At 44.8% G+C, this 288,358-nt stretch overlaps 1 protein-coding gene across 4 annotated transcripts; it reads left to right on the top strand.

The window, feature by feature from the left end:
• Positions 1–112,810: 112,810 nt before the first annotated feature.
• On the top strand, positions 112,811–272,306 carry HIF3A (hypoxia inducible factor 3 subunit alpha). Of its 4 annotated transcripts, none has more exons than XM_069207681.1 (15): positions 112,811–112,951; positions 245,662–245,852; positions 247,947–248,092; positions 248,327–248,408; positions 250,129–250,238; positions 251,002–251,213; positions 252,746–252,852; positions 252,991–253,138; positions 254,468–254,655; positions 255,603–255,841; positions 260,684–260,776; positions 261,004–261,395; positions 261,912–262,014; positions 262,140–262,236; positions 269,898–272,306. In XM_069207681.1, exons 1-15 carry the CDS (start codon positions 112,920–112,922, stop codon positions 270,047–270,049), a joined length of 2,292 nt encoding a protein of 763 aa, XP_069063782.1. In that variant the 5' UTR covers positions 112,811–112,919; the 3' UTR covers positions 270,050–272,306. The 4 variants fall into 4 exon arrangements, with proteins under 4 accessions (XP_069063782.1, XP_069063783.1, XP_069063781.1 ...); XM_069207682.1 differs by lacking the exon at positions 112,811–112,951 and adding an exon at positions 227,706–227,838; XM_069207680.1 differs by lacking the exon at positions 112,811–112,951 and adding an exon at positions 236,914–237,042.
• The last annotated feature ends 16,052 nt before the right edge of the window (positions 272,307–288,358 follow it).

Here is a 288,358-nt window from a genome sequence, read left to right as displayed (position 1 = left end):
CGCTTCTTTTTTTTCTAAAGCTTTAATGATGATGTATAAGATGTTTTAATTGTTTAGTATGGTTTTAATTAACCACACAAATAAATGTTACTTACTTACTGTGCCCAGCGAAAGATTTTGACTCTGCCATTTTGAATTGATCACTGCTTGTTAATTTTAAGCAACACGTTTTATCAGTGTCACAGATATTCTTATTTATGTTATGTCTTATTCCTCTTGAATGCTTAGTTTTCTTAATGTTAGTTCGCATTAATCTATTGTGATGCCTTGAGAAACCCTTGGTGAATATGTAGCTCTATAACTCCTTTTTGCACACCATGGCTTTGAGCTTGTGTTTGTAATAAATCTTGTAACTTTATTCCTGATTGGAGTTTTCCTTCCATGGCCACTGCCGGTCATGGTGTCTATATTGTTTGGACGTTGTTGAAATCTTGTTGATGGTTCTAATACACTACTTATTGGGTCCAAAGGTCCGCCGACCTTGGTGAGCATTTGATTCCTTTGAAGGATTTAAAATGCTCCAGCACGTGAATGGTAGTTTGATGGTTCGGGCTGACTGTAGAGCTCCCAGTGCTGGTGTAACCTGACAATGTCACCCTTGAAAATTAGCTTATCATGCTGGGTTGGAGCAAACCTCAAGCATTAGAAGCACTTTGCAGAAATAACTAAAGGCAAGTTAACAGAAGTAACAAAAAATATGTTTTGTTGCTTCTTGCCATTCAAACCCAGCAAATACAAACATAATTTCACACATGCAAGTGTCTGAAAAAGTGCATTAAATCAGTACTGACAATGAGCCATTGGCAAAAATAAAGCTGTCGAATGGAGTTGTTATTGAAAGGTTCTTTACAGGTGCTGCAGCCCTCTCATGCACCTGCTCAACTACTTATTTGCTTTGAGTTTAGTAACACATTCTATTTGGGAGGCTGGGATAAGCATGATATGCTTCAAGTGAGTTCTGAAATTTTAGGCAACAGGGCATATAAAAATAGTAAAACAAGATGTTCCAGAATGCAATATGCTTGTGGCTACATAAGCCACTAATGACTGAAGATTTCACACAATATTATGAGGAAATGGTTACTTGTGGCAGCTAGACATGACAGCAGCTTATCAGCGTCCTGACTTGCAACAACTTGATGCTGTTACAAAGGATATATTATTTCACAAAACAAGTAAAACCCTAAGTGTCCAAGGGACATGTGATAATATTATGAAACAACAGTGATCCCTAGTTCAAGAAGGATAACACTAAGGGCCTGATTTAGAGTTTGACAGAGGGGGTTACTCTGTCACAAAGTGCCTTACATCCTGACTGACGTATTACAAGTTCCATAGGCTACAATGGAATTGTAATAGGGCGGACGGGATATAGTAACCCTCTCAGCCAAACTCTAAATCAGGACCTAAATACCAAAATATATATGTAAATCAAACAATATTTTTAATATATAAGAACAAATAATCTACAATAATCCACCAATATATGCAGTTTCAAAACCAAGTACAGGTACTGTAATATACCATGTTACAAAATCAAGAGTTTCATCTCCTTTACAGTGAAATGAATGTCTCCTGACTGATGCTACATTCTGAATGTAAAAATAACTTCACAGCAGCAATACCTTGATGTCGGCAGGTCCGAATGTTTTTAAAGACAACTTAAGTAAATTGAGAAGCAGGCATACTCAATAGTAAATTATTTGAGAATGGAGAATGTCATTCATTGAAAATCCCTATTTATATTGCAGTGTGTGTATGTTCATCAGACAACCTTCTGGACACCCCGCCATGTGCAACAAACACCTTCTAGTAGTACTAGCTTTATCCATATAGTATCACTTTGCATTCTGGGAGTTATGTTCTCACTTTTTGTCTGTTAACCATAACATGGTTATGTTGGTTTGCCCATCTGCAGTAAATGCTTTAGGTCTGTTGCAGCACTTTGAACCGTGCAAATCTTGGTGCACCCTGAAGTTCAGTCTGCACTCACTTAGATGGACCTTTAAATCTCGCTAAGGCTGGCACAAAGATGACAGAGAGCATTAGATTTGCAAATCATGATGCTTTCATAAAAGATTAGCAAGGTTACAAATTCAAATAATCAAATTAGTTGAATTTCAATAGTCAATACATGAATGCATTAGTCAATCTACTTCAAAGCAACTCGAACTCTTAAATGCAAAGACAGACTGTTATACAGTCGTCTCAACCCTACACAGCAAAGCTAGGCGAAGTCTGGGGAAATTGTGGCAAAGTCAGGATGAAGGTGTCCGCATGGAAAGCCTTTGAAAGGCAGAAATTATGAATCAAATAAAGCTTCTTCTAGCAAGTGGTAAACGCTTTTCTGCACTAACAAATGATACATCGTTTGAATTTGCTTGTACAGTTTTCTCCTGAAATTAATATATGGCAATCTAACAGTGCCCATTTTAATATGTGGCCTTTGTTAACTACAGTCAGTTAAAACATGAAAAATACCGACTAATTACTCTTGTACGTTGCGTGTTAATATCGCTGTGTGCAAAGACATTTAATTATGAAGAATTTCTCTCAAGTCCTGTCACCTGGTGTTTAGAACTATCGCATGAGCATGCGCTCACATCTATTGTTAGCATCAACAAACATACACATGTTTATAAAGCAGTGTTATATCATCGGACCTGCCACTCTTTCCTCGCAAGTCGACAAATAGTACACATGCCAATAAACCGGATTGAGGCAGGAGACTCCCGATTTTGGAAGTCAAAAGTGGCTTTATTTTTGCTGTCTCCCGCCTGGAATTGCATCTCTTTCAATAGAAGTCAATTGGAGGAATACACTCTCCCGATCATTTTTTAAAATCTCCCACTTTTCCATTCTAAAATGTCGGATTGTATGTGCTAGCTCTCATACCCACTTAATGCATGGCTCATGCTTGAGGTATTTGCCTGACGGGCAAAGAATACATTATCAGTGTTACTCGCTATAGTGTCATTTAAAGTGTAGGGTGAACAGATTTCCAGAATGAAAAACCAGGACGGGCATAGACATAGAAATACGACTCAAGGGGTCATTCCAACCTTGGCGTTAAAAGGCGTATACCGCTGTCAGACGACCGCCAACATACCGCCGCGGCAAACCGCCACGGTCATTCTGACCCACAACACGCAAACCGTCAAAATACAGACATCCACAAAAGTCCGCCACACCAAAGGTCAGCGAGAAACTGGTGATAACCAAACCAACACCGTCACGCCAACAGAAATACACCCACACTATCACGACACACGAATCCACGCGGCGGTCTTACAACCACGGTATTCTGTTGGCGGTACACACCGCTGTGCTCAAAATACACACACACTTACAAAACACAGCCACATTGGACAATTCAAAATACACACACCTGATACACATACAAACACCACTCCCACACACACAATTAAATATAAAACACACACCCACATCACCCACAAACCTCCACTCCTAGAGAATCGGGACCACGAACAGAGAAATAGAGATCCGAGCACCCAGACGCGCATCATACCATCACCCAGCAATATTACCACGCACTTCACACAACACACCAATACACATCACCACACTTAGCACCACACAATCCACCCCACACATCACCCACACAACCCCATGGCACCGCAAAGACACCCCAGGTTTTCTGAGGATGAACTCAGGGTCATGGTGGAGGAAATCGTACGGGTAGAGCCACAGCTCTTCGGAACACAGGTGCAGCACACCTCCATTGCCAGGAAGATGGAGCTATAGAGCAGAATAGTCGACAGGGTCAACGCTGTGGGACAGCACCCAAGAAATAGGGAGGACATCAGGAAGCGGTGGAACGACCTACGGGGGAAGGTGCGTTCAACGGTATCCAGGTACAACATCGAGGTTCAGCGGACTGGCGGCGGACCACAACCACCTCCCCCAGAATTTACAACATGGGAGGAGCAGGTCTTGGCGATCCTGCATCCTGAGGGCCTCGCAGGAGTATCTGGAGGAATGGACTCTGGTAAGTCTCATCTTCACTACTTCATCCCCCCCACCCCACCAGCATGCCAACTCATACCCCCACCCTCACCCTCACCCCCATCACACCTACTCCTTGCAAATGTCTCACCATCACAACCCACCCATCCCAACCCAAAGCCCTGCATGCGACCACAAAGCATGGACACCCATCGCCAAAGCATGCCCACTGCACATACCCATCCCCCCCCCAAACCACCGTCACAAAAGCCCCCACACAGGAATGCAAGCACTGGGGTACACAGGCACCCACCCATAGCACACAATGGCACACACAGATGCAATAATCATGGTTTAATACCCTTGCAGGACCCGAATGCCACGTCACCGCGCAGGATGGTCCACAAATTTCCACTCCACCCCCAGAAGAGGCCCACAGTGATGACAGCACCTCTGTCAACCTGGATCTAGATGACCAGCCCGGCCCATCGGGGACCTGGGGACAGTCGGTTCCCCTCAGACAGCCACAGGCCACAGCAGACCTTCCCCCCTCTGGGAACACCAGCACAGCACCCACCCAGCGGGCTCTTCCCTCGGTCCCCAGGACACGTCAATCAGCGGTGTGTCCACCACTACAGGGCACCCAGGTTAACCCACCACCCCAACAACAACAGGGACCTGGGGGCAGTGGTAGTGGGCTCATGGTCCAGGGGACAGAGGCCCAGGGAAACAGGGGAACTGGGAGGGCTGCTGTGCGACAGGGGGGGGACAGGCCCAGGGAACCCACTCTCCACGAGGCCCTCTCCTCCATCATGGGAGCCTACCATCATTCCCAGGAGACAATGGCGACGGTACTGGCCAGGTTTCAGGAGATCCAGCTCCTGCAGGAGGAACAGTATTTGGGCTTCAGGGAGGAACTAAGAACCATCAGTTCCGCCTTGGGCACCATTGTAGGGGCTCTGAATCTGGTAGTCACCACATTGCGGGACACTGTGGCACCACAAAGGGCCCCTGACACTAGCATGGACCAAGAACTGCCTACCACCTCTGCCGGCGCTAGTGGACAGGAGGCCCTGCCACAGGACCAACAGGCCACCAGCACCCCACCCCCTGCAGAAGGAGAACCACCCCGCAAGCAGTCCCTGAGATCCAGGAAGAAGACAGAGTAAGATGCCAAGACCCCCGCCAGGAAAGGATACCTCCCTGATTGTCATCCCACTGTCCCACATTGTCACCCTGTCCATCCTTAAACTGCCCCAGTCCACTTTCCTCAGGCATTTGGACAATGCACCTGTGATACAAATAGTCTGGACTCTGCCATGGACATTCCTCCACCATCACCCCTCACCGATTTGCAACCACCCACCAATATAGAGCACTGTAATAAACACAGTTATTGCACAAAACAATCAGGAGTCTGGCTGTGATTTTGAACAAATGTATTAGACATTATCGTGCCAAAATGCTTATTTACATTGTGATGCCAACATACCAATGTCACACAGCTGTAGTCCATGGGGAAACAAAGCAGATGTCACGCAGTGGGGCCCACATCTCTGAAATCGGAAGGGAAAGTCACAACTCAGTTACCATACACTGGGTGAAAAGGACAGACAGTAGAGAGGTAGTAGTGTTTAAGTATATGTAATATGCCGGTGTGTATTCTTACCTGTGTGTCATTGGAAATACTGCTGTATTACTGTGTTCCTGTTGTCTATGTCGTCTTCTTCGGCTTCCTTGTCTTCACTCTCCACAGGCTCCACAGCTGCTACAACACCACCATCTTGACCATCCTCCTGCAGAAAAGGTACCTGTCGTCGCAAAGCCAGGTTGTGAAGCATACAGCAGGCCATGATGATCTGGCACCCCTTCTTTGGTGAGTAGAATAGGGATCCACCTGTCATATGGAGGCAGCGGAACCTGGCCTTCAGGAGGCCGAAGGTCCGCTCGATCACCCTCCGAGTTCACCCATGGGCCTCATTGTACCGTTCCTCTGCCCTTGTCCTGGGATTCCTCACTGGGGTCAGTAGCCATGACAGGTTGGGGTAACCAGAGTCACCAATTAGCCACACACGGTGCCTCTGGAGTTGACCCATCACGTAAGGGATGCTGCTATTCCGCATGATGTACGCGTCATGCACTGAGCCAGGGAACTTGGCATTAACATGGGAGATGTACTGGTCTGCCAAACACACCATCTGCACATTCATCGAATGATAACTCTTCCTGTTTCTGTACACCTGTTCACTCCTGTGGGGGGGTACCAAAGCCACATGGGTCCCATCAATGGCACCTATGATGTTGGAGATATGTCCAAGGGCATAGAAATCACTCTTCACTGTAGGCAAATCCCCCACCTCAGGGAAAACGATGTAGCTGCTGCACATGTGTTTCAGCAGGGCAGACAACACTCTGGACAACACCTTGGAAAACATAGGCTGGGACATCCCTGCAGATATGGCCACTGTTGTTTGAAATTACCCACTTGCTAGGAAATGGAGCATGACAGCCCCTGCACTGTGGGTTGGCGGATTGGTGACATCAGGTCTGGCTCCAGCTGGGCACACAGTTCATGAATAGTGGCTCATTCAAGCCTGTATGTCAGTATGACATGTCTTTCCTCCATTGTCGACAGATCCACCAGCGGTCAGGACACCGGAGGATTCCTCCATCTCCTTGCATGTCCCACCGGACGGTGCCTATGAAGGACAACAGCGAGCACAGAGTCAAACAACCCACAGGTACATAACCACAGCTTGCACATAACACTCTCAATCCATTGAATGGTTTGTATGAGTGTTGATGCAAGGCCTAGGTATGTGTGACGCAGTAAAAAGTAAGCCATGGGGCCCCTGAAATGGCGGCTGCCTGACCTGTAAAGTGCGACTATGGGATGTGAGGTAAATGCGCTGGCGTGGCACACCGTGGCGCAAAGCAGCATTGGTTAACATTGAACCCTATGGGTCTCAGGAGCCAATGACGATGTGCGCCGTCGGTCGCGGTACGCACCGCCGCGGTACGCACCGCCGCGGGCGTGACCGCCATTTTCTATCTGCTTAATCACTCGATACCTGATCTTCGACAGGAGAGGACCTACACTGCAAGTGCTGCTGTGACCTCGGTCTGGAAGAGACAATGGCTCATGCGACTGGGGAAAGGGCCCCTGCCTTCACTGCTCAGGAGTTGGATAAACTTGTGGATGGGGTCCTCCCCCAGTACGAGCTACTCTACGGTCCTCCAGACAAACGGGTAAATACACTGGGAGCATGCTTTATGGGCTATGCCTGTGTTGAGTGGGGTGGATGAAAGATGGTGGGGAGGGGAGCGATTGAGGCATGCATAAAACGACGGTGAGAGCATGTGCCACATGGCAAGGGTAGGGATGGGGGGCCACTCACATTGAGGGTGCAGAAGGTGATGACTATTCTTCTCCCCCTGTACATTTCATATAGGTCAGCGCCCACCAGAAGATCGATATTTGGCGTGCCATGCCAAGGACGTCCGGACCCTGGGGGTCCACCACAGACGGGGCACCCACTGCCGGAAGAGATGGGAGGACATCCGCCGCTGGAGCAAGAAGACGGCGGAGGCTCAGCTGGGGATAGCCTCCCAACGTGGGAGGGGTGCCAGTCGGACTTTGACCCCCCTGATGTCCCGGATCCTGGCGGTGGCCTACCCCGATTTGGATGGGCGCGTGAGGACATCACAGCAGACACAAGGGGGTGAGTACACTCTCATTCTGCTGACTTTGCGCGCAGTGGAGGTGTCTGGGTGGGGGAGGAGGGCTGTGGGTATCCCTAGGCCAGGGCGATTTCTGTAGGCTAGGCCCCTCCGTAAGGCATGGCCCTGTGCCCCCGCCCCTCACCTCTGTAGGGTGCCAAGTACAGCTATTCATGGCCCTGTGTCATCTATGTGTGCAGATGTCGTCCATTGGCTTGTAGGCCATGTCCCAAGGATTGAGTAGTCGACCCCAAGTGCGCGACGTAGTGCAGGGGGCTTCTGTGTCTGTCCTGTCCGCCAACGGCATGCACTTAACATGTCTTTATTCTCCCCCCCCACCTTTTTTGTGGTCTTCCTGTTCATGTGTGCATTAGCATCATCAGGCGGAGGAGAAGTGGCATCGGAGCTGCATCCCACATGGCCATGGAGGGCCACGCAACGGACTCCGAATTCACTAGTGGGACGGAGGGCGAGGTGAGCTCCACAGCGGGGACTCGGGCAGACATCAGTGACACCGACTCGTCCTCTGAAGGGAGCTCCCTTGTGGTGGCGGCAACATCTGTGCCCCCCGCAACAACAGGTACAGCCGCCACCACCACACCAGCACCACCCTCCCAGCAGCCCCTCAGCGTTTGGCCCATGCCCGCTCACCCAGGAAGGTGGGCATCTCCTTCGCCCCAGGCACCTCAGGCCCTGCCCCAGTCACCCCTGCTGCCCTCAGTGAGGAGGTCATTGACCTCCTGAAGACGCTCATTGTTGGGCAGTCTACCATTTTGAATGCCAACCAGGGTGTAGAAAGGGAGGTGCACCAGAGTAATGCATACCTGGAGGGCATTCATTCTGGTCAGGCTGCCCTTCAGCGATCGTTCCAGACTCTGGCCTCAGCACTGATGGCAGCCATTGTCCCTGTCTCGAGCCTTCGCCCTCCAACTTCATCCACCCATACCCTATCACCTGTACCTCTGCCTATCCCAGACACACCATCAGACCAGCCTGCACACACCTCAACACCCCAGGGAAGCTCAGCCAGACATAAGCACCACACATCACACAGGCATTCACACAAGCAACATCCACATACAGACATACCAACACCCACTGCCTCCACTGTGTACCCCTCTTCCTCGTCTCCCTCCTCCCTCCCTGTCACGTCTCCACTCACACCTGCATGCACAACATCTTTAGCCACTACGTCCCTCAGCAGCACACACACCAGAACCCTCCGCACACGTGCAGTCACCACCCCCAATGCCATTTACACGTCCCCTGTGTCCTCTCCCAGTGTGTCTGTGACCCCCTCTTCCAAGATACACAAACGCAGGCAGCCACCCACCCAACAGCCATCCACCTCACGACAGCCTCCAGCCCAAGCACCTGCACCCAAAGACACCAGACTTACAACTCCTACAACCACAACCTCTTCCTCCACTCCCATACCCACTACACCTACCCGTCCCACTGCTCCTAAAAAGCTTTTCCTCTCTAAACTCAACCTCTTTCCACCAACTCCCCCACCCCGTCCATGTCATAGGACTACAGTCAGCACCTCAGCCACGACAAAACCGGCCCCTGTCATCACAGTCTGCCATGGACTGTGGAGTGCCCCACCCTCCAGGGCAGCCAGTTTGGTGCGAAGCCAAGGCACGGGCAGCCCACCCCCGGAGAAACATCCCAAGATAGGCAGTGGCCGGCGCGAGAGGGTGAAAACACCAGGGACTAAAACCCCTACCATGGCTCCGGCAGGAAGTGTAGAGACAGCTGGCACACCGCCCAAGGTGGGGAAGGGCCACAGGCGATCAGGGAAGGCTGGGAAGGGCAGCACGCCCGACAGCACCGCCATCAGCCCAGCTGGCCAGGAGGGCCCCGCCAGCCCCATCCCGGATGGGCAGGAGGCCACCAACAGCCCCGGCACAGCTGCCCAGGAGGGCCCCACCAGCCACAGGACAGATGGGCAGGAGGGCCCCGCCAGCCACAGGACAGGTGGCAAATGACCTCCCCGCCATGGCCGGAACCGCTGAACTGGGCCCTTTATCTCAAGCACCGCTGCACTGGGCTCTTCATCTCAAGTACCGCTGCACTGGGCACCGCCGTCTCAAGCACCGCTGAACAGGGCCCTTCATCTCAAGTACCGCTGCACTGGGCACTGCTGTCTCAAGCACCGCTGCACTGGGCACTGCCGTCTCAAGTACCGCTGCACTGGGCCCTTCATCTCAAGCACCGCTGCACTGTGCACCGTCGTCTCAAGCACCGCTGAACAGGGCCCTTCATCTCAAGTACCGCTGCACTGGGCCCTTCATCTCAAGTACCGCTGCACTGGGCACCGCCGTCTCAAGCACCGCTGAACAGGGCCCTTCATCTCAAGCACCGCTGCACTGGGCACCCCCGTCTCAAGCACCGCTGCACTGGGCACCGCCGTCTCAAGCATCGCTGAACAGGGCCCTTCATCTCAAGTACCGCTGCACTGGGCACCGCCGTCTCAAGCACCGCTGCACTGTGCACCGCCGTCTCAAGTACCGCTGCACTGGGCCCTTCATCTCAAGTACCGCTGCACTGGGCACCGCCGTCTCAAGCACCGCTGAACAGGGCCCTTCATCTCAAGTACCGCTGCACTGGGCCCTTCATCTCAAGTACCGCTGCACTGGGCACCGCCGTCTCAAGCACCGCTGAACAGGGCCCTTCATCTCAAGTACCGCTGCACTGGGCACCGCCATCTCAAGCAGCGCTGAACAGGGCCCTTCATCTCAAGTACCGCTGCACTGGGCACCCCCGTCTCAAGCACCGCTGCACTGGGCACCGCCGTCTCAAGCACCGCTGAACAGGGCCCTTCATCTCAAGCACCGCTGCACTGGGCCCTTCATCTCAAGCACCGCTGCACTGGGCACCGCCGTCTCAAGCACCGCTGAACAGGGCCCTTCATCTCAAGCACCGCTGCACTGGGCCCTTCATCTCATGCACCGCTGGCCCATGAGCGGCAGGGGCTGGCCCGCATCTGTGTCGGGCAGGGCTGCACGAGGCACTCTGGGCACCAGGCCCCCTCCAGAACCAGTGGAGACTGTTATCCACTTGTGAGACTGTGGCTTTGCACTCCCCAGGATGTAACAGTGGGCAGCCCACCCACTGTCTGGACTTGTGAGACTGTGGCTTTGCACTCCCCAGGATGTAACAGTGGGCAGCCCACCCACTGTCTGGGCTTGAGAGACTGTGGCTTTGCACTCCCCAGGATGTAACAGTGGGCAGCCCACCCACTGTCTGGACTTGTGAGACTGTGGCTTTGCACTCCCCAGGATGTAACAGTGGGTAGCCCACCCACTGTCTGGACTTGAGAGACTGTGGCTTTAAACTCCCCAGGATTGAACAGTGGGCAGCCCACTCACTGTCTGGACTTGTGAGACTGTGGCTTTGCACTCCCCAGGATTGAACAGTGGCTATGGAGGCCCCTCGTGGATCTGGCGTTGTGCACTCATCTGGCTGAGGTGCCCCCCCTTCCCTTCCCCCTGAGGTGCCTGTAGTTTTGCTATCTAATGCCCCTGCAGTGTTCTCTCCGTTGGAGTCAGGTATCCTGTGTGGGCTTTACCCATGTGATTTGGGCCCAGTGGTCCACGAACAATGCCTGCTATAATGCTCGAACTTGTACATTTATGTATATAAGAGTTTTTGATGTGTGTACATATTTTTTGGCAGTAATACAATATATTCCAATGTTTAGAATCATTTCCTTTTGTATTTGCATTCTTCCGGGGGGTTTGGAGGGTGTAACTCTGATGTGTTGCTATGCATTGATGTGTGTGTTGTAGTGGGTGAGGGTGAGGGTGGGTGTGTCGCGTATGTGTGTACCTGTAATATTTTCCCCTCCCCTGTGTCGTAGGTGCAGTACTCACCGTTGTCTCCTGCGCAGGCGTTCGTGCTCCTGGTAGAGGAGCAGGAAGACTATCGCAGGGAGTATGTGGAGTTCGGGTTCCATGCTGTCTTGATTCCTCGTGGGGTGTATGGAGGTGAGCGTTTTCCCTTCGAAATGGCTGTTTCCGCCGTGTTTTTATCGGCGGGGCTACCGCCCCGGAAAAGGTGGCGGATTGGTAGGTTGTGATACAGTGGGCGGTACATTGTCTCCCGCCTGTCTGTTGGCGGTGACCGCCGCGCTGTTTGTTTGTACCGCCGTGGCGGGTGGTGTGTTAATGTGGCGATCTCTGTTGGCGGTTTCCGCCAGGGTCGGAATTCAATTTTTTTCCCACCAGACTGTTGGCGGTTTTGCCGCCGCTTTAGGTGTTAAACCGCCAGGGTTGGAATGACCACCTAAATGTCTTATTAAGACCTATGAAGTCTCAGGACGTCATATATACATACATACATACATAAATATATATATAAATATATATATATATAGATGGGCACAGACATTGAAATAGGGAAAAAATGTCTTATTAGGACCTATGAAGTTTCAGGGCTTCCTGTAATCGTAAATATATACATATATTCAGTGAAAAAACACAAAGGGTACAGGGATGTTATTGTTAGGTTCTGAATTTACTTCCACAAAACCACAGAAATTCAGCAGTTATAGTTGGAGTTATTTCAAGTGACTATATCTCGCCCCCAATAATTTGACTTCTAATGTTTCATTGATGTTTTTATTGATGTTATAAAAGTTGTCATGAGTGCTGCAATATGTGGGGTAATTAGCAGTGCATGAGGAGGGAACAAGTTATAGTTACCTTAAGGTGCAAGTTATAGTTACTTGAAATAACTCTAGCTATAACTGCTGAATTCCTATGGTTTTGTGCGAGTAAATTCAAAACCTAACTAAAGCTACCCTGTAATCTTTGTTTTTTCAGTGAATTTCTCTGTTTTTTAATGTAAAGTAATTTTAATAACTATACATTAATCCAACCACAGCCGTGCACGACTGCAGCCAACCCCATACAAACACCCAGCCCCAAGCTGCGCGCTGCGAGGATGGCCACTAGGCCTGTCTGTCTGGTTGTGAGAATAGGTGAGAGAAGGTGTCTCTCTATGTGAGAGTGGGTTTTACACTGTCTGGGTGTGAGAGTGGGTTTGAGAGTGTCTGGGTGTGAGAGGGAGTCTCTGGGTGTAAGAGTGTGTATGAGAGTGTCTCTGTGAGTGTGTTTTTGAGTATCTGTGTTGGTCTGTGAATGGGTAAGTAAGAGACTGAGTGGGTGCATGAGTGTCTAAATGGGTCTGTTAGTGAGCGCATGAGTCACTAAGTAGCTGTGTGTCTCAGTAGGTCTATGAGTGAGTGTGTGAGTCTCTGAGTGGGTCTGTGAGTGGGTGCATGAGTCTCTGAGTGGGTCTGTGAGTGGGCGTGTGAGTCTCTGAGTGGGTCTGTGAGAGGGTGCATGAGTGTATAAGTGGGTCTGTGAGTGGATGCATGAGTTTCTGAGTGGGTCTGTGAGTGGGTACATGAGTCTCTAAGTGGGTTTGTGAGTGGGTGCATGAATGTCTGAGAGGGTCTGTGAGTAGGTACGTGAATGTCTGAGAGGCTCTGTGAGTAGGTATGTGAATGTCTGAGTGGATCTGTAAGTGGGTACATAAGTATCTGAGTGGGTCCGTGAGTGAGTACATGAGTCTCTGAGAGGGTCTGTGAGCAGGTGTGTGAGTCTCTGAGTGGGTCTGTGAGAGGGCGCATGAGTGTTTAAGTGGGTCTGTGAGTGGATGCATGAATGTCTGAGCAGGCCTGTGAGTGGGGTCATGAGTTTCTGTGGTCATCTCTGAGTGAGTGCATGAGTTTCTGAGTTGGTCTGTGAGTGGGTACATGAGTCTCTAAGTGGGTTTGTGAGTGGGTGAATGAATGTCTGAGAGGGTCTGTGAGTAGGTACGTGAATGTCTGAGAGGGTCTGTGAGTAGGTAAATGAATGTCTGAGTGGATCTGTAAATGGGTGCATAAGTATCTGAGTGGGTCCGTGAGTGAGTACATGAGTCTCTGAGTGGGTCTGTGAGCAGGTGCATGAGTGTCTGAGTGCCTCTGTGAGTGGGTGTGCAAGTTTCTTTGTGGGTGTGTAAGTAGCTGTGCAAGTGACTCTGCCACAAAGGAACCTCACCAGCTCTTTTATCAAACAAGAGTCCACAGCTTTGCACAAAATATCTTCCCAAGTGGAGTTCTTTCTGACTCATTGGGTAAATGTCCAGTATGTATTCTACACAACAGCTGTGTACTGGAGCACAAAGAAATGTCACCCAGTCAGCAAGTTGGGGTTCGTGGGGGGGACCTAAATGCCTGCTTGGTCCCAGCCGTCTCCCCGTCCCCTGTGGGAGCCAGCATTTGTCTCACACACAGGGAGCTGCTAAACATGCAGCTCCCTGTGTGTGAGAGCAATCCTTTCATCTGTTTCCTTGGCTGCATCTCTGGGGGCACAGCCCCACTCCCTGATTTGAAACAAAGCCCCAGGGAAATGAGGGTCCCTGGGGCTTCTTAGAAGCCCAGGACGGGGGCCTGTGCCGCCCCCCTCCATTTTTAAAAACAAAGCCCGTGGAGGTGGCAGTCCCAGGGGCTCAATGAGCCTTGAGAAAGGAAATCCTGTTCGCTCACTCCTTTTTAAAAAATGCCCCTGTTCAAAACAAGCACGGGAGCCCACGCGTGCTTTTAAAAAAAAAATATATCTCTGGATCGAATGCGATTTTCAGCAAATTTTTTTAAAAAATGCTTTTTTGCCCTGGTGGGTGTGGACCCCAACCCCAGAGCTAAGGGGTCAGGGTGTCCCAACCCTGCCCTCTTTTCTTCTTCTTTTCAATTTTTTTTGGGACTCCGCTGAAGACGCGTCCCAAGGTGGCTGCCAACACTTCCTGGTTGAAGTGTTGGCAGTCAATCAGATCTCAGCATGGGATGGGGAGGGTTCACGGTGGCCTTCAAGTCCATGTATATACAAATTTGTTTTTTCTTTAATATCTCCCAAACTACCGAATGGAATTACACCAAATAACATAAAAAGTTCTTTCTGGACGAAAAGCTACCTTTCTGCCAAATTTGGTGTAATTCCATCCAGCGGTTCGGGCTGTAGTCGTGTTCAAATCCCTATGGAAAAAATGCATGGGGAAAATACATTTTGAAACCCCCCTTTTACTCCGCCCCTACTTGATGGATCACCCCGAAACTTTCAAGACAGCAGCTGAAGTGAGCATCAAATTTAGTGAAGATTCATTGACCGGCACCAAAGATATAGGTAAATCAAAAAACACTTTTTTTCTATAGAAACTAGGTCCTAAATATAACTACCTAGTGGCGACCGCCACTAGATAATATATATATGTATTATATAAAACCATAGAAATTCACTGAAAAAAACAAAAGGAAGTTATAGTTAGGTTCAGATTTGACACACACAAAACCCAAAAATACAGAAATTCACCAGATATAGTTATTATCTCAGATAACTATGACTTGCACCCCCATGCCCAGTTTTCTCACAATAATTTCATTGCAAATGTTGCAGTGATATTGTCAATGATGTGATAGAAGATGTCACTAGCGATGTCATATGTGAGGTATTTAGCAGTGCATGTTGAGGGTGCGAGTTATAGTTACCATATGAAATAAGTTATAATTACTTGAGCTAACTATAACTGGTGAATTTCTGTGGTTTTATGAGTGTAAAATCTGAAACTGAATATAACGTCTCTGTAACCTTTGTTTTTTCAGTTAATTTATATGGTTTTTAATTCTATTTCCTAACTAGAATGTCCCTGTAATCTTGTTTTTTTAGCGAGCTTCACTGTTTTTTTATATAAATTGTTCTTCAAGGTGTAAGCGATGTCTGAGTGGCTGTATGGGTGTATTACTGGGTGGGTAAATGGTTGTGTGGGTGTGTAGGTGGGTGTGTGAGTGGTTTTGTGGGGCTGAGTGGGTGTGTGAGTAGGTGTGTGAGTGGCTGTGTGGGTCTGAGTATCTGTGATAGTGGTCTTCTGAATTTGTGTGTGAATGTATGACTGTGTAAATGGGTGTGTGTGAGAGTGTCTGTTTGGCTTTATGAGTAGGTGTGATAGTGGTTTGGTGGGACTGTGAGAGTGTGTGAGTGTGTGAATGAGTGAGGGAGTGGGTATGTGACTGAGTGTGGTAGTGATTTTGTGGGTCTGTGAGTGGGTGTGTGAGTGTGTGAATGGGTGTGTGAGTGGGTGTGTGAGTGTCTGTGTGGGTCTCTGAGTAGATGTGGCAGAGGTTTTGTAGGTCTCAGTGGGTGTGTGAGTGGCTGTGTGGGGGTGTAGTAGTGGTTTTGTGGGTTTGTGTGTGAGTGTGTGAATGTATGTGTGAGGGGCCATGAGTGGTTTTGTGGGTCTGGGAGTGGGTGTGTATGTGAGTAGGTGTGTGGGTCTTTAAGGGGATTCCATACTGGTTTTCTGGGTGTGTGAATGAGTGTGTGAGTGGGTTTGTGAATAGGTGGGTGAGTGGATATGTCAGTGACTTTGTGGGTCTGTTAGTGGGTGTGGTGGTGGTTTTGTGGGTCTGTGAGTGGGTGTGTGAGTGGCTGTATGTGTGTGTCTGTGGTTGTGTGGGTATGTAAGTGGGTGTGTGAGTGGCTTTTTTGGCTCTGTGAGTGGGTGTGTGAGTGACTGTATGGGTGTGGAGTGGGTGTTTGAGTGGTTGTGTGGGTAAGTGGTTGTGTGAGTGCATGTGTGCATCCTGTGTGGGTGGGTGTGTGAGGGTTTTTGTGGGTCTATGAGTAGGGGTATGAGTGGCTGTATGAGTGTGTTAGTGGTGTGTGAGTGGCTGTGTTGGCATGTAGGTGGGTGTGTCAGTAAATGTGTCAATAGGTATGTTGGTCTCTTAGAAGGTATGTATTTTTTTAATTGGTGTCTGGATCGGAGGATCCAGCCAAATCCGTGAGGATCAGTAAAGATTTGGGTGAATCTGCAGATCCTCACGCACTAATAAAATGCTTTTGGACAGTTTTTGCCCATGACGGCTCCCTAACAGACTCCTCCATCAGTCTCATGGGGTCAGGGTACCTCTACCTGAACCCCTTCTATCACTTCTACATTTTATTTTCCCCGTTGGGAACCAAATCCCAGTGAACAAAATGGCAGCTGCAACTTTCCTGTCAGGTTACAACTAGCCAATCATGGCATTGCTGCAGGAGCGTGAATCTGCATATCCAACCAGATCTGCAGAGGATGTGCTGTGGATCTGCATCTCTACTTATACATAATCTTTTTACTTTAATAACTCCAAAACTACTGCAAAGATTTACATCAAATTACAAACTTGTGCCCTAAGGTAACTATAACTCATGCCCCGCTATGCACTTTTTTCTCATTAATAATTTTATTGCAAATGTTGCAGTGATAATATCAACAATGCCATAGAAGATGTCATCAATGATGTAATAGGTGGGGAAATTAGCTGTGCATGGCGAGGGCACAAGATATAGTTACCTTAAGATACAAGTTATAGTTACTTGAAATAACTATGGTTTTGTACGTGTAAATTCAGAACCTAACTATAACGTCCATGTAATCTTTGTTTTTTTCAGTGAATTTCTAAGGTTTTTTTTAACATTAAATAATATTATTACCTTACATTGATCCAACTCTGGCTGTGCTCGGCTTTCGGCCATGTGCGTCAGGGGTTGGCCGCAGGGCCTGGCAGAAGGTCCAGAGTTTTGTGGAGAATGTCTCTCCAACTGGAGTACTTTCTACTGGCTAATTAATAAGTGCTACCTTATTGAATAAATGTATAGTGCACATTCTACTACACCAGTAAGTAAAGGACCACAAGTTAATGTCTCCAATGACCATGAAGTAAGTGTTTCTTGTTTGGTGGCGATGTGCTCATATTCACATGCATCAGTAATGCTTGGGGGTCTTTTTGGTAAGCTGTCCATCAAGCTGGAAAGAAATGGGAAGACTGATCCATACCACTAAAGTATAGGGGCTCGGCCCAACTGACGGAGCTTTGAAGTCATTTTGCAAATTTGCATACTGGTAGTAAAAAAAACGGACAGAAGGATGTACTCTGCTCTCCCCAGTAGAGGACACAACAGATTTCAGAAGACCACGGGGGAAGCCTCAATTCCTACACGGTCTCCTCGCTCCCACACGCACAGAGCAGCATAAAATGATGCTCCCTGCATGCGGGAGCAATTATTTCATCTGTTTTCCTGCCCAGCTGAAACGTCTGCTCCTGCCTGCTGAGAGTGGACATACAGTTTGCTCTCACTTGGTGGGAGTTCTGATATCTCCCACCAAGCGACAGCAAACTACTATGTCCCGTGGGTGGGCACCTCTGGACATAGGGAGCCAGCCCTAGTGGGTGGCGGTCCCCAGGGCCATAATGGCCTCAAGAGAGGGCCTCCTCCTTTCTTTAGCGTATGGCCAACCCTGGGGAGGTGGTGGTCCCCAGGGCTGAAAATGCAGTCCCCTCCTCCTTTATTTGGTATTTGTGGCCCAGGGAAGGTGGTGGTCCCTGGGTCCCCACAGGGCCAATGAGGGGGGGGGTCCAAGAGAATCCCCTCCACTTCACTTATAAAGCCCTGGGGAGGTGGTGGTCCCCGTGGCTCTTAAGAGCCTCAGGATTGGGTCCATGCGGCCCTTCTCCAATTTAATAATCAAGCTCTAGGGAGGTGGTGGTCCCCCAGGCTCTTAAGAGCCTCAGGTGGGGAGCTGAGTGTGTTTCCCTCCATTCAAGTTGTACAGTGGCATGACCCCGGGGCCTGACCCACCCGAGGGCTAAACTTTAAACAAGTGTGGGAGACGGTGCTTTTAAAAAAAAAAATCCCAGGATACACAGATCCTCACAGGAAAAATGTAAAAAAAAATGCTTTATGGCCCTGGCGGGGTCCCTGGGGGACTTCAGCACCAGAACTAGGGAGTTCTTACCCTGCCCCCATTTCTTTATTTTCAACTTTATTTTTGGGACTTGGCTGAGTCTGAGTCCGAGTCCTAAAACAGCTGCCAACACTTCCTAGTGGCAGCTAATCAGATATCATCACGAGGACTGTCAGATCTGCGAAGGATCTGCATCCCTAGATATCTATATTTTTTTAACTTTAGGTATCTCCAAAACCATTGAACAGATTTACACCTCTGGAACAAAAGCTAGCTTTCTGCCAAATTTGGTGTAATTCCATCTAGTGGTTTGGCTGTAGCAGTGTTTAAAAATCCCTATGGAAATTGCATGGAGAAAAAGTGCTTTGGGACCCTCTCCTTTTCTCAGCCCCCCTTGATAAATCACCCCAAAACTTTCTAGACAGCAGCTAATGTGAGTGGCATACTAGTTTTGAAAATATCGTGAAGATTCGTCAAACTTTGGCAAAACAAAAACTGCTTTTCCTATGGAAACTAGGTACTAACTATAAATACCTACTGGTGACATCCAGTAGGTAATATATATTACTACCAAACACTTCCTTAAATCCCCTAATTTCGTGTGGCAACCACCTCCATTGTAAATTCGGGTTGAAGAATCAGGCGGCACAGTATTCAGATCTCAGGGAGTCCTTTATTAATCTTTTTGCACAAAAGCGCAATAGTTCAGTCATGGCTAACCTGTTTTGGCCAAAGCCTTCCACTGGCCATAGAGTTTACAAAGTGGCAATATAAAAGGAACAAAGCCCATTTAACACCATCAAAAAACTAGACTGCTCAGTGTATTGAGTCTCTCACTGCGTCCATCATTTTGGTATTTCCTCTTCACTTTTCTTATATTTGTACATGTGTTCGGCGGAAAAAGAAAGACTACAGGATGGACAGCATTTTCGCAATATCCACATAGTGTCAAAATTTATCAAAGAAACAAAGCATAACACAGATTTCTGGGTGAAGGACCAGAACCTCAGCTTCTATCATATCAATCTACACCATGTTAATTTTTCATACCTAATGTGAGTATTTTAGAAATCTTTTTATTTTTGTGGCAACATTCAAACAGCTCTTAAGTCACATATTATCACAAGCTGTTAAACGGACAATGTAATTGTTACAAAGTTATACTCACATACAGTAACATACCTTCATCCCAAACTCAATACTAAACCCTAGCTTTCTACTGATGTTTATCTTTTCTGTTCTAAGTATGTTATGGCAAATTTAGTTCCGAGGGTCAGTTTGATTTGACTGTTAATCATTTATAAGGTGCAAATGCTTTATTTCAGTCAGTGCCTGTAAAGTACATGGAATTCACAGTAAAGTGCATATTTCATAAAGTGTATTGAGTTCTAAATTACCTGTATCACATTTGCATTCATTATAAAGTACTTTGTGCTCACAGTCTTATATCAAATGTCCCTACCTAATAGAGGTCCTTTGTCATTTCGTGACTCTCCTCTTCTATACAGTGTTAAAAGTGCATATGCTTTATTACTGTCCCATCATTGGTTAGTAACCTATGTTCTTAGGATTCCCCCTAGTCATAATAAAGTGCATTGTGCATGACTGTATACCAGTTCTTCTTCAAGCCCTATTTCATATAATATATTCAAGTACAGTACTCACAAGCAATATTATCTTGACGACCTTCACCAAATACAGTGCATTCTGATAAAGTGCAAAATTCAGAATTTTAAAGTGCAACCATGATTTCAAGAGGTATTCCTAAATAATTTCACATATCATAATACAATAGTACTACATGACGCTGGTACATGGCCAGAAAGCATTGGTAGTAAATAGATACGTTCTAGAATGACCACTATAAGGACATTCTAACTATAGCTGCCAGATGTATTATTAAATACCATAGCGATAAAAAAGTCTTCTTATTTCCTAAAATGTGTAAGGGAGAGGCATGTAAACTTTCATCTATTTGTTTATATCTTTACTGAGATGGGAATGATCTATACATTTCGGCATCTGCTTTCAATCCCCTGGGGCTTTCTGTACCCATTAAAATGATCCACTTTGACTCAGATCTTCTTAAATGTAGTTCCATATCACCTCCTCTGGGATTTTTTCAACACATGTTATATCCCATAGAATTTTAAATCCATTTTATTTCCATTGTGTATTTCCCATATGTGCTTGGCCATTGCATATGTGAAATCTTTGTTAGTAATGGCTCGTAGATGTATAAGCTGGCTCTGTAATGGCGTAGATGGCTGTGGCTCGCAGGATGTGTAGGTTTAGCTTGTTAATAGCACTACCCACACATTTTTTTCCACATCCATATCCAAGCACATAAACAACATGTTTGGTCTCACAGATGATCCATTCCCTGATCTCTTTTATTTGTCTATGTTGAAGCTCAAATGTAGTTTTATTTAAACCATACAACCATGGTTTACATTTTGAGCATATCCGGAAGCCTTTCCTTTTCACTGTTCACCAATTAGATGTTTCCGGTTTGTAATTCTTCATTAAGCTTCCCATTAGGCGTTCTCCCAATGATGCAGTTTTTTATATGTGATATTTGGGTGACCTGGTAGAATCTCATTTAGGGTATCATCCATCATTAAAATTTTCCGGTTGTTTTTGAGAATTTCCTTCATATCATAACTAGACATGTTAAAGTCCATAATGTATCTCATTTCCTTCAAAGTATTTGTATTCCTTGAGATTGACTTTTTTGCTACCATAGGATCCTGTCTCTTTATATCTTTAGACCTTTTTTAAGCAGCATCCAGCACTCCTATTGGGTAGCCTGTGTCCCTGAATCTTATATACATTTCATTGGTCTGCTATTCAAATTCATCATCTTCAGTGCAATTTCTTCCTGCCCTGAGGAACTCATCAGATGGCATGCTCCACTTTAATGCACAGGAATTCCCACTGATAGCGTGTGATGTGCTGTTGCAGCTTGTAGGTTTTCTGTGGATCTTGGTACAGATTTTCGCATTGGCAATATATATTTCTATGTCCAAATAGTTTATTTTCATTCCACTAATTTCATAATTGAACCTCAATTTGTGTGGATTCCTCTCCTATGATTTATTAAAATCCTCAAGATCTTCCCTGTTACCATCCCATATTTAAAACAAGTTGCCTATATGACAAATCCACAATATCACTTTCTCCATTATTTCAGAATTGGGTTAATTCCACACAGTCTCCACCTCCCACCACCCCATCATCAAGTTTGCATATGTTGGGGCGAAGGATGTACCCATTGTGGTTCCCTACTTTTGTAAGTAGTAGTCATCATCAAATAAAAGGACATTATGCCTGAGATAAAAATTCATCATTTCCATCAGCATTTCAGAGTGTTCTATGAGACTAACTGATCTTGATCTGAGGAAATACCTGCATGGACTTAGACTATCTGAATTTTGTATTGACAGGTATAAAGACACTACATCTATTGCAGCCATAAATTAATTGGACTTCCAAGAAATTCCACTGATTCTGTTTAAGACATCCATTGAGTCTCTCAAGTAAGATGAAACATTTGGTACCTAGGGAAATAGGAAAATATCAACAAACCTAGAGGTATTTTCTAAAAGTGAGCCTACGGAGCTTACAATAGGCCGACCTGAAAGGGTTATCAATATCCTTAGCCCCTTTGGTAAAAAGAATATTGTTAGTCTTATTGGATGATCCTTCTTAAGATAGCGATATTCATCATCATCTAAAAGGCCTTTGTCATGCCAATGTTTTCCTTTTTGATGGTAGATGATGTTGAATTCATCAGTTGGATCTTTGGACAGTTTTTCATAATGTTCTCTTTCATTAAGCTGTCTTTTGGCTTCCTTAATATATTTCTCACAATCCATTATAAAAATAATCCCTCCTTTATTAGAAGCCTTAATTATTATGTTCTGATCTTGCTGAAGGTCATTTAACGCTATCCAATCATCCTTTGACATATTATTTGTGGTTAGTTTTTTTTACCTTTCTTCTGTTGCTTTTGATTTATTCTATTCAAATCCACAATCATGATTTCCTGGAACAGATCTATTTTGTTACCTCCTGGCAATTGTGGACAAAATTTTGATTTGAGTCTGCATTTACTGTATGTTTTATCTGTAGAAATTCTCATCAATTCACAGCATTCCAGATCATAAAAACCCTCCATGCTTGCTGAAACACTCGTACAATCTGATTCATTTACTAGAGCTGATAAAGACTTAAGGTGGGCGTTATTTTCAGTGGTGATAATTAAAATACTCTAATATTCCCCAATTTGTTATTTATACTTTTTGTGCAAAATATTTCTTGAGTTGAAGCTTCCTGGAGAATTCCTACAGGTCAATTCTGGCAGTTGCAAGATCCATCCATGTATCCAGGCAGAATGTTACGCCCCTTTTTAATAACTTCATATGTTTATATGCCAATTTTTCCGAGAACAGATTGATTTAGATGTAGATCTTTATCAGTTGTTGATGTCTTCCTTTTATTTTTTCCTTTTCCTCGTATTCCTCTCTCTGTCTTTCCTGGATCTCCTTGACCTTTTGAATTTGAACTTGTTCTATCTATGCCCATCTTCTCATGTTCGTCTGATATAACCTCATTTTATCTGAGAAATACAGTCTGGGCATTGATACAGAGGGACTCTCGTCCCCCGAACTGACCATAGAAATCTCTAAGATGGAGGAAGTTATTCCCTTTTCCAATCTCTTATCCATTCTCTGTTGTAGAGAGAATCATAACTCCTTGCAAAGGTGCATACCCTCCAGTGGTATAGTCCACCTTGTCTCTATTAACTTTCTTGATTTTTTTAGCTTGAACTTCCTTTTCATGCTTTTTCAATTTTATTTCTGTTTTTCTCAATGCAGTTACCACTATGTATTTTACATCTTCCAAAGCCTGTTCAATTTCTTTAATTTTCTCTGATGGCACTGCTAGTTTGCATTCCATATGTGTGACTAATATGCTCATATGTTTCATAGAGCATTCTACTGTATCGGTTGCCATTGTTTTAATAGATCTTGATCCACATAATTCGTTGTAGGAAGTTTGAGGATCCGGATGCCTCTTGGGAGCCTTTCACAGTCTATATATTTATTTAAAGGGGTCATCTCCCACCACTTATTTATCTCCATGGTGCGACCTTGCTCCAGTTCTTGTATCAATTTACTTGATGTTGAATCCTCCCCTCTCCGTGTGCCAGAGAGTAGTGTCATGTTGCCAACATTATTACCAAACAATTCCTTTGCTACTTCCTCTCGTTTCATGCAGCTGTCCGCCAGTTTGTTCAAGTCTACTCCAAGATCACTCTAATTATACTTTACATATTATACCCAGATTGCTGAAATTCAAAAATGCCTGGGTCACTAGATTTCAATTAAATATACTGAATAATGTCATGTTGAAGTTCCTGTATTGGAACTAGTTCAGTCTTGCCGGAGAGATGTCTCAATGCTGAATGTACTTCTTGATACCGAGTAGGTTTATAAGCAACACAGGGACTGGGGTCAGAGCGGGAGATCACTCCCCCACGGTGTCTTCTCGAAATGTCTCAAGTAGACCACAGTGAATCCTCAATCATCCTCATTTACTCGGTCTGGGCAGCGGCGTAGTCCTTGAACTAGAAACTTGTTTCACATGTTCATGTGCCTCTAATAAATCCCTTTCAGTAGCTAGCTCTCCAAGCAATTTCAGGAGTCGCCTAGAAGTTCTCACTCCCTAGCTCCGAAAAGCGAGATTTGATGTACCTAAACCATGGAATTTTAATAATCCCAGGAAGCTTCAGAATCTCCTGAAGCCCCATCCTATCAGGTGCTAAATCTACAGAAGCACATATACCCCTCCAATATAACAGGGGTCTAAGTCGTATCCTGTGGTTAAGTGGTCTTTGTTCAAGTTCCAACCAGAGGGGGATCAGTGGGGTACTAGCAGTTGATGGGGAGTTGTAAAGACAAATTCTCCACTAGCTTTATATTGCTGGTATTCTCATGCCCCCAGGGTCCCCCACTATATAGAGCTCCAGAAAGTGCTTCTAAGTTGCGAACTTTGAGGCCCGGAAGTAGCGTGCGAAAGCTAGAGCCCCTCCAGGCCATAAGGATGCCTCCTGTGTTGTGCTCTAGCTTGAGTTTGCACTCCTGAATCTGGGCCATCCAGCCAAAATGCTCTGTGAGAGTGTACCCTAAATATTCAAATGTTCAAACTCTCTCCAGAAGTACACCATTAAGAGCCAGGTGTGGGCGGGGCGGGTGGCAGGGATTCAAGACCATGTACTTTGTTTTATTGCGATTGAGCTCAGGCCCTCTAAGCCTGCAGAAGTCACCAAACTGATCTAACAGATTCTGAATTCCCATAGGGAATTTGGAGATCAATAAGGTGTCATCCCCAAACACGAGTGCCAGAACCTTCCTGCTGGCCAAATACAGAGCATCATGCTTATACAGCTCAGGACGGGCCAGTAACTCATTGATATAGAGTAGGAATAGGGTCGGGCTAATACACACACTTGTCTCACACCCCAAATGACAGTGATGGACCCAAGGGAGCCACATCTGACCTGGGCGTAGTTGTTCAGATGAAGCCTAAAAATGGTGACTACAAGATATTTGGGGGCTCCTAGGTCACTCAAGACCTTCCACAGGGCCTCCCTATGGACAAGGTAAAAGCTGACCGAAGGTTAACAAAAACTACGTGAAGACGACCCCCCCTAAGACAGGCCTCTTCAAACTGGTGGTGAGCCCCCCTAGGTGGGCCTCAAATGATACAGGGTTCAGGCTCTGGCCTGGAGAAACCTAATGCTGATAACAGGGTTTTTTAAGCTGAAAACAATAATCAACACCAAACCACTCTGGAATGTGCCATTATTTTCATGCTTTGTCATTTAAATCCAAGCTGGGAGCATGTGTCGAAAGGGAAGGGACTCCAAATGCTCTACAAACCCCCCCACACCCACCTCTAATAATCACACTGTGCATAAGTGTACACATTAGTAAGGCCTTCCTGACCAGAATAGTATGTTTGGCATCATGTATTTGACTGCAGTTTTAAAACCGTAACAGAAGTTAACTGCAGTGCTTAAATACATCCAGAGACATTTAAACACTGCCAATTTAGTAGAATTATTGTGATCAATTCAAAGGGGGCCCTGATGATTTGTTTCTACTGGGGGTGTGGCATTAAAAGGTTTGAAGACCACTGCTCTAAAGTAGCATCTTTCCAACAGATTCGTTTTATTTGAAAAACTTGATCATTTGTACTAATCCCTAAAGCCAGCCTGTAGAGGAGTCAGCAGATCTGCATCCTCAACCCAGCCATACAGTCTGCTCAACAGAATCCAGCTAAAAGGTTTCTGTGAGCTATCAATAAGGCTGAATGGCTGATAATTGGATGGAAGCAACCTTGAAACCTTCTTAAAGATCAGAATAATCTCTGCCCCAGCCCATGTAGGGGGCATTGGTAGCCCAACCATAATACTACTGAAATACAGTGCAAAATAGGGGTTCCAAATATAGTTGTTGGCTTAAAACAGGTCACCGGTACATTATCCAGCCCTGGCACCTTCCCCGGGGTAATCCAATCCATTGCGTCATCACCTTCACTAACAGTAATGAGCATGACGAAATTGATCGCGACACCCTGCTTAAAGAAATTGAGTAAGTGAAAGAAATAATTTCAAAAGCAGAGAATGCTGGGTCAGGGGAGAAATTCAGAAAGGAGATGCAAGAGAGATTATCCAAACAGGAGGGAGAAGTTAAATTGAAAAAAGAAAAAAAGTTTGAAAGAGACCAGCTGGATTAAGGAGATTTGAAAATCTAAGGAAACAAAGACTGAATGAGAGGAACTGGGCAAGGCAAGAAGTATCGGCAAGTGACTTTAGCTCTGACGTGAGCTCAGAGATAAAGGGAAGTAGAAAGGATAATATGAAAGGAATTCAACAACCGCCAATATCCAACGAATTCTGTTTTTAACCCTTGTCAGGAGGAACACTCAACAGCCAGGAAAAGGCAGAGGCAGAGAAAGTAGAAAAAGGAGAGGTGGGCAAGGGAAACGCCAGTATCGAGGAATCAAGGGCCAGATGTAGCAAGCAGTTTTGCCCGTTCTGTGACTATGGGAATATGTGTCTGTACATATGGCCCCAAGTGTGAGGAAGAGAAGGAGCCACAGGAAGTAGATATAGACTTAAACATGGTAATTAATCTAACTGATAGAACGCTCTCCAGCGCAGAGACACAATTATTTACTCTTGAGTTATCTTTCTGTCAAGACTCTATTTTTGATGAAGTTTGATCAAGAGTGGGTTAATATTTGTTTATCGGGAAATGAAGGTTGATAAGATTGTTTGAGGAGAGAAAGAGGAAGGTTGGCTAACAGCCACACCTCAGAAGGTAGAAGTTAAAAAGACCAATTTATTGGCCAAGGATGTTGATTTGTTTATTCAGCATTCAGAATTACAGAATGAGTGTGCAGAGATAGAGGAAACCAAAATGGGGCCTTTAGAAGAGGTAAAGGGAGTACATTTATCTGCAGGAGGTGGTTCCCATCTTAGACCTAAATCATTAACCACCCCTACAGGTATTCATGTTAATATAACTCTGTTCTCTGAGGCTGTGGAACGGGATCTTAGAAATTTCAATTCAAGAAGAAGATTTGAGAAAGGGAATGTGCAGAGACAGAGGGAGATCAATGCACTGATAACAAAATTGAGTAGAAGTTGTAGGAAAGTACCATCTTGCCTGGCATGTCACCCCCATATTTCACTGTATATATGTTGTTTTAGTCTAGGTGTCACTGGGACCCTGCCAGGCAGGGCCCCAGTGCTCATAAGCATGTGCCCTGTATGTGTTCCCTGTGTGATGCCCAACTGTCTCACTGAGGCTCTGCTAACCAGAACCTCAGTGGGTATGCTCTCTCTGCTTTCCAAATTTGTCTCTAACAGGCTAGTGATTACATTTACCAATTCACATTGGCATACTGGTACACCCACATAATTCCCTAGTATATGGTACTGAGGTACCCAGGGTATTGGGGTTCCAGGAGATTCCTATGGGCTGCAGCATTTCTTTTGCCACCCATAGGGAGCTCTGACAATTCTTACACAGGCCTGCCAGTGCAGCTTGAGTGAAATAACGTCCACGTTATTTCACAGCCATTTACCACTGCACTTAAGTAACTTATAAGTCACCTATATGTCTAACCTTCACCTGGTGAAGATTGGGTGCAAAGGTACTTAGTGTGTTGGCACCCTGGCACTAGCCAAGGTGCCCCCACATCGTTCAGGGCAAATTCCCCGGACTCGGTGAGTGCGGGGACACCATTACACGCGTGCACTGTATATAGGTCACTACCTATGTACAGCGTCACAATGGTAACTCCGAACATGGCCATGTAACATGTCTAAGATCATGGAATTGTCCCCCCAATGCCATTATGGCATTGGGGGACAATTCCATGATCCCCAGGGACTCTAGCACAGAACCCGGGTACTGCCAAACTGCCTTTCCGGGGTCTCCACTGCAGCTGCTGCTGCTTCCAACCCCTCAGACAGGTTTCTGCCCTCCTGGGGTCCAGGCAGCCCTGGCCCAGGAAGGCAGAACAAAGGATTTCCTCTGAGAGAGGGTGTAACACCCTCTCCCTTTGGAAATAGGTGTGAAGGCTGGGGAGGAGTATCCTCCCCCAGCCTCTGGAAATGCTTTGATGGGCACAGATGATGCCCATCTCTGCATAAGCCAGTCTACACTGGTTTAGGGATTCCCCCAGCCATGCTCTGGTGCGAAACTGGACAAAGGAAAGGGGAGGGACCACTCCCCTGACCTCCACCTCCCAGGGGAGGTGCCCAGAGCTCCTCCAGTGTGTCCCAGACCTCTGCCATCTTGGAAACAGAGGTGTCTGTGGCACACTGGACTGCTCTGACTGGCCAGTGCCAGCAGGTGACATCAGAGGCTCCTTCTGATAGGCTCTTACCTCTCTTGGCAGCCAATCCTCCTTCCTTGGTATCCAAACCTCCTTTTCTGGCTATTTAGGGTCTCTGCTTTGGGGAATTCTTCCGATAACGAATGCAAGAGCTCATCAGAGTTCCTCTGCATCTCCTTCTTCACCTTCTACCAAAGGATCGACCGCTGACTGCTCAGGACGCCTGCAAAACCGCAACAAAGTAGCAAGACGACTACTAGCAACCTTGTATCCCTCCACCTTGACGGCTTTCTCAACTGTTTCCAGGTGGTGCATGCACTGGGGGTAGCCTGCCTCCTCTCTGCACCAGGAGCTCTGAAGAAATCTCCTGTGGGTCAACGGAGTCTTCCCCCTGCAACAGCAGGCACCAAAAGACTGCATCACCGGTCCTCTGGGTCCCCTCTCAGCATGACGAGCGTGGTCCCTGGATCTCAGCAACTCTGTCCAAGTGACTCCCACAGTCCAGTGACTCTTCAGTCCAAGTTTGGTGGAGGTAAGTCCTTGCCTCCCCACGCTAGACTGCATTGCTGGGTACAGCGTGATTTGCAGCTGTTCCGGCTCCTGTGCACTCTTCCCGGATTTCCTTTTGCACATCCAAGCCTGGGTACCCGACACTCCTTCCTGCAGTGCAGAACCTTCTGAGTTGTCCTCTGGCATCGTGGGACTCCCTTTTGTGACTTCGCGTGGACTCCGGTTTACTCTTCTTCCAAGTGCCTGTTCAGGTACTTCTGCGGGTGCTGCCTGCTTCTGTGAGGGCTCCCTGAGTTGCTGGGTGCCCCATCTGTCTCCTCCTCCAAGTGGCGACATCCTGGTCCCTCCTGGGCCACAGCAGCACCCAAAAACCTCTACCGTGACCCTTGAAGCTAGCAAGGCTTGTTTGCAGTCTTCTGCAAGCTTCATCGCGACGTGGGACATCCATCCTCCAAAGGGGAAGTTCCTAGTCCTCTTCTTTCTTGCAGAACTCCAAGCTTCTTCCATCCGGTGGCAGCTTCCTTGCACCCTCAGCTGACATTTCCTGGGCTCCTGCCCACTCTCGACACTGTCGCGACTATTGGGCTTGGTCCCCTTGTCTTACAGGTACTCAGGTCTGGAAATCCAATGTTGTTGCATTGCTAGTGTTTGTTCTTCCTGCAGAATCCCCCTATCACGACTTCTGTGCTCTCTGGGGGTAGTAGGTGCACTTTACACCTACCTTTCAGGGTCTTGGGGTGGGCTATTTTTCTAACCCTCACTGTTTTCTTACAGTCCCAGCGAACCTCTACAAGCTCACATAGGTTTGGGGTCCATTCGTGGTTCACATTCCACTTTTGGAGGATATGGTTTGTGTTGCCCCTATACCTATGTGCTCCTATTGCAATCTACTGTAATTCTACACTGGTTTCATTACTTTTCTTGCTAGTACTTACCTAATTTTGGTTTGTGTACATATATCTTGTGTATATAACTTATCCTCATACTGAAAATACTCATTGATATACTTTTGGCATATTGTCATAAAAATAAAGTACCTTTATTTTTAGTACTTCTGTGTATTGTGTTTTCTTATGATATTGTGCATATGACACCAGTGGTATAGTAGGAGCTTTACATGTCTCCTAGTTCAGCCTTAGCTGCTTTGCCATAGCTACCTTCTATCAGCCTAAGCTGCTAGAAACACCTCTTCTACACTAATAAGGGATGACTGGACCTGGCACATGGTGTAAGTACCTCTGGTACCCACTACAAGCCAGGCCAGCCTCCTACAGAGGTGTATGTGGATACGATCAGAGAGTAGCAAGAGAAATTGAAAGTATCTATAGAGGATGGGAGATGGTGACCAATATTTATAGGAAAACCAAGGTTGGGAAAAGCACATTACATGCTGCAATCTGTCATCCAGAGTGTTTGAAAAAAAAAAGTAGCCCTTATGGGGCATTACTGAGAGCCAGAAGAGTGTGTACATGGAGGTTAATTTTAAGACTATGTGATGAGATGATGGAAAGTTTCAGATGTAGGGGATACAGTGAGAATATTTTAAGAACGGCATCCCAGAGGGTGGAAAGGTTGAAGGACAAGGAGGTGTTATTCAAAGATAAACCGGCAAGCACAGTAAAGAGGGACCCAGAGGTGATTTTTCTCACAACGTACAATAGGGATCATTTGTCAGTGAGGAAGATGCCTCAGAAACATTGGCATCCATTGAGAAGCAATGTGACAATTTCAGAGAAGATCCCACACAACCCCCTTATTTCATACAAGATAGAGAGAGATCTTTGAGAGACAGGCTGGTGTACAATAATATAAGAAGTAAGGAAGGTGGGTGGCTAAATCCAAAAAAAGGTTTTTAGAAGTGCAATAAATAAAAAGCTTGTAAACATGGTATGAACACTACCACAGTGCAAACACCTTTTGGACAAGAATTGAGAATCTCAAAACACCTTACCTGCAGGACAGACTTTGCAGTGTATGCGTTAAAATGTAGCTACAATTTGATTTACATAAGAAGTACTATCTTATAGGCCCACTAACAAATTTTGCAACACTTGAGAGCGATCAAGAACAAGAACCACAGGGGGCATGGCCAAGATGGCGGCGAAACCGGATGCTCTGTAAAGAGCTTTGCGATGTCCCCAGACTACTCCTGTGTAACCCTGACCAATTAACAGCGATCACAAGTGGGTAAGGTGGAGAAAATGAACCAAACACAGATCGCCGGGGGCCAATGATCCTGCCCCCGGGAGAAAATAAATTTGAGGAGAGACAGCCGATGATGCTCAGAGCTACCTCGAGGTGAAGGAGGCCGAACCGGGGAGCATCCCATATACCTATGCTCTTCAACAAGATATCAGTGCCAGAAGAATAGGGAGTGCCAGACTGTGGCAGGAGAGAACCTCAAGAAAGCCACCCAAACGTGAGGCAGGAGCACCAGTGGCTGGCCCCAGGATGGGGCTGCTGGGGACCGCGCTGGAGAGTGGAAGAGACCGGGCCCTGCCTTCCAGGTGGTGGCTGACGGTTGTCAGCAGGGTCTGCTGTCGAGTGGAGTAGTTCTGCCCTGTATCACCTCCAGGAGGACAGAACGACTGGAGAGGGATGGACAAAAATTGTCAAGACAAGAGAGGCCGGTGGCCCACATGACCTCCCTCCCCTCCGCATTCTTGCGAGCATGGACACAGCGACAATGGAGGCCGGGAGGAGGTAAGCAGGGTCCGCATCAAGCTGGCAAGAGCTGATTGAGGCACAGGAGAGTTTGGGAGCCCCAAAGGACCCACAAGAAGGGAAGTAGGAGCCTGAAGGGGCCTGTGACCTTGGGTAGGGAGCAAGGCCGCCTAGCAGGAAGACCCAAGCGGAACTGAGGCCTGGGCCTAGGAGTGAGGGAGAAGGACCAGCATGAGAGGCTGGTGATCGCTGGTGAGGCTGCACCAGACAAACAGGCAGAGCACATCTTATCTGCATCCCACCACTAAAGCCCTTACAGCAGGAAAGGCCTCATACCAGAGGCATAATGGTGAGAGATGACATGATCCCTCCCTCCCCCTGAAACCCCGAAGTAGCGACATGGGAGTAGAACACAGCCAAGAGGGGGTGGGCCTAAGACCTGCCCCAGGAAAACTGATGTGGATGCGGGACCAAGCAAGCTGGCAATAACACCCAAGGTGTGCACAGACACCAAGTGCAGAGGGAGGAAAGGCCGCGGGTGTTGGGGTAATCCAGAGCAGGGGGGAAGATAGCAGCCTGGGAGTGAAATGAAATGAGGGGTGGGAACCAGAGGTCTTGGGAAGGCATCAGAAAGTCCCACATCAGAGGACTCATACCTACCTCTGGTAGAACGGCAGGCTGTCCCAACACCCTCACTTGTATGCATTGAGACAAGTTACACAAGCAGCATCCAAGTCAGTGTTCTGACTGGAGATCTCTCGCCAGGGCACGGATAGTGAGGGCAGATAACCCACGCTGAGCCGTTTGGTGGTCTCCTCCGTCTACAACGGGCTGATTAGAATATGAAATGGAAGCAGAGGCCTAGGATGTGCTGCCCCACCATCGACTACCTTCTTGACATTGCCCACTTTTAATTAACCTGCATAGCCACAGACCCTTCTGAGCTTGAAGCCCGAGGCCAAGAGGCGCAGTAAACAGTGAGCACCAATAAGGCAACCGCATCAAAAGACAACCAGGAGAACAGAAGACAACCCTGGCAATCCAGGAGAAGCGTACTTGGGTGTTCCCTGTGACATAGTGAGCAGAATCTTGGAGGCTCAGACATCTAGGGTCTAATAACCTACCACGAGATCCCAAGGCACGAACAAGAGAGGGGAGGGAGATGCAACCCGGCCACAAAGAGCCAGCAACTGCCACTGTAGTCATTGGACCCCATCCCTGGAAAGCCACTGGTCACAAGGACGCCATGACACATGAGAAGTATCAGCGCCCCCACCGCCAGGGAAAGCTGGATAAATACACCAGAGTGGTCTCCCCGCCCATGATTAATGGCAGGTCCCCACCCACACAGGCAGGACCGGACAATGCCGCATTGCTGAAAGCCATACAGTCCTCCCGAGCGGCACTAGAGGGAGGAATTGGCGAGGTTAGGTCTGAAGTCTCCCTTCTCCAACAAGACTTGAGAAATGTAGGGGAGAGGGTCACATCAGCTGAAACAAGAATATCTGACCTGGAAGATGCAGTCCGGACCCTCAGAAAGGAATTATCTGAAGTCTGTACCATCAACAAAGATTTGATGTGGCAACTGGAAGATGGGGAAAATAGGGCCAGAAGAAACAACCTGCAATTCGAGGGCTTCCCAGAAGGAGTAGCAGGCCCACATAGGCTGCATTTCATGGAGAGGAGGCTCAGACAAACATTCGCCCCAGAGAGAATCTCACCCTGTTTTGTGATCGAACGTGCACACTGAGCACTGAGTAATAAACTCCCTCCCGGAGCTCTATCGAGGCCAGTAATTGCTTGATTTCGCAACTACCAAGATAGAGACTTGATCCTCTCAGAAGCCAGGAAAATGAAGGAGGTACGGCATGGTAATTCACAGATTCAAATATTGCCAGACTACACACGAGGTTCAACATCAACATATGCTCCTCTTCGCAGCCAAGCTGAAAGTCCTCTACCAAGGCAAGGCACATTTCTTTCATACCCCTGAGGAGGCCTGGGAATGGCTGGAGGAGTGTCCACAACTGAGTAACACTGAGGAGAAGAAAGTCAAAACAATGCGGTCAAACTGGAAGAGGGCCAGACCCAGCGAGAAGCAGAAGTCTATAAGGAAGGGATAGACCTCCTCTAGACAACAGGGTGCTTCAAGACAGCAGATGTCACGACTGAAGCCTCAATCTATCGCACAATCCTCAGACTCAGAGGATGGTCCATGGTCATCAAAAAGAAAGGTAAGGTGGCCAACATGTCGACGACACTGTTGAGCAATACAGACATTGCAGAGTGGAACATGGCGAGGTGCATGACTCTCTGCACAAATTGGCAACAGCCATAGCTAATCTAGAGGTGGAATCTGCAGATTCTGAGGCTCCACCACTGAAGGAAATAAACCGGACTGACCAGAGATACTACAGATCACCGAATTCCAGACAATACTGAGGCACCTAGAAATGGTAATGCCCCTCCCAGCGGTACTAGTTCTACATGCAAGAACTGACTTAACGCCACAACGTCACAACAAATGCTCCGCTGCTATCTTTCAAAAGAGTTTGACTCCAAATAAGTTGAACTAAGTTTCAAGTTGAGTTAATTTTGAGCGGGTGTGGGAAGACAGACCACTCTGATCTCTCTATTGAGTAGTTGCAATGTTGGGGGATTATGATGCTCGCACAGGAATGTGGGTTTGGGTTGGGGGAGTTGAGTGGGTCGAGTTTTTAGTACATGTAGGGAGAAGCGGAGAATTGCAATGCAGAGTTAATCATGACACATAGGCACATCGAAGAGGGCCCAGCAAGTCATAGAAGAACACACATCGAGACCTACAGACTTGCTGTCCAAGCAGAAAATGGGTGATAACCACAGATAAACAGTGTTGTCCAGGAACGTGAACGGCTCAGGTAACAAAACTGAACGGATACTGGTAGCAACAGACATAAAGAGACTCAAGCCAGATGTAGTCCTGCTTCAGGAAACCCACCTTAGGAGCTCTCATTGTAACTGTTTAGGCAGGGATGCTTATACCCTGCTAGCACATACAGGCTTAACCGCTGGATCCTGTGGGGTGGCCATATTAACTAGATCACCCCCATTTACCAAAGACAAGATATAGAGAGACCCTAATGGTACATAGTTGGCTGTCAAAGTAAGATGGGGCAGAAAAGAGGCAACACTGGCAAGTGCTTACGCCCTGCCCCACCCCTAAAAACAGACATACAACAAGCTGGAGGAGATTATACTAGAATTGAGTTTGTCCCTCCATCAAGCAGGGGGAGATTTCAATGATGTGATAATCCCAGAAAAAGACTGCTCAGAACATACACCATCATCTACAGGGGAAACTTCCTTGGCCAGCTTTGTGGGATCACTGGGGTCTCTGGCACCTCTGGCACCACCGCCACCCAGAGATTAGGCAATACTTTTAACTTTTCTGGTGCCCACAAGGTCTTTTCCCGATTAGATTATACCCTGGCTCTAGCCAGGGAAGCAGAGGTGATAGAAGAGGCAGATTATCTAGCGAGAGGGCTGTCAGATCACTCACCCCTATCGCTAGAGATTGGGGCCACGCCATGGGAGGGATTGCTGGAAACTAAATTCCTGTGAACTGAAAGATGAGAGAATAGTGCGAAGTGGAGACCAAACTATGCTTTAGTGCTTTAGTGAAAATAAAGACTCAATCATGTCCGCAATAACGATCTGGGATGTGAGGGTACCAGACAAAATCTTCAATTAAATAGAGAGGGACGTCCGCAAGTTACTATGGAATGGGAAGCATCCCAGGGTATCCCAACAGATGCTTCAACATAACCCCTACAATGGGGGATAGCATTCCCAGACATACAATTACTGGGCTGCAATTAATTATTGCAATTAATGAATGGGAACATGCACCTGGAAACCATCCCATATACATGCTGAAGAGAAGCCAATTTATCAGTAAATCCCATATACCTTTAGAGAGGTAAAAGGATGCAGAGATTACTGATGCCTACACAGTTTACCATAGAGGCCTGGAGGAAAGCAGAGAAAAAGATGGGCTAATATGCTAAATTCACACGAGAAACACTGCTATGGGAAGGAACCCGACTGAGAGAGATTGTGAAACTCCAGGGGATTTGGACCATGTGACGTGTTAGGAATCTCCAGATTGGGTGGCCTGATAGATGAAAGGGACATTTGCTGCACTACAGAGGGAATATCACCTCAACTCCACACAACACTACAAATATACACAACTTGCACATGCTTGGCAGGCAGAGAGACTAGACTTAACAGACCTCTGTGAATACTCCCCTCTGGAAGGGACATTACTACTAGGACAAATAGAGGGAAAAGCAATTTCATGGGCATACAAAACACTGAACAACAATATGCCTGATACACTAAGGAAATTGAGAGAAAAATGGGAAGGGGATCTGGGACTCATGGTCCACACGGATTGGGAGCTGCCTTAAAATCTGACTACGGTTAATACAATTCAAAATCCTTCATTAGATTTATTACGACAGGACATGACTCAGCAGAACTGGGAGGGCCTCGTCACCAAACTGTGTAAGTTGTGATACAGACAGGTGGACTAACACACCCTTTGGGCCAGTCCCCACATTCAAACCTACTGGTCCACTGTCCTGTGAGAACACGGGGAGATACTAGAAGTAGAGATTCCAGAAAACCTCAAATGTGTGTTACCGGTGGTAACGCGTCCCTTTATGATTAATTTACTCACTCTGGGACTCGTTTTAGGCCAATTAATCTTTTGACCTTGATTGAAGACACCTTAGGACGAGATAACTAATCAGCATGTCAATCAATATGTCAATAACGTCATCAATATTTACCATAATAAGACAATTCAAATTAGTCAAAGACATTAATAAAACTCTGAAACCACCATGACCTTGCAGTCATGAATAACCACACCAGTTTAATACTATTATATGAAGTTTATTCCCTATTGATTACAATTCTACTAGTAAGTTTATTTGTCTCAAAACCAAGAAACACATTAGCATAGTCACAATATGGCAACTCTGATAAGATTTCATCAAGGCAAGAATCACGAATATTAGAATATAGCACAACGTCAACATAGGTTATCCTTGGCAGAGAATCATTATCACATTATTCAACAAAGCATAGATTCAGTCATTTGTCTATTTGCGTTGGTTTAGTGCACCCCTCATCTATCCTCGAATTAGCATTGGCATGTTGGGCTTCATGCAAAACAATTTAGCAAAACCAATTTAGAAAACATCTAACTAGGGTCTCTGTCAAAAGAAGCAGTTGGTACCTAGAAAGGAAAAGCAAACAGATAATTACAATTTCATTGTCATATAGTTACCCTCAGTACTAGGTCAGCATACAGGTTCGTCTTCATCCTGAGGACATCAGTTAATTCGCCACCAGCCAGGAATTCAGCAGTCAGGTAACGGGCACTTCCCTCATAAGGAGGTAAAGTGTAAATGGGCAATATAAGGGCAAGGATTGTTTGAAGAACCAAACAACAAAGTCTCCATGCAGAGTAACAAAGTGTCTGGGTCATAGCAAATCGCTATAGCATCTCCCTAACTAACTCATTTCCTTGTGTCAAGGGTTTTTATCCCTTTTCTGTTGTATAGGCCCCTAAACTTTAATTGGTTGGTGTTGGCACCCCACTATCACCCTCAAATAGGGTTTCAATGACTTCATTAAAATTGTCACCCCATAACAGTTCTAACGTAGTTTATTGGTCCTCATAATTGACGTCTTCAACGGGCAGAATGTCCGGTATGATTTTATACTCTCATGGTCCTCTTTGCATCTTCAGTCAGTGGTTCCATTGTCTGTACCGGTTCAGGCGACCTTGTACGTGCGAGTAGTCTACACTGTTGCATTCAGCAAGAATGTTTCACTAAGCAAGTCGAATTTCATGAGAACGGATCTACTACAATTACATTCATCTTCTAGCTTTGAAAAAATACGAGTTCATGTCCTTCAGCAAGTCAGCACACTGCACGTTAGAAAAACACATTTAATATGAAACCAGGCAGCTAGGCCTCGACTCATGCTAACTAAGGCCTAATGATTTATTAGCAGAACTTTAACATATAACCTTTTATTATTAGTGCAAAATCATACTCTAACATAACATTTCATCATTATTAATCAGTTTCATTAGCCATTGTATATATTGGCAGCCACTCCCCGTGGGCACATTTCAAGCGTACGTTTAGCAAAAATATATTAATACATTTTCTATGCGGCATTATTATACATTAGATCATAAACATTACATGTTAATTTCTAAGTGGATAAGCTGCACTCTCTCACCGGGTATATCCACAGTCATACCGCATTCTAAGCTTCTCTTTTGCAACTTAGCTCTGGCTGTAGCCAAGAGAGTTGTGGCAATACATTGAGGAGCCCCTGAGACACCCACACTGACCGAATGGAGGACAAGGATGGACCACTATATGATGGCAGGAGAAGTAACATATAAAACCAGTGGCTGCCCGAAGAAATTCTTAAGGATTTGGGGACCATGGAGGGCATACTACGGTACACAAAAGGTAGAGGAAAGGAACAGTGGGCATGCTCCCTAACGTTTACGTTACTGCCAAGGAAGCGGAATAGGTAGTACAACCACCTTAGCGACAAGAGAATCCAGTTAATCTGTCATAATAAGGTGTTGTATACTTATGAGCAAAATATGTAATGATACTTACCTCTGTTGTAATTAGTACCTCCCTGTCCATTCGGGCATGTTGTTGTGTTTGGCTAAAAAAGCGAATATAAATATTTATTTTAAAAAAAGAATAGGGACAACACTTACTATGCGGCAATACATTTTTGGAAATAACATCAGGGAGATACTTAGCACCTACAGTACTTTGTGATAGATACTATATTGAAGAACCTGAGGGGAGGGAGAAAAAGCACTGCACAGGTTGGAAGCATGCTATATTTGTGAATGTAGATCCAGAATTGCATGAGTTTGAATGTAGATACAGAATCGCATGAGTTTATATGAAAACTCTTACTTTTCTCAGTTTTAACCATTTTAATGTGTTTTCTTTTTTTAACTTTAGTCTCAATACAGCAGGACCAGAGCAGAATAATGTGGAAATTTATGAAGAATAGAACAGCACAGATAGATCTTATGACACTGACATTGAAGTGCAAGTATACAAAAAGAAAACATTGTTGTTCATAATATGTTTTTCTTCTTATTGTTAAATTATTTTTTGCCTATGCTAGAAATTTATTTTTCTGTAATAAGTAGAAATAACAGCCTGAAGATGAGTTAAACAGCACGTTTATGTAAAGCCCACTGGGGCAAAATTGGAAAATTGACAACTGGCATGTCGTCTTTGTTATAAGGAGTCCCCTTGAATGTGACAATGGGTTAACTGGAGGCAGGTAATAGTGACCTGCCTGTTTAATTTTTTGTGTGATTTTCATTTATGTTAACATATGAGTTGAATTAATATTTTTTTTTGTTTCATGGTTTAGGAATGTATATCCAGGATTGACTCAGACATTGAAAGATGGCTGCCATATAACGAAGAGTACTGAGACAAATTCTGTAAAGGTCCATCTTTTGTGTTTATTTTGAAAGTGTTTAAAAAAGGAAAAGAAAAATGGTGTTCATCAATTGTGACAGAGGTTCAGAGAGGACCGAAACGCGTTGGTTGCATTCGGCTGAATTAAATTCCACGTCTGCACACATGCTGGGAGTGCCTTTGTGCTGTTTACAGAGAGGCACGTTATTTGGATGTTAGACATGTGGCCCGTCACGCCCTAATGAGCACCAGCAGCGGTTTAAATATATATATATATATATATATATATATATATTCACTGAAAAAAAACAAAGGTTACAGGAACATTACAGTCAGGCTCACACTATAACGCGCGCCCCCGCCATGCACAGTTTTTTCATAAACAATTTTACCGCAACTATAATATAGATATTATCAGTGATGTTATCAAAGATGTCATGAGTGCTGTAATTTGTGGGGTAATTAGCAGTGCATGGCGAGGGTGTGGGTTATAGTTATCGTAGGGCACTTGAGATAACTATAAAAGGTGAATTTCTATGGTTTTGTACATTTAAAATGTGAGCCTAACTATAACGTCTCTGCAACCTTTGTTTTTTTTCAGTGAATTTCAGTTTTTTAAATCTATTTCCTAACTATAATGTCCCTGTAACCTTTGTTTTTTTCAGTGAATTCCTATTTTTTTTAACGTATATTAATTTTCATTACTATACCTTTATTCAACCACCAACGCACAATGCCTTCGGCCGTGCGCAACAGCAGTTGTGCACCAGAGCTAAGGGGTCAGGGTGACTCTACCCTGGCCGCTTGTCTTTTTTAAAAACTTTTTTTGCAGGACTTAGCTGAAGCCGAGTCCCAAGATGGCTGTCAACACCTACTGGTTTGAAGTGTTGGCAGCCAATCAAAACTGTGCATTTCTCTGCACGAGCTTGTCATTATTCGCAAAGTCGTCGTGCCCACAGATATACAAATGTATTTTCCCTTTAATATCTCCAAAACTACTCGGCGGATTTACACCAAATAAGCAAAATCACAATCTGCATATTGAAAGCTAGCTTTCTGACAAATTTGGTGCAATTCCGTCCAACGGTTCGGACTGTAGTCTTGTCTAACGTCCTACGGGAATTAACATGGGAAATGCAACTTTTTTTACTCCCTCTCTGCCCTTTTTCTGGGCCCCCACTTGACGGATCACCATGAAACTTTCTGTGCACAGCACGAATCTCCGGCAAACTTTTTTTGGGAAAATTTTGTGAAGATTTACCAAATGATGCCAAAGATATAGTCAAGTCAAAAACACGCTTTTTCTGTGGAAACATGGTCCAACTATAACTACCTAGTTGCAACAGCCACTATATACATATATATTGGTGTATATCTATATCTATATCTATATCTATATATATATAGATATACATATCTATATATATAGATATATATATGTATACAGGGAGTGCAGAATTATTAGGCAAGTTGTATTTTTGAGGATTAATTTTATTATTGAACAACAACCATGTTCTCAATGAACCCAAAAAACTCATTAATATCAAAGCTGAATATTTTTGGAAGTAGTTTTTAGTTTGAGCTATGTTAGGGGGATATCTGTGTGTGCAGGTGACTATTACTGTGCATAATTATTAGGCAACTTAACAAAAAAAAATATATACCCATTTCAATTATTTATTATTACCAGTGAAACCAATATAACATCTCAACATTCACAAATATACATTTCTGACATTCAAAAACAAAACAAAAACAAATCAGTGACCAATATAGCCACCTTTCTTTGCAAGGACACTCAAAAGCCTGCCATCCATGGATTCTGTCAGTGTTTTGATCTGTTCACCATCAACATTGCGTGCAGCAGCAACCACAGCCTCCCAGACACTGTTCAGAGAGGTGTACTGTTTTCCCTCCTTGTAAATCTCACATTTGATGATGGACCACAGGTTCTCAATGGGGTTCAGATCAGGTGAACAAGGAGGCCATGTCATTAGATTTCCTTCTTTTATACCCTTTCTTGCCAGCCACGCTGTGGAGTACTTGGACGCGTGTGATGGAGCATTGTCCTGCATGAAAACCATGTTTTTCTTGAAGGATGCAGACTTCTTCCTGTACCACTGCTTGAAGAAGGTGTCTTCCAGGAACTGGCAGTAGGACTGGGAGTTGAGCTTGACTCCATCCTCAACCCGAAAAGGCCCCACAAGCTCATCTTTGATGATACCAGCCCAAACCAGTACTCCACCTCCACCTTGCTGGTGTCTGAGTCGGACTGGAGCTCTCTGCCCTTTACCAATCCAGCCACGGGCCCATCCATCTGGCCCATCAAGACTCACTCTCATTTCATCAGTCCATAAAACCTTAGAAAAATCAGTCTTGAGATATTTCTTGGCCCAGTCTTGACGTTTCAGCTTGTGTGTCTTGTTCAGTGGTGGTCGTCTTTCAGCCTTTCTTACCTTGGCCATGTCTCTGAGTATTGCACACCTTGTGCTTTTGGGCACTCCAGTGATGTTGCAGCTCTGAAATATGGCCAAACTGGTGGCAAGTGGCATCGTGGCAGCTGCACGCTTGACTTTTCTCAGTTCATGGGCAGTTATTTTGCGCCTTGGTTTTTCCACACGCTTCTTGCGACCCTGTTGACTATTTTGAATGAAACGCTTGATTGTTCGATGATCACGCTTCAGAAGCTTTGCAATTTTAAGAGTGCTGCATCCCTCTGCAAGATATCTCACTATTTTTGACTTTTCTGAGCCTGTCAAGTCCTTCTTTTGACCCATTTTGCCAAAGGAAAGGAAGTTGCCTAATAATTATGCACACCTGATATAGGGTGTTGATGTCATTAGACCACACCCCTTCTCATTACAGAGATGCACATCACCTAATATGCTTAATTGGTAGTAGGCTTTCGAGCCTATACAGCTTGGAGTAAGACAACATGCATAAAGAGGATGATGTGGTCAAAATACTCATTTGCCTAATAATTCTGCACTCCCTGTATATATATATTCCTTCCCATTTCTGAGAAGAGCTCCTGGGGCAGGCTGCTGCTCCTTGAATTAGGCGAGAGGCAGCACAGCAGGCATCTCTAAACAAGTGAACTTCTGTCCCCAGTTTTTGAGAGAGGACCACTTGAAATGTGAGCCTGCACAACATTGTGATTAATGTGCAGGTTCGCCCCTACCTCTCTTAATATCGTGATATGTTTTTGTTTTAGAAGAAAGTGTCAGGGCAATGGGACAGTCCTTGAAATCCGAGATATCTGGTCACCCTAGCGAAAGTGTCATACATTAGACAATGAAATATCACACACAAGACAGAATTGTCACACATAAGCAGCCTGAAAACCTGGCAGCTAATAAGTGGAAGTGAGCTTAAAATGCAATGTACAAGCAGAAGGGGCAGTATTTGTGCAAATAGGGCAAGAGCAGATGTTTGGCAATATAAATTTAGATTCAAAATTGTGCCATGTGACCCAGATCACAACGCATAATTTTGTGTACCTGACTCCCATGAGTGGAAGCTGTGTTATGTAAAACCTCCAAACGTCCATTTCTGCTCTAGATAATACTCTTCCCACCATCTCAACTTGCCCTGCAGCGCCCCCAGGTGTTTCAGCACTTTAGGTCATCCAAGAGTAACATGTTGCTTAAAAAGTGTGCCTTATTCACATGTCACTGGTACATGGAGTTGACTAGGACATGCTATGGAGACACAAGACACCACAACGATGTGCATGCAAGGGTATTGCGTTTAAATGATGCTCATTAGCAGAGTTCACCAAAGGTATGCATTTCACTGTTCTGTCCCTATCAACCCAATGCATTTTATTGGAAAATTTGCATAGGACCAGACTGGGCAACATTTCAAAGTCAGAGGACTTGCAGCAGAGCTGTGTGTTTTTTAGGTAAAGCATGTAAGACCTCTTGTATATACTTTAGTATATACTTCTTTGTGGGCTCTCTGTTTTTTCCTTGGTTTGTTTCAGTGTCCTTAAAAATCCTTGCTTGCTAGTGGTCAATCCTTCCTCTTTGTCCCACCTTTTCCTCAGTTGTACACTCCCCTAGGACATGGCCTCAGTACTTGTACCCTTCAACTTGTACCACTGTAACATCTGCTTAGGGACTACTTTTTTCCTAGGCTAAGACCATTTGACCAGAGCGCTAGATGTTTTCAGTGGCTCCAGTCCGTTTCCGTTAACATGGCTGTATATCATGTTCTTCTCTGGTTACATGTGCTGTGCATTCCAAGACCTAGGTCAAATGTTAGAGGCTGTTTTATGAGGGTGCCTGTTTCCGCCCCCTGCCGCCGTTGTGCAAAGACAATCTTGACCACAATTATGTTTACACTGATTTCCTTACATGCTGCCGACGCGTACAGAAAATCACTACCGTTACAATATTTATTGTATTTAAGATGGCCCCAATTTAAGATGGCGGCCGAACATCATGCGCAATGACATCATTAACGTCATGATGAGGCCGTCTCTTTTCCTTGGCCGTTGCTTGTTCCTTACAGCTGGCAAGCTTTGTCATATAAAACATTAACAAACATGTATCTATCTGCCTTAACCGGTGTTGATCTGTAAATGGTGTGCTTGTACAGTGCAAATGTGCCTCTTCCCTCTACAGAAACATTCCCCTGTACAAATCTTTCTAAATGGTAATTTCTATCACTCGCAGGGCTCTACTGCTACCCTTCCCCCAGAGCACAGAATGCCCCCACTTGTCCCCCTGGTATCTCTGCCCAGGCAGCAGGGCCAGCTCTCCCCAAGGCCCTATTGAAAATGGTGGGTCAGCGAAAAACCTTCATTTCAATCCAGCAGGCGTGGGGAAACATCATGCTGAATAGCTTCTAACGAACACGGTTTCACCCCATTTTCCGCATTTATGCGCTCTGCATAGGCTTAGCAAGGGTCCCATGGATCCTGATGGCAGCAAATCAAGTCCATCCCCTCCCCTTGCACAGCCCCATCTCATATCTCACATCTTTTGTTATTTCCTCTGAGGAAGCTTTCGCTGGAATGTGCACCACACCAGGCAGTGGAGGAAATAACATAATCAGCAGCATGTCCTGCTCTCCTGGACCAGAGGGTGTAAGCACTTGCAGTGTAGTGCACTACACAGATGGCAGGCCATGCCCAAATATAGCATGGGAACACAGCACTTTTCCTTTTCTCTCTCCCCTCACTTCTTTTCCCGTCCTCCCTCACTACCACATTTCCTACAAATCTTCACTCACGTGCTCTTTCAGTCACCTTCTCTCCTTTCCTTCTTACCATCATGTCCTCACCTCTGCTGTATCCCTGTTTATCCTTTTGCTTTCTTTCCCTCTCTGCACCTACCCTCGCCTCCTCCCCCTTCCCTTTCACGCTCTGCATCATCGCCCCTCAAACAGTACCAATCTCGTCATCTCCTCTCCGTTCCTTTCTACCCCCTCTCTTCCCTGAACACTTCATCACCATTCTCCCACCTACAGATTTCCTTTCTTCTCGCTCAATTCACATCATATGCTACTTTGCTTTTTATTATTTCTTCTTACTGTTTTCATTATCTCATGTTCTTTAGAGTTTCTCTTGCTTCCCGCTTCTGCTTACACCTCCTGCTCAACCTCCTCTCAATGCCCTTCTCTCCTCTCTTTTTCCTCACCTTATTTCTTCGAAATTCTCTGTTCTAGCCCATATGCTGTGAGGCCCATTTCAGATAGGAGTGAGTCTGATGTACCATGGAAGGAAAGGGAGAACAGACTCCTCCCTTTTAGACTAGGTTCTGAATCTGTTTGGGAGAGGCCTGGTGGTCAATGGGTGACCTGGGAACATTTTCACCAGCCCTTAGTGTCCGGTATCCAAGCAGTTTTCATGTTGACTACAAAAATGCACAGGTTTCAGCATACTTAAGTCTGTTTATTCTGTTTGCCCCAGTGTCTTCGCACGACATAGTTCCGAAGACAAGCTTGATCTCACCCTGACACTATCACAGACAATGAAGACACTATAACTAGTGACTCTCTCATAACCTATAAATACTGTTTCTTATTCTTGAGGCAACATCCGCATAGACTAGACTCACAGGACATTTACACTTGTGTGTTGATGTCAAATCACTTGCATGTCTATGTAGCCAAGAACTGTACGGGCTGTTTTGAGTATTACAGTCTAATGCCAAAAGTTTATTTCCAATAAAGGTTTTTATTGGGTTTACATAATGATTGATATGTTTTATTAATCGCTCCTTATTGCAGGTATGACCATGATTCAGGCCAATGTAACATCCTTATTACACTATGACTGTTTGAACACTCTTTATATGTTCGGGTGACTCTATTAATTTATTTCTCTCATTCCTCCTCCATGACTGCTTGTGTCTTTTTTGGGATTTTTTTTTACTGTTGGAAATAGCCCTTTTTGCTGGGTCATCCCCAGTCTTTTTGCCTACTTCCTCCTATTTTCTCTGACCTGTTTTTGTTGGCTTTAGGACTCTGGACACTTTACCACTGCTAAACAGTGCTAAAGTGCACAAGCTCTCTGTTTAAAGTGTACTGTTGATTGGTTTATCCATGATTGGCATATTTGATTTACTGGTAAGTCCCTAGTAAAGTGAACTAGAAGTGCCCAGGGCCTGTAAATCAAATGCTACTAGTGGGTGTAGGAAAGTACCATCTTGCCTGGCATGTTACCCCCATTTTCACTATATGTATGTATGTTTTAGCCCCTGTGTCACTGGGATCCTGCTATGCACGACCCCAGTGCTCATAGTAAGTGCCCTGTATGTGTTCCCTGTGTGGTGCCTAATTGTATCACTGAGGCTCTGCTAACCAGAACCTCAGTGTTTATGCTCTCTGCTTTCTAAATATGTCAATGCAGGCTAGTGACTAAATTTAAAAATTCTCATTGGCACACTGGAACACCCATATAATTCCCTTGTATATGGTACTTAGGTACCCAGGGTATTGGGGTTCCAGGAGATCCCTATGGGCTGCAGCATTTCTTTTGCCACCCATAGGGAGCTAAGACAATTCTTACACAGGCCTGCCACTGCAGCCTGAGTGAAATAACGTCCAAGTTATTTCACAGCCATTTTTCACTGCACATAAGTAACTTATAACTCACCTATATGTCTAACCTTCACCTGGTGAAGGTTGGGAGCCAAGTTACTTAGTGTGTGGGCACCCTGGCACTAGCCAAGGTGCCCCCACATCGTTCAGGGCAAATTCCCTGAACTTTGTGAGTGTGGGGACACCATTACACGCATGCACTATACATAGGTCACTACCTATGTATAGCGTCACAATGGTAACTCCGAACATGGCCATGTAACATGTCTAAGATCATGGAATTGTCACCCCAATACCACTATGGTATTGGGGGGACAATTCCATGATCCCCTGGGTCTCTAGCACAGAACCCGGGTACTGCCAAACTGCCTTTCCGGGGTTTCCACTGCAGCTGCTGCCAACCCCTCAGACAGGATTCTACCTTCCTGGGGTCCAGGCAGCCCTGGCCCAGGAAGGCAGAACAAAGGATTTCCTCTGAGAGAGGGTGTTACACCCTCTCCCTTTGGAAATCGGTGTGAAGGGCTGGGAAGGAGTAGCCTCCCCCAGCCTCTGGAAATGCCTTGATGGGCACAGATGGTGCCCATCTCTGCATAAGCCAGTCTACACCGGTTCAGGGATCCCCCAGCCCTCCTCTGGTGCGAAACTGGACAAAGGAAAGGAGAGTGACCACTCCCCTGAACATTACCTCCCAGGGGAGGTGCCCAGAGCTCCTCCAGTGTGTCCTAGACCTCTGCTATCTTGGATTGAGAGGTGTTGGGAGCATACTGGACTGCTCTGAGTGGCCAGTGCCAGCAGGTGACGTCAGAGACCCCCTCTGATAGGCTCTTACCTTTCTTGGTAGCCAATCTTCCTTTCTTGGTAGCCAAACCTCCTTTTTCTGGCTATTTAGGGTCTCTTCTCTGGGGAATTCTTCAGATAACGAATGCAAGAGCTCACCAGAGTTCCTATGCACTTCCCTCTTCGACTTCTGCCAAGGATCGACCGCTGACTGCTCCATGACACCTGCAAACCCGCAACAAAGTAGCAAGACGACTACCAGCAACATTGTAGCGCCTCATCCTGCCAGCTTTCTCGACGGTTTCTTGGTGGTGCATGCTCTGGGGGTCACCTGCCTTCACCCTGCACTGGAAGCCAAGAAGAAATCTCCAGTGGGTCGACGGAATCTTCTCCCCTGCTATCACAGGCACCAAAAGACTGCATCACTGGTCCTCTGGGTCCCCTCTCATCCTGACGAGCGTGGTCCCTGGAACACAGGAACTCTATCCAAGTGACTCCCACCGTCCAGTGAGCCTTCAGTCCAAGTTTGGTGGAGGTAAGTCCTTGCCTCCCCAAGCTATACTGCAAACCTGTGTACTGCGTGATTTGCAGATGCACCGGCTCCTGTGCACTCTTCCAGGATTTCCTTCATGCACAGCCTAGCCTGGGTCCCCAGCACTCCGTCCAGCAGTGCTCAACCCTCTGAGTTGGCCTCAGGCGTCGTGGGACCCTCCTCTGTGACTCTGAGCCAGCTCCGGTTCACAAATCTTCTAAGTGCCTGTTCGGGTACTTCTGCGGGTGCTGCCTGCTTCTGTGGGGGCTCTCTGAGTTGCTGAGCGCCCCCTCTGTCTCCGCCTCCAAGGGGTGACATCCTGGTCCTTCCTGGTCCCCAGCAGCACCCAAAAACTTCTACTGCGACCTTTGCAGCTAGCAAGGCTTGTTTGCAGTATTTCTGCATGGGAACACTTCTGCAACCGCGACATGGGAAATCTTCCATCCAAAGGAGAAGTTCCTAGTCCTCTTAGTTGTTGCAGAACTCCAAGCTTCTTCCATCCGGAGGCAGCTTCCTTGCACCTTCATCTGGGGTTTTCTGGGCTCCTGCCCCCCCGGACACTATCGCGACTCTTGGACTTGGTCCCCTTGCCTTGCAGGTCCTCAGGTCCAGGAATCCATCTTCAGTGCTTTGCTGGTGTTTGTGGTTCTTGCAGAATCCCCCTATCACGGCTATTGTGTTCTTTTGGGGTAGTAGGTGTACTTTACTCCTACTGTTCAGGGTCTTGGGGTGGGGTATCTTGGACACCCTGACTGTTTTCTAACAGTCCCAGCGACCCTCTACAAGCTCCCATAGGTCTGGGGTCCGTTCGTGATTCGCATTCCAATTTTGGAGTACATGGTTTGTGTTGCCCCTAGACCTATGTTCACCTATTGCAACCTGTTGTAATTCTACACTGTTTGCATTACTTTTCTGACTTACTTGCCTGTTTTGGGTTTGCGTACATATAACTTGTGTATATTACTTACCTTCTTACTGAGGGTACTCACTGAGATACTTGTGGCATATTGTCATAAAAATAAAGTACCTTTATTTTTAGTAACTCTGTGTATTGTGTTTTCCTATGATATTGTGCATATGATATAAGTGGTATAGTAGGAGCTTTGCATGTCTCCTAGTTCAGCCTAAGCTGCTTTGCCATAGCTACCTTCTATCAGCCTAAGCTGCTAGAAACACCTCTATTCTACTAATAAGGTATAACTGGACCTGGCACAGGGTGTAAGTACCACAGGGTACCCACTATAAGCCAGGCCAGCCTCCTACAGTGGGCCTGCAGCACTGGTTGAGCCACCCACATTAGTAGCTCCGTAAACATGGCTCAGACCTGCCACTGCAGTGTCTGTGTGTGCAGTTTTAAACTGCCAATTCGACTTGGCAAGTGTACCCACTTGCCAGGCCTACACCTTCCCTTTCACTACATGTAAGGCACCCCTAAGGTAGGCCCTAGGTAGCCCCATGGGAAGGGTGCAGTGTATGTTTAAGGTAGGACATATACTAGTGTGTTTTATATGTCCTAACAGTGAAATACTGCCAAATTCGTTTTTCACTGTGTAAGGCCTATCTCTCTCATAGGTTAACATGGGGGCTGCTTTTAAATATCCTTGAAGTGCAAATTCCATTTGAGAGCAGATAAAAAGGTGGAGTTTAGGGTTTCGAAACTCACAATTTAAAAATACATCTTTTAGTGAAGTTGTTTTTTAAATTGTCTGTTTGAAAATGCCACTTTTAGAAAGTAGGCATTTTCTTGCTTATACCATTCTGTGACTCTGCCTGTTTGTGGATTGTCTGACCGGGTCAGTTTGACGGTTGGGCTGTTTTGCACCTCTCTGGACAGTGACACAAAAGGGGGCAGTGTGTAGCCTGCATATCCTGATGAGCCATCTGAGCTAGAGAGGAGGGAGGAGTGGTCGTTCACACCTGAAAGGACTGTGCCTGCCCTCACACAATGCACTCTCCGACCCCCTGGTGTGCGTCTGGGGCCTGGCCTGGACAAGGAAGGATCTTGCAAACACTTGAGACTTTGCTTTGAAGTTTGCCAACTTCAAAGGCAGGACTGGGTATAAGAAGAAGCCCCAAAACCCCAGACTTTTAGAATCTTTCTGGAATCAAGAGGAACCTCTGCCCAGGAGAAGAGCTGAAGAGATGAAGAGCTGAAGGAGGAGTACTGTCCCTTTGCTGTGTTGCTTTGCTGGACCGGCTTGCAGTTGCTGCTACTGCCTGAAAAGAGTGCAAAGGGGGAACTTTGCTGTGTGTCCTTCTTGAGAAAGTTCCCCAAGGGCTTGGAGTAGAGCTTGCCTCCAGTTGGAAGTCTCAGGGACACCAAAGACTTCGTTTTCCTCGACCTGCAGCACTGGGAACTGTGTGTTTTGTGCTGTTCAAGAGGAGAAACCACTGCGCCACCGCCAACAATGCCGCTGGCCTGCACCGTGACCTGCCGAAGCCACACGGAGTCACATTGCCTGCTTCACACCGCAACCCTAGTCTCCCCGACACCGTCATCGGACGACTTCACCAAGCCCCTGCTTGCACCGCAACCTGTGGCCGCACTCAGGCATTGCCTGCTCATACCACAGCCTGGGCATCCCCGACGCTGCCGCTCCTGCTGACACCAGCACCATCGACTCCTGTGTCGTCACCAGGCATCCTGCCTGCACCATGGCCTGAGGACCCCGCTCATGAGGGTCACGAAGCACTGTCCCGTCCTGCACCGCTGGCCTGGGCCTACCAACGACAGTGCTTCAGCAACAAAGACGCTGCTGCCTGCACCATGACCTGTGGATACCGCACGTCGCACTGCCCCACTTCACACTGCAGCCCTGGTCTCACCGACGCCGCTGGATGCTGTCACTGAGCCGCTGCCTGCACTGTGACCAGTGGGCACTGCATGTTGCATCGTCCCGCTTCGCACCGCAACCCCAACATCATCTATGCCCGCGCACCTAACTCCATCAGTTCGATCCGCAACGCATGTGACCTCAGGGGCCCGACGACTCCTGCACCGACTGCAGAACTGACACCGCGACGTCAGCGACACCGCTCTCCGGAGCGCACCACAAGGAGCACAACACCCTGTAAATCTGAAATACTGTTTGCGGGTCTTCCCCACACAGTAACTGGCCGGCAACGCCGCGGACGGCCTGAACTGATAGTAGGGTGTGAAAGTGGTATTCTATTGGAACTAGCATGGCAGATTTAAATTAGGATGCTAAATGGCAACATTTTCTTTTTTTCGCTGCAGATAGAGAAAGAAGGTAAATGAAGTGCTTTAGTTATATGCAGGGCCACTGGAATTATATGACAGGAAAAGACTAAATTATGAGGCAGGATTGACCAATTTATGTGGCACGAAAAGTCCAATTATGCATTTACAACGCTAATAGCTCTAACCCTCCCAAAGGCGAGACCTATTGCAGTGCAAATGTGTGTTTGCTTTACATAGTTAGCTGATGGCCACATGTTATGAATAAGGCATTTCTGTGCAGGAAGACAAAAAAAAATTAATAGGACTAATGCCTGCTCTTATAGAGGTCATCCGCTGGTGTAAACCACAAATAAGCAGTGTTTTAAAACAAGTCTTTAAATAATAATTTGTTACTGTTTATGCACAATTCCATTCCCAAAGTCATTGCTCTCAATCCTATTGCTCATTATACAACAAAACGCCACACCTTGTCGTGTTTAAGCCCATTGTCCTATTGGAAAAGTAAAACTACAAATCCCAGAATTCACAGTATAACTGGCTACATTGGACTGACCTTAGGCATCAAACACGACAAGGGCTACTTGACTAGGACTGGGCTGGAACCCAAAACCATCCCTGACAAAACATCTTCAAAACAGCCTCAAACTCCTGGGGCTGTATCTGGAAGGAGGCCTTTGGGGCATTGTTAGATCATGGCAGCCCATCCAGCTCAAGAAAAGAGTTCAAGGGCCTGAAGCTCACAGAGGAAATGACCGAGTGGCACATTGGTCAGTACTGCCCAGGGAGAGGCCCACATTAAGAGCTCATGGGAGGAGCAAAAATCCCAGCCCTTGGAACATGAACGGACCACTTGCGGCCCTAGGGAACCACATTCACCACTCAAGGAATGGGTGGAAGTCACAGATCCTGAAGGTCTGCATTGGCAGCAATTGCATAGCAGCCAAGGTGTACTATTTTATGTGCAATACCTTTAGCCAGTCCTCTATTTGAAGCAAATAGCACTTAAAATGATGGGTGTTGGGAGTTCCATATTTTCAAGGAGAAAAACAAATCAGTTCCATCGTGCAAAGTGCGGCTGTGCAAATTTCCTTATCTTGGTCTACCGAATTCCTCTCAAATGACTATTTAGTTAGAGGGGAGTGGAAACTTGGGTGGATTACGGCCCTACATTCAACTCACCAGTCAGGTCAAACAGCATTAGTACGTTTGAAAACATGTAATGTGAAGTCTGATTGTGTTTATTTACTGAAAGGATTTGGAGTGAATTTCCAAAATTGCGGTTTGGGCAGGTGATAAAAGAATAAACATATCTGGCTTGGTGCTTGGTGCGGGATGGGAGGTCACAGGACACCAGGAGCTATAGAAGTGTTTATGAAATCGAGGGTATAAAGCAGGACACTCTAGAAAGGGCGCTGGAAGGGCCAGAGACAAAGGAGTGTCTAGAACCCCTAAGCTCCTAGTGGATGCATGTGTGAATGAAGGAGGGACACTGATCTAGCCTCACTGGAACCTCTGTGAGCTTTCACAGGCTGTAAATGGGGGAGTTCAAGAGGGTCAGCAGACAAATACAAAAGGACTCTCCTACCTCCCTCCAGAAGACATTATGGAACAATTCTGTTTGGGCATATTTTTTTAATAGACCTTGAGAAAAGCATTGAATTAGAAAGGAAAGATTAAGGACCTGATTACAACCTTGGCGTATGGGATACTCTGTCACAAACATGGCGGCTATCCCATCCGCTGAATTACAAGTTCCATTATGTCCTATGGAACTTGTAAAACAGCGGCTGGAAATCCATCATGTTTGTGGCGGACTATCCTATCCGCAAAGTTCGCAATCAGGCCCTAAGACTGATTAGTTCCATCGAAAAGAGATACTTCAGCTATAGACTGTATGAAATCCAAGATTGTTGGTTTAACGAAAAATATGATGCTGGTAAGAGAAAAGCACCCTTCATTGCTCTGGAAAGCATCAAACTAATGCTTTGATTTCCTCATAGCAAGTTTCTATTGATTTTTTATTTTTCCCTCAGCACAAATGGCAATCATGAGTGAGTTCTTAGGGCCCACTGTTATGCAGAATGAGAATATGAGATCCATAGCTGGGAGCTGTGGCCTCTGCCTAGTCTGAGGTCCGTGTGCATTCTCTTTTACCAAGCGTGACTACAGCCAACATACTGGATTACAGAGGAATTACAGTGGAGGCTACAGCAAATTATAGTGGTAAATCAACCTTTTTTCTGTTACATTCCGGGAACACCTATTGGTCTCAAGTTGTTTTTTTAATTGGTCTACCCTACAACCAGGTTCTTCCTTCCATCCATGCTGAAAACAAAAGTTTGTATGAGTAACTTATTTGTGTGTGGTAAGAAGTACATAGTGTGTGTTTGTGCTATATGTTACTGTGGGAAGCCAAAAAATCCATGTTTGTATCCCGCACTGGAGTGGTGCATAAGATGGAGGTTGGAGCGTGCACAGACAGTAATGTGATTTGAGGGGCTTCTCTGGAGTATTCCTGAGGTCCTTTTTAGAGTGCACAGGGTAGGAAACAGAGAGTCCCTTTAAAGTGTAGGAAAATCCTTGCCTCAGTGTTAGCAGTGTGATACAAAATGACCACAAGCGTGACCTTCACATTGCTCAAAGGGTTAGGACTTTCCAAGGCATCAACAGAAATGATTTTTATAATCCCTGCCCAATCGAATGCAGCCTCTCGATCTCAGATGTATGTGGACATGAAGGTATCTGGTTGTTGATGGGTGAATGAAACAATGCATGTCACATGAGGTGTCTCTTTTGAGTAAGCCTTGCGTTACAAGCTATTCAGCCAGGTACCTTGGTTTATCTGCGGCCATCCCAATTCTGCAGACACTTTGCAGGACTTTGTCATCATTAAATATCCCAAATTGGAACTAAACAAGATGGATTCCACATTAAATAAAACGTGCTTCCACACTTTTTTGCATCCATGTGGGACACAAATGATTGTGTGTGTAACTTGTGAATGTGTGGTAGGGTGTGCTTCGAGTGTGTGTGCTACATTTTACTGTGGGAATCCAGTAACCCATGTTGATATCCTGCACTGACGTGGTGCGTAAGATGGAGTTTGGAACAATTACAGACAGCAATGTGATTTGTGGGGCTTCTCTGCAGTATTCCTAAGGTCCTTTCTAGAGTGTACAGGGTAGGAGACAGAGGATCCCTTTGAGGTGTAGCAAAATCCCCTGCCCCTCTCCTGCTCAAATGTTCTCTTGAAGTATTACCTCAAAAGGCTGAGTGGAGATAAGTGGGATAGCCCCTCTCTCTCTCTCTTGTGTATTCTTGCTTTTGCTATACCCTTGGAAGGAGGCTCACAACTCCAACGTCCTGATGACACTGTGAGACAAAGAGCATGGTAGAATCAGTGTGTAACACTCAGAAATTGCTCCCACAGCTGGATCTGAGAAAACACAAACTGTCTGTCAACCTGGTATAAGTGTAAGGCAGGAATTGCCAGACAACGTGATAAGATTTTCCATGGTGCCACGCCATTGGAATCCAAGAAGTACTTTGGTTAGAGGTGCTGACTGCAAATCCCCCTTCATCAGGAACAGGAACATGCAAGTTCTGAAGCCTGACAAGAAGAGCGGCCCTGGGCCTGCATTCAAGGAAGGAGCTAACTGACTGATGAGGAGAGGCACAGGAGGTACCATTGCATGAAGAATATGCTGTGTAGAAAAGGAGCCGAGACTGGAGGAGCAGAGCCCAGACGCAGCAATCCAGGGAAGGATCTGCATTGCCTGGTTGTGTGGTGAGGCCTTGAGACTCCCAGGTCCCTGTGGCATTCCCAAATGTTTGAGCACCTGTAGTCACTTGTAGCACATAGAAATAACCATGCTTCCTGTGAGTTCTGTGAAAAGAGTTAAAGCACATCTGACTGATTAAAGGGTTGGGAACACAATTTGGCAGTCGTACAAGAAGAAGTCAAAGTGGCGAGAGAATGCTCGTGCTTCATCAAGATTGCAAACCCCAGCCAGCATTCACATATACCTCATTTGGGTGACATTTGTGATGTTTGGTGACCTCTTAATTTTGTTTGGGTGCTGGGCTTGTGTTTGAACATGAGGAGCAACAAAAGCAAATATCTGCTTGACTGTAAGCAGCTCTGGCAGAGTGCAACCTCCTCTTCACCTGGACGTGTGCCTCTCCAATTGCTTAGTCAGAGTGTGCATCTGCCCTGAAAGTTGTGAGGCTAACAAGTCAGCCAGGCAGGAACTTAGCCAGGCCGGCCACACTTGATGGGGCATGCACGACTGCAAGCCAAGAGGTGCTGTTCAGCCTCTGTCACTACTAGATGAAACAGAATGAACCACTACAGAACACGAAAAGTAGGTACAGTGCAAGATTGTGACATTACAAGGGGAACTGTGAGCTTTGAAACCATGTTATAAGAACCCATCTGCAAATTAACTTTGTGTGAGGCAGGTGGAAGCCCAGAGGAGCATCAAGCCAGCCATACTTACCAAAACACCCCCCAAGAGGCAACATCTAGCTTGTGATGACTGTATTTGTGACACAATGTCTTGCAAGTACTTCTGTTGCAGCCAAAGGTAATACAGGCTGACTTTCTAACACAGTGATTTATACTCTAACAACTGTGTAGTATATGTTTGCCCTCTAATCTGTTTGAGCAGTGTTGTGTTGCGTGTTGAAAGTAAAGTACTTTTTTTTCTCTAATGCAGTGGTCCTTAACATTTTGACTTCTGTGGACCCCCACTTAATCATTACTCGAATATGGGGACCCCAAATGATTCACTATTAGGCTCCAGGGACCCCCAGTGAGCCATTACTGGAAGCCAGGGACCACGGCTAAAGCAATTTCAGAAATAAGCCTTCCTCAAATAAATCCTCAAATGAGTAATTTATTTAATTTAATTCACAAACAAATGTAAAAAAATCTAAATTTTAATTTGAATGGGAAGGTTGAGGCTTTTCTAAATCCAACTGTGGCCGCCCATCATCCATACTAAATACTACTTGATGCATTTGTACTGCTCCCACAGATCAACCTGAGGACACCAGCTTAATTTTTAGCCTCTATATTCAAATCCCTTCACATTTACAAAACGTTTTCAAATTTTCAATTTTACTTTTTGCTTCTTTATTTTTATACACTTTATTAATTTCTTAATATGAGTTAATTTTCTAAGTAGTCGCGGACCCCTGAATAGGTGTTGTAGACCCCAAATAGTCCCCAGACCACAGCATAAGAGCCACTATACTTTTTTATAGACTATGAATTTCTACCTCATTCCACCTCCTTGAGAAAGCCTTGGACCTCTTCATTTCACTACCCTTATGGACAAGTGTTAAGTGGGTGTACTTGGTGCTCAGTAGTTGCTCCAAAACTGTAGTAAAGCCGCAGGGCAATAGTGAAAACAGGGAAACTACGTGAAGCCTATAGCTGGAACAGCTCTGTGGCTGTTTTCTACAAATTAATGGAAGGTGCTGCCCTTGAATCCAGGCCACTAGTATGAATGGGCAGGTAGCAAGAAAGGTATAGGAGCGAAATGGGAAAGCAAGTGAGGATGGGGACAGTAGGTGGGGAGTGAGAGAGGTAGGAGCATGTGGTGCATCGGGAAGTGAGGGAGAAGAAAGCAAATTAGGGGCCAGATTTACAAGGTTCTTTATGCCCCTTAGCGCCATATTTACAATGTGGCACAAACTAGGTTTGCACTACCTTATAAACCCTTTGTGCAACATCATGCATAATATATGCATGATGTATGCAAAGGGGGTATTCCCTCGTTAGAGGGTCACTAAAAATGGCCCAATGGAATCTACAAGATTTCATTGCACCATTTCTAGTGTCATTTTTAACGCCTGTTTGAAGCAGGCGTCAAAATGAGGCTCCCATTGATTTCAAAGGTCCTCTTAACGCTATACTGGATTAGCGTAATTTGTTTATGCTAATCCAGTATAGCGTTACAATAGCGTCAAAAAAATTATGCTATTGCCCCTAACATGCGCCATAGTGCACGGTATTGTAAATATGGCACTTCCATGGTGGCGTTAGAGGACGCAAGGGGGGCCGCAAGAAAAGAGACGCATAACTAGTGATGCGCCACTTTCTTGTAAATATGTCCCTAGGTTGGAAAGTGGAGGGAATCAATAATGAGAGATACGGGAGAGCAAGTCAAGAGGGGAACAAGGCACGTTATGGGACAGCAAAGTAAGAGAGCAGGAAAGCAAATATGAGAATCTCTTTTAAGAAGTACAATAACCCCCATTCATTGCAGGGTACACATTGCATCAGATGTAAAAGTATATATGAAGCAGCCAGCAGCATGATGTGAGAGAAATACTTCTCTGGGAAAGACCCAAAGCCCACCCTATGTATATGTTTAAGTACGGCTAACAACAGGTTATATTGACTGCTGAGCTGTCAAGCCGGCCCTAAAAATATTATTCTGTGTCAGGTGCTTAAATGAGCATGGAGCACCTGAAAGTTCTGCCACAAAGACAAGATCTGCTGTATCACACCGGACATGAGACCAATCTGAAATTATGCTTATAGCCATGGAGGTAGTGCAGTACTCTAGCTCTCCAAGAGAGGCCTTGCTGAGAGATCAGCACTCACAAACCTGGTAGAGAAACTAACTTAATTGTAAGTAAGGTGATGAAGGCAGCGCTCTTCATTGGTTTTACTGATATGACCTGAGTGTGGTCATCTTGCTACTGGAAGCATCTTACCTATACTCCATTACTATAAGTTGCAAAGATTTTCTTTCGCAAACTGCACTTAATTTTAGTTTTCTGCATGTGGGTTCCCAAGTCAACCTTAAGACCTTTGCATCTGTTTTAAGTTGTGAGGAAAGAGATCCCAACTTTCAAAGGGTTTCAAAGCCATGAGGAAAATCATACTAAATGTTACTCGCACTCAAACGAACATCAATTTTCAGGGTAAACTGTCACTCACAAGGAAATACTGGCAACAACAAGGAACAACTATGTAAGCTCATATCCATAAGAAAAGCTGAAACTAGCCACAGGCCAATAACTTAGAACTACACAAGACGACACTTGTGTAATGAAAAGTTTGCACACCTGTAATAGTTGCAGCCAGAAATATTTTACTACAGGAGCACAATGGGCTCTGGCCCAAGGCCCCAGCTTCACAGGGTTTTTAGTACAGTCGTGAGGACCTTAAATTATTGTTAAACCTAGAGGTCCCCATTATAACATTGGCGTTATATACCGCCTACTGCTGCGGCGACGGCTGCCAAAAGACCATTGCCGTGCTACCAGCCGTCAGCCATATTATGACCACAGCTGGATTTCCGCCAGAAGGATGGTGGAAATTCTTCTGTGGCCATGCCTGCGGATGAAGGTAAAGTGGTGCTGCTGCCAGCAGCAGCGCCACACCAGTAGACCTCAGCAGACCTGGTGGTGTTCTGCTGGCAGACGCTGCTGCTGGCAACAGCGCCCAGTTCCATCTCCTTCCGGAGGACCCCCTCCCAAAAGGTAAGGCGGTGCTCCGACAGGGAAGGGGGGTGGGGGGTGTTGTGTGTGTGCGTGTTGGGGGTGTGTGTATGTCTGTACGTGCGTGAATGCGGGGGGGTGTTGCGTGCTGTGTGTGCATGCATGGATGTGTGAGTGCGTGTATGTTGTGTTTTGTGAATGTGTGTGCTTGTATGTTTGTAAGTGTGTGTGGCTGTGTGTGTGAATGGATGCCTGCAAGCGTGGATGAATGTGGGTATGAGTGTGTGAATGCGTGTGTGCATGAAGGGGGGGTCTGGAGAGGGAGGGGAGTAGTGGGGAAACCTGTGGAGGGAGAAGGCGGCAGGGAAAACCCCTATCAGTGACAGGAAAGGGATTCCCTGTCACTAATAGTGCCTACCGCCATGGTTTTCGTGGCAGTAAGGAAGCCAGGAAAAACCATGGCGGTAGGCGGGGTCATAATCCCGCAGGCAGGCTAGTGACGGCCGCCGGGCAGGAGGCTGAAGTATCCAGCCCGGCTGTCATTACCGCCGTGGCCGACAGTGTGGTACATTGGCGGTTTGGCTTAAGCCAAACCGCCAATGTCTTAATACGGAGAAAAGTACCGCCAGCCTGTTGGCAGTACTTTCCTCCATATTAACGCCGTCCGCCGGGGTCATAATGACCCCCAGAGTGTTTTTATTTCCGCCTTCCTTTAATTTTAATGTAGGTGGTGTGTGGGAGTATATTACAGAAATTTTCCAGAGAAATGCTGTATTTATGTATCTCAACACCATGCAACATTCATGTAAAAAGTCTATTTTAGATAGAAGAAGGACTTTGTATATGAGAAATGGGAGGATTCACAAGATGATTTGCGATACCAATAGCGACCTAATGCTCTATTACAATATTGAAAAAACAAGTCACTATCCCTGAATATTAGATGCAAACACATTTAGAATTTAAACCAGCATGCCTGTGCACTGTCAGTGACCTGGTCAAAGAGGGCATTAAAAAGCTGAAATTTGATCATAAATTTAAAGTTGTTACGACTATGAGCCCTCAAAACAAGTTTGTCCCAGGGTCCCAAAAATAGATGACTGTGGTTGGAGCTGTGACAACTCTTTCTCATGTTGACAATTAGCAATGTGTTGGCAGTGTGGAGCAACAGCACAGTATAATTCTGTACCGTAAAGTAGTCTTCTGATTCACATTCACTTGAATGTAAATCTGTCTCTTCACTGATTGTCATGTGAAGATCTAGTAAGGTCTAATCTTTCTAACCTCCTTTCTCTGATCTTCAGTAATTATAGAATAATCTAAAAGGCCACCTATGAGAGGTGGCTCAAGAGTCTACATCTTTAGATATACATCTATTAAAGCTTTCTTCTTCCCATTCTACTGAAACACTCCCCTACGCAAAAGCTAAATATATTATTTATCTGATGTGTCTCAGATTGTTTAAATACTGTTTGTTTTCAGTTGTAGTAATATCGACACTGGTAACTATTGCAACTCCCCGATAAGACCCCTAGCAGGAACTTCTCTTGGGGTTAGTACCAACTGCCCCTCCAAGGAGAGAATCTCTCACAGCACCTGGAGGATCTCAGGGATCACTCACTGTCGCTGTTTGGGGAACAGTATTCACAGACCTTCAGCTGGAGGTGGTATCATGAAATGTCTTACACATGAGGGTGCTCCTGGATGGTGCAGCACTCACAGCCCTTACAAGGAGGAACTATTCACAACCGCCTAGGACAAAATGGTCAGACCCTGGAAGGAGAGACAGCACTTACAGTCTTACTGAGGGAAGCGGTGTGTAGCAGTGATGCTATCAGGAGGGAGCTGTTCTCACTATTCTCCGGGGTATCACTCACACGTTCTAAGAGGAGGGACTATTCACATCCTTGGGGTCATGTTTGTCATAGATCAGACAGAGAAAAGTGATGATTTATAGGTACTGCTAAGGCCTATAGCCAGATGCAGTTTGTTCACAGGCTGTTTGTTGTTTGGCTAAGCCAATATACAGTGAGCATTAGGAGATACTCTGGCTTGCCTAGAGTATATGCAAAGAATTGAAACATGCAACACATTTGTCGCTAGGAAAAGTGAACTCCTTAATGGAAAGGTTATGGTGGAGTGAATGATATATTGGGGTTCACAAAGAAGACTCTTCTTCTGCTGCGTTCTTTCAAAAATAAGTAAGTTTATTAACTAGATATTATAACACAATTAAAGGATCCCATCAACAGGGTCGGATTTGACCAGCATTCATATGCCTGCCTGCTTGTGTCCTGCTGATTGTTTCACTGAAGTGTGCAGCCCATTTGGTACTTGCCATGGGCGCCCACTCACCAAGCCTGGGACACATGTTTTTCCTCCTCCCTCACGTTGGCCTACATAACACTGCGGGCCGATTGCCTGCTCTGCAGGCCTCTAGGGGACGCAGACCCAGCCGGCACAACTGACCTAACAGATACTGAGCTACCCCTGCTGCGCCAAACTACATCTACACTGCCCCTCGCCCACCAAAACCTCATTCCCAGACCTTCCTAAACCTCCCACCTCCCCTCCTTCCTCGACCTCCTATTGGTGGTGGTGAACATGCAATCTCTCTTCTGTCAACTCCCTGTGCTAATTCCTTCATGAATCCTCTAAGGCCCACCTAAAGTGTTCCAGAGCCCCACAACCCTAGAAACTATTAAGTAATCTCTCTACTCTGCTACAAACTACTCAATGCCTCAGCTACCTTAGTAGACATTTCAGCCCACCCTTATCCTTTCGCTACTGCAAAACCTTAAACTGCATCATAATATCCCTATGATAAACAAAAAACATCCTGCCCAACTAAACTATGATTTCATGAAAAATATCTTAACCTGTCTCCAAGTGCTGTGAAAACCAAATAGTCTAACCCACTCCCTTACCCTCAAGGCCAACATAAGCTAGCCCTGTCCCAACACCCTCGAACTCCTGACTCCGTAGAGTGGCTTGCACCCCTTATCTGAAAGTCAGGGGGATCTCAAATCCACTTTGGCTCCCCTGGGAATGTACTGGCAAGAGCATATTACGGGTATAGTCAACCCTACTGTGATTCTATGGCAGGAGTCACTGGTCAGATTAGGCTACTCTTTCTTTTACCTCAAAATCACAGCGCCAATCACAACAGTGATAACTGTGTGGAGTGGGAGTTGAGGAGCAGACTGCGCTCACAGGATTTGTAGTTGGTGATAGTTCATAGCTCATAGTTCAGCTCTATTTCTATGTCCCTATTCAAAATCACACATGCACAGCCAGCGTACTCACTGTAGTCAAAAGCAAGCAAAAAAGGCCACTTCTAAAGCAGTTGAAACAATATGGGTGGTTTCAGCTCCGGTATCTGCAGACATTTTCTGCATATGGAATACTATTCTCCCCATTAAACCGTACGGAGAAGAATGTGCAGAGTTGCAACAATAAAGTCACACGGTTTTCCTGAGAAGCGAAGACGGACTCCCGTCACCTGATAAATATCTCATTACTAGTCATACAGCCTTCAATGACATTTTAGTGGGTAGTTCCCCCCCACCTACTCCTACCTAGTGTAAGACTGTCTTGCTGATCACCAATATAGTGCAAGTGCACCTCTACCAGGAGCACCTGTTTCAGAGTCACATGTGAGAGTGAATGATTCTGATCTTGATTCAGACCATTCCAACAAGTTGGACCGCTTTCAAGGACAGCTCATTTCCAGCTAGGGGAATCACAAAAGAAAAGTAGAAATTGATTATTCTTCCTTTGCCTCTAAGGAACATTCAGTTTTACTTTCATTCAACCCAGATTACATTATTCATCTGACGCCTTCGGATTGGGTTCCTGCGCCAGCTGATGTGGAGTACATGCAAGCCTGAATCATAAAAAGCTTGGAGAAAGAGGTTAACAATTGCCTTTGGATAGACTGTCCTAGACTGGCCCTGCTAGGAAAGGTGGGTGAATCTCTGTATATAGATCCAAAAATGATTATGTCTATGAATACGTGTTCCTGTGATCCAAAAGTAGGGCTTGGAAAATCTTGCTGAACATACCAGGATAATTATTTTGATTTATCTGTCCCTCTCATGAAAATTTGGGAGTTAGCTTATCAAGCTTATTAGCTGGCCACATGCCATTTGGGGAATGAAAAATGCACAATTTCAAGGCAACCATCCATCCATCTTAATGCACATTGATCCAAAGCTGAGCTGGGTTCAAAGGCAGATGGTCTGCTTTTTGGCAATCCGTGTGTCAAGGGTCTAGGAAGATTTGTCACAACACTTATGGCACTTGACAAAGCAAGGTTGTCCTTGAAAAAGGTGTTTCAGCTTGGCGTTTTTTTTTAAGGGGCGGACAAAGCCAGGAAATTCATTAGGCCATCTGTTTTTTCAGAGTCCTATTTGGGGCTCTGTACTACACAGATGTGGAGGCTGGTAAAACAGTTCCAGAGGAGGAACCTTCTTCCCTTCTAGGGCCAGAAGTGGTTGTGGCATGTTTGGCCCAGGTTGTTAGGAAGCAGACCTCTCAAGCAGCTTAGGGACTGTTTTTTTTCTGGTAAACAGTATTCCTGTTTCTCAAGTATTTCTGTGAAGTTCTTACTGAGCAACTGGCAAGTGATCACACAGGATTATTGAACTCTAGAGACAATTCAGGGTTTCAAACTCAAATTTTATGGTACAAAATTTTTACAATTTTTTCCTAGGCTACTGAGTTTTTCCCTTCAAGAACAAACTTTTATTGATTCCGAAATTCAGTAATTGTTGGTCAAAGAGGCAATATGTTTGTTTAAACCACATCCCAGAGAGTACTGCAGTAGCATATTCCTGGTAAAGAAGAAACACCTAAGTTACAGGTTGACATAAAACCTTTGAGATTTCAATGGTTGGATTTTGTAGAGCCATTTCAAGATAGAGAGTATCCATCTGCTAAGAGATTTACTCTAAGAGCGAGGCTGGATGGTCAAGTTGGATCTCAAGGATGCTTTTTTAACCATTCCGACCTTTGCATCACACAGATTTCTTCAATTCCAATGAAAAGATCAGTGGTATGAATTATCTGTTCTCACGTCTGGTCTCTCATCAGCTCCTTAATGCTTTGACAATGTGATGAAGCCTGTGATCGAAACGCTAAGGGACAAGGAGGATTGCTCAATAGTGTACCTGAATGATCTGCTTATCAAGCGGTAAGAGCCATCTTATGCAACTCTTCACCTGTCGTGGATGATCCATCTTTTGCAAGAACTGGGCTTTGTAAACAACGTAATGAAACCAGTAATTAACTCAAAACATTGAATAGACTTTCTAAGTTTTCAGGCGTTATGTTAATTTGTATAGCGAACTAATCACCAGAGAGGGTATCCAGGCTTTTGGGCAGATGTGTGGTCCTCAAGGTGCTTATATAAACAGCCAGGACTTCAGCTTCTTGCAGAATTAAAGAAGTGAGGAGGAGACTCTGATTTGTTGAGGGAAGTTGTTCTATGTCTTGGGTGCAATGCATTAGAATGGGTAATCTCCAGTTTTTCTTTTGCAAATGTGGGGAGTATGTGAGAGTGAGGCAGAGCGTAGGTGTCTGCTAGGTTGGCGAAAGTGTATGCAGCTGTTCAGGTGTTATGGTCTTGCATTGTGTAGTGTGCATGAGAAGTTTGAATTGGCTGCACTTGTGGATAGGGAGCCAGTGAAGCTTCCTAGGTGCAGTGTGATGTGAATGCAGCATGTGAGGTCGAGTAGGAGTCTCATGGCGGTATTCTGCATAGTCTAAAGTCTGTGTAGGAGTTGTTTGGAGATTCCAGTGTAGAAAGTGTTGCAGTAGTCCAGCCTGCTGGTGATGAGTGCTTGCATGATGGTCTGTCTGGTGTTCTGAGGCAACCATTTGAAGATCTTTCACAGTATGTGTAAGATGTGAAAGCAGGAGGTGCACACAGCATTAACGTGAGCTGTCATATTGGACTTGTCATCTAAGATGGTCCCTAGCTTTTTACTTGGCCTGTGAATGTTGGTCCTAGCTCTGACAGCCACCAGGTGGAGTCCCGAGGGGAGGTCTTGTTGCCAAAGATCAGTACTTCCGTTTTGTTGGAGTTGAGCTTCAGGCAGTTGGTTTGAATCCAGTCTGCTACCATGGTGATACAGTTGTTGAAGTTGGTTCTGGTGGTGGTTGTCTTGTCTGTCAGTGAGAGGATAAGTTGGGTATCATCAGCCTAGGAGATGACGGCGCTGTCTTGTGAGTGGATGATATTGGCGAGCGGTGTCATCTATATGCTGAAAAGGGTGGGGCTGAAGGATGAGCCCTGAGGGACGTTGTAGGAAGCTGGCCTGGTGTGTTGTGGGTACCTAAGGTACTTACCCCTTATACCAGGTCCAGGTATCCCCTATTAGTGTATTGCAGGCAGTGTCTAGAAGCCAGGGTCTCTAGAGGTAGCTGTGGATGAGCAGCCAAGGGTTATCTCGGAGACATGCAAAGCTCATGCAATACCACTGTAGTCACACAGCACTTACACACATGAAAGAATACACTCAGCGATACAAAAATAAAGGTACTTTATCATGGTAACACATCACCAGAATTACTATAGAGGCAGTACTCCCTTAGGAATTAAGTAATACACAAGATTATATACACTAGTTGTCAGAAATATGCATAAAAATAGTTAGCAAACAGTACAAGCAGTGTAAAACACAATAGAGAATAGTCGCCCTAGGGGAAGCACAAACCATGCACTAAAAAAAAATGGAATGCAAGAGTGTCACCCCCCCCCTCAGGTAAGTGGAGTGTGTAGAGTCGATGGGGGTATGAGGAAAGCACAAAGGTAAGTACAACACCCCCCAAAAACCAGGAAAGCAGAAATAAATTACTAGAATTACCCCAAAACACCCACTTAGAAGAAAAGAAGAGGATTGCAAAACCCAGAGGCAACTGCAAGAAACCAAACGGTGGATTCCTGAAGAGGAAGACCTGTGGAAAGAGGGGACCAAGTCCAGAAGACACAGCACAGTCCAGTGGAGGCAGGAGCCCCTACCCACCAAGCTGAGGATGCAGGAGTCGGTCGACGGTGAGGAAGAAAAGTCAGCACTGCAGCCCTGGAATCGGGCGAGTTCCTGGAGGATGCAGGTGATATCCCACATCAGAAGGAAGATTGCAGCCAGGTTAGTGTTTTTGGATTCCACCAACAAGCCTTGGCATAGGCAAAACTTGCAGTTGCCGGAAAGTGGTGCTGCCAGGGACCAGCAAGGCCCAGGTGGACTCAACCCAGGAGGGGGAGTAAGAGGGAGCCCTCAGCGTCACAGAGAGACCACAGAAGCACAGGCAGCGCTCACAGGAGTCCCACAGGACGGGGACACAGAAATTGCAAATGGAGCCCATGCAGCACTATGAAAAGGAGTTCCACGCCACAGGAGAACCACTCATGCATCTGTGCGTCGCAGGAAGGAGTGCTGGGGGATGGAGCTACACGAAGCCTGAAGACCCGTTGGAAGAAGTGCCAACAAGCCTTGGCAGCTGAAAAGATGCGGTGCCTGGGGGTACTGTCCTGCGTGGAAAGGCAAGTGCTTACCTCCACTCAAGCTGGACAGCTGGTAGAGAGGACCGACTGGACCACTTCCGACCACCACCGGCGATGCAGGATCCACGCAGCTTAGCAGGAGAGGGGGTCCACGCAGCCGGTCGTCGTTGCTGTTGGTGCCTGCAGATACAGGGGAGTGACTCCTTCACTCCAAGGGAGATTTCTTCTTCTTTGCTGTGCAGACTGAAGACCGGCTGTCCTCAGGGGATGCACGACCGGGGAAATGTTGCAGAAGCTGGAAGCAGTTGTAGAAACAATTTAGGAGATGAAGTCTTCATTTTTGTTGCAGATTGTCAGGTCCTGGAGAGTCCAGATGCAGAGTCTTTGGTCAGAAGTCGAAGTAAGGGATGCAGAGGAATCCTGCTGAAATATTGCAAGCCGAATCCGAGGAAACACCAAAAGGAGAGACCCTAAATAGCCCTGAAAGGGGGATTGGTCACCAAGCTGGGTGACCACCTATCAGGAGGGGGCTCTGACGTCACCTGCCTGACAACTCAGATGCTCCCAGAGTTTCCTGCCAACCTTGGATTCAAGATGGCAAAACGCAGGGACCCTTTGGAGGAGCTCTGGGCACCACCCCTGGGGTGGTGATGGACAGGGGAGTGGTCACTCCCCTTTCCATTGTCCAGTTTCGTGCCAGAGCGGGGACTAGAGGTCCCTGAAACGGTGTAGACTGATTTATGCATGGAGGGCACCAAATGTGCCCTTCAAAGCATACCAGTGGCTTTGAGAGGCTACCCCTTCCAAGTCCAGTAGCACCTATTTCCAAAGGGAAAGGGTGTAACACCCCTCTCCTAAAGGAAATTCTCTGTTCTGCCTTACTGAGCTTGAGCTGCTCAAGCAACAGGAGTGCAGAAACCTGTCTGTGAGGTGTCAGCAGCTAGGGCTGCCTGAAAAACCTCACTGTAGGAGCAATGCTGGGGGTCCTCTAAGGAGCCCTCAGAGTGCATGGAATCATACAACCAATACTTCGAAAAGTATTGGGGTATGATTCCAATATGTTGATACCAAACATGCTTAAGTCTGGAGTTACCATTATGTAGCTGGACACAGGTAGTGACCTATGTCTAGTACACGCGGAAAATGGCGTCCCGCACTCACAAAGTCCAGGAAAATGAGTCTGGAGTTTGTGGGGGTACCTCTGCTAGTGCAGGGGTGCCCTGACACACTGGTACGTGCACCCTGGCCTCTGGGCTGCTAGGGCCTACCATAGGGGTGCCTTATAGTGACCTGGTGCAGTGACCTATAGTGAAAACAGGTGCATGCATCCCCTGGGACCCCAATGACCTGAGTACCTGGGTACCTTATACTAGAGGCTTACATGGTGGCACCAGTATGCCATTGCGAGTAGAAAAAGGTTCCAGCAACCAATTTTAAAGGAGAGAGCATAATCAATGGGGTTCTGGGTAGCAGGATCATAGTGAACACAGTCAAACACACTGACTAACTGACAAAAGTGGGGGTAATCAAGCTAAAAAGAGGCTATTTTCCTACAGACTCATATCAGTTTCTTGGTCTCTGATGTGAAGGGTTTGAGCCTGACACTTTGTGTTTTTTCCCATGACAAAGGAACACATGCATTTGAGAGTGGATTCTTGTAAGCCAATCTTGTGGAGTCTTCTGATGAGGGTGTTACGGGAGACAGTGTTGAAAGCCACACTTTCAACACTGGTCGGGGAAGACGAGGGCCGCTGTTTCTCCTCGGCCGCGATGAGTGCCGTTTTGGTGCTGTGATTCTTTAGGAATATTGATCCCGGTTGTTTAAAAGATGGTGAAGTTTGAGGTAGGTTGTGAGTTGCTTGCTGATGGCCTTCTCAGTCACTTTGGCTGGATAGGGAAACAAGGGGATGGGTTGGAAGTTGAGTTGATTCGGGTCGACTGTGGGCTTCTTGAGGAGGGTGTTGATTTCTGCAAGTTTCCATTCATCTGGGAAGTGGGGGATGTGATGAAGGTGTTGATGATGCGGGTCAGGGTGGTGATGATTGATGATGTTCCCAGACTGTAGATGATGGTGGGGGCATGGGTCCGCATGTGGGTTGCAGTGAAGGCCCAACTGCTATTGCCAATGCAGAAGATGAAAGATTTTACAAAAGAGTCGAGGTCAGCCTTAACCAACCATACCTTGTCATTGAGACTAATTGTTTGAATTGTAGTTCTTTTGGTATCATCAGTGCAAATTATTTTTGCAGAAGAGATACATTACAGAGCCCTCCAGAGGTTGAAAATACAATATTTTCACAAGGGTCTGTCTTATGCCAGTCAGGTCTCACTAAAACAGAACTGTCATGGTGGCTTGAAATATGGAAGCCTAGAACAGCAGACCCATATTCGGATAAAAACCAGAAGTCATTATCAAAACAGACACCAGCAGTTGGTGCTGAGAAGCAAGATGTGGCTCGGTCTTCACAGGTGAACGTTGATCAGAGGCAGAGTTAATACTCCATTTCAATTGCTTGGAGCTTCGAGCAGGCTTGTTTGCCATCAAGACTCTTTCCCCACAGAAGGCAAACTCTTGCAAATTGTTGCGGATGGACAAAGTATCTGCAATTCAATATATCACCAAGTTAGGGGGGATAAAGTAAAAAATTATAGCAGAAATAGCCAACGACTTTTGACATTCCTGTCTCTAGCATTAGATCTCTGTGATGGCAGAGTTCAGGGCAATGGAATGTGGTAGCGGACTGGAATTCCAGACATCTGAAGGAAGCCAGCAATTGGATGTTGCATTCTCAGATGTTTCAATATCTGAATTGATAGTGAGGTCCATGCGCTGTAGATCTTTTTACATCATGCTTGAGAATAGAGCTGAAGGATTTCTCCAGTTGGAGGCCGGATCCAGCAGCAGAAGTGAAAGATGCGTACCTTCAGAATTGGAACTGGTGTAGTCAATATGACTTTCCTCCCTTCACTATGATCCTGAGAAAGGCAGCTCAGGCGAGGAGGCAGAAGGCAGATTTTATTTTGGTGACTTTAATTTAGAGACCACAACCCTGGTTCGCCTGGAAATGTTCGGGGAGCTTTTAATTAAGCTTTGTGTTTTCCAAAAGCTTATGAGACACCCAGTGAGCCAAGCATACCCATTGAATCTGACAGGTAAGCTGAGGCTTATGACTTGAAAAGTTTTGGGAGTTGTTGGCAAGTGCCTCAATTTAGCAACATGCTGTGTTCTACATTAAACAGGCATGGTGCACGAGAATCCATCAGCCTGGAAGAGATGGGTGTGTTGGTGAAACTAACAAAGTGTGGATACCTTGGGAAAGACTTATACTTCATATTAAATGTTTTGTTTCAGTTAGTTCAGTTGGCCCCTAATGGCTTGGAGTGGAGGTCTGTGAAAAATGTCAGATCAGCTGTCTTGATAGGCCAAATTCTAGTGGAATGTTAACCCATTGGTGAACACCCTTTTATGTGTAAGTTGATGAGAGGAACTAGAATCTCTAATCCTCCAAAACCTATATATTTTACAGTATGGGATGTTAATGTAGTGTTAAAGTTCCTGTTTGTTGTGTTGTGTGTGTTTATAAAGCACACTGTCTCCCTCAACAATATTCTGGCACTGAGCAGGTGTCTGTCTCTAGCCCTGCCTGGTGTACGTTGGTTAATTGAAAAGGCAGGACTTCAGCTTCTTGTGTAATTAAAGCAGAGAGAAGAAGGGTCTGATTTGGAGTGGGAGGTCATTTCACGCTTTACGAATGGTGAACAAGAATGCCTATCCTCCTGATTTGGTTGACTGGATGCGTGGGATGTGTGCGCGTAGGAGACCTGCAGAGCAGAGGTATCTGGAAGTTTAGTAAAAGAGGATGTGACTGTTTAGGTACGTGGATACTAAGTTGTGTAGTGCCTCTAATATGTGTGTGGGGAGGTTGAAATTAGTGCGTTTCTGTACCAGGAGCCAGTGGGTCTCCCTGAGGAATGGTGTGATTTAAGTTTCACGTGGGAGGTTGAATCTGGCTACTGAGTTCTGGATGGATGGGAGTCTTCTGGTGAGTTATTTAGTGATCCTTTCATAGAGTATGTTCTTATAGTCTAACTTACTGGTGACTAGGGCCACTGGTTTTCTGGTGGCTTGGGAGCCATTTGAAGATCTTCCTCAGTGTCTTCAGGTTGTAGAAGCGGGATGCAATGATGAAGTTGACTTGTGCTGTGATGTCTAGTTTGCTGTTGATGATAATTCTAAGGATCCTAGTATGGGTGCTGGGTGTGGCTGTAGGTCTGAGTTCAGCTGCTCAGCTGGAGTCTCATGGTGGGGTGTTCTTGGCGAAGGTCACTACTTCTGTCTTGTCTGTGTTGAACTTGAGACACTTGTCTTTCATCCAGTTAGTAACTTTGGCCATGCTGGCGGTCACCTTGTGTCTGAGTGGGAGAGTATGAGTTACCTATCATTGGTGTAGGGGAGGTTGTTGATCTCGTCTGTGCAGATGACACTGGCCAGAGGGATCATGGAGGTGCTCAAGAGTGCGGGGCTGAGTGATGAACCTTGAGGCACTCTGCAGATGAGTTTGTGGGTTTCCAAGAAGTAAGGGGCCAGGCTAAATGTATGTGTTCTATCCTCTAAGAAGGAGAAGATGTAGCGAAGAGCAGGTCCATGGATGCCTGTCTCATAGAGGCACCTGATGAAGTTGGGGTGTGAGACCATGTCAAATGCTACAGAGAGATCCAGGAGAATGAGGGATGCAGTGTCTCCCTTCTTCTTAGAGAGATGGCCAGACAATTTTGATTTGTCTACAAAGCAACTATCAGCTAAACTGCTGATCTTTTTTTGCCTCATTTCATGCACATGAGTGTTGGATGTGTGAGTATTAGATTTAACAGGTAGAGTATTTTCTCCATATGATGTTTCATTTTAGATATTGCAGCACAAAAAGACACATTCTAGATGTATTTCATATCTTGGATTTCCAGACAGTCCTACGTTGTGTGTGGTTCAATGTTTAAAAGCGTATTTGTGCAACATAATTTAGACAAAAACTCTACTGGGTACTTACATATTGCCCTTCAAAAGCCTTACAGACTGTTGATATCAGCAACTTTGGCTAAATGGATAACGTGGCTTACGTCTGAAGCTGGTATTGATGTCACCAAATTTGAGGTGGAGTCAGCAAGAGAAGTTACAACCTCAAAGCCCTATTTGTTAGCTAGAAGGACACTGTGGAAATGTCTCATGGGTCTTCTGACTCAACTTTTAAAACATTTGATTATAAACCTATGATAGATATTGCGTCTGTTTTTGTGGGTAAGCTGTTAACAAGGATAATCTGAGCCTCCAGTCCAAGCATAGAATAAAATGTTTTCTAGGTATTGTGTCAAGAATTTTCAATTCTATTAAGAACATAGAAACAAGGATTATTCTAACCATTGCTTATGGTGAATGTTTGTGCATGACATATTTATATTTGTATTTTCAATTGAATTGTCTATTGCCTGCTCTTACTGGAGTTTATGGATGAGACAGGGCAGAAGTTACTTCTGATGTTTCTATTTCAGAGAAGAAGTTAGTGGAAATATTTGATTATGAAACGTGCCCTGAATCTCTCTGGGTCCAAGAAGAATTAGCACTGTGTATGGAATTGCCACTGTTTTATGACTGAAAGGTGGTTGATGCAATAGGAAATGCGCAAAGGCAAGATTGATGCCTGAGACATGAAGTGTGCGTAGACATGGTTGATGCTTACTTCAAGTTAACTGATTGAACGATTCACAAAAACAGAGGCAACAAGATTGTGTCTGTCCCATGTAGTGGATCAGGCCCATGGTAATTGGTGGACTGGACAAGTGACATATCTAATTAATAGAACCACAGCACTCAAACTGAGTCCAAAATAATAGTTGAAGATCAAATGAGAGTTCGTAGAGCTTCAAGTCAGGTTCAAATCCTTTATTATCATGTGAGAGTATCCATTCTTTCAAAATTCATAAATATAATCAGCCAACACGTGTTTCATCACACCTCATGACTCTTTCAAGGCTGTTAAATACATAATAACAAAATGGTAAAAAATAAAGGACATTGACAGGGAAACCACAATAAGTGTAAAAACTCAAAAAACTGGACAATCAGTCACATATTCTAGAAAGTCCCAGTAGGAACATAGTTCCAAAAATAGAGGCTATTCCATGCATGTGACAATCTACACCAAATAAAAGAATTGAAGACAATTGAACAAAACACCTCCAACTGTGCCTGAGATAGAGAAACCGCATACAAATTCACACTATAACCAAGAAAAGAGGGTATGAATATGTGCCACAGTGAAACAAAGCTGGATGCAAAGCCAGAAAAATGTAAGATACTACCTGAAACTACAAAGAAAATTCTGTCGGAAGCAAACAAACACGGTAGAACATGGTCCAGTAAAGTCACAATTGGGGTAAAAGTCTAAGGATCCTACACAAAAAAACCATCTAAAGTAAAAAAAATAAAAAAAAAGGAAACCTGGCTGCAGTCCTAGAGGAATGGTGAAAGCCCAGAATGTGAAAGTACATTGGAATGTTATTAAAAAGAACCAACTCACTATATTGGTCAAAGAAAGTAGTTAATATCAATAATCCAATCAAAGTAAAAACAGATAAACATACACAGTGAGGTCATAACGTATCAGTATCGATCAGGTTGAAGAAAAGCATTGTAACTAAAAAATAGAAAAAAAACACAAGAAAAGGATAATGAGCATATGATGAACGCTCCCACTGAGTAGAGAAAACATAAATGATAATTACATTACAAAAACAAATACATACCAAAAAACATTGGTTTAAGCCAACATACAATGATGGGAACGTGTAGAGGTAAACACAAGTTCCCATAAAGTGCAATCAGACAAAGTACAGTACCAGAAGGAACGTAATCCCCTGGTAAAAAGACCTTGATAAGTCCTTCACCTGTAAGAAGCAGACGACAGGATGCCATAAACAAACACACAGAAAAATTACACCTAATAATATGCCCTAGAACCAAGCAAAAAGGCAAAAGGTGAGGTCCCTCAACTAAGTACAGTAACCCATTACAGACTCTGTATAAATTAACCCCCTACACATTAAGCTTTTAGATTTAAACATCAAATAAGCTAATGAGTTAGGTAGAGCAAATGACTACCCAGGTTACGTGGAGTCTCACTTGAAATAACAATGAAATAACCATAAACCCTGGATAAGGGGCAATAGCTGTTGACAAAGTGAATGATTTGAGGTTAAGAAGAGAGAAAACAAAATACATAGAGTAATGTAAAAAGTGGAGCGAGGCTCAAAAAATGTGACATTGAAAGAGCAAAAAAATCACGCCAGAGGGCAACATGAGATAGCGAGGACATGATAAAACGAACTGAAACGGCTGGTTCGAGCAAGTGAGAGAAGTAGCCAATGCCAATAAGAGTGAAGGCGACACATAGGGGCTCATTCTTACTTTGGCGGGCGGCAGAGGCCGCCCGCCAAAGTAACCCCGTCAGACCACCGCACCGCGGTCGAAAGACCGCTGCGGTGATTCTGAGATTTGCCCTGGGCTGGCGGGCGGCCGCCAAAAGGCCGCCCGCCAGCCCAGGGCAAATCAACCTTCCCACGAGGACGCCGGCTCAGAATTGAGCCGGCGTAGTGGGAAGGTGCGACGGGTGCAGTGGCACCCGTCGCGTATTTCAGTGTCTGCATAGCAGACACTGAAATACTTTGCGGGGCCCTCTTACGGGGGCCCCTGCAGTGCCCATGCCATTGGCATGGGCACTGCAGGGGCCCCCAGGGGCCCCGCGGCACCCCCTACCGCCATCCTGTTCATGGCGGGTTTCCCGCCATGAACAGGATGGCGGTAGGGGGTGTCTGAATCCCCATGGCGGCGGAGCGTGCTCCGCCGCCATGGAGGATTCCCCCGAGCTGCGGAAAGTCGGCGGGAGACCGCCGACTTTCCGCTTCTGACCGCGGCTGAACCGCCGCGGTCAGAATGCTCGAGGGAGCACCGCCAGCCTGTTGGCGGTGCTCCCGTGGTCGGTGACCCTGGCGGTCACCGGCCGCCAGGGTCAGAATGACCCCCATAGTCTTGAAACCATGAATACTCATACAAAATAAATAATGCAGAAAAAAACAACTGCTTACCTCCGTAAACAGCAGAAGAGTCCTTTAGTGTCCCATCGTCTAGACGCTACTGCAGTCTACTTCATGATATTAGTAGGCTGTGAAAGTCGACAAAAGACTACCAGAACAGGAAAACCAACAAAACGGTGCAGCCATACTGGACCCCCAAACACATAAGTGAATATACCTAAGTCGCCAATGCCAATAAGCGTAAATGCAACACACAATCTCGAAACCATGGATACTCAAAGAAAATAATTAATGCAGAAAAACACTGTTTACCTTACGAAAAACTTTGAGGTCAAACCTGTCTATGTTGCCCCCCCCCTACATTTTCTCTGGCAGAATGCAACAGAACAAATATGGACACACAGGGCATTCAACGTCTTTGTCTTTGGAACAGGCCATCACCATCTATGAAGGACTTACTGACAAACTTAGACATTAGATCTAATCTGTGCCTTGATAGTGGACTCAAACTGAAGTCCACGTTCACTCCCACTCTTACTACTGTTACCACATTGATGTCTTCTACAAGGCGGTCACTCTAGACTTGTAAAGATCGGAAGTCAAAAATATTAACAGTTGTAAGTGCTCTGGTGCTAATCTTAACATTAAAGAATAGCTAGCATTAGAGGAACTTGCTAACAATACTGACATTGTCATTAGGGAGGCGGACAAGGGGGGGTAATGTGGTTATAATGAATAAGTCTGACTACATAGATAAAATCGATAGACAACTTTCGGCCATACAGGTATATGGTCTGCTCCTTGGCAATCTTCTGACAGAGATCACTCGCACTATTGAAAAAAAGACTTTCCCATTGGAGGGATCTCTTACTCATTACTGAATATGAATACAGATATGTGCTTAATACTACACCACGAGCACCCAGCTTATATATACTTCTCGAAGTACACAATCCAGACCCTTTCCCACCAGGCAGGCCTATCATCTCGGGTACTGGCTCCCCAACTGAACATACTTCAGAGTACATTGACACTTCCCTACAGCCCCTGGTCCAGAATTTACCCTCTCACATATGGGACACTAAAGACTTATTATGCCGATTGGAGGGCACTGAATGGACAGAGGACTTCACCTTTGTAACCCTGGATGTAAACTCATGGTACACGTGCATCCCACTTAATTTCTAGCTAAATTGGTGCTGGACAGTATTGTCTTTTTACAAAATGGCAACTGGTTTAAACATGCTCAGGGAGTTGTCATGGGGGCCACATTTTCTCCATCTTATGCAAACCTGTATATGGGACATTTTGAGAAGCATCATCTATGGTCTGGCTGTCCAACAGTGATTTTGGGACACATTCTCTACTGGTGAGGATACATAGATGACATCTTTGCAATATGGACCGGTTCTCGGTCTGACTTGGACATTTTATTCCAACATCTCGCTGACAATAGCTTCAATCTTAGCTTCACACATCACGTTAGTTCCAAACAGATTGAGTTTTTTTATGTCATTTGTACACTGAAGGTTCAAGAATTATGTCTAGACTGTACAGGAAACCTACAGCCTGCAATTCCAGCTTACATGCCCTTATTGCGCATCACAGTACTCAGATCAATGCAATTCCCTTAGGTGAAATGACCAGAACACAGCGTAACTGCAGTGATGACCAGATATTTTCAAAAGAACTTAATTTACTGGATCAATCCTTTCGACAGAGGGAGTATTTTGAGAAAACACTCTCTAAAGCTAGAAACGAAATCAACCATACTTCACATCATACCCTTTTTACACATAGGACCCACAAAAAGGACAATACAGACGCCTTTCTCTGACTACTAGATATAGTGCACCAAATGCTGATTTGTACTGCATTCTAAAATGACACTGGCATCTTCTCTTACTTGACACTACTCTTTGTAGGATGTGGAGCAAGAGGCCCCAAATCACTTACAGCAGGGTGGTCACTCTGAAGAACAAACTCTGCCCTAGTTTTATTAAGCCAACTACTCAAAGGAATACTAATGTCTGACTGGCTAACAAACCACAGGGCTTCTACAAATGCATGTGTTGTACCATTAGTCAATTTGCTTTGGATAAAAAGACAAGCTTTTCTTAAAATTCGAACAAAACTTTCCCTATACCACATTTAATCAGTTCTAACACCAAGTTTACGGTATATTGCATCATATGTAAATGTGGCAAGATTTATGTTGGTAGCACCATTTGACCTTTAAGGAAACGTATTAAGGAACATATTTGGGTTGTAAAAAAACAACAAGACCAGATACCCACTTGAGGTACATTACAACTCTGGGACAAGATGGCCACAGCACGCAGAATGTAATGTCCAACAGTATAGCAAGAATAGATATTCCTGGTCTCGTATTGCAGGTTGGAGGAAGTATGAAATCGAAGAGAGTCTTGAGTCTTTTTTGCCGATGGTATCTTTATTTGTAGGTGTTAAAGATCACAGAGTCATCATGAAGATACAGCCAACACGTGTTTCGTCACACAGGTGACTTCATCAAGGCTGCAAACGGTAATGTGAACAAAAATTGGGCATATATGTGTGTATGGAATCTAGTGTGTGCTAGTTAGGTGATCAAGTGGGGAAGATTCCAAATCCAAAAACCAGACTCCAGTGGTGAGAACGTGTGTAAGTAAGTATAGAGTGAACATGGCAAAATGAGTGTATAGTGATTGGGACCCAAACTGTAAATCATGAAAATACCAAGTAAATCACCGTGGTCATGCGGATTATATTTAGAAAAAAAATGTCGGAAAGCTTATAACCAAAGTACTATGTAGATAGAAACCACGTTGTCTAGCAATTGGTATACAAAGATAATAAAGTAAATGGGATAGGTGGGTGAGTAGTGCAGTTTAGGACTGAGAGAGGCCAGGAAGAGAAGTTGAGTAGAGAAACATAGGAACATAAAAGAGAGAGTAGTCTAGAGGAGAAGTAATAAGACTCAGTAGACTGGAGAGAGAGAAGTGGGTCAGTAAGTACATACCTTAAAATAGTAGTAAACCTGCCAGTAGTATGGCTGCCCAAGCAGCTGCAGGTGCGTATGGTAAGGAGCACGTGTAGTAAAACAGGTATACAAGGCCCTGGTAAGCTTGTAATCATGACCTAAGAAGGTATTGGAAAAAATTGGGGTAAGAGAAATGGGTATGGACTGGATAAAGGGAACGAAAAGCAATGAAAATGTAATGGGGCAGGACCCAAGTCACGGGTGGAGTGGTTAAATTCAAGTGATTGGACGCCAGTGATGAGTAATACCCTAAAACGGCGGTGTGGTGATCCTGGCAAAGTGAGAGGATGGCCAATGAGTGTGAGGACAGGGAGCAAGGCAAGTGCGGGAAGGCGAAAAAAGGTGATTGGAGTGGTAAAGATGGTAGAATTAAACACCACGTTACCCTAAATGAAGTCCCTAAGGAAATAATATGGACAGTCAGAAACTAGCGCGGTTGGAGTAAAGGTGTAACAAGCCCACGCGGGTCGGGTAATAATAACTAGTTATGCAGTGATGTACCGGCAGTTAAACCGAAGCATGTTTGAGGAGAGAAAGAGTCGAAGTGCCTAGCCGATACATAATAAGTATCTGGCTTCTAAGCGTAGCGTGAAACGTGGCAGTAAATCCGAAGCGTGTCTAAAAGAGAAAGAGTAAAAGTGCCTGGTAAAATAAAAGATAAGTGTGTGGCTTCTAAGCGTAACGTGGATCGCGTTTAAACCCAAACAAACCGGCACGAGCGTAGGGCAGTGATAAGAACGTGGTACTAGCTGCATTAACGAGGTGGCATGGAAGGCACAGTGAATGCTAAGAAGTCAATAATAAGGGAGAGTCGGTGACATACCTGTAAGTAAAAGTTGCAGCGACCTTCCCGTAGTCTCGAGAGCGAGTAATGGTCTCCGAGGACCTGCGCACCTCTGCAGAAATAGAGGGTGGGAGTGTGGCCGAAAAAGAAGAGGGACTTAGATAGGTGGTGCAGTGGCAAGGACACCGGCCATCTTGGGTGTACAAAAGAGACGGCGGTATAGCAAATCAATGATAGATACGGGCAAAGGCTAACAGAATGCTGGTCAGGGAGCGGCTAATTTCGTTATGATGCTAGGCACAAGGTGAATGCCTAGAGCAAAGGTAAAGAAGATAAAGGTGAAAGAGAGACGTAAGAAGGAAGGAGAAAAAAGGAGGGAAAGAGGAGGAAAGGTAACAGAACATACACAAAGAGACCAATACCAGTTAATGAGCAGTGGAAAGTGTGAAATGAAACCGTGGATGAGTATGAAGTGCGGTAAGCGTTAGGTGCCGTGAATACATTAGCTAAAAGGCAGCAAATGTATAAGTAATTCAGAGAATGTAATGATACACCGCTGGGCATGGACATCAGTAGACAATAGCTGAAACATGTAAAAGCCAAGGCCACTAAGTACAGTAATTAGGTGCAACAGTCAGATCGCTATATAAATGTAAAGGTACATCAGTGGGATACACAGTAAACCACAACATTGTGAGAATCAGAAAATAATGTTGTATCCATTGTTGCGCTCGGGCATACTTATGTACATGAATATTCAACAAAAGAAGGATGTAACATGAGAATTACAGCCATAAGACAGAGGAATAAAACAATCAGGTAAGAAAGAAGAGTAGTTCACGATCCGTGTTCAGGCCTAGTTCAACTGCGCGGAGTTTTATAATCCATTTGGACTCACATCTAACTAGCACACACTAGATTCCATACACACATATATGCCCAATTTTTGTTCACATTACTGTTTTGCAGCCTTGATGAAGTCACCTGTGTGACGAAACACGTGTTGACTGTATCTTCATGATGACACAGTGATCTTTAACACCTACAAATAAAGATACCATCGGCAAAAAAGACTCAAGACTCTCTTCGATTTCATACTTCCTCCAACCTGCAATACGAGACCAGGAATATCTATTCTTGCTATACTGTTGGACATTACATTCTGTGTGCTGTGGCCATCTTGTCCCATTTTTGTCGTAGGGTACTCCTAGTACCCGTTTTGGTGCCTACTGGGTAGTAAGGCACTGGGCCAGTTTGCACCAGACTTTTCATTGTACCTCTCTACTAGGTAAAAATTATTTGTTTACTGCCTAGAGGTGCGGCGCCTTTCACCCTTACTACCCTTATGTCTACATTACAACTCTATGCATGTGGGATCAGGGGTAATTGACATCAGGTTTCACGGTATAGCGCAAGCAATCAGTTACGCTAGGGGTAGAGACAGAACTACAGCCCTTAGAAAAAGTGAGGCCAAATGGATTATCAAATTACGGGCATTAGACATGGGGTTAAACATTGATAAAGAATTGCATGTGTTTTTATACATTTTTGCAGTTTTCCTGTGCCTTTACTTTTTGCTGCACTTGCCTCCATTTGAGCAATATGTGCGTTTCTGTGCCAGTATGGATTTAATTTCACTATTTGCTCAACATATGTCCATCTTGTCACTTTGTTCTCAAATCTAGTTTTAGTTCTAAAAATGTGGGTTTGATGGACTTGCCATCTTCATTCTACTATTTGTTTTTATTGTTTTTGCAGTACTTTGTGCACATGATTACGCTATGTAACTTTATTTCTGGTGGGACATACTACACTGTCCAATTGACACTTCCTATCGTTGTTCCAATTCTGCATAGGTATTTTGATGAACAATATTGTTCTAAGAGATTTCCATGTCACAATTGCTTTGATTTCTCTATTTATCAATACTTGCTCATTTTTCTGTTGTGCTCTTTATTCTAGTTTTTGCAGTTGGAGACATCTGGGCTTGGTCACCTTTCTACTTTCATTGCACTGAGCACACAATATCACATTCTATTGATTTGCTTTTTGTAGTACGTATTGCACTGTCTTATTGTTTTACTCATACCTTTTTTGACCCCCTTTATTATCCTAGGGAACTTTTTGGGAGACTTTTCACCATGCTTACTTTTCTGTCCTTCTTACTTTCTTGAATCTGTTCTACACATGGGACTGCCTCTGTATTTTTCAAGTTTTAGCATCATAATTACTGTCAACTTACCATGTTTTGAGACAGGCTAGTGTCAAATTCTACAATTCGAGTCTCATCCATACGTGTTTGGGTTATCATATGCCCTACTTAATTTTGTGGTGTGGGAGTTATTATGACCCCACTTTTTCAGTGGTTCCTTCATTATCCATTAGTCCTTTGCTGGTTTTCTTAGTCTACTAATACCAGGAAGTTGAATACAGTAGCATCCAGAGGGCGGGACGCTACAGAACGCTTTAGCTGCTCACACAGAAAAGCGACTGTATTTCTTCATTTCTAGTTAATCTAAAGTAACACGACCTATGAGCTTGCAGTGGTTTATTGTAATCATTATCCCTTTAGCCATATTCACTTTTGTGTTTGGAGGTCCAATATTGCCACATTGTTTCATTGGTTTCACCTGTTCTGGTAGTCCTTTGTTGACTTCCATAGCCTGCTAATATCAGGAAGTAGACTGCAATGGCGTCTAGATGACGGGACGCTAAAGGACTCTTGAGCTGTTTACAGAGGTAAAAAGAGTTTTTTCCGCATTACTTTTTTCTATGGGTATTCATAGTTTCAAGATGATGTGTTGCATTCATGCTTGTTGGCATTGGCTACTTCTCTTACTTGCTCAAACCAGCAGTTTCATTTAGTTATATTGGGTCCTTGCTGGCTCACATTGCTCTCTGGCATGATTTTTTGCCCTTTCAATGTCTCTGGACGTTTTTTTTTGGGCTTCGTTCCACTTTTTACATTACTCTATGTATTTTGTTTTCTCCTTTCTAATCCAAAAAAATATTCACTTTGTTGACAGTTATTGCCACTTATCCTGGGTTTATGGTTATTTTAAGCGAGACTCCATGTAACCTGGGTAGTTAATTTGTTCTACGCAACTCATGGAGCTTGTTTGATGTTTACATCTAAATGCTTAATGTGTAGAGGGTTAATATATACGGAGTCCATGATGGGTTACTATACCCAGTTGAGGGACCTCACCATTTGCCTTTTTGCTTGGTTCTAGGGCATTTTATTAGGCGTCTGTTTTCTGTGTGTTTGTTTATGGCATCCTATTGTCTTGCTTCTTACAGGTATAGGACTCATCCCTGTCTTTTTGCCAGGGTATCACGTTCCTTCTGGTACTGTACTTTGTCTGGTTGAACTTTATTGGAACTTGTATTTACCTCTACATGTTCCTAGTCTTATATTTTGGCTTAAACTGATGTTTTTGGTATGTATTTGTTTTTTTATATAACGATCATTGATGGTTTCATCATATGTTCATTATCCTCTTCATGTGTTTTTTGTATTTTTTAGTTACAGTACTTTTTTTTACATGATCGATACGGGCGTGTTTTGACCTCACTGGCTTTAATTTGGAAAGAAATGAGAGAGCATAACCACTGAGGTTCTGGATCGCAGAGCCTCAGTGAGACAGTTAGTCATAACACAGGTAACACATACAGGGCACACTTATGAGCACTGGGGCCCTGGCTGGCAGGGTCCCAGTGACACATACAACTAAAACAACATATATACAGTGAAATATGGGGGTAACATGCGTGTTTTGACCTCACTGGCTTTGATTGTCTGTTTTTTCTTTGATTTGATTATCGCCATTAACTACTTTCATTGACCAGTATAGTGAGTTGGTTCTTTTTAATAAGATTCTAATTTACTTGTACATTCTGGGCTCTCCCCATTCCTCTAGGACTGCACCCAGGTTTGAGTTTCTTGTTTTTTTGTACTTTAGATTTTTTTTGGTGTAGGATCCTTAGACTTTTACCCCAATGGTGACTTTACTGGACCACGTTGTAGGAGGCTGGACTGGCTTGTAGTTAGTACCAAGGGGTACTTACACCTTGCACCAGGCCCAGGTATCCCTTATTAGTGTAGAGGGGTGTCTAGCAGCTTAGGCTGATAGAAAAGGTAGCTTAGCAGAACAGCTTAGGCTGAACTAGGAGACGAGTGAAGCTCCTACAGTACCACTAGTGTCATATGCACAATATCATAAGAAAACACAATACACAGATATACTAAAAATAAAGGTACTTTATTTTTATGACAATATGCCAAAGTATCTCAGTGAGTACCCTCAGTATGAGGATAGCAAATATACACAAGATATATGTACACAATACCAAAATATGCAGTAATAGCAATAGAAAACAGTGCAAACAATGTATAGTCACAATAGAATGCAATGGGGGCACATAGGGATAGGGGCAAAACAAACCATATACTCTAGAAGTGGAATGCGAACCACGAATGGACCTCAAACCTATGTGACCTTGTAGAGGGTCGCTGGGACTGTAAGAAAACAGTGAGGGTTAGAAAAATAGCCCATCCCAAGACCCTGAAAAGTGGGTGCAAAGTGCACCTATGTTCCCCAAAGAGCACAGAAGTCGTGATAGGGGAATTCTGCAGGAAAGACCAACACCAGCAATGCAACAACGATGGATTTCCAGACAAGAGTACCTGTGGAACAAGGGGACCAAGTCCAAAAGTCACGATCAAGTCGGGAGTGGGCAGTGCCCAGGAAATGCCAGCTGTGGGTGCAAAGAAGCTGCCACCGGATGGTAGAAGCTGTGGATTCTGCAAGAATGACAAGGGCTAGAAACTTCTCCTGTGGAGGATGGATGTCCCACGTCATGAAGAGTCGTGCAGAGGTGTTTTCGTGCAGAAAGACCGTCAACAAGCCTTGCTAGCTGCAAAGGTCGCGGTTAGGGTTTTTGGATGCTGCTGTGGCCCAGGAGGGACCAGGATGTTGCCAATTGCGTGAGGAGACAGAGGGGGCGTCCAGCAAGACAAAGAGCCCACTCAGAAGCAAGCAGCACTCGCAGAAGTGCCGGAACAGGCACTACGAAGTGGAGTGAACCGGAGTTCACCCGAAGTTGCACAAGAGAGTCCCACGAAGCCGGATGACAACTCAGGAGGTCGTGCAATGCAGGTTAGAGTGCCGGGGACCCAGGCTTGGCTGTGCACAAAGGAAATCATGGAAGAGTGCACAGGAGCCGGAGTAGCTACAAAACACGCGGTTCCCAGCAATGCAGTCTAGCGGGGGGAGGCAAGGACTTACCTCCACCAAACTTGGACTGAAGAGTCACTGGACTGTGTGAGTCACTTGGACAGAGTTGCTGAGTTCAAGGGACCTCGCTCGTCGTGCTGAGAGGAGACCCAGAGGACCGGTGATGCAGTTCTTTGGTGCCTGCGGTTGCAGGGGGAAGATTCCGTCGACCCAAGGGAGATTTCTTCGGAGCTTCTAGTGCAGAGAGGAGGCAGACTACCCCCACAGCATGCACCACCAGGAAAAACAGTTGAGAAGGCGGCAGGATCAGCGTTACAAGGTCGCATTAGTCGTCTTTGCTACTTTGTTGCAGTTTAGCAGGCTTCCAGCGCAGTCAGCAGTCGATTCCTTGGCAGAAGGTGAAGAGAGAGATGCAGAGGAACTCTGATGAGCTCTTGCATTCGTTATCTAAGGAATTACCCAAAGCAGAGTCCCTAAATAGCCAGAAAAGGAGGTTTGGCTACCTAGGGGAGAGGATAGGCTAGCAACACCTGAAGGAGCCTATCAGAAAGAGTCTCTGACGTCACCTGCTGGCACTGGCCACTCAGAGCAGTCCAGTGTGTGCCAGCAGCACCTCTGTTTCCAAGATGGCAGAGGTCGGAGCACACTGGAGGAGCTCTGGGCACCTCCCAGGGGAGGTGCAGGTCAGGGGAGTGGTCACTCCCCTTTCCTTTGTCCAGTTTCGCGCCAGAGTAGGGCTGAGGGATCCCTGAACCGGTGCAGACTGGCTTATGCAGAGATGGGCACCATCTGTGCCCATTAAAGCATTTCCAGAGGCTGGGGAGGCTACTCCTCCCCAGCCCTGACACCTTTTTCCAAAGGGAGAGGGTGTAACACCCTCTCTCTGAGGAAGTCCTTTGTTCTGCCTTCCTGGGCCAAGCCTGGCTGGACCCCAGGAGGGCAGAAACCTGTCTGAGGGGTTCGCAGCAGCAGCAACTGCAGTGAAACCCCGGGAAAGGTAGTTTGGCAGTACCCGGGTCTGAGCTAGAGACTCGGGGGATCATGGAATTGTCTCCCCAATGCTAGAATAGCATTGGGGTGACAATTCCATGATCCTAGACATGTTACATGGCCATGTTCGGAGTTACCATTGTGACACTGTACATAGGTAGTGACCTATGTACAGTGCACGCGTGTAATGGTGTCCCCGCACTCACAAAGTCTGGGAAATTTGCCCTGAACGATGTGGGGGCACCTTGGCTAGTGCCAGGGTGCCCACACACAAAGTAAAGGGCCAAGCCTGGCTGGACCCCAGGAGGGCAGAAACCTGTCTGAGGGGTTCGCAGCAGCAGCAACTGCAGTGAAACCCCGGGAAAGGTAGTTTGGCAGTACCCGGGTCTCAGCTAGAGACTCGGGGGATCATGGAATTGTCTCCCCAATGCTAGAATGGCATTGGGGTGACAATTCCATGATCCTAGACATGTTACATGGCCATGTTCGGAGTTACCATTGTGACACTGTACATATGAAGTGACCTATGTACAGTGCACGCGTGTAATGGTGTCCCCGCACTCACAAAGTCTGGGAAATTTGCCCTGAACGATGTGGGGGCACCTTGGCTAGTGCCAGGGTGCCCACACACAAAGTAACTTTGCACCCAACCTTCACCAGGTGAAGGTTAGACATATAGGTGACTCATAAGTTACTTAAGTGCAGTGGTAAATGGCTGTGAAATAACGTGAACGTTATTTCACTCAGGCTGCACTGGCAGGTCTGTGTAAGCCTTGTCAGAGCTCCCTGTGGGTGGCAAAAGAAATGCTGCAGCCCATAGGGATCTCCTGGAACCCCAATACCCTGGGTACCTCAGTACCATATACTAGGGAATTATAAGGGTGTTCCAGTATGCCAATGTAAATTGGTGAAATTGGTCACTAGCCTGTTAGTGACAATTTGGAAAGAAATGAGAGAGCATAACCACTGAGGTTCTGGATAGCAGAGCCTCAGTGAGACAGTTAGTCATAACACAGGTAACACATACAGGGCACACTTATGAGCACTGGGGCCCTGGCTGGCAGGGTCCCAGTGACACATACAACTAAAACAACATATATACAGTGAAATATGGGGGTAACATGCGTGTTTTGACCTCACTGGCTTTGATTGTCTGTTTTTTCTTTGATTTGATTATCGCCATTAACTACTTTCATTGACCAGTATAGTGAGTTGGTTCTTTTTAATAAGATTCTAATTTACTTATACATTCTGGGCTCTCACCATTCCTCTAGGACTGCAGCCGGGTTTACGTTTCTTGTTTTTTTGTACTTTAGATTTTTTTTGGTGTAGGATCCTTAGACTTTTACCCCAATGGTGACTTTACTGGACCACGTTCTACCACGTCTGGTTGCAACGCATTGAACTTCTTCGCGAAAGATGCTTCCAACTGAGTTTTTGTTCTTAATTTTGGTTAGTATGTTACATTGTTCTGTCTTTGAATCCAGCTTTTTCTCACTGGGGCATATACTCATAACCTTTTTACTTGGTAGTGGTGTGATTTTTATTTTTATTTTGCAGTTGCTCTATTTCGGGCACAATTGGAGGTGTTTTATTCAATTTTCTCTGAATTTGTCTGTATATTAACTCGTTGCCTTTGCCTACTCTCTTATACTTTCCAGGAGGTGCAAACAGAAGTACCTCTACTACCCCTTGTTGCTTTATTACTATGACCAAGTGACGTATTGGTTTTATCATGAGCGATGTAGTTTTTTGCTGTTAACTGTTTTGAATGGCTGCTGTGATGTTGCATTAGAAGAAAGAGAAGCATAATGCTGTCCTTAACAGATTTGAAAATGCTAGGCGCAATAGCTAGAAAAATGTAATTGAAGCAAGTGACCTGCAAGTTATACACAGATCATTGCAGCATGTGCATTAACCTACTGGCATTGCTCAGAGGGATTTAAACCCGTTTTTGGCAGGGTAGACACAGATCAGTGGCACAGATGCTTCCCCACTGGGAAATCTTACCTGTCACCTAGAGGTTAGACATGTCAGGGTTCTGTTATGTGTATTTCAAGAGAGACCTATCACCTGGGATGGCATCCTGGCGCTGAGCAGGTGAGAGTGTAGAAACGTTTCCCTACTCAAAGAACCAGATCTTCAGCTTCTTACAGCACCTAAGAAGTAAGGAGAAGTCTCTGATGTGTAAAGGCAGGTCATTCAATGCTTTGGGAGCAATGTAGAAACAGAGCCGACCTCAAGATTTGGCACTGCATGGAATGTGAACAAGTAGGAGTTCGGCCGAGTGGAGATGTCTGGATGGTTTATGAACAGAAATGCAACTACTGAAGTAGGTCGGGTGAGTACTGTGTATTGCTTTGAAGGTGTGACTGAGGGGTTTCAACTGGGCACACTTGTGTATTGGGAGCCATTGGAGCTCTTTGAGGTGTGGCATGATGTGTATGCTGCATGGGAGGTTGAGGAGGACTCTAGCTGTCGAGTTCTGAATGTTTTGCAGTCAACAGGGGAGTTGATTGCTGATGCCGGCCATGCAGGGAGATCCCGTAGTCCAGCTTGCTAGTGACAAGAGTGTGGGTGACGGTTTTGCCCGTGCTGCTCAGGAGCAATTTGAAGGTTTCCCTCAGCATCTTTAGGGAAGAAGGAGGCTCTGACGGTGTTGACTTGGGCGGTCAAGTCAAGTTTGCAGAAGACGACTATCCTGAGGTTCTTGACGTAGGTGCTGGGCATGGTGTGGGTCCAGGTTTGTCTGGCCACCAGGCAGAGTCCCTCTGTGAAGCATCCTTCCTGAAGGTCACAACTTCTGTTTTGTCAGTGTTGAGTTTGAGACAGTTGTTCTTTATCCAGTTGGCGACTTCGGTCATGCAGGTAGTGGACCTGTCCTGGGTGTTCTTGTCCAAGAGGGAGTATAAGTTGAGTGTTGTCGGCATAATGGAGGATTTCTATGTTGTAGGGGCGGAAAACATTGGCCAGAAAGTTTATGTATGTGTTGAAGAGGGTCAGGCTCAGTGAAGATCCTTGTGGTACTCCGCAGATGAGGTTGCCAGCATCTGAGGATTAGGGGACCAGACTGACTGCTCATGCTTTGTCAGTCAGGAAGGAGCAAATTGATTGGAGAACGGGTCACTGGATTTCCAACTTGTGTAAGTGTCGGATGAGGATTGGGCGGGAAACCACATTGACTGCCGTTAAGAGGTCCAGGAGGCTAAAGACCACTGTGTTTTCTCTGTCCACAAATTAAGCAGATGTTGGCTTTGGCAGTGATGAGGGTTATTTTTGTGCTGTGGTTGGATCTGAGGCTGGACTGTGTGTGTGTGTGATGTTGGGGAATTGGTAGTCTCAGTTAGGGAGGCATCTGTTAATGAGTTTCTCTAAGACATTGCCTCGGTGTGGAAGCAGGGAGCTTGGCCTGTAGTTGGTGAGTGTTGATGGGTCTGCAGAGGATTTCTTGAGCAGTGGGAGGACTGTGGCATGTTGCTGAGATTCTGAGACAATAGCAGATGAGATGGAGCCGCTCAGGATAGGTGTGACTGCTTTGCTGATGGGTTGTTTTCCTTAGTCTGGATAGGGAGTCATGTTGTGAGGTCTGCAGGGTCCAGTTGAGGGGGGAAGTTGAAGTATATGGAGGTCATCTTGCTGCAGAAAAATTCAGAGAGTCTGTTGTAAAAGTCCGGAGAGGGGCTGATGCTGATGGAGGTGGTCACTAATGAGGTGAAATCTTTAACGGTGGCAAATAACTCTTTACTCCTGCTGGCATTGATGTGGTCTACAGTTGTGGTGCGCTTGGTGTTCTGGATCTGTTAGTGGTAGTGTCTCCGGGTTAATTTGAAGGAGTTCTTGTCTGCGACGTCCTGCTCAATCGCCATTTGTTCTCCAGATGTCTGCTACGGTGCTTTGTCATTCTAAGTTTCTCTGTATGTCAGTTGATTTGAGGTCTAGATCTTGTGGCTTTGCTGTGGGTGTCGGCTCAGGCAGTGATCCAGTTGTTGAAGTAGTTAATGGATTCAGTATCCCTCTGTTCTGGTGTCTTTGGGTTGGTGTGCAGAGAGAGTAGTAGTCCAGTCCTCCTCTGGGATGTTTTAGCAGTTTTGGTAGGCAGGAATGGCAGTGGTTGGTCTGTGATGGTGCGGGACAGAAATGCAGAATTTGAAGAGGATGTGGACTGTCCAGGTCAGGGGTCCTCAAACTACGGCCCGCGGGCCCCTTAAAAAAATTGCAGCCGCAAGGTAATGCTGGGAGGAAGTGACGGCCGGTCACTTCCTCCCAGCTCCCTCCGTGCGGGAGGAAAGAGAGACAGCCGCGAGGACAGGAGAGACACGCCGACTTCCATCAGCCACAGCCACCCTCCTGCAAAAAAAAAAAGGGTAAGAAAAATTAGCTGTGTGTATGTCAGTATGTATGCATATGTATGTATGTATGTCAGTATGTGTCTGTGTGTGTATGTATCTGTATGTATGTCTGTATGTATGTATCTGTGTGCATGTATTTCAGTATGTATGTGTATGTATTTCAGTTTGTATGTATCTGTACAGCGAGTGCAGAATTATTAGGCAAATGAGTATTTTGACCACATCATCCTCTTTATGCATGTTGTCTTACTCCAAGCTGTATAGGCTCGAAAGCCTACTACCAATTAAGCATATTAGGTGATGTGCATCTCTGTAATGAGAAGGGGTGTGGTCTAATGACATCAACACCCTATATCAGGTGTGCATAATTATTAGGCAACTTCCTTTCCTTTGGCAAAATGGGTCAAAAGAAGGACTTGACAGGCTCAGAAAAGTCAAAAATAGTGAGATATCTTGCAGAGGGATGCAGCACTCTTAAAATTGCAAAGCTTCTGAAGCGTGATCATCGAACAATCAAGCGTTTCATTCAAAATAGTCAACAGGGTCGCAAGAAGCGTGTGGAAAAACCAAGGCGCAAAATAACTGCCCATGAACTGAGAAAAGTCAAGCGTGCAGCTGCCACGATGCCACTTGCCACCAGTTTGGCCATATTTCAGAGCTGCAACATCACTGGAGTGCCCAAAACCACAAGGTGTGCAATACTCAGAGACATGGCCAAGGTAAGAAAGGCTGAAAGACGACCACCACTGAACAAGACACACAAGCTGAAACGTCAAGACTGGGCCAAGAAATATCTCAAGACTGATTTTTCTAAGGTTTTATGGACTGATGAAATGAGAGTGAGTCTTGATGGGCCAGATGGATGGGCCCGTGGCTGGATTGGTAAAGGGCAGAGAGCTCCAGTCCGACTCAGACGTCAGCAAGGTGGAGGTGGAGTACTGGTTTGGGCTGGTATCATCAAAGATGAGCTTGTGGGGCCTTTTCAGGTTGAGGATGGAGTCAAGCTCAACTCCCAGTCCTACTGCCAGTTCCTGGAAGACACCTTCTTCAAGCAGTGGTACAGGAAGAAGTCTGCATCCTTCAAGAAAAACATGATTTTCATGCAGGACAATGCTCCATCACACGCGTCCAAGTACTCCACAGCGTGGCTGGCAAGAAAGGGTATAAAAGAAGGAAATCTAATGACATGGCCTCCTTGTTCACCTGATCTGAACCCCATTGAGAACCTGTGGTCCATCATCAAATGTGAGATTTACAAGGAGGGAAAACAGTACACCTCTCTGAACAGTGTCTGGGAGGCTGTGGTTGCTGCTGCACGCAATGTTGATGGTGAACAGATCAAAACACTGACAGAATCCATGGATGGCAGGCTTTTGAGTGTCCTTGCAAAGAAAGGTGGCTATATTGGTCACTGATTTGTTTTTGTTTTGTTTTTGAATGTCAGAAATGTATATTTGTGAATGTTGAGATGTTATATTGGTTTCACTGGTAATAATTAATAATTGAAATGGGTATATATATTTTTTTGTTAAGTTGCCTAATAATTATGCACAGTAATAGTCACCTGCACACACAGATATCCCCCTAACATAGCTAAAACTAAAAACAAACTAAAAACTACTTCCAAAAATATTCAGCTTTGATATTAATGAGTTTTTTGGGTTCATTGAGAACATGGTTGTTGTTCAATAATAAAATTAATCCTCAAAAATACAACTTGCCTAATAATTCTGCACTCCCTGTATGTCAGTATGTGTATGCCTGCCTGTGTGTATGTATGTGTATGTATGTCTGTGTGTATGAACGTCAGTATGTATGGGCATGTATGTATGTCAGTATGTGTATGTATATGCCTGTTTCTCTATGTCAGTATGTGTGTCAGAATGTATGTGTGTGTGTATGTATGTCCTTATGTGTGTATGTGTGTCTGTATGTATGTTAGTATGTAACTGTATATGTCTATGTGTGTGTTTCAGTATGTGTGTCTGTTAGTATGTGTGTGTGTCAGTATGTGTGTATCTTTGTGTGTGTGTCTCTGTGTCCTTTTTGTATCAGTGTGTGTGTCTGTGTTTGTGTATTCCTGTGGGTGGAGTATGGGGGCAGACTTGGAGATGGACCCAGACCTTGAGCAGTGTTAGGGGCCCCAAGTTCTGAATGTGGCCCTGGGGCCACTATGAGATATGGCTGCACTCAGCCACAAGATAGTAACGTAGTTTGTTTTTGCTGTTAGTCTTTCTGCGGCTGATGGTCAGAAGAGTGCAAAGATTTGTCCTATGCCAGCCGCTGGATGTGAGAGCCATATGACGACATGATGTCATATCCGGCAGCTGCGTGGCGGTGACATGTCTTTTCCTCCAACTGAGCTGAGCTGCCCTGTATGCATCTTGAAGTACAGGTAGGAGTAAAGGGGCATGGAGGACCTATTGTGCATTACATTTGGGGGGGTGCATTAGGGGGAGGGGGATCCGCAGTGTATTAGATAGGGCTCTGCAAAGTGGAAGGTTTTCCAGAAGCGACAACAAGCCATAAGAATGATTGGCCCTTTCCCTGCACAGCACATACTTAGTACCCAGCCCTCACTATTAGATTCAAGGCTTCTCCAGATGTGACAAAATCTGTGCGGTTCGTCCTTCCAGTTCCCAGGGGGATGATTATAAGCTTAGTCTTCTCTGCTCTAAACTGAAATTGCAATGATCAATTTAATACTATTAGCATACTTGGGCCACCTTTTACCTACACCTGTGATAAGTGCCTGCTAGTGAGAGAGCTTGTGTGCTGTGTGCGCCTGCTAGTGAGTGAGCGTGTGTGTGTGTGTATGTCTGCTAGTGAATGAGCTTGTGTGTGCGTGTATCTGCTAGTGAGTGAGCTTGTGTGTGTGTGCTGCTGGTGTGGTGAGTGAGTTGTGTGTGTGTCTGCTAGTGAATGAGCTTGTGTGTGCCTGCTATTGAGTGAGCTTGTGCGTTACTGCTGAGCACTGACCATTTGCGTTACTACTGGATGCTGACCATTTGTGTTACTGCTGAGCACTGACCATTTGCGTTACTGCTGAGCACTGACATTTTTTATTTTAGTTTAGTCATTATTGCTGGTATATTGTTGCTTTAGCTGTGTATTTATTGGTATTTTACTAATAGCAATTTTCAATCTCTAGGAAATCATTATGTCAACAAAAAGAAAAATTGACTCTGAGTGCAGGGTATTCAAAGAACAGTGGACTTATGATTTATTTTTCACGCAGTACAAAGAAAGAGCTGTTTGTCTAATATGCCAGAATTTAGTGTCTGTGTTCAAGGAATACAATTTGTGTTGACACTATGAAACTCAACATAAAGATAAATATGATTTTTTTGGTCGGACAAATGAGAAAAGATAAAATATTAAAACTGAAAAATGGATTGACAACTCAGCAAAATACTTTTGTGAAGCAAAAGCAGCTAAATATATCATCATTGCGAGCAAGTTTTCAAGTTGCCAAGCTCATAGCGCACACTGGCAGACCATTTGCAGAGGGAGAATTTGTTAAAGAATGCCTTCTTTCTGTTGCCAAATAGATGTGTCCAGAGAAGGTTGATTTATTTAGTACAGTGTGTTTTTCAGGACCTACAATTACTTGAAGGATTGAAGAAATGGGGGAAACTTTGCATCTCCATTTGCAAAACTCCTCAAAAAAACTTTGCTATTTTTCACTGGCACTCGACGAAAGCAATGATATTCGTGATTCTGCACAACTTCTAATTTTCATTTGTGGGACAAATGATTATTTCAAAGTCACAGAGGAGCTTGCTGCACTGAAAAGCATCAAAGGAACAACAACAGGAGAGGATATCTGTGAAAACGTTTGCCAAACTATGAATGATTTGGAGCTGGACTGGTCTAAACTAGCCAGTGTGACAACTGATGGTGCTCGTAGCATGGTGGGGTGTATGAAAGGAGTGGTTGGACGCATTAACAAAGAGATGGACAAACACAACCATTCACATCCAATAGCCATACACTGCCTCATCCACCAACAAGCACTGTGTTGTAAATCACTGAAGCTGGACTCTGTCATGAAAATTGTGGTATCATGTGTCATTAGAGGTCCTGCACTAAACCACAGATAGTTTCAGGAATTTCTGTCTGAGCTAAATGTTGCCTTTGAAGATATTCTCTACCACACAGAAGTCCATTGGCTGAGTCGAGGGAGAGTTTTGAAACGTTTTTATGACTTACTTCCACAGGTTTCTGATTTTATGCTTTCAAAAAACAAAGAAGTACCAGAGTTCAAAGATGCAGAATGGAAATGACACCTTGCCTTTCTGACAGATATAACAGAGCTACTCAACAGTTTCAATATTCAACTTTGAGGAAAGGGGAAGCTTATCTGTGATATGCATTCACATGTGAATGCATTTCAAGTAAAATTAGACCTCCTCATTAAACAAGTGAAGGAGGAAAACCAGTTGCATTCCTAAACAAAGCATGCGTGGATTTACTAGAAACGTTGCAAAAGGAGTTTCAAATTAGATTTAAAGAGCTTCATCTCCATGAACAGGACATACAGCTTTTCCAGGACCCATTTTCTGTTGACATTGAAATTGTTGATCCGATTTACCAAATGGAATTGGCCGAACTACAGAATTGTGACTCTCTGAAAGAAGCATTCAAATCAAGCATCCTTACTAATTTCTATGCATTTCCCCCCTCTGAGACATATCTTAATCTCAGGAAGAATGCACTCAAAATTGCAACCATCTTTGGCAGCACCTTTATCTGTGAACAGACTTTTTCCCGAATGAAACATCTGAAATCTCCAACCAGATCCAGACTAACTGATGGACACTTGCATCACTTGCTATGACTAGCAGTGACAAATATGGAACCGGATAGTGACCATCTCATTAGCCAAACGCAGGCCCATACTTCCCACTGAAATATTATAAGTTTATGTTGATTAAAATCGATCTTCATTTTAAATATTGCATTGTGTCTCCTGTTTTTTGTGCACTACAAATAAAATATGTGCAGTGTGCATAGGAATTTGTTCTTTTTTTTTCAAACTATAGTCCGGCCCCCAAAAGTGTCTGAGGGACAGTGAACTGGCCTCCTGTTTAAATGTTTGAGGACCGCTGGTCCAGGTGATCGGTGTGGCCTTTGCGACTGAGAATCTGTCGAAGGAGGTGAAAATTGCAAGGTAGTGGTGTTTGGCACAGTGTGTTGGTATATGGGGTGGCATGGTTTTCAAGGTGGAAGTTTATTTCTCTGAAGAGGATGAAGCACTGGAGTCGAGAATGAATGGAGCAACGAAGTCTGGGATGGTGTCTGCGAAATGGGAGTCAGGTCTTGGACGTCTGTTAACAAAGGTTTCTCTGAAGGCGAAATTTGCTGGGATGCGAAGTTTGAACATTAAGGGCCGTATTACAGAATATGGCGCACTCTCCTTGTTTGCACCGGGCACACCTTTTAAAAGGTGCGCCCTGCCCAAACTAGGAGAATGCCCCATATCAGTCTGACTGCCCTGCCCCCAGGGCAGCTGTGAACTCGCACTGCACTGGGGGCAGCCCATTCAAGTGAAAAAAAGGAAGCTACTTTGAAGCCGCTCCGTGTTTCACTGTGCAGTCAGCAACCCGCCTGCAGTTTTAAGGGAGATTAGAGATCCCCTTGCAGGTGGGTGCCATGAATGACTTTTTAGGTGGTGCACTGTCAGTGCATCTCCTGGCAGCTTTTTTGCCTCTGTCCCCGCATAGCAAGGCAAGTAGGTTCCCCTCAATTGCATGGGGCCGTACTCCCATGCAAATGAGGGAACAACCTCTGGTGATAGTGCTGGCACTATATGTGCGCCACCTCTATCGGTATTTCAGAAGGTGCCGCACAAGCATCTGCAGCCCCTTCTGTAATACCAAGTTGCCCCGGGGCACACAAAGTGGGTGAAAACGCCCACTGCTTCCCGAGGCACTTTATGTAATACGGCCCCAGGTGTTCTATCCTGCTCGTGGATGTTTCCTTTGATGTGGAGCAGCTGATGGTGTCCTTGATGATGGCAACTCCGCCTCCTGGCTTGTGCTGACTGTCAATCTTGTAGCCGGGAGGGATGGCTGTGGAGATGTCAAGTGCAGAGGCAGTGTTCAGCTAGGTTTCTGTGAGGAACATCATGTTCTGGTTGTGGGGGAGCAGCAGGTCCTAGATCTCCATAGTGAGTTTGGTGAGAAAGAGGGTGCTGAGGAGAAAGCATGAGAGTGTGGCGTGCTGTGTGGAGTGTTGTGTGGATGGTGACTGGTCCGTGTGAGTGTGAGGGAGAAGTGTGGGGTGCTGTTGGCACAGAAGTGGTGAGCAGCGGGAATGAGAGAATGTGTGTGTGACAGTATAAGAGAACTTGCAAGAAGTAAAGGAGAACACTCTGTCAGCGTTGTGTGGTGCAGTGGTGCAACAGCCCTTCTATATGCACTTAGTCTAGAGTCTGTTACATTATAATCTCAGTTTTATCACTCTAACGTGTAATTTAATTCAAATACCACCAAAGTCAAACTCTGAAATGCAACCAAAGTCACATTTAAATTGTGTCAGTGCAGCTTCTATGATTAACTATTAATATTTTGATCGGCATAAAACATAGATTAACACATTCTAATGACCTTTGTGACATGGGGCTCTACTAAAATGTAGACTACATCAGCACTATCTAAAACTACAAAAATAAATAAACAACTGTCAGTTAGCCCCATAAGTGCGGGCCTGGTGCGGGTCACGACCAGTGGCCGACACCAGGGTGGGGGTTAAAAATCCTCAGGTGCAATGCACAGGAGGATTGATTATTTTTTTTTTTCCCCGTAGGAGACGTGGAACAACTTCCGCGTCTTCATCCCACCCCCCTCCCGCCCCGCTGATGTCACATTTTTTCCCCACCGGAGCAGAAGCGGATCAGGTAAGAGTCCTTTCTACTCCGGTGGGAAAAAAAAGGCCAAAACGGCCTCCCCAGATGCCAGGGAAGCATCGATGGAAAGGGGAGACTCTCCCCTTTCCATTGATGCCTCCCTGGCACCGTTTCCTGGCCTTGGATCGCAGCGCGGCTGCGATCTATGGCCAGGAAATGCCCCTAGACACCAGGGATCTTCTTTGGGGGGGTCGGCCCCCGTGTAAAAGGGCCACCCCCCCGGGGCATTATTTTTTAAAGGTTACTGTTTTGGGGGGCGATCGCGCCCCCCAGATTTAAAAATAAAAATAAAAAATGGCGGAGTCGGCCCTCCGAAAACAGGCCGACCCCTGGGGGTCAAACAAAAAAATCGAGTTTTCCCTGGGGGAAGGGGGCCCGGTCGCCCCCCCCAGGGAAAAGTAGATTCTATTAAAAAATAAAAAATTGAAATTGTTGGTGGTCAGCCCTTAGGGTGACCATCTATGGGGCCATTTTTTTTTATACATGAGTGCTTTGCCAAGGGAAATCACACATGTATGAAAAAAAAAGTTATGTAGAATTACTGTCTTGCTTTCTCTCTCTCACTATATATATATATATATATATATATACACATATGTATATATATATATATATATATATATATATATATATATATATATATATACATACATATTTTTTTTTTCTTTTTTTCTTTTGTGTGTTGTTTTCTGGGAGCCACAATTGGCCCTCCAGGGAAACCACACATATACATAAAAGATATATATATATATATATATATATATATATATATATATATATATATATATATAATGCCGAACAATTTCACCGCACTCCACGAGGAACGTGATCAAGACTCTTTGGTGAGTCGAAACGTGTTGGTGGTTGTTGACTGCAATAAAATACACGTTTATTTGTACCTCGTGGAGTGCGGTGAAATTTTTCGGCATTACATAATTTCGAGATTGGTCTTCTCTGTCACTGGGTACCAGCAGTGGAGTGTGCCGCCCAGCAACCCTTCGACCACTTTGTTTCTAAACATATATATATATATATATATATATATATGCAACACAAATTGGTTAAGATTGTTGCACAGCGCACTTCACTGCCGGTGATGGAGGAGAGCAACCTCGAAAATATTTTGTGAACAAGAATCTCACCGCACTCCACGAGGTTCAAATTGACATGTTTTATTGCAAGTATAAAAAATGAAAGAAAAGAGGGACTCATTTACCGTGATCAAGACTCCTTGAGAGTCGAAACGCGTAGGTGGATGTTGCTTGCAATAAAACATGCCAATTTGAACCTTGTGGAGTGCGGTGAGATTCTTGTTCACAAAATATATATATATATATATATATATATATATATATGCATGCATGTATGTCTTTTTTGTAGTGGCAGTTGCCATAAAGTAGCGCAGATGGTTTATTGTCCTGCTGCAAAGGATATACATTTATATGTATTTAGCTGAGTGGATTAGTAAAGGCAAACGTTACCTGCGCTTTAAAACAAATGTTATGCCAGGGGGACTATGGAGATATGAGTGGCACTTTTGCTGGGTGGTACTGAGGGAATCAGAAGAGGAGGTAATGGGAGGCAGAGCACCACAAATGACTGTCGCACTGGGTGCCACCAGCCCTGAAGGCTGTGACGATGGGTATGTGGTAAAGTGATGTAATACATTCTTTTTTGTTTTTTTCAGTGTTTTCAGAGAATCTGCAGAATTGGAAAAAAGCGAAGGTAAGGTGATGACATTTCCTATTGTACACAACAAACATACCCACGAGCAATTTTGTGACTATCTGCCTTCTACGTAGGCTAGTAATTTAGAGGGACAGTTTAGCCAGTAGCAGAGATGGCGTCTCGTTGGATGACTGCTGATCAAGCCCTAACTCAGGTTATGGAGGAAAGTTCTGATGTAGGCTCAGAGACTGAGACAGCAGATACTGAGACAGCATCTGAGGGAGAGGACAATGGGGCAGAATCTGGGAGTGATTTTTTTCAGTCGGCGGAGTCCCATCCGACGACACCTCTTCCAGTGAGTCTGAAGGAGACAATGACGACAGCCATGCTGTCCCTTCGCAAGCACATTCTGTGCAGCGGGACCACATTGGGTTAGCCGAACTCAGAGAGCACGTGCTTGCGGCCTCAAGCACAGAGAGAGTGCTCTCTTGGCAGCCCCCCTGTTTAGTTCAGCCCCAAATTCCACCTTTTACTGGTGACGCTGGATGTAAAGTCGATACAGCTAACTTTTTGCCAGTCGACTACATCCATCTATTTTTCGATGTTGACTTCCTTCAGAAAATTGTGCAGCAAACAAATTTGCGTGCAGACCAATTTCTGAGGGAGCGTGGAGGCACTCTAGGGCCCCGTTCTTGGGCACGCCAGTGGACTCCCACTTTGTTGGCGGAGTTGAAAATATTTTTGGGCCTTACGCTCAAAATGAAGTTAGTGCAGAAACCCACCTTGCAGTCCTATTGGACGACTCGCACTGTTTGGGTAACTCCCATCTTCGCACCATACATGAGCAGAGATTGTTTTTTGCTACTGCAGCTCATGCTGTATTTCAATGACAAATCTGCTGCATTGCCCCAGGACCATCCAGACCATGACAGGTTGTTCAAAATTCAGCCTGTCGTGGAAAATTTGTCTGCCAGGTTTCCAGAGAGCTATACTCCTGGAAAGAATATAGCAGTCGATGAGTCCTTGATCCTGTACAAAGGACGGCTGCCTTTCAGACAGTACATTGCGAGCAAAAGAGCTAGCTATGGCATAAAGCTATACAGGCTGTGTGAGAGCTCTTCTGGCTATGTGTACAGCTTGAGAGTGTATACAGGGCAGGATTCTACCCTAAACCCTGTAGGTTGCCCTCCCACGTTAGGGGTCACATGTAAGATTGTATGGGAACTTGTCCAGCCACTTCTTTACAAAGGTTATAACCTTTATGTGGACAATTTCTATACAGGAGTAGAGCTGTTCAGTGAGCTCTACAAAGCTGGCACTGTGGCCTGCGGTACAGTTTGTTGTAACCGCAAAGGATTCCCGCAGAAGCTTGTTTGCAAGAAGCTCCAGAAATCAGAGAGCACTGCATTGCTTTCTAACGAACTGCTCGCAGTCAAGTTCTTAGATAGGCGTTGTGAGAAAGTAGCCTCTTTCTAGCCTTGTTACCCCCACTTTTGGCCTGTTTGTGAGTGTATGTCAGGGTGTTTTCACTGTCTCACTGGGATCCTGCTAGCCAGGGCCCAGTGCTCATAGTGAAAACCCTATGTTTTCAGTATGTTTGTTATGTGTCACTGGGACCCTGCTAGTCAGGACCCCAGTGCTCATAAGTTTGTGGCCTATATGTATGTGTTCCCTGTGTGGTGCCTAACTGTCTCACTGAGGCTCTGCTAATCAGAACCTCAGTGGTTATGCTCTCTCATTTCTTTCAAATTGTCACTAACAGGCTAGTGACCAATTTTACCAATTTACATTGGCTTACTGGAACACCCTTATAATTCCCTAGTATATGGTACTGAGGTACCCAGGGTATTGGGGTTCCAGGAGATCCCTATGGGCTGCAGCATTTCTTTTGCCACCCATAGGGAGCTCTAACAATTCTTACACAGGCCTGCCACTGCAGCCTGAGTGAAATAACGTCCACGTTATTTCACAGCCATTTTACACTGCACTTAAGTAACTTATAAGTCACCTATATGTCTAACCTTTACCTGGTAAAGGTTAGGTGCAAAGTTACTTAGTGTGAGGGCACCCTGGCACTAGCCAAGGTGCCCCCACATTGTTCAGAGCCAATTCCCTGAACTTTGTGAGTGCGGGGACACCATTACACGCGTGCACTACATATAGGTCACTACCTATATGTAGCTTCACAATGGTAACTCCGAATATGGCCATGTAACATGTCTATGATCATGGAATTGCCCCCTCTATGTCATCCTGGCATAGTTGGCACAATCCCATGATCCCAGTGGTCTGTAGCACAGACCCTGGTACTGCCAAACTGCCCTTCCTGGGGTTTCACTGCAGCTGCTGCTGCTAACCCCTCAGACAGGCATCTGCCCTCCTGGGGTCCAGCCAGGCCTGGCCCAGGATGGCAGAACAAAGGACTTCCTCTGAGAGAGGGTGTTACACCCTCTCCCTTTGGAAAATGGTGTGAAGGCAGGGGAGGAGTAGCCTCCCCCAGCCTCTGAAAATGCTTTGTTGGGCACAGATGTGCCCAATTCTGCATAAGCCAGTCTACACCGGTTCAGGGGACCCCTTAGCCCTGCTCTGGCGCGAAACTGGACAAAGGAAAGGGGAGTGACCACTCCCCTGACCTGCACCTCCCCTGGGAGGTGTCCAGAGCTCCTCCAGTGTGCTCCAGACCTCTGCCATCTTGGAAACAGAGGTGCTGCTGGCACACTGGACTGCTCTGAGTGGCCAGTGCCACAGGTGACGTCAGAGATTCCTTCTGATAGGCTCCTTCAGGTGTTAGTAGCCTATCCTCTCTCCTAGGTAGCCAAACCCTCTTTTCTGGCTATTTAGGGTCTCTGTCTCTGGGGAAACTTTAGATAACGAATGCAAGAGCTCATCCGAGTTCCTCTGCATCTCTCTCTTCACCTTCTGCCAAGGAATCGACTGCTGACCGCGCTGGAAGCCTGCAAACCTGCAACATAGTAGCAAAGATGACTACTGCAACTCTGTAACGCTGATCCTGCCGCCTTCTCGACTGTTTTCCTGCTTGTGCATGCTGTGGGGGTAGTCTGCCTCCTCTCTGCACCAGAAGCTCCGAAGAAATCTCCCGTGGGTCGATGGAATCTTCCCCCTGCAACCACAGGCACCAAAAAGCTGCATTACCGGTCCCTTGGGTCTCCTCTCAGCACGACGAGCGAGGTCCCTCGAATCCAGCGACGCTGTCCAAGTGACCCCCACAGTCCAGTGACTCTTCAGTCCAAGTTTGGTGGAGGTAAGTCCTTGCCTCACCTCGCTGGGCTGCATTGCTGGGAACCGCGACTTTTGCAGCTACTCCGGCCCCTGTGCACTTCTGGCGGAAATCCTTCGTGCACAGCCAAGCCTGGGTCCACTGCACTCTAACCTGCATTGCACGACTTTCTAAGTTGGTCTCCGGCGACGTGGGACTCCTTTGTGCGACTTCGGGTGAGCACAGTTTCACGCATCCTCGTAGTGCCTGTTTCTGGCACTTCTCCGGGTGCTACCTGCTGCTGAGAGGGCTCCTTGTCTTGCTCGACGTCCCCTCTCTCTCCTGGTCCAATTTGCGACCTCCTGGTCCCTCCAGGGCCACAGCAGCGTCCAAAAACGCTAACCGCACGATTTGCAGCTAGCAAGGCTTGTTGGCGTTCTTTCGGCGGGAAGACACTTCTGCACGACTCTCCACGGCGAGAGGGATCCGTCCACCAAAGGGGAAGTCTCTAGCCCTTTTCGTTCCTGCAGAAACCTCAGCTTCTTCTGTCCAGTAGAAGCTTCTTTGCACCCGCAGCTGGCATTTCCTGGGCATTTGCCCATCTCCGACTTGCTTGTGACTTTTGGACTTGGTCCCCTTGTTCCACAGGTACCCTAGATTGGAAATCCACAGTTGTTGCATTGTTGGTTTGTGTCTTTCCTGCATTATTCCTCTAACACGACTTCTTTGTCCTTAGGGGAACTTTAGTGCACTTTGCACTCACTTTTCAGGGTCTTGGGGAGGGTTATTTTTCTAACTCTCACTATTTTCTAATAGTCCCAGCGACCCTCTACAAGGTCACATAGGTTTGGGGTCCATTCGTGGTTTGCATTCCACTTTTGGAGTATATGGTTTGTGTTGCCCCTATCCCTATGTTTCCCCATTGCATCCTATTGTAACTATACATTGTTTGCACTGTTTTCTAAGACTATACTGCATATTTTTGCTATAGTGTATATATATCTTGTGTATATTTCCTATCCTCTCACTGAGGGTACACTCTAAGATACTTTGGCATATTGTCATAAAAATAAAGTACCTTTATTTTTAGTATAACTGTGTATTGTGTTTTCTTATGATATTGTGCATATGACACTAAGTGGTACTGTAGTAGCTTCACACGTCTCCTAGTTCAGCCTAAGCTGCTCTGCTAAGCTAAAATTATCTATCAGCCTAAGCTGCTAGACACCCTATACACTAATAAGGGATAACTGGGCCTGGTGCAAGGTGCAAGTACCCCTTGGTACTCACTACAAGCCAGTCCAGCCTCCTACAGGCGTGATGTATAGTTGCTCACTACATTTTATGATGAGAGCACTTCTCCCATCACGGTTTGGGGTCAGATGGCCGAAGTCCACAAGCCCATCTGTATACTTGATTACAATAAGTACATGGGCGGAGTGGACAAGAACGACCACATTCTTCAACCATACAATGCGTGTCGTAAAACTTGCACTTGGTACAAGAAACTGTTTACCCACCTAATTCAGATGGCAGCATATAATGCGTATGTTGTTTACCGTCAGACAACCACAGGAAGACTCATGACTTTCCTGGACTTCTTCCAGTTGTCTGTAATTGAAAGCCTCACTGCTGTTACAGAAGTAGCAGCAGCCTTCACCTCATATGTTCTGGAGGATGTGACAAGGCGGCAGGAGTGACACTTTGCTGATCGCATTCCTAAAACACCCAAAAAGGATCGTCCATGTCATCGCTGTAAAGTGTGCTCGAAGCATGGAAAGCGGCAGGAGAGTCGGTATTACTGTCCCCAGTGTTCATCACAACCAGGACTCTGTATCCCTACTTGCTTTACGTTGTATCATACTAAAGCAAAGTTCTGGGAAATTGACTGAGGTTGAGCTACTGTTGGGTAATCCTTTCAGTGGCAGTGCATGGATACCGAACGTCCATGGGCCACTGCTTCGTTAGGCAAGGAGCCACAGAATTTTACTTCATCTACTTCATCATGGACTTCCTTTTGGACTGCTTGAGAGCTAAATCCACCGTCAGAACGTGGTCGGTGTCCTGTTCAATTAACATGCATTATATTCCCCCTACTGCATATACTAGTGGACAGAACATATGTCACATTGTCACGGAGTACCCTTTCTTCACCAGCATGTCTACCTTACTTTCAACTGTAGATATGCTCTCTCAGTTTGAGGAATCACTTTGTACGGCATACTTGGAAACCCCCCAACTTGCATCCACAAACTAGTATAGGTTCACTTGGCAATTATACAGGATTAGCCTGGACTCTGATGAGAACAGAGACATGAATGGGTAAGGAAAGCTTATGGTAGGTGTGCCTTCACAGGGTTATTGCACAGGTAGAAGGCAGATAGTAAAGGTAGTACAGATATACATCATCTACACCTATGGATTCAAACCCATTGGTACCATCCCAGCACTGAAGGAGAATGACTTGTATAGGTCAGTGTTTGACCTGCTTTTCATGTTCATACTCCATCAGAACTTAGTAGATGTTCAGTTTGCTATATAAGTGCATTACAGTCACATCACTGCACATAATGTTGGCTGGGACATATGCTACGTTCTCATAGACTCCCCTGTGTACCAAACACTACCCTTTTTCATAGCCTATGACCTTCTCTTTAGGGAACATCATGAGAAATCCCCAGCATGTCTCCCTTAGTTCCAAAGGTAGATATGCTCACTCAGTTTGAGGAATCGCTTTGTGCGACATATTCGGACACCCCCAACTTGCATCCACAAACTGGAAGGAGTTGGATTTAGCACAGAGAGTGCGTTAAAGGCGCATGAAAAACATGTCTTCCTGAGCCTCAGGTGGCTGTCGCAGGTGTCATTAGTAAAGGTTTGTTACTCATGCATTTGGTAATGTTAAGGAAGAAGGAGGCAGTTACTTGACTGGTGGTAAAATGTAGTCAAACTTATTCCGTTTTGTGGCATGTGAATGTGATGGGCCCTTTTCTGGCAGCTGTAAGTTAATGTGAGTGCGGTGATTGGTTGGATTGGGCCCGTGGCCGGCGATATGAATGGACCATAAAGAGGTTGGTGCCTGGACGCGGCTTTATGGCCCACCTTCAGAAGGCTTGGTTTCAATATTCAGATACTTTGAAAGTATTCATGCTTTGAAACCATAATTTCTGGATGTGCTAAAACCAACCAGTGTGAGTGGTGGGTTAACTTTAACAAACTAGTACCAGGGGACTCCAAGGGTTCAGGACTTGCGTGGCTCTCACCAGTTTTCCTTCACCCAGAATCCCCTTGAAATCACAAAATGTGCTTAAAAAACACATTTGCCTTACATTCCAATGAGAAGAAGTCCAGGGATCTGCAGGGAGCCACAAGTTCCACTAAGTCTCCAGCGAAAAACTGCCTCACTTTAGTGAGTGGGCAAGTGACCACAACAGGGAAGTACCCAAAATGGATTGTGGAGACATTAAAATTACCTACCACAAAACAGCCTCATTTTTTAAGACAGTAACCTAAGTATTTGGTCCTGGGCTCGGCAGACATATAGGGAAACCTACCAAACGCAGACATTTCTGAAAACTAGACACCCAAGGCAGCCCACGTAAATGTGGCGTGTTTGGATTTAACAATGTTTTCTAACCCAGAATACCCTACAAAAGTGAAATGTTGATTAAAACCACTATTTTTCCTTTCTTTTTTATCACAGAAACTACAGGAATGTGCAGGGATCCTCAAAGTTCTTACCACCCAGTGTTTCCCCACTTGTCCTGATAAAAACATAACCCTGCTTGTGTGCCTGCGCCTAGTGCCTGCTTCAGGAATGGATCACTCCAGGGTTGACAGTAGCCCTCATGCAAGGACTACCATTGACCCATGTGTGATCCATTCCTGTTGCGGGCACTAGGCCTACCCACACAAGTGAGGTACCATTTTTATCGGGACACTTGGGGGAATGCTTGCTGGAAGGAAATTTGTGGCTCCTCTCAGATTCCAGAACTTTCTGTCACCGAAATGTGAGGAAAACGTGTTTTTATTTAGCCAAATTTTGAGGTTTGCAAAGGATTCTGGGTAACGGAACCTGGTCAGAGCCCCACAAGTCACCCCATCTTAGATTCCCCTAGGTCTCTAGTTTTCAAAAATGCACAGGTTTGGTAGGTTTCCCTACGTGCCGGCTGAGCTAGTGGCCAAGACCTACAGATAGGCACTTTGCAAAAAACACCTCTGTTTTCTGTCAAAAAATGGGATGTGTCCACGTTGTGTTTTGGGGCATTTCCTGTCGCGGGCGCTAGGCCTACCCACACGACTGAGGTATCATTTATATTGGGAGACTTGGGGGAATGCTGGGTGGAAGGACATTTGTGGCTCTTCTCAGATTCCAGAACTTTCTGTCACCGAAATGTGAGGAAAACTTGTTTTTTTAGCCAAATTTTGAGGTTAGCAAAGGATTCTGGGTAACAGAACCTGGTGAGAGCGCCGCAAGTCACCCCATCCTGTATTCCCCTAAGTCTCTAGTTTTCAAAAATGCACAGGTTTGGTAGGTTTCCCTAGGTGCCGGCTGAGCTAGAGGCCAAAATCCACAGGTAGGCATTTTGCAAAAAACACCTCTGTTTTCTTTGAGAAAATGTGATATGTCCACTTTGTGTTTTGGGGCATTTCCTGTCGCGGGCACTAAGCCTACCCACACAAGTGAGGTACCATTTTTATCAGGACACTTGGGGAAATGCTTGCTGGAAGGAAATGTGTGGCTCCTCTCAGATTTCAGAACTTTCTGTCACCAAAATGTGAGGAAAATGTGTTTTTTTAGCCAAAGTTTGAGATTTGCAAAGGATTCTGGGTAACAGAACCTGGTCAGAGCCCCACAAGTCACCCCTTCTTGGATTCCCCTAGGTCTCTTCAAAAATGCACAGATCTGGTAGGTTTCCCTAGGTGCCGGATGAGCTAGAGACCAAAATCTACAGGTAGGCACTTTGCAAAAAACACCTCTATTTTCTTTGAGAAAATGTGAGATGTCCACTTTGTGTTTTGGGACATTTCTTGTCGCGGGCACTAGGCCTACCCACACAAGTGAGGTACCATTTTTATCGGGACACTTGGGGAAATGCTTGCTGGAAGGAAATTTGTGGCTCCTCTCAGATTCCAGAACTTTCTGTCACCGAAATGTGAGGAAAATGTGTTTTTTTAGCCAAATTTTGAGGTTTGTAAAGGATTCTGGGTAACGGAACCTGGTCAGAGCCCCACAAGTCACCCCATCTTGGATTCCCCTAGGTCTCTAGTTTTCAAAAATGCACAGGTTTGGTAGGTTTCCCTAGGTGCCGGCTGAGCTAGTGGCCAAGACCTACAGGTAGGCACTTCGCAAAAAACACCTCTGTTTTCTGTCAAAAAATGGGATGTGTCCACGTTGTGTTTTGGGGCATTTCCTGTCGCGGGCGCTAGGCCTACCCACACAACTGAGGTATCATTTATATCGGGAGACTTGGGGGAATGCTGGGTGGAAGGAAATTTGTGGCTCTTCTCAGATTCCAGAACTTTCTGTCACCGAAATGTGAGGAAAACGTGTTTTTTTAGCCAAATTTTGAGGTTTGCAAAGGATTCTGGGTAACAGAACCTCGTGAGAGCGCCACAAGTCACCCCATCCTGGATTCCCCTATGTCTCTAGTTTTCACAAATGCACAGGTTTGGTAGGTTTCCCTAGGTGACAGCTGAGCTAGAGGCCAAAATCCACAGGTAGGCATTTTGCAAAAAACACCTCTGTTTTCTTTGAGAAAATGTGATATGTCCACTTTGTGTTTTGGGGCATTTCCTGTCGCGGGCACTAAGCCTACCCACACAAGTGAGGTACCATTTTTATCAGGACACTTGGGGGAATGCTTGCTGGAAGGAAATGTGTGGCTCCTCTCAGATTCCAGAACTTTCTGTCACCGAAATGTGAGGAATAAGTGTTTTTTTAGCCAAATTTTGAGGTTTGCAAAGGATTCTGGGTTTCAGAACCTGGTCAGAGCCCCACAAGTCACCCCATCTTGGATTCCCCTAGGTCTCTTAAAAAGTGCACAGATCTGGTAGGTTTCCCTAGGTGCCGGATGAGCTAGAGGCCAAAATCTACAGGTAGGCACTTTGTAAAAAACACCTCTATTTTCTTTGAGAAAATGTGAGATGTCCACTTTGTGTTTTGGGACATTTCTTGTCGCAGGCACTAGGCCTACCCACACAAGTGAGGTACCATTTTTATCGGGACACTTGGGGGAATGCTTGCTGGAAGGAAATTTGTGGCTCCTCTCAGATTCCAGAACTTTCTGTCACCGAAATGTGAGGAAAATGTGTTTTTTTAGCCAAATTTTGAGGTTTGCAAAGGATTCTGGGTAACGAAACCTGGTCAGAGCCCCACAAGTCACCCCATCTTGGATTCCCCTAGGTCTCTAGTTTTCAAAAATACACAGGTTTGGCAGGTTTCCCTAGGTGCCGGCTGAGCTAGAGGCCAAAATCTACAGGTAGGCACTTTGCAAAAAACGCCTCTGTTTTCTGTCAAAAAATGGGATGTGTCCACGTTGTGTTTTGGGGCATTTCCTGTCGCGGGCGCTAGGCCTACCCACACAAGTGAGGTATCATTTTTAATTGGGAGACGGGGGAACGCTGGGTGGAAGGAAATGTGTGGCTCCTCTCAGATTCCAGAACTTTCTGTTACCAAAATGTGAGGAAAACGTGTTTTTTTAGCCAAATTTTGAGGTTTGCAAAGGATTCTGGGTAACAGAACCTGGTCAGAGCCCCACAAGTCACCCCATCTTGAATTCCCCTAGGTCTCTAGTTTTCAAAAATGCAAAGGTTTGGTAGGTTTCCCTAGGTGCTGGCTGAGCTAGTGGCCAAGACCTACAGGTAGGCACTTTGCAAAAAACACCTCTGTTTTCTGTCAAAAAATGGGATGTGTCCACGATGTGTTTTGGGGCATTTCCTGTTGCGGGCGCTAGGCCTACCCACACAACTGAGGTTTCATTTATATAGGGAGACTTGGGGGAATGCTGGGTGGAAGGAAATTTGTGGCTCTTCTCAGATTCCAGAACTTTCTGTCACCGAAATGTGAGGAAAACGTGTTTTTTTTAGCCAAATTTTGAGGTTTGCAAAGGATTCTGGGTAACAGAACCTGGTGAGAGCGCCACAAGTCACCCCATCTTGAATTCCCCTAGGTCTCTAGTTTTCAAAAATGCACAGGTTTGGTAGGTTTCCCTAGGTGCCGGCTGAGCTAGAGGCCAAAATCCACAGGTAGGCATTTTGCAAAAAACACCTCTGTTTTCTTTGAAAAAATGTGGTATGTCCACTTTGTGTTTTGGGGCATTTCCTGTCGCGGGCACTAAGCCTACCCACACAAGTGAGGTACCATTTTTATAGGGACACTTGGGGGAATGCTCGCTGGAAGGAAATGTGTGGCTCCTCTCAGATTCCAGAACTTTCTGTCACCGAAATGTGAGGAATACGTGTTTTTTTAGCCAAATTTTGAGGTTTGCAAAGGATTCTGGGTATCAGAACCTGGTCAGAGCCCCACAAGTCACCCCATCTTGGATTCCCCTAGGTCTCTTAAAAAGTGCACAGATCTGGTAGGTTTCCCTAGGTGCCAGATGAGCTAGAGGCCAAAATCTACAGGTAGGCACTTTGCAAAAAACAGCTCTATTTTCTTTGAGAAAATGTGATATGTCCACTTTGTGTTTTGGGACATTTATTGTCGCGGGCACTAGGCCTACCCACACAAGTGAGGTACCATTTTTATTGGGACACTTGGGGGAATGCTCGGTGGAAGGAATGTTGTGGCTCCTCTCAGATTCCAGAACTCTCAGTCACCAAAATGTGATGAAAAAGTTTTTTTTTAGTCAAATGTTGAAGTTTGCAAAGGATTCTGGGTAACAGAACCTGGTGAGAGCGCCGCAAGTCACCCCATCCTGGATTCCCCTAAGTCTCTAGTTTTCAAAAATGCACAGGTTTGGTAGGTTTCCCTAGGTGCCGGCTGAGCTAGAGGCCAAAATCCACAGGTAGGCATTTTGCAAAAAACACCTCTGTTTTCTTTGAGAAAATGTGATATGTCCACTTTGTGTTTTGGGGCATTTCCTGTCGCGGGCACTAAGCCTACCCACACAAGTGAGGTACCATTTTTATCAGGACACTTGGGGAAATGCTTGCTGGAAGGAAATGTGTGGCTCCTCTCAGATTTCAGAACTTTCTGTCACCAAAATGTGAGGAAAATGTGTTTTTTTAGCCAAAGTTTGAGATTTGCAAAGGATTCTGGGTAACAGAACCTGGTCAGAGCCCCACAAGTCACCCCTTCTTGGATTCCCCTAGGTCTCTTCAAAAATGCACAGATCTGGTAGGTTTCCCTAGGTGCCGGATGAGCTAGAGACCAAAATCTACAGGTAGGCACTTTGCAAAAAACACCTCTATTTTCTTTGAGAAAATGTGAGATGTCCACTTTGTGTTTTGGGACATTTCTTGTCGCGGGCACTAGGCCTACCCACACAAGTGAGGTACCATTTTTATCGGGACACTTGGGGAAATGCTTGCTGGAAGGAAATTTGTGGCTCCTCTCAGATTCCAGAACTTTCTGTCACCGAAATGTGAGGAAAATGTGTTTTTTTAGCCAAATTTTGAGGTTTGTAAAGGATTCTGGGTAACGGAACCTGGTCAGAGCCCCACAAGTCACCCCATCTTGGATTCCCCTAGGTCTCTAGTTTTCAAAAATGCACAGGTTTGGTAGGTTTCCCTAGGTGCCGGCTGAGCTAGTGGCCAAGACCTACAGGTAGGCACTTCGCAAAAAACACCTCTGTTTTCTGTCAAAAAATGGGATGTGTCCACGTTGTGTTTTGGGGCATTTCCTGTCGCGGGCGCTAGGCCTACCCACACAACTGAGGTATCATTTATATCGGGAGACTTGGGGGAATGCTGGGTGGAAGGAAATTTGTGGCTCTTCTCAGATTCCAGAACTTTCTGTCACCGAAATGTGAGGAAAACGTGTTTTTTTAGCCAAATTTTGAGGTTTGCAAAGGATTCTGGGTAACAGAACCTCGTGAGAGCGCCACAAGTCACCCCATCCTGGATTCCCCTATGTCTCTAGTTTTCACAAATGCACAGGTTTGGTAGGTTTCCCTAGGTGACAGCTGAGCTAGAGGCCAAAATCCACAGGTAGGCATTTTGCAAAAAACACCTCTGTTTTCTTTGAGAAAATGTGATATGTCCACTTTGTGTTTTGGGGCATTTCCTGTCGCGGGCACTAAGCCTACCCACACAAGTGAGGTACCATTTTTATCAGGACACTTGGGGGAATGCTTGCTGGAAGGAAATGTGTGGCTCCTCTCAGATTCCAGAACTTTCTGTCACCGAAATGTGAGGAATAAGTGTTTTTTTAGCCAAATTTTGAGGTTTGCAAAGGATTCTGGGTTTCAGAACCTGGTCAGAGCCCCACAAGTCACCCCATCTTGGATTCCCCTAGGTCTCTTAAAAAGTGCACAGATCTGGTAGGTTTCCCTAGGTGCCGGATGAGCTAGAGGCCAAAATCTACAGGTAGGCACTTTGTAAAAAACACCTCTATTTTCTTTGAGAAAATGTGAGATGTCCACTTTGTGTTTTGGGACATTTCTTGTCGCAGGCACTAGGCCTACCCACACAAGTGAGGTACCATTTTTATCGGGACACTTGGGGGAATGCTTGCTGGAAGGAAATTTGTGGCTCCTCTCAGATTCCAGAACTTTCTGTCACCGAAATGTGAGGAAAATGTGTTTTTTTAGCCAAATTTTGAGGTTTGCAAAGGATTCTGGGTAACGAAACCTGGTCAGAGCCCCACAAGTCACCCCATCTTGGATTCCCCTAGGTCTCTAGTTTTCAAAAATACACAGGTTTGGCAGGTTTCCCTAGGTGCCGGCTGAGCTAGAGGCCAAAATCTACAGGTAGGCACTTTGCAAAAAACGCCTCTGTTTTCTGTCAAAAAATGGGATGTGTCCACGTTGTGTTTTGGGGCATTTCCTGTCGCGGGCGCTAGGCCTACCCACACAAGTGAGGTATCATTTTTATTGGGAGACGGGGGAACGCTGGGTGGAAGGAAATGTGTGGCTCCTCTCAGATTCCAGAACTTTCTGTTACCAAAATGTGAGGAAAACGTGTTTTTTTAGCCAAATTTTGAGGTTTGCAAAGGATTCTGGGTAACAGAACCTGGTCAGAGCCCCACAAGTCACCCCATCTTGAATTCCCCTAGGTCTCTAGTTTTCAAAAATGCAAAGGTTTGGTAGGTTTCCCTAGGTGCTGGCTGAGCTAGTGGCCAAGACCTACAGGTAGGCACTTTGCAAAAAACACCTCTGTTTTCTGTCAAAAAATGGGATGTGTCCACGATGTGTTTTGGGGCATTTCCTGTTGCGGGCGCTAGGCCTACCCACACAACTGAGGTTTCATTTATATAGGGAGACTTGGGGGAATGCTGGGTGGAAGGAAATTTGTGGCTCTTCTCAGATTCCAGAACTTTCTGTCACCGAAATGTGAGGAAAACGTGTTTTTTTTAGCCAAATTTTGAGGTTTGCAAAGGATTCTGGGTAACAGAACCTGGTGAGAGCGCCACAAGTCACCCCATCTTGAATTCCCCTAGGTCTCTAGTTTTCAAAAATGCACAGGTTTGGTAGGTTTCCCTAGGTGCCGGCTGAGCTAGAGGCCAAAATCCACAGGTAGGCATTTTGCAAAAAACACCTCTGTTTTCTTTGAAAAAATGTGGTATGTCCACTTTGTGTTTTGGGGCATTTCCTGTCGCGGGCACTAAGCCTACCCACACAAGTGAGGTACCATTTTTATAGGGACACTTGGGGGAATGCTCGCTGGAAGGAAATGTGTGGCTCCTCTCAGATTCCAGAACTTTCTGTCACCGAAATGTGAGGAATACGTGTTTTTTTAGCCAAATTTTGAGGTTTGCAAAGGATTCTGGGTATCAGAACCTGGTCAGAGCCCCACAAGTCACCCCATCTTGGATTCCCCTAGGTCTCTTAAAAAGTGCACAGATCTGGTAGGTTTCCCTAGGTGCCAGATGAGCTAGAGGCCAAAATCTACAGGTAGGCACTTTGCAAAAAACAGCTCTATTTTCTTTGAGAAAATGTGATATGTCCACTTTGTGTTTTGGGACATTTATTGTCGCGGGCACTAGGCCTACCCACACAAGTGAGGTACCATTTTTATTGGGACACTTGGGGGAATGCTCGGTGGAAGGAATGTTGTGGCTCCTCTCAGATTCCAGAACTCTCAGTCACCAAAATGTGATGAAAAAGTTTTTTTTTAGTCAAATGTTGAAGTTTGCAAAGGATTCTGGGTAACAGAACCTGGTGAGAGCCCCACAAGGCACCCCATCTTGGATTCCCCTAGGTCTCCAGTTTTCAAAAATGCACAGGTTTGGTAGGTTTCCCTATGTGCCGGCTGAGCTAGAGGCCAAAATCCACAGGTAGGCACTTTGCAAAAAACACCTCTGTTTTCTTTGGGAAAATGTGATGTGTCCACGTTGTATTTTGGGGCATTTCCTGTCGCAGGTGCTAGGCCTTACCACACAAGTGAGGTACCATTTTTATCGGGAGACTTGGGGGCACATAGAATATCAAAACAAGTGTTATTGCCCCTTGTCTTTCTCTACATTTTTTCCTTCCAAATATAAGAGAGTGTAAAAAAAGACATCTATTTGAGAAATGCCCTGTAATTCACATGCTAGTATGGGCACCCCGGAATTCAGAGATGTGCAAATAACCACTGCTCCTCAACACCTTATCTTGAGCCCATTTTGAAAATACAAAGGTTTTCTTGATACCTATTTTTCACTCTTTATATTTCAGCAAATGAATTGCTGTATACCCAGTATAGGATGAAAACCCACTGCAGGGTGCAGCTCATTTATTGGCTCTCGGTACCTTGGGTTCTTGATTGACCTACAAGCCCTATATATCCCCGCAACCAGAAGAGTGGTATATTGCTTTAAAAAATCTGACATCGCAGGAAAAAGTTACAGAGTAAAACATAAAGAAAAATGGCTGTTGTTTTCAGCTCAATTTCAATATTTTTTATTTCAGCTGTTATTTCCTGTAGGAAAACCTTGTAGGATCTACACAAATGAATCTTTGCTGAATTCAGAATTTTGTTTATTTTTCAAAAATAGTTAGCTTTCTGGGATCCAGCATTGGTTTCAGACCCATTTTTGTCACTAACTGGAAGGAGGCTGAAAGCACAAAAAATAGTAAAAATGGGGTATGTCTCAGAAAAATGCCAAAATTGTGTTGAAAAATGTGGTTTTCTGATTCAAGTCTGCATTTTCCTGAAAGCTGGAAAGTTGGTGATTTTAGCTCAGCAAACCCTTTGTCGATGCCATTTTCAGGGGAAAAACCACAAGCATTCTTCGGCAACCCTTTATTCCAATTTCTTTTTTTTTTAAACAGAAATGTTGCTCTATTTTGGCTAATTTCTTGTTCTCCTCCAGGGGAAACCACAAACTCTGGGTACCTTTAGAATCCCTAGGATGTTAGAAAAAAAGGACGCAAATTTGGCATGGATAGCTTATGTGGACAAAAAGTTATGAAGGCCTAAGCGCGAACTACCCCAAATAGCCCAAAAAAGGGCCCAGCAGCCAAGAGGTTAGCCATAGCAACCTACATCGTTCATGCGAAATCCAGTGTTTGATTGAAGTCGCTTGCATTAATGGATTAAAACAAGCAACTACACGTCCAGCAGTGCAGGTCAAATAAAATAATTGCGGCCACTAACCCTCCACAGCCATTATACGGAACAGAAGAATAACACCCTTAACTGTAAAATGCCCCGTGATAACCAATAAAACGCACGATAAAAGCATGCTCTACCTCCCTATCGAATCAATCAGTCACAGCTTGGCTTTGGCTGGTGGTTCGCCGGATGGGCGTGGCGAAATCCCTCTGAGTTCGACTTGCTGACAGCAGGGTGTGCGTGGGTTGGGGAGGAGGCGGGATTGGTGACGAGGGTAGCGTAGGTGGGGACAGCGCTGCTGGACTCCAGAACAGGAGGAAAGATGGAGGAGGAAGTCGGGGAGTCCGGGTCAAGGTGAGCGGCAGGGCGAACAGTGGACTAAAGCAGGGGCGGGTCTCTGTGCGCCATGGGAGAGAAGAGAGTGGATAGAAATGTAATGTTTTTGTGGGAGGCGGTACAGTCAAAGGGCACATGTTTGGAGTTCGGAATAGTATAACAAAGTGGGCGAGTGCTGCCCCCGAAGAAGTGGGTATTTACGGTGAAGGTTGTGAAGGAACTAGTTGCACTCGGAGAGTGGGAGTTGAATGGATTTCCAGAAAACGCAGCAAATACAAGTGGGAAGGGGTCACCTCTTTCTGGGAGAGGTGATGCATAAAGGTTAGGGGCAGGGTTGTTACGTAGGTGCACCTTCTGAGAGAGAGGGCAAATGTACACCCAGGGAGGCGGGGACCAGCTGAGTAAGGGAGCGGAGAACAAGCCTACTTATGGTGTAAAAGAACGGTAAACAGGCCTATGGAAGGGTAGATAAGTGACAACCCGTGAGGAAAATGTGGATATCTTCCTTCACCCAGGAAGAAGAGGTGAGTTGATACACCTGGAGTGTGGAGTGGAGTTGTCAGATATCGTACTTCGCAACTATAGAGAGCCATACCTCAGAAATGAGGGAGGAAGCAAGCTGCATCCCAGGATACAGGTAGAATGGTCGCCAAGGGATGGCTAGAGCTGTCCCTAGAATCGTAGAAAATTGCTACCCGTCGGGATAAAAAAGGATGGTATGATAGGAGTAGAAAGTAGGTTCTTGCTAATTTCTTTTTTGTTCAGATAGTGGTCCGAAAGTTTAATATAAGAGATAGTCTCATATTTTTAATTCATATGTTGAAAAGATACCGGTTGTGTGTGTATTTAAGAAGTCCTGCGTTCTTTTAAAAAGGTATCTGATTGTTTATGTACACGGACCCTATCTAGGTATGCTTTATTAAGAATATGTTTATATTCTTCCTCTTCTTGTGAAGCTCTCGGTCGTTATGGATGTAGTCTGCCCTATGTAAAACTTATACGATAAAATATTACCGGACTTATGTTTTGATCTGTGCCATTTTTGGACGTCTTAGTTGAACGTGGGTGTGCAAAAAAATGTAAAGTGTAGGAAAACATTATGATTTCAGATTCAATTGCAGAAATTTAGGCATGCAGATGGAACAGAGTACTAATGGTCCATGGCAATCGGTTAACAAGTAGCAAGCAGGGAAGGGGCGGTATAGGAGTGTTAATATCAAACCTATTTGGTTTGCATGTGTTTACCAACTAATTGTTGGCTGACTTTGCTCAGATACTTGGTTTTATTAGGTGTCCAGGCCATTATGGCATTTTCTGTGTACGGTGCTTTGCATTAGCACTAACTGCAGTTCTTGAATAGAGCACACTTATGTGTAATTTAACGTTGTTTACATTGCAGGATTGGCACAGACTTGACGGCACAAACGTGTAATAGCACTACATTTAAGTTTGTCGAATGGAGCACACTTATTTTTGTACCTTATCTTTGTGTAAAACATATTTATGAATAAATGTAGCCAAGACAGTTTCCTTGTTTGTTTTTTTTTTTTAAAAAAAATCTTCAGTTTTGAAATGTATTTTTATGTATATTTTTATGAAGTCAAAACAGAATAACAATCTGACTATTTTTGTTAGCAGATGAATGAGTGTTTTTTGGGTGATGCATGGTATTCACATGAACGAGTTCTTCCTCTTGCGTTTTTCCTTTCTTTCACGTGACTGACCAATAGTTGCTGGCTAGAGTATAAGGGGGGGGCGGGGAGTTTATGCATGTGACCTAGGCACTTAATCAGGTGGAATTTGTGGGCAATCCAAATAAAGAGTTTAGAATGTGATTATCAATTCCACTTGAAGCCAACAGAATTCTTAGTTTTAGTATTTGCGTTTATAGAGATTAGCCATAGCTTGCCTAAGTGATTTTGATGTTTTTACAGCTCGTTTCTGAATTGTGTAGTGAACTGATATCGAGCACTTTACAGCAGCTCAGACGTAGCATCATGGGGGCGCTTAATATCTGTACCTTAAGATGAGCATGGAGCAATGGGAGGACACAGCAGAACATTGACAGTTGTATGTTGGCGCGCTTCAACACGATTTCATCTGGGCTATGAAAGACATGGTGACTTAAATCCATTTTTTTACCCTAGTTGCTGTGGTCAGGGTATGCCTGCTTGTGTTGGTGAGGGTAGGTCACAGGGCTGACGCTCCACCTAGCACAAGGGTCTGTATTGACTCGGAGAAGGCAAAGGATGGTCAATGGATTCGAAAAACTTCCTTTCTCTGCTCCAATCAAGATTGCAATATTTAAAATGTTGCTTTAAATATCCAGGGCATACGTTTTGAAGTGTTCCCCCACAGGCGTTCTATGGTCAAACAGTTAGTTACCTGTTCTCTCAAATTATGGCTTGTTGTTGTAGTACACGCTGTATGTCGACAGTGCACGAGACATCGCCCTGGTTGGCGAGACCGGTATATGTTTACATCGCTCCTTACTGTTGCAGTACATCATCCAATACCTCACCCAGTCCTCACAATCACTACCTTCTCTCTGCCCTTCAGTATCCCCGCCCCATTCACCCTTTCAGTAGTACCCCTCTTCAACCCCACAAGCGCCACTGTCCCCCCCCCCCCCCCCCCCATTCTGCTCTGATTTTAAACATCCCTCTCTTATTCTGCATTCCGTACTCCGTATTTTCTTCCCGATTCTGTCCCCGAAAGCATCTCCTAAACCTACGCTCTCCCCAGTCAGGAGATCTCCACCCACTCGGGACATTCCTTTTGCTTCTCAGAACACACAAAGCTCGGCTCTGACCTCAGCAGCGCTTCCTCCAATAGCACGCACATTATTATCCAATCATCAGCCCGTGTTCTCTTCTCAAAATAGCTACCATGAGAGAGAGAGAGCTGAGCACAGGCCTCCACCCCCACCCTGTTCTACTTACCCGCCTCCCAGTTCTACAGCTGCTTTCTATGAACATTCTGTGTGCCTTGCGCAGTGAAAAAGTCAGGCATGGAACAAACAACACTGGGCCCAGGCTTTTTTTCCCCCATTTATAGACGAATGTACGATCTGTATAAGTGTTTCCCAAACTGTGGGTCTCAACCCCCTACCGGGCCACGAGCTGATTTTCAGGGAGTTGCGAAAGTTAGAGCAATGAAGAAAGCTGCCTTTTGTGTTTAATTCTTACCGTTTGCCAGTGTTTCAAACACAGATGTCCAGTGTCGGCTCCTCTATTCTTTTAACAGGGGATTGGTGTTTACTTTTCTTTGACTGCAACGTGAGAGCAGGTATTAATTCATGTGAGAATGTAGGATGTTTTTTTTTAATACACAACATGTAAATGAACTGTTTGCATCCAGCAGTTTGAAAAGCAATAATTAAGCATTTTTTTGTAATTTTGAAGTGTGCCCGAAACAGATTTTATTGGGATCAAGACTCTTACTTGGTGGGTGATGCACAAACAACTAACATTCACAGAAATCCGATGTCCACATATTATCATTTGAGTGCTATATAATGTTATCAATGATACTGCATGTCTGTGCCAATGGAGTGGCCATTGCACTGGAACGTGTGCTGTAAGTGACCGTGTGGTACTGGTACCACTTGATGCTTAAGCTACAATCAAAAAATCCCCTGCCTCATGCCCATTAACAGCAGATGGGTCGCGAACGTTTGTTTTTCTAAAAAGTGGGTCGTGGTTCTCAAAAGATTGGGAACCACTGAATTCTGTGTAGGAGTTTGCTTCGTGCCCCTCCCACCCAGAAAGAAAAGGTTGTTCTAAGTGTGAGTGTCTCAGCGTGAAAGTACTGTAATTGGGGCACATCACCTCTAATGAGTACACAGGATAACCCTGGGACTTGCGGAGTACCGAATAGCGGCCTTAACTTCTGATGGGGAATTGTGTAGCCTAAGTAGTGGGGCACTCAAAACCTGTATGGGAATATAGGCGCTTTGGCTGCATGGATTTTGGGAGTTAATAGTGCAGACTTTGTGACAGTATTCCTGCGTCAGAATAGGCCAACACAGGAATTAATCCACTTTGAGAGCACTGATAAGGCCAGCTGCTAGGGCCACTTTGGTAGATTATTTCAGACTTGTGTCCTGGGCATTTAGTGGATGAGTATCGCTCCTTCTTCCTGGAGCCCAGTTTAGCCCATAGTGTCCCTCCTACTGCAGTGGCTTAGCTGTGGAAATTCATTCTCCAAGGTTTTATTGGAAGAACAGTCCTAAATAAGACATCTGTGGTCTCTTGTTAACAACCTCTGTGTTAAGAATATCTAGCCTCGTGCCCAGATCGTCTGAGGCACTGGAGTACTTTTGGGGCCATGGCTGCCACGAGAACAGCGGAGGTTGGCCTTGCTTCAATTTTTTTTTCTTCTTTTGTGGTTACTTAATCAGCTAAATTAACACATTTGGCAGAATATAGAATTATCCACCAATCTAGCTGATAACCATATCTCCACTGGACAGTACCATATGGAAAGAATGCAAGTTACTCACAAAACTTCCTCAAAATAACTCAAGCCCCAACTAACCGGGGTGATCCCCCCCACCCCCACTTACCTTCCATCATTTAGTCTATGCTCTTCACTCCCCACCCCCAAACACCCCTTATATGTTTGACATACTTGGTTCCAATCATGCCTCTGCATCCATCCCAACAACGATGGTATAAATTGTGCCTCCTGTGGATTGGCAGTGCTCCTCTTCCCCTCACTTCACACACTGTTCAGAATTTAAATTTAAACTCTTTTGTAGTTATTCTGAGTTGATGTCATGAAAATTAAGTACAACTGGTGGCAAACTCTTTGTAGTGTAACTTGGTAGATTCCCTCTACAGTCCGCTGCCAGTCACGCTGTCCAGTACACATTTGCAACTGAGTGCTCCAGCACTGGTGGTAGCTTGGTCAAGATAAGAAAGCAATACTGTTGTTTAGTGTTCTGGAACAGCTCACCAGTTCTCTGGTTGAAAGGTATTATACATTATTCTTTAGGTAAGAACGACACGCCTGCACACAAGACCAAAGACATGCATGCCATCCAAGAGCAGTTACTTTTTTTTATAACTTCAAGTAGAAGAGCTGGTTAGAAGTATTCTTAGAATTAATGTCTGTTAGAGTGATTTGCCTTCCTTATCCCCTCTCCCCTAAGAGTATTAATTTCAAGGACCATGATACATTAAAGGCTGAATTTTGCCATCTCATGGTACTTTGGAGCCTCCAACAACCTGGTTAGGAATTGTAAGCAAATGAAAATCTTTGGGTTCCCGGCTCATAGCTGGCCTTTTAAAGATGGGGCCAACTCTCCAATGATGGAGGACATCAGTTGCCAGTGAAAAGATGTTTGATTCAAATGTCACTGTGTCACATGTAGGTGTGCCTTTGGCCCTACTTTGGAGAGGAAATGAATTTGCCACAAGGCACTTTTACTCAAAGGTTTACCAAAATGACAGTCTTAACACTTTCTCTTTCTCAGCAGTGGGTGGCAAGAGTTATGTTTACTTGACATTAATGGAACGCTATATTCACATTGGGGAGCTCTCTAGAAAAATGTAAAAGCAACCTTATGACCTTTCAGACAATTAGTACTTTAGGTGTGCCACAGGTAATGGGATTGGCAGCATCTCAGTATATGTTGGTTATTTGTCATGTGCTTAATACAGCCCTGAGGCTGCCTCAAAAAGCTGAGGCAAAACATATACAGCAGCTCACATGGACCTCTTTCTCAGAAGTTACCAAAAGTATTGTATATTCCAGATACAACAAAACGTAGACCTGCAGAGTTTGTCATGTAATTAATTTATTTCACCTAGTAAGTCTCAATGAAAAGAATAATCAGTCATTGAAAGTGCGTAGTGACTTCTCAAGTGAGTGAAAACCATACCCAAACAGGAAAAAAAGGTGAAGCAGCGCATGAACATTATGCATTATATTGGTAATGCAAACAACCATATCATAGTATTTTTTTATTTTTTTATTTTTATCTATCACAGTTACTACTGTTATCAAGATACAGTGCTGTGAATGAACAACAGTTTGTAATTGTTGTTGATGGTGCTTCAACTCTGTAGAAGATAGTGGGTCTCATCAGCACTAAGGTTAGTCTAGGGAAACCTACGAGAAAGAGGAGCAATTAGGACTGAAGAAATAAACAGGATATCTAAATTAGTGCGGGGAAGAGGTATGACCTACTTGAGCCAAGAATTGAATTCAAGGAGAAGCGAAGGAGAATCCTTATTAAGTGAAGTAATAGTGCAACCAATTCGTGCACCAAACCAATTTGAACCGCTGGCAACAACAATCGCAAAAAAACGTTGTTCATTCACAGCACTGTGTGATTTGATAACAGTGGTTACAGTAGTTAATATAAAAAAGATATCAGGGGCGTAGGAGCGTCAACCCCCACCAGCAGCAGCTGCCAAACTTCTGCAATAAAACAATAATAAAGTACGTTTATTATTGTTGCATTGTAGAAGGGGTGGGGCAACGGGGCTGACGAGCACAGAGGGGGAGTGCTCAGCACAGCCCCTCAGTGCACATGTGTGTTTTGCTGGCCATCTCAGGCCAGCCAAACATACATGCGCACTAAGCTCTGTCCAACCCCGCACTGCAGTGCCGGGTTGAAGAGCACGGGCAGACTATCCCAGGCTGCCTTAGAGTGCTCTGGCTGGGCGCTCCGACCAATTAGAATACTGCTGTCATGCTGCCAGCAGCATGACAGCAGCATTCAGATTGGCTGCAGTGCAGGCTGGGAGCCTGCAGCACTGTTTGTGCCACCCACATAAGTAGCACCTTAACCATGTCTCAGGCTGCCATTGCACGGCCTGTGTGTGCAGTTTCACTGCCAGTTCGACTTGGCATTTTAAAGTATTTGCCAAGGTTTAAACTCCCCTTTTTCTACATATGTCACCCCTAAGGTAGGCCCTAGGTAACCCATAGGGCAGGGTGCTATATAGGTAAAAGGCAGGACACATACATGTGTGTTCTATATGTCCTGGTAGTGGAAAACTCATACATTTGTTTCCCACTACTGTGAGGCCTGCTCCTTTCATAGGCTAGTATTAGGGCTACCCTCATTTACTGTTTACGTGGTAGATTCTGATCAGGAAAGGGTAAGCAGGCCATATTTAGTACGGCCAGAATGGTAATAGAAAATCCTGCTTATTGGTGAGGTTGGGTAGTGGAAAACTCCTACATTTGTTTCCCACTACTGTGAGGCCTGCTCCTTTCATAGGCTAGTATTAGGGCTACCCTCATTTACTGTTTACGTGGTAGATTCTGATCAGGAAAGGGTAAGCAGGCCATATTTAGTACGGCCAGAATGGTAATAGAAAATCCTGCTTATTGGTGAGGTTGGATTTTCTATTACTATTTTAGTAATGTCACTTCTAGAAAGTGAGCATTTCTCTGCACTTAAAATCCACCTGTGCCTTGCAGCCTTTCTCCAATCAACGTCTAGGCTGGGCCGGTTGACAGCTCCTTTGTGCATTCCACCCAGACAACCACAAACACAGGCCACTCAGTCACACCTGCACTCATCTGCATACTGAATGGGTCTTTCTTGGCTGGAAGGGTGGAGGGGCCGGACACTAACATTTGATAGGACAGTGGCCTGCCCTCACACAATGGACTTCCAACCCTCCTACTGGGACCCTGGCAGACAGACTGGTGCTGAAAGGGGAACTTGTGCACTTCAAAACCATTCTTTGACGTCGCCACACTTCAGTTTTGGGATTATAAACTGGGTCCCTGACCCCACCAAATCAGACACTTCTGGACCTGAACCTGCAACCTGTCAACAGGAACTGCCTGGCTGCCCAAAGGACTCACCTGGACTGCTGTTGCCTAGCTGGCCTCTGACTTTGCTGAGAAGTGCTCTCCAAGGGCTTGGATTGAACTTGCCTCCTGTCTTCTGAAGTCTCAGGGCCAAAAAGACTTCATCTCTTCAAAGTTATTTCTTGTGCAGTGAAAATCAACGCACAGCCTGCGTTGCGATGAGAAAATTGGCGCACAGCTGAACCGGAACAATGCAGCCCGACTTCCCGAGTGAAGATCGACGCAGTGCCTGCGTTGCGACTGGAAAGTTGATGCACAGCCCTACCAGATCGTTGCACAGCCGAACTGGAACAACGCAACCTGACTTCTGAGTGACTCAGCTCCTGCTGTGTGACAGAAAATTCAATGCATCGCCTACCGGATTGACGCAGCGCCTGTGACTTCGTCCTGCATGCTCATGATTTCCATGCATCGTCCCTGAGCGTCAAAAAATAACCCCCCACCCCCCCACACATCGCAGTATGGAACCAGCACTGCCCCCCCCCCCCCCCGGAAATCAACGCAAAGCGCCTTGCAGCTTGGAAAGAAACAACACATTGTCTGTGCCATGTCGGAAAATCTGACGCACACCCTATTTTTCCACGCATCTCCTCCTCTGCGGTCTTCGTGCGTGATCATTTTGATGCAAACCAGGTTCTTTATGCACACAAAACAACAGTTGATTTTTAAGATTTAAGACTCTTTTTCAGCATTGCAGAAGTGATATTTCAACTTGTGCTTATTGAATCTTTATTATTTTGACCTTATTTTAACTAGATAAATATATTTTTCTAAACCTGTGAGGTGTATTTTTGTAGTGTTATTGTATGATTTATTGAACAAATACTTTACACATTGTCTTCTAAGTTAAGCCCGACTGCTCAGTGCCAAGCTATCAGAGGGTGGGCTTAGGATAATTTGGAATGTATGTGACTTATCCTGACTAGGATTATGGTCCCTATTTGGACAAGGGGGTATGCCTCTGCCAACTAGAGACCCCATTTCCAACAACTATTGATAACAATAGTGAATGAGTGCCATGTTCTCTACTGTGTATGTTTTTTTCTAAGTAACCAAGTTCGCCTGGACACTTGGGTTGTGTAAGTAAATGCCTCCTTGGCATGGTTACCCCATGACTTTTTGCCTTTGCTGATGCCAAGTTATGATTTAAAAGTGTGCTGAGGCCTGCTAACCAGGTCCCAGCACCAGTGTTCTTTCCCTAACCTGTACTTTTGTTTCCACAATTGGTACACCCTGGCATCCAGGTAAGTCCCTTGATGCCAGGGAAGGTCTCTAAGGGCTGCAGCATGTCTTATGCCACCCTGGGCACCCCTCACTCAACACAGACACACTGCTTGCCAGCTTGTCTGTGCAGGTGGGGAGAAAATGACTAAGTCAACATGGCAGTCCCCTCAGGGTGCCATGCCAACCTCACACTGCCTATGGCATAGATAAGTCAACCCTCTAGCAGGCCTTACAGCCCTAAGGCAGGGTGCACTATACCATAGGTGAGGGCATAGGTGCATGAACACTATGCCCCTACAGTGTCTAAGCAAAACCATAGACATTGTAAGTGCAGGGTAGCCATAAGAGTATATGGTCTGGGAGTCTGTAAAACACGAACTCCCCAGCACCATAATGGCTACACTGAAAACTGGATAGTTTGGTATCAAACTTCTCAGCACAACAAATGCACACTGATGCCAGTGTACAATTTATTGTGAAATACACCCCAGAGGGCATCTTAGAGATGCCCCCTGAAAACATACCCGACTTCCAGTGTGGGCTGACTAGTTTTTGCCAGCCTGCCACACACAAGACATGTTGCTGGCCACATGGGGAGAGTGCCTTTGTCACTCTGTGGCTAGTAACAAAGCCTGTACTGGGTGGAGGTGCTTCTCACCGCCCCCTGCAGGAACTGTAACACGTGGCGGTGAGCCTCAAAGGCTCACCCCCTTTGTTACAGCACCCCAGGGCAATCCAGCTAGTGGAGATGCCGCCCCCTCCGGCCACGGCCCCACTTTTGGCAGCAAGGCTGGAGGAGATAATAAGAAAAACAAGGAGTCGTCACTGGCCAGTCAGGACAGCCCCTAAGATGTCCTGAGCTGAGGTGACTCTGACTTTTTTTTTAGCAATCTTCCATCTTGCAGATGGAGGATTCCCCCAATAGGATTAGGGATGTGCCCACCCCTACCCTCAGCCATTGGCTACTAACCCCTCTGACCTAAACACACCCCTAAATTGAGTATTTAGGGGCTCCCAGAACCTAGGAAACTAGATTCCTGCAACCTGAAGACGAGGAAGACTGCTGACCTGAAAGCCCTGCAGAGAAGGAGACACCAACTGCTTTTTCCCCAGCCCTACCGGCCTGTCTCCCTACTTTAAGAAAAACTGCAACATCGACGCGTTCCCCAGGGTCCAGCGACCTCTGAAGTCTCAGAGGACTACCCTGCATCTTAAAGGACCAAGATCTCCAGAGGACAGCGGCTCTGCTCCAAAGAAGAAACATCTTTGCAACTTTTAAAGAAAACCGGTTTTCTGCCGGAAGCGTGAGATTTTGCACTCTGCACCCGACGCCCCCGGCTGGACCTGCGGAGAAACAACTCTACAGGGAGGACTCCCCGGCGACTGCGACCCTGTGAGTAGCCGGAGTTGACCCCCCTGAGCCCCCCCAGCGACGCCTGCAGAGGGAAACCAGACGCTCCCCCTGACCGCGACTGCCTGCTTCTAAGAACCCGACGCCTTGTAAAGACACTGCACCCGCAGCCCCCAGGACCTGAAGGATCCGACCTCCAGTGCAGAAGCGACCCCCAGGTGGCCCTCTCCCTAGCCCAGGTGGTGGCTACCCTGAGGAGCCCCCCCCCTTGCCTGCCTGCTTCGCTGAAGAGACCCCTGGGTCTTCCTTTGAACTCCATTGCAAACCCGACGCCTGTTTGCACTCTGCCCCCACCCGCCCCCGTGCCGCTGAGGGTGTACTTTTTGTGCTGACTTGTGTCCCCCCCCCCCCGGTGCCCTACAAACCCCCCCTGGTCTGCCCGCTGAAGTCGCGGGTACCTACCTGCTGGCAGACTGAAACCGGGGCACCCCCTTCTCCATTGAAGCTTATGCATTTTGGGCACCACTTTGACCTCTGCACCTGACCGGCCATGAGCTGCTTGTGTGGTAACTTTGGGATTGCCCTGAACCCCCCAACGGTGGGCTACCTTGGACCCAACTTTGAACCCTGTAGATGGTTTACTTACCTCCAAAACTAACAAATACTTACCTCCCCCAGGAACTGTTGAAAATTGCACTGTCTAGTTTTAAAGTAGCTATATGTCATTTGTGTGAAAACTGTATATGCTATTTTGCTGATTCAAAGTTCCTATGATACCTAAGTGGATTACCTTTCATTTAAAGTATTGATTGTAAATCTTGAACCTGTGGTTCTTAAAATAAACTAAGAAAATATATTTTTCTATACAAAAACCTATTGGCCTGGAATTGTCTTTGTGTGTGTTCCTCATTTATTGCCTATGTGTGTACAACAAATGCTTAACACTACCCTCTGATAAGCCTACTGCTCGACCACACTACCACAAATAAGAGCATTAGAATGATCTCTTTTTGCCACTATCTTACCTCTAAGGGGAACCCTTGGACTCTGTGCATGCTATTTCTTACTTTGAAATAGCACATACAGAGCCAACTTCCTACAGGTTGCTCTTGTTTTATAGAGATATCAAAGAGCTGAGGGGCAGGAGTGATAGAACACGAAGACCAGTAAAGGAAAACTCAGAGTAAAGTTAGATAAAACCTTTGAGAATAGAACAATTCTCTTCTAAACACTCTTGCCATATGGACAGCAAAGGTGGGTTCTGGTTGACCAACTTTGTGTGCCTGGTTAGAGCAGAGGAGGTAAGGTTAATTGTGAAAGCCAAGATGGGGCAAGACTGCAAATAAGTAGAGAGTGGGAGACACTAAGAAATATTTTTACTAGGTAATGTTTGAGAAAGATCACTGACATTAAAATTATGAGAACCATCAGCTCCGAGCCTGTTAGTCGGGATTCCACCCAAGCTGAAGCCCTGAGATTGCAACAGTTCAGCACAGAACACTTCCCTCAAGTTGCAGGCAGAAGAACTCCTCCTGCCCCCACCTGATGGTTCTCCAGGCGTGTCCTTCAGTATTCAGTGCTGTTCATCACTAGGTGTACTTCACCAGAATAGCTAAAACACATCAAAAAGGTGCTAGTTGTGCTCCATGGCTGTGCTTCAGAAGTCCAAGTTACCTTATGGATAGAGACAAGGTTTCTTTGATGACATGGTCTTGAGAGTTTTGCACACTTCTTAACAATTATGCTTAGTGACTAGGCTTCTTCATTCAATTCTACACTTTTTTCAAAAGCCACCTGAGCAAGAAGTTACAAACAGCTTGGTAGCAGCTTAGAGATTTTTGCACAAGTAAGCCATAACACCCAATACTGATCATCCAGGCATGGTACACACCACCGTTCAATGTTGATCTCACAATACTTGCTGGCCTACATGATGCCATTCTGGCACCTTCAAAGGCCATTCTACATGGAATCTGACTATATTTTGCCTAGCCTCAGTGAATTACACTCACTCTTGGTGTAATTTGCTCAATATTATTTATAAGGTAATAAACTGAAACCGAACTACGTTGCCAACGAACATTTCATCTCTGGTCATCGCCAGAAACACATGGGCCTAGCCTTTAGCTAGACTAGAAGTCAATAAATTCTTTGTTTAAACAAGCACTGACAGACAATAGGTCTCACTCTCGTTGCCAGTGTCTTTAAGCCATGTTTTACAGCAGCACAGCTGTTGTGCAGCATTGTTGAAAGTTGGGGGGAAAAAAGTTTTAAAAAAACAAACAAAATAAAAAACAAAACGCTTTGACATGACCAGCGCTGGCTGCATCATAGCACTTTTTTCCCTATGGCAGTTGAGGGTAGGGGAGAAGGTGTAAAGAGAACAACAGGAGGATGAGTAGGAGGGAAGAGGACCATTTAAAATAAATAAAAGTGATATGACACTGCTAGCGCTGATCGAATCATCACGCTTTTTAGGTCTCCCTTTGGAAAGATGTGAGGAGGAAGACACAACATAGAGTAAATAAGAATAGTACCTCCATCAGTGGAAGGAAAGCAATTAAGCTGAAGCGATTTGACTTGGTCCATGCTCCAGCTGGAGAAGATGATGCCAGTACATGCTGCCCAATTACAAGGTAGCAAATAAGAGTGCCAACAAATCAGTGCACGGTAAGCAATAGTTGGGGCTGCAAAACCCTCGTTGAACACAATATGCCTTGCAAACGAGAGTGCATGCGCTGTCATAGGTGAGACCTAAAAAATGCTCAATTTATTCATCTTAGACCTTCCCTCCAACATTTCAAAAAGAAACTTAAAGCTTGGCTTCCTACAACATTTGCCCCGATTAAGCTAATTATCCCGTACTTCATAGCAACATTAGTATTGTGATATTACTCTTGTCATCTATGTATCTCCCAGTACTATGTGTATGTTTCCCTTGAGTTATTTAGCACCCAGTGTTGATACCATGCACTCTGCTTCATAGACTATGTTCCATTCCAAATGCCTTCTCTTATCTTGAGGTACTGTTCTCTATTCTGGTATTCTCCTAAATTGTCATAACAAGTTAATTGAAATAAAATGAGCTGTAGTGTGTTTGTGAGAGGAATGTGCTGCTCATAGTTCCTGAGTCGATCTGTGTGTTTAACAGCAGCCTAAATAAAGTGAACAGTACTAAAAACGGAAGGGGGTAGAGCAGGACGTGCCATATAGGGGGATCCAACCAGCACACCACCATCCTGCTTAATCCTTGCTGACTCAGCGCAGCTTCATCCAGCAGGAGTGAGTAGAGATCTCCCGACACAGCCCAGCTCTCTCCTGGGAATGGAACCATGGGAATAACACAGGAAGCCTCAGTGCCCCAAAGGACAAACCAAATAGATAAATACGTAAATGTATCATGTCGATCATTGACCTGCAGTGCCCAGAGAGTCTTAGAGCAACCTTGGGGAAGTCATCCCCAAGAACATCCACCAGGCTATCGGTGACACCTGGTCCACCCTTTGAGGTACAGGTAGGGGGTGTTTGGGTCTAGGTGGGGACTACTGCGTCAGCACTTAAGGAAGGTGGCAGACAGGGCTAGGAGGGCACAAGATAGCTTATCCGTGGCTTAAGATGATCTTCATATGATTCGAGCTGAGCTGACTCACCTAAAGGAGGTGTCCATGTGCCTGGAATGTAGGACAGATGACGCAGAGGGCTGATTGTGAGGAAATGGCCTCTAATTCATGGGGATACCAGAGGGAGTGGAGGGCGCACACCTGAGAGCTTCGTGGGGACTAGTTGAGGGCCTGGACGTTTGCAGGGCCTTTTCCCTATGTTTTGTGATTGAGAGAGCACATCATGCTCCTGCAGCTAAATCCCTGCCCACCAGGAAGCCCCCCCCCCTACAGTTCATGATAGCATGATTCCTTAAATATGCCAACCGAGATGCCATACTCTGCCAGTCCCGTCTCTTGTCGAACTTATCCCTCACGGTGGCGAAGGTTCACATATACTCGACTATGTGACCCAAGTCCATCAGCAGCAAGGATCCTTCCTCTCAAACGGATATTGAAAACTATGCAATTGATATACATGCTCCTGCTTCCCACAAAGCTGGAAATAATTCACGAGGACAAAATGCATTGCTTTGAACACCCGCAGGATGTGTAGGATGCCAGGTGTGCAGGAATTCTGGATGCCAGGGGTGCAGAAATTGGGGGTGTTGGAATAGAGATGTTGGTGGGCTGCAGATGCGCTGGAACTTGCAGGGGGGTACCCTCAAACCACCCAGAGGCAGGACATGTCGAGACCTACGGTCTGGCACCAGGAACATGTAACCTTCCAGAGACACTTTGATGAAAGATGTCAGAGGGGACAACAGTGCCAGGGATTCCATGACTGATTGTCTGCGCCCCTGAACCCCCTCCCCCACCCTTCTACTTGCAGTTCTCATTTTGGACGACGTGGATATCCTTTGCAGCATGTAGGGGTGTGGAATTAAATGAAATATCTATTTGTCCATGGGACAGGTTGCTTCATAAATCTGCTTGTCCTGTAAATGAAAATCTACTTGTCCCTTTGTTGCTATGTAGTTCAGTGACAAATTATGGAAGCAATCTCATTATGTAGGGGCACTGATAATAGCCTCTCTGATTTAGCCAGGGCTAATAATAAAGGGAGTGCAGAATTATTAGGCAAATGAGTATTTTGACCACATCATCCTCTTTATGCATGTTGTCTTACTCCAAGCTGTATAGGCTCGAAAGCCTACTACCAATTAAGCATATTAGGTGATGTGCATCTCTGTAATGAGAAGGGGTGTGGTCTAATGACATCAACACCCTATATCAGGTGTGCATAATTATTAGGCAGCTTCCTTTCCTTTGGCAAAATGGGTCAAAAGAAGGACTTGACAGGCTCAGAAAAGTCAAAAATAGTGAGATATCTTGCAGAGGGATGCAGCACTCTTAAAATTGCAAAGCTTCTGAAGCGTGATCATCAAACAATCAAGCGTTTCATTCAAAATAGTCAACAGGGTCGCAAGAAGCGTGTGGAAAAACCAAGGCGCAAAATAACTGCCCATGAACTGAGAAAAGTCAAGCGTGCAGCTGCCACGATGCCACTTGCCACCAGTTTGGCCATATTTCATAGCTGCAACATCACTGGAGTGCCCAAAAGCACAAGGTGTGCAATACTCAGAGACATGGCCAAGGTAAGAAAGGCTGAAAGACGACCACCACTGAACAAGACACACAAGCTGAAACGTCAAGACTGGGCCAAGAAATATCTCAAGACTGATTTTTCTAAGGTTTTATGGACTGATGAAATGAGAGTGAGTCTTGATGGGCCAGATGGATGGGCCCGTGGCTGGATTGGTAAAGGGCAGAGAGCTCCAGTCCGACTCAGACGCCAGCAAGGTGGAGGTGGAGTACTGGTTTGGGCTGGTATCATCAAAGATGAGCTTGTGGGGCCTTTTCGGGTTGAGGATGGAGTCAAGCTCAACTCCCAGTCCTACTGCCAGTTCCTGGAAGACACCTTCTTCAAGCAGTGGTACAGGAAGAAGTCTGCATCCTTCAAGAAAAACATGATTTTCATGAAGGACAATGCTCCATCACACGCGTCCAAGTACTCCACAGCGTGGCTGGCAAGAAAGGGTATAAAAGAAGGAAATCTAATGACATGGCCTCCTTGTTCACCTGATCTGAACCCCATTGAGAACCTGTGGTCCATCATCAAATGTGAGATTTACAAGGAGGGAAAACAGTACACCTCTCTGAACAGTGTCTGGGAGGCTGTGGTTGCTGCTGAACGCAATGTTGATGGTGAACAGATCAAAACACTGACAGAATCCATGGATGGCAGGCTTTTGAGTGTCCTTGCAAAGAAAGGTGGCTATATTGGTCACTGATTTGTTTTTGTTTTGTTTTTGAATGTCAGAAATGTATATTTGTGAATGTTGAGATGTTATATTGGTTTCACTGGTAATAATTAATAATTGAAATGGGTATATATATTTTTTTGTTAAGTTGCCTAATAATTATGCACAGTAATAGTCACCTGCACACACAGATAGCCCCCTAACATAGCTAAAACTAAAAACAAACTAAAAACTACTTCCAAAAATATTCAGCTTTGATATTAATGAGTTTTTTGGGTTCATTGAGAACATGGTTGTTGTTCAATAATAAAATTAATCCTCAAAAATACAACTTGCCTAATAATTCTGCACTCACTGTATAGTAGGGCTTGAATACTAGCAATTTCATGCCCTACTACAGCAATTACCGTTTTTTTGCCACTTTTTTGCAGATCTACTTACTGGGACTGGAGGAAGGAGAAAGCAGTAAGGAGTAGTTGCAGGGCTGGAATATCTTTGAGTCTGTGCAAACCTACCTAAAAGCATGTTTTAAGAATTTTCACCAGCACCTCTCTAATCTTTTCCCATGCTGAGAAAGGTTGGAAATGTTCTCCTCACAAGGGAAGATGTTATTCCAGGATTGGGAGATAAATAGACAGGAGGAAAGTGAACTTTTAAATGCTCAATAGAGTTCCCATCAGTAAACCTACACATTCATATTTGCTCACAAATATATTCTAGGAATAGGATTTCCTGGTCTATGTTTGTAAATCCTTGAGAATTCACAAAGACCACTAATGTAAAGACATATATCATGGGTGCACTTTTGTGACTTTCTTTAAGAATTGGGCCCCCAATTAGGTCTAACGTAACCAAGACATTTTGTTTTTATTAAAATTAAATTTCTCTCTATATCCATCTATCTGCTGGCTTAACTGTGAATGATAGCATTCTGCTGTTCACGAGGAGCGTATTGGCACACAAAGTAGTTTTGTTCAGTGCCAGGAACTACTGTGGCAATGTGTACTTTTGGGACCAAATTTATTTTTGCATTTTGTCAATGTTTGTTACAATGGTGAGGGACTGGCAGCTCCCACAACAATAAAGTGATACGCCATATCAAAACAAGACATGCATTGACAAAACCAAAAGACTGTGACCACCAGTGTTGCGTTGTTTGGCTTTGCCAGTGCTTGTTTATTTTCGTATTTCATATAATCTTGTTGAAAATGGTTACACTGATTTTTCCATTATGAATATGTTTTGGAAATGCTAGCATGCATAAAAACAGTTTCCGAAATGATACCTCAAAGAAATAGTACCTAAAATTTCACAGTAATTTAGCAAAACCTTTTTATTTCCTACTTGCTTTTTTTTTTCTGAACATTTTATTTTGAAAGCAAATAATCGTCAATCTTGCTTACAAGCATCTTCATCTAATCGGTGAGCATTCTGGGAGCATTATACGGGACCTCATTGTTAAACTTGTGTGCCCCTTTTTTTTTTTTTTTTTTTTTTTTTTTTTTTTACTGTAACCACTGTCAGTATTGCAGTGTGACCTTCCTTACAACATTTATTTAGATTGCTCTTCCTAATAGTAAAGGATTTGCATGAGTGAACCATAAATACAAGTTTGAACAGCATTAACATATAGACAAAAATACTACCTCCACTGCAGACAGTTCCTTTCCCTGTAAACTGGCAGCCAAAGGGTTTGTGCTACAGGGGGTTGGGCCTTCCTGTCCCAAGGACAAAATAAACACGAAAACTTGTTGTCCTTGACTCCAAACAATATGTCCTGGGTGATGGGCTATAGGAATTCCACCCCCCTGAGGTGGTTCTTTTTGCGCCTTTCTTGGCCCATTAATAACCTTAATGATAAACTGCTCCCCTATTAATTTTATCAACATTTCAAGCCATGTGCCCCGCAGGTAGTCCTCTTACAGGAAATTGACTTACTAGGCACCTAGTGCAACTTCTTGGTGCGTAGTGACTACACATGGGTCTCCCACTCAGGCTCCTGGGATATGGCGATCCTCATACACAAACACCTTCCACTGCAGATCACACGAGTACACGGACAACAAGGGAAGAAATGTAGTTGTGGAATGCACAATGGGAGAGACCCACTGGGTGTTTCCAAGTGTCTGCGACCCACCGAAACCTGTGGGCCCCACTTTTACAGCACTTTCTGAGGTACTGTTTCAGACCCCTGTAAGGAGGACTATAGGGGGAGGGGGTGACTTTAACTCTGTCATGCACCCTGGTAGTGACACCAGAAACCCAGTGACTCCATGCAGACCATACCCTAAGCACACTTGGTTGCATTTGCTAGGCTTAAACTATGTCTGGCAGACACTGAACCGTACCAAGGGGGAATTTATTTATTACTCCATCCACACACTACTCCTTGTCTAGAATTGATTATGTATTCATTCCTGCAGCCAATGTCGGCACAGTGGCAGGTGCACATATTTTACCTTGTGCTGTCACAGAGCAAGCACCAGTACAGGTGACAGTCTGCTGACTGGAGCGATCACAGGGTGGATCATGGGGATTGAGCGCATGGCACCTCTGGGACAATCAGTCCTCTGAGCTTCTGCTGTATCATATTGCAGACTACTTTAAGCTCAACATGGGATATGTTGAATCTAGGGTCACGCTTTAGGCGGCCCTCAAGATTGTTATCCGGGGTCGAGCTGTATCTTATCAGTCAGAGGCTCAGAAAAAGCAATCTAGACTACAGTGCAGTACAGGCATGTGCTGCGACTCAAGATATAATATACAAGTTAGGTGATAGTCTGGAAGTTCTTATACTAGCTGGCAAACAGAGACCTAGAACTACGAATAGTGCCCTCAATACGGGTCTAGGGCGTACAGACACTTACAGAACCTCTCCTGATGTCCAGGTCTTTTGATGACTATAAGCATTCACTGTATGGGCCAGACCCGACACCCCAACTGGCGGAAGCCCAGAAACCTATCATTAAGGATTTATTGAACTTGTGTGTCTTCGGTTCGGATAGTCTGCAACTGAAAGAGCCCTTCCTAAGGGAGGAAATCCTTTAAGCAATCACTGGTCTTATATAAGAAAGCATGGGCGGTGGTCTGGGTTACCTTCACTCAATGACTTCACCTTCCCTATCCAAGGAGGCACAAGACATGGGTGCCCCACCCCCTGTTCGCATGGACTACTGAACCTCTAGCCAGATGGATTCAGCACGATGTGCCGATCAGTTGCTTTTCTGAAGGGTCAGCTAGGGAAGACAGAATCTCACTAAGGTGGACAACATTTTAGTATTCATTCAAAACCTCGAACATTCTTTGCCCAAACTGATGTGTATCTTGAATATATATGGAGACACCTCCAGACTCTCAGTTTACTGGGAGAAAACGGCTTACGTGCTGTTAACAGGAGACTGTTTTGATATAGTGGAAGTGGCCATTCTGTGGTAGGCAAATGGTTACTTTAAATATTTGGTCATGCATTTGGTTACACCCTTCCCCACCAACGGGGCTGGGAATTAAACATGGAACCTCTGACTTGTATTACAGACATGGCTGAGTGGAGGCACCTACCTCTCACTGTGGCCAGTAGCGGCGCAATTTTCAAAATTATTTCACTTCCTTGACTACCTTTATGTGCTACTGAACTACCTATAGGTTATACATACTAAATACTGTGCTTAAGTCCCTACAGTCCCCCATTACCGCCTCTCTATGGGGGGTGGTGGTCGTGCCCCTTTCGCAAATGTGTCCTGTTGCCTTGCAGCATGCTGGGCATGTTGAATGTCCGACTGTGCTATCTGGCCAGCTGAATTATACTTATAAATGATTGGCTATTCGCTGACCAGGACAATCTGTTGGTAGCACCGGAGCTGGAATGTATTTGACGTTTGGGGTCCTTGCTCTACCTTATAGCACAAACACAATTACAGTGATGGCTATGTCTTATTTTCGCACATCTATACATGAACCAAAGTAGAGGGGGTGTGGTATTATGCAGCTGTTATGACTGTCCATAAGCTGATGCTCGTAAGGGTGAGAAGCCAGGTCTGGACCAAAAGTCCCAGAGAAAATACTTGTGAAAAAAGGGTACCAAAGCGCACACAAAAGTCTAATATAAATAATCTGTGGGCCCAATGACATGTAGAGCTGGTCAAGAGTTGTCTTTATTTTCTAAACTACTTCATAATCTTCATTTTATGATACACATCAAAGGAAAAGGGAGCCAGCACATGTTTCGTCCCTTAGACTTTTTCAATTGATATATACGAAGCACTTACAATGTAGTCAATTTTGATAGCAACAAAGCAATAAGAATAACTCCCAAAAGAAAGTGGTGAATTAGAATAAACCAAGGAGATGGGAATCACCTGTGAATCATTTGTAAAAATTGAAGACCGTGTAGAGAGCTTCAAGCAAGTGATAAGCCCAAAAAATGTTTTCTTTTTTTTTTAGATGGTACCCAAAATGATTCTCTAAAGCGTGAGCATGCTTTAGCCAGGAATGTCCTCTTGTGTTTTAGGAAAACAAAGAACCCAAGTAACAGGTAATACACTCCTAATGCAAAATGTTCAGGAAGAGTCAATGCCAAGATCTAACAAAAAGTACAACCGAAGTTCTAAAAGGAGGGAAAAATACTTGCGCTATATATAATTAGTAGCTATCCTGCTTCTATGCAGAATCAAAAACTGGTATCTGTTTTCCGGGTAACGTCTCCTGGATATGAGAAGAAGCAAGAGATAATATCTAAAGTGCCTTCATCTGTGCAAGGCATTCAAAGATATTGGATGCACTGATGAATAGTTATGTCATGATCATCTGTGTACAGAACCGTAGTCATTGGTCTTAACTAGACAGGGGTATGTGTGCTGTGTCTTCAATAGACCCTCACTGTAGGTCAACCTGTACTTCTTATATGCAGAGATAATTGAGAATTAAGATAAGTTTAAAAAAAAAAAAAAAATCCTTATCACTAGATATGTAGATTTCCCCCAGTGTGGCACCCAAATACGATCTATATCCAAGCAAATAATAAGTGAAGAAAGGAGAGGGCAGCTCTCACAGCAGTAGCTGGCACATGTGTGGTGGGCGGCCTCACTTCTAAAAGTTTAAACTGTCTTTGTATGAGTAGCCTGTGAGTGTTTTATCCAAACACTCTAAGTAAAAAGGCAGCCGCCATATTAAAATGGCTGTGATACGCCTGGAACCAAACTAATGAGAAGCCCAATGAAGAAATGTCCACAAAGTAAATCTTGTAATAATATCCAAAAACCGTCTAAAAATTATTTGTGACTGCACTTTTCTTCTGACAAGTAGTATCCCTCTCCGTACGAAGTGTAGAGTGTTTGTGTAATGAGGCACGTGAATGTGTAGTTGCCGATGTGTACATGAATGTCACAATCGAAAGAGGGCTATCATGTTGCCGGAGCTTGTAATGGCACACCCATGTTTGTAAAGAAAATCAATTTAGAAGCTGTATTAAAAAGGAGTGGCACTAGAAATTCCAACTGATAAGAGGAGCAAGCAACCCACAGAAGTAAAGCTAAAGTGGATTAGTCAAAAGGACAAAAGTAATGGCCACATGAGTATTATCCCAAATGAGAACAAGTTAAAAAGAATCCCCTGAAGTAAAAACAAATTTAAAAAAAAAGCTGTCCCAGGAAATAAAAATTGTATAGAATGGGATCCAGAAACCATCACCAAAGTAATACATGAAGGAGGTCCAATTCCATTATCCATATGTATCCATTTCTACAGTAAATACAGCAGGGGTGTGGTATTCCTATAGCCTGATGTTTGTGGTCAAGGACCACACCTTTTCATGTTCATTTTGTCCTTGAGACAAGTAGGCCCAACCCCGTGCAGCACAAACCCTTTGGCTGCTAGTTTACAGTACCACAATATGGATCAGGGAAGGGCACTGTCTCCAGTTTAGGTAATATTTGTGTCCATATGATAATGCTGTTAAAACTTGTTTTAATGGCTCATTAACACAAAGCCTTTGTTATTAGGATGAGCGCTCCAAGGAAATTTAAACTCTGACTGTACTACCCACGAAGCCTCCAGCATAAAAATGTGTTTACACTTTTGCAAAGTTTACCACTTTGGGACTATGTATAATGCTCCCAGACTGCTCGTTGATAAGATGCAAATATTTGCAGCTGTTTGAAAGCAAGATTGATGATTCTGTTTTCAAAATGAAAATGTCACAATAAATACAACTAGGAAAAAACATTTTCCTAAACAAACTCCTGTTAAATTTTAGATACCATTTCCAGTAAAGTGTGCTGATGCATGCTAGTATTTCCTAAAAATATTCATAATAGAATATCAGTGTAAGGTGGTTGAACAAATTAAACAAGCATTGGCAGCGCCAATAGGTCTGATATTGGTTGTCAACCTTTTGGTTTTGTCAATGCGTGTCTTGTTTTGACCTGGTTTTTGTAAAAGTTTATTGCTGCATTGTATTACTCTGCCCCTGGAAGGCATTTCATGGGTTGAGGGTGAGCGTTCCATGCATCCACCCATGGATTTTTGGCACATTCCCAGATTTATCATTACTGGTGGACCTGGGAATGCGTCAAAATCCTGTGCCTCCCCGGGTGAGGCGTAACTTTCCCCTTGTTACTTACTCTTTCTATGTGTACTACATTCTGCAGAAAACAGAAAGAGAAAAATGCCTCTCAAAAATGTTTTTTTTTTTTTTTTTTGCAGAAAGGTACCCCTTTCTGCACAAAAACAATCCTGCTTACAATGCAGGCACCCTTGCACCATGGTGAGTGGTGACTGCGTTGGTGCTAGGCAGCACATTGTGCACCAGATCAGGAAAAAGACAGGAATGAGCCATACAGTTTCAGATATGGCGTACTTCTGTCTTTCCCTATTATACAGCCCAGCAGAATGACTTGCTGTGCTGTGTGATTTCTTAATAAATATGCCCCTAAGAGAATTGCTAATACTCAAACCCTACTATATTATGAGCGCCCTCACAATCGGAGAGGCTATTATCAGAACTTTTACATAATGAGATTGCTGTCATAATCTGTCGCTGCACTACATGGCACCTAAGGAACAAGTGGATTTTATTTTATTTTTTTTACAGGACAACCAGGTTTGTAAAGCAACCTGTCCCACGGATAAGTAGGTATTTTACTACATTCCACACCCCTGAAACAGGATGAATGAAATATCTCAAAAGGCCATACTGTGACTAAAAAGGATAACAAATGACAGATGTATACCACCAATATAAGAGGAGTTTTAAATTAAACATCATCACAAGAAGGACACGCGCTATGACTTAATGGAAAAGTAATAACTTCTCTGTGCTAATACATTGCAATTTTTTTTTTTTTTACCAAAACTACAGTGTGTATAATATTGTGTTACTTGAGTTATTGCATATAATCTAGGTGGAAACCATTTCGAACATGTTCCAAATTGAAATGCAGAATAGCATCTGTTGCAAGCCCAATACAAAGAACGTCTTAAAGCAATTGATAGGACCTCCGAGCATTAGTACAATTTCTATAGGCTGTATCAGATTGTATCTCAGCCCTTTACCAGTAATATAGTGAGAACATAAACCTCCATTAATCAGCCCACTAAATGAGGACCTGCATAGATGAATTGCATATTTTACATTATTGTTTAGTCCATTGGAAATGCATGCAGTTCCCTGTCGGTGTTTGAACCCATATCCACTGGTCTTAGCTAAATATCCCTCTACTCTCTAGTCTTCTGAGTGCCAGCATCTTGTTGCCTCCCCAGGGCATGAGTCCTAATGTGTCAATGCCGTGGAACCTAATATGGATCATATCACTTTAACTATGGTGTGTGTTGTAATGCACTGCAAGGGGATAATTGGCATTGTTATTCCCGATTCCCCTGAGATGTCCCTGGATCCTTGAGGGGTCTAATGGTGCTCCCAATATAAATGTGCCACACATGATACAATACACAAAATGTTTGATGTTGCAGTTCATAAATTTTGTGAACTCGCATGGTGTCTACTCGTTTTGTTTTGGAATTATGTTGTCTTATCCTTTTGAAAAAAAAAAAAACATTACGTAAACCAAATTTGTGGAATCCTTAGGCTGTGTGGGCAACCATGTACATTGTGTCATTGTTACCTGAAACCAATAACGCAGGGAATCTCTTAATGTTCCCCCTTTATCATGTTTAAGGCTTGGCTTGGTTCAAATTGCATCCCTAAGTGAGTGTCCAGTCGAAGGAGGTGCCAGTGTTTGTATGGAATTTTATACACTTTAGAGTTTAGGATGCTTTATGGTGTGATGGATGGAAATGTTGTTTCTTTTTTCGTAGGCTTGCTGTTAGCTAATAGATCACTCTGTTTGATCTTCATGATCTTGCTGTTAGCTTCACTCAAAGTCCCTTTGGGGTAACGCCTCGTCCTGAACCTTGTCATTACTGCAATTGCATCTTATTCTAATCCTCCTGCCATAGGATAGTGCTTTAATCTCTGATGGTGGATGTAAATTAGCTGCATGTAGAATGGCATTACAGGCAATAGGTGTTCTGTTTAACCTGGAGAATATGTTTTGACCCTCCATGTGAAGTGTAACATTTTCCTGCACACTGTAGTGATGGATGAAAGTAATGTTGTAAGTGTTGGTATTTATGTTATTTAGATATTGTATGAATTTGTGGAGTGTTTGTTACCTGCCTACTACTGAAATATCTCTTGAAACGTTTGCACACACATTTAAATAATTCTTTGTACAGCAGGTCAGAGAGTTCACCTTACACAATCCTGGAACTCTGCAGTGGGGAGAAAAAATAATTGTAAGACAAACTGACTTGTGACCTCTGTTTCTGAACACCAAGCAAATGTAACAAGATAACAATATTTAAACACATCTTTATTGCTCCTTTACTTTCTGACTGAACGGAACACCTGTCCTTTGTCCATAGCAATTGGGCAAGTAGATTTTTCGAGGCCTCCTCAATCTTTGCTCAGTAATCGCATTGGTGTCCTTAAGTGGGCTATAAGTAAGTCTCCTATATGGAGCACTGTCCGACAGTTGTCAGTTTCTTTATTGTAATCACCCTATTCATGACTACAACATTGACACCATTATCAGCTTCTTCAATGACAATGTTGGAATCTTATAAGGGAGTATAACGCCTGTCGTTCTTCTTTATAGATGATGTGTTCTATGTGTTTGTGTAAATATCTTCCAACTTGTACAATTCCTGTGCAACTTCCATATTTAAAAGAAATATCAATGACCTCTGGTGGAAGACAAGATGTAAAGTTAGATCTAGTTTTGAGACCACTGTCCAAGTCCAAATTTGGGATAATACTTAAGTCAATCATAATCTGTGCAAGGGGGAGGGTGTCCTGTGTGTTTTACAAAAATAACACCAGTATGTCACACATGTCTTTAATTGACATGTTACCCTCCATAGTTGCTGGAAGTGGATGTACCCGATGTGTGTCCTTACCATGAATTTGTTTCTGGAGTTCATTTATGAATTACCTTAAAGAGATCAATATGTGTGTCCTGTTGCATTGCTATGGCGGACTGGGCCTGCTCAATGTCCATCTGTACTGACTAAATTATACCCATAAATGACTGGCTATTCGCAGACCGGGTCAATCTGTCAGTAGCACTGGTGTTGGAATGCATTCAACGTTTGCGGGCCCTTGATTTACTTTATAGCACATATAGACACATACGACAAACAAGTCCCTGGCTTGTTGGCATCAAGCACTTGGGTGGATGTGGTTGGAGGGGGTCCTAACAGGGAAGACCCCGCTTTGCCAAGGAATGTGTCTGTGCCAGGCAGCAGCCCTGGGTGGCTTTCATTGCTGTGATAATACAAGAATACCCAAATTAGGGGACATATGGGAAGGTAGTCACATGTAATCATGTGTGCAACTGGTGGACAGTATGCATCAGACGCAATTTTGCAGCATGCATCAGACACAGTTTTGCAGATACCTCCAACTGCCTCACACCTTGGTTGCCCATACACGAGGAAGAGAAGCAATCCTAGAATATAACCCATTGGAGGCCCACTTGAGATAAGTGGACTCAGGACATGTGATGACTGGGCTGAGAGAAAGAGAGGCCTATGCAGGCTCTGACCCTCTGACTGAACCATCTGCAATATTTCCATCGGGTGTACTACCACCCTACTAAATTGCACAAGATGTACTCAGGGGTGTGTCATGTTGTTTGCACTGTGGGGATACCGGGGTACCTTTTTTCACACCCTTTGGTCCTGGTTAGTGATGCGCTCTTATTGGCAAGAAGCCCACACTGTAATATCGTATATAACTAGCAGGCATTAAACTCATGACCAAAAAATAACCTCGCTGAGTCTGATGGATGTGTAGGGTGACCAAAATGCACAGGGCTTTCCTTTGCTGTGGATTTCAGATATGTTTTGCCTGCCACTGACAATCAGAAGATGGACTCGCCATAGAAGAATGGACGTGTGGCATGGACTAAAGTAGTGGAATGTGTATTCATCAAAGGGGTCTCCATACAAGTATCCCAAGATATGGGACCAGTGGTGGACATATCAATTTCTTAATCTGCTGTAGGGGGACATTGTGATGTTGTAAGGTTTTTTTGTTTTTTGTTTCCCCACTTATATTGTTATTGTATGGGAAAAAAATGAAAGCCATTCTGTGCTACTGCTGTGTGTTTAATAAAATAAAAAAAATTGTGCAGTGGTTAAACTAATACTGAGTGGGATAATCGCTTGTGTCCTTACTATAAGTGAAAATTCTTAAGAGATACAGCTAGAAAATATTCTATTCCATGTCATGGCTCGAGGCATGGCTAATGCAGGTTTAAAGCTTTTCCACAACAGTTGAAAAATGGTTATTAACTGGCTTGCATAGAGCATTTTGAACATTATGTCGTAAAGACTAGTGAGCAGCTCGGAATATGTCCTAAAATCTAGTTCTCAATTTAATAGACTTAGAATCTATGACGGAATGACTTCGAAAATATGAGACATAATTTCCTGCTTCTGACGTGATCCATTTCACATGCTGAGTTTAAGGAACTTAAAAGCTGAGTATAGGCAGAAGATCTCAGATGCTTCATAACTGCTACATAGGTATGAAAACAGTTGACCATGCAAAGTTTCACATTTCCTAGGATACTGGAATACAAAATATGCTTAGAGACGGGTTTAGTTCTGGATGCACCAAGGATATACCTTCTGGTTTAAAATACCGATCTGCTTTGTATAATACCATAACATCTCACAAGTCAGCTCCAGAACTTGGAACCATACTCGAGTTCTCCAGAGGCTCCGCTGACTGCTTTCTGACTGGACAAGTGCCCCATAGTATCATGGAGAAGGGAGGAAAGGCATAATTCAATCCTATCAATTACACAAAAAGTGATGATAGGATTGATTGCAAATAGTCTGACCACTGGCAACCCATTGCTTGTCTGAAAAGAGGTAGCATAGCGGACAAAAAAAGAAACCAGTGGGTTGGATTGCTACCGTGAACAATATCCAGAGGTTACACTATTTGGAAGTATCCATCCTATCACTTTTTGTGAGATCCCATCCATTACGGTAAAGATGCATCTGTTGCTAATGCTGAACAATCTAGTCTCCAGCTAAATTTAATGAGAGCTAAAATGTATGGTGAGCCACAAATAAGTCCATCCTCCTTTGGAGGGCTTGAAGTGGAGTGAGTTCTAATCCGCCATCTTGTTGTCCTTTCTCGGTTGATTAGCCACCGTCCACGCAATGTTACGCTCAGCTAACATTTGTGAATTTTGTACCTCCTAAACAATTTATGTATTAAACCACAGGACATTGGCCATCCTCTATATAATGCAATAACTGGAGGCTTGAGAAACCAGAGACTGGATCGCAAATGTTCCAGCCAGGAGCTTCAGTCAATTTATATGAAAATGAAACACTTCCCCAGACCGCCTGCCCCCTATGCTCCCACCATGGTGACTGACAACCAACTTGATCACTGTGTGCGGAACAAATTTTCTTGGACTGTGAGAAGCAGGTAGTTTAAGTAAATACATAGGGTCCCCCTTGCTCTCAAGAATTCTGTGATTGGTTTTATCAGTCCTTCTGGTAGTGAACACGTAAAGTAAAGAATTAGTAAGTGATAGACCACAGTTGGAACTAGAGACATTGGCAAAGAGGAGGTAATATGGGGATCAAGAAGCATCCTTCAGGTCTAGATGTACCTTGAAGTCTCCATTTCCTAACAAGTCCACAAGGAGGTGGATACACTCGACCTTGAGGTGCCTGTATAAAATCCAGGCATTCAAGTTCTCTAGATTGATGACCTGCTGGAAATCTTGATCTATTTTGTCATTCAGGAACATATTGCTCTGGAAGTTCCTTGAATGAGTGGAACCTGTCTGGATTAAGCACTTTTGTGGAGAAGACTTGATCTATAAATGTCATCATGTCTGGATTGTCCACTACCTGCTGGCCCTCAAGAGTTGGCTCTGAGAATTATTCCTTCAGTGGATTTGTTGCCTCTTTAAGGAAAGCCTTGCACAGACTTTATTGCACATAGACTTGAATCTTAACTGACTGATCTAGTCATGAGAACAGGTATGATCATCTCCTCCAGGTTAAACTTGTTTCTCAAAAGGGTACAAGGGGAGCACTATCTAGATGATGAGCCCTATTCTATTACATCCTCATCCCTTTGTGTTTTAGATTCGAGGTGCCAAGATCTAGCTCGATTCTCATCTGAGATGGCCGAATCCATGCCCGCTTCAAAGTCTATCCAAGGGCATAACATAAGATCAATTGACAGGTCTTCTTCACAGCCACTGTTGGTGTCCGACTTTCCAGATAACCATTCTGTAATCTATTCAAGTCATTCACCTTAGGGAAGAGGGCGAGAAGGGGAGTGAGGGGAAGGAATTAAGAAACAAAAGAAGTATTCATTTTGGCTGAAGGCGTGTAGTGAAGGCAAGTGTTTTTAATTTTTATTTATATACATATTTGTGAATTGCTTGGTCCAAAAGTACCTTATTGTGGTCAGAAAAGCAGTTCATGTCCTCCTCCTCAATGAGGTCCTGTGGAGCCATCATAGAGGAACAATGCGTGTGACATGTTCAAACGGGTGAATATCTCAGTTAACAGCAATATCAACTTAATTCCCCAAAGTAACACTGGGCAAATTTTCTAGGATACTTGCTAACTGCCATCAGCACCAAGAATTAAATTCCCTCAATAGCGCTGAAAGGAAAGCAGGCAGTGGCAAGACGGGAGAGACAGCCACAGGAGGAATGCTCTGCATCCCAGAGCTGAAACAAAGTGTGCCTTTGGATGTAGATGGGACCTGAGAGCGCATGAACATGCTAAAACTCATAATGAGGGGCAAGGTAAAGTAATGGTAATTTTATGAAGTGAAATTATTTAAGCAACCAACATGAATAACAATATTGAATGAAGCTTGGCTATAGGTTTTGAGCAGCAATAAAGAGGAAGTCTTGAAAAGATCATGAACAAATATTGGAAACAATGCAGTGTTATTGGTTATTATCTGAAGTCACCCTTGTGATATGTTGTCCTTCACACCAAGCTCTTGTTAGTATTGCCGTGTTTTTGTTTAAGTTCTCATTTGGTTCTTTTAACTTACTTATGACTGCTGTCCATTAAAATAAAAAGGAATGTGCATAAGTGTTGTTATAACTGGGGTCTCTAGTTGGCAGAGGTATACACCCTTGTCCAAGTAGGGACCACAATCCTAGTCAGGGTAAGTCACACACAGTCCAAATTATCCTGTGCCTACCCTCTGGTAGCTTGGCACTGAGCAGTCTTGCTTAACTTGCAATGTGTAAGGTATTTCTGCAATAAATCATACAGTAACAGTTAAAACACCACAAAAACACACCACACAGGTATAGAAAAATAGATAATATTTATCTGAATAACATAAGGTCAAAACGACAAAGCTCCAATAAGCAGAAGTTGAAAAATATCACGGTTTAAAAGAGTCTTAATCCTTGAAAATCAACAGTAGTTTCTTTGTAACACACAGTAACTGGGATGCGTCAAACAAAAGGATTCACCGGGACCGCAGAGGAGGAGATGTAGAAAAATAAGGTGTTGCGTTGAATTTTCCAGACCAGCACAGACGATGCGTCATTCCTTTCCACTCTGCAAGGGGTGGCGTTTTTCAGGTGCACAGTCTTGGTTCTTCACTGCAGTGCAGGGATATTGTGGCACCCAGGGATGAGTTGAAAATTCTTCCTACGCTGGTAGAAGGAGCAGGCGCTGAGTTGATCCGGTAGGCGATGCACCAACTTTTCTGTCGTAAGGCAGGTGCTGCTTTTTATTTCCAGTAGGGAAGTCGGTACTGTGTTGTTCTGGACATGATGCAGGCTTTGTGGCAATTTCTGCAAGTGTTACATCTAATTATTATTATTTTTTTTTGAAGCACAAGGACTTTCTTGAAGAGATTAAGTCTTTGTTGGCCCCGAGACTTGAGAAGCGGGAGGCAAGTTCAATCCAAGCCCTTGGAGAGCACTTCAGGGGGAAGGCATAGTCCTTCCAGCAGTCAGAGGTCAGCAGTTCAACAAGCAGGGCAGCACTCCTTCTCAGCAAAGCATTCCAGATGAGTCCTTTGGGTAGTCAGGCAGTTCCTCTGACAGAGTGCAGGTGTAGGTCCAGAAGTGTCTCTTTTGGTGAAGTAGGAGACACGGTTGTAGGGTGGCAGGAAAGGTAAAGATGAGTTGCTCATACATGAAGAGAAGATTTTCCAAGTTAGATGTTTATTGAGGGTCCACGGCAGGCATACACATGACTGATCAGCCTGAAGGTCAGCCTTGCAATCCCGCCCCAAGAATCCAGAACCCAGAGATAGATTCCGTTTGCCCAACGGTATAGAACTCACAACTTAAAGATCAACAATAAGTATGCATAGATAGAAACAATCAAGCACGGGTAAATACAAATATAAAAAGAAACATGACATATGCTACATCAGTTTATATACCCAATAATGCCTTTGAAGTTGGGGAAGCTTTCAAAGAGTGGTTTTGAAGTGCACAAGTTCCCCTTTCAGCCCAGTCCTGTCTGCCAGGATCCCTCTGCAGGGTTATCAGTCCTTTGTGTGAGGGCAGGCCACTAACCTTTGAAGTGTGAGAGTGAGCCGCCTCCACCCTTCCTGCCCAGGGGGGCCCATTCAGTATGGAGATGAATGCAGGTGTGACTGAGTGTTCTGTTTTTGTGGTGGTTTGGGTGGAATGCACAAGGGGAGCCGTCAACCAGCACAGACCAGATGTGGATTGGAGACAGGTTATAAGGCACAGATGTCAGTAAGTGCAGAGAAATGCCTACTTTCTAAAAGTGGCATTTCTAAAATAGCAATATGAAATCCAACTTTATCAGTAAGCAGGATTTTCTATTGCCATTCTGGCAATACCAAACATGACATGGCCACTCCTCCCAGATTAGAATCTACTACTCAAAGGTATATGATGGCAGTTCAGATCAGAATCTACTACTCAAAGGTATATGATGGCAGTTCTAATGCTAGTCTATGAGAGCAGCAGGCCTCACACTAGTGGAAAATACATTTCTGAGTTTTTCACTACCAGGACATGTAAAACACAGAAGTACATGTCCTGCCTTTTTACCTACATAGCACCCTGTCCAATGGGTTACCTAGGGCCTACCACCTTAGGGGTGATTTATATGTAGAAAAATTGGAGTTTAAGGCTTGGCAAGTACTTTTAAATGCAACGTCGACGTGGCAGTGAAACTGCACACACAGGATTTGCAGTGGCAGGCCTGTGACATGGTTAAGGGGCTACTTATGTGGGTGGCACAATCAGTGCTGCAGGCTCACTAGTAGCACTAAATTTACAAGCCCCGGGCACATGTAGTGTACTTTACTAGGGACTTACAGGTAAATCAGATATGCAATTTGGGGATGAACCAATGTTACCGTGTTTAGGGGAGATAGCAAATGCACTTTAGCACTGGACAGCAGTGGTAAAGTGCATAGAGTCCTAAAACCAGCAAAAACAGTGTCAGAAAATTGGAGGGAGGTAGGCAAAATGTTGGGGTATGACCACCCTAAGGCTGTCAGGTCTAACAATAAGTATTGCTTCCTGTCCTTACATAGGAAAGCAATCCCTAGCTGAGTGGACCTCTGGAAAGAAAGTTGCAGTCTGGTTCCAATATTCATAGTTCTATGTGTTGGGGGGCGGGGGGCTTGGTGGTGTCTTGGTCTGATAAAATCACGTAATTGGTATTTCATTGAGTTTGTTTGCATCTATAAATAGTTAAGTCTTTGTTCCTGGGCTACTGAAGGATAGCAGTACCTCAGGGAAATGACATACATTTAATTTTTCATACACTGCATCTTGGCCACATAAGCAAATTGATATTACAGACCACTATCTACTATACTTTTTTATTGCAAGTTTTAAGACATTCACAGTGATAGGTTTAAAGAAAACTCTTGAGTGCCTTTAACTAGGAATAAACAGTTTCCAGGAACTATAGAAATCGACTAACACAAAGGGCTGACCGAGGGCAGTCTAGCTATACTGCTAAGTTGTTCCTGGATCATTGAGTACTGTCTAATGGGCCATCAGTTATGTCATTTTAGGTCTCACCCGAGACAGCGCACATTCGCACTTGCTACTTAAGATGTTTTGTGTCATTAAAAAAAAACTCTAAAAGAGGCTTTTAGACTATCCATTACTTACATTTGGCTGACTTCATTGTACCTCCTATTCTTCCTTTTCATTAGTGAGCTGATATCTGTGCCTATCAGCTTCACTTTGTCTTCCTGTTTGTTTTCTTCCCTGAAGCATGAACCAAGTACTGATTGATTTCTTGATTGGTGTTCATCCATGCTGCTTGCGCTCAGATTGTGTTATTTTTTTTTTATTGTGTGTATTGTTTCTATGTTCTTCAGCACGGACCGACTTTACTTCTTTGTAGTATTTGTCCCTACTCTGGAGCATTGCCCAATTACTGCTTCTCTTGCCCAGTGTCCTTACACTGCTAGCTGCTTTGAAGTACTTTTTTTTTTCCCTTTAAACTTGCACTCCCTTCATCCCTCCCATGTTGTTGCTTGCCCTGTCCCACGCCCTCCTTCTGCATTATTGGTTGTCCGGTCTGCACCTCTCTCTTTGTTGCTTGCCCCTTCCTTTTTTTTTTTTTTTTCTAACTTTCAGTCCTGCTACGCAGAAACAATACTGCTGTACAGCATTACTAAAAGAAACTGTCAAAGCCGATAGCTCTCCAAAACAGTACTGTAATGCAAAATGATGTAGTCCCCTGCAGAACAGGATGAAAGGTCCCAGAGTCTCGCATATCTCACAGATACCCATTGGTCTTGGCTGATTGGGAGGGGCCCTGAAGGGTTGAGGGCCCACCTGCTCGCCAGGGGCCTGTGTCATGCCGCTGCTCCCACAGGTAAGATCCATTGTCTTTGGCCTGGCTGGGTATAGGTGGCAAGGTGGAAGATCGAAATAACTCTGTTTCCTCTTCAACCCCTTCCCCCCCTTACAAAAGGTAGCCTCCCGTTTTCCTACACTGGCCTATTTGCAAACTTCTCCACAGAAATGGAAATAAATCTAAACCAAGCAGTTATCGATTAATTTCACCACTGGAGGAAAAAGCTTTGCTAGACAACTCCTACCCAAATTAGACACTTGGGCCAAAATAAGCAACCTAGACTACATGAAGTTAGGGTTTCAAACAGGCTATTAAACACTGAATGATACCTATATTTTGACTTGATTAGCCAGTAAAGCAACCTCTAGCTCCAGTGATAATCTTTGTATTTTTTATGGATTATAGCTCCACATTTGATCATGTTGACCATGGCAGACTCTGAATTAGATTTCAAGCCTGGATGATTAAGAGCTCATTACTAAATGTAATAACTAAACTGCACACAGACATCTGCGTCCAGGTGAAGCTAACTTGGCTAGTTGACCTAGGCATACGTGGTGATTTCAATGGGTTTTTTGTGTTTTTTTTGTTTGTTTTTATTACTGGAACTGCTTTTTAACTGTGGTATTTTGCACTGAATTTCAGATGTTTTTTTTTTTTTTAGCAAAATTGACATTGTAATGTTTGAAGCCATGGGTACTCTGACATTTTCCTAGGGGCAGCAAAGTGTGGTCTGTGGTGTGCCGAGGGACACATTGATGCTAGCAGTGTGGGAGTAGGGCTTTGCAGCAGTAGTAGTAGTAGTAGTAGTAGTAGTAGTAGTGGTGGTGGTTGGGGGGTAGGTGGCTGGTTAAGAGGTGGAGGTAAAGTGAGCATAGGGAAAGCGAAGCATGTACACAGTATGGTCAATGAGTCATGGAGTTATTTTGAGGATTTCATTCCGTACTGCCCTCCAAATTAATCAACAAGAAGCTGCTGATTAGTCTCCCTGAGCGTGGGTGGTAGGTAAGGCTGAAGACTGTGTTGTGTAAGATGAGGAAGTCTGCAAGTGAGGCCTTCCCTTTTGTTGTTCCCTGATTACTCCTTAAGTCTTGCTGATGCCAGACAGATGCAGAAAACTCTTTTCTTTGTGACTCTGTTGTGGTTTCTCTATGATGGAGACAACCTCAGTACCTGCTGTGAGAAGCAGATCTCTAATCAAATGTAGTATCAGGGAAAACAACCTAGAGAGGACAATTGAAAAGAGAACCACCACCAACTAGTTCTACATTTTGATACAGTATCCATATCCCCTGCCTAGAGGTTGAGTTTAAAATGTTGACTCAAACCACCCTTTTTTGTTCCAGTTACAAGTGCTTTTGTGACCAAGAAAGGAAGTGCTCTGAAGCATATTCGGGGAACTGCTATGTAACCAGGACCAGTATCTGTCTGACAACCAGTCTCCTAAAGGTAAGGGGGACCTGAAGTTTAGACTTTGTGCTGGAGAAACTCTGGACCTGCTCAAAGCACCTAGGAGTCTGCATGCCAGCTGAGGATGCCTTGTCTGCAGGAGAATAGCTGTACAGGGGGACTGAAGCCCAGTGCTTCCCTGGTGGCTGCAGGGCATCCAGGAAGAAGTGTTGTGCTTAAGAATGATCTAAGGAGGCTGGTAATCCAGGGTCCTCCTAATCTTCTGCCCAATATTTGTTAAAACTGTGGCACTGTGCTTCATGCCGACCCTATCAAGGCTGCATCTGCCAGAATACCAAAGGCTTGAATGAGGACTGCAGCTACCAGATTCCCATTAGCCCGGTAGGGTGCCTGGCCCGGCCTCTCATTGACCTACGCACAGGCTGCATCTGCCTGGCTGCCACATTCCCACCCATGGCTACACCTACTGTTGGTCTGCCCAGGACGGTAAGCATCTTAGACTTCCGGCATTACTTGTTTAAAAAAAAAGCAGCTTTGCAGATGAGCTGCTGCAACTGGACCCTGGCTGACCTGATGATGGCCCGGTGCTGCAAATTCTGCTTGAAGTGCTAGGTGGACACTTTGCTAGATGTGACCAGTGCATGGCCTACATATACACGAAAAGACTTGCCTACTGGCTATTGAACCCTGCCAGCCCCAAGGAGGGATTGGAGATTGAAAAGAAAACTGAGCACAGTTGAACTGTGGTTATTTACTAACTGCACTGAGTAACTCTCACCACTCTGCTTTCCAGTGAGATGCTGAAAACCATACCCAGGTGGGAGCTGAATGGGATTTGAGATGGGTGTTTTGCTTACAAGGGAGTGCATTTGGAAACATGGACCTGTCTAGTTGAGTTGGTGTGTAGTATTTGGCACTATTAAGATTAAAGGACTTTCTTGTTCAGACAAGCACTGGGCTGAAGATTATTATTATAGTGACTGGTGGGTGACAGTGCTGAGATTAAGCACCCTCACTCTATCGCCCTGTAAAGCCTTGACTGCTCGTCCTTGCTACCTTGAGAGTCCATTGTGAAAGGGTTGTAGTTGGCCCAGTTTGCAGATCTTTAGTAGGACAGGTACAGGACATCAGTGGCAAATGTCCTCAACCCCTATAGTTTACAGCTAAATGGAACTTGAGGCCTAGTACACTGCATCTTTGTAGCCGAGGCCAGGTCGAATAGCTTTGGTGGGCGAAGAGACCCTGAGGGCCCAGGACACTGTTCTTTTGCAGCACAGTTGTATTATGGTGCCACCGTTAGACGGGAGCCCATGCCGAGATCTTGGACCTTTGTGGAAATATGTGCCCACTGGGCTACATACCTGCTGTTGTAAAATATTACAGGCCAGTACTTTGTATTGAAATGGCACTGGTTTGGGCTCACCACTTCTGAGGGAATGGGGCTATCTGGCATATGCCCCGCTTGGTGTCCGGGTTGTTATTGTAGATAGAACGCCCTGGGCCTCCGTGGCATGGAAGTCCAGCTGGCATTCAGCAGACTGGGACCTCTAACCTCATTATTATATGCAGACAATATTATCCTATTGAATCTCAAGCACAGGACTTCAAAAAGTGCTAAACACCTTCGATCAATATTGTAAGACAAATGAGCTGTTGGTAAACCTGGAAAAAAACAAGGTAGTCATTTTTTGGCAAGCATGGAACCAAGAAAAAGCAATAGCTCTGTGGGGATCAGCCAGTGGGCAGAAGTAGTAGCTATAAATATCTTGCTATCGGGCTGCAGGAGCGCTGGTCACACCGCCTACACCTGAACACCCTGAAAGTAAGAATGGCGTCCCAACTTGCATCAGCACAGGCCCTGTCTACGAAACTGCAAAGTCCAATCTGGTGTTGGGTCCTCATGGTGATCAAGGTAAAGCTTTTGCCTTCCCTGGCATATGGGCTGTAAATATTTCCCGGTAAGTTTAACAACTTCATGAACATCGCCCAGAGCAAGGTTTTTCACATTCTCTTCCGCCTTCCACACAGCTCCTCACCAGTGCAAATCTGGTTGGAAGTCGGGTTACAAGACCAAGCATTGTTACAAGATGGGGCTCTCCCCCAAAATACGCCTCTATGCTAAGACAGGTGCAACCAAACACTAAAGGCGCTAATTTGGGAAGTAATAGGGACATACTTTGTGGAAGTCTGAAATTCATGGTCCGAGAGAATTGCTTTGGCAGTAAAGCATTTGCAGACAGAAGATCTATGACCAGTCTTTACCACACAAACTCCTCAAGCAATTCTTAAACAAATCAAGCTGCTCTCGTTGAGCAAGGACAAGACCAGTTCAGAATGTGATTGCATTCATGGATGACAATTAACACTTATAAAGGGTCCAATAGCATAGCCATATATGGCAGAAATATTTTTTTTTAAACACTAAAAATAAAAGTGCTCCACATCAGACTCTGACAACTACCTTCATTGGATGCAGTTCCAAAATGGCTCACACCCTCAAACAGCGGGAGATACAGGCTTTGCCCATATCACCAGGAGGATTTCCTCCCTATTCTTTGTATATGCCCCATGCTGCTGCCTTGGCTGAAGTTGTATCTCAAAAATATCTTCAACTCCAATTATATTTGATTGTGCTTGCAGGCAATTTTGTTTTGTCTTAAAGGGTTGACACCGAAATACATGGCTTGTTTGGCTAAATTTTATTTTAAAAGCTGAACACCTCTTAAAGCGAGCAAGAAACAACCAAGATGGTTGACCAAGCCATCAGTTCGTGGCCGAATTAAACACCGTCAGCTCCTGTTACACGAGTAATGGACACAGCCCTTCTTTCAACTGATATTCTCTCACCAGTCTCCTGACTGGACAAACTATATTTTATCAGCCCTTTTTATAATGGGTAATCAACTGAGCACCTTTGTAGTTGTTTATCACCTAGTTCCCTCCTCAGTTGGTATAACACACTTGCAAGTGCCTCCGTGTTGATCTTGTATGTATTACATTATTTCCTTTTGGTTGTTCAATACGTCATTTTTGAACAATTAGTGAGAAATATGGCTTCTATTTAGATGTTGTATGGCATTTCTAATGCTTTTTTTATGTGCCTAGACATCTTCTGGGAACATCGAATCCCGGTACTCGGGTACTCCACGCAACAAACGTATACCATTAATGACTAAAGCCTCTGTCGAACAATTGTGTGACCTAGGCGGGGAGAATGATGCAGATAGGGTGGCACCATGGGCATGCTGAATTGTCCAAGGCTCCTGTGTGAGGCCAGCTCTGCAGTGAAATATTAGTGTACTCCCAACATTTCTCCCGTTCGCAGTTTGTCACTACCATTTTAAAACTTGTATACTTTTCATAACATTCCCTTTGCAACTATTTTTTAGAGTGCTTGTTTCTAACGTTTGCTTTGAGTACTCGGCGAAAAAAAAAAAAGTGAAGAAACACTCCGTGACACCAAAATAGCGCACATCGTTGTGTCCGAGAACATTTCGTCCCCTGAGTCACAGAGGAGGCCTGTTTGATGTTGTTGAGACTTGTTTGTACAAAACCAGCGCGGTTAGGAATAGGTCTGATGCCGAAGGCCTTTGTGTTGGTGGAAATGGGGCAAACTGGTGCTCGAACCGTTGTGGGAAAGAGTGCGCCGTGGCTTGCGGGGGTTATGCTTTCTCTTCAGGATCACCCGCTTACTGTTTCACAGGCGTTACTCAAAGGTAGCCCCTGCCTGCGACGACTGAGGCGGAGAGCAGTGCACTGTCTGCATTCGCTGCAGGGTGACGGCGGGAGGACGGGTCTAGCCGTGGTGCCGCCCAAGACCCGAGTCCCCCATAATCCGCCCATCTCTTTTGTCATTCGGAATTAATTAGCCCACTGGAACGAGTAGGACAGGCTTCACTTAACAAACAGCCTTCAACACCTTTCATCACACACAGAAGCCAAGCAGTGACGCACACGGCCTCTGTACACGGCGTCTCTTATTGCATCTCACCGTATGTGGTGTGTGTTCTAATCACGCTCAGAAAACAATATTTATAATCATTAAACATACAGAGTGCACTTAACAAACTAAATTTTCTTTCACGTTTGGCATTACCCGACGTCCTGCTGCTCCTCTCAAGGAGTTCAGCAGGAATGCTGCTAAGAGGATTCGCTTGGTTGTAACTCGTGACCACCAGAGAGCGCGCAGATTTCTGACGTCGGTGCATTAACATGCTGGGCTTTCCCTGTTAGTTTAGAACACTGAAGGGGACAATGCCAGTGAGAGTACATACGACTGGGCATGTTTGTTCCGTTTTTTTTTTTTAATATAAACTGCAGCCTTGTACTTTTTACAAGGGTCACCTAGTGATCAGAGTACGATTTTGAAATGGTCTTTTTATAACACTCGTTTAATTCTGCAGTTACTTGAATGATTGTTAAAATTCGGCGTTTTGTTTACATTTTCACGAAGATGAAAATATGTTTCCCCGACGAGGCACCCTCCTTCTAGCGATGGTGCAGTGGCTCCCTGATAGGCACATGGACCCTTGATTAAGTTGAAGGGCGTTATCACTGCTCGCGCTGTGGCACAAGGCACCCTTGATATACCTCTGCCGCTGGTGCTGCAAAGCAGCACGTGGGACTTGGAGCTGCAAACGTTTCACAACACAACACAACAGATTTACAAGAAAATGTAGGGCCGGTAGCCACCCTTACTTTTAGGCCTGTCCAGCAGCGCTGCCGTCTTTACCGTATTGTTATCAGCTTTGAAGGACATACAAAAGGCTTTGGCTGCACACTGTGGACTAAAATTATGTCACCTAATGCCTTCTAGGCAGAGCTTCCATTGAAACGCACAAGTGACTATATTGGACGATAAAGTACACCTTTATGCAATGTTTACTTACTAAAAAGCACTGGAAAAGGGAAGGCTTCTTTTTAGCGGTTTTATATAGCGCGAAGTTGACCTGAAAGTATTGGAGCTTCACATTAGCACCAGTTGCGTCCTCTTCTTTTGTTTGTTCCTCCACCTGAACATAGCTTCTTTTGATAGGATAACTTGTATCCCTCCACTGCTCACATACAGAGAACTACTACTTTGAAAGGGAGTACATGCATTTCCTTGCTTTCCCCCTTGTGTGCTGCTTCCCACCTCAAACAGCCACCTTCTTCTTTGTGCTCTGTTGCTCCCCAGCTCATCCATCCTTCCCCCACCTCTCCCTGCCAGACTTTTTAAATGCTTTTTGTATTTACCCCCTCTCCCTCCCCTGACACGCCTCAAGTTCCTCCGGTGATCCCTAGGTCCCCCACTCCCCTCATGCTCCTCCATTGGTCACCTGTTCTTCTCAACACATTTAGTTTTTTTAAAAACATGTTGCTTCCCCAATGCTCCCCCTACCCCACATTGATTGATTGAAGAGCAGGTAATGAAGAAATCAATCCGGCATTGCTTATATTGCGCAGCTACTCACCCGTGAGGGTCTCAAGGCGCTGGTGGTGGTGGTGGGGGGGGGGTTTGCTTAGCTATCAGTGATGTTGTTCGCTAAAAAGCCATGTCTTCAGCTCCTTCGTGAAGTTGAGGTGGGAGGTAGTTTGTCTGAGGTGAAGCGGGAGGGTGTTCCAGGCCTTGGCTGCGATGTGGGGGAAAAAGCATTCCCCTGTTCTTGATTTTCAGATGCAGGGTACTTCGGGGAGGGAGAGCTGAGCTGATCGGAGGGTTCTGTGGGGTACATGGAAGTTTTTAGTCGGCTGATTAGGTAGGCTGGTCTGGTGTCATGGAGGGCTTTGTGGGCGTGGATGAGGCTCTTGAAGGTGATTCTTTTTTTTTCTATTGGAAGCCATAAAAGTGTTAGCAGGTGCTGAGAGATTTGGCAGTGTCTGGGCAGGCCGAGGACCAGTATGGTGGCGGCATGCTGGATGTTCTGTAGTCTGCAGGTGGTCTTCTTGTTGATCCCGGCATAGAGCGCGTTGCCGTAGTCCAGTCTGCTGGTGATAATGACGTATGTGACGGTCTTTCTGTGTTCCAGGGGGATCCATTTGAAGGTCTTGCGGAGGTTGTGGAAGCAGGTGGATGTGACTGAGCTGATTTGGTGGTCCATGTTGAGTTTGGAGTCCAGGATGATCCCGAGGTTTCACGCTTGGTTTGTGGGGGTGGGCTGGTTTCCAAGGGTGGGTGGCCACCATGAGTTGTTACATGCGTTGGGTTGTGGGCCCGTGATGGGAACTTCTGTCTTGTTTGCGTTGAGTTGAGGCAGCTGTTTTTCATCCAGTTGGCTACTGCTCCCATGCCTTCACGGAACTTGTGTCCTGCTATGTTGGGTTTGTTGGCTATGGAGAGGATGAGTTGGGTGTCGTCCGCGTAGGAGACGATATTGATTCCGTAGCTCCTTTTGATGGCGGCCAGTGGGGTCATGTAGATGTTGAACAGAGTAGGGCTGAGGGAGGATCCCTGGGGGACTTCACAGGTGGTGGGTGTGGGGTCCGAGAGGAAGGGGACGAGTCTCACTCATTGGGTTCTTCCGGAGAGGAAAGAGTGAATCCAGTTCTCTGATGCCGGCTTCATGAAGTCTGTGCAGCAGGGTGTGGTGGGGGACTGTGTGGAAGGCCGCTGATATGTCTAGCAGGATGAGTGCCGCCGTCTCTCCCTTGTCCAGCAGGAAGCGGATGTCGTTGCTTGCGGCAAGGAGGGCTGTTTCGGTGCTGTGGTTTTTTCTGAAACCGGATTGGGAGGCCTCGAGGATGTTGTGGACTTCGATGAAAGTGGCAAGTTGGCTGTTGATGGCTTTCTCAATGCTCTTTTATTGTCCCTTCAATCAGCAATTGATTTTTTTGTTTTTGGTAGGTCCCACAGCTGCACCTTGCTGCCGGACTGGTTTTTTTCCAAACCATGCTTTCTTGCAAGTGTTTATTTATTTTTTGTTTATTTTTTTTAATTTAGTACCTCAATTAACGCCCATCTTAGAACCATGAATAAAGTTGTGAATGTGCATATGGATAATGATTATGCATGTGCACATACATGTCACACTTTTTAAAGTGTTTTTTTTTTTCTGCTGACACTGCAAAACTTTGCAAAGACTACAGATCTGCATTGGCAGGCCTAACGCTAGACCTATTGAATTTGTCAATGCTTGTTTGGATTACTGTTCTACTGTCTCCGAACTTGAACCAATGGTATGAGGGAGTTAAAGTCCTGTTATAAAGCGTTTATTACATTTTCAACTTAGTCCCATGGAATATAAATGAGCACACTTCCTCAAATATGCACCTGAGTAACAGATGTCTAGTTGGAAACATTTTGACCTCTCAGACAGGGACTGGATTTTTCTGAGGTCTTCCTCAGGACTGGCATCTTGAGGTAATCGGCCGATTTTGCCAGTTTTGTTTGGAGAATTAAACACCGTTTTGTTAGGAACAATTCTTCCTCATTTCTTTGTTTTGAAGAGGCCAGGGTACTTTTCTCCTCAGAAAGAAGTTATTTTTCTTCTTCTTCCTTTTGGCTGCTCACAGACGCATAATGGAGCTGGGCCATGTGGTGGGCTTTATTTGTCAACTATTCATGCCAAATTGTGTAACTTCCTTCTTTGTGGGCTCCTTCAGCAATCGTCGTTTTCAGTATTGATTCAGCTTCAGGTCCCAGACGCATTACAGCTATTGCTTTCTGCCGACCATGAGGACACTTAATGTGACAAACTGCATTTGTGCCTGCAGTGCATGTAAACTGCAGTTGTGAATGCCTTTGTTTGTGTGTGTGTTGGTACATTAAAGCCAGACTTGTCGGCTTTCCCAATTCTCATTGTATTCAAGGTGTGAAGGAGTTCGCCACTGATTTTTAGGGATGTGCCTAAAGCTTTTAACCATTATCTGTGCCTTCACTAGGTTTACATATCTGGCCAAACGTGGATTTGTTCATGGACAGGGGCATGTTGGGATTTCCTCATTGAGTGGCCTAGGCCCAAATCTTATTGATTTATAACTTGGGTCTTGACATTGTATTGTAAATCATTTGTGTTCACCACACCTATCGCCACACACATCTACTCTCCCCACACCTCTGCTCTAGCCACAACCTAAACAAGAGCTAAACAAAAGGAAATTTGTTTTTGATTATTCCAAGATGGAACTGTAACAAAAGAACTGATTAATATTTGCCGTTGGCTGCAGGTGGTACGCACCACCATCGAATTTCAGACACTGGACATATTTTTAATCAGTAGAGGTTGAGAGAGCGGGGTGTAGAAAGATGGATGATGGGAAACCAGCAAAACGGTGGCAACTGGAAAAATTAAGGTTCTAAAAGAACCCACAAGAGTGAGATAATGAGACTGGAAGTGGTAGGTGATGAAAAATAGATTCTAGACTTCTAATAAAGACCAGGCAATGCAGGTAGTTGGCAGCCTGGCATTCCGCAGTGCTGGCAGCGGGCTCCTTTTAAAAAAAAAAAAAAAAAAAAAAACTTAAGGCCTCCAAAGTTTTTTTTTTTTTCTTTTTTTTCTTCCTTTACACATTTTACATAGGAGAAGGGGGATTTGGGTAGGACCAATTGCCGTTTAGATATCTCTCTTCTCATCCCAAATCGCAGTGGAGTGATTAGCTTTCAAATAGTATCAAGTGAAATTATAAAACTTAAATAGGTGTATGCTTCAATTCCAAAGTGAAAAGTACAAAAACTATTAAAATATTTAGAAATAGTAGTGTAACTATATAGTAGCAAGAGAGACTAGAATTAGATCACCATTCTGTTAGTTCACGATCATTTCCACCCTCCAGTTAGGGATAGGCAGGGCATCCACCTTCCACTGCACACCACGTGACGGTAGTAAGCTGAAAATTATGTTGGGGGACAAACTGTTTTACCACATGCAGAGTTTAAAAAAAATGTTTGAGGGCAATCAGGAACCCTAAGAAGAGGTTATGATGCTCCTGAGGAATTCTGTGAGAGAATTATCCACACTATGTAAATTAATTGCTGAGAGAGGGGAAAAAAAGGTTTTTTTTTGCCCTGTGTCTGGATTTCTATTTCTAGACTCCAAAGTGCCCTGCGATTGTTACCAGGCCAATCATTAATTCTGTCTCCACTATGGTATTATGTGTGCGTACCAGCAACACATCACGGAGAATTGCAGATTTCCAGCATTCTCTCAGGACAGCCCCTAGCTCCTTCCAGTTGGACTCATGGTACTTTCTTGGAGTGAGCAAGGACAATGGGCCAACCATGACTGCAATGTTTCTGCACCAACCCGTTCTGCCGGCATTCATTGGAACTACTGGTTCCAGATGGATCAGGGGCACCACCTCTTACAGACTGAATGAAGTGACCTCCTGTCAATGCCATGTTTGACCTGAATAATCACCAAGGTACTGGATTTAGCATAAAATGAGCAACTGGACAAAAACAGACATTGCCTGCCTAAGTTACCTCAATAAACTGTGGCTCACAGCTCAGTGAAAGGACAATGTGACGTCCTGCTTGAGTGCCAGCCGTATCCCAGCTTGCCTATGCTGACACTGTCTGCTTCAACACACAAACTGCAGGCAGACCTACTTAATCTAGGTCTGTACAGAAACTGGCTTTGTTGTACTGAAGCCCCTACGGTGGTGCCAGATGTGATTTCTTCCACTTCTTTAGAAATGTATTTTATACAACAACGTATGCGCTGGTCTTCTCCCTTGAAGGCTGCTCCCTGGCAGAGTGGTGCAGTCAGAAGTTAAGCTACAGGCTCGCCATCTGAACCCACCTGGGGGTATAGGCCCACCAGTTTTGCTGGAACTTCAGTGTCGACCAAAGAAGGTTTCCGAGATTGAAAGAAGGAACATCAGACTGGACTCCATTATTATCCAGGATTGTGAACCAGTGGAATCTCTGGTAACTTTCTCTGATAGCAACTTCCAGGATGGGGATGAACTGCGTAGATTTCTGTCTTAAACTAGATGTAAAGAGGCACCGGTTACCTAGTTCCGCTCCAATGGGTGATCTCTGGCACACCCCTGTGTTTGGATACATCTATATTACACCCTGTGTCAGACGAATCGTCTCTCAGGCAGTCCGTGCCATTCTGCAGCATAAAACAATAGCGCCGTGGGGTCCATATCTCATTCTTGCTGCAGTTAGGGTTAAAAAACAAAAGTAAGTTACTCCGGCGTGGGTGTCCACGCCAGGCAGTACTGAAAAGAAAACACCAGTTTTTCTAGAACACAGATGCATTTCTCTGAAGAGTGTGTCAGGGTACATCTTATGCTGTTGTAATTGGATACTCTCAATGACTTTTGGTGTGTTCATCAGACTAATTAAATGATGATCAGAGGGGTCAAATGCAGAACAGGAAGCCCTTCAGAAACTTGTGTATTTAGCGGTCACATATGTTAGATATTAGTTTTGGTCCTGCTTAACCAAAAACCGCTGCAAAAAAAATGAGGCGTCTAACGGTTTTGTGTTTATTCTCTTTCATGTTTCTTTCATAGTGATTTGAGGTCCAGTAAATGTAGCACTGTATAAAGTTGGAAATAAGTTCGTGAGACCATACAGAGTTTCTCAGTCCCCGTGGGGAAAAGTAGTGTCCATTCTGAGATAGTTAAGTCCACAGTTGGGTACAATGCCTGTAGGAGCTCAGTGACCATACAGAGCAGTATACATACACTTGTCATTGTATGATAACAGTGTGCTCTTGGTGGGCAGTGCACTTTTTTCACCCTAGCTAGAGTAGGGATTGCCACTGTAGTAGGAAGTATAGTGACTGGGTGGCTCAGTCACGCTGAAATGCAGTACAGTGTATAGTTAAAGCCCTCTACTGAGCAATATAATGCTCCCAGCCCATCCTTGCGTAGCAGAGTCCCTTTGGTGGACATCACACTGCCTGTGCGAAGGAAGAGCGTGTGTAGTCCTTGAGAATGGAAACTGTACTGTGTGACTCGGGGAGGTACCTTCGTCCAAGTGTTGGTCTATACACTGAGATGTTTCAGCCCCTTTGGTGAGCGATTTAGATTGTAGTTCGGTCCCTTAGTTCGGCACTGTACTTTTGTGTGTAGGGGCAGTTAGGTTACTCATGTGGTATATGTGGTTAGGAGATGCCTCCTTCTTGGAGGTGCTTAAACCCTCTGCACATTGTACCTAGGCTGGGAACAACCATGTGGTGAGACTGCTAGCGCCATTCTTGGCTTTGCCAAGTCCCTTGTGGCTCATTCCCTCTAGTGTTAGAACATATGTCCGTCACGAGAAAGATAAGGCCCTCAAAGCTCAGCCCCTCAGATGGACAGGATAAGCGTCTGTCATGGCGTTGCTAAGTCAGTCTGGCAGGCTGTACACTGTCTAATGTAGCTCAGTCCCTATGGTGAAAAGTACACGAGTTCTTTATTTACTTCAGTCCCAGCAGTAGGTCTTGGGTCTCTCAGTCGTTTTGATGTGGGGTTCAGAGTTCCAGCCCTGTTGGGCAGTACACAGCCTGTATGGAGGTTACTTGGCCCTCGTGGTTGTTAGTGGGTGAGGGAGATTGCTCGGTTCTTTTGGTAGTCACCTTTTGATGCTCAGTACCTGTGAAAAGTAAATGTGCCTTCCTTGGACTAGTTTTGTCCCTCTCTTGGACAGGGCAACTGTCCGTCCCTCAATAGCTCAAACTCTGGTAGCTTAGAGTCCCTCTGAGTCTGGGGGGAGGAGGGAGGATTGGGATCTCTGTGGGGGTGGGGCACGTCTTTATCTTGGGGTAGGCCAGTCCATCTGGTCGACGATACTCGTTTTCAGACCTATTAGTGTTTTCAGAACCATGCATGAGCTACTTGGGGATGTAAATGGGGAAACTGTCCATATGGCAGGCAGCACACGTTGTATACATATATAACACGGCAGCTATAACTTGGCGGCGAAAGGGCGATGCCATCCCTTGTTAGGTCAGCCCCTGTAGTGGGAAGTGGCACGGGGTAGCTCCGCGCCCCAGAGGGCAACACACGTGTGCCTCCCGGAGCAGCGCAGGGCGCCGTGGTGGGCAGTGCACGTGTGGTGTTGTCTGTGGTGAGTCGGCTCTTTTGTCTGCGCCTGGCACACACTGCAGGGAGTCGCTCTGTTCTCACAGACAGATAAACAAGCGGTTAGAACAGGATGTTCTGAGCTCCGAGGCCCTTCCTCTGAAGAGAGAAAGCGAATGCGCGTGTGAGCCACTGACAGAGGGAGTGGAAACAATGAACACCAGCACCATTCAGGGGGAAGCACCTACCTTTTAAACATCATCTCTCACCACCACGTACTTCTAAGCCGCAGTCTCTCCAACCCTTCCAACCCCACTACCCTCACCCCTCTCTTTAAGGTTCCTCCCTTATACCGTACTGATGTTCTTTTACTCGACGTATTCCACGAATCTTCCCTGAAAGTAGCCACGTTTTACTCTTCTCGCCCACCCTCTCCATTTCCTACCCAGGCTCCCTTTTCTTGTAATGCCCTACACCTTTTTGCTCTGCCCTCGCCCTTTTCGCCCGCGCTTCGTATCTTCTCGTTATTGCCTACTCCCGTATCCCTCTTTTTGGACTTGGACTGGGACTGCTGCCTTCTGCCCTTTTGGCCATGTGCTTTAATTCTCGGTTGCGTTCCGCTTTTCTCCTTTCCCCTACTATCTCCCTGCCTTTCTTCCCATTGTCTCGTACCCTCGCCTTATGTCCCAAGATCTCGGCTTGGCTCCCAGCCCACCTCTAATCTTTTTCTTTACATACCCGCGCCTCCCTGACTTTGCTCCGCTCCTCGCATTCGTCATCCCTCCTTTGTGATGGAGATTTGGCGAGCCAACAAATTAACAGGGAGAGCCGAGCCATGCTTGAGCAGAGCCCTGAAATGTTTGCTTCGTAAACCATACGACAAACTACACAAAAAATGTTCTAAAGTCTCGTCAAAATTAAAGCAAGCATATGCAATGCGAGAGCTAGGGCTGTTGGTGCTGTAAATGGCTAATTTAACTTTTCTTGCAACATAAATTAGTCAACACTGTCTCAATTTTTTTCTTCTTCCTGCCACATAATTCTACTGGCCCTGCATTTAACTAAAGCACTTCCTTTACCTTCTTCCTCTTTCTTAAACAAAAAATGAAAATGTTGCCATTTAGCATCCTAATTTAAATCTGCCATGCTAATTACAATAGAATTCCACTTTCACCACCCCTCCTTAAGAGTTGCTGGCTGACTAACTTAATTCCCCCCAAAAAAGACACAAGACAGCCACCAAGATCGAACTAATCAGTTCAGCTAAGAGAACTTGTTACTCCCTAGAAGCACTTTGTTTCCTGACAAGCGGTTGTCTCGTGTTAAGGTACTTTATTTAGTCTGACGTTCTGTGAAAGAAAACTCTACTCCACCAAAATGGAACACAATACGAAAATATTGGTAAATATAAATACTTGGCTAAAGAAGACAATGCAATCAACATAGGATGATTAAATGTACTTACAGCAACAGATTCTGCCCTTTAACTAGAATTTCTGAAAATATATATAGGTTTCACTGTAAGTCAATAATAAAAATGTCAAACCGGGACTGGCGTGTATTGCTTTCGTGAGCAGGGACATCTAACCCCACATAAATGACCGATGTCTTTAGGTGGACTGATAACCGGAAGAAATTTGCAAACAATAAATATTAGGGAACTTGACCAGAGTCAAGTAGACACCTCTTTCAATCCTTAACATCCACATTACGTGCCCTCAAACATAAAGTAGTGTTGAGGATTAATGTGCCTGCTGCAAAGAATGCGTAGCATATTGAAGACGGAATTATATATATATATATATATTTATATATATATATATATTTTTTTTGTAGTTTTTTTTAAGTGCAGCAGTAAGCACTTGGAATGGTGTCTTCAAAGAAGGAAAAAAATGTATTTACAAAATTGAAGAATACCACTAACGTCAAATTATTGTGAATAGGAAAGCCCTCAATATGGATATGATCCTTTGTGTTCATTAAATGGAGGGATAATGTCCCGTGAAGAGCGCTGCACGTTTATGGATGATAGTGTTTTTATCTCCCCCTGTTCGCCTTTCGGGTTGACATAGCATCAGAAGGCAAGTGTCACAGAAGAGAAGCCTTACCTCAGATGGCCTCAAGCAGCACTCTCATGGAATTTCCGGCAGTTGCCTCATAATTCATGTTACTGCCAGCCTCCCTGCTGTGATTGGCTTTCTAGCTTATTACTCGGCAGGCACCGGAGTGAAATAACAAGCATGTCAAGCAGTACAGCCACTGGAAAGTTACCTGACGGCGCCGGAGATAAAAAGTATTTCAGTGAGGATAAGCTACATAAAAGAGAATATGCGAACACGTGCACATATTAATGGCTGTTACACAATACGTTTTTGCCAAAGTGAAAAACAAGTAATTAAATATAAAATGGAGGTGTGCAAGCCATGCAGACTGAAAGAAAAGCGCCCGCCCTATGTAAACGTAAAACGCGGCGTGCCGCACTGCAACAATTAAAGGAACTGGAATGACTTGTGCCTTGCGGAAACCTGGTAGAACAGGGAGAAGGTATGGTGCATGGACTAGAGCTGCCGACTTTGGAACTGAGGACCTAGGTTCGAGTGACTACATTGGCTCAATGTCACTTAATCTCCTGGGCCTACAAAAAAAGATGTCTTTGTGTCATATAGCTTGTACTCATGTAAAGACTCGAAAGCTAAAGCAAGTAATTAAATAAACAAGCGGGCTTCCACCATCCATCCCACCGCCGGGAACCGCACGTAGGCTCACTTGGCGCAGAGATACTATGAACAGCAAATGTGACAAAGGTAACAGCCTGATTTACAGCCTTGTTTACAGCAAAGCTAAGCTGAGAACAAGAATGCTCTGCAAACAAAAAATTACGCTTTGCCGAACACGAGCAAGAAACAAAGGGGAAAAAAAAGTCCCCTAAAGAAGAGAGAAACCAGTCAAAGCATCATTATACAGTAGTTGGTCCCTGCTCCCATAGAGAAAAAGTAGGGACAAAGAGGCATGACTGACCACTAGCAAGCAATGTTTTTTTAAATTACACTGAAACAAGCAAATAAAAAGGCTTTAAGCCCACAGAAGAAGTATAGTTAAGAGTATACAAGAGGCTGTACGCTTACGCTCAACCTAAAAAGAGATTTTCTTTATGTGGAAGCTTTGACATTAACGGTTTACTTTATAGCACTGAGAAGCACTTATTGAAAGCGATAGTTTTAAAACATAAAATGTGAGTGAACTAAGAGGCAAGATAGTTGTCCTGTAAAAGTTGTACAGGTCCCAGATTATTATAGAAGGATATGCTGAAATCTCATATTTGAAAGTGCTTTAATGTGTAATAACAAAGTAAAAGGAGTTGTTGTGAAAAAAAATATTTGCCTAAGATCCCACAATTCAAGCAGGGAAGCTGTGATTTGTCCAGGTTTTCTGGTTTCACTTTGTACAAATGAGCCACTAAATGGGTTTCTGTTTCTTTCCTTATGTACTTTGTTCTCATCTCTTTGTGCATTTTCTACAGTTTTTATAGAGCACAAACTTGACCTGAATATATTAGGGTGCTTTACATGAGCCCTAGTTACATTACACGAGGCCACATTCTTTTTTTATAGGCACAGGGAGATACACAATTTGGCCAGAATCATAGGATGGTAAGCCAATTCAGAGGCTCCAACCTGGTTCCTCAGTTCCAAAGATGGAACGTCACATTATGGTTAGAGCGATGGTGGCAGACAGAAGCCACATGAAAGCTAGGCTTGAGGTTCCAATAGGGTCTCGAACTGAGCCAGGCTTCAGGTTTGATCTTGGCTCGAGCTAGCCCACCTCTGCTTATTTAGAACTTCACCTTATTTGTGCCTCCTTTTCTCCTCATCTGGGTCCTCCCCCACACCAACTCTTACTTTTTTTTAATGGAAAATGGTGAACGTTGCACCCTTTCTACAAGAACTCTCAAACTATTTGGGAGCATTCCTGAATTCTCAACTGAAATAACAGAAATCATCCCAGTTACCTTCCTTCAGGTAGAGCCATCACCCTGACCCATTGAAAAGTTTAGGATTACCTGGACACAAGAACTCTTGCACAATGTTAACTAAACAGCAAGAAAAAGTGCCCTCTTTTTAAAAAAAAAATATATATATCTTTTGATAGATATTACAGAAATGGTGTCTAAAATGTTAATATTTTCTGAAAAGGCAGGGTTTGAAAATATGTTTATATTTGACCACACAATGAAGTGTTATATTTATTGTATTTAGAGGAAGAAAAATGATGTCTGGGACCAGCTCTTAGTATGACTAACTGGCAAAGATGAAAGGAAAGACGGTCTTTACCTGAGAATGTCTTGATTTGGCAGATGCAAAGAGAGAGGAAAAAAACAGCATTGGGAAGGCCAATAGGTCTTGTCTATCTGAAATCTATTAACTTTTGTGGAGTGCCGTTGTGTGGCATGGAGTGAAGTGGTATAGTGCAGAGTGAAATTGTGTGCCGTGCAATAGGATTAGTGAGGCATTGTGTGACATGGAGTGGAATTGTGTGGAGTGAAACTGTGGAATTGGGTGTGACATTGAGTGGATTATAATTGAGTGGAGTGGGATTGTGTACCATTACATAGCATAGAGTAGAATTGCGAGGAGTGGAATTGTATGGCATTGTTTGAAGAGGAATTATATTGAGTGGAATTGTATGGTGTTGTGGAGTTTAGTGGTATTGAGGGGATTGGCATGGCGTGGAATAGAGTGCCATTATGTGGCATTGTGTGGAGTGGAATTCATCATCAGACATTGCCCCAGAGCAGGAGCGATATAACAGAAAAGGGAAAAAAGAGAAAGAAAGAAAAACTGTGACAAAGGGAGGAAGCAGAGATGAAAAAGAACCTGGATTATAAGATAACGAGATAAGAAATGTGGAGGTGGAAGAAAGAGACATAAAATTAGATTAAAGGTAAACAGTCTTGGGATCTGGTACCCTAGAATTCTGCAGCAGTAGCAATGGCTTTCTGAGAAAAAAAATGTGGTACCTCTGAATATTATTTTACATATGTATGTCTTTATGCATTAATTTATTTACATGTTAAGCAATATATTTAACCCTGTACTCAGATACATTTTGGTTTATATCCATCGTGAGGTACTGGGTTTTTCAGAACCGGTACTGATCCGGTAACCCAGCGGTGCCAGGGTACACCCAAAGACCTCGGGTACTTTCCTGATTCAGACCACAGAAACTCAGAGTCTTCTAGGTGAAGTCAAAGATCAAATTTATTGGCTGCAGCCAAGTAACAAGCGTCCTAGAAGTACAACAGCACGGTTTGTATGTTCTCAGGAGACTGTGTTTCAATGCAAAGTCAGGTTTCCTTATATACAGTTTTTTAAGCTTCAGGCAAACATTCTTGACATTTTGGTTGGTCATTCACATGTTTTCACTACAAAGGAAAAAACAGTGTCATGATGAAACTTCATATTTCATGTCATCCAACCCATAATAAATTACCCGGCAAGGCCTAGTATTTTACATCAGATAAGTGTGGACCCCCAATAAAAACGGGCACCTCCCCCTCGTAAAGTAAGAAGAAGAAAAGAGCAGGTGCAGGTGTGAGCAAGATTAGGCAGGGTGTGTGAGCGATAATAAGGGTTTTATGGCATGGTGTGCCTTGATGCTATCTGATTCGGCCACTGGGAGAGGGACTGACCAAACAGGTTTGGCCTGAGGCAATGGTTCCAACTTGCCCAGGTCAGAGAAAAGTCAATCAAGGTGTACGTGTCCTTGGAATCAAATCTGACTGTATTATAAGCCTATGTGAGGGCAACTTTTAAAAATGGCTGCCGTGTATAAAATGGGAGCCACGAGTGCAGGACGAAAATGGCGATTTCGAGGTGAAAACGCTGCTGGAATTGAGCGAAAATGCTCATGCTTAGTGTACTAGTCATTATCGGTCTTTTGATACTAAAATCGTACTGCTGTGGCAAAGTAAATTACATGGGTCCAGAATTTTTAGAACCACAAACCCTCCTTTTGCCCTTACATAGGCAATAAACCTATTCTCATGCTAATCTGAGTCCAGGTCTATGTTTATAAGGCCATGGAGATGTTGCTGGAGCAAAATTCTAGTACTTGGTAACTCTCTCTGGACAGGTCTCCTCGAGCATGAAGTAGCACAAAAGGCCACATATGGCAGGACAAAATAAGGAATACCTCTATCTGCAGTAGGTGGCATAAGATCACGCACCCAACAATTAGTGATGTTCACTACTAACTAGTGTTGATGCAGAAGCTGTACAAAAGAATTGCTTACGAATTCTGATCTTCTAACCTGCTCATGTTCAGGAAAAGGGTGAAAAGAGTGCAAAGAAACAATAGTAGGAAAAGACATAGGTTGGGAAGTGGGTGGAGAAGTCAATTGAGTAGAGAAAAACAATCCCACCCATAAATGACAACGTCATGTTTAAAAGACACTAGAAAACACGTTATTAAGAACATATAGACAACGGGAGAAAGTAGTGACCACTATTACAAATGAAATAATAATTTTTCACAACCCTAACGAAAAAGCAAATCCTAAAATTATCTAGTAACATTTTTAGGGCTCCTCTGCATTTCAGTAATTTTTGTATGTTCAGGTGGAACAGTGGTGACTCTCATCAATGCTCTAAGGTGAAAAGGGGCTACTCTTTCCACAGAAAATGGACTTTATTCTGCTTTTACTAAACAGAATAGTACTTTAAAACAATGCCAGCAAAACAATCCGTCTCCTAACACCTAGTCTATACAATCACACGGAAACCTCTTGTGAAACCAACTATGCCCAGAGTCCGTTCAAAAAGCCTCTCTGGCAGGCTTCTATTGTCCATCAAATTTTCTTTTGTTGTTTTCTTTCGCATGGGCCTCTCAATTCAGGCCTCTTCGTGAGAAAAGTACTGCTTAGTTGGAGTGCCCTCCTGGCAAACACCCACAGCTCACTCGAAAGTCTCAATGTCTTAAAGCAATGCACCAGTGTCTCTCCTCTGTGGCAGACACTACAAACAATGTGCTCTTCATTGATCAAGGGCACAAATCATCTCGTGCAGACCCAAGCACCATTCATTGGGAAATAGCTCAAGCTCAGCAGCACTTTCAGACTCCAACACTCATTATTTAGTGTCAGAGGATGCTCAAGCTGCTCTTTCATGGGCACCACAATATAGTGCCTTTTTCCAAACTTGAAATCTCCGGTGCACTGCCCTTCTTCCGTTGGAGCAAAGAAAAGGGGGGGTGTGGCCAAAACTCAGGCCAAGGGGCTCAAGGGATTGCACACTGTCAGAGGTTACCAGCACATGACAGGTAGAGAAATGAAACCTCAAAACAGCTCTGCCATCAACAACAGGAATCCTTATCTTTAGCTCCTTTACACTGAAACTTTGGTTTTGTGATGTCCAACGCCATCTGATGGAGCAAGTACGATACCATGCGCTGGCGATCGCTGTCCAGCTTTGCTACTTTCTGGGTGCTGAGACTGTAGGGCCAAGACGTCCGTCTTTCATCTGTAGCTGTCACTGATGGGAATTAGGCTTAAATCAATGTCCTGCAGGTTATTATGACTTGATACCCACAGAATCTAGTGACGTAGGAAATGTGCCACAGTTGTTAGTTTCCTTCAATTTAGTAAAAAAAAAAACAGTTCATGGTTTTTAACAAGGGGACTGCAAGCAGGTGGTCTGCAATCTTCAAAGGAGTAGCCATACACCATGGGCATAAAATACAAAGACAAAGGCAGAAGGGCAAAACAGGGTCTCTAGCATCTTTAATTGGGTTCTCTCCATTATTCTCTGCCATCAATAGCTACATGAGAATTCTATCTGAATGGATTTCCTCACACAGTGGCATTGTCTAATGGGGTAAACACATATTTTCCTCAATGATTAAGTCTAGGTGTTCCTCCTTACCTTAGAACATCTCAATAGAGAAATCACATGATACCGATTATCAGGGACATGTAGAAACCTTCTTTTAAAAACTGTGCATCAGGTGCACTATGCAATACATAGGCTAATAGTCAAATGTGCAAACAAAAAGACAAGAACTAGAGGGTCCTGATATTTGCATGATTAGGACACATCTGATCCCACCAAAAATTAAAGTAGCAGGAACAGAAGGGAACCGAAAACCAAATTAAAATAGACATTGAAAATTCGTCATGTTCAAAAAGGTAAACATAAGATATCTCCTATTGAAATGGAAAACTTGTCTTACTATAATATTGAGTCAGTTAACCAGTCTATCTCTACCCTGACAGTCAGGCTGGAAAACATTGAAGCAGGCCTAAGGCAAATTCTTGAAAAACAGTCTGGTCATACCAAAGGGAATTATAAATAACATAGGGGTCCCTGGTACATCGCTGCAGTCTGGAAATGTGAACCTGAACAATAAATCAATAATAATAAAAGGTCTGACTGGTGAAAGGAATTTGAAAAAGAGAAATGGGACTAGGACATAGCTAAAATCTCAATAACTAAGCATGATGCGACATTGGTCAGGGGAAGTAACAAAAGAAAAAATCTATAGGAAGAACAAAAAAAAATTATTTGGGTGATAGTCAGGCATGTGACACAACACCGAGAGTACGGGTGATACACAAAGGCCAAAGTTACACAAATTTTAACTCTACTGTTGGCGACTACACCATATACGGTACTCCTAGCTAATGTTTCAGTTCCTTCTTCAGGAAAAAATGAAAACCTGGTTTTCTTTTAAGGAACGAAAGCCATATGCTACTTAGGAAACAGAACATCATTAACTAATGTAATATAGAAATTAGGCCACCTTGAGTCACAGATCTATAATTTCATCCTTGGGTCCAATCAAGGCTACATAAATGTAGGGCTGCCTGTTCCTTTAAGGGAAGGGGCAGTAACGTGACTAACTGCAGGTGACACACTTTGATCCTGTATATCTCTTTTTATTTTCCTTCAATACCATTATAGCCAAATAGACATGCACTGGTGAAGTGTTGTCTTTTATGTTCACAGCATGAAATATCATTATCTGTGGAATTTAGTAACCAGAACAAGTTCAACCAACTGTTGCGTAGCGATGGGCATCGTCATGACCATCCCCTCACAACACAGGGGAGCTTGTAATAGTATCAAAAGCAGCAACAAACATGCAAAAAAAAACAAATAAAAAATAATAAAAACGCACAAAACGTCAAGCTATCAGATATACTTGCTGTGTATCAAGCACAAAAAGCATAGACAAAACAATAGACTGTGAATAAGCGGTGACACACAACACCATGTCATGTACTTTATGCACTGTAAACCTGCAGCCCAAAACCCAATATTTGGGCCTGTTTAATTTGTCAGGTTTAAAATCCTTACCCTCCTTTTGACAGTAGATCACCAGGCAATGGAAATCTGCTGTCAAATATAACTTTACTGTTTCTCTTCTAACATACAGGACCAGCAAGAACAATTCATGATAGGACCAAATACATGAAAATAAATTTCCATTACTTAACTGTTACCCTCTTGTCAGTTACTTCGCAACATCAAGCCACCTTAGTTTTACCTTTCTAAAAGTAAAAATTGTTACACTGACACTCCATATTAATTTGGCACCTACAATTTCCACTGAAAAATAAGTCTTAATTGGCAAATCGTTCTCATTAAGGCATGTAGCCTTCAAAATGTAAAAAAAGGGCTGCATCTTATTTTCTGTCTAAGACTTAATGCAACACTTTGTTTTCTGTCAAATAAAAGCAACTAGCAGGCATCATTTTATTTTTTTAGAGCGGAGACACAAATGTATCAGTTCTGCAGAGCATTTAACATGATGTTGGGACTTTCGAAGAAACCCCTTTTTTTTATATTTTCCCTTTGGAATTAAGTTCTTTAATTGTATTGATGTTCTTCTGGAGAAACCAGAAATCCCACTTTTAGAGGCCCTTAGGGTCATTCTGCATTTCACAGAGACAAGGCCCTAATTTAAAAGGTCACAAGTGTCAACATGACAGCCTCCTCCATTGTTTATGGGAAAACTAAAGATAGCATCTCAGGAGCGTGACTTGAGCCAGCCTCTGTAGCTCTCCTAGCTTCTGCCACTCTGAATCTGTCAAAGACAGTAGGCCTTCCTATTTTCCTTCTAACCTGGAATAATTCACTCAATTAAAATTTTTTTTTTTTTTTTTCCTTTTTAGGCGCTAAAAAAAATTATCTCTATTTCCAGATTATTAAACTACATTTACTGTGAATAATTCACAAACCTTAATAACACACATACCAGTTGTTAGAATAAATGCTTGTTGCAATCCCATGCAATGGTACATACTTCATCAACCTCGAATGAATGAACGTCTCAGTAGGCCCAGCTGAAGTTAGAACCTTCAACCTTGATATTAAAACAAGCCTTTGTACTGGCACATTGACTCATTGAATCATAAGAAGGCACAACCTGCAAATATATATCAAACCTAAATGTATGCATTTACTGAAGCCTGAGACACTTTAAAAAGTACTCTGAATGAAAGAAAATGCAGTTTAAACAGTGCTTTTGCCCAAAATCGACTTTGATATTTTAGGCATTAAAAAATCAATATCCTACAATTTTCTTGCATAATATGCATTACCAGAATGTCTATTACACAATCCATGAGTCAGCCATTGAAAATATTAACTTATACTTTATAGAAATGAGCTTGTTTGCTCCTGCGCCAAGGGAAAATTGCACATAGAAATGTCATTTTAGCGGTGCAACATAACTTAAATTAAATGTTAATGTTAGGAGGTCATAGTATAGGTATTAAGCTTTATAAATATTAAAAAACGATTTTGAAAGGCACTTATTTTTTAAATAATTTTTCCATAATTAATAATTTTCTTTAAAAAAATAAATAAAAACCCAATTATTCTTTTTTTTGTGATAATTCCACATATAAAAGCAAGCTGCATCCCTTGCCTATTATTTGGGATACATTAACTCACAAGCCTAAGCGCATAAGCCTAAATTGAAATGCGTCACATTTTTGCGCCACTTTCATTTAAAAGGAAGGTTATGCAAAATTCCACCCATGTTTAACTGGGAAAGTGCTGGCTGAATTGAACATTCCTATCAAATATACTGCAGCTGAAAAGTTTGCCTGTGAACATCTAATACAATGCATCTAAGAAAAATGCTGTAAATGTATTTTTTTTTTTTTGCAAAAATAGATAATTTCGGTTTTTTTTGGGGCCCTATTTATATCTATTGAATGTGTTTTCTAATTTATTAAGCATTTAACGGCAGTTTTGTATATGTGCACAATTGCTCATTCTATAAATTAAAGAGCAACATATAGCTATGTTAGCACATCACATGGTTCATTTCTGGATTTTTTCTAAGTTTCTACCTAATATTAATTAACCAACATTTTACTTAACAAACTGTAAACATCAAGAAGACCCACAAACACACATTGAGCTCATTTCAGATATAAACAGAAAACACTCAGTACACACAATACAGGGCGCTTTAGCCATTTTTGATAAATAGCGCCGTCGCAATTTACTTACAGAACCGTTTGCAGATCCTAGTTGTAAGTCATATTTACAAGAGAAAAGAAAACTTTTCTCAATAGTGTTCCAAAAAACAGCCTCACAGACATTTATTTCCAAGAATAGCGGACCCATACTTTATTAAACGTGATGGGGCCCACTCCGTGCTCCACATATAGTTCATAGGTTGGAGTTCCAATCGGAGGAACCGGACATGAGTCCTCCAACCGGGAGTCCCTTTTACAACCAAGACAAAACAAATTTCCAAGTCTGCTAAGACCAGGCATCTTCGCTCACTAGTCTAGCTTCAAACTTCAAAGGATTATCGTTTACGATAGTCTCGTGAATACACGAGTCCTTCGGCTTTGGTACTTGCAAGTTCCAAATCAAAGTGATCCCAAAGGGATACCAAACCAAATGTCCAACTTAAGGACCAAACCAAGTGTCCAACTAAGGACTGGGAGACGCTCCACTTATACTTAACTGAAAATATCGATGACGTCACCAGAAGACTCGTCTTATCGTTTCGCTCTACCAAACATCAAGGGTCCAAATCAGGGCGATAGCCAGTGCAGCAGTCCTTCGTAGCCGTCTGGAAGCGGGGAACCTCGCCGCAAAGACTTTCGGACCACGTCGACGTGCAGGGGTCGATGAAGTGGCGGCCTTCCTCCAGAATTTTCACACGAAGCTCCCCGCGGACCTCAGGCTTGGACCGGTACCGCTGGTATCACCCCACGTTGGGCACCAACTGAGGTACTGGGTTTTTCAGAACCGGTACTGATCCGGTAACCCAGCGGTGCCAGGGTACACCCAAAGACCTCGGGTACTTTCCTGATTCAGACCACAGAAACTCAGAGTCTTCTAGGTGAAGTCAAAGATCGAATTTATTGGCTGCAGCCAAGTAACAAGCGTCCTAGAAGTACAACAGCACGGTTTGTATGTTCTCAGGAGACTGTGTTTCAATGCAAAGTCAGGTTTCCTTATATACAGTTTTTTAAGCTTCAGGCAAACATTCTTGACATTTTGGTTGGTCATTCACATGTTTTCACTACAAAGGAAAAAACAGTGTCATGATGAAACCTCATATTTCATGTCATCCAACCCATAATAAATTACCCGGCAAGGCCTAGTATTTTACATCAGATAAGTGTGGACCCCCAATAAAAACGGGCACCTCCCCCTCGTAAAGTAAGAAGAAGAAAAGAGCAGGTGCAGGTGTGAGCAAGATTAGGCAGGGTGTGTGAGCGATAATAAGGGTTTTATGGCATGGTGTGCCTTAATGCTATCTGATTCGGCCACTGGGAGAGGGACTGACCAAACAGGTTTGGCCTGAGGCAATGGTTCCAGCTTGCCCAGGTCAGAGAAAAGTCAATCAAGGTGTACGTGTCCTTGGAATCAAATCTGACTGTATTATAAGCCTATGTGAGGGCAACTTTTAAAAATGGCTGCCGTGTATAAAATGGGAGCCACGAGTGCAGGACGAAAATGGCGATTTCGAGGTGAAAACGCTGCTGGAATTGAGCGAAAATGCTCATGCTTAGTGTACTAGTCATTATCGGTCTTTTGATACTAAAATCGTACTGCTGTGGCAAAGTAAATTACATGGGTCCAGAATTTTTAGAACCACAATCGTCCTTCCTGCCCTTTCCTTTCTCTAGTAAAGCAACATTAGGGCCATTCGCTCCGGAATTAACTAGCAGTGCATGTTTGTTCCCAGCAGCCTGTTAATGATGGTTAGCTCTGTAAACTTGGGCCTGTAACAGAAACCAAATCCCTAGCAACGTTATCCTAGAGGTAGAAGAAAGAGATGGGAAGCTTTATTTTGCTAAGGCTCAATATGCTTCTGGGATAATTACTTGACACATGCGTAAATATCGTTTTAGGGTGTTCTGATCTCAGTCCCTAGGAGTTGCTTTGGACACATTACGAGTCCCACATCGCACAGACCAGCTTGTAGCAGCTTGTGCCATGAATGCAACTCTGGCCGCAGCGCATGCATAATTCTTGAATCCTCGTTGTGTTTTGAATTTCAGAGTTAGTAGGAGCGGTACACATACACGCAGCGTGCTTCCTTATTAACGCAAACCTTTGAAACGATTTGCGACTTTTGTCTACTTTTCTTGCAGTGTTAGGACCTGTGTGAACATAGCTTAAAGCAACTTTGCTGTGCTGTTCTATCTGTGCGGACAAAAAATGCAGCAACAGTGCCAAGATGAGGGAGAGGGGTTAAAAACAGACCTGCAGGGAAGATTTCTCATGGCCGGGGAGGAAGGAGCTTGTGCAGAGAGGGCACTGAGGTGACAAGTCAATTTATGATTAAAGTTATGAGGTAGAGTTTGCGCTATTTAAAGAAAGAAAAACGGAAATGTTCACACATGCAATACGAACAAGGGTGGGTGGTTATGAAACACGTGGTTTAGAAGTAACGGGCTGGGGCAGAGGGGGCGTGGGAAACACAAGCACTCATATAAAGTGCTGAAATTTAAAAAAAACTCCGAAAACGGGGGCATTGAAAGGACACCAGTACTTGTTTCACGCCCCAGATGAGGGCCAAGCACAAGAAGAGAACATGACACACTCATGCCCTGACAAACCGGAACAAAGGAAACGAGAGCGACGCCGAAGCAAACCATGCTAAGCTATGCTGGGCTGTAAACCTACTGTGCGTAAACATGCCACGAAGAAGAGACTGCATGCGATGTCTAGCCGAGAGCCCGAGACCTGAGAAGGCGCAGTAGCTAGTGTTGTGTGGAGGCGACGGGACGCTGCTGATGGGGGAAGGGGACCGCAGTGTAGCCAGCACGAGTATCACTTCAGAGCTTTTGTTAGAGACGGGAGGGAGTCCCACTGTAAAGGAATCGCTGTCCTTTAATAAGCACCCTGATGTCGATGCAGGGGGACTACTCAGTGAGCGCTTTATCCCTCACTGCGGACCACTCTGCACGGTAGACCTGCAGAGCGCAAGATACTGCAGAGGTCCACCAGGAAAGGCACAGAAGAAGTCTGGGTCTTGGGCCTGCTTGCTTCAGGTTAGGACAAAAGCAGACTAGTATAAGAAGAAACATGGAGAAGGAGTGGATGGGAGAGGGAGCAGGATGTGGCACCATGGCCAGGGCTTCTGATTTCGGAACTGGGAAACCAGGTTTGAGTCTCGACTTTGGCTCAACATCCTGTGATTCTGGGCAAATCAAGTAACCTCCCTGCCCAAAAAAGGAATGCTCACTAGAGTGTTGTAAAGGGGGCCCTTGTAAAGCGCACCAGTACCTTCCAGTCGTGTAATAATAATAATAATAATAAATGCAAAAAAAGAATAAATAGTACCTCAAACACAGCACCAGCAGCGGATTTGGCACTAATTAAAATTAATCAACCTGTGCTTGGTCTGTGCACCACAATGCAGAAAAGGAAGTGAGAGCGCAGCAGGTGCTGGCCAGTTGGGAGACTGCAAAGAAGTGTGAGGATACCAAGGAATGGTAAGGAATAGGTGGGCTGCAAGCCTTTACTGAAGCAATACCCCTACCTGTGTCAGCGTATGTGCTGTCAGCAGGCCAGACCTAAAAAGGGTGGAGGGGAGCGAGAAAAGAGAGAGCGATAGATGATTACCAGTCCTGAAGATGTCGAGCTGATGCATTTTACACCAACTACATGTTTATGGGGTGCAGAAGTGCTTTACTATGACATTCTGCCTGGTTCCTGCTCTCGGTCCCAGGACAATGCCCTCTTCCTTCAACACACGCCTCTTTCCTGGTATTTCAATGAGGTCACAGCCTATCTACTCGAATCCCTGGCACCTCCGTCTTTACGCAACTTCAGCACAGCCTGTAAATCAACCCTCGGTTATCCAAAGTACATGGCATGCAGGCCCAGTGCCCAGTCGTGGATTTGGCTAGTGACCAGTTTAAGCCAGCAGTTACTTCAGCAGATCTTAGGATTTCAAAATACAGGGCAAACCTTGGCAGGTGGCATCTGTAGTCTTATGAATTTCGGAACGCCATGCTGATGTGGCACTTGGGCGGTAGGCAAATGCAGCAGAGCATAACCTATTTAAAACTTCACCAAGTGCTGCATTGTACCGTGCAAAAGATAAGACAAGACACATACTTTATAAAGTTTAGATGAATTAAACGAGCATTGGCAAAGCCCAAAAAATTCCAGCACCGGCTGCCATGTTTTTTTTTCCACTGTATCAGAACTTTTGTTTTATTTTGTCATTTTGTTTGCAAACCTTATTGTGGGGCAACCTTGTGGACCCTCATGCTCTGCTCAGTATAAAACAAAAACGTTGGCTAAAGCAAAAATATTTTTAGATCTCATAGTACACGTAATGCAACAATTGTTCCTGGCACTTAAATATTCTATATTGTGTGTGGATGTAATTGTTGTGAAACAGCAGAATGTTATAACTCTCAGTGAGGTTAGCCAATGGCCTAAGTGTACTGACCCATGCTCCATGGCAGTGGTTCCCAACCTTTTGACTTCTGTGGACCCCCACTGAATCTATATTGGAATCCGGGGACCCCAAACTGAGTCATTCCTGAAAGCTGGGGACCTAATCTGTTAATATTATTTAATTTTCTGAGCAGTCGCGGACCCCCAGGGGTCCCCAGACCACAGGTTGGGAACCACTGCTCTGTGGTGTAGTGGGTAAAACTAAATGTGAATGAACCATAATAGACCTATGGATAATGAGGCTGTGTGAAGGTCTATGTAAGCAAGAATATTATACTTTCAAATGTATTCAAATAAAAAGATCTTTGCTAACACAAGATTTAAGAATGAGAGGCCAAGCTGCTTAGACATGCTTCCAAGTGGGGCTTAAATAGGAAAGAGGAAATTGAAAAAAGCTCATAATTCTCGCAGCAGTGGTAGTGAAATGTAGATTGTAAACCAGCTTTGTAGGCCCAAAGGGTAATTCCGTTGGTGGTAGTTATTGCTTCATGTGGAAAGCAGTCCACAGTAGTGATTTAATCTCTGAGAACGCCAAACAGAAGATAGAAGGCTTTATAAGTAAGACAGCCCAACCTAAGGGAAGACACCTTTCCTGCACCCTTCTTGCTCATCCAGACAACTGCTTATCCGGACCCACTTTCCGCCTTCTTTGATGCCTTTCAGTGTCTCACTGCTGAAATCTGACTCGGCGCAGTGTGAAATAAAACTGACACTCGGGAACGCGGATACAAGTCTAACATGTGTATGCAAATATAACTAGCAAGCATCAAAATATTCTGGGCATGTATCACAATTTAATTGGTCCGACACTTCACGGTCTGAACCATGAGAGCACATTATGCCAAATTCTGTATATTTCAACTCCAGTTTTATACCTTTTCTTCAATGTAGTAAACAGAGAATCACATCAAATCTCATAAGCACCATAATGAGTAGGTGTCTAGCTCTTCTCGTTGGAATAATGTGAAACGGCTTAGAAGTGGGTAGAGTGGGGGTACAACAAAAAAGCGGTCTTCACTAAATCTGCAGTTCTTTAGTTGGCTATTTAACTTCAACATGAGGCTACGGGGAGATTAAGGCTAAATAAATATGCATTGCTTAACAATGAAGTACAAAAAGGCTGTGTGTTTAAAATGCCTGTCAATATGCAATAATGCAGCACTTTGGTAGTGTTTTAAGCAGGTGTTACACAATTCTGTGTTATTTAAGTCATATATATATGTAAATATATTTTCATTTACCTCGAGGAGGCAACACAATTAACTTGCCTACCGTATGATTTCAGCATCAAATTGCAACTTTGTTATATTTCTATTGTTTTGCTTAATTTACAGAATCTTCAGCAATATCGAGCGGATTAGCATGAGCAACACCTTTATTTCTGTAAGCACATTGGATGATGCATAGGCAAGGTTTAATAAGAAAAATAGATAGTAAAACAGCAAGAATTGCTCCTTTTACTATTTCAACAACCTTCATTGTCCATTTCCCAAATATGTGCAGTATTCAGACCAGATGACACGCCTGTTCATTTCTAATTGTTACAACTGGGGTGTCTAGTTGTCAGAGTATGCACCCTGTAAAAGCAGGAACCACCACTCTAGTCAGGGTTAGCTAGATACACATTAAAAGATAACTTGTGTTCACCCTCTGGTAGCTTGGCATTCGGGCCTATCTAAAGAGGCAATGTGTAAAGTATTTGTGAAACACACTCCCACAATAATACAATGAAAACAGCACAAAAATAGTCCACACAGAGTTTAGACAAATAGATTATATTTTTGACTAAAATGAGCCCAAAACACCAAAAATCCAATTGGTAGAACCAGAGTTATGAATTTTCAAAGAATAAATCAAAAAGTAGGGCTTAGAAGTCAATAGCACTTAGAGGTTACTTGAGTTTGCGTTGGACCGGGGTAAATTTAAACTTTAGGCTGACAGTGATGAAGGGTAGGCCAGCAACAGGACTTGCGCAAGTCCTTCATAAAAAGTACATTGGATGTGAGAGGCATCGAGGACTCTGCCTGGGTCAGAGGAGGCAATGTGTCAGCGTCGAGCCGTGGATGGAGGCGATGAGTGTTTCAATCCGCAAAGTTAGTGAAGTCCTATTCAACGAACCCCTTAATGATGCGTCATCCTCGAGCTGCATGCTTAGGAAAGAGCTTCAGCATTTAGCAATGCTGAAGATGGGCCATGCATCGTGTTTGGGCCATGCACACGGGAAATCTTCGGTGTTGAGTAGCACTGAAGATTGGCGATGTGTTGTCTGGTTAAAATGCGCTGTATCTGATCAGTGCAATGGCTCAGATGGATCGGCACAGATGAAATCACAGTTCAAGGGCCCAGGTCTGGATTGGCACCACTTGGCATGGCAGGCCTCTGATTGCAGAGTCCTGGTGCTGTTGCAGGATTGAAGGAAGTCTTTGATGGCCCTGAGATGTCAGAATAGGGGGGCAAGCCCTTGGAGTCACTCTAGGTTCAAGTAAAATGGGTCCTCAACAGGGCAAAGATCTGCAGGCAACAGGGCAGCTCAGCAAATCAGAGAGCAGTCCATCCTGGGCAGCAGTTCAGCAGAGTGGCAAACCTTTGGCACAGCAGTCCTTACTCCTCACACAGTTCTTCACAGGTCTAATATTGTACTGTCTTGGTAGGGTCAGGCGCCCAGTACTTGTACCCAGTTGTGCCTTTGAAGTGGGGTGACCTCAAAGCAGGACCTTCAAGTGCACAGGTCACCCTTTCTTCTCAGCCATGGCTCCAGACTATGTGTGTGGGATACAGGCCGCTGCCTATTCAGGTGTGTCAGCTCCCACCCCCCCCCCACTTTCTGCCCAATAAGAGCTATTGGATTGTAGATGAATGCAGATGAGTTCTGTCATACTCTAACTTCCTTTGTTTGTGGCTGTCTGGAGGGAATGCATAAGGTGTAGTTGTCACCCACCTCAGATGTCTATTGGAGACAGGCTGCAAGGCACACTGAGCAGTAAGAGCAGAGAAATGCCCACATTCTAAAAGTGGCATTTCTAAAATAGTAATGATTAATCTGACTTTACCAATAGAAAGTGTTAACATTACACTTCCAATGATATGTAACATGATCTAGCTACTCCTTCTGAATTAAGAATGACAACTTAAATGTATTAAGAAATACCCAATATTACCATATAAGAGGAATAGGCCTCACAGTAGTGAAAAACGATTTTGGAAGTTTTTCACTACTAGGACATGTAAAACTTAAAAGTACACATCCTACCTTTTAGGTACACAGAACCCTGCCCCATAGGCTACCTAGGGCCTACCTGAGGGGTGACTTACAGGTAACAGGTAAGAAAAAGAGTGTCAGGCTTGGAAAGGGGTTTTAAATGGCAAGTCAAAGTGGTAGTCAGCTGTACACACAGGCTTTGCAATGGCAGGCCTGAGACATGTTTAACGGGCTACTTCAGTGAATGGCACAATCAGTGCTGCAAGCTCACTAGTAGCGTTTACAGATATCCAGCATAGCAGAATCCAGCCCAGTCTCTGGGCATTCAGTGTAATGCTTTTTGGTCATATAAAATGGATTTATTCCTTTTGCTAATGAGACTTATGAAACGACATGCCAGGGGGAACGCGGTGTTCAAGGAGGGGGGGTGGCATTGTGTAGCCTCTACCACAGTATTACACTCTATTTAGCCAATTAAGATAGACCAGTTATTTCACTCTCAATATTCCCCAAGCTGCCTACTTTCTAAATAAGCAAAATGTGTAGAGTAAGCCAAGTAGTGAGATTGTAAAAATCCTTTAGATCGTAAGTAGGTTCTGGAGATGTTCCTGCACACTCAGGCAGGCAAAACCTATGGTAGAACAGGTCAGGGAAGTTTTCCTTTTTTCTGAGAGGTACCCAAGTCAAATGCACACTCTGTTGTGTAATACTAAACGTTGGCTCTGTTCTAGTCCACGTGCAGTTCAGTTTGGCCTTATGAGTACTTCTCGTTCCACAGCCATGAGAGCTCCCATCAAGAGCTAGATGATGAGGGATATAGCAAAGAGAGCAGACTAGATCAGAAGGGGGTGCAATGTCTGGAAGACAGTAAGTACCCTTGTTTGGAATTGGTAATGATGAGAGATCATTGGCGCGTCACAGTGTGGGTGTAGAGGAGCATGCAGGGCTGGCTGGCTTCAGCATCTAGTCCAGTTATAGGAGAAGAGGTAGAAGAGGTAGAAGAGGCAAAATCATGCACAAATCTGCCTGGGGGCCCTGGCCTAGGCCTTGCTGCAGATCCGTGGATTGGTACTGGTGGGCAGACATCTTGTGCAGGTGCATCAGGTTTGCACTGGGAGTGGATCCACATTGATGATCTAGTACTTCACAGCTGGGTTGGTGATGAGCAGCACAAGGTTCCATCCTCTCCAGCGAGGACACAGGGTGGACTTCTTCTGGTGCACCTTCACACGCATCCTGTTGCCTGCCTGTCTGACTGGTACGGCAGGCCCCAGTTTTGTAATCTGACGAGGAAGCTTGAACCTGAGGACGGAAACTGGAGAGACAGGGGATGCCTTATGTGCAGTACTAGGAAACTGCAACATTGTTTATTTACAGATCTAATTTGGAAGCGGAGCAGGCGGTTTTGAAGAGAACATCACAGGATGTCCCGTAACTATTTCTGAGGGACTCAGTTTGGTTCATTGACTTGGAATGGCCCTGATTGACCACAAAGGCATAAGCAAGATTTTTAGCCACTTCACTTGGATTTATGGACTTTTTTTTGCTGTCTTGTTCTTAAGAGTGCTGTCATTTGTTTCTAACTTTCCTTCGGATTCGGAGTGATAGGCACAATGAAAATGTTGATCGATCCCTAAAGCATCGCATATCTCATTTACTACTGATGAAAAGTAGTGCGGTCGCTCGAGAGGTGACCTGGGACATACTGAAAAATGGGCTAAAGTTCCTAAGAAAGCACTTAGCCACAGTTGTGGCATCTGCTCTTGCATTTGGATATGCTTCCACCCTCCCCAAAAATATGCATTCGCAAGCACTAGGAGGCTCATACAGCATCTGTATAGAAGTCCACAAGGAGAGGGACATAGTAGCCCCAAGGAGGCGAATGAGCAGCAGTGGTTATCTTTATTGCATCACCAATAATATGTGCTTGGCAGATGACACAGGAGTGGCATTAGCTCCGGGCAATAGAAGAAAGGAATGGTGCAGTTTGGTGCAACACGAATCATACTGTCCCTTCCAACATAGGCAGCTCCGTAAAACAAAAGCTTATGTACAGGGAGCAGGGATTTTGTTGCAACTTCCCAATTTGGTATTGTGCATTTATCAGATCAGTTTAGGGCTTTGTCTTGGGGCATTTAACCATGTAACATTCACATCTATCATCCTTTTTTACTGATACGCATGAAAGAGGCAGTGTTCAAGGTGGAGAAGCAGACTACGTGAAATGGGAGGCAAGCTAGAATTTAATCTCTTATAGGGACAACCTGGCTGTAGAAAGGGTATGAATCTTGATAGTGAGGAGGAGAGCAACAACAGTGTGTGTGGAACAGCTGCAATCAGTTAGGGCTCAATACAATGTTTTCAGAGTCTTCAACAAGGTGGTAAGCAGCAGCTGTCGAGACGTGGAGGGAACCCCGCTGCTACAGTGTCTAAAGTAGAAGAATAGAATGCCATGGTCCACTGTCTACAATATCCATCCATACCCAAGTAAGTTCGTACCTGGCAGATGGAGGAAGGCAAAATTGCAGTTTCTCCTTTGAAATCTTATGTCCTTTCATAGCCAGTTAAATGAGGAGGCAGATGGAGCCAGTTTTGCCGTGTTCTTAAGTATAAGGGTCCATATGAGATCAACATATTGTACTTAATTCGAGTTCTTTGGAAAGACCATGGTGTCCAAAGCTTTCTTTAAAGCTTGAGAAAACATCAGCGGAGACTCTGTGAAGCCTTGTAGCAGCCTCCACCACACCAGCTGAGATCCACCAAATTACTTTCTTCATGTATGGGCATAGTAAATAAAGCGTAACACAGATCTACCATTCTAACAATTGGGCATTTGTGGGGATGATTGAAAGGATATCAGCAGGGTTGGGAACCACAAGAAAGCTAGGGGTCACCACATTATTTGTGACTCTTAAATCTCAGACACATCTGTAGACATTGGTGGTTCTCGGCTTTTCCTTTGCACATATGGGATGAAGTAATACATCTAACAATCTGTACACAAGCATCTTGCTTGCCAAGATCTACAATGACTGGTCAGATTCCTACTTTGGTGTCAGGCTTAAGATGATACTGTGGAATACGAGGCAGCTTTTTTTTTTTTTTAACTAATTTGATCTTTACAGGGTTGGTTGATTCCCTCCCTGTTCACTGTCCTGTGAACTATTCCTCTCTTCCTTACACCAAATCACACAAACCACCTTGGTTCTCTCGTGCTTACTTCTCATCTTGGCCCTTTCTGCTGCACCCTCTCATCCCTTCGCCCCCATGCCTTCCATTCTCTTGACGCCCTTGCCAGGCCCTTTCATTTTCTTTAGGTTATGCTGAGGCCCTAGCATTCTCGTGGTGATTTCCACCCCACCCCCTCCTTCACCCCCATTGTTTTGGCTACTTTGTTTATCCTGTTTTTAGATTTGCCTTTCCAGTCTTGTTCCCCTTCTCCTTACCTTGGCTTCCTACTTTATCTATTAAGACCATCCTCCTCTATTTCTTTGACACACTGCCCTTCATTCCCCTTCCACCCTTCTCCCTCAGTATGTTTGCATTCCTACCCTTTCATTCTCTCATCCCTGCTCTGCCCCCTTTTCCTGACCCAGTCCTCATCCCTTCCCATGCCTCTGTTTCCTCCGAGTCCTCTCGGCGCTTGAACCCTCTGGACCTTTCCCTCCCTCCCTTCGCTACCCTTTTTACTCCTCCCTACCCTTTTTACTCCTCCTTCCCATTGTCTCCTCTCCTCTCCTTTTTATTTTTATTTTTATTTTTTGGACCACTACTCTGTTCACCAAGTTTTTCATGCCCTCAGCTTCCCATACCTCCGACCCTTCTTTCCGTTACTCGCTTTTCAGCACTCCTCGGTTATATCTTCACACCTTCCACAACTTACTCCCGATTTTTTTTTTTTTTTTTTTTTTTTATTTCTGTTTTTCCTAGCCCCCCTTCTTGTCCCTTTGTCGTCTTTGCAATTCCATTCCTAGCACCTTACTATCATACCCTTCCATCTGATCAGTCTGCACATTCTCCCTCCTATGCCTTTGTCTTTCCTGTTGCCTTTCCTATGGCCTTATGCACTTAAGCCGGCCCCTTCATAGCCATGCTCTTTTTCTTGCTTCTCTATGGTCCTGCCCTCTTCTTGCCATGTATATCAATAACTCTTCGCTGTCGTCTTAAGCTCTCCTGCTTCCAAACCCTACACCATGCTAGGTTGCTATTCATCATTGCCCAGTAATTCTGAAAGGAAGTACTAATTCATGAAGCAACACAACACCTCTTTTAGCTAACGTAAGGATGATTTATTTGAAAGAGAACTGCTACTGGCTTGCACTGTTTTGCACCAGCATTATTAGGTCAAATTGTAAACATTATATAGTTTTGGCGAATTTACGACCTTTAGTATGGTGTCTCCAATCTTGGATATTGGTGCTGTTACTTGTATTGGAGATGTTTCTATTTTATTCTTGCTTCATTGTAAACCACCCCAAGGAAAACAGGAAAGACCTATCTTTAAGGTATCAACATTTGTTCCCACCCTCTGCTCACCTTGACGTTCTTTGGCCTTTTATCCCTTGTGCGAAGGCATTGATTAGTTCCGTTTAAAATCACGTTTATTCAGACAAATTAGTCTTTCAACTACAAATGGAAAAAAGGCAATCTTTTTTTTTTTCCTGTGTCAGTCGCCACATCTAAGAAATACAGTGAAGCTTGGCGAGACATAGCGCCCTACTTAAAAAAAAAAAAAAAAAAGTTTAAGGGTCCTTTGTGGCAGACTTAAACCGCAGACAATCCATCGATACTTCAGAACATGATCTCTTACTATAAATAACACAGATATGCTTCCCACTACTACATTTAAACCTCGCTGCTGATTCTGGAAACCGAGAACAATGTCTTAATTCGCAAACTAAATTAGAAGATCTCTGTCCTCAGGCAGTCATCAGATAGCCAGACTATGTACGGAATTGCTCATCCCCTAGTGATGTTAATGTCAGTTTCATTAAAGATTTCTTTTTAAGATACTGAAAAATAATTTCTAAAGGAGATCTGTAATGCAGGCCCTTGCAGGACTTGTTTCAATGGGATCAGATCCCATGACTTGGCTTAGCCAAGTGTGACATGACTCCACTTTAACAAGTGTGACATGCATCTCTGTAAATAGGTTTATGTGCTTTACTAATAACTTGCCAGCAATTTTCAGGTGCTACCTGGAAGACAGGCATCGGCCAAATCGTATTAAACGTAACTTCACTTAGTCAGACCAAGAGGTTTAGTTTAATTCACGCCCGATCGCCTGGACCGTTATGTTAAACCGCAGATTTGTGATGCATTTTAAACGCACACACCACAGGATCTCACAACACCTTTGGTTCACAGTTTAGCAGTTCTGCCTCATATAGAGTAAGAGGGAATATATTTGCCTCTAGAGGCATACAAAGGTGGAGTCATAGAATAGCCACCGTATTCATAATTACATTTTGTTAGTAATCAAAGTGTGAGGTCATGGCTCGAACAGCCAGGTTATCAAGATGTTCTGTCCTTTTGAAATTACTGGATAATGCAGGGTGTCTATGATTTCACCTTCCATGCTCTTTTGCCAGCAACAGACCCTGAAAACTTGGGCTGTTTTTTCCTCTAAAGCTAAGATTTTTGTTTTGTCCTTATTTATTGTAAGGTTATTAGTTTACAATAGTCTTGAAATGCCCCTAATTTCCTTTGCTGCCCAATCTCAGTACATTCAATTAACATTAGATCATTGGATACAATGGACAAGGTACATGTACCTCACTCATTTTAGGGGAGCGTGGATCTGATTTTCTTAAATGTGAGGCAAAGTCAGCCAGATATAAGCGTAGAAAACATCTTTGTGCCAAGCCATTTTCATATGAATTCTTATTAAAAGATGGCCAAGATGTCTCTCTGTCTGTGACCATTTTGAACCTCAAAGTGCACCTAAAATTGATTGGGTAACTGGATGAATGCAGCTTCTTCCAAGGACACTATCTGGCGACTAGGTCAAAGGCTGCTCAAAAGTCTATTTTATTTTTATTTTTTATTGTCATAAGTATAGATTCCCATTAAGTACGAACGCGCTCTATGCTAATGCCACTGCGCTAAACAGAGATTTAGCAGTGGAATGATCCTCTCAAAGTCCATCTTGTTCAGTAGGTATGGTCATGATTTAAGATCCATTCCTCTTGATACTGTCATATAATTTGTGAGAACACTCTAGCGATAATATATCTTGGGTTAGTCGCCTGTAGCTTGGTGGAAGGCTGGCATCTCCTTTAATAACCATGAAATTCGAAAATGACCGGTTTCAATTACCCATTGGAAAAAAACATTAATTTCAGAGTCACCCAGGCCGCATTTGAGTTTATCACCACTGAATATAGGTTCTCATGGCCTGTTTCTGAGATTAGTTTCATTGAGGGAATAGTATCCTTTGTACTTTGAGTAGTAAATGTATTAACTATAGTAGTATGCCTTTCACAGTACTAGGTTGCTCTTAGCGTACCTTGCTTGGTCCCAACACAAAAGTCTTGAATTGTCAGACCAACCATGAAAGATTCACTCCACAGTTATGATTGACCAAATTCCAAAATTTCCTTTTTTCTCCTGATTGATTTGTCTGACATTTAATCCTTGTTTGTATGATAGAACATTTGATTTTTCTTTGTGATTGTTGATTTGAAATGGCGCCCAAGTGCTTTTAATTTCTCTCAGGATACCTTTTAAGGATGAGGTTGGACCAAACAATACATTTTACAGAAGTTGCGTTTTAAAGACTGTCCTGTTTTGTCAAACCATTTCGACTGACCAGTTTTTGAATATGGAATTTGTCTTGGGCAGTGTTGTACTTCCCCGGAGAGGATTGTAAACATGCTACTACTTATTCATTGGGTACCAGCCAGTTGAAAATCGACTTGTTGAGCAATTAGGTTTTGATGGAAAGCCAATGTCTAGAGGGGATGTTGATTGAGTCTTGTGGGCAATCGTCAAGGGTATTCATCTGAGGTTGGTAGGTCCCCGAGGCTGTAGTATAAAATATCATGCCGAGATCTATCTGCCATGGCTACTGGTCACTTCTTTCATATAGTAAGATTTTAAAGTTTATGAATAACCCATAATGATAAACGGGACAAAAATATAATATATTGGTCAATTTGAAGCGTCCTGCCTTCCAGTGAGTCTAATTTACAAGGCCAACAAGCACAGCCTCCAGTACTTCACGAATATGCGAGCTACAAAATAATTGCAAAAGCAGTTAAGAAGTGTGAAGGCCACAATATTCTATATGCTGGATGCAAAAAAAAGTCTCTTTGCAGTTAAAACATATTGTTTCACACGCTGAGAGATTTATTTACTTAAGTTGCTAAATGTCTCTTTTAAAATTACCTATCGGGGTACACCTGTGCATACTGAGCCGAAAGCCAGGAGCATGACAAAAGGCCTAATTATGGTAGCGGATTTGAGCGGTCACCTTTAGGACATAAGCAACAAAGGCAAAGCCAATAGGTCTCGCCTATGCAAGAGCTATTGACTTTGTCAAAATGTTTTAGCCATGTTGTACACCAGGGTGGCTGCTGTTCAGCATGGCTAAAAGTTAGTGGTGTGGGGTAGAGAAGAGTGGAGGGGCGTGGAGAGGTGTACAGTAGAGTGGCATAGAATGGGTTGGAGTGGAGCTGAGTGAAGTGGTGTGGAATGGTGTAGAGTTGTGGAGTGTCATGGACAAAGTAGAGTGGAAGGGTGTAGAGTGGAATAGAATAGAATGGAGTGGTATAGTGTTGCAGAATGGTGTAGAGGAGTGACGTAGAGGGTATTGCGTAGACTGCTGTAGAGTAGAAAGGTGTAGAGAGGAGTAGATTGCTATAGAGTGGAGGAGTGTGAGCACTGGCGTAACAATAGTCCCCGCCGGGTGGGGAGCCCCCCAGCTCCATGGTACACTGTGCATGGGTGACAGGCCCCTGACCTAAGAACTGCTGACTGGGTGGTGGGGGGCCACCCTCTATGTACCTGACAGGGTGGACCCCACAAGATTCATTATGCCATTGAGTGTGAGGAGAGTGGAATAGCATAGAGTGGTTGTGAGTGTTGTACAGTGGAGTGACGGTGTAAAGTAGTGCGTTGTAGAATTGAGTGGAGTAAACTGGCATAAAGGGAGTTGAGTAGAGCAGAGTAGTGGTGTGTTGTAGAGTGGAGTTGCATGTGGCGGAGTAGAGTTTAATAGAGTAGAACTTCGTATAGTGGAATATTGCAGAGTGGCCTAGAGTGCATCGACTTGGAGTGCATTGGCCTAGAGTGAATTGACTTGGACTACAGTGGTGTAGAGTAAAATTTGGCAGAGTAAAGTGCAGTGGCATAGAGTGCACTGGAGTAGAGTAGAGTGTCTTAGAGTAGAATGAAGTGGCGTGGAGTGGTGTAGGGTTCAGTATAGGGGCATGGTGTAGTAGCATAGGCTGCAGTGGTGCATATAGTAGTGGCATAGAGTGACGTGTTGCATAGTAGAGTGCCATAAAGTAGAGTGGGGGAGAACAGGCTGGTGCAGAGTAGAGCGGAGTGGTCTAGATTGGAGTAGTAGAGTGTAGTGACATTGAGTACGGTGATGCTCAGTAGAGTGCATTGGCATAACGTAGATTGGTGCAGAGTAGAAAGCTTAGAGTGCAGTGGTGCAGAGTACAGTGCATATGTCTACACCTTTGCAGTCCACAGTAATGCACTCTAGAGTAGTGAAGAGTAAAGTGGAGTGCAGTGGTGAAGAGAAGCATAGAGTAGAGTAGTGCAGGATAGAGTGTAGTGGAGTGGCTCAGAGTGCAGTGGTGTAGAGTGCCTTAGAGAGCAGTGGCATACAGTACCGTGGTGCAGAGTAGAACAGAGTAGTGTAGAGTAGAATGCATTGGTTTTGAGTAAGTGGTATAGAGTACAATGGTGTACAGGGCAGAGGCTGCTGGTGATTTTACGAGGGAAGGAGGTGGCAGGGCGGGGAGGCTACACATGCGCACATACACCTCACTCACACCCTTTCATTCACACACATCCTTTCACAACACTCGCTACCAAATACACATACATTCATACATGCATGCAGCAAACATAAAAAAAAAAAAAAAAAAAAAGCTTACCTCAGAAGCAGCAGCTCAGCCAGTGAAGCCTCAGAAGTCCCAGGAGATTTGGTACGGCTGCCTTCCCTAATTGGCTGACCTAAGGTATGCCAACTTAAGGTCGGCCAACGAGGGAAGGCAGCAGTCCCAAACCTCTGAGGTACCAGCCTAAGGTCAGCCAAGGAGAAAAGGTAGCAGTAACAGTCTCGTCACAATATGAAATGGGGGTCAGTGAGACTGCTGACCCCACCCCACTATGTGACGATTTGTCACTGATCGACACTCGGCCCTGAGCACTTAAAACTGAAGTGCCCAGGTCCAAGGCAATCTGTGACTCGCCCCCTTGTCACTAGCGGGGGGGGTTTCTGAGGTACCTTTGCCAGGCTTGAGGTCATGCCCACAAGGCTGACACTTCTTCAGCCCAGCAAAGTTTAGCTTCAGCAGCCAGCAGTCTGCACATAAAGCGCATGTCAAACGTCAAACTCCTGGCTGCCTGACCTGAACCAGAAAAGTGCCTGTCAGGCTGACTTTTGTTCAGCCTGACAGACTTTTTGTAGGAGGCTGGCCTGGTATGTTGTGGGTACGTAATACCAGGTCCAGTTATCCCTTAATAGTGAAATGTGGGCAGTGTCTAGCAGCTTAGGCTGTCTAGGGGTAGCTGTAGCTGTAGCAGAGCAGCCAAGGCTGAACTAGGAGACATGCAAAGCCCTTACAATACCACTATAGTCATACAGTAATTATACACAATAAAAGAGACACAAGGCCAAAAATATCTTAGAGGCAATACTCCTACTAGAGGTAAGTATTATACACAATATATACGCAAGTAACCAAAATAAGGTAAGTAAACAATCTATTGCACTGGGCCTAGGGGCAACACAAACCATATACTAAAATAGTGGAATGCGAAAGTTGGATTCCCTCCTAGGCAAGTGTAGTGTGTAGCGGGGCGCTGGGAGTGTAAGAAAACACCAAAGGTAAGTAAAGTACCCTACCCCAGAGCCCAGGAAAACAGGAGTAATGTACAGCACGCTTCCTCAGAACACACTAGAAGTCGTGGTAAAGGATTATGCAAGAACCAAGCAAGACTGCAAGCAACCATCAATGTCTTCCTGGACCTGAAGATCTGCGGAGAGAGGAGACCAAGTCCAGAAGTCGAAGAAGAGTCCAGGAAGGACAGCAGCCCCTGCCCACCTGGAAGAAGGTGTGAAAGTGGATTCTCCGGTTGGAAGAAAAGTACAGAAATGCACCAAAGAAAATAGCTGTGGGTTCCTGCTTTGTGCAGATGTCCCACGTCGTGTCTTTGGATGCAGGCTGTTCGCGTCGCTGGATTCCACCAACAAGCCTTGGTTCCTGCAAGAACGCGTTTTGCGTCAAAGAGGAGCTGCCCGGACCTACGAGGAGACCGAGGGGGCTCTCAGCACTTCAAAGAGCCCTAAGAAGACCAGGCAGCACCCACGGGAGTCCCAGGACAAGGGGACAAAGGAGTTGCAAAGAGTGGTCGTCGCAGCACTACACAAAGGGATCCCGCACCGCCGGAGAACAACTCGGGGAGCTGAGCATCGCAGGATAGAGTACTGGGGACTTAGGCTACGCTGTGCACGAATAACTTTTGGAAGAAGTGCACAGATGCCCATGGAGCTGCAGAGGATGTGATGCACAGGGGTACTGTCTGGCATGGGGAGGCAAGCTCTTACCTCCACCAAATTTTGGATAGCTGGACCTTTGGACAGTCAGGATCACTTTGGTCCACCACCTGTGTTCCAGAGATCACGCTCGTCGACAGGAGAGGAGTCCCAGAGTACCAGTCGTCATTGCAGAGTGGTGCTTGCTGAAGCAGGGAAGTGACTCCGTCACTCCACGGGAGATTCCTTTGTTTCTTCTGGTGCACTTTGAAGACAGGCAGTCGTCAGACCGTGCACAATGTGGAAACTGTTGCAGTTGCTGGCTGGAGCTGAAGTTGCAGGTCACAGTATCCTTCCTGGATACTTTGTTGCAGTTACAGTGGTTCCTGGAGCACTCTGTGGTTGATCCGACAGTCAGAAGCTGAAGCAGAGGATGCAGAGGAGTCTTGGTGGAGTCTTGCAAACCGAATCTGAGGAAACACCCGGAGGAGAGACCCTAAATAGCCCTGAGAGGGGGATTGGCTACCTACCCAGGTATGCACCTATCAGGAGGGCGTCTCTGACTTCACCTGCTGGCACTGGCCACTCAGATGCTCCCAGAGGGTCCCCCACACCTTGGAATCCAAGACTGCTATCGCCAGGGACCCTCTGAAGGAGCTCTGGGCACCCACCCCTGGGGTGGTAATGGACAGGGGGAGTGACCACTCCACTGTTCTTTGTCCAGTTGGACTGGGGGTCCCTGAGCCGGTGTAGACTGGATTATGCAAGGAGGGCAGCGTTTGTGCTCTTCAAATCATTTCCAGAGGCTCTGGGAGGATACCCCTCCCATGCCTGTAACACCGGTTTCCAATGGGAGAGCGTGTAACACCCTTCTCCTAAAGTCAATGCATTGTTCTGCATTTCTGGGATTGAGCTTCTCAATCTTCATGAGGGCAGAAAACTGTCTGAGGTTGCAGCAGCTGGTGCTTCCATGGAAACCTCAGAGAGCTGGTTTGGCAGTACTGAGGGTCCATAGTGGAGGCCCAAGGTGCGTGGAATTGGCCCCCCAATACCAGATTTGGAGTGGGGGGGGGGTGTCAATTTCACAATCTTTGACACCTCACGTGGCCATATTCGAAGTTACCATTGACGCTGCATATATGTATTGACATATATGTAGTGCACGCTTATAATGGTGTCCCTGCACTCATTAAGTCCGGGGAACCTTTTGCTAGTGCAAGGGTTCCCTCACACGCAGTAACTTTGCACCTAGCCTTCAGTAACTGAAGGCTAGATATATAGGTGACTTATACGTTACCTGGTGCAGTGAAAATGGCTGTGAAATAGTGTGTGCACTATTTCTCTCAGGCTGCAGTGGCAGTCCTGAAGGAGTGTTTGTATGAGCTCCTTATGGGTGGCCAAAGAAATGCTGCAGCCCATAAGGATCTCCTGGAACCCCAGTGCCCTGGGTACCTAGGTACCATATACCAGGGACTTATAAGGGGGGACCAGTATGCCAATTAGAATTGGTATATGGGGTCACTAAACTATAGTGATATATTTGGTAAACAGAGAGCATAAGCACTGGAGTTCTGGTTAGCAGAACTCCAGTGACGCAGTCAAGCATATGGCAACACACACAGGCCACAAACTATGAGCACTGGGTTCCGGATCCCAGTGAGTCATTAAAAACACACTGACAAACAGGCCAAAAAGGGGGAGGGGGCTAACCATGCTAGAAAGAGGCTACTTTTTCATACTCTTCCCATCAGGAAAAAGGTAGGGAGAATGGCCCCTCAGCCCCCATGGACAGGGCCGCTGCTGGTAGATTGTAGTGGCATGAAGTCCTTCAGAGTAGAGTGCAGTGGTGCAGAATAGAGTGCATTGGTTTTGAGTAAAGAAGCATAGAGTGCATTGGTGTAGGTTGGAGTGGCCCCGACTGGAGTGGAGCTGCGCCAAGTAGATTGTTTAAGAGTGGAGTGGTGCACGGTAGGGTACAGTGGCGAAGAGTGCAGAGTAGATTAGAGCGGATTGGCATTGAGTGCACTGACGTAGAGTAGAGTGGAGTGGTCCAGAGTAGTGTATTGGCATAGAGTGCAGTCATGAAGAGTGCAGTGGTGCATCTTAGAGTAGTGTGGGTTAGTCAATTGCCGTAGAGTGGAGTGGTGCATAGTTGACTGTAGTGATGCAGTGTGGAGTGGTGCAGAGTAGACTACAGTGGTGTGGAGTAGCGCAGAGTAGAGTGGGTTAAGTCTAGTATGGATGGTGTTGTAGCATACTGACATTACAGACTACACATCCTCAGTTGAAATGACCATTATATTTGCACAGACATACTGATAAACATATGCAGTGCAGAAACAATAATGTTCGGAAATGTCATAACCTAGTATATTGATTTGATCATATTAAAATAGGTTTCCACCACACTTCAAAATTACCAAATGTGCTTCATGTGTGTTTTTCTACTTCTGATATATTTTGAAATATGTGCAGCTCATTTAAAGACATTTACAAGTTGTGTGCTAGAAAAAAATAACATCATACAGCCTTCCTCAAGCACACCCCAGTAGCAAGCACATAAATACTCTCACTTTGAAATCAGAGAAAGAAAAATAGACACCAAGCACTGTGGCAGGCCGAGCCTCACATTTGACTTTGTCTAACAGGTTATGGGTTTGAGTCCTGGCATAAATAATTCAGTCTTTCACCCTTCTGATGTCGACTTACTAAATGGCAATAGCAAACAAATTCTCTCAGATAACTAAAAGCATAAGTATACCCATGTAGAATTTCTGATGGAGTAGTTTCCTTTAATTTAAGGTGGAAAATAAATTATTGTAAGTAAAATAAGGTGCTGCAATAACGTAGCAAAAGGTGCAATTGTGTGTTGCCAAACGTACATTTTTGTGCCACGGAATTTGCTAAGCCATGGCTAACAATCTTGGGGGTCTTAATAAGACAGACCATTTCATCATTAGCCATAAATTTGCAAATCTTGTCAGATAATTTTGAATTATTACAATTAGGAAAATTAGCAAGTGGAAAATACATTTCCAAAAGGTTGCTCATTAATTGATAAACCCCAGATGTTAAAAGCTTGAAATTAAAATAATCTGTGATGACTAGCGCAGTAGGGTAAACTGGCAAAATATGAACTATCTCCCTTTGCATAACTTTAATTTCAGTGTGAATCTTTATCGGATTCAAAACTAAATATTTTGAACTTGAAGAAGATAAATTAATTGCACAAAATCAATTGGCATTCTCTTCGTATGAGTTCTAAATTTTTAACACTCTTGGTTGAAATCATCCTTGGAAAGCCGCTTGATGGACAGCCACAAATCTTTGGTCTAGCGTGCTGTTAATAAATTCTGGGTTTCTGGGTGGCAAAGGTAAGTACTCTGTCCAAGCAAATACTATAATTCTAGGCAGGGTAAGTCACCACACACTCTAAATTATCCTGTGCTCACCCTCTGGTAGCTTGGCACAGAGCTGTCTGGCTTAACATGAGAGGCAATATGTAAAGTATGTATGCAAAAGTTCAAACAGTAATAGTCAAAACATCACAAAAAGACTCCGCACTAGGTTAGAAAAATAGAGCTTGATTTTATAAATAAAACAAGACCAAATGCAGACATCCAAAAAGTAGAAGTCAATATATGAATTTTTAAAGAATTAACTGTAGAACCAATAAGTGTCTACTTGGGAGATCTGGTCGCACTGGTCCTGGGCAAAGTCTAGAGTTCAGATCAATGGTGGTGGAGTGTTGACCTGAATCAGGGATTCACTTAGGCCATTTGAACAAGTGTACCTTGATCCTGATTGCGTAGAGACAGATGCGGGTGCTGACACGATGTGTCTGTTCCTATCCGGCAACAGAAGGAGATGCAGTTCTCCACAAAAGTCAGCGATGCATTGGTTTAGAGGGTGATGCGCTGGTCCTTAATGCGATGGTCCAGTTCTGCTCTTGTAACAGAGGATGCTTTGATTCTGATGGCAATGCCCTGGACCCTGCAGAGGCGAGAGACGCCAGTTCTGATCCTCTGCAGTGGCAAAGATGCACCAGTTCCAATGAGGATGCATGAGTTTGGTTGAAGTAAGCACCTTAGACCTCACTTCTAAGGGTCCAAGACTGGGGTGGCACCATTTGGCATTTGTAGATGGTAGAGTTCAAGTGCAGCAGCAGAAGGGATGAAGTCTTTTATGTCCCTGATACTTCAGAAAACAGGAGACCGGTCTGCTGGTCCTTGAAATCACTCTGTGTTCTGGGTTGGAAAGACGTAGGTCCAGTCGTTCTCACACCCAGGCAAGAGGGCAGCAGGTTCGCATAGCAAAGCAGCAGTCCAGCAGAGTAGCAAAGCAGAAGCCCAGCAGAGAAGCAGTCAAGCAAAGTGACAGTCTTTGTAGCAGCACTGCAGCCCTTCTTTCTGGCAGACTGTCCACAAGTCCAGAAGTGTACTGAAGTGGTGGTGTCCGAGGTCCAGTACTAACACCCAGTTATGCCTTTGAAGTGAGGAGACTTCAAAGACAGGCCTTTGAAATGCACAGAGGCTCTGCCCTTCCTGCCCTGGACCAGACTCACTACACTGGGTATGCAGCCTATTCAGGAGTAAGTGGGGCAGTGCTCAGCTTTGCCCCACCCATCAAGGATGTTAATGGCCTATTGAGGCCCACCAAGTCACATCTAAGCTCCCATTGTGTTTGGCTGTCTAGAGGGAATACACCAAGCCCAGCTGTCACCGCACCCAGGCATGCAATCAGAGGTTAGCAACAGGTACGAAATTGCTAAAGTAAGAAGATGCCAACTTTCATGCAAACGGAATTGCAATTTAAAATCGGACTTCATCCTAAGTGATTTTAAACTGTATTCCCAGAGACACCAAACTCCATATTCTTATCTGTTCCAGATTGTAAATTACACAAGATGTAATAACGTAATCCCAATGTTACCCTGTGGGAAAAATATGCTTTGTTGCAATGAAAAACGACTTTGGTAGTTTTTCACTACCAGGACATGCACAACTTTAAAGTACATGCCATGCCTTTTTCATACATTGAACCTTGCCCTCTGGGTTATCCAGTCCCTACCTTAGGGGTAGCTTATACGTATAAAAAGGGAAGGTTTAGGCCTGATCAAAGGGTTATTTTGCCAGGTAGACATGGAAGTTAAAACTGCACACACTGGCTCTGGGGTGGCAGGCCTGAGCTATGATTGGAGGCCTATTTAAGTGGGTGGCGGAATGAGTGCTGCAGACCCTGGGCACATGTAGACCACTTTACTGGGGACTTATAAGTAAATTAAATATGCCAGTTGGGGATGAGCCAATATTACCATGTTTTGGGGTGAGAGCAGAAGCACTTTAGCACTGGTTAGCAGGGGTAAAGTGTGCAGAGTCCTAAAGCCAGCAAAAATGAGGTCAGAAAAATGGAGCTGGTAGGTAAAAGTTGGGGCAAGGCCACCCTAAGGCTGTGAGGTCTAACACATGCTTATTACCCGATACAAATGCCTGCATGTTACAGCACTTACCTGCATAATACAGCACTCTTACAACCAAGTCTCCTTTATAACATAACTTTGCTTGCAATTCCATCCAGATAGAAACCCTTTCTCCCCCACCCATCTCGATCAGATCTGGCTATTTCAAGTAAAAAAGGCTTGTGTTATGAATGCTCCCTCTTCATTATACACTATCAGTAAAAGGCAAACATTCAGCTGGATCCAGATAATTGTATGACATGGCAGCATACTAATTCTTGTACTAAAACAGCACGTCTCAAATGTCAAATCCAGTTTTTCACTACAACTTGAAGATATTGTTATTGGAAACACTGTTGGGTGGATTTCGTATACTGCGTGTAGTGTTGAATATTATGTGGTCTATCATCCCAGTTTACGAGCTGAGAAGATATGCCTGAATGATGTGTTCACTTTGACTAAAGATTCAAGTATACCTTGTAGACTGCCTGAATTAGTAGTAGCACATTCAGCACTTTGGCATTAAATTCAAACTTGCTGTTAGTTGCAATTTTTAGTTTCAGATCTTAGTTCCTCATTTGGTTATCGAAACTCCATGCTAAACCAGATAGGTCTTGAAATTAGTATGGTATCACTAGCTGAACTCTCCTGGACTACAGGTGAAACAGTGCTTCAAGGTCTGATTTCAAGGCAAGATGAGCAAACACGAGAAGCTTCTCTCAGCTCTGGAAAGAGAAAATTGTTTTCTTCAGCAATGCCCTCCTCTAAAAGCTGCCCCCCTCCCCCCCACCACCGTCCATCAGTCGTCATTCTACATTCTTCGTCATACACATTCTTTCATAATTGTAGACCCAGCCATTAATTAAAGAAGCACAGTTGGGACCGTGCAATAATAAGGCAATGAAGCCCACTCAACTTCCCCTCTGGAAACCAACGAGAGGACAAATGAGCTAGCTGTATCACCAACAGCACCGTACCTCTGGTCCTCGAAGGTAAAACTTGTGCCGATTCTCAGAGTATCCATGGGATATGGATCACAGAATAATCTTTGCCGTAGGTGCTATTCCTAAAAAATAGGAGCTCAAGAACTTCAGAGGCTCCACAGCTCCACTGTATCTTCAGACTCTGTGTATTCAATAAAACTGGTCCACATTACTAAAATCCCGTTGGGAGCCTCACACCACCAGCTTGTGCCTGATTTTCGTACCAGGCACATCCCAGGAGATAACTTAGAGAGTACTCAAACCCTCCAATGCTCGCAAGCTTGGAGAGGCTTCAGAAAGCTGGAAACTCTGAACATAATGCCATAGATTCAAGGGCTCCGCAATGATGCAGCTGGTAGGTACCCACAGGAGCTGAAGCTCTTTTGAAGCAAGTTGGTGAGTCCACTTGTTAAGTGCTGCCTAGATCTATATCAACTCTAGACCTGATTATTCAGATGAGCCATCTTTTCTGGATAGGATGCCAAGTAATGTGTTAATTGGTTGCAGTGTTTTTTTTAAATTGACGAGAGCGTGTAATAAGCTGCCTTAAGGGGAGTATATTGCATTTGTGTTTTTTATTCAAATGAGAAGGCTGGGTTTTCTTTTGGGGGCCTGAATCTAGGTAGTTACAACAGTTGAAGTATGACAACTTTACTTAAGGTCTCTAATTGGATGAGAATTTGCAGTGCTTTTTCTCATCAATATGGAAAAATAGAAGTCCCTAGTCTAGTGGAAATCTTACCAATCATGTGTATTGTGGATCTTAAGTTATTTTCACTTTATAGAGAATCCTTCTCTAATATAAACTGGGCTAACTAACTGGAAGTCTGACTCACAGCCTTTATACCTGATCATTTGAGAAGAAAGACGTTTGGTCATAATTTTCACTTGAGTTTGCATGGATGTGTTTTAGTCCACAATGACCTCTAGATTACAAACCACTTCTGTATCTTTGACTGGTTTGTCAGAAGTAGAAAGCATGGCAGAAGTGTTTTTTTTTTCAAAAGAAAAAGAGCGCTTGTTTTGAGGCGGGTGTAGTGGTAGTTTTCAAAAAATATTTCTTAAGAGGGTTTTTTTTTTTTTAAATGGCTGAAGCCTAGTTAATTACTATCAGTGTATGAATGTAAGATTGTATGACACAACCATGCATGCCGGAACCACGCATGCCTTAACAACGTGGTCGGAACCACAGCTGCATCTTTTCCACGTATGCCTTTATCATGCTTGCCTTTACAGCAAATTTCGTTGTAAAAGTATGCTAGTAAAGGTATATGTGGAAATGACATGCATAGTTGTGTTATGCAACCCCAACCTTTTAACCTAAAAAAATACACCAACCTCCCCCACACCCACCTGAGGCCCAAAACTACACCCACCCTTAAAAACCTCCCCACCCCAAAACCCTGGAATCTGTTTACATAAAAAAAAAATACTACCCCTAAAAAATAAACCACCTCAACCCTCTTACCCCCACCCTCCATAAATCCACCCCCACTAAAACCTACCTCCCAAACCCTTGTCCCAGACCCACTTAACCTGCTTTTATCTCCGCACCACTAGACTGCTCTCTGCCTTAACCGTGCATATGTATGGTTTAGGCACATGTGTGGTTAAGGCAGAGAAAAAGGCAGTTGTTGTATAGGCAAGCCTTGTTCCGCTTGCGTGGTAAACGCCCACGTGGCTTAGGCCGCATTGTTTAGGACGTTTCCCTGAATATAAAGGAACTACCTGCAGTAGCAATCTGCATTTCCGTTGGGTCCCAGCATTATGGAAAGATGCTTGTACTGTTGCAATATGAGTGAAAAAAGTCTGCAAATAAGTCTTTAAATAGAAATGACCAGTGGTTTCAAATATGTTTTCTGAGTAGGAATAGTTAGTATTGTCATGCCCGCCCGCACATTTGTTAATCTTAAGAAGTTTTCTTATGGTACCTTTCACTTTCTCTTGTGCTTCTTTCCTTTTAAAATATTCAGTTCAGAACTCAAGTTCTTCTTAACCACTGATCTGTTTCTGTAGCCTGTTCCTCATGGTCTCCTCACTGCACAGCACCCAACCCCCCCTTTTTTTTTTTTGTTCATTCTCCACGAGTCTTACGACATTTCTCTGGCTCGCTCCCCTATGCAACTTTTCTGTTCTCCCATCTTTCTTGAACCTCTTTACCCCATTCTCGTTCTTCTGACACCCCAACTAATACCCCATTGTAACTCCATAAGGACAAATCTTTGGTATGTATTTATCTGCCTTGCCTCCGAGTTAGCATGTGCGTGTCCCCCACCATTCGTCCCCCAGCAAGAATAACTTGTCCACTGGTGTTGATACTGGTAGTATGTCTTTCTTTCCAAGCACCAACCACAGGTCTTTTCTCCTAGTCTCGGGGTAACTGGAGGTTACTGGGTGGCAGGTACCCTTCATTAGTCCCTTGATTTACCACTCGTGCTTGAGAGCCTTATGTACTGCTCACTGCAACCGAATTAGCCAAGACTGTACTCAGTTAACCGCGGGTGACAGTCCAACAGTTCAGGTTTACTCGAAGGATGTGCCATGCATGTTTAACTCCAGTACTGTATAAGACCATAATCACATACAATAAAGATAAACGGCGAGGCTGAGCTATATCTTATAAATTTTATTTAGACGATGGAAATGTGCTGCAGTTTAAACGAGGGCACGTGCATGTGCTATAGCAGTAAGATGCAAAGACATCGCAAACTTAACTTTGAAGTGTCTGAGCAATGTTATGTATGGCTGCGGTGTCGGAAGGCCTCAAACTCGAGGAATTAACAGTGCTGCCTTAGTGTCACACAAAGGGAAAATCCAGTCGGTGATTCCGAAGCCGGGCAGGGCCCTTGCAACACTGTGTCGATGCCTTCTGACCGTTCCCCCATCTCACTTTTGCCAAGGCATTGCAATTAAGTTATTTAAGTTCTGACCCAGCTTGGTGGTGTTAAACATCAGAAACCCAAATATCCACTGCCCTAACTGGAAATGGTACCACCCCAATAGCGGTTATCTGGGCGTACCAAAGATCCTGCAGATTCAATTTTTTTTTTTTTTTGCTGCAGGAAACCTCATTTTGATTGTTGGTGACACCCACATGTCTTTAAATCCTGAAAGAGATGAACTGGGTGTCACAACTGGGCTTAGTTCATGTTCAAAGTGTCTCAGGTGATGGGCGAAGGGTAGTCCAATAGTTGGTAAAGGGGTGTTGGAAAGACCTCAGGGGCATAATGGGTAGTCATAATCTAGATTTTTCAGTGGTGGGCACGCAGAAATCCAGGTCATTAAGTGGAGACGAAAGCACCAAGCAGAAATTGCTATATTCTGCATCTTGGTTGTGGTTAACCTTAAAATATCTACACACCGTAACTCTGGATTGGCATGTTGATTGATGGGGATGAGAGAGGAGCAGCGTTTACCTCTTTCTCAGGGATGTGTCCCTAGGTACTGCAAAAAGTAAAACAAGTTGACATGGTAGTGTTGCTCTGACAGGCTTTGTCATTGGCCAAACACTACCAATTTTTCGAAATGAAGGAGAACCTTCATGCCTTAAAAGGACACTAGCGTGTCTTGCAAAAAATATTTTGCTTTGTATTTCAAGTGTTTTGAAAGCAGATGAGTTAAAGGATGCTGCCTTCTTCCAAGTATTTAGTTTCTTGTGCCTGTTTTCACTTGATTTCCATCTCGATTATCTCATTACTTTTTCAATCTTTTACATTAACGTGGAGATTCTCCAAGTTCTTTATTCCTTCTTGTTGCGTTCTTTTCAGGCTTGTTATGCTACCTATTTTTACATCCCTTCGCTGAGGTTTAAGGCTTCACTTTGGCCAAGGTTCCAAAGGTTAACCTCATTGAAATCTGCTTATTTCTGTGGACATGACGTAGATCATTACCCAACCGGCAACTTTCTCACAGTTCTTTGCAAAGGTTGCAGTTCGGCTAGACCTGAACTCTTGTCTCATGGTCAAGTACAGCTCCTCCATACATGGTAGTCCAGCCTCTTGTTTTCCAGACCGGTCACAGCAGCTTCTGCTCAAAAAGACAGTGTGGGAGTCCTGTTCTTTGTGCATTGTCTTCTCTTGGCTCTCACTCAAAATGGGTCCAAATTACTGGTTTCTCATGGTTCACGTTTGGCTGCAAGTTGAAGTCCAGTACATTCAGAATCAAACTGGGCAGTCCGTGAGAGCAGGGAGGACTTTCACTGGCTTTTCACTAGGTCTGCTCCACCACAAATGCGCTTGCGCATGAAAGGATGTGTCTTTTGCACATGTAAATTCAGTATTCCCAAACCAGATATAGTTCAGGAAGGTGCCACTGTTTTTTAGGTTTAGCATAGCAGCGTGCAAGTGCTGCTCTTCTCGACTAGTTGTAATCTATACTATACTGCTTTAACCACACCCATCTCACAGCCAGCACTTTTATTGGTTCATGAACCTGCTTTTCAAGAACCCCTTGATGTTGTTGGTAAATGTCGTACCTTTGTCCCGCCTCGAGGCTGGTTTGTTACCGCCTTGGATACTGGACCGATAGCCATGTACCTTAGTGTGTCACGCAATTTTTTTCTATTGCCTCGCCGCGTTGCACTATGTGGCAGTATGCTCTTTCGTCCTCTTCCTTGTTTTTGGGCATCTTGCTGTTTCTTTGCGATGTCTGCGAGGTCTTTTTTATTTATTTAAATTTATTTTTGCCATTTTTTGTAGCGCGAATTCGATACAAATGTATTAGTGTTTTACTTGAGCACCGTTTACATTACACAAGAACACATTCATATTTGGTAGCAAGGTGAGGCTAAGTGATTTGCCCAGAATCAAAGGATGTTGAACCGGTGCCAAGACTCAAACCTTGTTCCCAAGCTCCAAAGTCGGTAGCTCTAGCCCTTATGCCACATCCTCTCCCCTAGGGTTCTTTGTCTGGTGCAGTCTGGGAATAGCTAGTTTTTTATGTGGCGCTTGGTAATGCAGGTCTTGACATTTCATGGCATTGCAGAGCAGGTGCCATTCTTAACAAAATCGCTATAGTTCATTTGCATCAACCTCGCAGATATGAGGAGGTTAAAAAGCTGTCAGGATTGTAATCTGTGACATTCTGGTTCTGCCAAGACCTCTGCAGTGGGTGCATTACCCAACTGACTTGAGTAGAGCTTATCACTAGGCGATAGCATGTGTGCATGATAACCTCCGGAGGGTCACCAACGAAGCACATAGGTTAATTCTAGGCAAGAAGATGGCGAGAGGTGTTGTCTCCAAAATAGTAGAATTGTGACTCCCGACCAAAGCACTTCATGCCCTCAAGCTTAATAGCATAAAACCTCTAGCCTTTGGATGTAAATTGGGCCTCTTCAAATAGAGTTCAGTTAGCGCGAACTCAGTACAAAGGTATTACAGCACTTTACATGAGCACCGGTTATATTATACAAGAACACATGCGTTTTTGGTAGCAAGGGGTGATTAAGTGATTTGTCCAGAATTGCTGGATGTTGAGCCTGCGCCAAGACTCGAACCATGTTTCCCAGCTCCAAGGTCGACAACTCTGGCCTTTACGCCACATCCTCTCTCCTAGGGTTCTCTGTATGGTGTCAGGATTGTAATCTGTCAAGACCAGGATTGTAATAGTTCTGTCAAGACCTCTGCAGTCGGTGCATTAACCAACTGAATTGAGTAGTGCTTAACACTAGGGAGTAGAACTTCACACTAGGTGATAGCACGTGCTTTTGATAACCTCTGGAGGTGTACCAACCAAGCACCTAGGTTAGTTCTAGGCAAGAAGATTGCGAAAGATGTTGTCTCCAAAATGGTGGCAAAGGAGTCGTGACGCCAGACTCGAGCACATCACAGCCTCCGTGCTTGATAGCAAAAAAATCTAGCTTTTGGCTGTAAATTGGGCCTCTTCAAATAGAGTTCAGTTAGTAGCGGCAGCCATTTTTTGTTTTGCACTGTAGCGCAAAGAAGCTAATACAAGGGAGCCACAGTGAGAAGCAGCGTATCATAGAGTATAAAAGTGGAGCAAACTCCATCACTTCCTCCTCTCACAATTTGCTGGTGTCATGGCTTTGACAGTTCCCTCACAGTTACTGTGACCTTGCAGATGCCACTTAAGGAAGCGCTGTCTAAAACAGCACTTGAATAGCACCTCTTCCTGTTTGAAGAGGCCCCACCTTGAACACCCCCGCAGTCGCTGTCACAGACGCAGAACGTTTCCCCATCACTCTCTGGCCTCCTGTGCATAATGATCCACGCATCGTCTGTCACAGTTCAGTAATGTTTCACCTGCTCTCCTCTCTTTCAACCCCAGGATTCATGTAACCACTCCACTATGCTTCCATGCATCTTTTTATGTGAACTCTGCATTTTTTCTGATTGCCATGGATACCAAGTACATGGAAGATCTGTGACAAGAAAATATCTTTCTGACCCTATCAAGTGGTCCTTTTCTCACTTCTGCTTCTAGTTGTGTTCCTCTCAGTGCTTCACCACGTCTCCCCATGTCTATAGGAATATACACGGGGCAGGCTGCAAGGTTGTAACAAAACCGCCCCAAGGAGGGACTAATGTAAAGAATTTACCAATGATAAACGATTTATGAAAGGCAAGTCAACGAACAAGTGAAAGTGATGGACGTGCAGTGGGTGTGGTTAAAAGCCGACACTACTAACAACAGCTCAAAGTGCTTGCATGCTCGACTTTCTGATGAAAGACTGTCAGGAGAGAAAGCCACCCATGGGGTGTAATGAGTGTGTGGTAGGTAGGAAAACCAGAAGCAAAAAGGATAGCTGGGAAGATGCGAGTTATGAGATTGCAGAGACAACAGGGAGCACAGAGGACAATAGGGGAGGGAGCATAAACCTCACAGGAGGGAGCCAGCATGAGCATAGAGTGAAATAGTCCAAAAGTCCCTTGTGCATTTCAGTGCAAGCACTGCACTTGAGGCAGAAAGGATTGTTCTTCCAGTTCCTTGCTCATTCATGGCTGTATATATTAAGCAGTAAGCGGTATCCCATCCTTTAAAAAAAAAAAAAAAAAAAAGTAAAACGTTCCTTTTACTCATTCAACAGTTACTCTGCCTGGCTCAGGTTTGCATATAGATTTCTTGGCTGTTTGGATTGGCTCCATTTGGTGTTCACAACCACAATATCCTGCTGTCTCGATGGCTAAGCCAGTGCAGTTTAGCTGCCTATATGGTTAAGTATTTATTACAGTTATAATTGCCTATCTCTCCACATACCTCATCCATCAAACCACAAGGTGATAACCACACCTCTGTGGCCATTATGCACAGTATGAAAACACTTCCCACACAGCCTCGAATCAAAGACAACAAGTTTCCAACCACACACACCCTGCACAATGTAGCTTGCTATCATTTTGGGTAAGCACTTCAGTGCCCAACATAGTGGTTGTAAGTGGCATACATATTCTACAGTACAAAGCACCTTAGGGCCCAAAAGCACCAGGTGAGACAAAAATTCTCCTCTGGACTGAGACAAGCTATGATTGAGAGAGTCTCAAGTTAATAGCAGAAAGAGGCTGACCAACAAAACCAGCATTGAGACTGCCAATAGATTTTGCCAATGCAAGACCTGTTGGCATGGTCAATGTTCTTTTAAAGAAGGTGAATGGCAGAGCGGGATGCTGTGCAACATGGCTCGAAGCAAATAAAAAAAGTGCAACAGAGAGTGGGAGGCACCGGACTAGTGTACACTGCAACAAATGTCGACTTACGTGCTATATCTTAATGTTGTGTTCCCTCCTCCAATCAGAGAATTGTTCACGTGACGTTACACGTTCAGCAGAGAGGTAAGTGCGTCCAAGAATAATGTGGTTGTAGAAAAGAGAGAGATATTAAGAGAAAGAGGGAAAAAGAAAGTAGCCTGTTTAGATGGGTCAAGGTAGTGGAAGGTTAAGGTGGTGTCGATGCTGGCACTGGAAGCGTTTTGGTGTTCAGTCGGAGACAGGGGCGGGTGACTGTAACACTGTGGCCTGGGCTAGGTCTTGGCTCTGGAGAGGGTAGTTTCGACTGGCAAAGCTCCCGGGAAAGGGCGATAGAGAGTTAAGATTGCAACTGTCTCATATTTGCGGGGTGCCAAAACAATGGATAAGAACTGACTAGGAAACAGAGTTTGTCACTACTGATCGCAGTTTTACTAATATGGTGTTTTCACCTTATCTGTACACTTTTCGAAACAATATCAAACATTTGCAATGCTACATGTGTCTCGTTTGCTCGCGTTAGAACTATTAGCGTTAGAAATTACTAACTGGACTTTCCTGGACACACAAATTGAAAATGAAAAGTGAAACAGTTGACATAAGCAAGTCAATTCAAAGCACCACAGCCGCCATTTTCAAAGCACAATGGCCAGCGTGAGCGCAAAGGAGACAGAAAAAGAAAAAAGCTTGCTCGCAGCCAGTAATATTGGCAAACATGCAATTATCCATGGAACAGGGTCAGTCCCCAAGGCGGTAACAAAACCACCCCAAGGAGGGACAAACGTGTAAAGCATTTACCAATGTCATCAAAGGATTTTTTTTTAAAGGCAAGCCCATGAACGAGGGATGGTGATGGGCGTGGTTAAAAGGCCACATAGATACCAACACGTTTGAAAAGCTACTATGCACGCTGCTATGCTCAACCTAAAAAGGTAGCCAGTCAACCTTTGTGAAGGGCTTTCCACTGCTCTGCAGCAGGTTGCTGCGTATTTGGTAACTTCTGAACCGTTTGAGCTAGCAACCATTTTTTTGTTGTTGAAATCTGCAGATTATGCACTATATGATGGGAAATGTGGCAAATATTTATGCGGTAAATGTCACATCCACACAATTTCCTAATTCTGGTGGCCCTGACCATTCTCTCAAGTGAGGATGCCTATTTGCCATCTCAGCCTAGTCTTAGTAATTGCGGACCAGGTGCTTAGATAATTGTCTGCGATCCTGTGGGCAGGGTGCCTAGCCTGTAAAGGTCCATTTGGTCACCAATAATTGGACTGAGGCCCTTCACCAATCCTCATGTGAGATCTGTACACAGGGATGTGGTCAGAAGTCTAGGGTACGTTATGTTTTTAGGGTCGAGCACAAAGCACTCTGTCCCTGATGTAATCTCTCTATGGGCTTTTAACCACGCCCATCTCTTTGGTTGGTTCGTGGGCTTGCCTTTTGAAATTTACTTCATTTCATTAGTGAAAAGTATGCATACGTCATGCCTTTTCCAGTATTTAATCCTCCTCAAGTGCATCGGCCAACTACTGAAAACATACGAGGCTCCATGTTTTCCATATGGTTTCTGGACTACTTTTTCGCTTTATTTCACAGACAACGCGATCTCGCTGGGCAGTAGTTGTGTGCTTTGCATGACATCGACCCTGTTACATGGCTAATTGCACTTTTGCCTGTTACATGGATAATTGCACATTTGCCGTTAAGTTTCACTGCGAGCAAATTTATGTTTCCTTTTGTGTGTCTCCGTCACGTTTCATGGTGGCCGTGGGCTTGTTTATGTGAAACTGTTTTACTTTTCAGTTTGTGGCAAGGAAAGTCCGGTAAGGAGCTTAAAACGCAAAATAGATCTAACTCAAGCAAACGCAAGACCCGTTGCATTGCAAATGCTTGTTTAATTTGAGATGTGTGCCTGTTGCACAAGAGGTTTGGTTTCCATGCAGGTATCTCCTTCTCCTTTTATGCAAGTGAAAAATTACATTTCTTCCCTGTGAGCCTCCCACTCCCTGAAACCAGTCTTACCTACTGGTTGGAGGCGGCATTAGGCTGGGCTTTGTCTCAGGGCGATCCACATAAAGAACTTGCCCAGTTTAATGCGGTATGACCTTGGCCTCTTTGCTCTGGGTGCCTGCATGTTCAAGGATGAAGAGAAGATGCCCCTTGGGCCGTGATTTTTGAAAAAGGTCACATTTTGGTTGGCTCGGGCATGATTTATTGCCCACCAAAGCTGAACAATTACGAGCCTCCTTGAGCCAGGGTTATTAAGTCAAACATAGGAGTCTGCCTCATACCGGCGCAAATGTATTATCAATTATCTGATGATTTGTAGTTGTCCCAGCCTGGGCTTTTGGAAGAGGCCTTGCTGCAGTTCAACGTGGAGATAAGAGGCGCGGACCTGCGCTGAGTGGGGAAAATAAGATGCTGCTAACTAAGAAGCTGCCCAGATTCTGGAAAGGCCTGTGCGTGGCCCGGCTGACCGGCAATCGTCATGAAGGATTCCTTAAGGAACAAAGGGCCAGATGTATCAAAGGGTTTTACCCATTCTGTGTCAATGGGAAAATGCTTTGGTACATATGCTCAAAGACTTCTTCCCACGAGTGCCACGATCCCTGCAGCCTTGCTGGCCTAGAGGAGCAAAGGCAAAGATCGTCCAGTCGTGGAGCTAAAAAACTATCTTTTCTACAAATGTATTTTGATCCTCTGCAATGCGTAGTAGCCCTTCCCATATAAATTTAGGGTTTCCTTTATCACCCGCCTCCCCTGTCCCAAATGAAGCTGGAGCTTTTTCCTTCACATCCAAGTACAAAGTACAGTTCTGTTTATTCAGCAAATATTTGAACGTCTGTAAAGCCTATACTTTTTCTTACATATTGTTTGCTGTGATAAGTTGGTGGCACCGCTCCTTTCCCCTCCCCCACTCCCAGAGCACACTTCAGAGTGGGAACTGGTGAATGCTTGGAGTTAGTGAGTGCTCTAGACTTCTAGGGGCCTGCCACCTCCATATATGGTCCACGCCTAGCACTTTAAGAAGTATGGTCGACCCCAAAGATTGATATGCCCAAGTGGGTTCATGTTGAGTTCTGATTGGCTGTTACCTCTACTTGCTGTTTAAAAATATTGGATTGTCTTGATATAATTTGCTGACCATACTCCAGTTCACTGTTGAGTTGGACTCTAAGACTCTGAAAGGACCCTGACACACCATTTGGTGGGTGGGGCTTCTTTTTGGGCAGTAGATTTTTAGAGTCTGGCACATTTTAGTTCTTTTTGACTTTTGGGCTGCAAACTTGGCTGCTGAGGCTTCAACCCACCATTTTTCAGCCTAACGCCTAAAACTAGAGCCATTGAACTAGAGGGACGTATGTACTGTGTCAAGTTTGCTTTGCTCTATTGTTTCCGCCTGGCTCATTTGTCTCATTGACTGTAGCATTAGAGAACTATTGGTAAAAACTAGAATCAAAGATCTGAGTCCTGAAGTACCTCAAGCTGACAAGAGTGCAGCACCTCTAGAATAAAATTGCCTGTTGAGCACGTGGTGTGCAGGACACATAATATACGACTGTTCTTGCTTCAGCCCTACGTGCGTCTGGCTTGTTTTCATACAGTGGCGTAGCGTGGGTTGTCAGCACCCAGGGCAAGGCAAGTAATTTGCACCCCCTAACCCGGGGCAAGGCAAGTAATTTGCGCCCCCTAACCCGTGGATTTTAGCACTCGAGTCTCTTCCAAGATGTTGCGCCCGGTGCGGCCGGCCCCCCCTGCACCCCCCACGCTACGCCACTGTTTTCATATATCTGTCTGTGGTGTACCTGACTTGTTAAGGACATTGCCTGAGCCCTGTTTAAGTGTCAGAGTTCTGGCTGACTTGACTTTCTCTCTCCGTGCCTTTCCAGAGATTCAAGTGACATGTTACTCTTTCTCAACCCTGTCTGTCAGAGGGTCACCGTGCAAGTATCTGTCATGCCTCTTGTTATAAGGGTTGTCTTTGGCATGTGACTGACTGTTCCAGTCCTACTGGCCTTAACTTTTGCATGCAGCCACTCCCACTCATAATTGAAACGCTACACTGTCAAATCTTTGGAAGTTACTAGCTGCAACTTTATTCACCCATAATGTACATCGCCACCCGCATCCGTTTTATTGTGGTCCTAAATCGTTCTGCACTGTCTTATCTTGACCAGTCATCAAACCACACAACTGTCCTCATAAATCAAGGACCACTGTGGAGCATTTCATAAATCAGCACAGCCCGGATTGACACTAGGTCATAAATGGAAGATCATAAATCTAGTCATAAATCAAACATACAGACACATTTATGGCATATCATAGTCCTTTTCTACCATGAATCAGTCCAGCGTTTATTGCGGACAACTGGAGTCCTTGAGCTATTTGGGGCGAGCGATTCCACCATATTTTTTAGGGTCGAGCCTGCGTTGCATGCGCTCGCGCATGCGTATCGCAGCGAGACTTTTTGTATTTAGAAAAGGGCTCGGAGCCCTGTCAACTTCACGTCAGTGTTTTTTATTGGTTCGTAGGCTTCCCTAATAAAATCTGCTTGCTTTCATTAGTCGAAGGCACGCATATGGCATGCCTTTTCCGGTGGCTAGCCCTCCTCGAGTGCAGCGACCAAGTACAGAAAACATGCGAGGCTCACTGTTTTCCATCGGGCTCGTGGACTTTTTTTTTCTCTAATTTACGAGCGTGATCTCGCTTGGCAGAAGTAGAGGGCTTTACATACTTGATTTCACTTTTTCGGGTTATGTACATAAATGCACTTTTGCCCGATAGGTGAAAAGTCGGGTTAAGAGTTTACAACGCGATCCGCTCTAACATGAGCAAACGCGAGATCTGTTGCATTGTAAATGCTTGTTTGTTTTTGTTTTAATAGGTCCAACTCACTACCTTGCCTAATGGATGTGGTCCACTGACCCTCTGGCCTGGGATGCAAGTGAAGTGTTCTGTGACCCCTCCCCTCTCTGACTGCCTTCCCCTGCCGTGAGGCATCCAAAGGTAAGTACCTGGTCTGCCACGCGTGTTGACCTTTCAAACTTTTTAAGCGCCATTTCATTCACTCCTGTCTTGTCTTCAACACCTTGCTGCTGCAACAGCTTTGTTTGCTGGGTGTTGGTGGGTTTGTTGCCCCATCGGCACCGTCCAACACGAACAGTGGCTGGGCATGGTCGCTTGAACTCTCTTAATAGGGTCAGGGTGCCCTACGGGCAAAATTAACTCTTCTTCTCATTGATCGGCTGGTTTCGAGCTACTCAAGCTGTTTTTGCGCCCCTTTCCCCTCAGCCTTCCGATTGCGTTTGGTGAGGGTGGGGGCAGGCTGTAATATCCTGCCTTTTGTTCTTGGTCCCTTTCGTGGACCTCAGCTCATGGGCCTTGGTGCTGTTTACCTCCGTTATTCAGAAGTGTTGCTACGTCACATCAGCTCTACCGACTTGTCAGAAGCAGATATGTGCCGCGATTACCTAATCAGCAGTTGCATGAACTGGGGCCCAAGGAACCCTTGTTGCTACGCCCTACTAAGAAGAGGCTTTAAGCAGAGGAGCTTAGGAAGGGCGACACTTTGGTTCAAAAACGGTGTCCACGCCTGTTCTGCCCGGGAGATATTGGATCAATAGGCAATCCTGGGAAGGCGTGCGTCATGCGAGCCGGGTTCATCCTCGGTGATCCGCAGTCAGGTCATCCGTTGCTGCACTCCTGCTTCAGCCGCCAGCAGTGCCAGCCAGTTTTCCTGGATTCCCAGCCGGATAGCACACACAGGGTCACTGGTGTTCCCAAGCACTCTCGTCCCGGCGTCACCTGCCGCCTGCCTTGTACCTGTTATGTGAGGGCTCTTGTACTTCGACCGGTGCCTATGGCCTCACAGTCTTGTGTTGCAATGCTTGGTAAAAACGTTTCCAATATATGAGAGCCAAAACTATTGCCTGGACCAATGTTTCTTTTCTTTGTCAATTGAGGAAACACTTTTCGGGCATGAATTCGTTTTTTTCTGTCATTAAAGGACATGACAAAATGTATTGTTAAAATGTATTTGCTTCAATTTAAAGCAAACCCAAGGACTCGCAGCCAATTAAAAAACGTGGAGGAAGTGTAACGTGGTTTTAACAACGCGTGCCTTTATCCCAAGGGTACTCAAAGCTCATAAAAGAGTCCACAAGACAAATATTGACAAATGGAAGACTACCCTCCAAAGGACTGGGGGAAGTCACAATTGGCCAGTGTCACCAGAAATCCACCGAACAGTCAATCCAGGTGTGACTCTGGTAAACGCGTAGGGATGGGGCAGAGCTGTGCAGGGCTGGGGTGAGGTCACTCACATTTCTGACGGACCATTAGGACTTGGGCAAAACCAGTGGCATTACAGACAGACCTCTGAAAGGCCAGTGTGCCTGGAGCGGAGTTAATACAGCATTAACCAATGTTTTACACTGGTGTTTTACTATGGGCCACGGACCCACGGTACCACTGCACCGGGAGCACAACTGACAGCTACGTCTCTGCTGCGTAGCCGTTTTGGAAAATACATTTTCATGCCACCAAAAGCAGCCGAATATACAGCTGGTGGCTATAAGATGCTTAAAATACAGCCCTGGTCATCTTTTTCAATGGGAACTATTTTATTTTTCTTCTGTTCAGAAAAAATGTGCTGGCTTAAATTAAATTCATACGTGGATTATATGCTTTGGGTGCATAGGACTGTTCCTTAACAAATATGGACAAAGTCGCTAGAGCAGGATTTTTTTAAACAATTAAAACATTTTGGCGGAATGTGTATAAAGATTTACTGCTTGTCAGGTTTTAGAAGTTCAAAAGGCTGTGTATGGCAACATCCATTAGTAAGAAGTAATACGGGAGCCGTATAGACCGCAAAACTCTCATAAGAGCAGACCAAAGTCGCATACTAGTAGTTTGTCCCACGTATAAAGTAGGCCCCAGGACGTCCTCAAGAGTGGTACATTTTCGAATTAATGAAAGCAATACTAGACCTTGCTCATATTTTTTCCAAGATATACTCTGGCTCTTAAGAAAAAAGTAGCAGGGACCAAGGAGAACCATCAGAAATGTGATCCTTTGGTAACTCTGCAGACAAAATCGTAGCTTATGACCCAACCTTCTTCAACTGGAGTATAACATTAAGATTTAAACCAAATATGGCAATTTTAAAAATTCCAGTAAAGAGTCCCGAAATAAAATTTAATGAAAATAGAGAACTTACAGATTCTTTTAGGGCTCAAACGTGCCACAGATAAACGAAGAAATGGCAAATCCGCTACTAAAACTTCTAGTAAAAGAAGGTACAAAGGATCAATAATACAGGATAATAAGGGTATAGCAATAAGCTCAGAAAAAGAAGACTGGTCTTGGGTAGCAGAGGCACAGGGTTGACACTCTGAACAAGGATGGGACACTAGGATGCAAAGTTTGCAAGGAACCATTCCGATGAAAAGGAGAATGCTCATGCATCAGATTGAAGTATATCCTATGTTTCCTGGAACATAACCGGTTTTAATAAGAAAACTGGAGGACGCAGATTGGCCCTCATTTATTTAAATGCTGGCTTCAAGAAACCTGGGTGACTGACGAGATCCCGAAGGATGGTTTTATAACGTTCCAAATACTGGCAGAACACTCGAAGAAGGGAAGGTCTGTGGGGCATGATAACTTAGATTTTAGTATCCTTAGCAGCTAATGCAAAATTAAGCCAGGAACTGGGAAGGCACATATTGTACATTATTTAGAAAAACAATAAAATTATGTTCACCGTTGTAAATATCTACAATTCCCAGGTAGTTGCAAAGACGAGGACTTAGTCTTGCCATAATTGGAGGCAGGGCTGGCTAACATCAGGGATGAACAAGAAACCAGTGCTAGTGGGGCCATATTTGTCTGTGGTGATTGCAACGTAATATCAGACAAAGAATAGCTGGGAAGGAAGGCCAATTGTGAGGCATACCAGTGACAGATATAAAAGGACTGCAAAAACTCTAGAAAGGTGGTCAACTACAAGCTTTAATGGTGGTGGAGCTTTTTGTGTGATTGATAGGCAAACTAAATTAGCCACCCCAGCAAGAAACTCCTATCATACCAGAAATAGATTGCTTATACATGACTATGCCTTTTATAAATGTGGAAGTCTGGCATGCAGTGCATGACTTGTGTGTGGTAGAAATGATTAAAAGAAACCACAGCTTGCTACTAGTCCAGCTGTTTCTAGATTGTATAAATAAACCAGCTCCAGAATTCTATTCTTGGCAGCTAATGCAAATGTGGCCCTTAACGCTACACTGAAGACTGTGTGATGGCGACCAGAAATACAAGATACTGTTCAACCACTTATCAGTGAGCTACTTAAAGAAAGTCCAGGGGTTAGGGCTCCAACCATGCCGTAAATTTAAAGTCTTCATAAGAACTGTGGGAATAACTGCTTCACATTTCCAAAAAAATATACTACCAAGACAGTTATGGAAACAATTAAAAGTGCATAAGCAATAGACAAAGCATAATAAACTTGTTTGAGAATGAGTTAAAAAATAAAATAAAAAAGTTAGCTAGTAGGTCTTCTAAGGCAGCGTCATCAGAACGTATGGGGAAAGTATATACTAGAAAGGAGTATAAATTCCTTATTAAAGTAAAAAAGTGGAAGCACAAAATAAACTTTGGGAAGAAGTGAACAAGGCCCTGGTGACGAAAGACAGTGGGTGATTGTAGGAATTGACTTCTTATGAATGTAATTATCCTAAAACAAGGCCTTCCACAGTAGGTTCAATAAGTCGCACTACACTCATAGTAGAAGAAACATCCACCTTAGACTTGAGGAGTAAAGGGTTGAACATGCTGATTTTTACAACAGAAGTGGTAACTGCTGACAGCGTCCTAGTTGGAATCTTCTGGTCATCGGCCGAGGTCTGGGCTCCTATATTTTGACTGTTAATTCTGGGTACAAATCTGGGGGAGTTCCTGACTCAAGATGATGAGCTATTGTAGCTATATTCAAGAAAGGAAATCACTAAAATCTAGCAAATTACCACCCAATCTCATTACTGGATAGAGTTACAAAAAACTGGAGCTGGCTTCAGTACCTAGAGCAAGCCATGAGATCATATTTCATCCGCATGAAATATTGTCACATCAAGAAGGATGCCATATATTTAACTTTCATAGACTTGAAGACCGCCTTTGAGTCAGTAAATAGGTACTGGTTGTACAGGACTTTAACTGATCAGGATATCCCAGATCAACTGCTTGCAGCCTTGATGCCATTGTACTAGTGTAATTCAGCAAGGGTAAAATATGGAGGAATAAGGAAATGCACCAAGAGTTTCTCATTAAACCTAGGTATTCAGCAAGGATGTGTATAAGACCAAACCTTATTTAACCTTCAATAAACGTGCTTGAACACCATTTATATAAACGGGAACATGGATACCCCAAGACTAACTAGTGAGAAAGAAGTGATACTCTTATTTGCCGAAGTTACATTACTTTTGACCCTGACTGAGCTAACCGTGCAAAAGGTTGTCGAGGATGTTTGCTCCCAGTGTGAGGAAAAAAGTTGCCAATGACCAAGAGCAAAACCAAATTCATGGTCATCCGTAAGAAGTCTCCATTGACATACATGTTTTCTGTGAATGGCGTTCCAATGGGAAGCATTTCATACTTCACCATCAGATACTAGAATCTCATGGAACAGACAGAAGCTGGAGGCAGCAGGTACAATGAAGTGAAACATGGAAGCAATTTTACTTTGCCAAAGCAACATAGGAGGTGACTCAGTCAAAGGTATGATTGAGGTTTATAAGGTGGTGCTTGCAGCATCGGTATATGGCACATTAATATGGGACCATAAAAAGATGTCTGAGTTACATAAAATAAAGAAACATTCCCTGAGGAAATTGTTGCTTTTGGGCAAGGACATATCTCTGATGTCATTAAGGCTTGAACTCTGGCTTAAACCAATAGAAGAAGTGATGGAGTTCAGACATCTTTTTTGTCAACAAAGGGTAAACTAAATCCTCATACTAAGGCTTATTCAGAAACTCTTTGTAAAGTTATCAACATGGACTATTTGAAGAAAATCTTGTGGGCTAAGCATGTGAGAAACATTCTACAAGCAATAGGCAGCAGGGAACTGAGACAACCCTAATAGGTGCCACAAGTACAGAAGTGATGAGACTAAATACTGGTAGATTAAAACAAAAAAAACCTACGAGAGAGTTGTTAGTGCTAGGGAAGGATGCTTGCTGAAATTTGTTTTGAACCCTACCTTGATGTACTTGTGCCAGAAGCTACATTGTCTACATCAGGGGTCTCCAATCCTTTCTATAGTGAGAGCTACTTGCGGCTTAACAACCCGAGCATTGTTAAAAAGACACCACCGCACCTAGCTTTGTTGTCTTAAACCTCATGTCCGTAGAGCCAGATACTGTCACTTGAACAAAATACTTCAACTAGAGACACTGACAGGGCTGCCACGTGTGTCAGTGAGAGTGTGGTCTTTGGGGATGTATGAACATCTGTGTGTATGAATTGGATATATGTGTATGGGTAACTGAGAGCCTGTGTCGTATATACTTGTGGCACAGGACATACCTTTCGCCATATGTGGCACTGTTGCGTGTATAACACAAACGTACAATCATTTTTTTTTTTATTAAATGGGAGGAATGTAAAGTGCATAAATGTTCATATTGTGGAACATTGTTCTGCACTTTAAATTTCTCCCATTTAAACATTCTCCGATTTAAGCAATGTCTGTATTTTTCAGTTAGAAATATAGCTGTGTTCTACTGGTCCCTGGGCTCAAGAGGCCTGCAGTTTGTAACTGCAGCACTTTTGATATTGTTTGTTCTCACCTCCAATCCTGAGTTGACAAGGACCTTTGTTCAAGAGTTAAATACCTTAGTGCTTCAGTTGTTCACCTTTGTACTCTGGATTATAAATCTGACTCCAAGACTGCTCCTTATCAGGGCCTGCTGTCTGCAGCCTGAAGATGATGTAAAATAAACACAGCCTTCCCTTTGCTTTAAAAGGAAAAGTGTGACCATGTGTTTATTTAAAATGAATTCAAGGCTGTGAGCTACTCTGAAGGTGTTTGGGAGCTAAAGTAGCTCACAATCGACTGGTTGGATACACCTGGTCTATATACTTCCCATTTAGATTAGAAACATTGCCTATATTATCTTTCACTGAAAAATAGTCATTCAGGAATAATGGTAGTGGTTTATGAAATTGGAAAATGGGAAATCCAGAAACAATGAATCAGGTTTTTTGTTTTTGTTTTTTTGCTTTAAACGTGCTGTCCCTTGGAAGCGAAACGTAATCTATAGTTCTTAATCGATGGACCAGTAACTATTAACGCAGCAATGGCCTTCTGTTATAGAACTAATCCTCCTAACCACTTTCTTTAGACCATAGCGTATGTGCCTCGACCTGGAAGCCCACCCAGACTGCTTTTAAATGTCCAAAATGAATAATTAATATTGTTACATTTTTTCAACAATCCTAATTGTTTTCCCATTTCTTGGCTTTTGTGCTTAATGGTGTCTATTTTTAATTGCTATAATAAAAACTTTCTCATTAGCATTAGATATTTTTATTTAAGGGCATTTTTTAATACATATTTTTACAGGTGTGAAATTTTAATGTTATAAATGAATGGTGTTTAGATGAAACAATGAACATTTGACCTTTTTAGTTTTGTAAGTTTGTATATCCTAATAGGGTAGTTTAAAATTGGTGTAGTTGCAACAGCTAGACTATTAGTTAGAAGTATATGGTATCTGAACCCCATTTTGTCCTTATGAGCCGCCATAGTGGAATCGTAAGTGCAAGAAGTTTTTCATCCTTCTAAGAAGGGCTATAATTTTACTGGGAATGTTACTGCGTTCCCTAGCAAAGGGTCTGCACTTTGAATTGAACAGCGCCATGACTTCTCAGCATTGCTGCTATATCTTAAATTGGACAATATCTAGTCCAACACTTTTGTTAGCTTCGCTGTCTTACTTGTCATGAAAAAGGGTGAGCACTTTCCATGGCTAGCTATGCAAGTATTGCTAAAGCTTACTTTTAAAAATTAATCAGTTCATATTTCTTGAATGGAGTTGGCAGCTGTGTAAAGTTGAAAAAGCAAAGTAACACTAGGCGGTTCTTTTTGACCTTTTGAGCTTTTGGTTTTGTTAATACTCTTGTTCATATCTCCCTGTTAATTCGACAGACATTACTTAAGTGACATTTGTTGCACCCTCTTGATTCCCATTACCTCACACATGCATTATTTAAAATCGAGCAATACAAAAATATGTAACTGAGGAATGGGATATGCAAGTGGAAGCATCTGTTACACCACTTTGTTTGGAAGAAAGTAAGGAAATGCGTTTGGGTAATCAGCCACATTGAAATGACAGTAGAACAATTCTTTTGTACTGCTTGTGTTTGAGAGAAACTATGTTGGCAATTCTGTGAGGGTCCTCTCTGTGACAGGGGGCCTTAAGCCACCACAAATCTCACCCGTGCTCATATTCAACACCGCTGGGATTCTTCCGACTAGTAAGGTGCACAGGTAACAGAGTGCTTGATACGTTCACTAGTTCAGCCTTGATGGTTGGAGACTGGGGGATGGTGAGCAGCAAACGGACCCCTGATCCAAGGGGCGGTGACACAGCCTGAACCCCCTCCGGTAGTGGAAGAATGAGCAGCAGGTACTGAGGAGCCTTGCAGTCCAGCAGGCTGGGGGCAGTGGAATTGAGAAACATGCCTTGCACTAATGGTGCAAAGAGCCTGGCCACTGAATAAGTGCTACCTGTGAGTGACTGCAAACTGACAGGAGAGAGGGAGGCATGGTCCTGGGCTTTCCTTGGGTAGGGAGATGTGGGTTCATAAAAAGGGAGATCCGGGTTATAGGCAGGGCCACTGGAATTATGCAGCAGGTGAGGGCCCAATGGCTGGGTTGAGTAGATTATGCAACAAGAAAATGCAAATTATGGAGCATAATGCAGCACATTTCGTGATAGCATGACTTAATTATTTTGAAATGTTTGCACTTCTTAACACTATCTGGGCATTGATTGCACATCATTAGTACCAATTTAATACCCCTATTTAGCAATAAAATACAGAAAAGTGGGCAGTCAACCTTTGCAAAGGGCCTCCCTGTGCTCAGCAACACGTTGCTGTATTTTTATTAACATTTGAACCGTTTGAGTTGGAAACAATTTTTTATTTTCTTCAAATCTGCAGATTATGCAGCAGACAGTGGATTGTGTAAAATGCAGCAAATCTATGATTCTGCAAAAAAATGGCACGGTCACACAATCCCATAATTCCATTGCCCTGGGTGTAGTGAGGATTGGACACCATATCTCGGAGAAAAAAAAAGCGGGGTGCTTTAGTCTATTTAACAGGGTCCAGGATTCGTTTCAGCTTCCAAGACGACACGCAACTCTTCCAGTGACAAGCTTGTGCTGCAGCAGCCTCAGTTGTGTTAACGTTGTCGTGACTGATGTTCATCCTGCCCAATAGAAGCATAGCTTACTGCCAGTAAGATTACGTTTCCCCATGCAGGGAAGGCTCTCTAAATGGACAAACTGTTATAAATCCAAATTAACAGAGCATAAATGATATGAACAATAATCGAGATAACTCAAGGTAAAAATGCCCTCTACCCTAATGTTTTTCATCACGGATATGCATGAGTGATTATGGAAAGGCGCCCCCCAACATGGGGGGTGCGCGTCCCCTTAGGGGTCGGGGATGCCGGGGCCTGGCCCTCGCACTAGTTGTGCACGGGCTGGCCTGCAGGCTTCCGCTCGCGCGCCTCGCGAGCAGAAGTCGTATGTTCATGGAACGTCGGTGTCGGCAGCAGTGCCGGACCAGTTTGGGCCGCGCGCGCCAGTTGGGGGGGCGGACATTAAAGCACCCCCCCCCCAGAAGGCTCAGCCTTCTTCTTCCTTGCGCGGTGGCCCAAACGGACGGGCCTGTTGTCAATTCCTTTCCCTTTCCTTCCCATCCTCATCTGGAGCTTCGAAGGAAGGACGAAGGACGTTCGGTGGTGTCGGCCGTGACGAAGGACGAGGGATCCCGCGCTCGGTGGCAGAGAACAGGGGAGAGGCCGCTTTTTGAGCAACTTGGCTGACGGCGCGAGGTGAGTGAGCGCACGGAGGCTGACTCCGTTTTTAGGAGGTTGATCTGTGCGCGCTCTCACCTGCTAGGGGTTCCCCCTTTCAGCTGCAAATAATTAGATTAAGGGGAGTGGGCGCACAGTATCGGACCTACAATTTATTAGGTTTGGTACAGTCCTGTGCGCACTCTCTCCTCTTAAGGGCTTCCCCTCGCGCTGGGGTAAAATCAGATTAGGCGGGGGCGTGCGGTGTCGCGATTTTGACTGTGTGCGCCATCCCCAGGTAGGGGTTCCCCCCCCCCCTTCGTTTGGCTGCATTTATTAGGTTTAACTGATTGTATTGTATTGGTTTTAAGGTTATTTTGTATGCACATGTATGATTGTTGTCACTTTTATTAACAAGCTAATCCACAGGCAGATGTTTGTAGAAATTGTTTTACAAGCAGTGCGGTAATTTCCTATTTGTATTAATGTAGGCAATTGTACTTCACTAAGTGGTATTACAAACTGTGTATTTAATAATCTAGTTAATAGGGGGGGTAGACCCAAAAAATCAAAACGTTGAACGGTGCAGGAAGCGGTCTTGCTGCGGGGACAGTGGTAGAGCTCTGTTAACCACTGTGTTTTCAAACTTAGTATTGGTGTTGTGTTAACAAAATTTTTATTTCAGGGTACTTTTAGCAGGTTAGCTACCACAGCTTAGACCTTGTTTCACCTGTCTTTCCCATTATGGTATCTAATAGGGTGAGGGTGGGAAAGAGGAAGGGCACAGATCCTGAGCTTGCCCAACTATTGAAATTGGTCCTAGCGAAATTGGGGGGCGGGGATTCAGATGGGGAGGCTGCCCCTTCAGATGGAGATGACGGTGGGGAAGGCACTTCCCGCGCCGCACGCATGTAGCCCCACCTGCAGCATTTCCTCCAGTTAAACGTAGGAATAAAAAGCCGACTGCAGTAGTCCAACAACCTTTGCCTCAAACAGTCCCCGCCCCTCCTCCTCCTATGGTTGATTTAGTCACCGTGGTGGCCCCCAGTATTGCAGCGGCTGCACCTTCTGAGGAAATTGCTGGGCCTCGACCTGGGGGGGTGACGCCTATTCCGGGTCCGGCAGGAGGTGTGGAAGCTATGCTAGCTGACATATGGCGTTCTGTAGCGGCATTAGCAGCACCAACCAAGGAGTTACCCACACAAGTATTACCCATTGTGCAGGGAGTGGCACCAGGAGCTAGCACAACCACAGAGCAGGGGCAGGCGGCAAAGGCCCTACCGGGGGCATCCCAGGACCCGACAACTCAAACGTTGTTGTCAGTATCCCAGATGTTAGCCAATATTACTGTGCCAACTCCAACACCACCCCCCACAGCCCCATGGGCTAGTGACTCATTGCAGAATACGGTACTCAAACTTAAGCGCCAGGTCGAGGCATTGGTAGCAGCACGTAATGTTCCTTCATTGCAGGTGACGACCTCAAGCCCCTGTGTCAGCCAGGCACCGGGCTCGCTGTCTCAGACTCCTCCAGTGGAAAAAGAACATGGTAAGGTTATGGAACAGGGTGTTAGCATCATAAAAACACCGGCTTCAGCTGAGGGGACGGGTTCAGGCACATTGTTATCTAGGCCAGGGAAGTTAGCCGCACATGTGGCTTCTGAAATCAAAGACAAAATGTGGAAAGGGGATTTTGTAGACATTTTTAGCCTAGTAAGGGCTAAAAGAAGGGAAATAGAATCAAAAGCTAAAGATGCAAAAGCTTCATCATTTACAGTTAAAAAAACAAAGATAGAAGAGAATATTACGAATTGGTTATTCGGTTTTAATGTGTTTATGTCGGTCATGCTGGAAAAGAAGCCTGAAATTGGTACGTCAATGATATTTTATGCAAACAAAATTTTAAAAGCCCACCATATGTATGGAGGAAACGCTTGGCTGGAGTATGACCGTGATTTCAGGTGGGCAAAGGTAGAGGACCCAGCAATTGGATGGGACCAGACTGAAGTAAATCTTTGGTTGGAGTGCGTGAACAACAAATTACCTAGCAAGCAGCCCTTTCGAGCACAGTATTCAAATGACAAAAAAGGATCTTGCTGGGCGTTTAACAGGAAAGTATGTTCACGCCCCCCCCCCCCGGGACGTGCAAACTCAGGCACTCCTGTGCATTTTGTGGGCATCCCTCTCACCCCGAATTTAAATGCCTTAAGAAACCGAAGGACAAAGCTAAGGAGGGGAGTAAGTCCAGTATCTAGTTCCTCCTTGCCTTCTCCCATTCATTTAGAGGTTATGATGCCTTGGCTGAAGGTTTATCCAGTTAAGGCTTCAGCTTAACTACTGATTAAAGGTTTTTCACAGGGCTTTAGAATTCCAGCATCCCGGGTCCCCCCCTTAGGTCATTGCAGAAATCCTCTGTCTGCCGTGAGGAACCCCGGCGTGGTGGCTAGAAAAATTGCTAAAGAATGCACACTAGGGAGACTGTCTGGCCCCTTCCCTTCTCCCCTCAAAACTAATTTTGTTTGTTCCCCATTAGGAGTAGTACCCAAAAAAGAGCCTGGTCAGTTCAGGTTGATCCATAACCTCTCAGCTCCTCGGGGTGCGTCAGTAAATGAGGTTATAGACCCGACCCTATGTTCAGTGCGTTATGCTACCGTAGACCAGGCGCTGGTATTGCTGAGGGGTCTGGGGCATGGGGCGCTGTTAGCAAAAACAGATATTGAGGCAGCTTTCCGGCTTTTCCCAGTCCACCCTGAAGATTACCATCTTTTTGGATTCCATTTTAACGGGGACTATTTTTATGACAAGTGTATGCCCATGGGGTGCAGTGTGTCCTGCAGTTATTTCGAACAGTTCAGTTCTGCTTTACAGTGGATTTTCACCAGGCGTACAGGTCATGCGAATGTGATACATTATTTGGATGATTTCCTAGTTTTGGGCCCCCCTGAGTCTAAAAAATGCCTTTGGGCCCTGCAGTCTCTGACAACCATGTTCAGGGAATTCGGGGTCCCAATAGCCCAAGAAAAAACAGAAGGCCCCTCCACATGCATCACTTTTCTGGGCATCGAAATTGACACCGTCGCGGGGGAGTGCTGCCTTCCTCTGGGCAAGCTTCAGGTTTTTAAGGGGTCCATCAGAACTGTCTTATCCCTTACCAAGGTCACCCTTCACCAATTGCAAGTCCTGGTGGGACAATTGAATTTCGCCCTGAGGATCATTCCCATGGCCCGCTTTTCCAGATCCATACCTAGGTCTATGGCAGGGTTGACTGAAAAACACCACCACACCAGGCTGTCTGCTGAAGTAAAGGACGATTTGAGGGTTTGGGAGGCATTCCTACAGCCCTTCTCTCAGCCTATTCACGGACGCTGCAGGCAGCGTGGACTTCGGGGCTATCCTAGGTTCAGCCTGGTGCAGGGCGGATTGGCCAGCTGAATAGGTTGACATGGGTCTCACCAAAAATATAGCATTCTTATAACTATTTCCCATCATTGTCGCTGTATCTGTCTGGGATGACACATTGAGAAACAGGTCAGTAGTATTTTGGTCAGACAACATGGCAGTCGTTGAGTCTATCAATAGACAAAAAGCTAGCTGCAGATGGGTGCTGAGACTACTTAAGCATTTGGTGTTACAATGTTTGAAACTCAACATCACATTCCGGGCGAAACATGTTCCAGGGGTAAATAACAATGTGGCTGATGCCTTGTCTCGATCATTAATGTAGGATTTTCAGAGGTTCCACCCACAGGCGTCGGAGAGGAGGACAGAGTTTCCAACATCACTGTGGAGGATTGGTGTCCCTTACTGTCAGCCCTAGTAGGGTCATCTTTGGCAACCCGAACAAATGGGGCATACGAAAGGGCCTTCTTGCATTATAGACTGTTTTTTAAATCAGTGAACTCTTTAGATTGGTTTTCATCCAAAGCAATCTGTGCCTTTTTGCAACATTTAAAAAGCAATGGTAAACCTGTGTCTTGCGCCAAGGCCAACTTGTCAGCCATCCGTTTTTTCGCCAAGCTAAGGGGGCAAGACTCTAAACTCAATCCCTTTATTACTAAGCAGGCACTGGTGGGGTGGTCGAGAGCAGATGGTCCCAGGGTAGACTCCAGGCGGCCTATAACCCCTCAATTATTAGAAAAATTGCTGGGCACAGTTACCGTAGTTACATCATCCCCTTTTGAGGCTGCGGGGGGTCTCTAGTGGCCAGATGTGGTAATCAATAATAACTCTGCAACCATACTGCTGCGCAAGTCAAAGACTGATCATTTAGGTAAAGGGGTGAGGATTGCTCTTCGGGCAGAGCATGGGTCTCTTATCTGTCCTGTAGCCAACCTAGATGCATACTTAAAGGTGCGCCCTTTAGAAAAATCCACGGCGCTGTTCATACACACAAATGGAGACTGTCTGTTGCGCTACCAATTTGCAGAGGTAATGAAGATGACACTAAATGCAGCGGGCGTAGAACCTCTGGGTTACTCTCCTCACTCGTTCAGGATTGGCGCAGCTACATTTGCAGCGGGGGCAGGCTTGCCCATCTCTGAGGTTAAGGCCATTGGTAGATGGTCATCCAACTGTTATAAGCGTTACGTTAGGCCAGAGCTGGTCTAATCAGTGGTTATGTGTGTTACCAAAAAGTCTTTATCATTTCTCACACAATTTTCCCTTTATTACAGTAGATGGCGCCGCGTGTGGTTTGGGTACTGGGGCATTCATTCATTCGTCGGGCGGCATACCGGTTGCAGCAGCTCCGTAAACCGAATCCGGCGACAAGCTTAGACGTGGCCTTCAGGTGGTGCGGGGTTGGCGGCAAAGGAATTAAACAGCTGCAGCAGCGAGTAGATTTGGCTCGTGGATGTGCAGTGCTCCAATCCCCGGACCTCATCATTATTCACCTTGGGGGCAACGACCTGGTACATTTAGGATGTAAAGCCCTCAGAGAGGCAATATTCTTAGAAATTACGAAGCTTGCTAAGCAATTTCCTAATGCAGCCATCGCCTGGTCTCACATGGTGCCGCGGAAAAAATGGGGCCCAGGAATAAAACCGAGGACAATCAATGTGTCAGGCGACTTAATGCGGAGATGTCAAAGCTTTGCCCTGGTCCGGGCCGTTTGTGGAAGATCCCTCATAGACAATTGAAAGGACCTGAAATTTTCATAGAGATTTGGTTCATTTGTCCGACGCAGGTTCTGACCAATTCATGGCAGACATGTGGTTCTTTGCTAAGTGTTTGTTTTCTGGTGGGGAGGACGAAGGACCCTGGGGCCCTGGTCGCCCTCGTGGCGGAGAAAGAGAGAATAAAGTAACCGGAAGCAACAGAGGGGACCCCAAGGGTGGGGCCCTGGTATAACAACAGAGATAGGATCCTGAAGTCCTGGACCAACCTGCGGATGGACACACCTGATTGGGGGTAGGGAGCCCAGATCACTGGGGTGGTCACTGGGCTCATGCCCTGGGCCGCCCCGGTACACCCCTTGGTTGATTGGTGTTTGGAGAGGGGGCGGAACCCTGAGCATGGGGGCAAGGAACAGAGGAAGCAGGGGTACCGCCCCCCCTAAGGATACAGGTGACAACCAGTCCCTGTGTGGTCCAAAGGAGGTTCAGGACAGGAAGGGATCCTGTCAAAAATAATTTATGGTTACAAATGAAAAAGTATCGTCTATGACAGTATATATATTAAGTTTGCAGTGAAATGTTTTATTTGAGTAATGTGCATATGATGACTTGCATAAATTGTTTCTATTAATTTTTATTGAAAGTATATATCAAAATAAATACTTCTTCCATCAAACTAAACTGTCTTGTTGGTTGGTGTATGACCGGTGTTGGGGGTAAAGGCCCACTGGCGGCTTCCGAGTCCTATGAAATTCAAATGGTAAAAGCTCTGTGTGTCCTGAGTGACTGTTACAGTCAAACAGACAATGAATGTCACAACAAACAGTGGCCGGGAGGCTGCACTTCGTACCTGTCTGTAGAGATCACGCCAAAGCTGCCTCTAGGCACATATTTAAAGGGTAGGAAGGCAGAAGTGTCCACTCAGTGCTGGGGCCTTCAGAGTTACCCTTTTCATTCCCCATCCTCCAGTCTCTTCCTGCTCACTTTTTTCTATTCTCTTGCCTCAGTTATTTCCTGCTTTTCTTCCCCTATATTTAGGTCTCACCTACAGACAGCTGTTGTTGTCAAGACCGATTGTGTACAGTGCCAGTACTTACAGTGGGCTTTGGCAAGAAAGCCAATTAATGACGAGCAGTATGCGGAGCCAATCTCCTTTTGTTTCATTTTCAATAACTTTCTTTACTTTTTCTTGTTTGTCCCTCTGTGATAACATTGCTTCTTTATCGTCCTTCTGACTGGATGAGTTGGATACTTCTACTGCTTGGATTGAAGGAACCACTCTTTTTTAGAACTCCACTGCAATGCAGGTGTGTCTTTCTCTTTTTAGTGTGGGGCTCCCTTCTCACATCTTTGGTTACCATGCTCTCCTTGTTTCTCCTTCATTTCTCCCTCTTGTCTATTATATAACTCGCATCTCCACAACCCCTTCTCATTCAGCATTTTTGTTTTAACTCCCTACCCCATCACCTCCTTTGCTCGCTCGCCTTCCTTTGATCACTGCTGCTTTGTGGCATTTACGTGCACCTCCAAAATTCCACTCAACTATTTTCTGAACCTCCCTATACGTTTTTGTTGTCAATTTTTTATTTGGAGGAGTCTGAAGTAGCAATTTGATACCATGCTGCTCCTTTCTTTAAAAAGTGCTTTTGTGAAATTATAATATTTAATTTACCAAAATGGATTCTAGCCATTTTGGAATAGTACATTATTTTATTTTTTTAATGGCCCTCCACAGGGCCATGACACATGTGCTTACATGATTAGATAAATGCACATTGTTCGAAATGGGGTTCCGGGTTGGCTAGGGTAGACACCTCAGCCAGGCAGGGACAACAACTCTAGTCAGGGAGAGGGAGCTACACACCCCAGATAACCGCTGCTCACCCCCTTGGTAGTTTGGCATGAGCAGTTGGGTGCATGGTGATTGTCAAACTTTCTCACGTGAGCGCAGGAGCCTCCGTGCTCTCATTAGTGTAAACATAATACTTTTGTGGTATCCATAGTAACAACCGCTGCTTCTCTTATGGTGGGCCGCTACCACAAGGAATGCAGTGCCGTGTGTGAAAGCATTTCTCACTGCCATTCCAAACATACTAAACATGCCCACACTAGTCCTTATAGATTAGAAAATACCAGAAGACATATGTGTGGGCATTTCCAATGCAATTCTGTGTGAGGAGCAGCGTGCTCGGTTGTGGGGAACAAAATTGGTTGCTTGTCACTACTAGGACAGGCCACACAACAGGGCACATGTCCTATATCTTGCCTACACAGCACCTTGCACATAGGGCTAGCTAGGACCTACCTTAGGGGTGATTTATATGCAGTAAAAAGGGGAGTTCTAGGCCTGGCAAGTACATTTCGATGCCAGGTCCATGTGGCAATAAACTGCGCTCACAGGCTCTGTAGGTGCCAGGCCGGAGACAGGTTTGAAAGGCTACTTCTGTGGGTGGTGCAATCTTTGCTGCAGGCCCACGGGTAGCATTTAATTTACAGGCCCTGGGTAAAGGGGATGCCACTGTATAAGGGACTTACAGGTAAATTAAATGTGCCCATCAGGTGTAAGCCAATCTTAGCAAGTTTAGAAGAGAGAGCACAGGCACTTTGAGCACTTTATCACTGCTGATCAGTGCTAGAGTCCTAAAGTCAACAAAAAAAAAGGTCAGAAAAATAGGAAGAAGGCAATAAAGTTTGGGGATGACCCTGCACAAAGGGCCAGCCCAAAACACATGCACAGGTCAGAATGCTGTTGTCAGCAGTACTGGAATTGGGTTAAAAAAGTCATAAATGGGGTTCAAGGTGACAGAGGAACGTGGGTGGAGTCATAAGGGGGTAGAGTTTGAAAAGCAAAGTCTGACTGTACATTTATACATTTATTTAAAATAAAAAATCTGCTGCAAAGAAATTACCATCATGGATATATGTGACCCTAAATCTGTTATAGCTTACTTAAGTGGCCACAAAAGCTGCCTTTTAAAATATCTTACAGGATCAAGACACCTGCTGCGTAGATCATTGTGTGCTCAACACTTTTTAGGAGATGATACTAGCAATAAGAGAACTCTAGTGATCAATGTAGTTCTGGAAGCAAAGCACATTGTGTAATATGTAGATCACAGATTTGTATTTTGTTTAGATAGGTAAGCAGGCTACTGCTTTTGGCACAGACATGATTTTGTTACTTCTAGTTCATAAGTTGCAAGCCTTCTAATATAACACAGTGATCTTTTACTAGAATAAGGAGCTGCATGCAGACTGTTCTAATGGGTTTAGATTCTTGTTGTTTTCTAAATCTGTTGTTATTCTAAGATTGCAAATAAATGTTTCTCAAAGAAGCATTAGAACATTCCACCCTCTAGGGGTGGAGTATTCTAATAGCTTTATAGCCCTCCGTAGCTGGGCTGTACCAGCATTAATGTCCCACTCCCTTGGTAAAGGCTCTTGCCTTCAGCTTGGGCCTTTTAATGCTGGAGCTGGCTTTTAATGGGTGGTATAGCCCGTAACGGGAGGTTATAAGGCTATAATAAAGTCTTATTACTACAGACAACCACAATCACTTACGTTTTATATACTGAATTTGTGTTTCTCTTTACCATTCACTGTTAACTTATGTCTTACAAGTATGGATGATATGCGATTCCTACACCTTTTTAACTTCCATTGCCTTTTGTGACACTTTCTTTACCCTTATTTTCACACTTGTATGCTTTATTGTGCCTCTGTGTGAGAATTTGAGGCCTCTGACCCCTCCCCTCCTCATGCATAGTGTTGTAAAAGAATTAATTTAAAAATAGTATGTACCCCTTAAGTCAAGATTTGTATAATTACTCATACAGGCATATAAGTCTTCCATTATTACAGTGCAGGCATTTCTCTTATAGGGAGTTGAACAAAGTCAGAAACCTGCCTCCTCTTTAGTACTTGTGAAGTGATAACAGGCCATGATGTGCTTTTTGTTTCTTTCCATTGCTCGGCATAGGTGTTAGTGTACAGGCGGCTGCCAGCCAAGATGGAACTTTAACAAAACATTTAAATCAGGCCTTTGGGCCCCAGCTGAAAGGGAAATAATAAAATCCCTGGTGCTGCCTGCAGGTCGCTTCTTCCAAGTGAATTCAGACTTTTGGGGGCGCTTCTGAATGTTGTCCCGGTGTCGTAAAATGGCATGTTACCCTGGGATCCGGCTGCTTCCCCCTACTTTTCAGCACCAGTTGTCAGTCAGCCATTTTTTTTTTTTTTACTGATGCGGTTTAGCATCAGCAACACTATTTCTTTTGTTCTATCCGTTTTCTTAGTGTTGAACATCGTCGAGCGTAGACGGGTTGACTTTGCCAATGCTTGTTTTTTATTCTCGTGTCTCCGTCGCTTTATTGCTGGTCATGTCCCTCTCGTCATCCATCCTTCCTCGTTCCTCTTTCATTCTCTCCGTCGGTGTTGCGCCTTCCTCCATCTGCCTGGCCTGCCTTTCTTCCCTCCCACTGCCTTTCACATTTCACTTTGACTTTCTTTTTCTCTTCACCACCCACTCCTTCCCAGCCCTGGCCCCATTAATCCTCTTTGCGGTGTGCAGCCGTTTGTTCTCGCTCCCTTGACCCCCTTTTCTAAGAATCCTTCGGCAGGGAGTGTCCCATGAACGCACAGCCCGCGGATAAGACAGGTATTCCTGGAACTGTTCCTGGAACGATCATTCTGTTCTGCTGCTAATTGATTTTCCGTCCATGCAGCGTCCGGTTGGGGGGGGAGGGGTCAGCAGAGCAGGACTCTATCCCGTTACTTCTGTCCTGGGTCCTACGGCGATGACTGACGGACACTCGCTGCTGAAAGCGAGTATCTGCAATCCGAACTCAAAATGCAATGGAGGGCGCCCCCTCGCCCCGCTTGGGGATGTATTGTAGCCCCGCTAATGGCTGCTGTTCCCTCTGGAGCAGCTCTGCGAGCTTCCTGACGAGAACAGGTTGTTCTTTCCGAGATGAAAGGCCTGTACAACGCTTCAGCTGAGGAGCCGGGGGTGGGGGGCGGGGAGCAGGGCGCGGGTCAGCAGCCGCTCTCTTGCTAAGAAATGCTGTTCTCTTTCAGGGATTTTGTGGAAGTTGTGAAACATATTATGCTAGAACATCGCGACCCTGTTTCAAAACCGCGGTGATGCGCTCGTCGTCTCTTTGAAGTGAATCAGCCGTGAGCAAGAGCTGAGAAGAGTCTGGGAGGTGGGGGAGGGCTTTGGCAGACTGGGGAGAGAGAAGGGAGGTAGAATGGATTTAGAGATGCGAGAGGGGGGGGGGGGAGGGGGGGTTACGGGGCGTTGTTGGGGTACGGGTAGACAGGGAAGGGATAGACTATGGCATATAGTGGTGGGTGGGGAGTAAGGTATGGCGGTAGGCGAAGTGATGGCGATGCAGAAATTATGCGGCAGCATTCTAAGGAGATATTGGTTGGTTGTTTGACAACTGCTCTCTAGTGACGCGCTCTGATGGCTCTGGTTCATGTCCGCCAATAGGTCTCACCTGTGTGAGAGCTGTTGACTTTGGCAATTCCCTTTGGCCATGTTGCACAGCAGCATGGCTAAAGGTTAGTGGTATGGCGTAGAGGAGAATGAAGGCACGTGGAGTGGTGTACGGTGGACTGGTATAAAATGGATTGGCATGGAGTGATGTAGCGTGCCATATAGTGGCATTATTTGGAATGGAGTGATATAGAGTGGCATTGTGTAGAGTTGCATAGAGTGGACTGTCATAGAGTGCAGAAGAATGCCATTAAGTGGAGTAGCGTACAGTACAGTTGTGGGTGTAAGTAAAGTGTTAGAGACAGCAGATAGGATGAAAGCAAAACAAATAAGAAGCTGTGTGCCTGTGTTCAGAATAGGAATGCGAATTGCACTGAAACTCTTATAAAAAGAAAAAATAGTGTGTTTCAAAAAGAGGAGGAATAACCCAGACTAGGAAGAACACGGATACGCGTCTCGTGCTCCAAGGAGGTGCTAACACAAGGAATGGAGGCCTATGGGCAATAAGCAATGGAAATATTGCAGACAAGTGACAACGAAAACAATTTATGCTGTGAGCAGATTGTAAACCCACTGAATTGTAAATAATATGTCTCGTAGCACAGCACACATACTGTGTAGGCAAGACCTAAAATGTGTTGAATGTGGGAAAGAGCGATGGTTAGAAGAGGTGGGTGGGGTATTTGTAAGGTACATGCTAAGAGGAAAAGTAGGCATTGATTTGGGATTAAAATAGGGTATGGAGCAAGGTAGTGTGTAAACAGGCACAAGCAGATAGAGTATATTACAGTGAGAAGTTATCCTGGGGATAGAGGACCTACATTGAGGGAGAGGAAAGTGAAATGGCAAAGAAAGCAACCAAGGTTTGCGGGGACACGAGAAGTGCCATAGAATGTGGATGTGATGGTGCGGAAAAGGATCGAGGGTAGTGAAGCAGGTGGGAGAGCGTGAATACATTAGACTATCAGAGACTGCATGGAAGGATGTAGGTTAGGAGAGATGGGTGGAATTTGAACTAGGGAGAAAGGTAGGAGTCTTGGGTTAGGTGTATTTTTTCGGGCGTGGAAGTGAGCAGGATGGGGAGAGTGGGTGTTAGATGGACCTTCTCCTGCTTAGGGAGTTTTCATCCCCTGTGCCCCCCTCCCCCGTCAGTTGCGTTTAGACAGGGTTATCTTCGAGGTCTTTTTAGGGTGACCACCCGTCCGTAAATTTCACGGACTCTCCGTAATTTCGCCCTGCCGTCCGTTGTCCGTGATGAAAGCTTTAACGGACGGCATTTGTCCGTAATTTTGGCTTTCACCTAAAGGGCAACCGAGGCAGGGCGAAATTACGGGCAGATCAGTTTCCCCAGCTGGACTGAAAGGCTGGGAGTCTCCTGTGCTCTGAGGGAGGGGCAGACAGATAAGAAGCAGACCTTCTTGCCAGGGGGTCTCCTTCCCTAAAGACATGCAAATGTGGGCAACCAGTAAATCTGCAAATACAAAGGGGCTTGAAAACCTGCTTTGACTTTACTAAAAGGAGTCACTTGAAGTTTTCTGGTGGCAAAGATATTTCTTTTAGAGAGGTATTGTAATGGTGTTCCAAGGTAAGCTGTGGAGTGTGTGGTTTTAATGGAGTGTTATACATTTTTTTTAGTACTAGGTATAAACTGTATATTATTCAAATCTGTATTTGAGAAGCACTTTTTTTTTATTTAACCGAAATGTATTTGCGCATTTTGTAGCAGCCTTTATTATGATGTAATTGTATTTTTCACAGTTCTTTCAGGTACCTCGGTACCTCATAGTACTAACAAACATTGGCAAAGCCAATAGGTCTTATCTACGAAAGATTTATTGGCTTTGCTAATGTGTTTTAGCCATTAGCCATGTTGTACACCAGAGTCGCTGCTGTTCAGCATGGCTTAAAGTTAGTGACATAGTGGTGTGGAGTGGAGTTGACTGGCATAGGAGCAGTGGCGTAGAGCCCAGTGGTGCAAAGTACAGTGCAGTGGGGTACAGTGCAGTTGTTTAGAGTGCGTTAGCGTAGAGTGCAGTGGTTTAGAGTACAAAGGTGCCCCAGAGACCTGTGGTTAACAGGAGCACACTGCTGCCCCGCAGCATGGCATGGACTTGTTAGGATTTATCAGGCCAGGCAGCTGAAACTGAACATGTAACTGAATACTCATAATTGCTACAGGATCAGTGGTATAGCTACAAAAGTATCCGTATTGGCTAAAATGAGCTGTGCCCTCCATGAAAAATGTAACCATCTCTATTTTTTATGACATGGCTGATGTTGTGTTGTGTGGCTACTAAAATAATAACGTAGGTGTGTAAATAATCTGTCTGCCTTTGGGGATGTTTTTACACAAAAGCAGCAAGTGAGGGTGGGAGCGAAAGCAGCAGTGTTTATGGGGAAAGCAACACAGGATGTGGTTTGGGAAAAACAACAGGGGGAAGAATGTGGGTGAGCGCAAGAGGGATGATCGTGGGGAAAAGAAGTTGGGTAATGGTGCTGGGAAGAGGCATACATGCGGGAGACCGCTTGAAACAACACATGTGCTAGAGGGGTGCTTCACACAAAAGAAAAAAGTAGTGCTTTAAACGCAAGCAGTGATAAATCCAATCAATTACTGTACATGCAGTGTTCCATGGGAGGGACAAATACAACATTGACAAGCTAGGACACAAATAAAAAGCAAGCAAGTAAGTGACCAGGAAAGCCAACCAATGGTAGGCAATGGTTTACCATGTCACGTATTGTACCCTGCCAGATATTGTACTGTTGCTCTTGCTTGGCACCTGCTTGGCATTTGTTTTTCTGCTTGATTTTTGTTCCGTGTTCTTCCACAGTCCTGTTGCAAATGGTTTCCTTCATTATCATATAGAAAGAACGGTCTGCACTGGAGGCAGGTTGTATGTGGGCTCTTAATTTCTTACACTTCAAATAGAACTCTTCAAAACTCATCATGAAGCTTGCGCTATGAAGTTCTTACTACATTTTGATGATAAGGATGAGTCCAGCCAACTCCTTCTTGCTTTCTTACCTCTTTGAGTCCAGCTGTTGCTGTTGTCAGGTGCGCTTCCTCCTGTTCCCTGTGGACACCCTGCTCATCAGATCTTCAGATTTTTATTGCCACAGGCCGACGTCCTTTCTCTATCTTCACTGTATTGTTGCTATCTTTCTCCCAGCCCTTCTCTTTGGGGACCCTTCTTCTTGGGGTCCTGTGCAAGTGTGTTGTATTGTATTGCTCCTTTAAAGAAAGATGTGATGTATTGTAGAATGCTATTGTTGGAATGTGGTGTGGGGTTATGCGGAGCATTCTCTGATCGAGTCAGTTACTCTGTTGGGCTGGTGAGGGGATGCTGCCTGGAGCCGTTGCTCTTCTGAGAATAAACTTCAAGATAAAAGGAAACCTCTCTGCTTCAGTGTCTTCTTGGATACAGCAAGGGGCCTTGTGGAACTGTTTTGAGTTTCTCTGTCTTCTCATTATTGGATCTTAGATCTGCTTACCAAATTCCATTAGATAAAGATTTGCAGAAATTAACAACATTTATAGCACCCTTTGGTTTCATTAAGGAAGGATGGTGCAAGAATATTGAACCTTCCCTCAGACCTTTTGTTCAAGGAGCTGATGAGCTATTTATGGAAGAAGTTGCCTTATTACAAAATGATGTTTATGTTTCACTGGTCTCAGTCAGGAAGAGGAGATACGTAATAGGCATCTAGGGGTTAATATCATCTGCAAAATTCTGAAAGATCTTACTGGTGACCTTCCATGGATCTCCAAATTTCCAAGTTTATTGATGGATGTGCCACTTCCTTGTTGCCTGACAAGCATTAGAAGACTTGAGTCTCCCATTCATTCACTTCTGTTACCTGAAAGTGCCTGGCAGAAAGTAGCTCTTGATTTTGCAGGTCCTTTTGAACTCTGACCTAGCAACAAAAGGTATATGATGATTCTAGTGGATTATTTCTCCAAATGGGTGTGTTTTAATTTCACTGCCGTTCCAAACACTGATTCCATCGTCAAGTTTTTGAAGAATACATCTGCTATTGAAGGAGCACCCAGAACAATTGTCACAGATAATGGTACACGTTATATCTCAGCTCAAATTAAATTGTTCATTAATGGGTTTTACATAAAACATATTTTTGTTGCTTTATATTCACCAAACCTCAAATGGTTTAGTGGAACTCGTGAACAGATTTTTAAATGAAGGTATACAGAGGGCTTTAGCTATGTGTCTGGAGGTTGAGAATTTTATGAGGGGAATAAGTGTGGTCACGTCTAGTTACACAACAGAATACCACAGGTGTATTACCACTTATGCTTGTTGCGAAAAAAGGTTCAAAGATCTTCGGTGTGCCCAGATTGGTTGAGGCTGTTCAGCAGAAACATTTTCCACAAGCTGTAGAGTCTAGGGCAGAAAAATGCATCGTCATATTGAAGTCAATTTTCTTATAAAACACCTTGTTAAGGAAGTTGTATTGAATTTTAGAGATGGGGTTTTAATAAAGAAACCCAACAGGGTCGGAGAAGGTTAGTCAAAGTTCTCTGATTCTGTAAGGATAAAAAGATTGTCCAGAGTTTCAACCTAAAAAGTGCAGTTTCATTATACGGTATTTTCAGCACACAGCTGTACCCTTTGTACAATTTGTGACTGCAGAAAAACAGCTGCAGACATGCAGATAGAAATCCGCAAACATTATCCAGAACTATTACAGAAAAACTGCAGTTTTGATTCAGGGCCCCAACCCCTGGCCCTTTTAGGCCCCTGGGGACCCAATCTCCAGGGGCTGTGTATATTTTAGGGGAAGGGACATACTGCCCCTTCCCCTGAACCCCCTCCCCACAGCCATTTTCAGCCACATGGACCCCATCCCCTTAGGCCCAAAGTACTTTTTAAGGGGAGTGGGGCAGAGGTACTCCCCCGCACGAACAGCTTTTCTGCTGTGCTGCCTGCTACCCTCTTCCCTGCTGACAAAGAAAATAATCCATCTCACTTGAACCCCGAGTGACTCCAATGGCATGTTGGCTGGCCACCTGTTTTAAGTCTTGGGGACATCAAAGACTTCTCATCATTCTGCAACAGCACCTGGACTATGCTTGCAGCAAGTCTTGCCCTGCCAAGTGGTGCCAATCCAGTCCTGGGCCCTTGGAAGGGAGTATAAAGTACTACAGCTGCCAGAACTTGTGCCGGTTCTGACCGGAACACCAGCACTGGTGCACATCTCTTGACGTTGATGAATCACAGCTGTCGCAAAGATCGCTCACACAGCATCGGCAACTGCGCTGAGCATTGGCCCCAGCTTCCGACGCATCTCAGGGTTTGCATCGACTACATCCGAAGGCGCATCGACTACTCACCGCCTCCTCTGCTCCCTGCATCTTGTCTTCAATGGATTGATGGATAAGTTTCTTTGCGCAGGCCCAGGCTGATCCCTGTATCCAACTCGCACTCCCTCACTGTTGGCCTTACTTTTCAGTTTTGACCCAGTCTAGCATGACCAGGTTTCTGCGTTATGCTTCTAAGCACAACAACTTAGTTTTATCTTTATAAATTAATATCTTGACTTCTACTTTTTGGATTGTGGTCATCATGGTCTTGATTTGTTCATACATATATAATCTATTTTTCTAACCTGGTATAGAGGTTTTTTGTGGTGTTTTTACTGTGTTACTGTGTAAAGTGTTACAAAAATACTTTACACATTGCCTCTTAAGGTAAGCCTGACTGCTCTGTGCCAAGGTAAAAGAGGGTGAGCACAGGTTAATTTAGGGTGTGTTACTGACTTAACATGACTAGGATTGTGGTTTCTGCTTGGACAGGGTGCATACCTCTGCCAACCACAAACCTACTTTCTAACGGGATGCATGTAAGTATTGTATGCTTTAGTTGTTTGCAAAAATGACCAGAAATGTTTTTGCAGTATAGTCTTCAATCTCTTCTGATTTCCTCTCCCTTTTTGTATCCACAGTTTCTCCATACTTTCATACTAATTCTGTCTTTCTTTCAATATTACCTAGTCCTTATGATGATCACAAATCAGTATGGGATCGAAACGTTGTCAACCATACTCCCATACTCTGTGAGACTTCATGTTTATTGTTTCCTTTATAGGCAAGATGGATAATCACTAAGTGTTTCAGACTGGAATGTGTGTTTTATTTTTTAATTTTTTTGTATCGCAGTTCTTTAGGGATGTGAACACAGATCATTTTTCTTTCTCTCACTTTCAATTGGAGTACAATACCTATATTAAGTAAATAGTAAAAGGTTTCATTGACATTAATTGTATATCTGCATGTGCTTAGTTTGGGGACCATAGTCAGAAGTTGCATAAGCTGACCTGTCCTCACAAACACAAAGGTGTTATGATTAGGTCAGAGAGCAAAGCTGGAGTCTGGGAGGGTGTGAGATGTATGAGGAGTTTAAGAGGTGGGCAGGCATGGCTTTGAGGGCAGCCTGTTCGGGAGCTATTGCACCCCTACAGTCAACATTACCACGTTTGGCATATTTAATTTACCTGTAATTCCCTAGTAAAGTGCACTACGTGTGCCCAGGGCCTGTAAATTAAATGCTACTAGTGGGCCTGCAGCACTGATTGTGCCACCCACATAATTAGCCCCTTAACCATGTCTCAGGCCTGCCATTGCAAGACCTATGTGTTCAGTGTCACTGCCACTTCGACTTGGCATTTAAAACTACTTGCGGAGCCTTAAACTCCCCTTTTTCTACGTACAGGTCATCCCTAATGTAGGCCCTAGGTAACCCATAGAGCAGGGTGCTATGTAAGTAAACGGCAGGACATGAACTTATGTGTTTTACATGTCCTGGTAGCGAAAAATTCACAAACTTGTTTTCCACTACGGCGAGGCCTGCTCCTCTTTGACTAGCATTAGAACTGCTGGTATATACTTTTAAGTGGTAGATTCTGATCTGGAAGGACTGGCCCTGTCATGTTTAGTGTGGCAAGAATGGTAATAGAAAATCGTTTACTGGAGAAGTTGTCTTTCAACCCATCGTCCCTGGGTGTCTAAATATCCCTGCATCACAGTGAGGAACCAAGGCAGGGCTCCTGGAAATCAACACATCACCTTGCACAGTGGAATGAAATGATGCATTGTTTGTGCTGCAAAATCTGACGCGCCTTCTTTTTCAATGCATCTCCTCCTCTGCAAGCCTGTGCTTCGTTATTTTTTATGTATCCCAGGTACTGTGTGTTACAAGGATACAACCACTGATTCTTAAGGATTGAGACTCTTTTATATCTTTAAAGAGTGATATCTCAACTTGTGCATATTGGATTTTTTTTTTTTCTTATTTTATTCAGATAAATATTATCTATTTTTCTGAATTGGTGTGGAGTCCTTTTTGTGGTGTTTTCACAGTTAGTGTGAATTATTACACAAATACTTTACACGTTGCCTTCTAAGTTAAGCCTGTCTGCTCTGTGCCTAGTTACCAGAGGGTGAGCACAGGAGAAGGTGAGCACAGGATAATTTGGATCGTGTTGTGACTTACCCTGACTAGGATTGTTGTCCCTATTTAGACAGGATGCATAACTCTGCCAATTAGAGACCAAATTTCTAACCTTGCCCATAATTATGTTATGATGAGGGAGAATGTGCCTCGATGCATTACGTGTAAAGGACTTCTGATTGAGGTCCACTAGTGAATGATTGAAGTCATGCACTCTTAGTATGTGGGGTTAGGGTTTTGGTTGTGCCTAAAGAGGTGAGCGAGCTGATCTTGTGTATGCCCGTTAAATGGTTGGAGTTGCTGCATTGGTTAGGTATGATCCTAAATAGACAGTATTACGCCCAAGACGGAACTAAAAATGTTGTTCAGCCCCGGGGGTGGGGGAGCGGGTGACTCAACTGGGACACATTTTTCTCCGATTAAAGACCTAATATATCGGTATCTGTGCACTAAAAACAGGCTTGGTTTCTCAGAACCTAATTCCCTTCTGTCGGGTCCCCCTTTCCTGTCCACCCCTTCTCGCCTGGATCCGTCTTTGGAAGCCCGACTCCCACTGGCAAAACAGCCTGTTCCTATGGGCAGAGCCTGCGGAGGTACAGCAGGCCGGGGACAAGGGCCAGGAACAGGAACAGGACGCGATGTACTGGGAGGTGCGGTGACGGGGAGGGACGAAGAGCGGCGGGCGGGGGAGCCGCGCAGGACTGAGGCGCAGTCACAGAAAGCGAGGGGGTGGAACAGAGGCAGGGGGAGGGACAGAGGGAGGGAGTGCGCCTGAAGTGGGAGCTCAGAGCAAGGCTTCCTCACTCAGGAGCGGGCGCTCGGCGGAGGCGGACATGGCTCTCTACCTGTCACTGATCAGGCGGCTGCGGCGGAGACCGGCGAGGCTGAGGAGGTGAGGGGGATCCACGGATGTAGGGAGAGGGCGACACGGGGTGAAGAGAAGGTCTATGACCTTAAAACTGACCTGTAGTTCAGAGACCTGTGGGTGCGGCATCACAGGGGCTGCGAAAGTGGGAGGTAGGAGTAAAGTTGAAGCACATGGAGTTGGCAGCAGGAAAGGGGAGGAGCCGGAGGGACCACGGACTAAGAATGATGGGGCTACGGGAGCTCGAGGGCAGTAGGATGGAGGTGGTGTGCAGTGAGAGGCCCGTAGAAGGTAGTAGGTGTAGAAAAGGCAGCGGGCTCGGGCAGAGGCGTTCTAGTGATAGCGGGGACCGTAGAAGTGATGGGAGCCTGAGAGGAAGACATGAGAGTAGGGAGCCTGCCATAGCAAGAAAATGCGGAGCTAAGTGACCCTTGTGGGCCACATGCAAGGTGTGGGGGGGGGGGGGGGGGGTGACAAGCCCATGAAGCCTTGTGTACAGTGGGGGAGGGAAGGGAGTGGCGCTGGGAGCACAAAGCAGGACGGGGAGACTTCTCGGGCACTAGGAGCGATGGACGAGGGAAGCAGGGATGCAGTGCTTGAGGTCAGATTAGGGATGCTAAACGCAGAGACAGGAGGCGAGTGCAGTCTGGGGTATCAGACCAGGGGTAGTGAGTAGAGGTGGTGGGCGGCAAGGAGAAGGAAACGTGGGGTCACCAGGCTGAAGAGAGGCGGGGGTAGCAGCAGCAGTTCTAAGGGTGAGGGGGGAGAGCAAAGATGGGGCCTGGAGTCTAAGAAGTAGGGATCTTGATTTAGTAGGGCCAAGAGATGGGAAGTGGCGAAAGATCTGACGCTGCTTTGCATATATTACAGTCCAAAGGGCTTGGGTTTGTAGCGCATGCTGACAATTTTACTTTATCCCCCCCCCCCCCCCCCCCCAATGGCCCCATATGCTTCGGCTTCCCTGGTGCCCGCTACTGGTGTGGTTCCGTCTGTGAGTCTGACCCCTTTCCTGCCAGGGTTTCCCCGCCACCATCCTTGCCGGAGGCCTCCATCCCGGTCTGGGTGGCTGTGAGCCGAGCTGCTTGTACGAGTGCGCCTGCCTCACCTTTAGACCTCCCGCTCTCGAGTACACGTGCCCTTCACTTCTTGAGGGTAGTGGCAGACCATGGAGTGCGATCTGTCTTGACAGGTTCTTCATGGTCCAGTGTAAGGCTTTTAACTTGTGGTGGGATGGATGTACAGTACAAGTCACCAAGGCTTTTAACTTGTGGTGGGATGGATGTACAGTACAAGTCACCAAGGTAACAATATACATTGCAAGTATGCTAAATAGATGAGTGCAAGAGATATGTAAAGGGCTGAACGACACGACGAGGACAGAAGAGTAATATGGCTATTATTTCCAACAGATACCAATCGTAAATGCATTTTAGCAGTCCCCTTTTAGCATGCTTTAGCATGCTCCACTTTTAGTTAGGGTATCTCCATAGCATGCGCTTTCTCCCTTGTAGTTCTGCGCAGCCAGGGCCGACGCTGCATTAAAGTAAGACAAGCATCTGCCAGCAGAAAGGATTCACTTAGAAATGTGAATGAAATGTGTCAGTATTTACCTGAAAAGAGCAGCAAAGAAGCATTTTTACCTATAGCGGCAAAATCATCCCTCCATTCCTGATTACAGTTGTTCACGGGGATGGACATTTAGCGTCTTTTATTAATGAACAACAAAATCGCAGTTTTTTTTCATTGCTTTTTATGGCACCAACTTGCATGCTTACTGAGAGTCTCTCTCCCTCTGTGATTTACTCCCTGCTTCTCTTACGCGCCTTGTAAAGAAAGATGCATGGAGTCCGAACTCGCCTTTTGGGGTCGCTTGATACTCATGCTGCGGATGTCTGAGAAACCTGTACTTTTGTGAGTGACTGAAATCTCTTACCTTCCAAGTGTTCTTTCTCGCAAGAAGCTTTTTAACGTTTCATGAAGGGGCTCCTTTATACCGAACCTACTTGGCTGCACTCTGTGCATTTCATGGACGCGCCTGCCTTGACCTCTTTCCTTCTGAGATTGAACGAGCTATTTTTTACTCTTCTTTTCTCTTTACCTTGTAGTGCTTTAAAGACTACAGCAAAGTCTGCAAATATATTAGAGTGTGCCCTCCCACAAGTTTCCTGTAGCTGCTTGGTTTAGGATGGGATGGTTGAGCTGTGCTCTGACTTGGCTCCGTGGCTGTACATCAAGCAATGTAAAAGACAGGGTGTATGAGCACACAGCCATAAAATCTTAACTTTTTTTTCTTTCACAGAGGCCGGGTCCATTTGTTTTTCCCCATACTTTTTTCATCGTGTTTGGTATAAAATGACAAGTCTCCAAATATTGCTTCGGAGCTTTGAACGATTGATAGAAACAGCATGTTTTACAGGGATAGGTACCTAGATCAAGCCTCACGTAAGAAATAATTTTTCAGGGGAAAAAAACAGTTGATAGGTTCATCCGACATGGCCCTTTCATGTTGGTTTTCGCAACTACCCATTTGTGCTGTTTTGTGTTGCTTACGTAGTCTTTCACGAAGGAGTTTTTGTTGCTATTGGCATTGACAAAGGGATATAAAACTTTATCACTTTCCCGGGGACTGCTTGTGCCTGGAACTAGCACAAATACTCCGGACGTTTCCTCCCAGCACTGGCTGTTCTTTAAGTATTGGCAGGGATACAAGTCGACGTCTCCTCCCCGCTGTTAAAGGTCCTGTGGGGCTAAGTAGAGCGAGGCAATGGCTACCACCTCTAGGACGCGTGGAGAATCTTTACCATCGTGTCCCGAAGAAGGTCCTGAGTCAGAGCATCTCACCTTTGTTGAGGTGCAGTACCTACTTAATAACAAAGCACTCGGTCCACAGAGGCCTAGGACTACATGGGCGGGAACTTCCCAGCAGCAGCCGTGCAACGAGACTCTACTATTTCCACAGGTTTGGTCAGTTCAGCTGAGTAATCTCTCGGTGTCCGTATCGCGTCCGTTAGTGCCTTTGCCTGCCGGTTTGATGCTTTCTGTGCGTCTGCTGGGATGTTGTCCTTTCCTTCGGGCTCTCCGGCCTGGGTTGGGCTCCACCTTCCGCTTCAGCGAGTATTTGGTAGGAAACGGTAATAGAAGTGAAGCCTACTTCATGAACCCCAGGCCCACGTAGCTTGTGGATTGTAACGCGGTACCCATGCACAACGGTAGTTGTGGGTTTGCACGTCATTAATGAAACACCTTTCTTTTTTTTTGTATTTATGATTCTTAGCAAAAACAAGATGAAGCAAGACCTGCCTGCCTGTCAATGATGGCCACGTTCAAAGATGTTCGGCAGTTAAAGCGAGGTGTCACTCGGCAGTAAATAACCACATTTTGATCCGTTATTACCCCTCCAAAATCAAAGATGAAGCGGCGGCGATGCATGCTTCCACCGAAGATCGGGCACTTTTTTTTTTTTTTTTTTTACATTTGTTTCGCTTCGCGTTGTTGTTTATCATTCTGTGTGAATCTCGTGTGCTGAGTTACCTGCGGAACCTCTGGACCCGTGAACAGCTCGTATTGCTTTTGTCCCGAGGAATGCCATGATTTTTGTTGGTGTCGGAAAGGTGAGGTGCCCTCTCACCTTAGTTGCCACGACTGTGCCCCGATGTGGGTCCCCTGCTCGGTGTGCCGCAGGACTTGCCCTACAACTCACAATTTAGGCCCAGTAAGACTGAAACCGGCCTGCGGTTCAATTGCCTGACCCCCCTCAGAGAGAGGCCTCCCCGTCTGGAAGTCCAGAACAGACTGTTCCTAATGTGGCAGTGCTAAGTGTGAGTAGCATGAGGCTGCTCCCTGGCGTTCCCTACAGGGTGAAGTACGATGGACTGAAATGTGGCTAAATATTGAACCCATCCCCACTGGGTGTAAATGTACCTCATTGTACGGATGGGGCAAGTAGTTCTCTCCTTCTGTCCCTCCACCTTCTTCCGCCGACCCTTGTTACCTTGCTCTCTTTTCTAACCGTACCTTACTATTAACCTGTCCACGCCTCCCCTCCCCCCGACCATATCCATTTTAAAGACATCTGGGGAAGCGGTTAGATCTCCCCACCTGCACGCGTTAGCAGCTCCGGGGAGTGATTGCGCAAGCCCAGCTGTGCGTCACGAGCTGCTAATTCCAGGTCTTCCTTCACGAGGAGCCCTGAGCCGGAGCGCAATGTTCTTACCGCAGGAATCCTGCTCACCTGGGGGTGAAGTCAGCAGCCGAGCGGCCATGGTACTGGGGGAGAAGCGGACGGTCACAGCCAGGAAAGAAGGGAGTTTCTCCAGTGAGCACGGCATTTGGGTGACTGCCGCATCCCCAACCTCCCTTTCAAAGGCAACCGCTTGCAGGGAAAGTGCCCCAACTCCGTACAGGAGATAGCCTACTTATCGGCATACCCCATTATAAGTGAAGCCACAGTCCCTAGTCGCAAATTAAAAGCTTTGGGGAAGAAACTGCCGTGTGACCCCATGTCTTGTAGGTTACGTTCACTCACTCCTGTATTTTTAGGTAAGAACACTAAGCATGCTGGTACTTGTAGTTTCATCTGCTACATTAAGTATCGGCCTACAGTTCCCTACATGTTTGGTGCTGCTGGATGAAAAATAACTGGCTTGAAGTTACTCGTGTGACACGGGCATTTGGCAACCATAAATAGATCAGAGCCGGCCTTCGGACCAACCGCGCCCCAACAAATACAAATAGGCGCAAACCATAAGATGGCCGCGGCTCATAAGCTCGTGGTTCAGTGTACATAAAGCAGCTCAAGGGCCTCATTTCTTATTCACAGGGCAGTTTACTGTACTGTCACCAACAGTGCAAGCTTTTTGCAAGCACAGAACTGGTATAGGACAGACCGCTGTGCGCGCGCACAAGGCAGATACGTTATACACAGTGAGTAGCAATACTTCATTCCGACGTAGGCAATAATTGAAATAACCTTTACAGCTCCCTAAACCCTTGTGCCACAACTAGAGGACACGACTGCCTTTCCATGGACTGCACACACAGAGAGAGAGAGAGAGGCTAGCAGTGGTTTATAAAGAGGGCGAGAATAGCCACCATGACAAAGGCCCCTTGGTTCTAAAGCAGTGGTTCCCAACCTTTTGACTTGTGTGGACTCCCACTTGATTATTACTGGGACCCAGGGACCCCCATTGATTCATTATTGGAATCTGGGGACCCCTCGACTGAGTCATTACTGAAAGCTGGGCACCTAATCTGTTAATATTATTTAATTTTCTAAGCAGTCGCAGACCCCCTGAGAAGGCTTTGCAGACCCCCAGGGGTCCCTGGACTACAGGTTGGGAACCACTGTTCTAGAGCAAAGCACATTCAGGAAGGTTCTTAGTAGGACAAAATTATCGCATTATCAAGGGGAATGTTTCTCATATTTCAAGGTCATAGCGTCAATAAATGCGGCACTAGTTTTTATGGCTTTCAGGGGGCTGCAGCTAGAGTATGTTCCTCAAATGTTGTATGCAGCAGTGCTGGGCTCACACGGAGGGCAGCATTAATGGACTGCTTTGTTGGGACCTGCTGGCATTGCAGGAACAAGGCCTTCAGTACCACTCCGTGTACCAGCAGGCAGTAAGTGCTGTTGCATGCATGATCTGTCTCTGTCGGAGGCACCCCTGCCAAGAGAGGGCCTGCTATGTAGATGTGCTGCTAGGAAAGAGCCTGCTTTGTGACGTGTACCATCCCAGTTGGGTGTTTTCTGGGGACTTAGGCAATGAGATGGTGTGCTTTTCATTCAGTTCCTATTATATTATGCAGTTCAGTTTCACCGTTTCTGTCAAAGTTGCCGCCGAATATTCAGTTTCTTGGTGCATCCGTATGCCTTTTTAAGAGGCGCGTAGCACACACTCCAGCGTCGAGGGCGCTTGGTGCAATGTGTTGCCCCGTCATGATTGTTAACCTCGTTTTCAAGGAGGTTTACTTTCCCAGACAGGCAAAAGAGCCATCAAAACCATGTACACACACTTTTTAGCTGTTGGCATGTTAATTGTGTAAAGTAAGGGTAAACAATAAAAAAAGGCCTCTGGCACCGTACATTGTGAATAAAAACTTGTCACCAAACGTTGAGCACCATCAGAGATAGACTTTTTTATATTAATCGAACGTTTAAACTCGCACCACTCAAGTTTCACTGCAAAATCAGAGATGGGCTAATACGGTACCCAATAGATTAGGGTATCAAGGCCCAGCCTGACTCTTGTCCTGTCACCCATATTGCAAATGTGCTATGGTTGGGGTGGTCTCATAGTTCTCAGTGGACTGCTGCTCAGATAGGTCTTCTTGCTGGGAAGCTGTCCTAGTTACACTGGTCTTGGTTGCAGTTCGGCAGGTTGTTTGTTTGTGTCTCAGGATGTAAGTGGACATAGTTGCACACTACTTGTACAATACCCAATACATGATAAAAGGGTTTAGGTCTCACCTTGTCTGCTACATAACTTTAATGTAGGTAGAAACCTGTGCGGCACACATGCCTGCCATGCACAATACTTTACCATAGTGATGAAGGGCAAACCAGCTGCTCCCAGACCTGTGGTTGGTCATTACTTTCTAGGTTTTCTTTGTGTTCTGATCTTAGTTCCAGATATGGCGACCCATGTGGAGGTTATACAAGACTGCCCTACTTGTGTAGGTGGTAGACAATGTTTTCTTTATATCAAGATGCTAAGAGAGATCACAATCTCTATATTTCAGTTGTAAGCACACAATGTACAGAGCAAGTTAACGCAATACTGTGATACTTAAAGAAAGCCGAAGCAAGGCTGCCATGTCACTTGTTACATTAGCCCACAGCGAGAGAAAACTCAATATACTTAGATGTAAATTGGTCACTGCCACCAAGCAAAATCATACTCCTGACCTATTTTGGCCATATAGGTTTCTTTTAAATTCTCTTGACCACTTTAGACCCAGCTCAAGTACATCTTAATGCAGTGTACACTACAAAGCTTAAGCTTTTCCTTGGTTAAAATGGGAGACGCACTCAGTTTGATTGTTTTTCGACTGTCAAATTTCATAGGCAATGCCCACATGCTCATACGTACAGCTTTAGCGAAGACATTGCCTTGGCGTGTTTTATGTTTAAGTGAATCCAATCTCATTTTATTAGTTTTTTTAAAGACTGTATTTAAATTTTGATTTACCCTCATTAAAAAATCAATGATGTTAATAACCTTGGAGCAAGGTGCTGCTGAAAAAAGATGTAGCGAAATAAGACGGGACTTGAATCAGGGAGTTTGTGTGGGCGGAGTTGGTGACCGTGACTGTATTTGGCTTTACATTTAGAGAGTTGCTCCAAGCTATCTATGTTGAGTTGATAGGCCGTGCTAAAATCGTAAGGGCGTTTTGTGGTAAGGAAGCATTGCATGACTCCATAACCGGTCCTCCGAAACCCCTAAAACCTTCAGCTTCTGTCTAAATTATTCGGAAGATGTAGACATTCTGTGCAATAATCCTTCCTTACCAATTAAGGAGCATTTCTGGTCTTTTTCCGCCTCCCTAACTGATTCTTTATCTGTGTTTTTAATGGCGTCCCTGTCTTTTCGATCAAATCCTTCTGGTTCGCTATTATTGCTGTCAGTTTCTCAATTGAGTAAATACCTAAATTTTTAGCCCAGCATATACCCAGTGGGTATGGGGCATATTGCTTCTATCATTGGGCTAGTGCCAGCCTGCCGACCAACAAAGTGCACAATCAGTTTTCCCAAGTGAGAGTACATAGGCTATATCCTGCTTTCCCTTGGGTGGTCCTAAAATGTTATAATTGGAACAAGCGGTAACTGTTATGAGAAGCAAGAGAGACGTCCTATAAGGTTGGATCCGAGAGCACCACCACATGATGTGAGCCATTCCGCCCCCCCAACACACACACATTTGGCACTTACTCCTGTGTGTCAGTGCTGAGAACAGGCCCTGAGCCTGGTCAGGGTCAAGCACCACATGGTTAAGATTTTGTATGCGTTCTTTTTGTATTTTGTAGAAACAGAGTTTTGCTGCTCTGGACCAAATTCTCTTCCCAGTCTTTCTCGTCCAGACTCAATTCTAGTTCTTCTTACCACTTCCCTTATAACTGTTGGGATCAGGTCGTATCTAAGGCTTGATATATTCGCCAGGTCCCTTTCCTTATGGAGCCTGGCTTGAAAATCATTTCTGCTGGAGTCAAGTTTCAGATACTTACGGCCCATCTCTTGCCTGTTATGATGATCCAGTGTTGTACCTGCACTAATATTACACCTGGTTCTGGGTTGGATTTTGTCTAGATCCTCACACTTCTCCCCAGTTTTCATAGTTTCATTGTCAAAGAAATTGCACGGTACATGGTCTCATGTCCTGAGGAAGTAAAGGTTGATCAGTCATGGTAGAAAATGTGGATTTCCTGTCATAGGGGACACAAAGGCAGATGTGGTACATTGTTTGTGAGGTTTTAATGCGTTTGTGCGCTGATCCTGGGAGCTGCTTGGAAGAAAACATGTAGCAAAGGGATAAACGACAGCAGTGCACTTACCATAAATAGTAAGGCTACATTGACCTGAGGCCTCTTTCATGGGCCAATAGCATGTTTTTTCTCTGTGCTTAACAGATTGCTTCTCATGGCCTTTGCAGGTCCATAATAGAACTCCGGAAAGAGAAGTCACGTAATGCTGCTCGAAGCCGACGTGGCCAGGAGACGGAGGTGTTCTGTGACCTGGCTCACGCTTTGCCCCTGGCCCACAATATCAGCACCCATTTGGACAAAGCTTCGATCATGAGACTGGCACTCAGTCATCTAAAAATGCAGCGGCTTCTTGCAGCAGGTAAGTTTTGGAAGCATGACTGGTTTACTCATTGTTAATTGTTTGATTTCCTGAACCTCCTTTAAAGTGCTGTGTGAATCCTGAAAGGGATCTAGCTAATATTAGTCTAGTACAATAGTTATCTTTTCTACTTTGCTAGTAAATCTCAAGGTCTGATGTACACATTCTGGACTCTCCATATGGTGTACCATCATAATCTAGGCTACATCTCCAGATTAGAGATGTCTTTGTGAACTCCAGAGCCTGACCTATAGTATCCAGGCTCTAGGTGAGGGAGTTGTCTGTTCACCTCATGCTGAGGTTCTTGTCCACCACTAACATCTTAATCATGTCCTGTAGTTCTCCTGCCATGCTTGTCCAATTCTGAACCATGTTTCCGAACACTAACACTTCTTATCCTTGTCCTGCTTCATGCCACATCAGTAACAAACGTGTTTAGAGTTTACTTACACAAAAGGAGTTTTTTCCACAAGCAACCAACATTTTTGGTCTCGCCTACTAGATTGCTATTAGCTGTCTGTAGGCAAAAGCCTCTATTTAATGAAAAACCCCTTATGGGTTTAGAACCTGCCCATTGGCTGGGTTTCTTGTCACTCACTTGCTTAGTTGACAGCTAACCTTCCTCCTCTTTTGTTTATTCCTACAATGGAGCATAGCCTATTTGCAATACTTTTAACTGGCTGACTTGTTCCTTCCACGATTCCCATTCAGGGAACTATTTAAAAAAAAAAAATTATTTCAGATCTCCGAATACAGATGTTTCCTACCTCTCTCCCTCTTGTACTGCTTTCCTCCCAAACACTGCTCACTCCACGCCGTATTGTTTTCAGTCCTCTAAAGTTCGTCCATTGCTTTCCACAGCTCTTTCTGAGTCATTTTTTTTTTTTTAGAGACCTCCCAGGACCCAGCATCAAGTGCCTCCTTTGCCTGCATCTCACTTCCTATTATTCCCCACCACCTACTTCATCATTGTTCTGCGAACCTGTTGCAGTCAATATTTTTTTGTTTCATTTTAAGTGGGCCGTTCTGCAATGCGAAAAGCCTTTTTGCAGCATTGAAATCCCATTTTTTTATTTCACCATGCTACGCGGGGCACCAGCCATTTTGGATTAAAAAAAAAAAAAATGCCTCCTGTGTCATTCCCTAGGTGCCTGGTGATGCATGCTTGTGCAGAGGTAATCTCACATGCACACGTACGTCATCACAAATGCATGCCCCAAGGAAATGACAGAACTGTCTGTCATCTTTTTATGCCAATGCTACACAGCAGCAACAACAAGCTTTTAGCATTTTGTCGATGCATCACAGAATCAGAAGAAAACATTGCAAAGCGAATATAGCGAGACTTATTGTCTTTGCCAGGCCTTGCTAATGGATTGGTACCTCTGCTTGAGCACGCTGTAGCCCTATATAATCTGTTGTCAACTTGAGAGGGAATCCAAAGTATTTATCAAACCCGAGTCGGATAGAAAGTACATCTGTCACATCATCAGGGGCGACTCTTCTTTTAGCAGACAGCAGCCAATAGAAAGCAGGTGCTGCTGGGAGATGATGGCACTGATAATTGTGGCCTTTAAGCCACATATCAGATATACCATCTGTGATTGAATAGTGCGGAGTGCTTAACATGGTGCTCTTTTCAAGGTAGAAGTGACAGCTGTACAGAAAGTGTAAGTAAACAGATTACAAGAGGTCTTGGAACAGGCCGTCATTTACAATGTTTCACCAGCTGCGGCCTTCGTGTTCTAATGTGTCGAGATAGGTGATAGTATGACGGGGGAGTGAAACAGTATAGGTCCAAGACAGAAGCATATGCCATCTCTAAGATGAACCAGTCAAGGTTGCCTTGTTCGGTGTGTGGATCTGTCTAGTAGTCTGACAGAGGGGGAGGTGTTATGCCTCATAGAGATAAAGTTGTAGCATCTTGTACTAAGCAGCTTAAACTGCTGTGAAGTAGGCGAGACCTATACAACATGAAGCTGTACTAGGGAGGTGGAGAGTTAATGATCAGGAAAGTATGAACACCTGGGAGTATGAAAATTTGGGGGATGGTGCTTGTCTGTGTTTGCTCATCAGCATGTCTCCCTTTTCTAGTGGAGTGGACGGACGCAACAGAAATGGATGTACAGATGGAAGGCTGCCCGCTGCGATCCTTAGATGGCTTTCTCATGGTCCTGAGTGAGGATGGAGACATGATTTTCCTGTCGGATAACGTGGACAAGCACCTGGGACTTGGCCAAGTAAGAAAAGGGGACGTGTGTTGGCCATAACAAAAGCACTTGGGGAGGAGGTATGTTGCAGAATCCCACGGCAGGACTTATTGGGGCGCAGGATATAGATTAGTGGCTAAAAGAGCAGAGGGCAATGTAGTGGCAACTGATTGAGAAGGTGTTTTCATACAGATTTGGCTTACTCCTGACATTGGTAACGCTCCATTTCTGATGCCCCCTCCCTCATTCTCGTGTCTCTTACAGCTGGAGCTGATCGGGCAGAGTGTCTATGACTTCATCCATCCATGTGACCAAGATGAACTACAGGACCTGTTAAGCATTCGGGGTGAGTACTTTTACCAGTAACACATTCACTGTGTCAGCTGTGTGGTGTATGCCTCAGCCTTGTGTGCTGGATGTATAATTGTGACAACCACTTAAGCTTTGCTTGGCAAGGATTTTCCCCATTGCGGGTTTGGCACACTTCCTTTCTTGCGCCCCTACCAGTTGTCTTCTTTGGAGACATAACATCTGTAATCTCCATCGTGACAGTCTTTCTTCTATCACATGCTGTTAAGATGACTCATGTCCTGAAAAAACACAAGGCAGCTCCGAGTCCCTTCAGGAACTGGCAAATAACAATTTAATGTTAATAGAGATGGGTGTTCTCAAGGTAGTTATCTATAACCTTATTTTGAATTCTGAGAAAGTGCATCAGGAAAATCGAAAGGTGTGCCCATTTGTCACTAAGCTAAACTACTTTGTTGAGGAAAACAGACTTATTATTTGTTATTCAGCACAATGCTTCTACAAATAGACCCTGAGGTCGAGTGTGTAATCTAGTATTACACCTATAAAATACTCTTGATTAGTGAAGTGTTATATTTTTTTCCAAAAATGTTTTTCCCCCGTAAAGTTGAGCAAGAAAAATCAGAACAGCTTTAATCTTATTGTGCAGTTGGAGACTGGTAACTTTAATACCTGACCTGGCAAAATCAGTTTTATGGACAGTACATAATCATGATATGATGGAGAAAGTAAGGCGTTTATAGTGTTTGCGTCAGACTAAAACAGGCTGCGCAAGGCAAGCATTCAGTTGATGGAAATTACCCGTGCGCCGAGAGGGGAGCAAGAGCCCAAGGAAGATTCAATGTTTTTTTTACCTTTTTTTTTTTTTTAATAATTTTTTTTATATATTTTTTTATATTGAGGATCATGAGCTGAAGCGCACCATTTGCGTTTTCCACTCATCAGTCAGGTTGGACTCCTTCGAAGGTGGAGGAGGTCCACTTGACACATTTAAACCAAGTGATAGAGCTAACTGATTACTTATTCTGTGGAAGTATCTTATCTAAGCTCACAAATAAGTGTCTCCTTTCCCAATTGTTGCTGCAGACTGCTGTCTAGATCTGATCAAGACCCCCCCATTCATATGCCTGAGGAGTCAGTCATAGTTTTTGGTCTTGGATAGTTCACTCCTTTCGGTCACGAGTCCTCAGATATTTATCTAGAACTAAACCTACCCGTTGTATTCTTTCACCTATTTCTCAAATGAAGATGGCGCCAGTTTCTAGGCACCGTGAAGAAGCTTCTCAAGGGTTGCCTCATCTCATGCAGACTGCTCTTCCGAGAAGAGGTTGATGCTGACATGTTTATCTTGTTCTATGATGATGTCAAGGAGTGAGAGACATGATTGTACTCTCGGCATTATTGTCTTGTTTGACATTTCAGTCAAATTTAGTTTAGGGCAGAAAAGTGGCATCACATAAACGTTTCTGTGATCCAACTCCTAAACCCGTGAGTTGTTAATCCTGTGTGCATTCAGGGAGGCGCTATATGCTTGAAATATAACACTCACACTCACACACACACACTCACACGGTCTCCATACACGTTCAGTCCTTCCTTTCTGCTACATTGCCCTTTAAAAATTCCAACTTTGCCATCAACTGCTCAGCTCTGAATGTAAAGCTGTTTGCGCACAATGTATTTGATGTTTTGTGTGTCCTGCAATTCACGTTTGATTTCTGGAGACTTGTATTCATGTCACCTGTATCTGACCGCAGGTCTGTCGCAGAAGGCGAAGCTCAGCGCAGAATACAGTTTCTCTCTCAGGATGAAAAGCACTTTGGTCAGCAAAGGCCGAACAGTTCACCTTAAATCATCTAGCTGGAAGGTGAGAACCGAGTCCTGATGGGGCACTTGCAGTACCTGGGTCTAAGCCTGTGTTATGGGTGAGGAAAGAGGGTTTTGGCACATCCATGAATAGCTAGATGTGAGGTACATGTGAGCACACAGCAAGAAATTGGCTCTTACTAAACATCAGGTACTGGTGCAGACTGATCCCTAGGGTGTGGCTCAGTGACGGCCAGGTCTCGGTTACAGATCTGGGTTATGTATCCAATGAATCATGTCTGGGAACAGGCACACCAAGATCCTGGCCTGAATTTAGAGTGAGTTTTCTTCTTTTTTTTTCTGCTAAGGAAAATGCATGAGGGGTGTGTGTGGGGGAAGTGTGGGGGGAATGAGGGGAGATAGGGAGCGAGTCTTTAAGTTTCTGACCCCAAAAGGGATAACTTCAATCTAAGTTATGTATGGTATGTGGAATGAGACGCTCGTGCGGAGGGGTCAGGTAAGAATTATTTAAGGGCCTTGGCGCAGCAAAGGTCCGGTGTAAGTCACACCTACGACATAGATTTAGTCATGATAGGACACGGGTACAGCAAGGTGCAAAACTAAGCCTGACCTTAGGGTATCGGTGAAAATCGTGACCTAGTAGAATAAGTAGACAGAGGGGCGGCCAGGGCTTTAGTCTGAGATGTAACTAATTACAGTGTGTATTGGATTCCACTGCTTTATTAAGTTCTGTATAAGTGGCTATAGTCGTTCGATGTGGCTGTTTTTGCACTACAGTGACGCTCTTCCGGTCCTTGCCCTAGGTCCTGCAATGCTCCGGGCACATGAAGACCAGTCATCTTTACGTACCGCCAGCGTCCGGTACAGATGCAGGGCCCCAAGAGGCTCCACAGAGGTTCCTGGTTCTAATCTGTGAATCCATTGCACACCCGTCTCACATTGAATATCCTCTGGACAGCCGGACCTTCCTGAGCCGTCACACCCTGGACATGAAGTTCACATACTGCGATGAAAGGTGAGCAGAGGGCCCAGTGAAGGTTTTCGTGGTCTGCAGGATTAAAATTCTCGCCAGCAGTTTTCATAACCGGCTCAATTCAGACCGAAGACTCCTGATTTTTGAAGCTAAAAATGGTTTTATTTTAGTTGTCTCCTGCCTAACTTTGCCTCTGCTTCAGTTAAAGTCAGGATTTGTTTTCAAAATCTCCCACTTTGCAGGTTTAAAATGTGGACCTAAATCCTTGATAAAGCAAGGGTGTAGAAGATACATTTTTAACTCCCAGGTATGGCGTCATAGTTCGTACTTTAAAGTGTTCTGGTTCTGTTACATATTATGCAGCAGAGCATGAATGCGGAAGAGTTCAGAGTGCACAGACTGTGTTTTTAGGAGCACTTGTGCTGTGATGATGTCACCTGTGTACGAGGTCTCTCAGTTTAAGACTAAAGATACCAGTGTTCTTACTTAGGCCCTTTTCAGAGCAGAATATATTCTTCGGAATCTTGTTAAGATACCGCATGCTTCTTCCTCTGTATGGTGGGTGATGGACATATTATGAAAGGTGCAGTCTGTTGGGCTAAGGCAGCCTTGCATCTGGTTAGATTATTGTACACCTTGCGGGTTAGTTGCAGTGTTGCCAGTTGGAAAAGTGCTGGTTGGGACGTAAGAGGTTGTGAGTGAAGGCACTGGAACCTGTACAGCTCAAGGCTGGACTGGCCGTACCGGGCAGCGGGTGTTTCCCTAAAAGACTGGAAGGATAGGGGTCCACTTTTGTTACCGAGGGGGTGGGCTGGTTTTATAGCAGTTTTAGCAGAGTTACTTGTATATCCAACAGTTTGTAGACAATCCAAGTCAATCCTAACCACTCTGTTACGTTCTGAATCATGAGTTTAAGCTTCCCCAGACCAAGCACTCTTTATGGGGGGGGGGGCAGAGAGGAAATGCCTAGCAGTAAGAATGCGACATGATTCCTACACCTTGTAAACATCTGTTATTTACGTAACGTTTTATATACATTGATTTACACACACATGATCAATTGTCTATGTGTGTGTGTAGGAGAGGCACTATAAAACACATTAAATACATGTGAGAAGGGCAGGGGAGGGATGACAGGCACTGCTAGGGGGTGATGGTGAGTAAATCTTTGAAGAGCCCCAATAAAGATTGTTGTACCTTGATACACCGTATGCCCATCATTTACTGTGCTTTAAAAACGAATACAGTTGAATGCATAATGCTAAATGTGTTGGAGAATGCACTGTTTGCAAATTTTCCCCACATTTTCTCAAGGGGAAGGGGGGGAATGGGGGGGGGAGACCCTCCTCCCTGCCACTCCCCGTTCTCAAAGATCAGTTGTAATGGTCAGGCTCATTTGCTATGCACCCTATGGGGGTTGGTCTGACAAAATTTGCCAGGTCTGCTTTGGGTTCCCAGTCTGGTCCTGGTACAGCTGATTGCACCTTTCATGCTGTCAGGGCTGGCTGCACTCTTGGAAGAGCGGGGGCCATACATGCAGTTAATCATACGCATATCTGACTTCTCTCCCCTAGGATATCGGAGCTAGCAGGATACTCATCAGAGGATCTCATAGGCTTCACAGTATACGAGTACGTTCACGCACAGGATTCAGATTCCGTTGGGAAAAGCATGCACAGCTGTGAGTATGGCACCTGCTTTGTTTTCCTCATGTCCTGCTTCTTTTAGCCTGTAACTTGCACCTTTCTATTTTACTTCTTTAGAATTCTCATTCCAAGATGTTTTCTTGCTAATGGTTTTGTCTGGACTCTTCCCACAGTACTGAGCAAAGGTCAGGCAGTCACAGCGTATTACCGGTTTCTGGCCAAGAATGGGGGATATTTTTGGGCGCAAACCCAAGCTACAACTGTTGGAATTGGAAAGAGCGGCGTACCCGAAGGCGTGGTCTGCCTCCACTCCATGCTTAGGTGAGTCTGGAACAGATGACGGCTTGTGTGGTGCAGACTTGTACCTTGCAGGCAGTGGTCACTGTTGGTCTCTCACATGCGCCTACTGGCAGTGTACCCCAGTGCCTCTTTTAAGCTACCGATACCTGTTTTGTGCCCTTGATGCCATCTTTGAGGTCCACATATTAAGAGCAGGGGCGGGAACACAATACCATAATCACACCGTCATAAATTGAGTTAGACCCAGTTCCCCGAAGGAAATCTCAACCATGTTGGACAACTAGACAAACTGCTAACTGAGCTAAGGGGGCATCACACTGGCAGAATGTGCGCTAAACAAAGGACGCTAATCTAGTGTTACATTCTGGTGAATGTCTGCTCTGTCTAATCTGTATATCAATATCTGCTATGCCCCAAAAGGTTTTATGTCATGAGTCATGTTGTAGGCCAGGTATGCTGCTGTAGTCCCATTTGGCCTGGTCAGTGACTCCTGCAATATATGTGCCCCCTGCTTGCTGCATAGATCCTCTTGTGTCCACCTCAAAGTAATCGGCTTTCAGGAACATTCTTGCTCCATGTTACTCCCTGCTACCTACTCAGCAGCAGCCCTTTACACTTTATGGCCCATGATATCTGCCTGGTGCCCCTACCGAATGTTTCCGAAACTTGAAAATAAACTCTGCTTTCTTGTTATGTAATTATGATGGGAGCAGGAAGCCCTCAATACTTTTTATCCAGTGTCATCATTTTGACTACCTCTTGTCTCGTCCCATCTCTCTCCTTTCATGGATTAGACAGCTAAACTCCCTCACTGTCTCCAGCCATTGTGTCACATTCCACTTCTCTGGAGAAATACAAAATAAAAAAAAAATGAAAAAGAAAGGGAGTCAGCAGGAGGATGAGCCTTCAGTAGAGACTTTAGTGCATTAAGGGTGTTTATATGCCAATAAATAAGGAGGCTGGTATTAATAGAACGTATTTCTTATTTATTGGTCATGATGGTTTATAAGGCTTTTAGCTGTGTCAGTCCCTTTGCAGATTTATTGCTTCAGCACTCTTGGAAAAGGCTTAATTCTGCTTATGAGAATTCACTCAATGACTTTCACCAGCTCGTTCTCTCTGCAACTTTCTCTGAATCTCCACTCCAAGGACCCCCTCACCCCTAGTATATTTTCCCCATTTTCATTTGATAGATCTGCCAACAAAAACCCTCAGTCTATTTTCTCCCCTCACCACGTTGCCTTTTTAGGTATAATTTTCCCATGCCTACCGATTCGGCCCTTTTTTTTATTTTATTTTTTATTTTATTTTTTTACTTTTTCAGGCTGACTTATTTGCTTCTTCCCACAGCACCATCCAAGGGGCGGACACCATTCTGTCATTGGAGCAGACTGAAGGCAAACGCTTGCAACCAGGTCCTGGGAGCTCACTCGAACTTGTCAAATTCACTCCAGAGATGGACATGTACTCTAAGCAGGCTGGAGAGGTGGAACCACTGTGTGCAGAGATCATCATGGCCCTGGCCAACTGCACGTCAGGTAAATTGCTAAAAAAGTTAGTTATTTCACTTGTTGATGCATTTCTGGGGACAAGATGCATTTTATTTCAGACGTGGTTACAGTGTGTGAAATAGGAAAATATAGTTCTTTGCTCCAAGCAGTGCTTAATTTGTAAATAAAAACGTGCTGGTGCCCAAAGCCCTCCTTTAAAACACGCGGCTGCTGCAATTAAATATGCGAGCATGGAATACTGAGGCAGTGTAATACGGAAGCCATCTTGGGCCTCGTTAATCCTTTTACAGCCACTCCCTGCCGCTTCAGCTGTCTAGCAGCTTCGTGAATTTCCCTTTTCTGATGCTCTTTAGTTTTCCTCTTCCTCCGTCTTTCCCATAGGTGTCTTTTGCTCGCAGTAAATGCTTGAGGCAGAAAAAAGTGCCGGCCCCTTAAATATAAGGGCCGGTGCCAAGCACCTGAAACAACAAGCACAAATTAAGCACTGGCTCCAAGAGCAGTCTTAGCGGGAAGCAAAGTCTGACAAGGAGTGGTCACAGATGGAAGCACATGTATGACATGCAATATGTGTATCGCAGACCCTAAAGCAAGAGTGGTTACAGAATGGTACATCTACAGAAAGGAAAGTTGCAGGATGGCATGTGTATCTACAAGAAGGAACGTGCATAACGGTCATTAAGTACTGTGTAAAGGGTGCTTTACCCCTAGCATTTTACGTAGTGTTATGTAAACCATCAGATGAGATGGGAATCTTCGTTTACAAAGTTTAAAAACAAGTACACATTATGTAACAGTAGCCCGGAAAGATGTATCCGAGTTAAACCTGCATATGTATGAGAAGAAAAGAAAGACGCCTTCACACAAAGGAGATTTAAACTAGAAATTTGCCTTGATGTTAGTGGAAAGGAGAGCAGGAGGAGAATATTTTATTAAGCAAGGGCCTCTATACTCGGACATGTCTGTCTCCCATGCAGGGGTGAGCAAGAACAAGCTCCTGGTTTTCCTTCACCCGGCAGATCTCAGTGATGAGGACATCGAATCCGACCCACGCCAGTTCTCCAGTCCAGACCTTCAGGAGCTCCTGGGGCCTATTTTTGACCCACCCAGAAGGAGACCTTCAGTGTCACAGAAGCATTTGATTGAGGAGGCCAGCACACCCGTGAATGACCTGGGGCCCTCACCGCCTGCAAACGCCTCAAGCAGCACGCCCCTGGTAAACGTCAGTCTGTGGTGAGGGAGTAGCTAGGGCGTGGGAAGGGGCAAGGGTTGGAGTTCTGGGTGTGCTGGTTGTTGCGGTGAAAAGTGTGAATAGGTGCGTGAGGAAGTGGATGGCTCTGGAAATAAACTACTGATGGAGGGACAGGGGCTGGGGCTGGACTAAGGTCTTGAGGCGAGCAGCTTGCTAAGGACTGATTTAGGAAGCCCAGGGAGAGTCTGGGAGGCATGATTAGGGGCCACCAACAATAGAAGAATGAAGTTAGTTTTGGAGTAGACCAGTGGCATAGCCCAGATCTTCTGTGGACTTTCTAGCAAAATGCTGTATCTGCTTGAAAAGGGCTCCAGTTTCAAGAACCTATATACAGCAAGGGCTCTGAAGCCAGCCATTTCACCTACCGGCACTAAGGCTGCAAAGCGTAAATGGACAGCCACTGCTTAATGAGGACCAAGCCATGATTTCAGAGTTTTTCAAAACTTGAGTAGAGGAACTTCTTTACCCATAGAGGTGTGTAAATAAATTCACAGGAAACTTGCAGGTATGCAGTAGATTCTACCAATTTCTCAAGCTTGGTTGAAGATGGGGCTCTGTAGAAGAAACAGGTCGGCAGTAGTTGATATATACTGAACTGTTTAGCTGAGGGCGAGTAGTTAAATGTATGAACTAAACAAAGCTCCTTAAATGTGATGCTCCCAGTGATGTTAATTTAACACAACAAATCCACAGCTGTTGTAATGTAGTCTTGACAAGTAAGACCTAGTACAAACCTGATTTTGGCTAAATAATCCAAGGAGAGACGTTTTGGTAGGCTTAAGTAGGATGTATTACACTAGTCCAGTCTGGAGTTTATAAAAGCATTTACAATCGTAACTTTGTGAGGGAGCAAAAAAAGTGCAGAATTATTTTCAGATTCTGAAGGAGGAAAAAATGTGCGCCATTTACTGCTTTAATCTGTGCGTCCATGTTGAGAATGGCAGCAATCCAAAATTTTTCAAGCAAGCCATTAGGATGGGTGGTCTTCATGGCAACATCTATTTCGGTCACTTTCCTTTGTAGTAATTTAAGTGGATGGAAGTAGTGTTTCTGTCTTTTTGCTGTTTAATTTGAGAGGGACGCAACCATATTTCTGTGTGTCATTTAGGCGTTTTTGCAAATTAACGATTGTGTAACCCGTTATTCAACTTTGGAATTATCTGGATTTCGTTGTTTATAAAAAGTAATACCTGAATTATACAATAATCTTGGCCGTTGGGAAAACATACAAATTGAATAGCAGAAGCGACATAACAGTTCCCGGAGAACTACCAAGTGCAAATCTGCCCAGGGTGAAAGTATAGAAAGAGAATACTACCAGTTGAGTTCTTGGATTGAAAAAGCCTTTCAACCAGGAATTTGATACTTGCTGGTCACCAAGAACACTAACCCTCCTTAAGAAAATCCAGTGCCGCACATTGTTAAATGCAGAAGAGAAATCCAAAGAGAGCTTGTTCCTTGGCCCTCGTTGAACTGATGACTCATTTCATGCGTATTGCAAATACTGCGGTCTTGGTGCTACAGCCTAGGTGAAACCTAGCCTGCATTATATGCTAAAGTATTTTATACATAGATAGTTGTAAGTACACAGAAGAGCCACAAGAGCAAAATGTAGATGGGTTCCTTGAGCCTTACCAGGTGTGACTGCATCCCTCCGTTGGAGGCTTCAACATTACAAAACTTGGTTGTTCCAGCCCGGATGATCTTAAGAATCCTTATTTTCACATCCCCGTCCTGCAGGCCTACAGGCGCTACCATCGGTTCAGGGTGGGTCACGGTAACATTCAGATTGCTTTGCTTCCTTTCAGCCTCACCCTTGGTTATTCACAAAGACGATGACAGTAGTCACTTCCTATCAAAGGAAGTCTGGCTTACCAGTCTTTACCCACCTCGACGACCGCCTGTTGAAGGCAGGCTCGCCAGTCAGTCGTGGACCATCTCCAGGTTATAGTAAACCTCTTCATTTAGGTTCAACCAGCCGAAGTCACACCTGGGAATCATTGGGTTTCATTCGTAGAGCCTCCCTTATATCGGAGTCATCCTGGAAACGGAGCACTTTGGAGTTTTTCCTGCAGACTGACTGGTCTAGGCCATTCAGGCATAGTCCAGGTGTTTCAGCCCCTATCCTCGGCATGTTTCACTCTGAGGCTTCTGCGAATATTAGGTTCCTGCCTTCTGCTCACTGATCATGCCAGATAGCGCATTCAGGATAGCAGTAGGAACTGTATTCAGTGGGCCCAACCCCAAGGGAACGGATAGGATTCCATCCAGGTGTCAGATGAGACTGCAAAAGATCTGCAGAGGTGGGTGCTTGACCGCATTTGGGCGAGTGCACATCCCTGTTCCAGAGCTGACCGTGATGAGGGACATGGCGCTGTTAGTTTAGGAAGGCCATTCCGGGAGAGTTGAAGATCAGAGGCTCTGGTCTCCGGTAGAGACCCACCTCCACATCAGCTTATTGGAGCTGCAGGTTATTCACTTGCCATTGAAGACCTTCCTGCCAATCAATAAAGGGTGGTGGGGTGGCAGGTGCAGATTTGCATGGACAAAATCACTGCCATGTTTTGCTTCAAATACCAGGATCCTGTGCCAGGAGCCTCCGTGCCTCTGGAGCTGACTGGGTCATTAGGGGATTTCCCTGGTGGTACACCACCTGGAAAAAAGGGGGGGGGGAGGGGGAGGTTTAAACTCCCGTGTAGATTGACTTAGTCAGTGACACCTAGCAGATCATGAATGACAATTATTTACGGAGACAACACAGGGCATCTGCCAGCAGTGGGGAGAATCCTGGCTAGATCTGTTTGCCACTGCTGAAAACGCAGTCATCACTTTTGTGCACTGCAGTTCCCAACAAATTTCTCTCTGTCTGAGACTCATGTCCTATATAGTGGAGAACAGTATCCTTGTATGCCCTCTCGCATCTGCACCGTGAGTTCTGAAGATCAGGAACAACAGGGCCAAGTCACCCTGGTGATACCTGATTTACGTGGAACTTCTGAGTCTCAGCAACTGCCCTCCAATGGGGCATCCACTGGGAGAGGACCCTTTGTCGCAGCAGCAGGACAGGGTATCGCACTCAAGGCTATACAATCTGCGCTTCCATGTGTGAAGATTGAGCGTCAAGAGTTGAGCTTTTTTGATTTCCCCTCTGAGGTTGTTAATGTCATTGTAGCTGCTGGACACCCTTCAACAAAATCTGTACATGCAGGGCAATGGGACAAGGTTGTGGCATTGTGCAGTACACATCAGTTAGACCCCTGGAGAAACTGTTAGTTGTGTTGTTGTTTGCTTTGTTTTTGGCCAAGTAAGGTCTTGCTGTGGGCACAGTTAAAGGTTTTCTCTTTAATTATTCTTTTGAAAGCACCTGTTGTTGTGCAAATGACCAGTTAAATGCTACAAACCTTTTTTAAAAAGTGTCATGTTTCCACCAACTCCCGTTGGAATGACAGTGGGACTTAAATTTAATCCTAACCTTTCTGCTGTGAACCCTTTTCGAAAAAAAAAAAAAATGCACAGTTCGTTGCACCTGCCTGTTTTAAAAATGATCTTCCTATTAGCAATTACATTTGCATGCCGGGTGAGTGAACTTCAGGAGCCTCTTGGTTTAGCCTCTTCATACCACCTTTTCCCAGACAAATAGTTGTTCAGGACTCTAGTGGAATTCTGCCAAAGGTGGTGATACTTTTAACATCAGATAAGCCATCACTCTTCCGACCTCCTTTGCTCTGCCTCATCTCATGAAAGAGGAAGAGAGACTCCATTATTTGGTCCCAAAGAGGACACTCATCCTTTACCACAACTGTACTGAAGAACAATGAGTGGACAATAAACTCTTTGTGGAGCTCTCTGGGGCTATGAAGGGCAAGGCGGTGCAGAAACAGATCATCTCGATAGCAAGTTCTTTGCATTAAGATTTGGTCTGCATTTAACTGAGAAGCGGCGTCCAGAAGGATTTCAGACACACTCCACCAGAGCCAAAGTTGCTACCATTGCGTTGGCATGCCGAGTACCTGTTCTGAATACTTGCCAGACAGCCATGGTAGCATCTGGGCACACATTCACCAAGCACTGCCTTCTCAGCAGTCTGGTCTGTAGAGATGGGTTTTTGCTTGCCAGATCCTGGAGGACTTTAGTCTGAGCCATTCCACAAATTCATCCCTTTTGAAGGTGAGGCTTTGGTGTCTGTGCCATCTACTTACACGGTGAGTAATCTGCAGTTAGAAGTATCCATGAAAGAACAAGATGGTAGCCTTCAGTAATGCTTGTTTTATGGGTAATCTACCCACAGATTGCTCACTGCCCTCCTATCCCATCCATTCCTTGGTATAGTCTCTTCCATCTAAAAAGTTTCCAACCTAATAATCCGCACAGTGGTTTGTTCAGTTTGCCGGTATGCTCCATGTCTGGCGAGAGTGGTGCTTAGATGCGGCTCGATATATCCGCCCAGGAGCTGACCGGCATTGTAGAGTTGCATGGCGCCACCCGCCTGAACCCTGCTCCGAGTCTTCCACGTCCACTCTGTTGCCTGGGGGTATTCACAAGGTGAGGTTTATGTGATTAGAGTACCTACAGGAAGATCGTTTGTCTAGATACCTTTACGGAACTGTGACCTAAAACAGGCTTCTGTGGCGAGTGTTTCAAACGTTATCTGTATGGGTAAAACATTGATTTAAGTTTAAAACATAAGCTTGATCCTTCACTGCTGGTTTGATTAATGGTCTAAATTGAACTTTGGTGAGCATTCATTTAGTTCTTAATTTGCATGTGTTGACATTAAAATCTAATTAAATTGTTCTCTTGCCACAGGCGCAGTCACAGACGAAACGCCTTCTGGGCATGGAAGAGATTCAGAAATTCTTCGCTTCTGGCAAAAAGGGTGCAAGCAAGGAGACGATGCAGGTGAGAGTCTGTGGGTATCGGGTCGTGGTTAGAGAAGTAAGAAACGTTGCATCTTCTGTAAGAACTTGAAGATTTCACAGGGGTTGCAATGGATTTTGTTGGTGTGGTCGATGTCTCCGGTTAGAGGGTGGCATATCATCTGGGGAGGAAAGTTCTTGTCAGAAGGGAGGGTCTTTGTTTCTCTGTCGCACTGGTGACGTTTTGAGTGACAAACCGGTTTGTTTCAGGAATTGGAGTCACTGGACCTCGAGATGCTGGCCCCGTACATTTCAATGGATGAAGATTTCCTGCTGAGCTGTGCAGGGCAACTGTCCTTAGAAACGAAGGATGCCAGAGTTCCAGAGAACTGTGTTCAGAAATCCACCTTATCTGCGTCTTTACTTGTTCTTACTACCAGTACCCAGCAAAACCAAAACCACTTTCTGATTAGCGAGAACCTTTCTGGTTGGGAGAGTGAGACTTGTGTAGCACCCACTGGAGTAACTCAGTCTACAGAAGAGGTCAGTTTGCATCCACTTGGCATCAGAGAAGGTGTAGTGTTGGATTCAACAGAAACTGAAATGCCAGAAGAGATGAGGAAGGGAAGCCACACTGGAACACAGCTTAAGCACCGTAAGAGGTAAGAATGGCCACTTTGCACAGCTTTTGATATTTTGTGACCTGACGGTTGAACAGAAGTATATTGACAGAAGCAAAGTATTAACAGTAATCTATGGCTATTTGTGTTTTAAAGTATATTCCCAGTGTATGAGGTAATGAACACTCACAAATATGTTGGGTATGATATGAAAATGATTTTCAGGGTGAGAGCTGATGAGAATTGTTCACCTCTATACTGTTTGTGGTGTGACTTTGAGAGTGGGTGATTTGGTTAGGGAGATTATTTTCTTTAGAAATAGAATGACCAACAATTCCTACTGTATAGGTCATTCATCTTTCACAAATGTAACTGTAAATTAGTAACATTCATAGCTAGTGTTTTCCTGCATAATTGCATTTTAGTCAGCTAGGCAAGATGGAGAAGGGTGGCGGAGTGTTTTCTTTTCTAGGAGATGACTTTACTAGAGTTTCAACAGGCCTGTATCCAGTGAGTTTTATTTCAAACCTAATTGCAGTCGTCAATCCTGTTTTTCAGGGCGTTTCAGCTGTCGGAGGAAGAGGAATCTGAGGCGACAGATGCCCCTAAACGTCCTTGTCTGTCACAGTGTGGCCACTTGGAACAGTCTGTCCAGAGTATGGTGAGTTTCACATCCGATACCCAAAAAGCAAGAGCGAGATGCTTGTGCTAAATGTGGTACGTGGCAGTGTATATTGATGAGGGGTTGGAAGATAGTATTTTGCTTTTAACAGTACTTTATTACAGGGGTCCCTGGAGAATGTTGACGGAAGCAGTACAGAAAGGAACGACCAAGAGGGAGCTGTCGCACAAAGGAGGCTGTCTGTGCTGGACGAGCCTATGGGTGAGTAAAGCACAGCCAGTGATCAAGAGTCGGGGTTATCAAACTGAAGTTTTCATTATCTCAAAGGCTGTTAGTGTTGACTGTGGTCAGGCTTTAGGGAAAACATGGTTTTACTGTTTTGTAGCATTTACCTGAGTGCTCCATTCCCCTGTGTGGGGCACCGAAGAACATTTTTCACAGGTAGTATACTACACCATGTTGGCGTGCGTGGTTGGCAGTGATATATTTCTTGTGATCATAGGTGGAAAGTGTTTTTGTGTCAAATATTAAAGACAGGGGTGCTTTTATCTTGGTTTGGGGCACAGCTCTTAGCACTGCGATAAGAGGTGAAATAGATAGGCTTTCAAAATCTAATTGGAAATAGAAAGCAATTTATGTATTACTCTACCAGTCCTATGTTATGCTTCATGCTTTCCTTTATGTTTGAAGCAGAGAAGGAGGCATGGATTTACCTGGATGATCTGTGTAATGGGTAGTTGAGTTGGGAGGGAAACTCGAGCATATAAGCGGCAACAACCTAACCAAACAGGAATGGGGTGCATGAAAACTAACACTAGAAAAAGGGGTAATCAAAGAAGGCCACACAATCCAGCCAGCAGTCCATATGGCAACATGGCAAGGCACCGGCTATGTCAAATGAGTAAAATGATGCCAAAAGGGTGAGAATGGAAGTTGGGTGATATGAACACTAACTAGTCTTGCAATTCCTAGTCTGGGATACCTTCTAGTCTGAAACCACTTCAGGAGGGAGGAAAGAAGGGGAAGAGCAATGAAGGTTGGCACCCTAAGCAGAAAGAAAGCAAGATGTAAATGCTCCAGATTGCATCTACTCCTGCTAAACCGAAGAAAGCCAACATTTAGAACATGTGATTGCACCCTAAGCTCCTCCTAATTGCCTGACAGCTCCAAAATGCAGATGACCAGTAGTCTGGTGGGCCCTAGTTGGCTTATATGTCTAGCCTTAATCAAAACTGCGTTCTGCACATAAGAAGGTTGTGACTTAATGTTTTGTAAGTTGCTTCCCTGGCAGCACAAGAACTAATAGACCTGCTTTGTGCTACCCTCTGCCCTCGTCCCTTCATACAAGCCTAATAGTTTTCTTAGATCCCAGACATGCTGAGGTGGCATCGTCAGGCAGTTCTAGAATCTACTCCCAGTCTCCTCCCATGTTCATTATTATCAGGGAATGGCATTTCAGGGTAAAATTGGGAAATGTGATGAAATGAAGCTTGTCCTGCTTTTGTTTTGGTTCGGACCGGATTATGAAATGGAATCAGTAGTTTTTTTCAGTCTTAGCCCACCTTCATGCGGAAGCTAGAAATAACTATGACTAGAAATTGGAAAAGTGAGATAACCATGTACTGGCTATAGATGAACTAGCAGTAACTGTGGTTTGAAAGTGGAGGAGCTAGAGATAACCACGATTTTCCAGAACGAGGCTTTCCGTACATTCACATACTGTGATAATCTAAATTGAGAAAGCTAGACTGTAGTTCACTAAATAGCCTACAAAATGTTTTGGTCCATCAGTGTCTTTAGAAGGGCGCTCCTACACTGAAAAACATGTTCCCACTTTGAAGTCCCAGGTAGGGCCTTCGCCAGCAGGCAACCTCTCCTACTGCTGGTGAAGACCACGTCCCAGGAGCTCCTTTCCATGCTCTAGGTGTCCACTTCCACAATGTAAGGTGCCGAGCCTATGGGGAAATGCTGCCAGTGAGAGTGGGGTGTAGAGAGCAGGTTGGAAGAGATGATATCGACTGTAGAAATATGTGCTCTCTAGCCTCCAAGACCCACCCGCCTGAACCGGTTTTGAGATCAGCAACCATAATTGCACATGCTTTCACCCAGTATTGATAAGTTTAAAACATACCGTCCTATTTTTTTTTCTCTTTATGGATACCTGTTCATCTCTCATGTCAGAAGGTTTGGGTATTTTTCTAATATCTTGTTGTGTTTTTTTTTTTTTGATTTACAAATTCAGGTTTTTCATAAGGTGCAATTAAAAAATGAAGGAACCGTATTTGACATGTAATGTGTAGAATATTGCTCCACATCAGACGTACATCATATCAGTTTTGATTTATTTCAAATTTGCATGAATGGAAAATTAAAATATTTACATTAATAGCAGAACAACATTGAAATAGAAAATCTGAGGTGTGTATAATTGTGGTTTAATCAGTAAGTTCTATAGATAGGTTCACTATATCGATAATGGCTATAAGGTGTCCACAGTTGTGACTTTGTTGATCTGACAACGATCGACCTAACTATGCGGCCTCAAACCAAGTTTGACTAAAAAAACCATCAAACTTAATAAAACAATTCTAGTTTCAGGTTACAATGCTAATAAAGCTTGAAGGCTAAGTGTTCTTTTTTTATAATTGGGTGTTTTCAGTGTCCTCTCTATCGGAGTCCGGTGAATTATTTCCACTCCTTCAAAAAGAAAAAAAAAACACGCTAGGAAAAATCCTCTTTACCATGAAACTTTTCAGATAGATTAACTTGCATGTTTTGCCTACTTGTGCCATCTTGGGCCTGGCTACCGACAGACTCCCAAAGTTTAAAATCACCCCGTTTTCCGTGACTGAAATAAGGACGCGAAGATAACAACAGGAGCACTAGATTCCTTTAGATTTATATTTTTTTTCTACGGTTTGAATTGTGTAAAGAATGGTTCTGATCATCTTTCTTCACAAGGACTGCACATAAAGAGATTTCATTTATTCATCAGTATTTTTTTTTTTTTTTTTTTTGTATTTTTTTTAAGAACTGGCATTTAACACCTTGTAGTGTCGGAGCACTTTACATATACTAAGTATCATATGAATTGATAGAGACGACCGAGTAGTACAATTAAAAAAAAAAAAAAAAAATTATAAACATCCTGACCTGTAGAGTAAGCAATAAGAAAGTGGAGCATAAGAGAGCGAGTTAGTCTAACAGTTAAGAAATGTTATTTGTTCAAAATCCGTGACCCGTAGCCTCGAAGGTGCTTAATATTAGTTTGCAACAAATGAGAAACTATGCTCACGTGCCAGTGTGAGCGTAGAATGACATGGTAGTGAAAATAAATACAGCACAACACATACTATTTAGAGCAATTGTACTATCAAACACACTCGCTTATTACTACTAAAGTGAAAAAATCTAATTGGAGTTTATTATCACAGTCCAGCAAAAGTGACATGAGAAAACCATTCTTACTGCCTCAATGGTTGCCTGTAATACCTACCGTTTTTGAGGGGAGGCTGGGCATCATTACACACTTGCGTCTTCGCCCCTTGTGAGTCATGATGCCTCCCCACACTCAGGAATGGTAATGAATCGTACATTGTACTCTGCATGTATAATATCTGTTTATTTTACGCTGTGAGTTGCCACTGTGTTATGATTCAGTTGTACTTTCCAGTGAAAAAGGATTTTTTGATTTACTTTTATGCAGGTTTGCACCAAATTTAGTGGTTGCGTGGTGTATTTGGCTATGGTCTGGCTTGGCAATTTTCATTTGGATCTGTGCGGGGGGTGGGAGTTTAATGGGTTGGGGTTTTAAAAAGAAAGTTTACCCATTTTAGCTCCTGTATAAAACTTTGCTCGCTCTTGCTATAGTCCAATCCACTGATAATATTTACACTAAGCGTGGCATGAAAGGTGCTTTCGTTGCTTTGGTGTGAAACCACTCTAGTTTTGGAGCTTGAAATGGTTAAGGCTTTCATGCATCTGGTCCTTTTAGCATCACAGTCCAGGAACTCGCAAACCTTCTCAATTACATTTGAATTTGAATGATTGGTCTTTGGCTGTTCGCAGTGGGTTTTGTATGTTTGAGCCAGAACCATAACTCAGTTTTTAACTTTAAGTGAAAAAATACACACACACTCGCTTATTATGTTTATTTCTTTTGGTGAGTGTGCAGAAGAGAGGTTGCTCAAAAGAGGTGAAACGCTTAGTGAGTCATAATGTCCCTATCTCAAACCGTGGCAGTGGGTAGGGTATATTTTGTACGCCATGGCAGTTTTTAGAATGGTTATTTATTTATTTTGTAAGTGTAACAGTGGGATGAAAGGAGTTACAGTCATGCAGTGAGGTAAACTCACTTTAAAGAGGCCAACAATGTGTTTCTCATGTCAGGTTGGCTGTAATATGGTAATAATGAGGAGTTTCACCTTTGAGCTATAATAATGTTAAAGGATGTGTTTGAAGGTACATTTGCTCTAAATACCTTGTTTTATTGGGGTACATTTATTTTCACTGGCATAGTATAACTATATTTGTTGTGGTTGCGAAATAAACTGTGTCCCATTATTGGCCATTGCCATAGTAGAGCCAAACTGACTTGAGAAAACATTGTGTGTCTTCTTACTGATTCCAATATACTATAGAGAAGAAAACAACTGGGGCCATAGTCACACTGCCTAGTTGTGATTTTACCTTACTACATTGATTTAGCTCTTGTGTCAAGGTTATGGTTAAAAACCCTTTTGTTTAGAAGTAGGGTACATGTAAAAAAAAAAAAAAAAAACAGCATGGCATTAACCATGTATGAAGAAATGTGGATCAGCGTTCCCGAGTTGCACTCTAAACATGTTCTCGAATAAGCTAATACATTCAAGCCAATTAAAGGCGTGCCTCCTTGTGTGTTCTTCGTCTGGGTACACCTCATTAAAATAGAAGAGTAGCCATTGACGTATCCTATGCCCATGCGTGGCTCAGTGGCGTAAACCATTCCAAAATCAAATCTCCAAAAGCTGAGTTATGTTAAAAGCAGTAATGTTTACTGGTGATTTTTCGTGCCTTGTGGCATCGAAGTGTAGAAGTTAAAACTTGCATGCCAAGCTCATGTTGAAGTCGGAGGTTACTAATCGATGTTTACATTTGACTGTGACTGTTATTTGCTACCATTTGAAAAATCTGCATAAAACTTTACAAAAAGGATTTCATGCATCTCCAGCTCCTTTCTGGAACGTTTTGGAGTGATCAGTCAAGGGGTTGTAAAAAAAAAAAAAAAAAACGGGAACGTCCCGATTTGTTATTTTCCCATGTTAATTCTCTAGGAAAGTCTATTGCAGGACCAGGAAAAAACAGCTAAACTGAGTTCCACCAAATTTGACATAAGATTACAACTTTAATCAAAGCAAGCTTTTTGTGATTTTGTGTAGATCCATATAGTTGTTTTTTAATTTGCATGTAAAGCGGTGCTCAGGAAGGGGGACGCCTTGTGCTGTGATATTGAAAATAAAAAAAAAAAAAAAAAAATTGGAAGCTCTGTGTGAGGGAGCATTTTCTACCATCTGCCATTTTGCTACTGCAGTTCGAGAGAGCTGCAACACAGATAAATGTTGCCACTTCCATTCTAGGACTCTGTCCCTTTGCCCTAAATGTGTTTCAGTAAAGTAGTATAAGGGGTTTGGGGTAGGGACACCCGACTCCCTCGTGGGTAGAAGGGGGTGACTGGGTGGGGGACCCCAAGGCTCCCCCGCCCCAGGGTCCACAAGGTTAAAAAATGATGTACAGCATTACCTCGAGAGAACTCTGCACTGGATCCCTCTGGAGCCTATGTTTAAAATGTAGATTTGGAATCCATGGTGGGTTGGGCACTCAAGCCAACCTCTTGCTGTTCAAGGCCGAAGCACTGGCTGTGTGTGTGCATATATCTTTATATATGTATATATAAAGAAAAAAAAGCAAATGCACTGAATAATGGTGATATTATAGTTGGGTATGGTAATAAGATAGTAGCAAAACAGAATACAGGTCAAGTGGCATAGTTAGTTTAGGTGTTGAAGTAACACAAAATCGAATGTTGTTTAAGAACAAAACATAAATTCACCAGATATTGTTTACTGACCTAACTATAGCTTGCGCCCCGCCATGCACTGCTTATGATCGCGCTTGCGTTTTTGTGTTATTTCAACTCCTATCACGCCACATTACCCTTTTTTCAGTGAATTTCTTTGTTTTTGTTACAACATTCAGCCAGCTTTTGGCCATGGACAGCAGGAGGTTGACCTCAGGGCTTGTATGCTTCCTCTGACGGATCTGCAACCCACCTTTATTTGTTCAAGTTACTGTCAAAGAAGCTTGCATGGTTCCCTGGGTGCTAAGCTGGAGGAACGGTTAAAGTGGGACCCAGCGCAGCACTCCCTGGAGGTACCAAGGAACTTTTTCAGTTTTTGGCTTGTGATGGGAGAGGACCCTCCCCCAATGCCAGGCGATCAGGGTGCTCCTACTCTGCCCTCTTACAGTACTTTCCTGAAACAAATTCAGGACATAGGGCTAGAGTCTCTCCCTGAGCCCTGGAATGGCGGTGCAGCATTTGTCAGTGGGTTGCACCCAGCAAATCGGAGCTCTTGTCCTGCAGTACCGAAATTGCTGGTGATAGAAGAAGCTCCCTCTGCCAGTCGGTATCAGCGAAATGTACATATGTGTGTTTTTATAAACATATATCCATATAGTGTAAAATGCTACTTATTACCTCTGTAGAGTTTGGTGAGGGACCATGACTCATGAGAAAGCCCACCTGCTGTTAGAAGAAATGGTGCCACATAGGAAGGAGGTGGTACTCCTCCTTTATCCAAGTCCTTTCATAAGAAGCCAAGGAATAGCAACAGAATGAAAGCAGCTTTATACAGCCTATCAAAGGGGAAGGGAGAGCTAGGAGAATGTTTAAGATTTCACTTATGCCATATTTGCATGATTTAATGCACCCAGTCCTACATATTTATCTAGTGAGAGGATTTCAAGATTTCTTGTTACCGGTGACAGATAATCTTGGATAAATGGGTCCTGGATTGGGGACGGACATTAAGCTCTACTTTTGATAAACGCCTTGTCAAAAGAGCAGTGGCCTTCCAGTGAAGTTTCACTGAAACCCTCCTTGTAGCTGGAGTAAAAGAATTAGACACTTCCGTGCAACGGATACCACAATTCGTGCATGATGAACTAAAAACCTTTTATGAAATGAGTGGTTGAACATTCTAATGAGCGCCAGGGAGAATTGGGTTTCCAGCATAACTGCAATCTGGTAATGAAGGAAGGTTGGTGTACTCTATTTCAAGGTATGACAGCAATAGTGAAACGTGATCAGCAGCCGCCTGGAGCTCAGTAAAATGAGGCCATGTAATGTGAGGAGTTTGACTGGCAAGGGAAACGAGGGATTAAGGCTGGTATAACTCTTCTCAAGAATTGAGGACACCAAATTCACCAAGTTGCGGAATGAAGTGGGACTTGCCATAACTCGGTCATGAAATAAATAAGAGTCTGTGCGTAATGGTAGGTAGGGAATGGAGAGTTCATTGTAATTAGTATTAGTTAATGGGGGCACTTGGTATAGTGTGGGTTTCTGAAGGAGGAAAGTTTGGATTTGAGGGTAGGGAATTTATTGTAACAGGCTCTGAGTATGTGTTGGTATTTGGGTGGGCCTGGAACAGAGGTATTGATTAGCATTCAATGACAGTTAAGGGAGATAAGTGGTTTGCAGTACTACCTACATCAGTCCCCCAGCTACAGTTCAACTGAAGTAGTATTTGGTACAACTATGCATGGACATGAATGTGACCTACCACAAACGTATTCATGGGTGGGATGTGTGGTCATGATAGCGAGTTGCACAGACTGTTCTGGTTGATGTAGTGGAGCTAATAGACTCTTCATTTATTCCACAGTTCTTTTCAGCAACATTCTCCCGTTTGTGACAGAGGATCCTGCACTGTCGGAGCTGGCACTGACTGATGATGAGCAAGAGCCTCTGGGTTCAAGTCGGGAGCACTTCCTGTCTGAAGATGAGTTTCTGTGGGCACTGGAACAGGCCACTTGAACCTCATGAGCTTCACGGACACCATGCACAACAATAAATACCTCACTCAGGCTGCCAAGTGAATGCTGGCAGCCAGGCATTAACACTCGCAACACAGTACCTCAGCATTCCATCAGTGGAGCCAGAAGCCTCACTCTACAGGAGAGCCACTTCAGGGACTGTCATCAGCAGCCCTAGTGGGCATCTGTCCCAATAACAGTTAACTTCCACCTGCAAATGGGAGAGCTGAACTGCAAGTTGCATCATTCTCCCATGTAGACGTAGTCTCAGCAACCAGATCACCAGGTCCACTGCTACCTCGAACTCCTGAGACCGGGAAAGCCAGACTAGATGTACACCTCTGTGGCACACTCTTTACTAATCTCAGACTACACGAGACCTCTGTTCCCCGTGCTGCCACATCAGCTGCTTTCTGAACATGTTTGGTAAAGTTGAGCAACGTGTCTGCTGCATCCTCGACCCCAGAGCACTTGAATATCATTCCTGTCACCACTGAGTGACGGTGCCACTAAACCCAGCTTTCTTCCAGCATCATTCTGCGCTCCGTGTTGCACAGACGATAAACCCAGGTCCAGCATGAAGCAGACAGTTTACATAATGTCCGAAGACCAATCTATGGTTATTATTTTCAAGGGAAGGGCAATGAGTGTTTTTGTCTGAAAATATTGATCTGTCAGAAACTTCGATTGTAAAATGCACGCGAATCTTGCCTATTCACTCGCTGATCTAACTACCCCAAGCATTCACTCCACTCCAGACTGCTGAAGATTTTGACCCAAATACAAATCTTCCTTCCTACCTCTGCTCACTGACATTTGAGTGTCCACATCACAAACTGTGAGCTATGGATCAAGTTTAAGAATGCTGTCTCTGTTCGTGGCTTGTGTTAAAATAACAGTCTAAATGTATTTTTTTCTTTTTATACTAAATGTTTTGTTTGTTCATACAAATGAAAAAAATGGCAGCTATGTAAGCCGCATGTCATAATGCACACAACTGGAACAGGGTGACCAGAATCCATTGCCATCTGGAGCAGCAGTGCAACTCCTAGATGGCATGGTCCTGCAGCTTTAATTGGGTTAGCCAAGATATTTGTTTTTTTCGCAAAAAATATATTCAGCATCTTTTGGGATTCCATCGGAATGGAACACCAATGGGGGGCCCTGGGCAAACAGCTGTGGGAGCCAGAAGTGTATGCTGCATCTTTGTAAGGTACCAGGCTAAGTTACTAGACTTGATCAGACAGATACAGCACATCAGTGAAGTGTGAGGACAGTACAGCATCTCTATGGTGAGCCAGATGGGTACTAGAATTGTAGGTTGCACAGCTAGATAATGCATCTTCATTGTCTGGTGTTTACACTGCATCTACGGAGTACTAACTTAGGTGCAAGGCATTTGAAGGATGCTAGATGGGACATGGTCAGATGCTATGTAGCATACAGCATCACTGATGGCTAGTTGGTGAGGAAAGCGCATTGAAGAGACACCAGACGAAGGAGTTACATCAGTTTGTGTGAATAGGAAAGTTATCCCATGCAAGATGTAGAGTGGCTGTAGAGTCTCTTTAGAAATGTAGGTCTCTGTAGCTTCTCTGGAGTGTCAGACAAGAATCTTTTACTTTATCGTATCCAGGCAAGTACAGATTCCCTGTAGGATGGTAGGAAGGATTATGTCTGCTTGTGATGACTGTATTGTCCAATGTGCATGCATAGTGCCAGGCAAGTCAGCTGTATCTGTTGGGTGCTGGGGGAGGTTGAGGGGAGGATACAACGTCTCTTTGCCGGTACAGGCACGCCCTGCAATTCTGTTGTGTGCTAGTTGAGTCGTTTATCCTTGTAGGCTACTCGAAGGGTGCAGTGTGTACTGTGGAACGGTGCTAGTGTGCCAGGCAGCTATTATCTATGTGTTTTATCTAAGACCACAGGTTGGTTGTGGGGCGGCAGAAAAGTCTGTTACGTCTCTCTTCTGTCAGTTGGGCTAGTGCTACTCTACAGTGACCGGCGGAATCTCTGCAGGACTTCAGGCATATAAAACCGTTCATTGTGCTGTCGGTCAGTTGAGCACCCCTCAGTAGTCGTCCAACATCAGTGTGGATGCTGCTCACCAGCATGATTTTCGTTTAATTCACCGTGAATTATATCTATATACTGACTTGCTATGTAGTGATAGTTGTCTGAATCTGGCAATTCTGTTCTAGCCAATTTGTACTCCTAATGGAATATGCAATAAAAAAATCTTTATTTAAAAAACAAAATGCGTGCATGAACTGACTACAGTCCCACAACACTATATTGTTCTTTGGATTGTGGGTCTAGCTTCAAACTACTGGAACGGACCAGACAACTGAAGGGAAGGTTCCAGTGAATACTTCTAATTACAGAATTCTCTCCTTTAGAATATCTCCTAGGCGCCAGACTGAATCTGGAAGTTTTCATAGCTGTGCTCCCATGCGCTGCTAGGTGGCTCTACGCAAATCCGCATTGACTTTATTCTACCCCCTAAGTGCCAAGCCACTGTGTGCGCTAACATCAGTTTTTTCTGCACCTTCAAACACATTCAGAGCTCCACTCGCTTCTTTTGTTGGTTTGAGTTTTCCAAACTCCATTTCAGTGTGCAAGGGAAGATTTGCCCACCTAACACTAAACAGATGTCCGTGACAGGCCTGCATGAGGTGTGCCTCTAGTGTTTAGGCCTGGGCACGACTCCATGTCATTTGAGGAATGTGCTCTTCTACATCCGAAGGTAATTCAAGATCGTGAAACAAAGCTGGTTGTCGCTCAATACTGACGGGAGCTATGCAAGTTCCATTCCTTCACTTGAGTCGAGAGCACATACCAGTTCCTGCAGTTGAGGCCAGTCCTACAGCAGGTTCTCTTAAATGACGAGGTAATTCCATAAAGTTGAAGCAGAAACACAAAAAGGCGAAGCAAGAGTCAACCCCATCCTTCCACTCTAGAAAAGAGAAGTCACAAGGGCATCCAGGTGCAACTCGATCTCACTCTTGATCCTCTATTGAGGAGCCGATCCCACTATTGATCCTTATGTGCCAGGAGTTCCCGGGGCTATCAGCAACACCATAGCAGGACTAGGCTTTTGTAGAGTCCATGCTGTGTGTTTTCAGCATCCTTTCAGCTCCCTCTGGCACACCTTTTGTCCCCAAAGATGCAGGGTCCTTCAGTTTGGTTACGGTCAGTGGATTTGCCCTCTGTTCTGTCTGAGCCCCTGGAGCCTGAATCAGGTGCAGACTTTGATTCTGGGTCCAAGTGCTGCGTCCAACTCTTCCTCATCAGCACTGGTTCTGACATCGCCATGTTGGATGTGGATCCTCTGCTAACTCAGATATCTGACCCTGACCGAAACCTGTCTGGAACCCTACCGAGATCCAACCTGATTCCAGTCTAGTGATCCAGTTCTTACATAATCGAATACCGGGAAAAAACATACGCTACCACAGAAATGTCACCAGTTGCACCATCAGCTGTTCAGGGCACTCTACTGTTTACGACTTTTGACCCCTGCCAGGCAGTTCCCTCATCATTTATGGTTCTTCTGAGGCTACTCCAGAGGTTTGGCATATTGATGTCACCAGGCCCTTTGCCTCTGCTGCAGTCACCTCAGCCCTTTCATGGCTGTTTTTTTCCTGTGCTGGGGATCAGGTAGACCAGAGGCAGCAGATCATACCGATTCCCCACCCCCTGTGGCATTGGCCCCTATACCACACAAGTTTACTCTTAGAAGCACACAAATACCATATGAGTTGGGCAGGATTCTACATGGCTGTCTTAGCACATCCAACAGATGGGCCCTTAAGATTGTCCAGCAGGGCTGTGGCCTCCTGTTTCTTTCCAACTCACCACAGCTGCCACCCACAGAGTGGTTCTCAGAGGAGCACCTGCCCATTTTACTGCAAGAGTTGCAAGCGCTGCTGTCCAAAGGGGCCATAGGAGAGTGCAACCTCTTAGCTAAAGATGGTTTGTTTCTAGTGTTAGTTCTTGTTGCTGAAGAAGGATTGTAGGAGGCTGGCCTGGCTTGTAGTGGGTACCTTAGGTACTTACACCTTTATAGCCGGTCCAGTTATCCCTTATTAGCGAAATGTAGTAGTGTTCTAGCAGCTTAGGCTGTTAGAGGTAGCTGTAGCAGAACACCTTAGGCTGAACTAGGAGACATGCAAAGCTCCTGTAACACCACTATAGTTACACAGTACTCAGTGTTGCCAAAAATAAAGGTACTTTATTATAGTGACACAAGGCCAAAAATATCTTAGAGGCAATACTGGAGGTAAGTATTATATACAATATATACACTAGACACCAAAATCAGGTAGGTAAATAGTCATAGGATTGTGCAAACAATAGAAAATACCATAGAATGCAATAGAAAGAAATAGTCCTGGGGCAACACAAACCATATACTGAGAAAGTGGAATGCGAATCACAAATTCCCCCCTAGGCAAGTGTGGTGTGTAGAGGGGTGCTGGGAGGGTGAGAAAACCGCAAAGGTGAGTATAATACCCCACCCCAGAGCCCAGGAAAGTAGGAGTAAAGTACTGCAAGTTTCCTCAGCACACACTACAAGTCGTAATTGGAGTTATTGCAGGACTGCAAGCAACAAATGGTGGATTCCTGGACCTGAAGACCTGTGAAGAGAGGAGCCCAAGTCCAGAAGTTGCAGAAGATTCCAGGAAGGACAGATGCCCCTGCCAACCTAGAAGATGGTGCAAAAGAGGATTCTCCGGTTGGAAGAAGTCTGCAGAAGAAGTTGGCTGCGGGTTCCTGCGTGATGAAAAGAATGTCCCACATGGAGATGTTAGATGCAGGCGTGTTGCAGCACTGAATTCGTCCAACAAGCCTTGGTTCAAGCAATGTTGCGGATTGCGTCAAAATGGCTCTGCCTGGACCCAGGAGGGGCAGAGGGGGCTCTCAATCCTGGAGGGAACCCACAGATGACCAGGCAGCACCCACGGAGATCCCAGGACACGGGGACAAACCAGGCGTAAATTGCGGTAGCTGCAGCACTACAAAAGAATGTCCCATGCCGCTGGGGAACAACTCGGCGAGTTGAGCGTCGCAGGATAGAGTGCTGGGGACCTGGGCCAGGCTGTGCACAAAGGATTTTTACAAATAGTGCACAGAGGCCTCAGGAGGTGAAGATGAAGCAGTGCACAAGGGTACTGTCGCAAACGGGGGAAGGCAAGTTCTTACCTCCTCCAAATTTGGACAGCTGGACCACAGGACAGTCTGTGTCGAAGGGGTCCACCACCTGTGTTCCAGGGAGCACGCTCGTCGTCAGTAGAGGAGTCCCAGAGAACCAGTCGTTGTCTTAGAAGGTGCCTGCTGGAGCAGGGAAGTGACTCAATCACTCCACAGAAGATTTCCACGGTTCTTCTGGTGCAGGGGAAAGACAAGGAGTCCCCAGAGCGTGCACACCTTGGAAATTGTTGCAGTTGCTGGCTGGAGCTGAGGTTGCAGAGTTGCACTAGCCTTTCTGGATACTTGGTTGCAGTTACAGGGGTTCCTGGAGCAGACTGAGGTTGAGCAGACGGTCAGAGGATGAAGCAGGAGTTGCAGAGGATTCCTGGGTGAAGAGGAACCCACAGGAGAGACCCTAAATAGCCCTGAGAGGGGGATTTGCTATCTAACCAGGTATGCACCTATCCAGAGGGGTCGCTGATGTCACCTGCTGGCACTGGCCGCTCATATCGCCAAAGTGTCCCCACACCTTGGGAAACAAGATGGCTAATGCCAGGGACACACTGGAGGAACTCTGGGCACCACCCCTGGGGTGGTGATGGACAGGGGAGTGGTCACTCCCCTTTCCTTTGTCCAGATTTGCGCCACAGCAGGGATTGGGGGTTCCTGAACCAGTGTAGCCTGGTTTAAGCAAGGAGGGCACCATTTGTGCCCTTCAAAGCATTTCCAGAGGCTCTGGGAGGCTACCCCTCCCAAGCCTGTAACACCTATCTCCAAAGGGAGAGTGTGTAATACCCTCCTCCCAAAGGAAATGCTTTGTTCTGCCTTCCTGGGAATGAGCTGCTCAGACCGCAGGAGGGCAGAACCCTCTCTGTGAGGTGGCAGCAGCTGTAGCTGCAGTACAAGCCTCAGAGTGCTGGTTTGGCAGTACTGGGGGTGGGTGGAGGGGAGTGGGAGGGTCCATGTTGGAGCCCCCAGGATGCATGGGCTTGGCCCCCCAATACTGAATTTGGAATGGGGGGGGGGGGGCAATTCTATGATCTTAGACACCTTACATGGCCATATTCGGAGTTACCATTGTGAAGCTACATGTAGGTATTTTCCTGTATGTAGTGCGCGCGTGTAATGGTGTACCCGCACTTACGAAGTCCAGGGAATTGGCCCTGGCCAGCGTGGGGCCACCTTTGCTAGCGCAAGGGTGCCGTCACACCTAGTAACTTTGCACCTATCCTTCCGTAAATGAAGATTAGAGAAATAGGTGACTTATAAGTTATTTAAGTGCAGTGAAAATGGCTGTGAAATTGTTTGTGCAGTATTTCATGCAGGCTGCAATGGCAGTCCTGTGAAAGGGTTTGTCTGAGCTCCTTGTGGGTGGCAAAAGAAATGCTGCAGCCCATAAGGATCTCCTGAAACACCCAATGCCCTGGGGACCTAGTTACCATATACTAGGGACTTATAAAAAAAAAAGGGGGGGGGTCCATTGTGCTAATTGGTATTGGTAAATGCAGTCACTAAACTATAGTGACTAATTTGGAAGCAGAGAGCACATAAGCACTGAAGTTCTGGTTAGCAGACCTTCAGTGACACAGTTAAGCACTACTACTACTACCACACACATACACACACCCCTCCCTCCTACGAGGATCCCAGTGAGACAATAAAAACACACTGACACACACTCACAAACAGGCCAAAAGTGGGGTAACCATGCTAGAAAGAGGCTACTTTCTCAACAAGGATGAAGGTCTTTGTCCTCTTCTAGTTCTTTGCCTTGCTACAGAAGGACAAATTCAGAATACTCACACTGGCCTAAGTTTTTTTTTTTCTACCGTAAGTCCAGACAGCTGGATGGTAGCTCGAACCTGCAGGATGCATACTTTCTTGTGCCTGTCCTGCAGTTCCACAGATACTACCTGTGGTTCAAGGTCATACAGAAGCATTTTCAGTTTGCTGTTCTCACGCTCGTCCCTAGCAGCACCCCTCTGATGTTCACAAAAGGGATGGTGACGGTCACTGCCCATCTTCAGAAGTTGGAGGAATACCTGTTTTCTACCTAACTTAACGACTGGCTATTGAAGGCACATCACAGTCAGTTGTAGACCACCTCCATAGAATGGCAAATCTGACATCGTTGGGCTTCTCGATTAATGAGCCAAAGTCACAGCCGGCTTCTTAGCACAGGATTCCTTCTGTTGGAGCTGTTATGAATACAGTGCAGTTCATGTGGAATATGCGAGCTACGCAGTGGGATCTGAAGTCTCATTGGGCCCAGCAAGAAGGAAAGCTCATAGACTTCATCCAGGTTTTGCAAGAGACTGCATCATATCCGCAGTGATGGCGGCTCAAACACAACCTGACCAAAGTCTGCAACCTCTCCCTTCTCTACGCATAGCTAATACTGGTTATGGACCCATCAGTGTTGGCATGGGGAGACCATCTGGGAGATGTGATTATCAGAAGGCTCTGGTCTCTAGAAGAGAACTGACTCCACATAAATCTGTTTAAGCTGCAGACCATCCACTTGGCGATGAAGGTCTTTCTGCTGTCCATCAGTAAGTTTTCACGGACAGCAACGCTTTCATGGAGTACTGCAGTTAGCAGGGCGGCGGTGTATTCATGGGTCCTATGGCCTGAGGCTGTATTCCTGAGTTTGGTGGAGCAGCTGGGCATTTACCTGATTGTGAACCATCTGGCCAGATCTTTGAAAGCACTAGGGCAGACAAACATAGCCGATGATGCCTGCCGATCACGATTGGTGGAGGCTTCTTGAAGTGGTACAGGGTATCTTCATCTTCCAGCAGTGGGGAAAATGCTGGTTACCTCCACCGTTGAATATGCAGTGCCAAATATGTGCACGTTGGCGTTCTCAAGAACACTGTCTTTAGGAGATATACTAAGGCTAGAGTAGAGCCCAGGACCCCTGTAGGCCTTTTCACTTCTGCCTTTCCACGCACGCCTGTGAAATCTACACACCTCCTTGCGTGGAGATGAAGCGTCTATTGTTGACTGCTTTTGATCTGCCACCTGAGGTTGTGGGCCTCATCCTTGATGCCAGGCACTCACTTATGAAATCCCTTTATGGCGGGTGCTGGAACAAGTTTGTTGCCTGGTGTGAAGCCTACAACAGAGATCCTTTTCAAGCCAAGCTGTCGGACGTTTTATTGTTTATCCAAGCAAAGTTAAAGGTTATCTAACAGACCTTTTGGCCTTTTTGCTTTTACTGAACCAACAATCCTTGTTTAAGTCACCTGTGGTGATGCGGTTTATAAAAGGCGTTAACACCACACATGTTCCCTCCCAAACTATTTGTGATGCCTCAGTGGGATCTCTCTTGGGTCAGGCTGTTCCTCACGTGTTCGCTTCAAGCTAATGTATAGCTGCTTGCTACATCTTGTGACTCAAAACTGTCTTCCTCACTGCAATCACTTCAGCTCATCAAGTGAGTGAACGCCGAGCTCACTTGGTGCAGCCGCTGTACACCACCTTTTTTCCAGACAAACTGGTGTTGAGGAGGTGGGTGGTGTTTTTGTCAAAAGTTGTGACTTCTTTTCTCATCGGGCATCCCATCACCCTCCCAACGTACTTTGCTCTGCTGCACCCCTCGAAAGAGGAGGGGAGACCCCATTGATTGGACCCCAAAAGAGCCTAAAACTTTTACCTCAATTGTACCAAGAATAATTGGGTGCTCATGGGTGAAGAAAAGAACAGCTGTGCAGAAAAGGACTCTGTTGAGGGTGGTAGTCCTCTGCATTAATATTTGCTATGCATTAGTCAAGAAAGTGCCTCCAGAATGTCTGAGAGCCCATTCTACTGGAATTAAGACTGCCACCACAGAGTTGGCACATTGAGTGTCTGTCCTCGACATCGGTCGGACCACAGTGTTTCACCCCTTTGGTTCTGCAGGACGTTCTGGTTTGAGCCCACTCTACAGACCCTCTACCTTTGGGAAGTACTGCTTTGTTATCAGTTATAATGGTGAGGAATCAGCAGTTAGAAATATACATCTACTTGCCTTCAGTAATGCTGTTCGATGGCCTGTGTGGCTGTAGATACACATGCTGCAATCTAATGTTGGGTCCAGAGTTTTGCAAGTTTCTGCTCAAACAATTTTTTCGAGCCCCCTCCTCTCTGTGATACTGCGCATGGGCATAGAGTCCTTTGTTAGATTGTTTTCTCTACGCTGTCGGGTTCGTATATGTCTTTCTCTTGCTCTTATATTCCACAGCTTGTTCTATTCCATCTTTTTTTCAGAGACTGTATTGTAATTCGCTCGCATTTTTCTCTAACGTAGTTGATCCAAATTTCTGCATGGGGACTCACCTTATCACCCTAAGGGGAGTCTACACCGTTTTGTGGCCTACTCCTCCACGTTGTGTCAAGTCAGGCAGGGCTGAAGAAATGGACTTCATTTCAGTTTTGCTCCCTGCTATTCGAAATTCACACACACCGACCCAACATCTGGTGTGTAACTTGTGCCTCTTCCTGGCCCAAAATGAAGAAAGCTGCAACACCGGTCTGTCTTTTTGATCCAAAAAGACCCTCCGGGACCGAAGAGCGCGTCAGTTGGAGATGGCATCAGACAACACTCCCGATATTTTTGGGGATGAACATGCCCAGGAGGAGACGGACGTCCAATTCGACATAGAAAGTCAGCCTCTCACCTCAGTGCAACCCCTGAGTACATCGGCCCCCCACCTCCCATTCAAAAACTTCAAAGAAGACCCTCAAAGAGGTCTCCGGACCACCACTGCCTTCAGGCCATGGTCGGATCTGAAAGATACCTTTGGATGATACCTCAACAGACGGCTCTCCCACACCCCAACCCAACAGCTTCTTTCCACCCTCGCCATTGTCCCACAATCCACAGAATGACTGCCAGCAGCAGATCCTTCTCCCACCTCGCCGCCAAGATGTGGAACATGCTTCAAACCCACCTACGACTGACACAGGACCTACTTACCTTCAGGAGACACCACAAGACCTGGGTGTTCGATCACTAGCAGACCCCCCCCTCCCCCCCCAAATCAGTGCCTTGATACCCTCACCGGTGAGTAGTGCTCTTCACAAAGGCTTTGATTGATTGATTAAATGCCCCGCCTTCCCGCTCAGCACCGAAAATAACCAAGACGAAGCCTTCTTCGACCTTGACCACAGGTTTGGCAGCATCCCACACAGCCTTGGACTTGACCCATTGATCCGAGCATTTCGGTGCCGACCAAGAAGGCTTCCACTTCGGCTTGGAGCCGACAGCTTTGATTTGACACATGGTTTCCACTCCCAAAACTTCGGACCGAAGATTTTGCCTTCCAGAGACTCCAGTTACTCCTTGGAAGTAGCCTCACCAGTGGAGCCCATCTTAGAAGTAATGGACACTCCTCAGCGCCAGCTTCACATCCAAAATGGAAGAGGAAGAATGCTTGCTTCCCACCTCTGTTCCAATCAAGAGAAAACTTACTTTTCAAGAGGCTTTGGACACTGTTCCTTCACCTAAAAAGGTTTTCAAGGACAAGGCTTCAGTTCGACTGCCAGCTTTCTCCTCCACACTCTCCTCTGCTCCCTTCTCCCCTCCACAACCTCCCCAATCTCCTCCACCTATTACTGAACCCCAATTTTTTTTTTCCACAAGGTTCACCTCCTCCTCGAGATGATTTAGGGTACATGCCACAGAATATTGAACCATGGGATTCATACAATCCAGATCCCATTTTACCAAATGACCTGGATCTATATCCTGTACGCCCATCACCTCCTGAAGATGCAACAAATCACAACGTACAAATGCACACTGACCCTATTGAAGAGGATTTCCTCTTTGATACACTAACACTTATAAAGTCACTTTTTTGCCTATGCTACCAGACATGCTGCCGACATTTTTAAAGAACCTGTTAGGTCAAGAGTTATCGCCCCAAGGGTATTAAAAATCTATAAGGCGGCACTCATAGACCCTATATTTATTCGCTCACAAATCCCTCCTGACTCCATAGTAGTCAGCAGAGCACGGAAATCAACAGGAGATGCACCTCCCCATGGTAAGGAGAGCAAAAAACTAGATGCTGCAGCGAAAAGGGTGGCTACACAAGCTGCCAACTCCCAGGCACTTTTGGCACGATACGACAGGGCCCACTGGGACAAAATTGAGGATCTGCTCCTGTACCTCCCAAAGGAAAGTCAAAAAAGGGGATAGGAGATAGTTTCTGAGGGTCAAATCATTTCCAATAACTCTATCAGGTGCGCAGCTGATGCCACAGATACCGCAGCCCATGGTATTAATACTAGCATTATTATCAGAGGGCATGCTTGGCTTCTATGCTCAGGCTTCAAACCAGAAATTAAGCAGGCAGGTCTTAACATGCGTTTCGACAGGGAATACCTGTTTGGTCAGGAGGTTGACAATACCTTAGAGAAACTCAAAAAGGACTCTGAGACAGCAAAGACTAAAGGGCTACTCGCCAACCACAAAGGAGTAACATTTGTTGCCCACAATTCAGGGGTGGCTTCAAACCATCCTCTACTGAAAATCCCACCTCTCAAAGCAAACAAGGCACCCATTTCTATAATAGAGGGTCCTACAGAGGTGCAAACAGTAAAGGTAGGGAAAAGGCATCTATCTCCAGAGGATCTACCTCCTCCAACATGCCCGTGACTACTTGCACGTTCCACTGGCTCACACTTCTCCAGTAGTTCATTTCCACCCAAAATGGTTCAATATCACCACAGATCAGTGGGGTCTCTCAGTATCTTACTCTTGAAAGAGGAGGTACAATCCCTTCTTTTCTAAGGGGCTTATAGAGCCAGTTTCCCTCTCAAAGCAAGGGTTAGGAGTATACTCCCCATACTTCCTCATACCAACAAAGGATGGGTCACTAAGACCTATTCTAGATCTCAGGCCACTCAACCCATGCTCTCTCAGCATTTCCATATGGTCACTCTTCAAGATGCCATTAAACTCTTACAACAAGATGACTTCATGACAGCTTTAGATATGAAGGACCATACCTTCACATTCCCATTCACCCAGCACACTGAAAAATCCCTCAGGTTTGTCATTGCGGGAAAACCTAATTTTAAGGTCTTACAAGTCGGGGTCACAACGCCCCCAGAGTCTTCCCAGATTGTCTAGCATCATAGCCAGTACCATCCAACAATGTCAGCATCACACTCCTATCACAGTAGACCTCCTTCACTCCCTGGGATTCATGATCAACTTTCTCAAATCCCATCTCCAACCTTTACAGATACAGCCTTATCTTGGGGCGATTCTTAATGCACACTCAGGGTTGGCATATCTGAGACCAAGCTCGTATTCAGTCTTTTCAAAGTTTCTTTTCGCATCTACAGGAAAACCACACTGTAAGGAAATGCCTCCTTGGCATGGTTACCCCCTGACTTTTTGCCTTTGCTGATGCTATGTTTTGAATTGAAAGTGTGCTGAGGCCTGATAACCAGGCCCCAGCACCAGTGTTCTTTCCCTAACCTGTACTTTTGATTCCCCAATTGGCACACCCTGGCATCCAGATAAGTCCCTTGTAAACTGGTACCTCTGGTACCAAGGGCCCTGATGCCAGGGAAGGTCTCTAAGGGCTGCAGCATGTATTGTGCCACCCTAGAGACCCCTCACTCAGCACAGACACACTGCTTACCAGCTTGTGTGTGCTAGTGAGAACAAAAATGAGTAAGTCGACATGGCACTCCCCTCAGGGTGCCATGCCAGCCTCTCACTGCCTATGCAGTATAGGTAAGACACCCCTCTAGCAGGCCTTACAGCCCTAAGGCAGGGTGCACTATACCATAGGTGAGGGTACCAGTGCATGAGCATGGTATCCCTACAGTGTCTAAACAAAACCTTAGACATTGTAAGTGCAGGGTAGCCATAAGAGTATATGGTCGGGGAGTTTGTCAAACACGAACTCCACAGCACCATAATGGCTACACTGAAAACTGGGAAGTTTGGTATCAAACTTCTCAGCACAATAAATGCACACTGATGCCAGTGTACATTTTATTGCAAAATACACCCCAGAGGGCACCTTAGAGGTGCCCCCTGAAACTTAACCGACTGTCTGTGTAGGCTGACTAGTTCCAGCAGCCTGCCACACTAGAGACATGTTGCTGGCCCCATGGGGAGAGTGCCTTTGTCACTCTGAGGCCAGTAACAAAGCCTGCACTGGGTGGAGATGCTAACACCTCCCCCAGGCAGGAGCTGTAACACCTGGCGGTGAGCCTCAAAGGCTCACCCCTTTGTCACAGCACCGCAGGACACTCCAGCTAGTGGAGTTGCCCGCCCCCTCCGGCCCCCACTTTTGGCGGCAAGGCCGGAGAAAATAATGAGAATAACAAGGAGGAGTCACTGGCCAGTCAGGACAGCCCCTAAGGTGTCCTGAGCTGAGGTGACTCTAACTTTTAGAAATCCTCCATCTTGCAGATGGAGGATTCCCCCAATAGGGTTAGGATTGTGACCCCCTCACCTTGGGAGGAGGCACAAAGAGGGTGTACCCACCCTCAGGGCTAGTAGCCATTGGCTACTAACCCCCCAGACCTAAACACGCCCTTAAATTTAGTATTTAAGGGCTACCCTGAACCCTAGAAAATTAGATTCCTGCAACAACAAGAAGAAGGACTGCCTAGCTGAAAACCCCTGCAGAGGAAGACCAGAAGACAACAACTGCCTTGGCTCCAGAAACTCACCGGCCTGTCTCCTGCCTTCCAAAGAACTCTGCTCCAGCGACGCCTTCCAAAGGGACCAGCGACCTCTGAATCCTCTGAGGACTGCCCTGCTTCGACGACGACAAGAAACTCCTGAGGACAGCGGACCTGCTCCAAAAAGACTGCAACTTTATCCAAAGAAGCAGCTTTAAAGAACCCTGCAATCTCCCCGCAAGAAGCGTGAGACTTGCAACACTGCACCCGGCGACCCCGACTCGGCTGGTGGAGAACCAACACCTCAGGGAGGACCCCCGGACTACTCTACGACTGTGAGTACCAAAACCTGTCCCCCCTGAGCCCCCACAGCGCCGCCTGCAGAGGGAATCCCGAGGCTTCCCCTGACCGCGACTCTCTGAAACCTAAGTCCCGACGCCTGGAAAAGACCCTGCACCCGCAGCCCCCAGGACCTGAAGGACCGGACTTTCACTGCAGAAGTGACCCCCAGGAGTCCCTCTCCCTTGCCCAAGTGGAGGTTTCCCCGAGGAAGCCCCCCCTTGCCTGCCTGCAGCGCTGAAGAGATCCCATGATCTCGCATTGACTTCCATTGCGAACCCGACGCTTGTTCTAACACTGCACCCGGCCGCCCCCGCGCCGCTGGGGGTGAAATTCCTGTGTGGGCTTGTGTCCCCCCCAGTGCCCTACAAAACCCCCCTGGTCTGCCCTCCGAAGACGCGGGTACTTACCTGCTGGCAGACTGGAACCGGGGCACCCCCTTCTCTCCATTGAAGCCTATGCGTTTTGGGCACCACTTTGAACTCTGCACCTGACCGGCCCTGAGCTGCTGGTGTGGTAACTTTGGGGTTGCTCTGAACCCCCAACCGTGGGCTACCTTGGACCAAGAACTGAACCCTGTAAGTGTCTTACTTACCTGGTAAAACTAACAAAAACTTACCTCCCCCAGGAACTGTGAAAATTGCACTGTGTCCACTTTTAAAATAGCTATTTGGGAATAACTTGAAAAGTATACATGCAATTGAAATGATTCAAAGTTCCTAATGTACTTACCTGCAATACCTTTCAAACAAGATATTACATGTTAAATTTGAACCTGTGGTTCTTAAAATAAACTAAGAAAAGATATTTTTCTATACAAAACCTATTGGCTGGATTTGTCTCTGAGTGTGTGTACCTCATTTATTGTCTATGTGTATGTACAACAAATGCTTAACACTACTCCTTGGATAAGCCTACTGCTCGACCACACTACCACAAAATAGAGCATTAGTATTATCTCTTTTTACCACTATTTTACCTCTAAGGGGAACCCTTGGACTCTGTGCATGCTATTCCTTACTTTGAAATAGCACATACAGAGCCAACTTCCTACACACACTTACACAGTGATATTAGTGATACGGCTACTACGAAAGATGGCATCCTGCATTGCTATCGTTCCCCATGCCACACTACACGTGTCCCTTACAGCAGTGTCTATCGCACCAGTGGTCTCAGTCACAGAGTCATTGCCAAGATCTAGTGTTGTATGACCGCCAGACTCACTGCTCTACAATGGTGGCATCCCACGAATCACTCCAAGGAGCGGCCCGTAGTGCTGTAGATTCACATGCCCTCTTCCTCCTCCCCAGACGTCTGTGGCTGTTGTAGTTGCATTCTCATATAAATATTGTTTATATGTAAATACACTGCATGAACATCTTTGTCTTTTCTCTCCATTCACTCCTTACCTCATCTGTCTGCGGGTAAACAATCTAACAAAGGACTTGATTCCCATGCGCAGTTTCACTGAGAGGAGGGTTCACTCAATCTCGTAACTCGAATAGATTCTTCGAACAAAAGCAACTTGCAACACTCTGGACCCAACACTAGATGGCAGACTTATGCAAAGCATGTGAGTCTACAGCATCACATGCCACGAACAGATGTCTACTGGGTAAGTAACATTTTCCTTCTGGTAGATACTCCTATCTACTGCCAGATTCCTCACTGGTCTCCCACCTCCCCTTTCTGTGGAGTGGAACCATCTATAAAGGTTCCACGTTAGAGATCTGCTCTCCGGTACATCCATTTTATGCTCTATATCGGAGTTTGCAGAAAGAGACTAGCAAGAAACTGAGAGCGGCATGCAGGGGTGCTGTTTATATACGGCTTTTGTCTGTTCCTTCCAGGGTTGAACAAAGTCGATATGGAGCCGCACGGTGCCACAGACCCACATGCAGGAGCACTGCTTCAAAAGCTTTCAACTCCAGCCTGGTACCTAGGGGATATGCTAAAGTTGGGGAATATGAGGTTGGAAAGAGTATCCACCAAAATACTGTTGCTGAAGGCATGTAACTGGTGGTTCTGAGGAATAATTCTAACCTCGTATTTCTCACCTTTTGTATTTACCCAGGTGCCACTCTGGATCTGGAAAGTTTCCCAGCAATTTCCCCCATGTACCGATAGTCCTACCACCAGACTCCATGGTGGCTTGATTCTGTCTCTGGAGATGATGGTGTGGCGCCACAAATTGGCACCACCTCAACATGCTGATATCTGTCCTTTTTTTCCAGGCCCTTTGATGCCGATTTGGAGCTCCACTCATGAAATCGGTTCGTCACCTCCTTTCTTCCAAAGTGGTATATTTTCAGTGACAGTCATAAATATGAATGAATAGATCGTTTGCAACGCTTTGAAAGCATTTGTGGTCCTTTTTTTTTTTTTTTTTTTTTTTCCTAGACTGACATCTGAATGTGCAGTTCCTCCTCCTGACTCGAATCTCCAAAATAATGTTAAGAAGGTGTAATTTATGATCCTATTTATTGATGTACATAGCCACCTCACATATGTTTGTAGCCGCCAAATGGAGGTCTGCAAGGACTACCTATAGTGCCCCTGTCCACATCGACACCACAGAGATAATTCAGCAGGTAGTCATCTTTCATTTTCCTAGAAATATCTTGCAATCTGTGCCCTGCTGGGAGAACTACATTAACATGTTGATTGCTAGGTTGGTGATGCACTGTTGAAACAGTGTGGCCATAAAATACTAAAGGTGTTCCTCAAAATGACTAAAGAAAGAAACTTATAAAAAAGAAATCTAATGTAAAACATAAGGAGAGTAACGAGCATGCAGTTCACATATGGCAAATTGTCTCCTGAAAAGATACATAATGTAGCAGTCTTTATGAAAGCATGTTACACTTTTCGCTTAGGATATTACAGCCACGCTGTGAAGAAACTCCTTATTGCAAAATATACAGACCGATAGAAGCGAGGATGGTGCGTGAGCAATCTCCATCAACCCTCCCCTGTTGGAGCGCAGGTGATGCATGTGGAAAAAGAAAAAACATGCTCTTTATTTTACTAACTGGACTGTTAGAACTTGGGTCTTTAGTTGGTACCCTGTACCCTGTCCAAGTAGAAACCATAATCCAAGTCAGGTTAAGTCAGATACACCCTTTGGTAGCTTGGCGCAGAGCAGGCAGGCTTAACTTAAGAGGCAATTGCAAAGTATTTTTGCAACAAACGCACCCAACAACACAAAATAAATCCACACCCGTTTAGAAAAAAATAGAAAATGTATATCTGAGAAAAACAAGGAGATCTAAATATCACAAACACGTTTTATAATATAAGCATTGAAAATCAAATAAGTGGGTCAGGAGATATGCGATCTTGAAGTTATTAAGTTTCAGGGCAATAGCATTGATTTCATGGGGCTGTTCTTAGATGTGTTACAGTAATGTTTTTTGCGCAGAACAGTCCCAACAGATGCTGCCCAATGATTCTGCCTCCAGCGGCTCATGATGTTACAGGACAGCGGTGAAGTCCACATGGCCCCGTTGCACACAGTACCTTTGACAGTGATGAATGCAGCTGCTGTTCGACACCAGAAAGATGGAGATTGGGGGGGTGAGTCTGTCTGTGTTTCTATGCTCCAGGCAGGGTTATTGTCATATGAGCCACTGCTGTAGGTCTGAGTACTGCTCCTTGGGCAGAAGACAACTTGCAGCTGATCACTATGTGGAAAAATAACACTGCACTCAAGCGCTCCAGGTGAAGGTAGTACTTGGCTTCAAGGATATTGTGCACTGTATGTTGTTGAAGTTGGTGGAAAGGGAAGCGCTGAAGCGCTTCACTTGTATTAAAAGTGCTCATGGTTAGAAAGAGGGCTGCTCCTCAGGGCTTTGAAATGAAATGTTGAAACTTGAAATGCAGTTACAGGACTCATGGTTGATGCCGTACAGCGGCAGCTAAATGGGGAGGAAATCTTTGCTATCCCTTAAATTTCACACAAAACAAGGGGCAAACCAACACGCTCTTGGAGACACTCTGGGTTTAGTCCTTGGCAGGGAAGAGATCAGCAGGGCAGCATAACAAAGCAGAGCAGCAGTTCCTGGGCAGTCAGTCCTGGCACAGTGGAAATCCTTATGGCACAGCAGTCTTTACTCCAGCAGACTTCCTTTTAAGT

Source organism: Pleurodeles waltl, chromosome 9, assembly GCF_031143425.1.
Source record: "Pleurodeles waltl isolate 20211129_DDA chromosome 9, aPleWal1.hap1.20221129, whole genome shotgun sequence".
NCBI classification, from domain to species: Eukaryota; Metazoa; Chordata; class Amphibia; order Caudata; family Salamandridae; genus Pleurodeles; species Pleurodeles waltl.
The sequence above is the reverse complement of the archived record's forward strand: the minus strand, read 5'-3'. Positions and strand labels throughout refer to the sequence as shown.

Bases quoted from the DNA above. Each gene is read 5' to 3' on its own strand.
- HIF3A (XM_069207680.1), top strand. From the start codon at position 236,984: ATGGCTCTCTACCTGTCACTGATCAGGCGGCTGCGGCGGAGACCGGCG. The intron at 251,214-252,745 runs GTGAGCAGAGGG...TCTCTCCCCTAG, and splicing joins TTCACATACTGCGATGAAAG to GATATCGGAGCTAGCAGGAT. The intron at 254,656-255,602 runs GTAAATTGCTAA...TCTCCCATGCAG, and splicing joins CCTGGCCAACTGCACGTCAG to GGGTGAGCAAGAACAAGCTC.